Source organism: Acomys russatus, chromosome 14, assembly GCF_903995435.1.
Source record: "Acomys russatus chromosome 14, mAcoRus1.1, whole genome shotgun sequence".
NCBI lineage: Eukaryota > Metazoa > Chordata > Mammalia > Rodentia > Muridae > Acomys > Acomys russatus.
This window is the reverse complement of record NC_067150.1, coordinates 35008812-35297169: the sequence shown is the minus strand read 5'-3', so window position 1 is coordinate 35297169 and position 288358 is coordinate 35008812. Positions and strand designations below refer to the sequence as shown.

The 288358-nt window shown below is 48.3% G+C and overlaps 1 protein-coding gene across 1 annotated transcript; it reads left to right on the top strand.

Moving 5' to 3' along the window:
- Positions 1 to 152308: 152308 nt before the first annotated feature.
- LOC127198033 (40S ribosomal protein S17-like) lies at positions 152309 to 152765 on the top strand. The gene has a single exon (XM_051155835.1). The coding sequence runs from the start codon at positions 152324 to 152326 to the stop codon at positions 152729 to 152731; it is 408 nt and encodes a 135-aa protein (XP_051011792.1). The 5' UTR covers positions 152309 to 152323; the 3' UTR covers positions 152732 to 152765.
- Positions 152766 to 288358: the final 135593 nt, after the last annotated feature.

Genomic DNA, 288358 nt, shown 5'->3' with positions numbered 1-288358 from the left:
ACCAAGACAAGAGCAGAACAAAGAAAAAGGGGGCCCCTGTCCTGATACACGAACTGCTGGGTTAGAGAGCCAAGCTGATAGTAAGGTGTCTTGGCCTGTGTTCTGGAGGAGCTGTTATAGGACACTGCCTGTCACTTGTCGCTATGCCGCCCGCCCCCTTCTGCCATGGGCCTTCTTCTGGTTCAGATCCACTTTCTTAGGAGGCCCCCCACACTGAGTCCCCAGGCTCTGTAGGTCTCTTCTTTGCTATCCTTTGCGTGTATCTGGAGACAAGGGACAGGGGGCCAGGCAACTTGTCTTTTGCTGTGGGACTGTCACTAACAGGAAGGAGTTTTGCTGTTACTGTTCATTGTTCTGTCTTTGCTTGCTCTGTTTTTGGAGGCAGGGTCTCAGGTAGCTCAGACTGACTTCACACTGAGGATGTAGCTGAAGAGTGATCTTTACCTTCCAGGTGCTGGGATCAAGGTGTGCACCGCTACACCCGCCTTGTTTTCACTACGTTTTATTCTTACAGCATTTTTACTTTTTTGTTGTTGTTGTTGTTTTGGTTTTTCGAGACAGGGTTTCTCTGTGTAGCCTCGGCTGTCCTGGACTCACTTTGTAGACCAGGCTGGCCTGGAACTTACAGTGATCCACCTGCCTCTGCCTCCCGAGTGCTGGGATTAAAGGTGTGCACCACCACCACCTGGCTATTCTTACAGTAGTTATTTCACTGAGGCCCCCAGACAACTCTTTGAGTAGAGTACTGTCCTCTCTTCATGAAGTTGGAGTCTAGCTTGTGCACCGAGCTGCCACCTGAAGCCATGCAGCCTCCACTTGGGAGGTGAAATGGTATAACTATTGTGCATCCCTTATGTCTGAGGAGGGGGCTCTGTGGTTTCCTTCCCATTAACAACCCCGACATCTTGCACATATTAGGGTAAGCTTCTTCCTTTCTCCTGCCCACAGGGCTGCTTGTCACTTCCTAGCACCCCTTAAGTTTTCCAGCCAGGCTCCTGCCACAGGCTCTGTGGGTTTCCTGTGCCAAATGCCACCCACTCCATAGCCCCCACACCTTTGCTGCCCAAGAAGCAGAAGCCAGAATGTGCAGCACTCCAGCTCCATGGGGTTCGGGGAGAGGTACTCCTCAATATCACCCAGGTGTGGATATGTGATATGAGACTGAGCTTGGCTTGCTTCTTCAGAGGCCTGTGGGGGTCCATGTGAAGAGCAAGGCTACCTTCCAGCTAGGACAGAAAGGCCAATGGCGGCGACAGAGGATACCTGTGTGTCTAGTGCTTCCTTCGGGGAACCCTGAGGTGAGGGAAGGGGAGGGAATGGTTACACACAAGGGAAGGGTGTAACCTCTGACTTCCTCTCTCAATTCATACTCCTTAACATGTCGCACATGATGGTAGAGTTTGGAAAAAAATCCACTGTAGTGGGTTTGAATAGTTGATTCCCTCCAAGTTAAGTCCACACTCTGAACAAAGGTGCACAGGAGTATGTCCTGATATGAACATAGTTGAGCAAATGTCCTTGTTGTGTGGTGGTGCATCTTTTGGGTATATGGCCAGGAGTGGTATAGCTGGGTCTTGAGGTATCATTATTTCCAATTTTCTGAGAAAGCGTCAGATTGATTTCCAAAGTGGTTGTACAAGTTTGTACTCCCACCAGCAATGGAAGAGTGTTTCCTTTTCTCCACATCCTCGCCAAAATGTGCTGTCACTTGAGTTTTTGATCTTAGTCATTCTGATGGGTACAAGATGGAACTCTGAGTTGTTTTGATTTGCATTTCCCTGATGACTAAGGATGTTTCTTTAAGTGTTTCTCAGCCATTCAATATTCCTCTGTTGAGAATTCTCTGTTTAGCTCTGAACCCCATTTCTTAATTATTATTTGGTTTAGTGGTATTTAATTTCTTGAGTTCTTCATATATTTTGGATATTAGCCCTTTGTCTGGAAACAACCTAGATGTCTCTCAATTGAAGAATGGATAAAGAAATTGTGGTACATTTATACAATAGAATACTATTCAGCTATTAAAAACAAAGAAACCTTGAAATTTGAAGGCAAAGGTATGGAACTAGAAATGATCATCCTGAGTGACATAACCCAGACCCAGAAAGACACACATGGTATATACTCACTTATAAGTGGCTATTAACCCTACATGGATGTCCTCTGAGAGTCTCCACTCAGCAGGGGATCAGGACAGCTGCTAGAAGTAGCTTCCGGACTCCAGGTGAGAATGGTATGGAAGAATGGGGGGAATAGAAGGACCCAGAGGGTCAAGGAGCCCCACAAGGAGACCGTCAAGGCTGGCAGATCTGGATCCAGGGGGGCCTTCACAAGCTGCTGTACCAACCAAGGACAATACATGCAGTAAACCTAGATCCCTTGTTCAGATATAGCCAACAGACAGCTCATTCTCCATGGTTGTGGGAAAAGTGGGGACTGCCTCTGACATGAACTCTGGTGCTCCCAATTTGACCATTTCCCCTTGGTGGGGAGGCCTGGTGCCACACAGAGGAAAGGAAGCAGGCTATCTGAATGAGACCTGATAGCCTGTGGTCATATGGTGGGGGAGGAGTTCCCTTTCTGTCAGAGGTCTAGGGGAGGAGAATAGGGTGAAAGAGGGAGGGAGGGGCAATGGGAAGATACAAATGAGGGGATAGCAATCGGGATGTAATATGAATAAATTATAAAAAAATTAATAAAGAAGTATTTCCTGAGCAAGACATACTGGTATACACTTTTAATTCCAGCACTCTGGGAGACAGAGGCAGGTGGATCTCTGAGAGTTCAAATCCCAGCCTGCTTTATCTAGTGAATTCCAAGCTTCTTGGAGCTACATAGTGACACAAACAAATAAGAGTATGTCTTGATTTGTAAAAGGGGTCTTTGCATGGCAAGGGAGGTGGATCAGTGGGTATAGGCACTTACCACCAACCCTGATGACATGAGTTCAATTCCCAAGACAAATGTATGGAAGGAGAGAATGGAGATTCCTGTAAAATTTCCTGTAACTTCCACATGAACACTGTGGCACTTGAACACACATGCACACGCACGCACACACACACACACGGAAAATGTGTGTGTCATTTTTGGGAGACAATGTCAGGTAGATCTCTGTGAGTTTAAGGCCAGCCAGAGCTACACAGTGAGACCCAGTCTCAAAATAAAAAAGTCTTTGTAGACATGTTAAAAAGAAGTCATCCTGGATTACCAGGGAGGAATCTGAATTCAGTGAAAAGTCTTAAGGGAGACAGACAGAGAAGACAGGGCCTGACAGCACTGGGCTGGAGCTCTGGGGCTTATAGACCCAAGAGTATCTGCAACACCAGAGAGGAGAGTATAGAGGGAAGAGTCTCCAGAGGGCTTGGGGACAGAGGGTCCGCCTTCAGACATCAGGCCTCTGGCCTCAAGAACAATGCAGAATGCAGTTTTGTTGCTGCTACCTACTTTGTGGTGATTTTCTTTGGCCAGAGGAAAAATACAAACACCTTTGTTAAAACAGAGTCCCAGTTCTAAAATGGAGCTCAAAAGTCATCTGTGGGATCCAAAGGGAGACCCAGAGGGGTGGCCGGGTCACTGCAGGTAGAGTGGCAGGAGGACCTTAGGTGGTGGATGTCCTGCCTCATGCCAGGCTTTTAAACAGTGCAAGTGGTAGGCCACTGGCATGTCTCTATCCTGATGCCCTTAGCAGTCCCCTCCAGGGCAAGCTGGGGACTTTGCTCCTTTTTCATGCAGCAGGGAGAGACCAAGTAAACACTTTCAGAGAAGTTGGGATGTCTGCTCGGGACTCCAAACACATTTCTTGCTGTAGCTGGGCCTAGCTCCCTGGGGCAGGTACCTCCGTAAGGCTGACTTGGTCTCTCTGGCACCAATTCTTGCTAGATCTGTCAAAAATGAGTCATGTTGGGTAAGGGGAACTCCAGAGCCTTTCTGGGGTGGTGGCATGTGCCTGGCTTCTGAGACTTGGCTGTGGTCTGAACGTCTGTGCCCCACCACCATCCACATGGCCCTTCCCTAACGAGAAGAGTGTGTTAGTTGGAGGTGAGACTTAGGGAGGTGATCAGGTCAGGAGGATGGAGCCTGATGGAGGGGACCCTAAAGAATCCTCCTTTTAAGCCGGGCGTGGTGGCGCACACCTTTAATCCCAGCACTTGGGAGGCAGAGGCTGGCAGATCTCTGTGAGTTCGAGGCCAGTCTGGTCTACAAAAGTGAGTCTAGGACAGTCAAGGCTACACAGAGAAACCTTATCTTGGAAAAAAAAAAAAGCCTCCTCTCACCTACCATGGGAGGACTCAGTGGAGAGGGAGCTACCTGTGGCTCAGGAAGCACAGTGCTCTCAGGTTCCCCACCCTCTTCCTAAGAGGCCTAGGGGTGACTGGGAAAGAAGAGGAGTCAGGGTCCCCACTGGTGCAGGTAGGAGACAGGACTCATGGTCAGAAGATTCAGAGGCAGCTGGGTCAGGGCATCTGCTGTTTCTCAGGGAACCACTGCTGCTGGCTATGACAGCTGTGGCAGCCTTCGCACCCCTATGACATTCACATCTGCCAAGCTCCAACTACCACATGTACACAGGGAAGACACCAATTCAGTCACCCACTCTCTGCCAGGCTTCCATTTTGCTCTCTAGATCACCATCTATCTAAGCTTACCTTCCTTCAAACCCGGGGCGGCTGGCTGTCCCCTGAGCCTCCTGCTTGCTGCTTTGCACATAACAAGAAAACAAGCCAGATGTGTGTCGGATTTAGTCCCTAGCTCTCTCTGTAACTAGGCCCTATTTTCATTATTTAGAAGAAGAACAATGCACCCCAAACCACTCAGTGTGACCCCAGCCCTGGCTGCCTGAGCAGGGGTGGAACAGAAAGCAGGGAGGCCCCAAGGAAGGAGCAGGCAGTCCTAACAGGGATAGCTCATATGGGAGGGCGTGGCATGGCTACACCCCCAGGGGCACCTCCAGAGATGGCCCAGATGTGTCCCTCCCAGCCTAGATGTATTCTCCATCTTCAAATGGCGACATATCACAGGTTTTTGAGACCTGCTCAAGCTGGCGTAGGGAAGCGAGACAGAGAGCATTGCTTGCTGGCTGGATTTTTTTTTTTTTTTTTTCTCTTTCTCTCTTTTTCTTGGGGGCTGGTTGGGTGAGTTATTTTTCGCCTCAGTGTGTCCCCTGGGTGCCTGCCCAGTGCCAGTGGGATGTTTACTGTTCCCTGCCTTGGTTTCTGGGTGGCCAGGTGAGATCAGGGCCATGGTGGAGAGCAAGGTGGAGGAGGGGCTAGCAGGAAGACTCATTTCCTGACTGACTGACAAGGCAGATACCATCTCTCCCATCCCTTCCCCGGGGAACCTGCTTACAGAGGAGTTCAGCTCCAGTCATCTCGGCCGTCAAATGCACCTCTCTGTCCTGTGCAGATAAACTCATCACTCTGGAAGGCAGGCAGGCAGGCAGGCAGGCAGGCAGGGAGGCCCCGGGTGCGGGAGTGTGAAGGGGCACATGCCCACTTCGTGTGCCCCATCTGGCGCCTGCAGGCTGGCGGGCTGGAAGTGTAATGGGGAACGCTTCCCTCCTCTCTTCTGTCCTTCACACAAAGACCAGGCAGGGTGGCCGAGGAGGGGACTCCATTCCCTCATAGAGGAGTGGTAGGGGAATGAAATCACAATCGGGTGGTTTATCACACCAGAGAGGCAGAGGTGGTGTGTGGTTCCTAAGGGCAGGACTTTCAGACGGCCACGCTGAATCCAGAGTCTAGAACTGTCCCTAGACTGGGACTGAAACATCTCTCTCTATTCCCCAGCTGCAAGACCAAAACCTTTTAGCTCTTTTGAGGTCATGGGTACCATTGAGATGTGACAAAGACAACATATTCTCTTCCTGCCCAAAGGCTCAGGAGCGCTCACATGCTTCTGTCTCCCATGTGTGGGTCCTTTACATGGTGTCTAGTTGGAGAAGTCCTGGACTAGCAGCTTCTGGTCTGGGTGTGCATGCATGCATGGTATATGTAAATGGTAGGCATGCAGAAATACTGCCTCACAGCCTGGGAGGCCTTGGATGGCCTCCTACTCTAGCTGGGTAGACGTCTCAGGCTGACAGGGCCCACACAGCCCTGCTTTGCTGAGGGATCTGAGTGGCTCACATCCGGTAGGCTTGGCTTTGTGTATATGGGTATGGACAATCATAGGCGACTTTCCAGTCACTCCTGGCACTCTATGGGATGGGGGCAAGCATTGTTCTTCTGGAACTGTGGACATAAGAGTATGCAGGATGAAGAGCTTTCTGTGGTAGCAAAACCTAAGCTGGTATGTGGACTGTCATCCTCCTGGGCATGCCTCTGCCTAGGCTTCTCCTGCCTTGACCTGAATTCTAGATGACATTATCTGAGGTGACTGGACATGTTGGAAAACCCCGTGTCCTCTGTAGCTGGAATCTGCTCCCATCCTGTGTGTCACTTCTAAATCCTTTGTGAAAAGACAGGCCTGGAAATAGCTGCTGGATACTTGCCTGGGCCTCTGTTCTGGTCTATTCTTTGGGTGACACTAGGAAGTAACTCTGGCTAGTGGCCTGGAAGCAGGCAGGCAGCATCGGCAGTAGGGGGAGCCCCCTCCCATCCACACCTGTGGGCAAGTTCAACCCAGACTGATTACCCCAACTGTGCTTCTTACCATGCAGTCTGGGGCTGTTGGGTCACCAGGGGATGACTGAAGTTACACTAGCATTCTTCAGGCTAGCACCCTCACTCAGTAATGCTAATAAGGCAACAAGCTGAGGCATGAGAATGAAGCCAAGACCGGAAGGCAGAGATAGTTTCTTTCTGTGTGTGTGTGTGTGTGTGTGTGTGTGTGTGTGTGTGTGTGTGTGTGTGTGTGGTGTAAGTGCACATGTAAATCTACACTTGTGTCTGCATGTATGGGTATTCTAGGTGCAAAATTCATTCTGAAGACTGGAGAAAACTCTTCCTATTAGACCCTACAACCACATGTGGAGCCACAGCTGCCACGGTGAGAGGGGGCTGGAGAGCACATGGAGAATTCTGGGAGGAGGTAGCTCTTTCTTGTGGCCCTCAGGAATGGCCACTAAGGGATTGCCTTTGCTAAACAAAAAGCCTGTGGGCTTCGTTTTCAGCTCGGGCTCCTCGGTACAATCAGGAGCCTCCCCTTTCTTGGCCTTGCAGGTACCTCTGAGGATGTATGGCAGGTACTGAGGTAGGCCTTCTGGTCTGATAGAGAGGTTCTTTCCTTTAGAGTGCTCAGGGGGTGCATGTTGGAGCCATGGTTGAGGATTTCTGCCTGGTCCAGTCTGGACCCTCCTTGCCAGTTTTCACAGGCTCCAACAAAATGGGGGGCGGGAGGAATAAAGCATAGACTCCCCAATAATATAAGTTCTTACCCCACCATCTGTTCAATTAATCACCAGGGCACCTTGGAGCAACTTCCTGCTCTAGAGAGTATGATCCTGTTGACTGTATATGGATGTGGGTACGGGGGGCGGGTGGAAGAAACAGTTTGCAAGTACTTGGTATGATGCCCATGAGTATACAGCATCCTTGGATGCAGGGAGTGGCCGCTGCTGAGGCTGGACAGTACCTTTCTGTCCTTTTGGGTTCCTTTTTCTGGATCAAGCAAGGACCATGTGGGAGCCTCTTGCTTAGCTGGACCTGCAGGCCTAGCCGGCCCAAGAAAGTAGCTCACGTAGGTATTTACAGCCACCAAGCAGGATGGTTCCTGAGCCGCCACACATGAATGCAAACCCACCGATGTCCCCTTCTGCTTGTCCTGCACATGGCATCATATAAACTCCCTGGAGGCTTGGGCAAGACATGGAGAACACAGGAAGTCTACCTTTGGAGCCAACCTAAATCTCCTACACCATAGCCAGGGGAGGTCTGTCCTTTAGGAGGTGGCAGGGTCCTGGACAGCAATGCGCTGTCTCAGAATGAGGGTTGCCTAGGTATATACTAGTGTGGGCAGGGAGTTACCCACCCTCACATCCAGAGCAAGCTGCAGCAGTGCAGCAAGAGTGTGGGGGTCCTCCCCACTCTAGCTTGTAGTGCTAAATGTATATTTCTTTCGGTTCTATGTGATATGGGAACACATATGCTCGATCCTCATTGCCTTGCATGCCCTTGAACAGGTGGACATGATGCCAAGGTGTGTGTGTGGTGGGGGGGTTGGAGGGAGCAAGGCCTGGCCCTTCAAGAGTCTTTCTTTCCTGCTTCATTTCCAGATTTTCAAAGAGAATTTCCCTGGCTTCTACAGCACAGCGTCAAAGGGGTACTGTGTGCAAGGCATGGAAGGGGTGAAGATTATCTTATGCCAGGCTCCCAGGAAACCCGGGTTTCCTGTTAGCTCAGATGGGATGTTAAAAGCCAGCGCTTTTTAACATTCAGCCACCTTTCACTCAAACACACTATCAAAGGCACCTATTGTTATGCCTGGCTCCAGCAGAAACCAAAAGAAAAGAGCCCTGCGCTCACAGGAGCAGCACCTTCTCCTACTGACCCCCACAGCACAGCTGGGTACTCTGGTCTCTCTCTGCAGATGTGGAGCCTGAAGTACAGAAACGACCCATGCTCTGCTAAGGACTGCTCGCCATGCTTTGTGTCCACTTTGGCCCCTGTTTCTGCCTCTGTATATGTGGGAAGTCAGACTGGAGGAACTACAGGCTGCCTTCCACCTATGCTCAGCCCAGGAGCTAGATCATGCACGGAGAGAGCTTCCTATGGGAGCAGACATGGCCAGTGCCTGGAAGGAAGGACAGAAATGGCCTAAGAGGAGCTCAGGACAGGGCAAGACACTGCTGGGGTCTTGCTCATTGGAGAGCCAAACTTTGTGCTTTGTAGAAGGTCCCCCCCCCCTTTGAATTGCTGTCAAAACTCCATAGAGGAAGACTGGCCTAACATTCATTCCTCATAGCATTTCATCATGGTGTAGCACCGAGCGTCCATTCTTCACGAGAATCCAAGACCGAGGAAGAGGGCTGTCTGCCTGGGACCTCTGTGTCCCATCTCCAGTCTCTGGCCCTTATCCCCGTGTCCAAGTTCAGTGGGGGACGTTATTTCTGAATGTGCCTGGTAATGAGGTGGAGGTGGCAGTGGGGGTTACACTTCGCTTCGAGTCGTCACCAACAGAATGAGTGTGCAAGAGTCAGCAGATGCTGTGAGAATGTCAGTTGGGCACAGGGGTGGAGGGGTGTGTTTCCTGAGGGCTTGGGGAGGTTCCTAGGTGACACCCTCTTAAACTGTGAAGAGTGTGAAGAGAGAGCGGCTGTACGTGCCTGAGGGATGGCAAGGCTGAAGGGGGGTGGTGGGGTAGGGGGGCGGAGGGGGAAGGAGAAGGGAAGGGGAGACAGAGGGCCCTGAAAGGGAAGATACCCCCAGTCCTGTTCTGTTGGCCACAAGATGAGGGCAGACAGATGGTAACGACCTCCACAGAGCTGTCCTGAGGCCTGAGTGGTGGTACCTCCAGGCCAGTGGGCTTAGCTAGCCCTGTACAAGAAAGGACAGCCCAGACAGCCAGGGTCTCAAACGAACAGCTTGAGGATCTTTTTCTAGTTACCCCTGAATACCCACCCGTGTAGCCACTTTCTGCCGCTGCCCTCCTTGCCTACAAAGGCCGTTCAGTAGCCATCCTGCTTTTCCAGGAGCTCCAAGTCCTGTCCAGGTGTTTTCTTCCAGGCTGTCCACTGGGAAGTTCGTCTTCATGTCTGCCCTACAACACCCAGATGGTGGGGTGCAGGAGTAAGGGGCGAGGAATGCCCTAGCGGTGGCCCACCCTTCCTATCTGCAGGGGCCTCGGAGCATATTGCTTGTGGCAGCATGTCAGGGAGCTCGATGTGGCACAGCCAGGCAGGCCTGACAGCGGAAATTGGAAGCTGGCTGCTGTTTGACAGGTATATTATTCCTGCTACCCTCGATTTATTTACCAAACAGCGCACGGAGCTCTCAGTGGAAGGAGAGCTTCGAAGGCAAGAGGCCTCTGCAAGGGTCAGGCAGTCTCTGTGTGCTGAGAAAGAGCAGAGGACAGGTAGGAAGGGGAGGCTGGGACCTCCTGAGGGGGTTCGCCCAGGCTCATCTGATCCAGAGCTTTCTGCAAGCATCCTTTGAGGTCCCAGCAGATGTCTCCTGAGCATCTTGGGGTCAGATGTGGGGAGCTACAAGGTTTGGGGAGAGCAAGGTAACTGAGTTGGATGGTTTCAGGGGCTCCAAGGACGCAGGGTTTCAGCTGGGTCCATTGTAGGCTCCCGCTGCTCGGAGGAGCGCATGTTCCAGCACATGGCACAAAGGCGCTGTAGTGGTGGCGCCCAGCCACAGGGAAGGGCGGAATATTTGGAGACAGATAGACAGGGATGGAAGCACAGGTTGGCCACATGCAGCCAGTGTGACCCACTGAAGGGCCAGCCCCTCAGAATAGTCCCCTCCCTACAGCAAACGCTTATAGTCACAAAACCTCATCCCCAGACTGTTGTGAGAAGGAAACAAATAATGGCTTCTTTCTTTCTTTTTTTCTTTCTTTCTTTCTTTCTTTCTTTCTTTCTTCCTTCCTTCCTTCCTTCCTTCCTTCCTTCCTTCCTTTCTTTTTCATTGGGGCAGGGTCTCATATAGCCCAGACTGGCCTGGAACTTGCTATGTCACCTTTTGACCCTCCTGTCTGCATCCCTCAAGTGCTGGCTGGGATTACGGGTGCACGCCGCCATGCCTGGTTAATGTGGTATTGGAGGTCCAAGCCAGGGCTTTGTGAATGCTAGGCAAGCTCTCCACCAACTCAGCCACCCCGACCAAGCGGCTTTTCAAAGGGCGGGTGAATGAATCTTAAGAAAACACAGTGAGTTCCCATGTGAGCTTGGTGTGTCTGGTGGGATGAGTTACGGAACGTCTGCAGTAGTTTAGAGGAGTGGTCCGTGTGGGTGTGTAGTCGGGGAAGTTCAGCAGAGGGGCCTAAGCTGCGACGGGAGCCTGGGAGTATGTGTATGTCTGAGTGTGACTACATGCTGGTCATGTATAGAGAGGGTATGCCAGGGAGCGTGTGGTGCCTCAGTTTGCAGTGAGCACTGGGATAGATCCTCAGGAATGTGTGGGAGTGTGTTGCTTCAGTAGGGCATGGGGTGGTATGCTGGGGCATCTGTGGGGGCAGGCTTGTGTGTTATTGTGCTCCTACATGCAAACACACATATGTAGCGCAGGCCAGCAGGTTTGGCATGTTTACAGGATTATTTTACACCTGTGTTCCTGCTACACGATTCACTGGGTTCTAGAGGCACTGAGAGCAGAGGCGCGAGGCTGCTAGCCAACCTCACCGGGGAACCACGGAACGAAGCTCACTGTAGAAACCCTTCTCCCTGGAGCTCCCGGAGACTCTCTTCCTATCTCCTGTCTTCTCAGAGTCTGGACTGGATCACTTGTTATTGGATACTGACCAACTCACTTCCACCATCCCCATAATACCGTGAAAGTCCATCCACCCTCAGCCTCCACGGCTGCAGAGCTGACTGCTGGCTCAGAGGTAGAGGAATGCAGGCATTGGGGGCCTGAAGCAATGGGGGTGGAGGCCCTGTAGGCTCTGATTCCTAAAGGCCTTGGGTATCCATCATCCAGGAGGCTGAGAATGGGGGGGGGGTGTGAGATGCCATGGTGTCTTTGGGGTAATAAGTGTGTGTGTGTGTGTGAGAGAGAGAGAGAGAGAGAGAGAGAGAGAGAGAGAGAGAGAGAGAGAGAGAGAGAGAGAGAGAGAGAGAGAGAGGGAGCACATAGGGAACCTCACAAGCAGCCTCAGTGAGCCCAGACACGTTTCTGTGTGGGATCAGCTTCTTCTGTCTAGGGTCACCAGGCTGCAGTGGGGGACCTTCAGCAGAAGGTTCACATGTGCCTTCCGGTTGCCACTTCTACATGAGGATAAGGAGGTCCCGAGCCTATAAAAACAGCAAGGACTCGAGGCTCTGTGCCCTGGGTGTTGCGATGCATTTTGGCTCTAACACTGGTACCCAGCCTCTGGTCCAGCATCTTACTCGAGGCTGGCAGCATCTCAAGGTGAGTCTAGCATGCTGAGTACTTTGCAGGAAGGTCCCGTAATGGCCAGCAGGAGGGGAAGAGGAGCCCCAAAGGCCAGGGCCCTGTCATGTCCATGCGCATGTCTATGGTAGAACTGGGCCCTCTAGAGAAAAAGGAGCAGCAGAAAGGCTGGCCAACGTCATCTCCCCAACACAGGGCAAGCTATGCCCATCGTCTGCAGCCCTGTGGCACTGATCCTCCTGAGCCCCCAGACCTGAGGATGCCTCTGTCCTTATCACACTTGACTTGCTTCATGAGAAGTATCTACTCCCACATTGGCCTGGCTGGTGCTGGGTTTGCACCTTTCCTGCCTGTTTCTGAATGTGGCTGTCTCTCTCTTCTCTTGTCTTCCTCACTGCAGCAGCCACCTGCATCCCTTCTGTGTCTGTTCCATCTCCTCTCCCTCTCCCTACACCTTGTCCTCTCCCTCTGCTTCTAAATTCTCCCCTCTTGGAGCTTGCTGTGCCTTCACACTAAATACTGCTCCCCATTCTCTCTTTAGAGCAGAGCTGTGCTCAGAAGAGTGGTAAATAAAGAAGAGGCAGGGGCTGGAGAGAGGCCAGGGAGCCCAGAGCCTTGAGGTTCCTCTCAGGGCTGTCTGCAGCCTCCTAATGGACTGTCAGAACTTCAGAGACTTAGGGTCCTCAGCCACACATCACTTTGTGCACATGCACACACATACATACAGGTGCTACGCAAGTGCTCTTTTGTGGTACAGCGCCCTCCTGTTCTGAGGAGAGGAGAGAGCCATTGCAAGAAAACAAAGAAAAGAAAAGCTAGTGCTCCCTGTGTGTCAGGGAGTCAGGGAGGAAGTGGAGTCTAAGGGCTGAATGTCTTGCTGGTGGCTCATTTTGTCCTCAGCCCTCCCACTCAAGCCTTGAGTCGGCCTCTTATTGTGGGACCTGAGGCCCCTTGCTATAGTAGGACTCAGAAACAAAGCCGTCCCTAACGGTGTCACCAAGCTCTTCTTCAAGAGGCCAGTGGAAGAGATAGAGCAAGAGGCAAGGAGGGAGAAGTGAGACACAAGGAGAAAAGAAAAGAGGCAGGAGGAGAAGGAAGAGGAGGGGAAAGGGAAGGCCCAGAGAGATACAAACAAACCTCAAACACAAGCTCAGACCAAGCAAGTTGCCACTGTGGGCGCCATGCCCATGTCTCCTTCCCTTTCCATCACTATCCATCCATCCCCTCCACTTTGGGTAGTCAGCTTTCTGTCATCCCTTGGTCATACCCTGTTCTAGCCTTCTTTCAGCCATAGTGGTCTGTCTCTTGGCAAGGAACCCTTGACCCTGGCCAGACCAATGACCTTACCATAGGGACTGATCTAGAGATGAGGAAGCCGGGTTTGGTAATATTCATTGAGGATTTGGAGAGTGGATTTTCTTTCTCTTGGTCAAGCTAAAGTGGCATAAGTGTATTAAACCTGCTTTGTCACCTTGGATAAAATGTCCTGAGAATAAAGCCAACGTACAGAGAGCAAGTACCTGGATACAGCCTTGCCTAAAGAAAGAACCTGGATACAGCCATGCCTGAAGCACCAAAGCTGCAGTCTGTGCCAGCTCATGGCTTTTCTTGCCCAAGCCAGTATGACTTGGGTTTCTGTTTCCTGGAAAACAAGGAGTTAACTAGCACAGATATTGATGACTTGGCCCCTCTGAGCTAGAGTTTCCTCATGTGCAAGATGATCTTGTTATGAATTCTAAAAGGATTGGTACTGAAGGATGCCTAGTAGGCCCGAGATCAGGAGCACCAATTATTTTTTGTACAAAGCCTTTTGCCTTTGCTCTCTTGCTTGATCTTTTAAGAAGCCTGTGAAGCTCCTGGGCTGATTAGATGGCCCACTTTCAAGGGGGGAGGATCTTGTAGTCAGGGGTTACAGGGGACAAGCAGTGTCAGCCACCCTTCTTTCTGCCCACAAGGTGCTAATCTAATCTGCAAGGCATAAAACTTCCACGCCCCACCCCTCTGGGATCCCACCAGGTCTGCCAACGTGAAAGGTCCAGCTGGAGATGGAAGGATATAGGAAAAGCTGAAGTATGCATCCCAGTGTACCTCTGTCTGGTTGCCTTGGGTTGGCAGTCCCTGGAGCGGAAGTCAGCATCTCACGTGGTGGCCCCTTCTCAGGCTCCCGCATTCACACCCTTTCTTTGGACCTCAGATTGGTTGCTGGTTTGATCTCTGCCAAAACATGCATAAATGATTCCTTTCTTAGTTACTCCTTCCCTTACCTGTTTGTGTGACACTGACATCACCAGAGGCTGACTGCCATTGCGTACCCAGTGGCATCCAACTATTTGGATACAGGCACATGGAGTCTGCATGCTAGGGTTTTGTACTTGTTGGTATTATCTAGTGTCCCTGAAACATCTCTCGGTACCATGTTCCTCCAAGATCTGAGTGAGCCACTCTCTGTGGCCAAGGCTTTCCCAAACCTTTTCCCATCAAAGCTGCCCTCCCCATCATGTTTCCCTTTGCCCTATCCTCTGGGTGTTGGTGCTTGTCTGATGTCCCCTGGGAGAAGAGGGACTATAAATGAGTTCATGTGGCTCTCCCATGCCCATGGCTGCTGCCTCTAGCTGGCATAGATAGAGTAGATGTTTAGTGCATGTTGGTTAAATTCAGTGATGGAATTTAGAGTGATGTATCTATTGATACATTTATGAGACTTTGCCCGCCCTTCCTGGAGCTGCTGTGGATGTCCCCCTGCCTGTCCCATCATCCAAGACTCGGCCCAAGGCAGCCTGTCCCCTCCTCTGGAAGTCAGTCCTCACTGGTGGTCAAGGAAGGCCTTCCAGCATCCCCTTCCTGGCTCTCTCCCTTATGACAAGGAACTGTGATTTGAGTTTGAAATGTTCCCCATGAGCTCACGTTTTGAAGGCTTGGTCCTCAGCTGGCAGTGGGCCCTTTTGTAGAATGGGGACCTAGCTGGAAGAAGATGGTCCCTTGGGGCTGGCCTTTGGGAGTTATAGCCTGGGCTCTGGTTTCTGTGTGGCTCTGCTTCCTGGTGTGCAGCGATGTGAACAGCTCCTGCCACAGGCTCCTGACGTACTCTGCCTCATCTTCCTGCTGCAATAGGGTTAGACTCTCAGAAGCCACGAACTGAAATAAACTTTTCTTCTTTAGGCACTTGTGTCACAGTGACACATAAAATAGTTAATACACAAGGAGTCCTCAGCACGGCCCTTTCACTCCAACACTTCGTCTCATCTCCCAGCACTATGCTCAGCACACTCTGGTCACCGAGACAGGTAGCAGTGGCCTTTTCTTTTATTACAAGTATCTTGGGGTACATGGTCTGTGGCAGTTCTTGCCTTCACACTTGACTCACCAGGAATGGTCACCTGTTAGGACAATGTGGGCATGGAACATCTGTTAGGACAACGTGGGTAATGTGGAAGGCAAGTAGCATCACTGTTGAGAGCAAGAAGATGCTGCAGTCGTTCAGAGAAGAGGAGGATCCTGGGAGAGGTCAGAGGAGCAGGGAAATACCTCCTCATGGGGAAGGTGAGAACCTGCCTGGACCAGTGCTGAGCTGACCTTGGGGAGCCGAACCCTCTACTTGGGCTTCGGTTCTCATATCGTATCAGAGTGCGCGTTTCCATCTGTGTTACTTCAGTGAGACCAAGCAGCTTCCTGAGACTACACACTAAAGGGAAACCAAATTCAGATTCCCCATTGCCCTAAAAGTGAGGAGGAGGCAAGTGGGGTCAGCAGGGGGCAGTCCATGCAGTCCACTCTGACAATGAGCCACTGTGCCTCGTGAGCCCTGTCACCTGGCTGCTTGTGACTCAGTGAGTGAGCCAGTACGCTGCTGGGCCACATGTCACTAAGGATTGTGTGGCCGGGCACGAGGGAAGCTGGCCTGGCCTGAAGCCCAAGGATGTCAGGGAGAGATCCCTCAGAGGGATAGGGTTAGAGCCTTGGGTCACAGCTAGCAGTGTTACAGCTTTCTCCATCCAGCTTGCGGGGTGCAGCATTGGGACAGGAAGAGAATGTCCTCAAAGCCCCTGCAGACGCTGGGCTCAGTATACCTGCTAAGACCGCACTATTTAGTGTCCTTGCCACAGAATAGCCATATCTTGAAGGGGCTGCCAAGCAAGCAAGTCAGACAGGCTTTCCTTCATCGATCCACAGAGGCTAGCATCTTTCTCGCCCAGACTCTGGAAGCACTGGAGCCATGCACACATACCCGGAAGCCACCTGGCGCAGGGAAAGAGTCTACCCCTTACTCCCGATGCGTGCCAAACCATTCAACTCCAAAGCACATCTCCAAGAAGTTTGATGTTTCAGCTCCTGCATCCCACGCTCAGCTCAGATTGGCTGTAGGAAAGGAGGAGGAGCCTGGGGACCAGAACACGGAAGCAGAGGCTGGGATGAGCTCCAGCACCCCTGGCATCCTCCCTAGGACCCTGCAGAGCTTGTTTGCCTCCTCCCCCACCTTCTCTGTCTCCCTTTTGGTAGCCCAGGGAAGAGGCTCGGGATCCTGGTGGGTAATGCCGTATTGACAATTTGCTTCTCTCTTCTTGGTAACCAGCTCAGTGAACAACAGATCAATTTGCAATCAAAGCTGCTTCCTGGGCCCAGCACCACCGTGGGTGCTAACTCAAATGCTGAGGTCTAGAGATCTGGCATGGCCTCCCCACTTGCCTTCTAGGGGTGAAGACAGGAGGAGATGGACCTGAAAGCAGTGTGAGTGCCAAGAAGCTAGCCCGGATCTGCTGGGTCAGAGCCTGAGAGTGACTGCTAGGTAGGACAGGAAGGGAAACCGAGGAATTCAAAGTGGAAAAAGAAATCTAAGATGCTGAGCCGAGTGGTGGGCAATTCCATGGGTGGCATGGTAAGTGGGCTTGCTTCCTGGGGGAGTGTACTGGGACAGGTCCTACAGGTAGGGAAGGAGGAGGTGTGGCAGAGGGGAAGGGTTTGGAGCGAAGTGCTGTAAAGTGGAACAGAACACTTGCCTTCCTCTTCTAGGGAGGAAGTGGGTCTGTGGAAAGATACCTCAGTACCGCCTGAGATTTGGATACTAGAGAGAAGCAGAATGGCACAGGGAAGCCTCCATTCTGGGGTGCCCTTTCTGAGAGGGATTCCTCGAAGGAGAGGAAGGTAGGATTTAGGGACTCACTGATCCACAGATGTCTGGCAGAGGGGAGGTGGTCCAGCCCAAGGAGAGACACAAGAGCACCAGCTGATATGAGCTGGAGTGCTGACCCTGCCATGTTCAGCCACATACTCACCAATGCCTTAGTTTTCCCATCTGTAAAATGGGAAGTAGCGAGATCAGTTCTCTCAGGGGAAGAGGACTCAAGGAAGTATGTGAGAGGAGATGAGAACAAACATGTGCATGAACTGGGAGCTATCAAGCAAACACAAGAAACCGGGTCTGGAGTCCCACAGAGGAGGTCCAGAGTCCCTACGAGGTGCTACCTGACACATTATTTAAGTGCTGTCATCTGTGAGATGCGAATGGCCAACCTCTACACCACAAGACAAATGCACACTGTCAGTGAGACAATGTGTCCCTGGCACAAAGTGGCTCAGTTCATGTCACTGCTCTTCCGGGGAGCTGAGTGATTCGTGGGACAGTAATACTCCATGTGGCCGCAGCTCTGGTCAGCAGCCTGGCCTCACCTGACCTTGGGGAGTCTCAGTTTCTGAGTGTTGAAAATTGGGTTGCTGGGCTGGAGAGATGGCTCAGAGGTTAAGATGCTCTCCCAGAGGTCCTGAGTTCAATTCCCAGCAACCACACGGTGGCTCACAACCATCTACAATCCAATCTGATGTCCTCTTCTGGCCTGCAGGTGTACATGCAGGCAGGGCACTATATACATAATAAATAAATACATCTTTAAAAAAAAAAAAAAAAGAAAGAAAGAAAATTGGGTTGCTAATGTAAACCTCATTCAGTTGCTGTGTGATGTCCTAACTGTTTGGTGTTATAATAATGGGGAGGGAGACCGGATTGGACGTCCAGCTATACACATCAGCAACTGGAGATAAAAGAGGAGAAAGGACAGAGGGACGGAGGATGAAGAGAACAGAGGCGCTGGAAAGCCAAACAACTCTGGGCTGGGCTTGAGTACTCCCACCTTGGAGAGCGGCTGAGCTGTGCTTTGGTCTGGCCTAGCCCTTGGGCCTCACAGGAGTCTAGTCTCCAGTCTCCCATCTGTCACTGATGGATGCTCAGGCGGGCATCTGTGAGGGCTGCAGGCAGGATCGATACTCTAATCAACACCACATGAGTCGCCAGCGTTTCTTCCCTACCCCAAACTGAGGGTGGAGGGTGGTGGTGGGGGAGGAGGGTGTTAGGAGTTGCCAGGAGGAGGGAGATTATTAACTCCACTAGTGAGAATCCCACTGCATGAATAAATGAATGGGTGGGAGGAGGAGGGACAGTAGGAGATGCCAAAGAGCATCCTCTCAGGGGAGAGCCAGAGTCTGGCTAGCTGCCTCTTGGACTCTTAGGTCCTGCCTTCATGCAGAGGGGCCTCCAGCACCATCTAGCTAGCTAGCCAGACAAGGGCCAGGAGATGGTACCACCTCCTGCTTTCTGGTCTTTTTGCCTACATTAAATCCCTGATGCACTCTCCACCCTTTTACTGTGTCTCATAGTCAGTGTCTTTACCCTGTCCCCTTCCGCATGGGGCTCTGGCCCTCTGGCCCTCTGGCCCTCTACTCTGGGCCTTGTGCCTTCCATCTGGGAGCTGAGTGTTTTGCTTCTTGTGTAGATCTGGGTCTTGCTTTGTTCATTAGAAGTGGTGACTTTTGTCTCTTTCTGGCTTGCTTGCTAGGGGCCAATACTTTTTTTTCCTGGGAAGGAGCTGAAAGGCTTTGGCGGCCCTGCCTTGCTGCCTCTCTTTGGACAGCTGCTTTTGCTCACCTGGAGCCTGGGCACACACCGCCAGCTTCAGAAAGGTGGTCTATGTCTCACCTGCTTTCTGGTGCTGAGGCCATGTGAGGCCAGAGGTCCTACCTGGGAAAAGGCTGGCCCTAGAGACACTCTGCCAAGGCTTAGCTGTTTAGTTGTGGACAAGTTACTTATCCTCTCTTTGTCCAGCTGCAAAAACAGCACTCTACGTTTCTTGCGCCAGAGGGTTTCAAGGGGTCAAAAAAAAAAAAAAAAAAAAAAAAAACCATCAGTCCTTCCAGTGGCCTGTGAAGGGTCAGGCAGGCGTTACGAGGGCTGGGTGTAAGCAGGTGCCAACCCCAGTGTGCTGATCCTTTCAGCTCTATGGGTTCTCAGTGGGAATTATTATAGAACAAGCTCAAAGCCAACAGGAGGTATCCAAGACTCTGTCTCAAAACAAAAAGAGGCAAGAATGAAAGACAGATGGGTGTAGGGAGAGACCACCAAACACTACCAGAGAGAGAGGAGAGAGAGAGACCACCCTCTGGGCCGGCTGGTTCCTGGAACCACACCTCACTTTCTGTCTTCTCTCATTCCGGTTTTGCACACCAGGCCTACTGTTCCGTAGATAATGTGTGCTGACGTGCAGAGGGTCAGGGCTGTATGACGTATGGCTACAAGGCTCAACCACACATGTCAGGGTGTCTGTGGCTCTCACTGGCCTCATGGCTCCTCACTCAACAGTGAAGGTGCACCTGGCCCCCACACTTTATTCCTGGCCCCCAAATGATTTAGACTGTCATATCCAGGAGAGACATAAGAGAACCAACAGCTAAGGCTGCCTAAGCCCAGAGAGGGAAAGTGACCGTTTTGATGTTGCACAGCCAGCAAAGTCATGACTGCTCCAGGACCAGTGTTGCTTTTGTAAGATGGGTTACAAACTTGGTTTCTGGGGACCTGAAGGCTGGCCTAGATGCCAGAGGGGACACATGACTGGGGGATAAAGGGAACTTGGGAGACCAGGCCTTGCTTCTTCCTCTCCATTTTAGGCAGAATTGCCCCCTCACTCTTTGGTCCAAATTTAATCTCTGGGTAAAAATGCAATAAACAGAATTCTATAGAAAAAAAAAAAAAAAAAAACTAGAGTCAAAGCCCCCACCTTGTACATTACTGCACTACCCAGCAGCCACCTGGTTTCATCTCCTGGTTCGCTGACTATGTCTATCAGCCCTTCTTGTCAACTATTTCCTGCATGTTGTCCCCATCTGCCCCTGAGTCATCTGTGATCTTCAGACCACGTCTGTCTAGACCGCTCTGTACCCCTCTCTTCAGTCAATCAGCCCTGGAACTGTCCAACATGTATTGCTGCTCTCTGCTGAGAGGTGAGAGCCTTTCCGGACAGCCCTTTGTAGTTGAACAGATGCCATCTCACAATTGAACTTAAAAACCGGAGGGCAGCAAGAGGTACTCCCGGACGAGGAGGCCGTTTGGGGCTGCTTCCCTACACTGTGAGCTCTGAAGCTTGCTCAGCTGCCTGCAGAGTCCTGACAAGATGGCAGAGTCGGTGGGCTGCACACAGGCTAGAATCCATGGCTGCCTAAGCTAGGCTCTGACTTGACCTTAGCCAAGCTGTGTGGCTTCCTCCCCTGCTGGGCAAGGTAGCTGAACGCTACAATATACATCTTACCGATGTGGCCATGAGGATTAGCAATGAGACGGCTGAAGCCCTGGCCTATGTGCAAGGACCCAAGTGTGACCCATCCCCAGCACTGTTAAAATTAACAAGATAACTCATGTGCTATGCGTGGAATGGTGCCGGTGCCGGACGCTGACTCTAACCTTGACCTGTAGCTGTGACCTGTGGGGTGGCAAGTGGGCAGATACAACAGCCTCATGAACCGGTCATCCTGCTGAAGCCTGGATGCACTCCACTCCATATTCTATCTTGTGTAGTCACCATGAGCATCCTGGGAGATATCCACTCTCTTCAGACAGAGGTCCTTATCTCCTCTGATACCATGCCCCCAGCTTGTGGAGCGGTTGATTGTCTCATCCTTCCTCCATGAGCTGCATCTAAGCTGGGCTGGGTTGTCAATTCTACCCTTTTGAATGTCTCACCCAGGGATCCCTGTAGAGAACATCTGCCTCTCCCCCAGGGCTGGGCCCCCTCCCCCACCAGGCAAACAACACCCTCTCAGGGCCCCTCTCTACTCTCCTTTCTGAGTCCTTTTCTGCAACTCTGCCTGGCAAGGCCACCATCCTAAGCCACCATCTGTTCTGTCCAGCTTCACTCTAGTGGGAGTGTCTGACCTAGTTGAAGGGGTAAGTGAAGGCTCCCCCCTTCCGTGTGTGTGTATGTGTGTGTGTGTGTGTGCATGCATGCTCATGCTCATAGGCATGTGGGTGCAGACAGGAATGTGTGCATATGCACGTGTGTGCATGTTTATACAAATTGTATGTGCACATATATGCACTTGGGTATCTACATAAATGTTCATGCACATATGTGTTCGGTCTCATGCCCATAAGAGTCTGGGTGCAGACAGGATGTTGTGTGTGTATATATACATGGACACATGTGTATTATCTGGGGGTTTGCAGTGCAGGGGACACACAGTGGGGGCTGAAGAGTATTGAGCCTGGAGACTGAGCTGGGGGAACTCAGTGAGGCTCAGCAGGTAACTAGCATGGGGCTGGGCCAGTGTCTGTCGGGCAGGCGGTTGGCGATGCTCACTGTAGGGATGTATGTGTTTTTAGGGCAGATTCAGGAGAGTAGGAAGGCTGTATGCTTCTCCTCTGCCACCTAACCTCCTGTAAAGGTTGATGGAGGAGACCTCAAGACCCTCTGACCAATGTCCATCGTGCGGGCCCTGTCCTGGACATAGGCACCCTTTCTCCCTGTCCTTGGTACTCTCTTTGAGAGCCATGACAGGGACAGCTCGGGCCAGGAGCTCACATTTAGCAAGTGCATATCCTTTTAACTCTCACCCTCCTCTTCAGCAGCAGGAGGCTTACCTATACTGATGGTTTACTAGTTTTTATGCCAACTTGACACAGCCCATAGTCATCTGAGAGGAGGGAGCCTTAACTGAGAAAATGCCCTTGCGAGATCTAGCTATACGACATTTTCTTAATGATTGATGGGGAAAGGCTCAGCCCGTTGTGGGTGGCGCCATCCCTGGGCTGGTGGTCCTGGGTTCTATAAGAAAGCAGGCTGAGCAAGCCATGGGGAGCAAGCCAGTAAGCAGCATCCTTCCAAGGCCTCTGCATCAGATCCTGCCTCCAGGTTCCAGCTCTGTTTGAGTCCTGTCCTGGCTTCCTTCACTGATGAATAGCAATATGGAAATGAATGCCAAATAAACCCTTTCCTCCCCAACTTGCTTTTTGGTCATGGTGTTTCATAGCAGCAAAACCCTAATAAGCCAGGTGGGAACGGTCCATCTCTCTGAGAGGACACACTTGGTAGCAAGGGCCTCCCAAGTGAGTGACGTTGTTACATGTGGGAAGCAGGGATTTGGCCTTTGCTCCTGTCACAAGACAATGAACAAGTCCACACACCATGAAGCCCCTGGCAGTGTGTGGCACAGAGTGGCAGGCTTCTTGTCATCATAAGGCCTTCTCATCCAGGTGAGCCAGCCAGTGCTGCTTACCCTGGCATACTGCTCTGTCTCCCCTTAGCCTAGTGCAGGGATGTCTGAGGGTGTTTCGTCTCTTAGGCAAGTCAGCCTCTGAGTAACTTTTTTTTTTTTTTTTTCTGAGTAACTTCTTGTTGGGACTGAGGTCAGACTATTTCTCTGACAGAGCTGTCCCCAGCATTACTGTTTGGGGATCTGGTGAGACTGATTTCCTGGACTGGGAAGGGTACTGTGTGTGACATTTGGCTCTGGGACTCTGAAGTCGGCTGGAGTCCCCACCTGCCATCTACTGTGGAAACAGAACCTCTGGGTCCTAGGCTAAGAGCTTAGCCAGAAGCAGGAGCCTCAAGTTGGGCTAGTCTGGGAGGAAAGAGGTATTTGGGGGAAGCTAAACTCAGCCTTGGAAAGCTAAGGTTTATTTTTATCTGGAATCAGGGGATGGAGCCTGGGATGAGGACCTATAGCTCACTCATCCACTAGAGAGATCACATAGTAGGACATATGGCCATTGGCTTCCTCACTTGTCAACTGGGGTGAGCCCCAACATTCCCCTGAGGGTCTTCAAAGGGCTGCCTGGTGTGTGGAGAGTTAGAGATAGTGACAGAAGTTCTCCCCTAAAAGGCAAGTGTGACCTCCACTATCCCCTGCAGGACCTGGATACCCACCTTGCTCTTGATGCTTGTCTACCCTCCCCTCCTTGTCTTATCCTACTCACCAACCTGTGGCACGAGGCTCATGGACTGAGTCTCAGCACTCCATTGGTCTGGTGGCATAGGGCGCCATTAGGATGGCCCCGTAAAATGTGCGTGTGGGTTCCTGGTGGCATAAGGAATTGCTATCATAAAACATGCAGGAAAACAAATCACTCAGTTTCCTCTTCGACACAGTAATGGTCGCACTATTGCATATCACGGGCCATCAGAGCGTGGGGTAGGAATGAGCAAGAGCCCGCCTATCACAGCCCATGGATAAACAACCTGGCCTGTGGCAAATAAAATGGGAAAAGTTGAAATACAGTTGCCATTTAGTTCAAGTCAGATATTAATAGCTCTGGGGATGGGCTCCAAGGGAGTGGAGGGAGGGCGATGAGCAGGGAAGGAGGGAACTGAGAACACCATTAACATCCAATTTTCTCAGAAAATCTGAGGAATGTCTGGGGCGCTGCTCTCTGGTCTTGAGGATGGAAAGCAAAAGGCAGTGGTGGGGCAGGGTGGGGGGATGACATGAGGCTACTGCCCGAATGTGCTGATGCCCCACTTCTTAATGGAAGCAACTTCTTCAAATGTAGTGGGGCGAGGTCCCGACCCAGTGATTCTCTGCCTGTGACTTGAATGGATTGAGACCTGACCATCCTGGGGCAGTTGGAATCTCTCTCAAACCTTGCATTGTCTGGAGACGTGCCCCCGGCTTAAGCTACTACCTCCCCTTACCCATGATGTCATGTACAGTGGTCTCTGGTTATCCCACAAGACTCTCCTGGCCACCGTCTCCCTCCTGCTACGGGAGAGAGAGGGAGATGTGTCAAATCTATATTAGATGTACCACTGGGGCTGGCACCCATGACTTTATTACCAGACAGATGTGTTCACCCCTTACAGTCTCTCTAGCACAGACCTACCTTCTGTTCAGGAGGTGATCTCCAAGTCCCCGGCATGGCTGCCACCAGCCGCTCACACCCAATTGGATTATAAGGGCTTAGTTCTTTGTTGGGAGTGGGACTAACTCTGGCTAATTGATGTGCCAGAATGACCCTGGCATGAGGCCACTGGTGGGTTTGTCATAGTAACTGAGCCAATTCAAGGCCACTGCCAAGATCCATGACTCTTTAGGCCGATTAGATGGTAAAAGTAAAATGTCCTGAAACTTTCTATTTGGCCCCCCAAACACATGCCATGGCTACTAGCCAAGGAGAGAGTGGCTGAGGGTTCAGCCACTGAGAGAGTCAACAGGGCACTTGTGAGAACACAGTCACTGGGTACCACTCATTCAGTGAGTCCCAGGTTATGTGCTACTGGTGGTCCAGATGCCACTGTGGGAACTGCTGCTTCCCAAACGCTGTTTGCACACGGCCCATCCTGGCTCCTGGGCTCCTTCCCTAAAGACTTGGATCCCATTCATGGGATAAATCCATGTCATCTTATGCTTTCCAGTGACTCTGATGCAAAGCCATGTCTGGGAATCCCAGTCTGCACAGTCTCCAACATTCTGCAAGTTTTAAAAACAATTCTGTGGAATGAATAATGCATATTTAATGTGTTCCATTTGATACATTTTGGCAAGGTGATTCTTTTGTTTGTCTCAATGTGTTGTTTGAGACAGGATCTTATTGTGTATACAGCTTTGGTTGGCCTGATACTTGCTATGTAGTTTAGACTGGGCTTGAACTTGTAGCAATCCTCCTGCTTCAGGTTCCCAGGTGCCAGTATTGTGGGTGTGTACGACCACACACAGGTAAGGTTGGAAGGCATGCTACTGTGAACCATGGGTTGACTGTAATCAAGCCCTGAACATATCCACCCCTCTCTGGTTATCCTGGCCTTGGTCATTCCTCTGTCTGCTTCTTCCTTCTACGGAGGTTTTAGGGTCTAGTGGGTGGAAGGAGAGATGTGAGTCTCAGGCCCTGACAGGGGAGGTGCACATGACAAGTATCATTTCCCGTGGACAGAGCAGGAGAAAGCAGGCATGAACTTAGAGAAAGAACCAGGGAAGATGCCTAGTTGGGAGAGCTGAGTCTGTGGGCAGGAGCTGATGTTATGAGTGTCAATGAAGCCTAAAATTATACAAGAGAAAGACCTGGCTACATGCACAGAATGTAAGGGAAGGAAGAGCTAAATTTCAGGGGACCCAGTGGTGAAGAGTCCCTTCTAGAAAAGGGAGGTGGCCTTGTCAGCTGAGGCAAAGACATCCCTGAACAGACTAGAAAGCAGGGTTTCCCCAGCAAGGGCTAGGCTGTCATCTCTGTTCCTTCTCTTGTGACAGTTTTACAAAGGACCCAAGAAATGCCAGGCACTGTGCCGAGCCCCAAGAGAATGGGTCTCAGATGGGACATAATACAGCCACAGACACTGTCAATCTACACTGTGGTGGAAATCGTCACAGACTAGCTGGGGCACAGCCAGTGGTGTGCACCCATGGCTGCAGGTTCTGCCAGGACATCCTTGTCACAAGTGGGGAGCCCAGGCTGGAGGGTCGGAACTAGGGAAGGCTGGGAAGTGCCTCCTCGGGGAAGTCACCACTGTCTGAGGATCTGGTGGTGACAAGGAGGAGACTAGGGCTCTGGTGTCAATACCAAATCTACACCACCTCAGAGAAGTGGGGCTTAGCATGGCACTTGGGAGAGGGATCAGTATGAAACCAGATGCAAGAGGGTTTCTGGGAAAGAAATAGAGAAAAACCCTCCCACAGGAAATGAGATGCCAGCCTCTCGCTCTGTCTTTCCTGTGTGCATCTGACAGCCCACTGTGGGACTGCTGTGTGTGTGTGTGTGTGTGTGTGTGTGTGTGTGTGTGTGTGTGTGTGTGTGTATTACTCTATAGTTCACTCATCTCTTTATTCATTCAGTGTGCCAACCGATCTCTTTTCTTATCACGAACTAGGCACCCGCTTGGGTATGTTAATAGTGAGTTAAAGCAGACAGGGTCCTTGCCTGTGGAATTTGCATTTTTGTATGAATTAGACTCCTGAAGATTTTCTATAAAGACCTGAAGAAGGAGCCTCTAGTGGAGGCCTCTGGGAGCATGCTATGCATCCTAGGGTCCTCTGTGATGTCTGAATAGATGGCTGTCCTTGAGCTGCCTTGGGTTTCAATGCTCTCAATGCACATGCAAGCTTTGTGTTGTTATTAAGTGGAAATAATTAGTTAGTGTTGCTCCAGTGTGACCCAGGACCCAGAGCACACACCCAGGAGCATGCTCTACCGGTGGTTCTCACCCTGTGGGTCGCGACCCCCACAGGGGTCACATGTCAGATATCAGGCATATCAGATATTTACACTATGATTCATAACAGTAGGAAAATTATAGTTATGAAGTAGCAATGAAAATAACTTTATGGTTGAGGGGAGTCACCACAACATGAGGAACTGTAGTAAAGGGTCATAGCATTAGGAAGGTGGAGGACCACTGTGCAGATTCTGGTTCTTGACCACGCCCACTCACCTTGCTGTGATGCAATGATTATGAATTTTAAAAATGGTTATGTATGTATATATATATATATGTGTGTGTGTGTGTGTGTGTGTGTGTGTGTGTGTGTGTAGAGATAGAGACAGAGACCGGATACATTGCTGCAGTTTAGTTCTCTTTTTCCACCATGTGGATCCTAAGGAAGGATCTTAGAACCCAGGCTTGGTGGCAGGTGTCTTTACCCTTCAGCCATTTTGCCAGCCCACTTACAGGAGAGAGGCTACATATTAACAGGCCCACAGACAGCCCTCTTCAATGGAAACTTTTCATTGCACGACACATCCCTAAGGCACAGACTCAGAGACATGCAAACCCGAATCCTCACAAGGCTAGCTCGCCTAGGAGACAGCACTGGATCTGGAACCAGCACCATGCGTCCCCAGCAGTGGCATTGCTTTTATTCAGCCTCTCACTTCTCTCCACCGAGGGCAACTACTGCTATGAATCCGAACTCCATAAATTACTTTCTCTCTTTTGTTGAACTTTACATAATGAAGCTGTACAGTATGTACTCATTTGTGTTTGACAAAATTTACCTCGGTGCTCTTTCCGAGCTTTATTTGTATTGCATGCTTGTAGCTCCTTCTTCTCGCTGATATGTAGTATTTCTTTGTATGATTATACACAACTTATTTTTCCATTCTTCTGTTGATGGGTGTTTGGATTGCTTCCAGTCGGGCCATTAGGAATAGTGCCTGTGAAGCTTCGTGTATAATGTGGTGCACGGACGTACGTGCTGTAGAATAGGATGTGGGGGTCACGGGGTCTGCCCGTGTCAGCTCTAGGAATACTGCCTGAGGAGAGGCTTCCTTGGTGACTTCCAGCAATCTGCCCCTTGGTCACCTATCTCAGGAGCATTTGCTAGGCTTTCCTGCTCACCTTTAAAAACAGAAAGAAATAGAGAGCATCGCTTCTGGGATGGCTATAGGAAGATGACTTCTGCCTCTACACTGCCTCTGGCTCACCTACTCTGAGGAAAGCCCTGTAAGGTACTGGCAACTGTGCTGAGGAACGACCCTCCGTGGTAAAGACCCCAAAGATCTTATGAGGAATGGAATCCTTTCAGCAACCAGGTGAGTGAATGTACAAACTCACCCTTTCCTCATCAGACCTTCAGATGAGACCACGCCCCCTCCCCCACCCCCACCCCGAAGCCTTGACAGCACTGAGTGGACAGTCTCGAGCTAGAAGTACCATGCTTAGCTTGGCTGGGTTCCTGATCTACAGAGACTGTTTGGTAATAAGCACGTGTTGTTTGAAGTCACTGTGTTTGGGGTAATTTGTTACATGGTAATAGATGGCTAATACCCCGCCAAAGCTCTTGTCTAGCAGGACTGTACTCATTTATATTTCTGCCAGAGACGTCAAAAGTCCCAGTTGCTCTGTGTACCTGCCAACACATGGTATTGCCTGTCTTTGTAATTCTGGCGGTGGTGATGGGTGTGTGGCAATATTACATTATGGATTTAATTTGCCTTTCTCTGATGACAGATCATTTGGGCACCACGCATTAATCAGTCATTCATACACCCCACTTGTGAAGTGTCCTTCCACGCCATTTGCCCATTCTTTCTAACACATAATTTATCTTTTCCTTGTTTGTCTGTAGGAATGATTTTTTTATATTCTGGTTATGAGTTCTGTGTCAAACATCTGTTTTGAAATATCCTCTTTCATTTTGTGGATTACAGCTTTATCCTATTTTCTTTGTCTTAGCAGTATGTTAAAATAGTTTCAAGTTTTTAGAAAAGATAATAGAATAGAGCTAATATAAGCATTTTTACTACAGCCTTCTCGTATATACACCTTTTGTTCACATGTGGCCTTGTTTATTATTTGTAGCCTCTACACACACACACACACACACACACACACACACACACACACACACAGCTTTTCTGAACCATTGCAAAGTAAGTTACTTGCATGAGGGTCTTTACTCCCAAACAGGTGAGTGCCCAAATGTCTGTCTTTCAGATCCGGTCTCCATGGGCACATTAGAGTTATCAGCACCAGCCAACTTAGTACCCATACACTACCCCAACCTAACCTACTATCTGTGTAACCGTTTCCTCAGTTGATCTAATAATATGTCTATGGCATTTTCCCCTCCAGCGTCTAGGATCAGGCATTGTATTCAGTTGACATGTCTCTTTAGTCTCTTATAATTGAGAGCATTCCCATAGCCTTTTTTTTTTTTTTTGTCATTTATGACATTGACATCTTGAAGCATACAGTTCCTCCCCCTCTTCCCTCTTAAACAGAATATTATTCATTATTCGTCGGATATTTTATTATGACTAGAGGAAACCCTGTATTGTTGTCTGGAGTTGCATGCGAACAGGCTCGTGTCCTTCTTAGGGGTCACACACCTGGAGCTATTCAATGCCCCTGCTATGTGATGCTGAGTTTGTCACCTGGCTAAGGCCGTGTCCAGTTCTTTGGGTGGGGACATTTTTCTCTCCTTGAAATAAACAAACTCTAGGGTTCTGCAGGCTGGGACCATGCAAATATTTTGCTTCTCACTGAAGTATCTCCCAACTTAGCATCTGTTGGTCTTTCCTGTTTGACTCAAATGTCATCATGATGTTTTCAGAAGACTGGACATTCTCTAACCCCAGAGCCCTCTCCACTATTGCCCCAGCCTGTCAACTGCATGCACGAGCAGAAATCCTTCCTTTGAAGCAGCTTAACTTGTTCTATCTGCCGTCCATCCACCATCTACTTATCTATCTATCTATCTATCTATCTATCTATCTATCTATCTATCTATCTATTTCTATCTATCTTTCTATTATCTATCTATCTATCTATCTATCTATTTCTATCTATCTTTCTATTATCTATCTATCTATCTATCTATCTATCTATCTATCTATCATCTATCTATATATCTGTCATCTATCTGTCTTTAGGTATTTGAGACAGGGTCTCTTTATTGTATTGCCAACTGGCCGAGAACTCATGATCCGCTTGCCTCCACCTCCCAGGGGCTGGGACCCCAAGTCTCAGCCTCCACACTTAGCTCTGAGAGGATCTGAATTCTAGTAGAATCTAACATGGTGGAATTTTCCTTTATATATTTTTTCCTTTTTGATATATTTTCCTTTATGATGATAAGAGCTTTGTTTACCTCATCCTCTTGAAAACACCCTCCTCTGTCCTCTTCTGACTTGTTAGTATTAGACCTTTGCCAGGAGGGTTTATGATCCATTTGGGATTTTGCAGTCTGTGTTGTGAGACAGGAGTTGCTTTGGATTGAATGTGTCCCTCTTTTGGAAACATGGTTTCTAAGATACTAGCATGAAGAGGGGGGGAGGCCTTAGCTGGTGTAGTGGTGGCGCACGCCTTTAATCCAAGCACTCAGGAGCCAGAGGCGGGTGGATCACTGTGAGTCCGAGGCCAGCCTGGTCTACAAAGTGAGTCCAGACCAGCCAAGGCTACACAAAGAAACCCTGTTTCAAATAATAAAAACAGAAAAAAAAAAATAGGTGAGCCCTTAAGGTCCCATGATCAAATCATGGTGTGTGTGTGTTTGTGTGTGTGTGTGTGTGTTGGGGGGTGGAGGGCTCTGAATTAGTCATGGAGGAGGAGAGAGTGGGTTAGTTGTGTTAGAAGTGGGTTGGTTTCCAGTTTTAAAGAAAAGCAAGTGTGTCTCCCTTCCCAGCCCATCTCTAATGTTCTCTTGGCCATCTACCTTCACATTAGGATGACGTAACTCTAAGGTCCCTGCCGGGCTATGTGTTTGGATTTCCAAGCCTCTAGAGCTGTAAGTCAAATGGGCCTCTGCTGCTTGTTCCATCCAGCCTATGGTATTCTAGTATGACAGAAATGGACCAAGACAGATGTCACGATGAACTTCTTTCCATACAGAAATTCAATCTGCCCAACAATTTTGGCTCATACAGGACATGCTCACGTCCTTAACCCCAGCACTTGGGAAGCTGAGATAGGAGGATTCCTACTTGTTTGAGGGTAGCCTAGGCTACCTAGTAAGCTCCAGGCCAGCCTGAGATACAGAATGAGACCTTGACTCAACAAACAAATAAAAAAACAAATAAGCAAGCAACAACAACAAAAACAAAGAAGCAAAATGGTGACTACCCAAGCAGGTAAGAGCACTGTGCAAGCAGGAGAACCTAGGTTCAAATCCAACACCTGTAAAAAAGAATCCGGTGATATAAAGGGAATAGACAGAAGGAATAATGGGGTGTTCTGGCTGCCAGTGTAGCTCCAGGTTCAGGGAGTGACCCTGTCACACGACAATAAGGTGGCAAGCGATAGAAGAGAATAACCTGCGAACCTGTGGTCTGTATTCTGTATGCAAACACACACACACACACACACACACACACACACACACACACACACACACCATAAACAAAACACATAAATAGTGAGGAGGGTGAGATGATGGCTCCGTTGCTAAAGTGCTTGCCGAGTAAGCATGAAGGCCTAAGTTAGATCGCCCAGAACCCACATAAAATTCTGTGCCTAGTGACATGTGTCTGGAACCTGATATCAAGGGAATCAGGCCCAGGAGCATCCTCGGTGTCTGCTGGACAGTCACTCTGGCCTCATTTGTGAGCCCCAGGTTCAACAAAAGACTTTGACTCAGAAAATAATGTGGTCAGCCAGTGGACGTCTCAGCTGTTGTCTTCTAAACATGCTGACCTGAGTTTGATCTCTGGGGCAGACATGGTGGAAAGAGAGAATGGGAAAGAACTGATTACAGGTTGTTTTCTGACTTCCATATGTACAACGTGGCCCTTGCATGTACACACACACACACATACACACACACACACACACAAATATAAAACAATTTTTCCCCGAGACAGAGTTTCTCTGTCTAGCTCTGGCTGTCCTGGAACTCTCTCTGTAGACCAGGCTGGCCTTGAACTCATAGAGATCAACCTGCCTCTGCCTCCCAAGTGCTGGGAGTAAAAGCATGTGCTACCACCACCTGGCTATAGTACAATTTTTAAAAGAAGATACTGAAAGGTATTTAAAGAGACTGAAGTATTAATCTCTGGCCTCTACTTGCTTATATACAAATGACCGGGTAACACCAAAACAAAACCAACCAACCAACCAAGCAAACAAACCCCAGAAGATACTGAAAGGTACTAACTCCAATACTGAAATCTTCTTTAACTCCTTGGGTATGTTCTTGAAGGGATCAGCCCCGAAATAGTGTATCACCAGCCAACTATTTGCCCTTCCAATTTCCTAAGCAGTCATGTATATCTTGGATCTATGACCTATTTTCTCGTCTGTGCACAATGTGTGGCTTGCTTTGCTCTTTTTACTCTACAGTACACTCCCTGGGCGCACAGCTGTCCATTATTTTAAACAGCTAAAGGATTATGGGTCACCTACATCACCTATGTCACATGAGGTAAATGGTTATAACACGTGATTGCGTCAGTTCATTAGGTTTCCACATTGATTCTGATTGTAGTTTTGCTGCCAGGATGGTTTCGCTCGGCCCTTGGGGGGATCGCACCATCATGCAGATAGAGTCATTGTAACACAGAGCCTCTGTGAGGAACACCTTAGACCATTTAGAGTCTGGAAGGCTCTAGACTCTTCTTGGACTGAGATCAAACAAAGGCTCTAAGAGACTGGTTAGTGAAAACTCCCATAGCTAGTTAATGGCCAAGAAGAGGAGGGTCAAGCCAGGTCCCGGGTTGCCAGACCTAGGCCTCTGTCCTGCCCAGTCCACAGCTGACCACCCAGGCCACCAAATTCCTGATGCCGCCCAATCCTCCTGCCCTGCCTCCCCCTCTCTTAACCAGTGCTTCGCTTGCTTCCTCCTCTCCTACTTCCTCCTCTGAAATCCCTCATTCTCCCTTGGAGAAGTCACTTCTCTAGCCTGCCCGAAGCATTCATTTGTTTAAAACACTTTCAGTTTCCAAGACGCCCCTTCGGGACAGGCGAAAGCAGATTTCGAAGCAAGAGAAGCTACAGACCTTAAATCACATGTTGGGCCAAATAATCAAAGGATCTTTCCCAAATTTGTCAACGGTGGTACTGGGCCTGGCTGCCCAGTAATGACTCGCTCTTGATGACAGATCTTGAGCAAATGCGTTTTGGAAGCAATCAGTATATGCTGAATAGGACCCCATTTTACAAGCATTTTATCTACTCTTAAGGACATGGGAGATGAGGAAAACAGATAAGTCTCTCTATTAATATTGATTAGACCATTATATATCTGAAAAAGAGATTTCAGTCAGAGATGATTGCAGCTCACCGCAGCAGCCTTCCTTCCTGAGTCGAAGCATTTAATCTGCTCTCAGCACCGAGGTGTATTTGCGGGAGGCACAGGAGGGCTTTGAGCCTTCATGTCGGGCAGTGGATAGGAGAGGGGTGCCCTGTGAGAAGGGCTGAGGTATTTACTTGCCACTCTGAAGCTGCATACAGGGCTCAGAGAAGGGACCACTGAAAGGTGACAGCAGCAGGAAGGATGGAAGTTAGATTTGGGGACTAATGCTTAACTGTAGCAGAGTGCTGAAGCTGAGGCCCAAGCGCCTTCGGTGGGACAGCTAAAGAACGGTCAAGGGTCCTAAATAGACCTTGTTATTGTTGGTGCTCAGAGAAAACGAGAGACGTTAAAAAACGTTTGCTAAAATGGGGGGGGGGGGGAGGAATGGGAGGATACAAGGGATGGGATAAACATTGAGATGTAACAAGAATAAATTAATAAAAAAAAAAAAAACAAAAAAAAAACAAAAAATGTTTGCCATTGGCACGCAGCTGTGCACACCTTTAATCCCAGCACAGAGAGGCAGAGTCAGGAGAATCTCCATAAGTTTGAGGGCAGCCTGGGCTACCTAGGAAGTTCCAGGCCAGCAAGGGCTACAATGAGTTCCTGTCTCAAACAAACAAACAAACAACAACAACAACAACAACAACAAAACAAAACAACGCAAAACAGAACAGAACAAGCAAGCAAAAGTCCTTGGGCTGAGGTAGATGGCTAACCTAGCATGCAAAGGATCCTGGCTTTGTTCCTTGGCACAGTACCACCACCACCAGCACCACCACCACCAACAACAACACGAATCACTCACTCAATGATTTCCCATGTCAGTATCACAATAATGCAAATTTCAGTTTAAACAATTAAAAACATTGCCATCAGATTGGTGAGCAATCTTTAAAAAGAAACATCATCAAGCAGTGCTGGCATGGCTGCTATGCTAGCGCCTGCTGTCTTGTGTTACATCTGGAAGGTGGAAATGAGGACTGTACAGAGCAGAGAAAGCCCTGAATGAGTGAAGTCCTGAGGGGGACGGTGTGTGCTGTTGACACAGGCACAGCCATATCAAGGACCCCACAGCCTTAGACCCATGGAGGAGTGCAAAGCCTTCCCCATGGGGTGAGGCTCAGAGGCATGACAAAACCTCCCTCAGGGGACTGACTGCCAGTGTTGACAGTGCGCAGAATAGCCCAGCATAGCTTTCTCCCCACTGAATGTTTAGAGCCTAAAGACTGCTCCCCAACATCTAAGGAGTCTAGCTAAACCTGTCTTCTTGATTCAGCTCTACGCCACAAACCCCGCCTCCTGGTTTATCTATATGCAGTAACCCCGCCTCCTGGTTTATCTGTATGCAGTAACCCCGCCTTCTGGTTTATCTGTACGCAGTAACCCCGCCTTCTGGTTTATCTGTACGCAGTAACCCCGCCTCCTTCTCTAGCTGTAGCAATAACCCCACTTTACAGTTCAACTTGATATACTAAACACACTGAGCTTCTGATCTCAGCTTGTCCTTGCCCTCCTCAGCTCTGTGTATGTGGGGGTGGAGCGGGGTGGAGTCAGGTACAAGTCCCTGAAGCCATGTATGGATGCGGAAGAAGACAACCCTTTCTTTTTGAAATATTTATTTTTTAAAAATGTAAATTCATTTTAAAATTGGGACAGAGTTGTGTGAGGGAATGGCAGAACAAAGGCTGCATCTGGATTTATGTTCTCAGGAGGCAAGATGGTGGTACGGGGTGAGGCTTTCCTGGAGAGTGCAGAATGAGCCATTCAGAAGAAGAACCTGAAAATAAGGAAACGAAAGAGCAACTAAACATTTACGAGATATGAAGAGCTTTTTTTTTTTTTTAAAGAAAGAAAGTGGGAGCTTGGTGGGAAACGGTGGTCAGAGAAAGCTTTCCCCGGGTGCTGGCTTTGAGCAGACTCATGGGGAGGCACTAAGGAGCCAGCCACAGGAAGAGAAGGGATGCTGGCCTGGAATTTGGAGCAGCACATGCAAAGGGCCTGTGGCAAGAGATCTGAAGATGAACTGAGCAGAGGCTGGACAGTTTTTAAAGAAAAAAAAATTATGCTTTACAGCGCTGAAAGTTGAGAAGTTCAAGACTTGTGCAGCTTCATCCCGTGATGGAAGGCAGAGGTTCTAAGAGGCTATGATGGGAAAGAATATGAGATCAAACTCATTGTAACTGGAAATCAATGCTAGGTCTAAGCGAGCGCTGTACTGAGTTGTATCCCCAGCCCCACCTATTGTTTTGAGATGGTCTCTATTTGGAACCTGAGGCTCACCCACTAGGCTAGGGTGGCTGGCCAGCCAGCTCCCAGCTCCAGGGATCTGCCTGTTTTTGCTTCTCCAGTACTGGGATTACGATGAAATCTTCAGGTGTGTGTGTGTGCATGTTTGTGCACGCATGCACTAGAGTTGTCAGGCCTTCATGCTTGCATGGTGAGCATTTTACTGACAGACCTAACTTCTTAGCCTTATCGAGCTATTTGAAGAAAAAGCTAATGTTTTTCTTTCTGTCTAAAATAAACACCAAAATGTCACTGGTAACTCTTGGGGTGACCTGTGTGCCATTTAATTTTCCTCTGCATTTCAGCGTTTTCCAAATGCCTTATAATAGGCACACCACTTTACAATGGAGAAAAACAAAAAACCATTTAGAAAACAGTAAGCAAATCTTTCTTAAGAGGGGAGAGGCAGGAGAGCAAGTGGGGAAAAAAAGACAAAGGTAAAGAAAATGGAAGAGTGGGGCAAAGCGAGCATCACATGAGCCTCTCTAGCCATCAGGCCTAAGTGGTGACCCCCTCCTAGCCGAGCCCCTTCTGACCTTCAGGGTGAATCCTAAGGCTCGCTCAGTTCTCTTACTACTGTCAATCTCCTCTTTGCTTGTTTCCCCTGGGTCTCGATAATAAGGTACACATTAGGGTTTGAATGTGAGGTGTCCCTCACAGGCTCAAGTGTTTGAACATTTGGTTCCCAGCTAGTTGCTGCAGCTGTGGGGGGTTGTGGGACCATAGGAGGTCGAGCCTCGCTGGAGGAACCGGTTTCTGTGAGCGGCCTCTAATGTTTCCATTCTGATCCTGGGGCCTGTTTCCTGCCCACTGTGCATCCTGATCTGCCCAGATGTGGAAAAGCTTCCACAGGCACAGCAGCAAGACCAAGCCCACCCATCACCATGCCATCCTTCACCATCGCAATGGACTGTGTCCTTTCAAACCTCAAGCCAAGATAAACTCTTTTCCATTTTAGTTGCTTCGGTCAGGGATTTTTATCGCAATGAGAACGTACAGACGTTAGAGGTTGAATGTAAAGCCTCCTCCCAGAAGACTCGTGTGTGGGAGGCTTAGCCCCCACAACTTGGCACTACTGAGAGGTGACTGGATCGTGTGTACCACCATGGCTTCATCCGCTGCTGACTTCAGAGCTGAATGGGGTGTTAATAGGAGGTCCCTGGCGGGAGGAAGTAGGTAACTGGGACATGCCTTTGAGGAGTTTGTCTTGTCCCGGGATTCTTCCCGCATCTGCCTCTACTTCACGACCTCTGTGACGTAAGCGGTTTCCCCTACTCCCCACCCTCCACCATTACGCTTCTGCCTTCTACAGCGTAAAAGCGATGGCACCAATCGACTGTTCCAAAACCTCTGCAACTTTGAGCCAAAGTCGGTCTTCTTTGAGTCACTGTCCTCAGGCTCATCACAGTGACAGACATTAATGAAAACAAGGGTCGTGGTCACAACAGAATATCACAGGCTGGACTGTTTTTAAAGAAAAAAAATTATGTTTTACAATGCTGAAAGTTGAGACGTTCAAGACTGAGGAGGCTACCTCTGTGCAGCTTCATCCCATGATGGTAGGCAGAAGTTCTAAGAGGCTATGATGGGAAAGAGTATGAGATCAAACTCATAGCTATAGCCTTTCTATGAGCGGTGCTAATCAGTTAGTGAGGGCAGAGCCGTTGTGGTATAGCCAGTTCTCAAAGGTCTTAAAGCGGTTGCAGTAAGGATTCCATTCCTAGTACGTGATTTTGGGGGAACACTGGTCTCTGGGTGTTAGATACAGGCCTGTGGGAAGCTCCTGGGGACTTGGGTGTCTGAATGCCTGGGATTTGCTCCAACACTTCCCACCCCAGGGTTCTCCCTCCTCCCTCCTTTGCCTTTAAAAGCTCAGCCTTCCTCAGTAGAGGACCTAAGTGTGCTCATAAGAACAAGAGTTCTGGCTAGACCATGTGGGTTGGAGTTTGGGTTCCAGCATGCATCTCCTTGATTCAGTGGTCCCAGCTGTGAAATTGGCCACTGTTAGTACCTGCCTGTACTGGGGGAAGCCCAGAGTGCCAGTGTGGTTTCTTGGTGTGGCTACGACGATCTCAGCTTTCGTCTCCCTTAAGCATAGTACCTTCTTCCCAGTCAGAGGGACTTGTTGACATGGTCATTAGAACATGTCGCTCTGGAGGCAACACTGAACCATGGCTGCAGGGGAAATCTTCCAGTGGAAGATTAGCCTGGGGGCCTCTTGCTCCTCCAGTTAGGTTAAGGTCCAGGAGAGACACATATGACCAGAAGTCTGATAAAGGGTCCTTGGAGAGGGGACAGTGAGCTCCATGGGAGTTATGAAGGACAGAAAAGGGGAATGCTTTAAGCAGAGAGGCAGCCAAGGCTTCGAGAGGGGAAAATAGCATAAGAATGGAAAATTGAACGTAGCTTTGGCCACAGGTTCCACAGAGTGATGGAAAAGGAGGCAGACTGTCCAGGGAGACCAGAGAGTCCCACGGTGGGGATGGCACAGCACTGTGTGTGTACATGCATGCGCATGCAGGTGTGTAGGTGTGTGTGTACATGCATGCACATGCAGGTGTGTAGGTGTGTGTGTGTGTGTGTGTGTGTGTGTGTGTGTGTGTGTGTGTGCGTGCATGTAGCAGAGATGACAGTTGAGGCTCTAAAGTGAGATAAGCTTGAGCTGAGGTTCAGAAGATTTGGGTTGCAGGAGCTCCGTATTGGGGGAGATTCCTGAAGGCCCTGTGGGAAGCCAGTGGACAGCAAAATGGGGTGAGGGGAGAGGAGTGCCTTTAGGAAGCGGGGTGGAGCCTAGAGTCAGCCTATGAGGCAAGCAGAGACAAATGCTGGAGTCTTAGGAGTATGGGGTTTGATTCATCGTGAGGTCCTGTGTGCCTTCATACTCACAGCAGGAAACCAATGAGGATGAGCTGGTGGGGGCGGGCTCCATAGAAAACATAACCCTCATGCACACACACCCTTGTGTGTGTGGGGTGGCTGTGGAGCAGACCAGGGAGCCCAGAGCCTGCTCTGAGCTGGCTCATATAGAATAAGGTCACGATTATTTTTGGAGTGCTAAAAGATGGTAAAAACAAAAACAGAACAAAAGAAAAACAACAACAAAATTCCCCCATGCTTTCATTGTTCATACATGAGGCAACATCACAAAAGACAAATCTCTCTCCCTACCAGTGTGTGTGTGTGTGTGTGTGTGTGTGTGTGTGTGCAACTTTTTCTACCAGAACCTCTTTGAGGCCTGCTGTTTCCCCCAGAAGCCTTCTCTTCCATCCTGCCTTTGGCCTATGATCAGACCAAGTTGGCTGAGGTGATCCTCTTTGAGACTTGGTTTCTTCACCTGCAGGCCAACAAGGCTGAGGGTAACTGTGGTCCTTGGAGTGCCTAGGACTTATGGGAACAGGCAGGCCAGTGAGGGCAGCGGTCAATCCGGGCAGTATGGCACAAAGCTGTGGTCTACGGGGTGCTCTGATAGCCTCTTTCCATACTTATGAGGTCATGAACCCCACAAACAACCACAGGGACTGTCACTGGCTCCCTTTACAAATGGAGGCTTATGGGCAGTGGGTGAGTCACTCGAGGATGTCTTGTGGGAGCTGTTGACAGTGACCTTACCTGAGTATGGGAGCATGGACCCAGTAGCACATCCTCTGAAGTGGGCCTGGCCTCTCTGATCTCTGGCTCAGCTCTCTCCGGCTCTGGCTATTTTGGCCTTGGGAAGTCTCAGGGTCCAGAATTGCACACTGTCTTTTTCTCTAGGTCAAGGACTGAAGTATTAAATCCCCACAGGGCTGGGCGGTCATTAAGTGGAGTGGGAAGTGGCCAAGCCAGTGCAAACACATCTGCTGCCAGAGTGGTAGCAACCGTTGCTCCTGTGGAACACTGAATGCTCTGGAAACAGCTGCTTCTTGGCTCGGGCCACTCGCCACCTCTGGTGTTGGGGCTCAGTGTGGTGTGGGGCTCTGATCTTTCAAGTCTCAAGAGAAGCTAAAAACTCTTGATTTCTAAAACATTGGTCCAAACTGATTTGTTCTTAGCAGTACTTGAAACAGCATGTGGGTAAATAATGAGATAGACTGTGACAGGTCTCTTCCTTGCCAAGGCCCAGGCAAGCTGGAGTGAAAGTCACTTGTGCTGTGGTACTTGGGAGGCAATGCTGATTCCTCAATGAATGTGTGGTTTTCTGGAGTGAGGTGGGAGCTTCCCAGAAGTCCTTTCCTCTCTCCTGACACCCCACTACCTCCCAAATATACTTCAGCATAGCCAGGGGTGGAGTGGGTGTAGGTCAGAGTGAGCTCCAGCTTCCGGCTGCCCTGGCTTGTTTTCTAACTGCACTTTGAACAGCAGTGTGAAATATCACTCTATTAGGGACAGAGGCCCCTCTTGAATATCCTATATTCTCAAACTTTTCCAAGAAGATTGGAGAGTTAGAGGTTGGACAAGATGTATGTCTGCCATGTTTGAATGTGAGCAACAAGCAAGAACCAATTAGATGGGTGTGGTGGCGCACGCCTTTAATCCCAGCACTTGGGAGGCAGAGGCAGGCAGATCGCTGCGAGTTCGAGGCCAGCCTGGTCTACAAAGTGAGTCTAGGACAGCAAAGGCTACACAGAGAAACCCTGTCTTGAAAAACCAAACCAAACCAAACCAAAACAAACAAACAAACTAACCAAACAAACAAAAACCCAAAAAACCAAAAGTACTTGAGAAGTAGAGCCAAGAAGATGGGTGGCTCAAGTTTATGCCTAACCACATAAGGAGTTCCATGTGAGACTAGGCTACGTGTGACCCTGACTCAAAATTAATAATAGTTGTAGTAGTAATGGTGGGAGGACCCTAAGATGTGCAGAGAGGGGAGGGTGGGTGTGCTCAGAGAGGATCCAAGGCTATTCCTGCTTCAGTGGGAGATACATCAGAGAGACCAGCCCTGGATACAGGCCGGGGGCCAGCACTTGGAGCTGAAAGGGCTGAGCAGGAAAGTGCTTGCACATCTATAGAGTGACCATACGGAATGCTGATTCTCTGGCCTTGGCTCTTCTTCCTTCCTACTACCCACACCCATGTTCTAGGGACTGAACTGAGCTTCTAGGAGAACGATATTTCTACCTGGAACCCTGCCTAGCACGGCCCGTAGACACATTCTGAGGGAGTTTTCATGAGGCCTCTAATTGGAAGGACAGAGATATCAGGTTTAAAGAATGCCACTGACTATATTTAGAATAGAAAATCCAACTCAAAATTCTTCAGCAACTTGGCTAGGGAGTAAGATCCTGTTTCTAAAGACATCACATACTTTAGTTGCAGGGTATAGATAAATCAAGCTGGAATTGACCTGGAAACTTCTTCCCTGCTGACTAGCTTTTGTAGTGAGAGAAGGTCTTATGCAGGTTGCTCAAGAGGGGAAAAAGGCCACTATCAGCCGTGCAAGCTACAGTAACAACCCACCGCGCAAGATGTGCCTACTGGTGCAATAGTGGCATGGCTATCGTGGGAGTAAACAATCACCTTCTGATTGGATTTGAGGCTGGATCCACAGGAGGGAATTCATGCCTGATTCTGTAAACTTGATCAAGAGCCTATGGCTGAGGAGGTCTGAGAACCTAAGAAAGACTCAATGCTGTTGTTTTACTAAAGGTATATAGTATCAAACTGCCTTCTCAGCCTTGGTCAGAGAAGCTTGGTTCTCTGGTTGGTTGGTTGGTTTGGTTGTTTTTGCTTTGTTTTTCACAGTGTGGGGTCAGGGGGGTGGTTAATGAAGATACTAACTTGTTGACGTGCTTAAAATAAGTGACTGCTGAGTACCTGGCCCTAAACAGAACATCTATACTCACTCAATCGCTCAGGGAACATTGTAGATGAGGAAACAGGAAAAAAATGAGTCAGAGGATGGAGAAGAGTGCTGTGAAATGCTGTCTTCTGGACACCAGGTGGCCATTGCACTTGTGAACACACAGCAGCTATGGTTACCTATATACGACTTCCACAGATTGGAAGGGCCTTATGAGGTCCCACCCTCTCCTGGGGGGTTACTGACAGTTGTTGGTTCTAGGGAAAAGAAGTGGGGAGAAAGAGTGGAGGGATTGTGAGAGGATAATGAGGTGTGTGTGTGTGTGTGTGTGTGTGTGTGTGTGTGTCTGTAACAACCAAAACTCATTATATATTGACCTGGAAAAATATGAAAATTTTAAAATATTAAGAAACATGAACTATTAATACCCATGTAATTGGGATGTCCATGCGAAATGTGGGTTTGATCGAGAGGTTTCTGCTGCTGTCAGTAAGATGCAGCTCTGCCCTATGTGATTGTCTATGCTCTGTCCACCTCATGTGTCAGCCCCATTCCCACATGGCGGAGCTGCCTCCGGCATACAAGCAGCTCTGGCTCCATGCTTCACTTTCCACAACCAGAAGGGTTTGCACAACTCTGAGCAGAAATTCCTTTATGACTAAACCAGTTCTTCCCTAATTGGACCAACTTGAATCACAAGGGAGCTCTTGTGATGGCTATGGACAAATCCTGGGCACTGATTGGCTCCGTGCTAGGTTACATGTCGTCATCTCCTTAGCCCATCACCAGAGCTGGGATGAAGAGGGATAGGAATGCTGCGATTGCTTCATGCCATCTGGGGACCAACCTAGGAATTGTCCTGCTCATAAAACATATCTGTTGTTACACATTGAGAGACAGGGATGTGGACACATGTTCGCTAGACTTGGAAGCCTATCTTGCCTCCTTCACAAAAGCTTGAGTGACAAAAGGAGATGGTTGTTTTCCCTCATTGCTATGACCAGACACCCAACAAGAAGCAACTTAAGGGAAAAGGGGGCTTGTTTGAGCTCCCAGTTTAAGGAAATGGAGCCCATCATGGAGAAGACATGGTGGCTGGTGGCAGGGAGGCAGCTGGGACTCCCTCATGTCTTGGCAGGACAGGAAGCCAAGAAAAAAAAAAAAAAACAGGAAAACTTAGGGTCTGGCCCCAGTGACCCAGTTTCTAAAGCAGGGCTCTGCCCCATTGCCCTCTACCCCCCACCCCCACCCCCATAAAGGTTCCACTCCCTTCCAAAACAGCATTTCCCAGCTGGGAACCAAGTGTTTAAACACATGAGCCTGTGCGGGACATTCCACATCTAAGCCACAACAGAAGGTGGCCGGTAGACTTAACCCACACATAACCACGGGTCACACAAACTTAATAGTGGATATATGGTAGCCATTTGCCCTGCTGCCTGCCTGCCTTTCCCTTTCCCCTCCCTCTATATTTCTATATTTCCCTCTCTCCTCCCTTGCCTGTCATCTTTTCCTTCATTCTCTCTACCTCTCTATACCCACAAGGCTATTTTGCTCCGGTGCTTGCCCCTCCCACCTCCTCCTCTTTCATCTGGAGCCCATTCCTCCTCTGGCTCACATCTCCAGCCACTCTCTCCCCCACGCCTCTGAGTTCAATTTCATCTCATCCAAATTGCTTTATTGCTGCTGCAGAAAAACAAGGCTAGGTAGAGCCATTATGGGTACGTACGGTGTGCATTAGACTCAAAAAATATTTAAGGAAAATACTTCAGCAAATGGAATCAATAAACTCCAAACCAAACATTCACTGGGAAGAAGTGTACCTTATAGTCCATCGTGCCCGGAAACGACTTTCCTCTCTCTTCAGCAGAGCCTGAGGATGCTTCATCACCCCACCCACAAGGCACCCAGGTCAGAGCTAGCCCTGGATACCACATCCCTCCACCCGCCCTCACCCCCGCCCCCAGCTGCACTTCCCCACATCCCACTTCTCCCAGTTGCTCAAGAGTCCAGTGCCTTTCACACCTGTCCCCAGTGCAGTGATCAGCAATGCCAGCCAAGGACAGGGAGAGAGAGAGAGAGAGAGAGAGAGAGAGAGAGAGAGAGAGAGAGAGAGAGAGAGAGAGAGAGAGAGAGAGAGAGAGAGGGAGAGAGGCTAAGTTCAGAAACATTTGCACTGCGATATTTTTAGACCCAAAGATTAAATCTTTAATAATCATAATTTTTTTTGAAAGAAAATGAGAGTTTGGTGTGTGGCACCTGTGTCCCCCACCACCCCTTTGTGCTTTTCCCTGCAGCAGAGGCAAAAGGCAAGATGGAAGAGAGACACAGAAAGGGAAAAAGGAGGAAACGGGAGGCAGAATTTCAGAGCAGAATCACTGTCATCAAACCCAGTCAGGGTCTGTCTGGGTCCCCAAGCTTTGGTCTAGAGGATTCCAGGAAGTGAAGAGCTAGTCTGAGGCCCACTGGGAAGTCAGGACTTTCCCCAAGCCCTGGGCTGTTCTGGAGACCTGAGGATGTGGAGGAGGGAGGGAACATGGCCCCATGTACCCCTGCTAAAGCATCATCCTGTCAGATTAGGAGCCCTCACTCTTTCCTACAGCTAGTATTGGCCTATCAGGCTCCCTAAAGGCAGAGTCCCTTCCTTAGAAGGGTCACACTATTCATGAAGGCTACTCACTGATGTCCCTTGTAAAAACCCCAGGGGTCCCCAACAAGAAACTTCTTGGGTGCTCTCTACCACCCAAGACTCAATGCAAGGTCTGTCTTTCCCATCCAGAGCCCAATAGACCCTCTCCACCCAGAGTTTTAGGGATTGGTATAGTCTTGACTTTCAGTGGAGAATGTTGTTTATCTAGACACTTTCTTAGTAGAAATCTTTATCATATTCTCAATGGTGTCTGAGAGCTGCAAAGGCTGAGCACCATAAGGGAAGCCAGTAGCCATGTTTGTTTGCAGCTTAAATGTCCCTCTGGGTAGGACAGCAGGGAGAAACCTAGCTCTGTCCTCCCTGGTGCTCACTGCCACCCTACATGTGCTCTCCAGAGAGTTGCTGTGATGCCTTCTCTGTAGCCCACTCCATCACACAAAACCCTCTGTCTTTCCCTATAGCAGAGTGAGGTAGTCCCTACTAGCACGTTAGCCTGTACTGATGAATTAAATATGAACACTGAGTGGATCTGGTTCCTGGATACGCTGCAAAGCCTGTTTGGGTTATCAAAGACCTTGTTTGGATCCCAAATTTCCTTTCTTTGCCTCTCTTCACAGTTAGGCCAACAACTTCTCAGGCACTAGTTTGAGTCATTTCCCATCCTACTTCTTGCACCCCTAAACCTACCATAGACCTGTCCCCACAGACCTCCAGGGATCATCTCACTCCCGGGTCTCTGGACACGGAATCCCCAAAACAGGTTCACTTTTCACTTTCTAACCAGGTGGCGTTGTAGTGCCTTAGCCAATAGGCAGTGAACGGACAAATGGGAGGATACAAGGGATGGGATAAACATTGAGATGTAACAAGAATAAATTAATAATAAAAAAAAAAATTATGAACTAATCAGAGAAGAGCCTAGCTTCTGGCCTAGGTATTGGTAAATATAAATTGAGTTTCGTGAGTCATTATTCCTGGAGCATGGGGCCTGGAATGAAAAAAATCCCACAACACTTAGTCCACACATATGCATACATGCAAGTAAAAATAAAATATTTTTTAAAAAGAAAAAAAAAGTGTATCCATGAGCAAATCCTTGCAATAAGCTAATGAAAACTCTGTTCCCATCCCTCTCAAAGCCAGGTTCTCCTTAGGTGAGAACCCTTGACTCAATTCACTTCTAGTCCCAGGAATTTCCAGCCTGCTTTTGACCCTCTGAGGCAGCGGGTGATGGATCCCTCCTGTGTCTGGGTCAAAACCACTTTTGGAGCCTTTGTGAACTGTAGACTGACTTCGTGCCTTCACATCAGAAAATTCCAATATTTCTCCTATCCTGTACTCTCTCGCCTATTTCCGAGACTTCAGTGAAAATTCAAACATACCTTCCTTGTGTTCTTCTTGTCTTCTTGTTCCTGTACTTTGTCATTTTATTTCTGAACAGTTTCCTCCAACCTACATTCCAGTTCAGTAATTTTCTCTGTGACTTTGTCTAGTCTGTTATTAAATCAATTCATCAAGTTCATCAGCAAACATATATTTTAGTGAAATTCTCTTTTGCTAGATTTATTTTTTTATGTGTGTAAGTCATGTATGTGTCCAGTGCCCAAGGAGGTCAGACAGAAGATGTTACTGGATTCCCTGGAACTAGAGTTAAGGATGGTTGTAAGCCACCATGTCAGAGCTGGGAACTGAGCCCAGGTCCTATGCATGAGCAGCCAGTGTTCTTAACTCCTGAGCCATCTCTCTAGCCCCTTGGTAATCCTTTTTAAAGACTTACCTTTATTTTGTGTGTGTGTGTGTGTGTGTGTGTGTGTGTGTGTGTGTACATGTGCGCAGGTGCCTATGGATGTCAGAAGAGAAACATCAGATCACTTATGAGCTGCCTAATGTAGGTCCTGGGGTCCAAACTCTGATCCTCTGGCAGGGCGTGGAGGTGCATGCTTCTAATCCCAGCACTCAGGGAGGCAGAGGCAAGGCTGACTGCTGTGAGTTCGAGGCCAGCCTGGCCTACAAAGCTAGTCAAGTCCAGAACAGACAAGGTTACATAAACTCTGATCCTCTGATAGGGCAGTAACTTTTAAAAAAAGATTTCATGTATTTTATGTATATGAATGTTCTATGTACACCTGTATGCCAGAAGAATGCCTTAGATCACATTATAGATAGTTGTGAGCCACCATGTGGTTGTTGGGAATTGAACTCAGGACCTCTGGAAAAGCAGCCCGTGCTCTTAACCACTGAGCCATCAATAACTCTTAGCTATTGAGCCATCCTTCCAGGCCCCTGGAATTCTCTCTTTAAAAGCTATTATGTATTTTCAGTTTCCATTTCTATGATGAAGTTTTCCAGCTGAAATTTTGTTTACTTGTTTCTTTGAGCATGAGAAACACGTGTTTTGTAGCCAGGGTCTGATAACTCAGTATCAGAAGTCACATCAGAAGTCTCTTTCTCTTCCCTATAGGTTGTACTGCCTCTATCTGGCTCATGACAATTGGGATTACAAGTCTGTGCCACCTTGTCCTGCTTGGGGTTTTCTCAGTGTGGTCTCTTGGTCTTAGCCCAGCTTCAGTAACACCCATAAAACCTCCTTGATTTTAATTTAATTTAACTTTCCAACATCTTTCTCCCATTGAAGCTCATCAGAAGCTGCAGGAACTAGGCGTGGGAGATATGGCCAGGGGTGAGGGGGTGAGGGTGGGGGTGGCCCGAGAATGTGTAGCTTGAAAATCCTCAGTAACCTGCTTGTCCTTTCTATACATCAAACTGCCAAGAGCAAAGTTAACAAACTGCTCTTAACTAGTAAAATTATATAGCGGATGGTAAGAGACAGCAGCGTCGGGGCCAAGGCTAAAAGACACGCGGAGAAGTTGCACTCTAATTGATGAGCCTTGTTTCCTGTGTGACCTTCTTGAGGCCCTTGCACCTTTTCTGTGGCACTCTCCAGGTCTTGTCTTCTGCAGCAGTTATTTATATTATTATTCTGACTTGCAGGGAACCGCTTTTTGCAAGGCTGGGCTTTGGGGGTGAGGGAGCGCCAGGGAGATGGGAGAAACCTGGGGAGATGGGAGAAACCTGGGGAGGTGGGCGGGGCTGGGTAGATGGGCAACCTCCGGAGTCGTCAGAAGCTGGGTTCACCTTTGCAGAGGGCCTATGGTATTAAAAAGTCCGGCTCTGAAGGCTATCACCTTCACCTTTCTTTTATACTCAGGAAAGAATTAAAAAAAAAAAAAAAAAAGTATGGCTGTGGAACAAAAGGTCAGTGTTCTGCTTTTTAAAGACTGTAGTGGAATCATGGTTTTGACAGACTAATTTGTAGACATAAAATGCATTTCCACATTGATGAGGCAACACTATGAATGACCAGGGCAAAGCTGGGAGTCTGAGCACAGATCAGAGCTGGTGAGGAGACATAGAAGTCAACTCTTGGCCCTGAAAGGGGAGATTTTCCAGCTGGACAGCGAGTGGTGTCCTTGCTCCTCGGTGTCACTCCCACTGGGGGCAAGTTCAGAGTGGAGAGGGTGGGAACTGGTGTTCCCTGGTTCTGTGGAAGTGTGGCGACACGCGCCTGGGACCTGCTTTCTGAATGTAGTCCTTGGCATGAGCGAGTGAGCCTCCAGAGCATGTGTAGCTTGGTGTGGCCCAGAATTAGACCTGGTACAAAGCTGACAGGGAAAGGTGTTAGCGTGATCTGAATTGAGGCCTCTAGTCTAAGAGGTCTGGAAGGTTCCCCTGGGGCCCCCTGGATGGAGATGCACAAGTACCCAAAGAAATTGTGTGACAGAAGTGCCCTGAGGTCAGAACAAGGCAGTTGTAGGACTGGTGGTAGTGGCAGTGTCTGTGGCTTCATCTGGTGGTGCCACTGGGACCTCACGAAAGGTCAGGGAGGGTTAGAAGATGCCAGGTTGGACACCCAAGAAGAGGTAGTTGTGAATGTTCCTTGAGGAAAGAACAAATTACCCAGAGGCCTGCACACAGCCTTGGGGGCCACACCAAGGTCATCCAAGCAAAGAAGATGGAAGAAATAGCTCCAGTAGGGGCTTTACTTGGGGGTGAGGTGTGTCTCTCTGGAATCTTCTAGAGGGAAGGGGCTGCAGTTCTGTTCCTGGGGCATGGGTTTGACTGTTATGAGGGGAGACAAGCTTTACTGTTCACTGCCAATGCAGTAAACGCCCACACCAGTTGAGCTCTGCAGGCATAGGGAGACTGGATGGGGAAGGGTCAAGCCATAAAAAGGTGATTTTTTTCTTGCCCATTAAAGGTGTGGGGGTGTAAAGGTGTGGTGATGGTTATCGGAAAGAAATTTCAGGGTGCCGTGAGAATGTGTATTTGGAAAGCTGACCTAGTTAGAGAGCTCAAGGAAGGCTCCCCAGAGGAGGTAAATATTTAAGTGAAACCCAAGACCCAGGCAGGAGTTAGTGGGGTGCAGGGAGAAGACAGTGTTCTCTCAGGGCGCAGAGAGAGGGTGGGTAACCTCCACTCCTCATCCTATATGAAGACTCCTCCAGAAAGTCTCAGAGTGGGCAGTCTTATCCCCTGGCCAGGCATCTTGACAGTCTGTTCTCCCTGGGAGATGATCTCTTCATCTCTCAGCAAGCAACAGCCCCACCTCAAGGAGGCTTCCAGACCTTTATTCATCTGAGCAGGGATAGATGGGAATTTGTGGCCCCAACCCTCTGCTAGTCCATATGCCCTGCTGCTTCGTCAGGAGCGAGTGCGCGACTCTGGCTACTCACTTAATGGCCCAGAAAGAAGGCAGTCACGTCCCTTCCATTGGAGAGCACACAGAGGAAGCCCATTAGGGGCTGCGCATGCGCACCAACCTCAACTAGTTGGACCAAGAGCAAAGAGCAGCGAGGGCAAGAAGAGCTGCAGGCCAGCAGGGTGGGGCACACCTCTCTCCATGTGCTACGGCTACTGTGCAAAAGCTGGTGTTGAGGCAGGAGAGAGCTGTGGGTGTGGGGCAAATAGCATTGTAGACCTAGGAAGGAAGGCTAAGGAAAAGGCAGGCAGATATTCACGTCCTCCTCGATCTTGCTTTGAAAGCAAATGATCCAGATTGGGATCAAAACTGCAGGGCTCCTGTAGGGTAAGGCAGATGAACTTCAGTCAGTAGTCAGGGGAGAGTTGACTGGCTTCGCCTGGCTCACAGGTTAGAGAGTGCCTAAGCCTGACCTGGCCTCTACAGTCTAGGATGGCCCTGGTCAGGGGGCTCCTGGGTGGGGGGGTGGGCAGTGCCGTGTGGATGCTTTCTGCTGTGTGTGTAGATGTGTAGAGGGTCTTCTGGGAACACAGGGAGCACTCTATATGGTGTTCCTGATGGCGTTTCTACATCACAACTGTAAAAGAAAGGCACTGGGCAGAATCAGCTAGAATCCCATGTGACTTTCCAAAGTCACTCTTCATGACCCTGGGCCAGACAAGGAATGAACAGTCATGAAAACAGACCAATGAGCCTTGGGCCAGTGTTTGAGGGGTCCTGGTTGGGCTGATGTGGGCTGGCTGGGGTGTGGAAAAAGGACAGAATCCAGAATTCACTGAACATCACAGGTCTCCCCAGATATATGTAAATACAGCTTCTTCCCGGTGCTGTTGGCCACGTGTTCTAGGGCCCTGGCCATCTGCTTTGAAATGAACAAGGTGACAGGGTTGCAGCCTCCCCCGACCCCATGAAAATTCCAGGGGCAATCCACACACACTAGATTAGGCTTGCTGCTGACACCAGTGTTCACTACTGGGCATACTTTTCTTCTCTCTCTCTCTCTCTCTCTCTCTCTCTCTCTCTCTCTCTCTCTCCCCTCCCTCCCTCTCTCTCTCTCTCTCTCTCTCTCTCTCTCTCTCTCTCTCTCTCTCTCTCTGCTGTTGCTGCTGACTTGTCCTTACTGCAACCTAGATAAACCTCGGTTGCTTTGTGACCGATCAATAGCCTCAGTTGCCTTAAACTCTGTCCAAAGTGGACCTTCTTAGAATTATTTGGGATCAGCTGTGCGTAGTGTGGAGGCCGCTGGCACCTCCCATCACCCCTGGAGCCCCGTTGTTGATAGGATTTTTATTCATGTGTCATCTTTCTCCTGGAGTGTAGATTCTCCCCTTCTCTTCCCTCCTGTGCTTGAGGCATGGTTCCTAGCTGGGCATGGCAGCATACTCCACCACCAACACAACCCATCTAAACCAAACTGAAGGAAAAAACTCAATTCCTTTCTCCCAAGATACTTGATTCTAGTGAGTCATGTCCTTGATCTGAGAACAAATGTTTTTTTTTAGTAGGTATCTGTAGACCTCTTTCTGCCTGTCACCATGCACCAATTCAAGAGGCTCATGTTGCCCCAAGCACCTATCAAGGACACCTCTTTGTCCCCCTATGAGCAGACATTTTATTTTAAAGGACGATTTCATGTACTCCACATTAGCCTTAGCTCCCTATGTGTTCAAGGATGACTTTGAACAGCTAACGCTCTTGAATACAGACAGAGATTATATATAGGGCTTTGCCATTGCGCTTGGTTTATGTGGTGCTGGGGATTTAGGCCAAACTTGCTGGGTGTTAGTTAGGTAAGCGCTGCTCTACCAGTCAAGCTACATCTGAGCAGTCAGACATTCTCGAGAGCTGGCAGCTGAACTTGAGAGAGGTAAGGACTTCTCAGACCCAGGCATTCAGAACAGCATCTCAGAGAAAGCTGGGACTGCCTTGACTGAGAGTTCGGGAGTCAGGTCCCTCTGCCCCTCCTCATTTCATTGACCCAGAGGTGGTGAATGACCTACTTAAAATCACAGAGGTAGTAAAGGACAGTGCCCGGATTTAGACCTGTCTCCTTTGCATCTTAATGCAGCAGCAAATTCCAGGAGAGAAATGTGATGTCAGAGGCACTAAGTGGAGTCCTACCTCCTGCTCCTCCCTTCCTCCAGGTCTTGGAAACTCATGTCTTTTCTCTTGACTTCCCCTTCCAGCTTCACCTATCCCCTCTGTCTGCTGGATTCTTATTGTTTCACAGAGTGCCAGGCCCATGTCAAGGACCTCCTTGGATCTGAGGTGAGACAGGCAGCTGCTGGGATGTCCCTCTCAGCTGGCACCACAAGACAGCAGAGGTGTACCACATGAAGAGAACCATGCTCTGTGTCCCCCTTGTGGGTGGGGTATGGCTGGAGGGGAAGATGAGCACATGCCTGGGGTTCAAGGTTCAAGCAGCAATGGCTTTTAGAACAGTGGCCTAGGTAGTCCCTGGACAATAGGGCCTTATAGGATGGGTATGGCACACTCTGGGGACTAGATTTAAATGGCTTGGAGCCTAGGGGCAAGGTATGCCAATCACCCATAGCTGTTGTTCTGCATATCACCTATAGCTGTTGTTCTGTATATCATCTATAGCTGTTCTGCATATCAGCTATAAATGTTCTGCACATCTCCTTTAGCTGTTGTTCTGCATATCACCTATATGTTATCATGCATATCACCTATAGGCTATTCTGCATATCACCTATAAATGTCCTGCACATCTCCTGTAGCTGTTGTTCTGCATATCACCTGTAGCTGTTCTTGGCTGGAAGTGGGGACTGGGTGGAATAGCTGAGAAATGGAGGCACCTGCAGCAGCCAGAGAGAAATGGATCCTTAGATTTATGTAAAGGACTAGCACCCTGCCACATACCCTTGGCACCACCTACCACTGCTCCTCTGTCCACAGCAAGGTCCTTAGCAACCACTTTCTTTTGGAATACAGCGGTGACTTTAGACTTCATTTTCCCCAGTCTCTAGCAGGCAGCATTTGATGCCCAAATCCCTCTGTGATACTTAGTTTTAATTGTCAACTTAACACAACCTAGAATCACTTGAGAAGAGTCTCAGGGGGAACTGTCTCAATCAGATTGGCCTGTGGCTATTGCTATGGGGGAAGGGTTGTCTTAACTCTCTGGACCAACATGGAAAGACTCAACCTGAAAGTGGGTAGCACCATTCCCTGGGTTGGAGCCTTAGACTGTATAAGGGTGCAGAAGGTTAGCTTGTGGCTAAGCAGGAATACATTCATTCTCTCTTTGCCCGGCCCCAAGAAAGGCTGAACTGGCTGAACTGGAATTCACAGGGGTCCACCTGACTCTGCCTCCCAGGTGAGTGGGGTTAAAGGTGTATGCCGCCGTTGTACTTGACTTCAGCTGCGGTGCAACCAGCTGTCTGGAGCTCCTGCCTTTGACATCCCTCTCAGTGGTGGACTGTAAACTGGAATTGAGAGCTGAAATAAAGCCTTCCTCCAGTGAGCTGTTTTCCCCTCAAGCTCTTTTATCACAGCAACAGCCATGAAACCAGAACACTCTCCTTTCGAAACTTTCCTTGCCCTTGATTTTTTCCTTAAGGTGGCCCTCCATTCTCTTTCCTCTCTTCCAGGCAGGCTTTCTTCTTGATTGCATAGTCTCCCGATAGCTTGGTGTTATTAAGTCCAAGCACCGAGGACCCACCTTGTGTTGATACCTTGTTTATGTCTTTAATCATTTCAGCAGATATTTGTTGGCACCAAGTGCCACCAGGACGTCTGTCCTGTGGTATCATGACGGAGAGAGATCTCTGCTTACAGAAACACACACACACACACACACACAAACACACACACAAACACACATGAGAGAGAGAGAGAGAGAGAGAGAGAGAGAGAGAGAGAGAGAGAGAGAGAGAGAGAGAGAGAGAGAGAGCGCTAGCTCTCACAGCACACAATAAGCAGCTTTGCAGACACATCAGGCATCCAGCAGGGAAAACGCTGTGTTGAAGGGTAGCCCGTGACATCGAGAGTCGAGGAGAGGACAGTGATTGTTTCCGACAGTGGTCAGGGAAACCCCTGCAAGAAGGTGACTTCCATGACATAAGGGGCAAACCTTAGCAAGATTTTTGGCGCTGGGTTTTTCCCCAGGCTGTAAGGCTGAAGAAGGAGAGAGGGGAGCAGAAACAAGAAGATGAGTTATGGGAGAGGTTTCAGCAGAGTCAGCCAGCTGGGCCAGGAGCTGGCGTCTTGTTTTGATGGGACTAGGATCTTCTAGGGACTGTTTTACTCCATGAAGACATGGTCTGTGCACTCAAGCTGTGGTGGGGAGATGGGCAGGAAGATGCCGGGGGTGGATAAGGACCAGGATGCAAGGGAGGCTATAGTAGCACGGGAACTATGGAGACCTAGAAGAGCAGGTAGGTCCCACTGTGGCTTGGCTGTGAGGAGCAGGGTGTGAGGGAAAAAGCCAAGTTAGGGGATAGTTCTGGATCGTCCTAACACAACAGAACTCATGGCTGACTACACACTGAGCAGAGCACAGAGCTGTCGTCCCTGGAGAGGTGCACACAGATGCGCCAACCTCCTTTTTTACGCCCCAAGCTTGAAGTGCCTCAAGCCTGTGCCTCATCCTTGCTGTGCTCCTGGGCTCCAGGTTCGAGCACTCATCCTGCCAACCCCTGGATATCTTTAAGTGTGTTTCGAAAGACCCCCAAAGTGAGTTAGTCAACCTGAAAACCAACCCTGGATTAATCTTTTCCTCCTTCTCTTTGCCACACCCTCGGTTTTAAAGTCCCATCGGTTCAAACTCCTATGTTTTGAGTCCCTTCACTGGTCCCCTCCCACTCTCATCAAGCCACTGTTTGCCCCACGGACCCACTGAACTTATTTTCCCCCCAGAAAACAAATTGAACCATCTAATTTTCTTCCCCAAATTCTTTACTTACTCATTTTGTGCTTCTAGCAAATTGAATTCCCTTGGCATTCCTGCCTCTACCTGGCTCTTCACCCTTCTTCCTCACCACACTTGGGTACCACCCTACCTTGCCAAGCTCAGCCCATTGCAGTCCCATAAGCAAGCCACTCTAAGTGCCTCACGCCTGCACTCGCTCATGGCCTCTCCTGGTTCCTCCCATCCTCCCGTGCTGGGTGCCCTTCAAGGTCACACTTCAGAGCAAGTTCTCCTGAGACCCTTACTTGATTCTCTTCACACTCTATCCAAGGGAGACAACCTGACACTCCTGAGTCACACTCAAGGACCATACTCAACATTCTCCCATCTCCCGTGTCTGTGAACGGTTCCCCAACACATCTGATGCCCAAAGTCAAAACCCTTCTCACTTCCCCAGGGTTCCTCGGTCCCACCACTCAGCCAGCCACCAAGTCTGGTCATTTCTAACTATTAAGAATGCCCTAACTTGGTCCTCTTCTTATTTCCCTCAATGCTGGAATTTTCCTTGTAAGAGCTTTTCTGATTTCTCCATGTGGTTATTTGTGAAGTTTTTCACTGTCTACCTCCCTTTCTAGACAGCAGGACTAAGAAGGCAGGGCTGGCTGAGAATCCAATGCCTAGCAACACCCAACACAAGCACCAGCTTCACGCTGATTTAGGGAACTATGGCCTCTGTTCAAAGAGTACACATTTCAGTCCTCCGAAACACTAGACTTCCTCTTATTTTTTCCATTTCTCCACCCCTTACTCAGTTACCTGACCCTCATCCCTCAGATTCCTAGCCATATGTCAACTCCTTCAGGAGTCCCCAGTCCCCAAAAATCACACACCTAGACCATCATGTGATTCACCTGGGGAATGTGAGCGCACACTTTTCTGATTGACTGCTAATGTCAGCTGCTACCTCTCAGATCTATGAGCTCCACATAAGTTGGATGCTAAGTCAGGCACTACACCTGCTCTGTGTCCCTCTCGTCCCTTCAGTGTCCAGCGCTCAGTAGGAGCTTCTGGGAATAAATGCAGGAGACTAGGGCTGGCAAGCTGTGACCTTCTGGGGCCTCTTTTATCTATCACATGGTTCTTGCATGGGGACTGATTCTGAAGTGTCCTGGTGACATGGAGACAGGGGACTGTAATGTGGTCTAGGTGGGTGTATGTAGTTTAGAGGTGGCTTACTCCTCCTGACACATGTGCACACTCACCCATCCTCTCCCTTGGTAGGTTATTATTGTGTGACAGGGCATGTCATATACATGTATTGATGACTGCCTGTCTAACTTGGAATCTAAACTCAGAGAAAGAAACGACCGAGCATGCCAAAAACTCTGGGGGAGTCTGGGTACTTAAGGGAAGTGGTCAAGGGCCCCATATCTAGCTATCCGCAGCACTCACAGTCCCTTTGGTGTGGAACGTGAGGAGAAGATGTATGCTACCCCGGCAGGGGCTCCGGAGAGGTCCCCCGACTTCCTTCTCTGGATGTATCCCTTCAGGAAGGACCCTGCACCTCTGTGTTGTCTGCTTTGAGAACAAGTGCAGCTGTAGCTCCAGATTTCCTCCTTTCCCAGACTCCTGGTATTGGAGGAGACCTTGGAGTTGGGATTCTTCCAATTGCTCTCTTCACTGATTTCACAGTCAGCACTGGAAGATAACCTGGGCACAGAGTTCTTAGTGTGGACATCCTATGCCAAAGAACAGCTCAGAGTCAGTCCTCTCTTGCCTCAAACCCATTATATTTCCTGGTTACTGCTTCCTGGGCTCTGTCCACAGAATACCAGGGGTGACATAACCTTCCAGAGTCTTCTAGGCTCTTCCTGTGACCTGGCCTGAGGCCTCAGTACAACGCTTTTTTTTTGGGGGGGGGGCGGGGGGAGACTGGGTATTGATTATCAGTGAGGCTCGCAAGGGGTGGCAAGTCCCCATATGGATCTTTCCCCTCACTGTCCTTCCTCCCACAGCAGAGCCTTCCTCCTGTGTGTCTTCTGAGTGCCCCACATTCGTCACTCAGCTATGACTTACCTAAATGCATGTCACCCAGAGGACAGGAACATTTGATTGCTGGGGTGGGGGGAAGTCTCCGTTTTTAATTTTAATTTTTTTAAAAGCTTTTCAAAAAGTGAGTCATGATTGGCCTAAAAATAGCCTGTGGAAATCAGAAGAAACAAACACATACAAAAAAATGATACTAAAAATCCAGAGTGCCTAATTATAGGAGAGAGGACGTGCTTCAGTGGAATCGGGATTCCAGTTATGTTTTCTGACCTTCTTTGAATCAAGCATTGTGCCATAGAATCTCACTGTTAATAAATCCTCCAACCCAGCAGCTCGAAGTCCCTCTGCCCTGCTATTTACAGCCTCCCTGGGCATCCCCGAGTCTTTGGCACTCGGACGCACTCCCCTCTCTGCTTTTCCCTGGGCAACCTCAGTACACCACCATAAATGCTCACACCACGGTGATCGATCAGGCAACCTGTCGCCATTGCTCAGTCCAGACACTAAGAAAGCACCTGGGGTGAAGAAAGCTCCATAGAGGGCAGTGGAAAAAGATTACCGAGTAGATGGTTCATGGGCCTGTAGGGGAAAAAAAGCGACCCCCAAGAATCAGCCTGGGTTCACCAAGTGCAAGTTCAACTGAAACAAATTCCTCCTTCCAGCTGATGGATTTCTTTGCTTCCAGACAGGCAGGGCACCATGGATGTGGCAAATCTGGGTTTCGGCAGGTGTTTTGTAAAGACTATATTATCCTCTGGGACAAGATGGAGACTTGTGGGGACAGACAGTAATGGAGTTAGATGGATTAGCAGACAACGTGCCATGTGAGCCAGCCATGTGGTGGGCGGGAAGCTGCCAAGTTGGGGAGCACAGTCTTGGGCTAAATTAATCGAAGTGCAGGAGAGGGGAAGTGATAGTCAGTTTCCTCTGAGCTTGGCAGTGGCTGGACCACATCTGGAGCCTTGTATTTCATTCCAGGAGGAACGGTTGAGTGAGGATGCTGACAAATGGTGTGGCAGTTGGAGGAGGGAAATGGGATGGCCCAAGGTCACTACATGGTGCCATGGGGGGGGGGGGAGTGGCTGAGATTGCCAGGCAGCCTAAACCTAGGAGACAGAACGGCTAAGTGAATCCTGACAGCTGTTTTCAAGCATTTTAAGGTCTGCTGAGGCAAACCGAATGGTAGGCCTAGCTGTAATGTTAGGAACACAGTGCTTGACAGCCAGGCAGATTTTGGTTTGAGCCACAGTAACCAGTAAAACGAAGGGCAAGTTGGCAATGCTGTGGGCCCAGCTGCCTTATTCAGCCTGTGAGAGTTCCTCCCCCAGAAGAGCTGACTGCAGGGCTCTGCTCTTTTCTGCTCTCTATAAAGGACCCCAGGCCTGTGCTGAGCCTGGAGGAGATTACAGGGACACAATACAGGACTCTAGCCTTGAGGGCTTCTATCAGACTAGGGGAGGTGGGCCCATGCCTAGATGCAAGGCTTTTACTGCCTAACAGGAACAGCATGGGATGGCAAGGCCATAGCCTGTTCACTGTGGGTCCTACCAAGGAGCTGTGTGACGCAGGGTAAATGGTGGCTGGTCTCTGTGCTCCACAGGTGCCTGTGTCAACCAGAGTTAATTAGTCTGTTTGTTTTTGATAAGGTCTCATGTAAGTAATATTGGCCTCAAATTTGCTATGTAGCTGAGAATGACCATGACCTTCAGATCTTCCTGCCTCTGCCTCCGGAGCGCTGGGATTCCAGGTATGAGCTGCTGCACCTGGCTTATGTGGTACTAGGGACAAAGCCCAGGGCCTCACGAATGCTAGGCAAGCAGCCTACCAGCTTAGCGTATCTCCGATCCAATTAGGATCGCTACAGCACCACCCTTGACCTTACAGTGCCCACTACTTAATGGGAAGACGTTTCTGCCCCAACACCTGGGCAGGGTGGCAGAGTGGCTCTGATCTGGGGGTCATCAAAGAGCCTCAAAAGAGGGAAGCCATACTGGGGCCTTTCACGGAGGCTTCAATTTACTACGGCAATGAGAAGGGTGGACAGATCGGAGACTGGGTAGCAGAGTAGGTATCTTACTTGGTTTAAGCTGAGGGGCATACAAACCATAATAATTTGTTTCTTGATGTTCTGGAGGCTGGGAAGTCAAAGACCAAGGTGCTGCCAGATTCTGTGTTTCATAAGGGTTTATGGTTTAGATACAATGGCTTCTTGCTGTGTTCTCACAGGCTGACAGGATGAGATATTTCTTGAGAACCCTTTTGCGAGGGCACTAATCTTGTTTGTAAAGGCTCCATCCTCATGATCTAAGAACCTGTGAAAGGCTCTATGTCCTAATACCATCACCTGAGGGTGGGTTCTAACATAGAACTAGGGAGATACAAGCATTCTTTACATAGCTGAAAGCTACTGCTCTGAGCTGGAGGAGAAAGAATGCCAGCCAGACCCAGGACATAAGAATCAATGCCCACTGAAGGGTCTCGCTGGAGATCCCAAACTATCGTGTGTGCGTGTGTGTGTGTGTGCGTGTGTGTGTGTGTGTGTGTATGTGTGTGTGTGTGTGTGTGTGTGTGTGTGTGTGTGTGTGTGTGTGTGCGCGCGCGCGCGCGCGCATGCATGCATGCATTTGGTTGCTTGAGACAGGGTTTTTCTGTTTAGCCTTGGCTGTCCTGGACTCACTTTGTAGACCAGGCTGGTCTCAAACTCACAGAGATCCACCTGCTTCTGCCTTCCAGAGTGTTGGGATTACAGGTGTGCGCTGCTGCACCTGGCTACAAACTATCACATTTTAACATGAAGGATGAAGGGGGACAAGTGTTAAAGATGACATAATATATAAAGCTTACCACTGGAGTAGGGTGTGTGGTTTACCAGTCATCTTAGTGCTCGGAAAACAAAGCCATGGGGAGTCTCATCACGAGTGAGGCTCGCTGGGTCTACACAAAGAATTCCAGGCCAGCCAGAGCTACAGAGTGAGACCTCATCCAAACACACACACACACACACACACACACACACACCAGACACCAACAACAAGGAGATGGAAAGAGCTTACTGTCATACCACACAGGGGCTCTGCTTTTGGAGAGCAGGACAGAGAACAGTCATAATTTGTGACCTTGACCTTCGACTGTAACCACTGTTCAAGCTACTGGAGACCTGCAGGGGAGACCTTCCCTATCCACAAACTCCCTGGAGGAGGAAGCAGGTCTTCTCTCACCGTGAACCTGGGGAGTGGGGACCCCTGGAGGAGAGGCCTGAGTTGACTAGGTCCTTGCCCAAGCTGCCTCTACTGCGGAGACCCTTTCCCCACCATAACTGCACACACCCCGCCGCCTTCTTCCCTCTCCCCTCATTTCTTGTCTCGTCCTCCTCCTTTTCCCCTTCTCTTTTTCTCCTCTTTCCTCCTTTCCTTCTCTTCCTCCCCTTCCTCCTTCAGGCAGCAACATCAGCAAAATAATGAGGTTGCCCAACTGGCAGTGGGCACGCCATCAGGGTGTAGAATGAAGACGGATGACTGTAGCTAAGAGACAATTTGAAAAGGGATAAATACAGGCAACAAGTTATTCACTACGGCAATTTGTAAAGAGCGTTAAGAACCTGCAGATGGGTTGTTTCACATCATCTCCTTTTCCATTTGCAGCCTGACAGGCCTGGGTAAACGACAGTGATGGATGGCTTTGAGCAAGGCCCCTTAATCTACCACTCTGCCATTGATTAGTTTGGCTTGCACTGCACTTCAGGGGGTGGTAGATGTGACCTGTCTCCCAGAATCCAGAGCCTTAGCTGAACCTTTGGACCTAGAGTGCTTCAGGGAGGGATGAAGTAGAGGTGGGGGGGTGGGTAGGGAGTGTCAGGGTCTTCTAGGGCTTGGCCCTGGGGACACAGTGACTAACACAGCAGCAGGAAGATTCTGTGGGCAGGAGATTCAGTTTGTAGGTGGAGACATGAAACTAGAGGGAAGGAGCAGGGCTTCTATGAGCAGCGCCATCCCCTCCACAGTGATTGTGCTCAAGGATTCTTCTGCAGTGTGTATTTGACTCTATCCCCAGTATTGGGCTAAGTTCCTTGTTCCAAGTGCATCAGAAAGGGCTGTTCCCGGGGGTGGGTGTGTTGAGCAGGAGAATCCTACCTCTTTCCTAGGTAGCAGGTGATAGCTGCGAGGGCTGACTTCAAGCTGTTAGGACAGCCAGAGGGATAAGAACAGAGATAAAGGCCTGGTGATAGCATGGAGGTAGGAACCGCACAGGCTAGCAGGCTGCTACCGAGGAAATGGAGTGTGACAATGCATCAGAGAGTACATATTTAGGAGAAAATACATGATTCCTCTCAGAGCCTGAGAAATGAGAGTGGAGACACTGAAGAAGAGGGGCTGCCATGTTGGAGGAAGCCTTTGAGTCGAAATGTGGGGACTCTGGTTTTGTCTGTGCTCCAGGCCTGGTGCCGGTGAGCTTGAGGTCATGCTCTGGGCAGTGGCAGCAGCCTTGATGGCTTTGGCATCTGGATTTTCAAAGGAGAAGCGAGGAAAATCTCAGCAGACTGTGCCAGGATTGCATTTTGCTCTTTATGGAGAGCCCCACTGTGACTGCAATCCCACTACATCATTTAAAAAATAATAATACAGAAGCGGGAAAAGATAAGAATTCTTGTGCCCATTTTAAGGTTAAACAAATAGAGGTTCAGAGTGGTCAAGTAACTTGGCTAAGATTGCATAGCTAATAAGTAGCAAAGCCACATAGCTGTGAGACTCCTGTCTTTAGAGAAAAGAGGGGCTAATGAAGTACAGATTAAACAAATTTCCAACCAACTTGCCTACGTTTTAATCTCTAGAACAAAATGTGCTCTTGTAAAAACGAGGCAATCACTGCCTGCTGGTCCATAAGTCTGAGAGCTCCTGAAATGCCCCAGCCGTGCCAGGAAGAGGATGAGAATACAGATCAGGACTGGTTTCCTTAGAAACAGGCTGAACGCGGAGTGAGACGGCCATCCTAGGGTCGGGCATCTTTTCCAAGTGCTCCCTATCTAAAGCCTTTCTGTTCTTTACCATCTAGTTCAGGGCCTGCCACCTCCCGGAAGTCCTCCCAGACTGCCACAGTGAACTGAGGATTCTCCCAGATACCCCCAGCTGTACCACCTGCTCACATCTGCCTGATGTTCCTGCATCTGCTTAACAACTGTGATGGCCTCGTGCCTGTGTTAGGGAGAGCTGTAATCAAGGTTTTTATGTCCCACTGAGGCAATGGCTCTGCAAGTCAAGTCAAGATGACAAAGTTGAAACCACTCTGGGTAACTAAGCTACCACCTGCCCTTGGACACTCACTTTGCCCTTCGAGGGCTCGTGGTTCCGAAATTGCACATTTCAGGGATGATGACGGTCCTGAAGAATGTCAGTGGTTCTCAGGCCTGTCTGTCTGTCAGCAACATGGAGTTCGGAAGCTGCAGGAATCTGCAATGGGTCAGAACAGGGGAACTGGCTTTGGCATCGGGACCTTTTTCTGCCTTTTAAACCCCACATCTGATTTCAATGTTCAGCCAGGGCTGGGAGACAATGACCTCCAAGGAGACTCCCAGCAGCTCTCACTAACTGAGCTCTATACATTAGAGCCCTGTGCCATAAGACGTTTTGCTGACTACACCTTGGTGGCTGTCTCAGTTTGGGGTCCCAAGAAAGAGGGCTCCAAGACAGAGACCTGTGGGCAGCACTCAGAGAATACTGGAAGGGAGACAGGGAGGCATGGGTGGGCCAGGGAGATCGCTAACAGCCTCTGAGGTGACTGACAGAAGCAGGGGAGTGAAGCCTCTGTCCTCTCTCTCCCATAGGCCAGACTGGCTACAGCCTGCTCTGTGCCTTTCTTGAGGGAGGCGGCCTGCCTTTAGGGAAGGGTAACTCTTTGCTTCCAAGGGCATTGTGGAGAAGGACTCAGTTGGGTACCAGAAGCTGGAAGTGCCCAGGCAGCTGGGTGGGGGGAGTGGCCTGATTTCTGGAGGGTTCTAGGTGGCCCACCTCAGCAACTGCTGTAAAGGGAAGATGGGAAAGCCGAGCTAGAGTTACAGAAATAACTGTCTGCAAAGATGGGCCATGACACCAATATTAAGACATGCTGGCTCTGGTGGCTCATCTCTGACACCCCTAGCACTTGGGAGGCAGAGGCTGGAAGATCACAAGTTTGAGAGAACCTGGGCCACATAAGAAGTCCTATCCTCTCAAATGAAACTTTTGCTCCAACATTTAATTTGTTGTAACAGAATAGAAAGTATGCACCTTTTTGTCTTAACCCACACATCGGAAACACGCTTTATTTTTATTCTTCAGAGTAGCATCTGGGCAGCTGTTTGGTCATGTCCAAGAGCATCCAGGGGGGCTTTTGAAGAATATGGTGCCTCTGTTTCCATCTGATGATGACTCTATGAAGACCCCATTTGTTCTAGGACACCTCCATGCACTCTGGCATGAGGCCGGATGGATGGATCAGCAGGCTTGTCATCCAAGTGCCTTTGATTTCCAAGGATGTGAACATGCTGTCACGTGGTCTTTCCATATGGGCTGGCCAGAGATGGCTGGGTCTCATTCTGAGATGGGGGTGGGGTGGGGTGACCCTGTGTGTTCACCATTGCATTAAGGCTTTTAAAAGTGTCACTGGAGGGAAATCAAGTGTGAGCATTAGGTGGCCTCAGCCGCTGAGGTGCAGGGACACTACTGCGTATGCAGGCTGGTAGAGGTAAAGCTGCTGGTGGTGGGGTATTCTCCTCCCCTGAGAGAACCAGCTTCTGAGGTAGCCATTGCAGGAAGAGCTGGACAGTGGACAGGGTGAGGAGCTATTTGGTTAGGGGACCACTGTTGGGATCGCCATGGCCTGTCTGTGCACATATGTATTTGCCCAACTGCTCTCATCTTCACCATTTGTTACTCCTTCACCCTGGTCCTCACCCAGACCAAGGAGTGTGAAGGTGGTACCAGGTCACCTCAGTCTCCTGGCATCCTCATCACCCATCCCTGGCTGGCACGAATACCGTAAGTACCTTGTCTCCTCATTTATCTAACCAGTTCCCATCCATCCGGCTGGGCATCCCTTGTTTACTTTACAGGAAACAGCCAAGGCTCTTCCTTGCTGTACACTGGAGGCCCCAAAGGCATTGAAACCAGGGACGTTGGCCTCTTGGGGATTAAAAAGTTAGTTGCAGGCTTAAGATTTTTAACACATAGAGGTGTTTAGAATTATCTCCAGACTGTGGGGGTTCAGAGATAAAATGAGGGGTCCAGCCTATCTGAAAACCATGTCTAGGAAAGGTACTATGAAGCCATCGGGGAGGATTTGCATAGGGGTGAGGAAGGGAGGGTGGTGGATGGGGATCTCCAGGCCAAGAGCAGGAAGTGAAGGGGTCAGCTAGGAGTGAGTAGGGATCAGGGAACAGACTGAGTGAGGCCAGGAGTAGAGAGTACAGTGAATTCTCTGTCTGCTTGGAGCAGACTGTTTTGCTCCAAGCAAACAGGCAAATATCAATCCCAGGCTCTTGACTACAAGTGTGCCTAGGGCTCTTCTCTACCCTGTGTCTTTGTGCATTCCTTGGGATGCATAAATGACGTGTCCAGAAAGTTCCCGAGCACTCAGCAACACAGTATGTATGTGGAAGAATGGCTGTGTTTTCCCCTCTCCAGTGAGAGCCCTTTTCTATGGCCAATCCTCTTCCTCCTAATCCCAGCCTTTGGCTAAGATGGATATTTCTAGCAAGCACTAAGGCCATCCAGTCCCTCGAGGCCTCAGGACAATTGTTTTTGTCTATCACGTGTACTGATTCATGTGTGTATGTGTGGGGTCACATGCATGCCCAACCCACAAGCCACCGTGAGCACGACATGGATGGCAGAGGGCCACCGTCAGCAGTTGGTTTTCTCCTTCCACTGTGTGGGTCCCAGGGATTGAACTCAGCTTGTCAGTCAAATGCATTCACCCACTGAGTCATCTCCCGGGCCCATTTTTCTGTTTCTCTCGCTGCAGGCAGTCTAGCCACTGGGGCATCCCTCTAGAGCACCTTGGACACTTAGCCCTAGGGATTAATGGAGGACCTTATCAGACAGGACTGGACCCCTGCAGGGGGAAGGGCAGAGGAGTGAAGGGATTGTGGGGCTCACCATTCTGACTAGTTTTGGCAGTTTTGAAGGTCATTTTTTCCCCTTTCCACCAATGAATTTAATTAGGCTTCCACGAAGCAGTTAGATTTAGGAGCGGAACATTTTTAGCTCCCCTGCAGGGAGCGCTCATGAATATTAAAGGACAAGGATGGAGGCAAGGGACAGGAGCAGGCCAGCTCATACCCTGCCTGGTTCCCTGGGGACTAGGCACGTGGGCACAGGATGAGGGCATCTGGGGTGCCTGGGTGGGGGGATTCATTGCAGCCCCAGCAGCCCTGTGTCACTGAAAGCCACCATTCTTATTCAGCAAGTCACCACCCTGCTTCACAGTGTGGCTGGTGCAGAGGCCCATTGGCCTAAGGGCAACAGGCAACAGCAGAGGGGCCAGCCTGCAGCAGGGCACTGAAGACCCGCTTCCAATTCTCCTCTCTTGTTCTTGCCACATTGGGAGTGCCAAATGCCAGGGTAAGTAGAAGGGGATTCCTATAGCTCCCTCTCTTTATTTTCTGAGACAGAGTTTCTCTGCGTAGCCATGGCTATCCTGGAACTCATTCGGTAGCCAGCCAGGCCTTGAACACACAGAGATCTGCCTGCCTCTGCTTCCTAAGTACTGGGATTAGAGGTGTGCGCCACCACTACCCAGCTAGCCTCTCTTCTAAATGACCTAGCTTCAGAGAGAAGGGGCTGATGCGTCAAGGAAACAAAGACGAACCTTAATCTGCCCCGGGGGAGGCAGGCAGGCATTCCAGAGTCCATTGACAGCAAAGTGCACAGGCCAGAACACGCCATTGACAGGGCTGGATTCTTGGGTCTGAGGAATGTGAACAGACAGAGAACGGCAGACAAGAACTCTACAGGGCTGGTGGCTGGCCACTGTGCCAGGATGGCTTTCACAGCACCTCAGGACCCTTGGCCAGCAATTGATAGCTGGCACACCCCTCCTTTTGAAAGAGTCTTCCAAAGAACAGATCTCTCCCGGCATTCTCCTCCCATCATCCCATAGGAGCCTCACTCACAGCATCTCCAAGAAAGGAGTGCAACAGGGGTGACCTCCTGCTTCCATTTTGCAAGCGGGAAAACAATATGCTGTGGGTGTTAGTTCATGTCCACTTGTTGCCCGCAGTCAACAGGAGCCCTGGGTCTAGAAGACAGGCCCTAGGTACCTGGCTCAGTACATTCCTGTTTTACCAGTCACAGTACTACTTAAGTACAGCCAAGGAGACTCTGGGGTGTGTCAGAAGGTATTTAAAGTGTTGAGATCGTGTTGTTCCATGCTTTAAGTGACAGATGACACCATGGTTTGTTATTCAATACATTTTTGGGTTTTTGTTTGTTTGTTTGTTTTTTTGGTTGTGAGCCTAGCCTTTCACAGCTGAGCCATCTCTCCAGGCCTGTTCAATACATTTTAACATTGTAGAAACACAATGCTTATGACCTAGGGTGCTCATGACATAAGGGTGAACCTATCACCTCTGCACGTTTGCCAGTTCAATCTGCTACCACAAAATATGGTCATTGTTTGGCACCTAGGCCTGCAAGGAGACCCCAGGACTGCTGTAAATAACTGAATCCCTGAGTACTCAACGTTCCTTATACAAAATGGTTTAGTGGGCCAATGAGATGGCTCAGCAGATAAAGGCATTTGCTGCCAAGCTTGGAGACTTGAGTTTGATCCCCGGAACCCACAGGATGGAAGGAAAGAACCCACTTTTTCAAGCTGTCCTCTCACTTCCACATGCATGCAGTGGCATGTACAATCATATAGACATAACACACACACACATACACACATACACACACACACACACACACACACACACACACACACACAAAACCAAATAAACATTAACAAAATTAAAGTGGTATAGTGTTTGCATAGAATCTTTGGGCTTCTTCCTCCATATTGTGAAACACCTCTAGGCTACCTGTGACACGTATTACAATAGATGGTGGACTGGGGGTGTAGCTCAGTGATGGAGGATTTTCCTAGCATGCACAGGGTCTTGGGCCTGATCTCCAGTTTAAACAGGGTATCCCTAGTTGCTAGGCCATATTATTTAGAAAATAGCAATGGAGGGAAAAGTCTGTGCACGTTCCATATAGACACAGTTTTCTCTCAAATATATCTTCAGTCTTTGGCTAGTTTAAAATATGGGTGTGATAAAGGGGGAGGAAGTCCCCCTCAGGCACAGTCATAGGGGAGAGGAGTAAGGGGAAAATGGGAGGGAGGGAGGAATGGGAGGATACAAGGGATGGGATAACCATTGAGATATAACAAGAATAAATTAATAAAGAATGCTCAAAAAATATGGGTGTGGAAATCATGGGCATAGAAATCTGGCTATACCATAGACTGGTCCGATTAAATGGCAGATATTTATTTCCCTTAGTTTTGGAGGCTGAGAGGTCCAAGGCCAAAGTGCTGCCTGATGGGGCTCTGGTTTACCAGTGGTCATCTTACTGTGTCCTCGAGTGGAGAAGGGGAAAGCAAACCTTCTGGGTTCTTCTTTAAAAGTCACTAGTCCCCTCATGAAGGCATTAGACACCTGACCAGCTAGCGCCCACCCACCACTCCGATTAAGCTCTGCCTCCAAGTACCTCTACTTTGGGGGTTAAGACTTTAGCATATGAACTTGGGGAGCACAGTTTGGTCCATAGCCCCCTAGCTATTGCCCAGTGCTTATGCCTTGTGTTAGTACCCACCTGCCCAGAGCAGGTGAGCTCTGATCTCAGAAGAGGCAGGAGGTGGGTAGTTTGTTTCACACCTATGTCAAAGCATTCACTAAGGGCTGGGCACTGCACCACACTCTTTAGCTCATGCAGGATTCAGGGAACCAGGCTGCTGTGGAATGGGATTGCAGAGCCCTGTGATCTGGCAAAAGGGGACTTCTTCAAAAGGAGCTAACATTCAGGGACCTGATTTCAGGTGCCCAGTGCCCAGGGCCAGTGTCAGTCAATGGAGCAAGGAAGGCGGCACCGCAGGGCTGTAGGCTGGAGCTGTCCTCCCTGGGGGCTGGTTTTCCTCCTGTTGCCTACAGAAGCCTCCTTATTCCTGGAGCCCAACACAGCCAGGGCCAGCCACAGGGATCACAGAGGAGAACTGTGAAAGAGAGTCCTGCCTTTCTGAGTTGCCACTTCAGGACAGTATCTGTCCTGCCACCGAGGCACCGATTCCAGCATTGAGTGATGTGTGCTGAAATCACAGGTGGCAGGGCTTGCTGCCACTCTGCTGCTGCAACGGGGGGGGGGGGGGGGGGGGGGGGGGGGGGGGATGCTGATGTTTTGTCTAACCAGTTCTGGCGACTGCACTGAGGTTCTGCGTTGTACTATTTATGGGTGCCAGGGGGGTCTTTTGTATTGTATTCTACTCTACTACTGTCTTATTATGGACTTGCTTTGGTGACCATGAGCAGGAGTCTCACCCTCTCTGAGCCAGCTTTCTCTGGAGGACACGATGATATCTGCACCTGGAGTTTTCTTACCTAGTCTTAGATTTGATTTTGCTGCTGTCGTTTGATTGTCTCAGCAGGGACCATTTTCAAAGCAGCTTCCCGTTTTGAGTGCAAGCCCAGACAGGGGCAGGAAGGGAAAAGTATCTCTGTCCAAGCCCGTACTTAGGTTCTATCCTCTGGGTGGTTTGTCACCTCCATGGAATCTGCTCCTGAGTCAGCAGGGGACAGGAGATGCAGGCACTAGGCAGACCGCCACAGGAAAGCCCTGGGACTGCTGCTGGAGGCTTCCTCCCCCCACCTTCCTCCCTCCTCACCCCCTCCACCCTCCCGGCTCACCATCCACACTCTCTGGTCATCCATCCATCTTGCCTATCCAGTGCCCGCAGCACATGCTCCCAACCTTGTCAACTTGAAATTAAAGACTTGTTCTGTGAGCCAAGTCTTCTCCAGAGATGTTGCACTTTTGATTATCCCCTTGGAAGGAGCAGAGCAGCTGATTTGGCTACTGGTATTTCGGGCAGGGGTGTTGAGAGGCAGGGGAGGTGGAGCGGGAAGAGACCAAGGGCTGCAGGAAGCTCTGCCTATCAGGGGAGGAACACCTGGCTAAGTCCAGGAAACTCCGTGCCAGGTTTTTCCAGGAGAAGACAGACGTCTGGCTTGGATAGTTATATGTCTGTTTCTGCTTGGAGGGGCTCTTTCTAGCTGGTTAGGTGGACTACCTCCATGGCCTGAGAGGAGCCAGAGGCTGAGGTGATGGCTCAGTCAGTGAGGTGCTTGCCTTTCTAGCACAAGAAGCTAAGTTTGATCTCCAGAGTCCATATCTTAAGAGAAGCTGGACATGGTTGTGAGTGTTGTGATTCCAGCACTAAGAAGGCAGAGAAGTACATCCTGGGCTTGCTGGCCAGCCATCCTGACCTAATCTGTGAGCCACACCTCAGTGAGAGACAGTCTACACAAGGTAGACAGCACCCAAGAGGCGACAGCTGGCATAGTCCGCAATCTACTACATACCTGGACACCCAGACATGCCCTCACACACAGAAACACATATACATACATAAAAGGGTGGAGGAAGAGGCCCAGTGCTCTGAGAAGGCTAACCTCTCACCCTGGTCAAGCCTTTTCATCTCGGTTCAGTCGAAAGCCACCTCTTCTGGAACCCGTTGATCACAGTTCTAAGAGGTAGTTGTAACACAAAGGGACGTAACCAAAGCGAAGGAGGAAGGGAGAGAGGGAGGGAGGAAGAGAGAGAGAGAGAGAGAGAGAGAGAGAGAGAGAGAGAGAGAGAGAGAGAGAGAGAGAGAGAGGATTTGCCTGCCTGCAGGTGCTTGTGCTTGGGCAAAGAACAAGATCTGACCTACATCTGAGATGCTCACATGAACCTTCCTCTGACGTCACTCTTCAGTGCTGACTCCTAAGGCTTCCGGGAACACCCAGGAAGGGAGTAAGTTTAAGTTCTTAGGAGCACCCTGGCACCCACCCAGCACATGATTTGCTTATATATGCACATTGTACCCCAACCCCACCAGTGCTCTGTGGTTTGGGTATGGAAGAGGGATTCAATTTCCTCCTTCAAATTCAGTTCAGACCATGTTTGAAAAGATAGCTCAGCCGGTGAAGTGTTTGTCGTCCAAGCATGAGGGCCTACGTTTGACCTCTAGAGCGCACATGCAAAAATCAGGCATGGTGAGGCATGCTTGCAATTCCAGCACCGGGGAGGCAGAGGCAGGAGGATCCCTGGGGATTGATGGCTAGCCAGTACAGCCTAATCGGCAAGTTCCTGTCTTTTAAAAAAGGCTCATATTTGGGGAGCACCGTCCGAGGTTAACTTCTGGCATCTTCTCATACACACTCATTTCAACTCTTAACTAATTCCATAGGCTCCCTATGTTAGGCGATCAAAATACAGGAGCTAGAGAGCAGACAAGGAAGGGGTCAGTGTCTGCAGAATGGTGGGAAAACGAATCACCTGAGAACACGAGAGATAAAAATATTTGGATCAAATTGATATAAACCTCTTAAAAAAAAAAAAAAAAAAAACACCCTACCAGCTCTTAAAGGTATAATTAACATACAAAAAGCGACATGTTTGAAGTGTTCCCGTTGGTGAGTTTTGACATATAGACATAACTGTATAGAGATACAGACATGCACCTGTGAGACCATCACCTCAGTCAAGACAGTGACAAGTGCAAGGCTCGGGAAGGTTCCTCCTCCCCCAGACTGAGCAAGCAGGGCTTGCTGGGATAGGTTAGTGTCTGCGATTTTTATATGAATGAATCCTGCAGTATGGACTCTTTGAAAAAGGAGAAGCTTCTCATGGCAAAAACAAAAACAAAACAACAACAACAACAACAAAAAAAAACCTCTGACAACTTCATGTTCTATGTTCAAAGTTTTCATACCTAAGTCTTCCTCATACCCCACACTTCACCCCAGTGCTCTGCTGCAACCACACTCCTGGTGTCTATATTTTGTTCAGTCTTCGCCTCCATTTTGTCTCATTTGAATGCAGAGCAGGCCAGCTATCTTTTCGTTTCCTTGACTTCTCCAAATCCATATCCTTAGAGAGTTATCAAGGTAATTTCTCCAACAAAAGACAGTTCCTTCTCTGAGATCAATTCCAGTGCCAGCTGTTAGAATACATTTTTCTGTCCTCTGAGGCATGTGTGTGAGTGTGTGCTGTATAAGCGTGTATCTGAACACACAGTGACTGAAACTGTGTAAGCTTACATAGTGTATGTGTTCATCTGGGAATATAATTGTGGGTAGGGGAAAAGGAGACTAAGGCTATCTTATTTATTTTATAATTTACAGATGTCTACTTACATCAAAAACCAGCTAGCTAACTGCTTTCATGCACTGTCTCATTTAGTCCTCACAGTAAACATGTGACATTGGGATAACAATTCACTTTAACAAATGGGAAAGCAAAATTTAGGCTAAATAAGTCAACCACAGATACACTAATGCAGCCTCTCTGTGGAAGCTGGCCTGAACCCGGAAACTTTTGAGCACCAAATTTGGTACTCATTTATCTTTACTGTGAGTGAGAAGTGGGTTAACTCCTCTTACCAGTGAATTGGGAGTAGTTGCCTATAGAGCCATATTGAGGCAGCATCTGTGCTTGGCAAGGGGTAGTAGAATCGATTATTGATGTCTGCCATGGTCACGGGTTGGTGGAGGTGATGTGTACATGTCCTCCTTGGCTTATACCGTGCTCTTCAGGTCTTCCTGCTGTGAAAAATGGAGTTATCACTCTTCAGGAACAGACCTGGGTTTCTGAAGAAGTGCCCTTAGTTGGTACCATATGATGGTGTCTTATCTCCAGTGGGGATTCATCCCTAACCTTGATGGGCTGGTTGTCCAGGGCCTGCTGAGATAGTTCCTCCCACCTCTACCCCTTCTACCCCCCACTTCACTCTCTCTCTCTCTCTCTCTTGCTCTTTCCTTGCAGGCTAACAAGTCCTGAAACTGCCGTCTTATTTCTCTTTTCCAGAGCCGATACATACCTGGTCCACCTCCAGCAGCTCATCTGCCTCACTTTCAAAGCCCCCTCCACTCTCGCCTCCCAGTGGCCTGTTCTCTCTACTGCAGCAGAAGAGGTCATTCTAAAATGTCCACAGGTCTTGTCAGTTTCCCCAGTGGCTTCCCTTCCTGCTAGGTTTGAAGTCTTACTCCTGTCTTAGAGGGTTTCCAGGCTGTGCCTTGCCTCCCTCTCAGCTTGCCAGGTCTTCCCAGGCCTCTCCTCCCACCCTCAGCCATTCTGCTTTCCCACAGGATGAACACACCCAATTCAAATCTCCTAAGGATTCACCCTGCTTAAATGCTAGCTCTGTAGAGCCTTGACTCTGGACTCTCTTAACTGCCCCAGGTCCAGAATTCCTTCACAGAGTTTAACATGAGGTTACGACTTGCCACGTTGAAGCCCCATGGAAGCTGGGAGTCCCTCTACATCCACCTGCGAAGCTAGAATGATGCCAGGCACAGAGAGAATACCAAATATGACAGCAAGACCATGTTCAAAGAACTTTATTACTGGCACGTGTTTTAGAACAAACTTCCTCAAATTATTTATGAAGCCAGAGGGAGATACAACTAATCAGTAAGAAAGACTGAACATCTGGGTGACCTTGGGCTAGCCATTTAATCAGCTTGGACTCTGGTCTTCTTGTTTGCAAAATAAGATCCAGTGTTTGACCTACATGCATCACAAGACAGAGAGAGTGCTTTGTCCCCAGGCTGCATCCTCACTGAGAGTGTGACTGGGTATGGAAGTCAAGGGTCCCTTTCTGATGATCATATCTTTGTTCTTGATCCCAAGATTGCCATCTGTGGGCCCTTGAGCGGCCTTGGTCCCTCCCTGTCCTGGCTAGAACCAAGGACTGATATGGTATCTCTTAAGGACCTGGGAGTATGACTCTGATGTCTTCTGTCTAGTCTTCAGCTCCATCAAGCATTCTTTTCTATTGACTGAGTGTGGAAAAGGCCACTCTGTGTGTGACTTGGGGGCGGGGGGCTGTCTCAGTGCCTTTCCAGTACAGGTATGAAGTCCAAGGTACATTAAACTGCTGATGGGAGAATGGAATGCTAGGAGGAGGACCACCCTTTCTCACGTGGCATCAGATCCTTGAGTTGCAGCCTGAGGCTTCTTAAGCTCTGTGTCCCAGAGCAGCTGGGTGGAGACATAGTCCCTCTCCTCCCAAGGTCACACTTCTCTGACCCTCTCTCCTTTATGAAAGAAAGTGGATTTTATATCAGGGATAGGTCCACAGCCCTACATTAGGCAGGCAGGAAGCCAAGGGCCTGGGAGCAGCTTTCTTTTCAAGTGACCTCATCTTGGAGCCATAGTGTCTCAGTCAAACAGTGGCTCCAGCCCTTGGCCTAGGGAGACAGACCAACTTAGGAAGCATTATCACAGAACCCCCCATTCCCTTCCTGATGGCAGTGATGGGCCTGTCCTGCTGACCTTGGTGTGTGTGCCAGAGCTCATGCTGACACAAATAGCCAGAGACTAGGAGGTCACATAGGCTTCCACTCGGATGCATGACTTCAAACCAGTCCTTGCCTCATGGGAGCTGGTCTCTAATCTGTCTGATCATCAAAGTGGGGGTGGGGCACTAGAAGCAGAGGTCCCAGGATTCTGTCTGGCTTGGGAAACCAAAGTTTGTCCTTTTCCTGTGAGGGGCTTTCTTAGCTACATTTGTAGCATGTGGGAGTCTCCGCTTCTTCCATTCTCTGCTTCTCAATGCAGGCTGAGGTCAGCCGGATGGCAAACCCCTGCCGCCATCACAGCAGCTGCCCTTAGTTCCAAAACCACTCTTGCTATGCCTAGGCGTGCTGCTCTGTGCACTGGACCAGAATTCTCCTCCACCCCACAATGCAAGCCTGACCACTTTGTCCTCTGGGTTCCCACTGTGAGGCCGAACTGTGCATCAGTGATCCGTAGTGATTGCAGATAATGGTGGAAAAGGGCCAGACTGAGGGACAGTCCTGATGCTTTTAAAGACAAGACCAGCAGTGACCTTGGACTCTTCCAGGACTGTTGGCCTAGGCTCCATGTGTTTTCAGAGACATGGGTGCTGTGATGGGAAATATCAAAGAACAAGCTTCTGGGCAGCCCCCACTGTCCCTCTAGGAGGGCAAAGGGTTAGTGAGACAAGCTGGATACTGGGACAGCCATATGGACAACCTGAGCAAGGATAAACAATGCATTGTCAGGTAGCTGCAACGCGAAGAAGCAAGAGTCAACAAGCAGGCAGGTGCTGAACAGGGTGCAGGGGAGAACACTCGGTGGAGGGGGCGTGCCAAGGCTTATGTGTGCACTGTTGTGAAAGTTACTCTTTGGGAGACTGGTCCAGGCATAGAAAAGAAACAATGAACTGTCTTTCTACTGTGAGATGAAGGGGGGTACAATCTCTAAGCCTGTCACCTCCATAACTCCTTGTTCTGAAAGGGCCCAGAACGGGGGAGGGGAATGTCTTCTCCTTGGAAGCTGAGGGGGAGTCTCACCCGGACTTTCCCTGTCACAAGACAAACAGAAACGTCATTAATAAAAGACTGAAAACAGAGAATGTGTCTGTGTAGTTTTTGTCAACCCGGCAACACTCTACAGTCACCTGGGAGGAGAGACCCTCAGTTTAGGAACTGCTCCTCATCAGATGGGCCTGTAGGCACGTCTGTATGGCATTTTCCTGACTGTTGATGTGGGACAGCTCAGGTCAGTCTGGGTGGGGCTACCCCTGGGTAGGTAGTCCTGGGAGGTTTAAGAAAAGTAGCTGAACATGAGCCTGAGAGCAAATCAGTGAGCAGCCTTTCTCAACAGTTCCTGTCTCTGTTCCTGTTTGAGTTCCTGCCCCGATGGCCCTTGATGATCAGCTGCTTGGGATCCACATGAACCTTTTCCTCCTCAGTAGCCTTTGATTGTGGTGTTTGTTATAGCCACAGTGATCATCCAACCAGGAAGCAAGGAGCCTGCTGGATGATTTCTTTCTAAGGTAGCCTTCACAATAAAAAAAAAAAAAAAAAAAAAAAAAAATCACATTTACCCGCCTACAAGAATCTCCCTCTGGCCTCCACCAGAGAACGAGGGTGTCATTTCAATAAGGGGGTTGGTCTTCTCTGCCTGGTGGAAACCAAAGAAGCTTAACGGCATGCAGGGTGCAGACCAGTCCAGTGTTCACCTTCAAACTTGTTATCACAGTGGGTGGCACAGTGGCCCGAGACAGCGCTTAGGGTTCCAATTAGACCAGGGATCAGTGGGCACAGCCTCTTTAAGATGGATTCTCCTGGAAGAGCCATTGGGCTCTGGAGGACATGTTGGACATGTTGGCAGAAGTGGACATCCACATGCCATTGTCGGTAAATGTGGAGAGAGGCATCCATCCACCCGACAGGGCTCATCTGTATCCCTTGGCATGCTTTGGCATGGGATTTGTCTTCATTAGAGACTTAGTGAGACTTTTCCCAGGTGAAGTCTGAGGGGCAATGTCACCTTTACTCTCTCCCACCCCATAGCTACAGCAACGGGCAGGTGTTTGGCTGAGACGCTGGGGACATTTGAGTCATTGTCCCTCATTAAGAGGAAAGGCCTTGACGAAGGCATTCCCAGGCAGAGGGCATCTGACTTCAGTGTTTAGCCTGCAGTTTTCCTATACTGGACAAGGAAACCCCAGTAGAATCCAGGAGCCAGCCACCCCTCAGCCTGAGAGGCTCTGGAAACATTAGTGACACTTATGTGTTGATGGCTTAGCCCCCAGACTGTGATCTGACTTAGAGGTGGCAAAGCCTGTGAGAGGTGGGGCCTTGTAGGAGCAAGTCAGCCCACTGGGGCCACTGGCCAGGAGAATGCAATTCAATAGCTCCCCCAGCCACGCACAGAGGCCTCAGGGGCTGGGATCAGGGACAAGGCATGTTCTCCTCTTTGTGTGGTGAGTGTGCCCTAGGGTTCTCCAGGGATCCCAAATTCCTTCCCTCTACCTTCACAGGGTGGAGAACTCCTGCCTGGCTAACTGGTTCACCTCCATGCATGCAACTGCTAAAGCCCAGAGTCAGCAGCAACAACACCCTTCCAGAAAGATCCCACTGGGTAGAGGCTGTGGGTGGGGAGTGAAAGGGGTATCAGGAGGACAGGAGACTGGAAATAGTGGAAGCAGACACCAGGCCCTAGGGTCTTATGCCAGGCAGAGGGGCTGGGGGACTTGCTGGGTTTTGACTTTAGGGACCGAAGAGTCAGGTTCTTCCTTAGGGACCCATTTGTTGGTTTCTGCCACAGGCTCTTGGAACCTGCAGAGGACTCAGAACTGGTCACTCTTGCCTCTGGCAGGGTCCAGCCCCACATGAAGCCAGGTTCTGCATGAGCTGTTAGTTTCCGCAAGTGCCTTGGAGCAGAGCCCCTGGTGGCCTCCCAGGCCCTGGCTGAAGCCTCATTTATGTCCCCTCAGTCCACATCTGTGACTCAGCACATTAACGTCAGTCAGAACCAACTTCAGGAGAATATTTGTGGTGACTCAGAGATTCTGTTCAACTCTGTCCTCCACTTTCCTTAGTCCTTGCTCTGTGAACAAGTCCCAGCACGTTTCCGACAGAGTGAAACAAGCAAACGAAGGGCTGTTGTGCATGAAGAGTGGTGGAGGCTCAGCGAAGAGAACCATTAAGTCAGCTTCGGGTCCGTGTGGGCTTGGCATGAATGGATTGCCAGAAGAGATAAGAACTGCTGGAAGGAGGTGGTTACTGCAGAGATGGATGCACCAACCAAGGACAATGTATGGTAAAGACCCAGACTTTCTGTTCAGATGTAGCCAAAAGCAGCACAGTTTCCTTGTGGGTCCCATAATATGGGGAGTAGGGGCTGCACCTGACATGGACTTTGTTGCCCACTCATTGATCACTTCCCCCTGGCGAGGCGGCCTTGCCAGGCCACAGAGGAAGAGGATACAGGCAGTCCAGATTAGACTTGATAGGCTGGGGTCAGATGTTGGGGGGGCATTCCTTCCTTTCTGAGGAGTAGAGGAGAGGGGGTGAAAGAGGGAGGGTGAGACTGGGAGGTGACGAGGGAGGGGCCTACAATCAGGATGTAAAGTGAACAAATTAAAAAAAAAAAAAAAAAGAACTGGGCTTTGGTGCATGAATAGGAACTTTCTAGGCGAAAGGTAGAGTGAGAGATGGGGACGGATACAACTGTCAGGCTTACACTGTGAGCCTAGGGATGTACACAGGAAAAGCCCTGTGCAGTTGGAATGTGACATTCCTGATTTGGAGAGATGAGGCTAGGGATGAGGCAGAGTGAAGCAAGGCTGTTAAGGGCCTTATGTGCCCTCTGAGCATCACTTCCTGGGTGTGTTGGGGTGGGGATTAAGAGGCTTGAGGGGAGTCTCTAAGGAGTGGCCCAGACTCTGCTTCAGCATGAGTAAGCCTGTGTGTAGCTTCTGCCTTTCTTCCTCCTATCATCTCTTGCCCATGAATAATCACCCATCTGAGCAGGGCTGCTGGACCTCACTGTAGAGTTAATACACAGCCCCCGTCTTGGTGCAGCGGCTGCCCAGGAGGGAGGCAGTGCAACAAGAGAGGAAATTACAGATAAGAGCGGAGAAATGGCCACAGCAAGATGAAGGGAAGGCAGGAGCTGGCGGAAAACAAACCAAGGTGTCAAGACAGAATCAATAGCCATCACGGCAGAGAGAAGAAGATGGCATTCATTACAGAGAGTAAAACAGACATTACCCACCTGCCCACGCGGCTCGCTGCGCAAGTGGAAGAACTTGGCTACTCGGCAAGTGCTGACGGTGGAAATACTTGACCACAGCAACTTGGGGTGAGGGGATGTGGAGGACAGCGGGAGACAGTCAAAGGAGTGGGGGCATGTGGACTCCAGGAGGAATGGTGAAGCTCTGAGAAACACCGAGGGGTCAGAAGGATGCCCAGACCGACAGACAGGAGAGGGAGTCTTATTTATGTCACTCTGGGGTTCTTCTGCTCCCTGTGTAGAGGGACGCTGACTTCCTCTTCCTGGAAGGAACCTAGGGCTGTTGGGAAGTGGGAGCAAAGGAAGATAACAGCACAGAATAACGCTGGCCGAACACTGAACAGTGGAGATCTTTGGTCTTCCTTGATGGGGCTGATCACTGAGCAGGCTCCAACCAGCCCCCACAATCTGGTATGGAGAAAGAAGAATCAGAAACCAGCAAGGGGTAGATGTAACCCGGGGCTGGCACCCAGTGGCCTCCTCCCCTTGCCATCCTCAGGCATGGCAGAGCTTTCCTCTTATTCAGATAAAGAAACAGACTCTAAACAGTGGAGATGGAGGCTCTGCCAAGTCCCATGAGGGCTTTGAACCCATGATAGCATCCTGTATATGCCATTGCAGTGACAGTTGTCCTATGTGATGGAGAGACACAGACAACTAGGACCAGAGGGCTTTGGCATCAGGGGCAGGACTCTATCTGTTGGCAAGGGCTCATGAAGCCTTGGTCTCCTCATCATGTCATCTTTGTCTAAGGAAGACACCTGGGCTCTTTAGATTTTCCATTCTCAGATGGCTACTGATGGCTTTATGGTGCTACTTCCTTAGCGTCTACAGATCTCAGCTGTCTGCACACTAGCTCTCCGCCTCCCACCCCAGACCACAGGCTCCAGGTCCCCCTCCCCCGCTGCCCCAGCATGTCCCCATTCTCAGGAAGAGGCTGCTGGGGGCTGGGATGGTAGAGGAAGAACCAAGGGAAGCAACTCTGGTTCCTGAACTCATAACTCTTTTCAGCCCCTCTGTCACCTGCATTTGGCTCAGTCCTTCCTCCTGGACCACATGGACCCAGCATCTAGCCTCGGCCTGATCTCGCCCCAACATCCTGGCTCCACTTGCTTCCTGGTCAGTCTGTGTTTCTCTCAGACCCACACTTCCACCCTGCAGTCTCTATGCTGGGAACCAAGGACTTTCAACATGCTCCATCAACATGGAACCAAAGTCTGCAGGGCGCTTGAGCATCGTGGAGTGACAGCCACAGGGACTCAACGAGGGGAGAAACGGACAATGGCCTGGAGAGCTACAAGAAGGAATTTAGTCAAAGTGAGATAATAACCATAAAACTCTGGTTTGAAACAACGATCAGTCAGATATCACTATTTTTGCTCCATTTATCAGGATGGGATGCAATTGTTGTGTTTCTGTATGTCCCAATAGATGTCCAAGCTCAGCCCCACCCTGCAGCTTCCCTCCCTGACAGCAGCAGATACAAACAAGCTCCTCTCCATCCTCCTTCTAAGGACCCTGGATCTCAGGAGGACTTGGGGATAGCATGAGCCTGGCTGGCATGTAAGGTCTGCTCTTGCCCTTCTGTCTGGACCACTCCTCCAGGATATTGGGGGCACACTCCTTTTCTTCCCCAAATGCTGTTAGTGAGAAGCCTTACTCCAGCTTGTCCCACCAGCCACCCCCTCTCCCTTGGTACTCCTTTCCTGCATCGAATCATTTTACCACAGCCTCCTTCCTGCCTATGAGGGTTGTGGGAACAGGCATTTCTCTTTCATGCTTATAGAGTGCCCCTCAACCTCATGGAGAGCCAGGCGTATTGAGGGCACTGAGTATACATTTGTTAAACAAAATGGATGCTCTTTTTGTCTTGGATCATAAAGTTTCCATGAGCCATAGGATGGTTTTGCAAGCTTTGTACAGTTTTAAACATTTTTTTTTGTTTTTTTTAAAAGAACGTTTTATGCCCTTTCTCCTCTCTCTCAATCCTTTTTTTTTAATTTTTATTTTTTTATTTTTTATTTTTTTTTTATTCCCTTCTTGTTTTTTCTTTCTTGAAATAAGGTCTTGTCATTCATTCCAGACTAGCCTCAAACTCTCAATCTTCCTGCCTCAGCTTCCTGAGTGCTGGAATCACAGATATGTGCCACCACCACACCCTTTTATGCTTTTAAATTTCTAATTCCCCTTCCACCTCTTATTCCTACCCTTGCTGGATATGACCATCTGAAGGGTAACAAAGTGTGGGACATCTTCAAATATCTAGTACTAGGGACTAGTGGAAAACAGAGCCACTCAGCAGCTGAAAGGATTCCATTTTTGTAAAGTAAATCTATAGGCACAGACAGAGGCAGCCATTCCTCACTATTTGGCGAGTTGTTTGTTTGTTTTTCTTCCAGAAACACGAGTATGGGCATGAATAGCTGGCAGGTGAACACATAGCTTTGGAATCAATGATTCGAAGGAACAACAAAGTTATCAGGTTTCTTAACTGATGATCTCTCCAAGGTTGCAAATTCATTTACAATGAATATTACAATAAATATTCATTAGCATGGATATCTGAAACCCCAGGAAGATGGAGACTATGTAATAATTTGAAAAATGTGACCAAGATTCTGTTGCTGTTAGCATTCTTGATTTACAGCTCGAGGGACTGAAGTTCCTTCATGCTCTTGTTTTATAGCTCAAGGGACTAAAGTTCTGGAATTTTATTTGGGAAGACATAAACTACATACATACACACAGAGAAGAATCTAGAAGGATGGATCTCAAGGTGTTGCCAGTGGCTGTTAGTGGGTGGGTTCCTCATTTTTGCTCATTTATTCTCTATAATGTTCATTTTAACAGTAAAATTACTAGATAAAAATATAAAACAAAGCCATGAAAAAAAACTATAAAGATATGAAAAACATTCAATTTGGGACTCTTTTCCCTCCTTTTAAAATGTTTATAATTTATTTTAACTCGTTCTACTTGGCTTTTTTGGCAATGTTTTCTATAATTTTTGTTTTGAAAATTAGCTTAAAAACTAATTAGATACAAGATTTCCATCAACAGCTGTGGTTGGGCTTTGAAAAACAACAACAACAACAACAACAACAACAACAACAACAACAACAAAAACAGTTCATCAGTCTAACTAGTCACCTCTGAATCAAACCAAACCAGGCAGGGAGTTGTGAGGAGGTTTGGGAGGTGAGAAAAAGAACAGAGAGGATGAGAGAGAGAGAGAGAGAGAGAGAGAGAGAGAGAGAGAGAGAGAGAGAGAGAGAGAGAGATGAGGCCAGAGGGGACATGAAAAGTGGAGGGAAGAAGCAGAAAGAGAACAGCAGCCAGGAATAGGAGGGAAGGGGGACACCAGGTCTGAGACTCCTGTCATGCTGAGGGCAGGATCACTGCTGTCTGGAATACTTGTTCTCAAGAGTAAGTGCCTAGGGGTCCTGGGGTCCTGGATGGCCCTTCACCAGCAGGAGACAAAGTGGTGGAGTAGCCAAGCAGAAGCAGCCGCCCCTGCTGAAGCTGAGATGGGCAGGGAGAGCTGAGGGTGGAGTGGGGAGTGTTGGGGTGGATAGGGAGAGCTGAGGGTGGAGTGTTAGGGTGGATAGGGAGAGCTGAGGGTGGAGTGTTAGGGTGGATAGGGAGAACTGAGGGTGGAGTGGGGAGTGTTGGGGTGCATAGGGAGAGCTGAGGGTGGAGTGGGGAGTGTTCGGGTGGGCAGGGAGAGCTGAGGGTAGAGTGGGGAGTGTTGGGGTAGGCAGGGAGGGCTGTGGGGGTGGAGTGGGGAGTGTTAGGGTGGATAGGGAGAGCTGAGGGTGGAGTGGGGAGTGTTGGGGTAGGCAGGGAGGGCTGTGGGGGTGGAGTGGGGAGTGTTGGGGTGGGTAGGGAGAGCTAGGATGTGGAGTGGGGAAGGTTGGGGTAGGTAAGAAGGATTGGGGGTGGAGTGGGAAAGGTTGGAGTCTGGGAGGGAAGGCCAGGGTTGCGAAGGAGGCCTGGAATCTCTTGTCCTGTCTCAAAGCTACATCCATATCCCAGGTAACACAGCTGCGGTGAAAAACAGATTGCTTTTCATAAATAGACAAACTAAATAGAAGGAAAAAAAAAAAAAAAAAAAAAAAAAAACCAAATTGCTTTCATTCACCCATTTTGCCTAAGATTGAGGGCTGTCAGTTGCCTGAACCAGGGAACACATATTAGCACTTTGATATGGCAACTGATGAAACTTATGCAGGGCCTGAAGCTGTCCAGTGGCCATCCCAGAGCACAACCTGTGTCAGGAAACATGACAATGACTGCAGAAGGCCACTTGACCTGTGCAAACTGTCAGTGACTAGTAGTCAGCCTGGTCTTTGTTCCCTGTGGGCCCCTGACTTCCCCTCTGCTCTTCACGGGGTCTTAGCCCTGCTCTCAGTGTGGAGATGAGCAGCCTGCAGCGCTAATACCTAGTTAATATTTCCTGCGTCTGCTGGAGGTGTGTGTGTGTGTGTGTGTGTGTGTGTGTGTGTGTGTGTGTGTGTGTGTGTGTGTGTGATGACAGTGAGGCCTATGCTTGCTTGGGTCTGTCCCCTGGGGCCTGGAGAAGATGCCCAGCCCCACTGTTATAGATGATAAGCTCCAGAGTCTCTCATGGACCACCCTGGGGCCAGGGCTTTCAGTTCCCATCACCCACCTGCTGCTCCTGACTCAGTATCCTGCGCTGCACACACAAGGGAGCAGAGCGGCAAGGGAACCTCTGTTCAGCTGGGCCCAAAGGCTGCCTAGTTTCACCTTTGTAATGTGAGCCCCATGTGTGTGCTGATGATGATCTATTGAGGTCCAGTCCAATGGGGAAGGCAGAGATGTAACAAATACACAGATAACTAAAGCTGTGGCCAGGAATGAAGTGTAACAGAGGGAAGAGAGAGGGAGAGAGGCAGAAGCTGTGTGTGAGCTGCAGGACCAGGTATGGGAGGTGGTAGCCTTCTGGAGCAACTGAGGGGGACCAGTAGGAGGTGCCTCTCTCCTCTCCTCTCCTCCCTTCTCTTCTCCTCTCCTCTCCTCTCTCCTCCTCTCTCTTCTCCTGTGTATGTGTGATGTGTGCACATAAAGTCCAGGCCCCCAACCTCTGCCAGTCATCAGTGTGGTCCAGAATCCAGACTCCAAGAACTAGATTCTTTTTTTCAAACCTTGGCTGTCCACTGGCAGTGTGACCTACATGTATTCTTTTACCCCAGCTCCATTCCTCGGGTTCCTCCTTCACAAGCTATTATAGTACCCACATGTCAGGGCTACCAGGATTCAGGGGAAGCCTCCAAGTATAGGCAAAGAACAGGTTCTCAGTCAGTGCTAACCGGGACTGCATCGCGGATACCACGTGACCTGTCAGAATAACCTCAGGGATGCTCTGATGAGAACTTGTTTTACAGAAATCTGGCTTGAGGTGCCCACTCCTGCACCTTGCCAGGCCCTGCCTCTGCCTTTGCCAGGAATGAACCAGCCACCATACCTACCCTGGGGGATCAGAGAAGACAACAGAAATTCTTAATGTTCTGTAGTGGAAGTATTGGTTTCTTTAAAAACTCAGTTATGTTACGTTAAATATGTTTCTGTTTTAATCCCAAATGTGGGATATGGGACTGCCTTAGTTTATCCACAGCTGATAAAAGCCCCACGCAGCTCGGAGAGGAGTGTGGTCTTTGCCAGCGGCAGTTAGTTTAATTCTGCGGACTCTGAAAGGCTAGAAATACCAGAGCCCAGAGAGAGGAAGGGTTGCTTTGAGGAGATGGATGGATGGATACATTTGCTGTTTGCTGTTTTCTGTTTGCTATTTGCTGTTTGCTGTTGTTAGATTGCTGGATAGCCTGATGACAGCCAGCTGGAACTAAGTCTGAAGAGGTCTGCTTTCCCTGTCCCTTCTACCGTCTTTCTCTCTTACCTCAGGTTGGGGTTTGGAAGGAAGGTAGAGGCAGTAAGGAACCCCAAGTAAAATAGAGTTTAAAAACTAGCGCCCACAATGTTCCAAGATGTGACACAGGAGTAAGGCTCATTACCTACTTTCCCATCCTGCCCTGAGTTGGCATAGATGGCAGCGTGTGACAGATGGCAGTGGTTTGAGTGACGACTTCAATTTTAACTCTTTTCGATAATGCAGGTCTGGAAAGCCACATACTTTAAAACTGTCCCTGGATCATAGATCAGCTGGAAGAGGCCCAGTCCAGCTCAGTTAATAAGCTCTGGAAACATCATCCATCACAGGGGACCCTCCTTAGGGCTCCCAGTGTCGACTCCTGGCAGAGATGAATGGATGGGCTACTACTCTGGGCAGAGCCTTTCAGGCTGTTTGCACCTCATCTCCTTGCGCCTGAACTTGGACTTCACCAAGCTGAACACCCCTAGGGTGGAGGCAGGTGGGTGGGAGAGAGTAACAAAGTAAGTGTCACTTTGAGGGAGGAGGTTGGTGTCTCTCTTGTACATGCCTAAAAGACTACTCCTTTCGGACTCCTCCAGGCCTTCGAGGTGGAGGAATCCTAGGCAGCAGGAGCCCTGTAGAGATGTGCTTGATGCAGTTGGCATAGATGCAAGCCCACGGAGAGCACAGAGATGCCTGCTCGTGTGACTCCTGCTGACGGAGGGGCGCTGCCAAGCGCTGAAAGTCAAGCTTTAGAGAAGTCTGTCCCACAGAATCCTCCCCCGCTGGAAGCTGTCTGGTCAGCAAAGATGTCTCCTTTGATGGAAATATCCTGAAGCCTGTGGGTTTATCCTTCCTGCCACCTCCCATACCCAACCCTGCTGCCAGCCACTCGAGAACCCCACCCACACACCCAGCCTCCCAGACTGTCACTCACTGTCCTTCTTCAGCCCTGCCTACACATCCTGCCAGAGACCTCTCTGAAGGACAGACACCACCCTGATTGCATTCCTTTGGGCACAAATCCATTTCCAGTGGTTCCCGGTCACATAGGGAATGAAGCCCAAGATTCCTGGCCTGGTCTTCAAGCCCAGATGACCTGGCAGGCCAAAACCCTGGCTCAGGTTGTCTGGGTCTTCTCCCTACCCTCTACCATCTGTCTATTTCAGCTTTTTGCTCATAATAAAATGAATCTCTCCTCTCATCACCATCTTTCCCCTCTGCAGGTCTCAGTTGAACTCTTGCCCCCTCCATGAGGCCCCTCCTTGACCGCTCCAACACAGTCTCCATTTCTAGGGCTCCGGTCATGTGTGCTGTAGCTGAACTATCTCTGGACACTTGGCACGTTGCTAGTGTTGTGTTGCCAGGTTCCTGAAGGACTTGGAAGCTTTCTTCCTTCCTCTTTCCTCTTCTGATGCACAGCTTGCATCGTGTTTCCTACTCTGGACCCATTTTCAGGTGTTCAGGAGTCAGGCACTGATGCTTACCCCCACCCCCCCCCCCCCATCCCCCGGGACCTGTTGACTCTTGGGAAGGTAACAGAATTAAGTAAAAACCAGGAGGCAAGGACCATACAGTCCTTGTGTTTTTAGGCTCATGTACCAAGTCTGGCATAGACTGGACAAAAGATACTGGCCGGGGCAGATTGCTCTGGACTCCATCGTTTCCTCCTCAGTGTCGTGCGCTGCTTCCTGACTTGTGTTGTAGATGGTCTTCTCATGCTCACCCTGCAGCCTGCTTTAGAGGGTTGTTTTCCCAGCAACACCTCACAGGGCACCTGCTGCAAGTGCCAGGCACCCTGATGATCCTGGATGAAGTCTTGAGCCATCTTAGGAGTCTGTCTACCAAGGAGAACCCACAGGAGGAATGCAAGATGGGACATGCCCAGGGCAGGGTCAACAGCCCCTTCAAGACACATGTATACAGCAAGCTTTCACTGAGGGTGGTATAGGGTAGCATCCACATCCTGGCCCATGGGAATGATGCTGAACTGGACTATGATTCAGCCTTAAAAAGAGAAGGAAGTCCTGTTCTATGCGACAACGTGGGTGAACTTTGAGAGGACTATGCCAAGTGAAATAAGCCAGTCACTGAAGGGTAAGCATGGTCGCACTTGGGTGAGGTATCTGTAGTAGTCAAACTCACAGGAGCTAGAAAGGGACAGAATGGTGGCTTCCAAGGGCTCAGGAAGGAGGGAAGGAGAAGTTTCTGTTCAACGTATTTAGATTTTTGTCAGACAAGGTTCAAGTTCTAGAGACACACTCAGCACCATTGTGCGTACCATTGGCAATGCACTGTGTACTAAAAAATGTTAAGAGACAAGGTCCCATGCTATGTGTTGGGATTTCTCTCCCAGTAAAAACATAGTAGCATGTATAAAGGAATTAAAACACACCTGTCTGTTTTTTAGAAACCTGAGCCCTCAGCCCCATCCAGCCTTGTACCTTCCTTGTCCCTGGACCATCTGCAGGCTGGCAGCCCTGCGCTCTCTTAAGAGCCCTGAGCTGCAGCTCTCTTGTCTCTGCACCTGTGTAATGTTTGCAAAAATGAGTATACTCCTTCCCCCGGAGTTTTCTTATCTTCGAAATAGAGTGCGTGGAGCTAGCAGCCCTGGCTGCACCACAGAGCTTCTGTGAGACTCTGATGAGCTCACCCTTGAAGAAAACGCTTCATAAACACAGGTTGTCATTATGATTCTGGTGGAGTTTCTGGCCAGATGGAGACTGGGGTCAGAAGCAGTAGAACCTCTCTCATTCACTTGGTTTAAATTAGTAGCAATTGAGATAGTTCTACAAAGTAACTGGGAACGTGGGTCGCCTGGGGAAGGGGGCTGTATTTAGGAATGGCTTCAGCTGAAGTACCCAAAATAGCAGTGGCTTCTATAGATGGCGGTTTGCGTTGCTCTCACACGAACATCTGGAAGCAGCAGGGAATGTTGAGGAGGGAAGTGATGGCCCACACACTCCTCGGGGATCCATAGTTCTGCCAATCAACACTTCTGGAATCTCCATGCTACCTCTTTGTCCCCAGCATTCAAGATGCCTACCATCATCAGGGAAACATAGTTTGGCCACTTTTGCCTCTGAGACAAGAAACTAGGATTATTACTCATTTCCGAAATCTCTGATCTGAAATTTGGGGTATCCTTGTTCCGTGTGGCCTCTGAGGGAAAGGAGCAAGCAAGAAAGGGCAAAGCTTACACCAGCCAGGAAGCCTGTTACACGAATCTGCTTACATACCATTGGTCAGAGCCTGGTTCCGAGGGCACACCTAGCTGCAAGGGATGCAGGTAGGTTAAGTGATCATATGTGCTTATGACAGTTCTATTGTTTTAGAAAGAAAGGGAAAAAACACTAAGGGGGGGGGGAACAGCATCTGCCATGGGAGTGAAGGGAGATGGGAAAGGAGAAAAGATTGGCTAGGATCCCCGTGTCTTTCTGTTACATCTCCAAGCCCTTCATTACTGCATTTCTTTGAGCCAAAGGCTTGCGGGGAAAGTGACAGTTGAGATACATAGCGCTTGGAACTTTTGTCATCTCCTCCATTCCCACAGGCTAAGCAGCCACCTGGATGCCCCACATTTGAGGATAGAGACTTCAGAAATGAGCAGCGGCACCAGTTTCTTGCTTCAGAGACAAAAGTGGCCACATTGTGTTTCTTACTAAAATGGGAGACAGTTACCAGGTGATAAACATGGCTTGCATCTCTAACTCCAGCTGTCTGTCTGTCTATTGAGGCACATTCTGGTTCATGAGGCCACCTTCACTGGCTTAGGAGTAATGCAGCAAGTGCCTAAAAGTGATGGTGCCAACCGCTTGCTCCTCCTCCTCATCTGTGTTTTATTAAAAAAAACAAAACAAAACAAAACAAAACAAAAAAAACACGATAAGCAAACAACAACCAGAGGCACCAAGACACTAAAAACCACTTGCCCAAGTCACACATCTGGATGGCAACTGTGCCAGATGGAACTCGGCACCTTTCCTTCATACCTCATATTCTTATATCTGGACTGGATGCTCCCTCCGTGTCTAGCTGTCTCGTGTCAAGCATGGCTTCCTATACTCCCCCCGCCCCCGCCCCCGTGTCTCTCTAAGGCTCCAAATACCAGTTTTCTGGGCTGGAAAGTCCTTTCTAGAACTCTGCGTTCTTTGGTATCCTTCTTAAATTCCCATTCCTTCAGAAAGACTCCCTTCACTGACCCACTCAGACTGGCCAGTGTCAAACTCTCCTCTGCCTCTTCCACCACCATCGCTTTGTCCAGCTGCTGTGGGTTGGAGCCCTCTGTCTTCCCAGACAATTGAATATGTACCAGCTGTATGATTGTATGAGGTGGCAACCTTGCACTGATGACACTTCCAGCGGGTGGCGGCTGAGATCCAGGCCCATTTATCCAGCTGCTTTTTGGCTGCCTCCTCCTGGCTGTTTACCGGCATTACACTCTGGGTCCCACCACCCCATAGAGACAGAGTCTCCCTTAGCCCAGGCTGACCTTGGCACTTTTTGTTTGGAGGAACTTGGCATTCCTGAGCCATCTTACCATCAAATCGACTTGATCCCGCCCCCCCCCCGCTTCTAGGCCAGAAGTGTCCCTGGCTCCTTGGCTTTGGAGCCAGATTCTAGACTCAACAACCCTAAGTGCTTCTGCCTCTAGGACAGTGGTTCTCAACCTGTGGGTCGCGACCCCTTTGGTGTCAAATGACCCTTTCACAGGTGTCACCTACAACTATCCTGCATATCATATATTTACGTCATAATTCATAACGGTAGCAAAATTACAGTTACGGAGTGGCAATGAGAATAATTTTATGGATGGGGGTTACCCCAACATGAGAAGCTGTGTTAAAGGGCCGTAGCATTAGGAAGGTTGAGGACCATTGTCTGAGCAAGAGTTGGGTAGAGTTGATGAAGGGTCAGCCAAATGAGTGGGCCTGGGCCATGAAAAAGTTTGATTATTGGACATTAGGGGCGAGAACAAGGCCCACCAAAGTGTACCTGGGGATCCTGAAAGGAGTGTAGGGAAGACTTGGGTCTGGACACTGCAGTCTTGCAAAAAAAGCCCTCCAGTGCCCCTTTACCCTATAATCACTCTACCCTGGGGGAGCAGAATGTGGGAGGGTGGGTCAGGAGAAAAGGTTGTCTTAGCCCAGGCTGGGGAAATTGGAAAAGTCTGGATTGGGTAAAACCTGGATCCTAGTGGAAAGCAAAGGCCAAAACTGAAGGAGGGGGTCAAACAGATTGTGGACATCAAACATGCCCAAAGCAAGTGTGATCACTGTATCTGGAACATTCCTGTGGGCTCATGTTTTCAGCTCTTAGTCAGTTATTCTGCTAGGCTGTGAACAGTTTTGGAGGAGGAAGGCCTACCCTGTGAGATAGCCAGTAGGAGTGGGCCTTGAAGGACTATAGCCCAGCCACAGGCTCTGCTTACTGTGAACTCTGCTGTGCCTGTCCTGCTGTGATGGACTGAGACCCTCTAAAACTATGGGCCAAAGGAAACCTCTGCTCCTATGTGGGAACTAAGGAAGCCCTGAGTGAACGGGTAAGGAGCAGGTCAAGTCCTGAGTGAGTGTGTATTATTGACAAGGACCAATACCTCTGACCCACGAGAACTGGCAAAGCCTCCCTCTGGTCAGTGGGCAGATCCTCCTGGAAGACTGTTGCCTGAGATGGCTTCCCTCGGAGACCTCCTATGAGACTGAGCAAATGCCTCCTTCCTAGGCCTTACAGAATAAACTGGCTAGGGAGAAGACAGGCCACTCAATCTCAGCTTCTCTGTCCCCTGGGTCTGTGTGTCTACCCTTTATTTCCTGATCACCCACAGTCCACTTTCCAGGACCAAACCATGCCCATCACCGCTCTCCCAGAAGTTGTTTCCGTCCGGTAGTTTATTGCAACAAGGCACAAGTACCCAATGCTACTACAGTCCTTTCTGTTTGTCCAACAGTTCCCAGGTTTGTTTTTATTTCTTCCAGAAGCCTTGCTCACTTCCCTGCTTGGGTTAAGTCTCTCTGTCACAGCCACCAGGTGCACAGCTCACCTTTTTAGTACTTATAATTTACATTTCGTGTTGGGAACTGTTATTTACACAATTGACTACTAGATGAATGCCTCTCTCCTTGTTTAGACTAAAAAAGCAGGGTTAGGGGCCACTTCTGTCTTTTCTTAGCTCTGAGGAAGGGATGAATGGATTGAATGAATGGATTAACGAGTGTCAGGAATCCCAGAGGTGAAGGAAGAATAGCACAGAGTGGCTGAGGGCAGGAACGAGTGCCTGGGACTCTTGTTCAACACTGTACACGTCTGAACACTCATGGCGGTAAGGGGGAGGGGGCCGGGGAGATGGTCCAACCAGAAATCTGCTTCCCTTGCAAGTACTGGGACCTTAATTTGATCCCCCAAACCCACACGAAAACTCTGGATGTGGTGGCACTTGCTTATGGTTCCAGACTCGGAAGGCAGAAATGGGTAGATCGTTGGGGGCTCACTGGTCAGTGGCTTGATCTAATCAGAAAGCTCCAGGCCAATGAGAGATCTTACCTCAAAAAGCAAGATGGCCCAGATCCTGGCAAGTGACACCTAAAACTGTCCTCTGGCTTCCTTATACATGTGGACACAGGTGCGCCTGCGCGTACATGAGTGCACACACAAAGATAGTTCTATGTGTCAGTCTATGTGTGAAGACTGGAGAAGTTTCACAGGGACTCTTGTCATCTGTGACCTTTGACGCCCGACCCCTAGCCCTCAATCCTCTCAATCACTCCCTTCACCTCTGTCTATGTCCTACAGTCCATGCTTATGCCTCTTAGGTGTTTATTATTTCATATCCCTGAGACTTTATTAATGTTTTTCCTTCTTTACCTTAAGTCTTTACCTGTGGGGGATTTTTGCTTATTTCCCAAAACTAAATCCAGATGTTATTTTTCCTGGTGGTCTTCCATTATGTCCCCCAGACTTTCCCTCCTCCTCTTCTTCTGTATGGTGAAGGAAGGTAGTGCATAAGCCAGCTAGTCTGTGAAGGAGCCAGGCTCCAGTCTTCATTGTGCCCCCTAGTAACTGCCAAAGCACTTCGCATACAGCAGGTGCCTATTAAATGGGTGAATGGGCGAGTTCATGAATAGCCATTGTTTTCACTGTTTGTCACTGCAGGAAAAGGAAACATTTTTGGTTCACGGTTTCAGAGTTTCACATTATGGACTGTTGGCTTAAGTGCTTTGGGTCTGGCCTGTGTTGGGTGTGCAGCACATCATAGCAGGGGCATAGGGAAGTGGGGTGGATTTCACCTTATAGCTGGGGATCTGAAATAGAGAAAGGGAAGAGATCCACATCCCATAATCCCTCTGAAGTGCACATCTCAATGACCTCAAGCCTCCCATTAAGCCCCACCCCTTAAAAGCCCCAGCATGGCTCAGGAGTACCATGCTGGGAACCTGGAGAGGAGCATTTCAGATCAGACCACAGCATCATGTGCCCCAGGTTTCTGAAACAGCATGGATGCTGTCCAGCCTGTCCCCTCCCCCACATGTACCCATAGTTGTCACACCATGGGTCCTGGTTTTCTCCTGAAAATTGTGGTCACTGCAGAAAGAGTACAGTAGCTAACAGTGTCAGGTGTTTGGACCCCTAGGGAAAACAGTAATAAGGCTCCGAGGGCTTCTGACAATGTCTGAAATAGCCCTGAGGAAATTGTACTGTCATCTGCGCCTGGGCTACACAGCTGAACTAAAGCACCGTCTTTCTCTGCTTTTTAAGCTGGGATCGTGTCAATTCAGCAGCATGCTAGCAGTGGTTAGTTCATGCTAGTTGGGAGCTAAGATTGGCTGTGGATGAAATCATAGGAGTCTCCAGGGGCTGTGGAAGGAAAAACAATAAAAGGGATCCTGGGAAGTTAAAAGCTTGCAACCCCCACAGTGGGGAAAGAGCTCTGGGCTTGAATTTAGGAGATGAGAGACGCAGTATGACTCTAGTTCTGGTAAGCTCATCTTTCCTGAAAGGTGACAACCTCCATACCTTCCCTAAGGATCACATGTAGCAAAGGTGCTTCTCTTGGGGCTAAGGAGGTGGCTCGGTTGGCAAGAGCATTTGCTGCACAAATATGAGGATCTGAGTTCAAATCCCCAGCACCCATATTAAAGGTTGAGTGTGGTCCGGTGAATACAACTGTTACCCAAATGACATGAGGGGCAGAGACAGGAGGATTGCTGGGGCTGCTGCCTGCCAGGCTAGTTCCAGGTTCTTTGTTGTCTCAAGAAAATCAGGTGGAGAGTAATAGACACCAGATGTTCTTTGTATGTGCACAGACATACACCTGCATATCACACACACACAGTATGCATGCACATGCATGCACACATGCAAACACATGTGCACAAGGAAAGTGTCTCCCAAAGGACAAAGTGTCAAGTGAGAAGCAGGCATCTACCCAATCTGGGAAGTCACCATGAACAGATAGCACAGAAATGGAAAGAGAGAATGTGTTCAGGGAAGTGGAAGCTGCTTCCTGTGGTTAGAGTAGTGGGGCTGGAGTGCAGAGCATAAAAGTAAAGGCAGGCAGGTACCTGGATGGCCAAGGGCTGTGAGGGCAGAGCTGAGCAGTATAGACTGTGCTTCCCAAGCTTAAGAGACAAAGGCAAGAGAATCAGGAATTCAGTGCTGGGCTGCATAGTGAGAAAAGTAAAAGGTGTGGGGGAGGGAGATAAGTCCCAATCCACTGTTGATATTCACAAAGAAAGAAAGAGACTACAAGAAATGGATCTCAGTGCCCATGACCCCTGCCAGAGTCTACCCCACCCTCGCCCTCAGCCTGCACTCTGAAGGATGCCTTTGAGGCAGCTTCCTTGTGGAGTTCCCCGGAGTCTGTTTGAGGTGAGCTAAGATGATGTTCACAGCGACTGGGACCAGATCGGATCATCACAGTGAAGAAGAGGGAGGCTGGACTGTATGGAGGCCCAGTGGATGGGGGACCAAGACCTTGGACAGGATGGCATCTCGGTGCCACTATTTCTGCCACCAGCTGTCCTCTATCCAGACTTCTGCTGAAACACTGTCTTGGTGTCAGTCAATTTTCTGTTGCTATAACAAAGACCCAAGAGGTCTTTAAGGGAGGAGAGATTTTGAGGACTTCTGTCTCTGCTCACTTGGACTTATGATGGTACAGTTGGTTATGGTGGGAGCAAAGGGTTCATCTCATGGTGGCTGAGAAGATATAAGACAAAGGCTGGTGGGAGCTGGATCCCGACATCCCGTTTGAAAGTACAGCTCCGGTGACTTCCCTCCAGGAGACTCAGCCTTCTGTGAGCCCTTGTTGAGATCAGCCACATGAGGCTGTCCCACTGGGATGCTTTTGATCCCTGCTTAGACTTATCTGGTGTCCTTGGCTGGTGAGTTGTCTCCTGTGTCAGCCTGGTAAGGTCCTCCCTGGCACAGCCATCTCCAGCCTTGTGGCTGAACCTGATCGTCACCACAGGCAGGGGATGTGCCCTTCACCCAGAACGCACCAAGTGCACTCCATGGCTGATGTCCCATTAGATCCTGACCTGCTGTTTGTACCTGCCAGTGTCTACCTATCTCCCTTCAGGTCCTCACAGTGTCACAAGTGATGGGGGTGACAAAGGTCATGACAGTGGGTTAGGGACAGGGAGAGTTTCCAGAAGAATGAAGACACAGCACGGGAGCTGCCTTCCATGAAGCACAGAAATGAGTGGCACGTCATGGAAATTTCCAGAAAAGGAAGTAGTGTCAGAATGCCCTTAGTCCGCATCTTGAATGGTGAAGAAGAAGGGGTGCTATTTGGAAATGGGGCAAGCAAGTGGGAGAGATATCTACAAGAACTTCCTGCTTGCTTGCCCCATTTCCAAATAGTTCCCTTCTTTTCCTACCCTCGTTGCTCCCTGATCTCCACCTGGCTCAAGTAAGAAAGTGTAAACCTAGCTGGTGCATTAAGCAGGTGGGAGTGTGGCTGCCAGAGTGACTTCTGTGCGTGAGCCCAGTGACAGGACCCCAGGACTGTCTGCCCCTAACAGGGACGGGTGACCATGTCCTGTCTGTATTTAGCGGGTGTCTGATGGCTGCTTTGTCTTCCCAGGGCTCTTCCTACTTCTTGCACTGGAAGTTTCTTGCCTCTTCTGGGGTTTTACCTGTAAATAAAACAAGATAAAAGGCGGCTTTCTGCTTTTCAAACGCTGACAGGCGCAGCCTGGTAAATTACCTTCACACTTTTTAAATGGAAGTAGAAAGGTTTGGGTGGATTGCCTTGCCTAATACAGAGGCTCTTTTCTCTCCTGCGAGCGGCCGCAGATGGGATAATGAGCGTGTTTTTATCTGTCTCTAAACAGAATGCAAAGAGCCTGGAGTTAGACTAACTTTCCTTCACAGTATTTCAGAATTTCGAGGAAAAGGTTGGCGTGGAAACAGCTTGGGTGTCAAGGATTAAAGGCACGAGCCGACTCCCTTCAAACAAACACCAAGTCTCCTCTGGGGCTTAGAGGGTTTGCTTCCTGAGTGCAGAGTCCCAGCTGTATATATCATTTGTGCAGAGGCGCATGTGGGTGCATGTGTATGTACATGTGTGTGTACATGTGTGTGGAGGTGAGAAGGAAAGGTCTCTGGTAGGACTCTCTGAAGCATGTGTGACAGTAGGAGGCTACTTTCTGTCCCTATTACAGAGGGAGGGGACTTCAGGAGACCAGCTCAGAGAGTTTGATGGAAGTTGGGAACTCCGGCCAGGAAAGGCTGAGCAGAGAGAGGCAGGTGGCCTTAGATAGCAAGGAGGGAGCAGGTATCACTCGGGGACAATGGGGACCTTCAGTGAAAGCCAGCAGGGTCGAAGGCTCCACACCAGGGCTGGAGGGAGAGCGGTACCCTCCTCAGAGAGCCAAGAAGGGTGAGCATTCATGAGGAACCTTGCTCACACCAAGGAAACTCCTGGAGAGAGAACCCACAGATGTCTGTGTCACTGGTCCCCCCAGTAGTGCCTTCCCTGGACTTTGTTTTCCCATTTTTACCCTATTGGGCCTCAGAGGAGATACGCAAAAACGTCAACAAATCAGGGAGAAGATGGCATAAGAAGAATGATATGGACGACAGTGTCCCTGCTACCGGGCTCCTCAAGGATACAGCCTGAGCAGGCCTGGGGTGTTCTGTGAGACAACCACCAGAGGCTTTGATAGTGGACGAGCTCCAGGTCTGTTTGTTTGTCTGCCCTAGAAACAAACCCTAAGGTCTCATGTGCTCTAAGTGCCCTGACACTCAGTCATGTCCTCAGTTCTATTTTATAAATGAAAGAGTAACTCCCACATTGACAAGGACCACAGCCATTTTCCGCTTGTACCCTCTGCCACACAGCCCCACTGGCTAATTGTGTTTGTGTATGTGTGTGTGTGTGTGTGTGCGCGCGCTCTACCTGTGTGCTCCCAGAAATGAGGGAGCGTACCACGGCCACTCTTGAGGAGGTGGCCTTCCACTCCCCCATGTGTAGTCTAACTCAGTTCAGTGTGACATGGAAGGGGCCTTCTGATTTCTCTCTAATCAAGACACAGCACATTTTTACCCTCATTAGAAGCTAAGTCAGATGTGAGAGAGTTGAGAGGGAGCGAGGGCACAGCTATTAGGCTGCTCCCTTTTTTACCAGCCTTCGCCTGGGGTCTCCTCCCAGCATGAAGCGGTCTGGACCAGGCAGAGGAAGGACCCTTTGGAAGATTAGTCTTTGAGCAGTGACTTTTTTCTTTCATTATTTATTTTCCTTAGAATGTTCATTAAAAACTTTTTTTTTCAGTGTCCACAATTCCAGGCATGTGATTGCTTTTCCATTTGCATTTTGAAGACCCCCAACTCTTTCAAAAGCCAAAATAAATTATCTGTCATTTAATCACAGCTTATTCCTTAAATAGGCCATAGAAATTGAGAATGCACAATATTTATTTCCTGGGTGAGTTTAACTCCTTCCAGACCACTCCTTTTTTTATTTTATTTTATTTTATTTTATTTTTATTCTTCTGTGATGAAGAAAGAGGCTCTGGGATGGAGGGTAAAGGAGAGAAAGACAAGGGGGCAGGGGAACCTCACAGCTCACAACAGCCCAGTCCCTGAAAGAGAAGTGTGCTCACGGGAATGACCAAGGGTAGTGAAGTTGGCCAAAAGAGGTAGAGGAACCTTGGTTAGAAATGACAGGTGAATAGTGAGAGTTGGAATAAACAATGGCCAACCTCACTGCTTTTGGCCTCTGTGAAGGGAAGAGCCCAGTGTCTTTCCCACTCATGTCCTTGGCGTGCTGCCTCTGGTCCGCTGTGCATCACCAGCAGATTTCTTCTGTCTCAGAGCTCTTTCTCCTCCTGTTCTCAGGGCACGTGGTGACCCTCAACAGCGTTCTGTCCTACCAGCCTGGGGAGGTCACTCTTCAGAGACTCCTGAGCGTGTCCGCTGGGCACCCTGTTTTCAAGATAGAATAAGTAACCCACGAGGGATCGGTTTCAGGGAGCCCCTGTTTGCGTGACTATATGGGAGAAACATGTAGTAAAAGGATCTTGAAAATGGTCCTCAGCCCCTGAGAGTCAGTGTCGTGCAGATGGGTAGCATGTCACATCGCAGGGAACTCCGTGTACACGGGGCAGGGACACGTGTGTAGACCATCGCACAGGTCTTTGTAAACTATCATGGTGCTAACCTGCCCCTTGTTCTGGCGAGGCTCAAGGCTCAGAGATTCATGGCTGCACACAGTGGTCTCGGCAAGCCACATCCTGAGAACCACGCGAGGCTGCCTGTGTCCGTTCCTCTGTGGCAGCATGCCTACCTTGCCCAGGATGCTAGGGAAGATGGGGTAGGGAGAGAGAAACTGAAAGTGTGCATCAGTTCAAAATTTTCACTCTGCTCTCAGAAGCCTGGGTGTCCCTAAAAGAGGAGCCTTTCAAACGCATGGATGGTCGTGAAGACGCTTGGCTATAAATAACACACAGGCCAGCAGGGCTGAGATCGCTGAACTCTCGGAAGCAGGATGGGTCTTGTGCTCCGACTTCTTGGAGCTGGGCAGGATGAACGAGGAAGATGTTCCAGTTCATCTGGGGCGCCGCAGAACACTGGAGGCCGGAGGGCTAGAAACCACCAAGATGTACAAGTCGCAGTTCTGCAGGCTGGGAAGTCCACGACTCCAGTTCCGATAGAATTCCTGTCTAGGGAAGGCCTGCTTCCCAGTGCACACCAAGATCTCCCCAGTGCATCAACACATTGCAGAAGTCATGAGTGGGTCGAGGGAAGGTCTCTCCAGGCTGTGACTCTGATTCAGGAAGCCACTCCTCTCATGACGCTGATCACCTAAAGGAGGCCCTACCTCCAGATACCACAGCCTGGCAGATTATCATTTCCCCATAGGAGTTCTGAGGGGTCGTGAGAATTTGGTCCTCGGAAGGAGGCTTTCTGTCCATCTGTCCGTCCTCCCATTCATGCATAGCTAATATGTGTCCATATTGTGCCAGGGGCAGAAACTTCAGGTGCAGGCGATACAGTGTGGCAGCGGTGCTAAGCGTGCAAAAGAAACCCCAGTGTTGTGAAGATGGTTCCGTGACAGATAGTCCTCCTTGGCGTCGGTGGAAGTGTAAGGAAGCAGTGCTGTGGGCGAGGAGATGCTGCTAGGAGGCCAGGGAAGGTGACTGAATCTCCCCCCCCCCTTGGATATCTTTAGAAACAAGGCAGTGAAGATCCAGGTGTCTTGGGCCCCAGGCAGGCGGGGGCTGCAGAGCAGAACCTCAGAGCAATCTTAGGACGCGGTGGGTGGCTCCTGGAGGGAGATGCTTGCTTGTTTGCACACACTGCTAGGCTTGTGGTTTTGAAGCTTCCTGTGCAGCAGGAAGGATGGAGGGACAGAGAAGACAAAAGGAACTTGCATTCAGTATTCCTGGCCTTTTTGTTTCCCTCAGTCCCAAGCAGAGAAAGAGAGAAGCACCCGGCAGGCTGATAAATGGAGCAGAGAGCGGCAGGAGAGCATTTGGCAGGGAGATTGCTTCTTGGTTTCCCATCACAACTGGACATGATGGCTCTGCTGGCCAGCAGACAGGGAGAGGGCAGAGGGGTTCTCTATTCCCTCCCTATCTCCCTCCTTCCCTCCCTCCCTCCCTGCTCTCCAGGGTTGTGGCAGGGGAAGGCAGGTCTGACTCCTTCGCCTTTCTAGGGAAGGTGGAAAGAGAGGCCCAGCCCCAAAAGAAGAGAGGGGCAAAGCATCCCTAAACATCTTATTCAGAAGATGTTTCCTAGCTACCTTCTAACATGACAGACAGGGCAAGTGCCAGTCTAGCTGCACTCCTAGGGACTGTGGCCTCCCTGAGGCAGAGGCAGCTTGTGCTGCTTGCTAACAGGTATGAGACTGGGACCCTTAAGGGGATAACTCTGGGTTTATTCCTCAGCCAGTGGGAGGATGGAAACATGGAGCAGAGGAAGAGCAGGGACCTGCTCTGCTCTCCAGGTTGTGCAGGGGAGACCTCAAGCTGCCTGGGGAGAGCAGAAACTCTTAACCTGCAGCGATGGGAGCCAAAGGTGAAGCCTTGCCTTCTGAAGCCAGGCTGGCTTTCGGGGGAAGGGGCGGGGAATCTCCTGTCTCTTCCTCCCATCTTACAGTAGGTATGCTGGAATTACAGACATTCATATAGCACCCGGGGTTTACGTAGTTTCCAGGGACTCAAACTCAGGCCATTATGATTATGTGGCAAGTACTTTACCCACTGAGCCACCTACCTCCTCAGCTTAATCCCAGGGATTTTATTTTTTTATTTTTTGCTTATGTTTTTTTTTTTTTTTTTTTCAAGACAGGGTTTCTCTGTGTAGTCCAGGCTCTTCTGGAACTTACTCCGGTAGATCAGGCTGGCCTCAGACTCAGAGATCCACCTGCCTCTGCCTCCTGAGTACTGGGATTAAAGGCATGTGCCATCAGTGGGTGAAGCCACAACAGGGCACAGGGCAACAACAGGATAACTGAGGCAAGGCCTGGTGAGGATCGTGTATTGATAGGGTAGCAGAAGCCAGAGGCTTTGATCCAGCCTCATATGAACATTTGCAAGGAAACATGTGTGGGCAAAAGAGTATACTGTGTGACACACTGTGGCACACTGCAGCTTCCATGACCAGACGATTTTTGTTTTGTTTTGTTTGCTTTGTTTTCTTTTATTTTGGGGGAGAGATTGCAAGGGCAGAGGGCAGACACAGAGGGACAGGGAGATGAGTGGGATTGGAGGGCATGGTGGGAAACTCACAAAGAATCAATAGAAAGTTTTTTAAAAAGGTTGTGTGCCACCACTGCCCTGGCAAGCCCCAGGAATTTTAATGCTCATTCACTCTAGAGAAAATGGGCAAGATGACTGTTCTGTAGTTAGCAGTCTTTGTAAATAAGAATACAGAAGCTTAGGGGCTAGGCCTTTGGGGTTCCCAGGAGTCCACAGCAGGTTTCCCAGGTTTCCAGGGAAGCTCTGGCCAGAGGCTGGAATCTGTTTTTTTCTCTTCATCTGAGATGGAGGAATCAAAGGTGAGTGAACCATGGTGTGCATTTCCCCATCCCCTCACCCCAAGCATGATGGGCAAACTGGAGGTTTAAAGCTGCCTTCAACCTCATAGAAGATGCACAGGAGCATCTGAAAGATCCCTGCAGCATAAATATATTCTAAAGTCTCTCTCCACCTCTTGCTAGGTCCTTTCCTAGTGGCTTGCAGGTCCTCCCAGACAGCTGCACATGCATTTTACATATAAATACAAATAGAAATGTGGGATGCTTTTTTAACATAAATGGCAAAATATGGTATGTACGATATGTGTGGCTTGCTTTTCACTTAAAAATAGAAGTTGAGGTTATTTCAAGTGATTTCCCCTGCAGCTAACTCATTTTAACTGCTAAATAATATTCTATTGCATATTCATAGTGTGTATTTACATATGCATTTATATATTTGCATATATGTTTAATTCTTCCCCTGTCTTGGACATTTGGATTGCTTATGTTTCGCTACTAGAAATATAATTTCAAAGAGCATCTCTGTCTGTGTCTTTCTGTAAGTATAGGGAATGACTTAGAACGTAATTCTTCACTTAATCTTAGCCAAAAGGCTGAAAAGCGATTACAGTAAAATTCCTGATAAAAAGGTAAAGGCACATTTAACTTCAATGTGTTGTTTGTTTGTTTAGCAGTACTGGGGGTTTAACCCAGAGTCTCACATGTTGTATACATTTCCCCACCCAGAAATGTATACTCTTGACAATGGGTCAGACCTCTTATTTCCATATACTCCTTTAAATAGTAGACATTATCAATACCGAAATTTTAAACTGAATTAAAATATTTTTTATTTGATTTTACTTCTCCTGACGTCTAGGAAGCATTTTCCATGGTGCACTTTTTTTCTGGAGTGCCTCTTCTGTGAATTACTTGCTCATAGTATTTGCACATTTTGTAGAAATGTTTTGTGGTTTTTTTATTAGTGTTAGTATTCGAGACAAATTTTTATTACATTTTTCCTTGCTGAGCTCAAGCTTACTATGTAGACCACGTTGGCCTTAAACTCACAGAGATCCTCCTGCCTCAGCCTCCTCAGCACCAGAATTAAAGGCCAGCACACCTGGCTCCCTACTGGATGTTGATACATGTCTGCTGTGCATATTTCATTTATGTGTCCCAGTCTGTAAATTACGGTTTAGCTTTTCCTATAGGTTTCATTTTTCAAACAGAAACAATCAATCTCGAGCTAGTTGATGTATCCATTTCATTCTCTTACAGGTTTTGGTCTTTCTTGCTCCTCAGTGCTACTTTATATACTTCTGAACCTGCTACGTGAGCGATTGCCTCTTTTGTATGGGTGCCCAGTTGAGTCAAATGCTCGCTGATGGGCTGCCACAGAGTAACCAATAAATACAGCAAGCTATGGTCCTGTGCTGTGTCGTCAGAGTCTTCACCTGAATCACTAATTGGAAACGGCAGGAGGTACCCGTGTATACACTCGTGTATACAGACAAGGTCTTTTACCTATCTGTCTACTCTTATGCTGGCATCTTACTGTATAGTTGATTGGCTGTGACCTGGGCCACTCTATGTGCTTTACTGTGGTTGGGGGTTTTGACAGGGGTTGCTTTGAATTTGGGGACAAGTGACATCCTTATAATGTGAACAGTCCCCCTGCAGGAACATTGAACACACCTGTGTGTACACACACACACACACACACACACACACACACACACACACACACACACACTAAGCAGATAAATAAATAAATACACAAATAAATAAATAAATTTTGTTTGCTCAAGATTGTTTCCAGGCTAAAGAGATGGCTCCTCAGTTTGTGTGTGTGTGTGTGTGTGTGTGTGTGTGTAAAATGTATAGCTTTTATCTAACTTTTCTTTTGGAGGGGGACATATGGTGAGATAACCACAGAGATCTTCCTGGAGTATCCTGCAAACTGTAGAATCTATTTTATAACATTGAATCAGCCTGTCTGGACGAGATGAGCTCAGATTCATCATGAGATACATTTCTTTCAGCATGCTGCCCAGCTCGATTTCCTCATCTGTTATTTTAGAGTCGCACAGCTGTGCTCAGCAATTGGATGAGGGCTGGGCCTTGCTCGGCTGGTTTTGCCCCCTCCCTGTCTGGTGCTTCTGTTTCCTCAACCGTTGCCTCCCAATCATCTCTTCTTCTCTTAACCTGGTGCACTGGAGGGCTCGTGCGTCACCGTCCTGCCATTCATCTTTACATCTGCTCCCAAGAGGCCCTTCCCAGACCTGTGGTGTCAATACTCTCTTTACGGAAAAGTGACCAGTCACATCACTGTGGCACAGTCCTGGCTCCCAGGTGCCACACCGCGTGACTAACCATCCCCTGCTGACAATATCGTAAGCAAAGTCCTAGGGCCTCCTCAAAACTATCCGGCCCGGTTCTGCCGTCATCAGCACCCTCCTCCAATGCCTGGTCCCCAAGCTCCAGCATCTGTGGTATCATCTTTGTGTCTTTTATATCTCACATCCAATCTACCGGCCGATATTTGATTTCTTCTCGGTCCCCATCCAGCCTTTGACTAAGCCTCCCCACCCATGACAGTCGCCGCTAACAGGGCTCGCTGCTCCTCTCTGCTCTTATTTATTGACATGGTGGAGGCTCTGAGCTCCTTGTGTGGTGTCCCACTCTTTTCTAGTCATATCGGCTTCCCTGCTTCTTCTCAAACATGTTCAATACGCTGCAGCCTCTGGTCATTTGCACATGCTTCTTGCTCTTCTTGGAGCTCAGGGTTACTCTTCAGAATTTTTTATGCTCAGGTGTTATCTTACCAAACTGTAGGAAACTGTAAACCTGGCCTCTGGCACTCCTCTGGATCTTGCTGTCCCCTTCCTCAGAGCACTCCCCCCACCCCATGGGACAGACTGTATCTGTTTGTTTGTTTTCAGTCTCCCTTCATCAAAATATAACCTCCATGAAATTAATGAGCAGCCTTGAGGTTGTTCCATAAACAGGGTGAATCAAAGAATTTTTTTCCCCTTACACTTGTGGGTTGGGTTAAATACCAAAGAATTGTGTATGCATACACACACACGTTGTAATTTTTAATAATTCGAAAGGTATTTGCAATGGAAATACAGACAGAACTTTTTTTTTCCTTCACTGATCCAAAAACTGAATCTCAGAAGGCTCAAGGGATTTCTCAAGGTCAGGGCCAGTCAACGGTGAGGTGTCCCCCATGTAGGCCTGAGGGGACACAGTGTGTCAGGGCTAGAGAGCTGTCAGGAATGAGAAGCTGGGACCACAGCAGCTAAAAAGACCTCGTGACCATCCTTAGTCACCTCCTGTCTCTCCTTCTCAGAGATGAGACACCAGCCCAAAAAACATTAGTGAGAACATGTGTGTGCAGCCTGGCTCCGCCATCAGCGCTGACCTTGGGCACCAGGAAGAGGGCTTGCTTCTGGGCTCTGCAAGCTGACATCTGCTGCCTCCTCTTCAGGTCACTCTCGGCATGCCATGCCGCTGCTCCGGCCCAACCCCCAAGCCCTCCAGCTTCCCAAGCTGGCCAGCCAGCTTCCTTTGCTCTCCGCCTCCTAGTTGGGTTAGGCTCGTGGGTGACCAGCAGGACACTGAAGGACAGGAGAGTGGAAGTCAAGGGACTCATCTTCCTGCTCTTTCCCTAAAGGGTCGCCTCAAGCTAGCTATGTCCCTTGATCAAGGGCCACAGCTCCACAGGACAGCAGTCCCCAGACAGCTGCTGTCTCCCAGTGACAGGACCCACACTTTTGCTGGTTCCTCCAAGCCCAAGGGGAGTAGAGAGCCATCTGCTGTCACCCCTGAGGATAGTGGGCTATCTCACTTAAGCCTCACCTTAACTCGGTGTACAATTCCAAAATTTTTCCATAGTATGTCATTGTCCCTGTGGGGTCCCTGGCTGCCACTGTGGCCATTAGGATTCAGCTTCAGTGAGGTCTCCTTGCCACTTGGCACAGTCCTGGTTCAAAGTAGAAGCTCTAGGACTTAGTGCCCTTCTTTCACACAGGTGGTGAAAAGGGGCAGTAAGGAGACTGGCTGTGATGGAGAAACCTCAGTGGCACAGACATAGCCCTCTGCACAAAGCAAGGACTTGACTTGGGGCATGAAAGGAACCTGCCCTACATTTCTCCTTCCCATCTCTCCCAGTCTCCATCCTGTGATGCGGTCCAGTAGACAACCCTAGGAGGGTGACTCCTGAGTAGCACAGCTAGCCTCTGAGCCTTAGGATGGTGTGAGGAAAGTGTCCCTCACTTGCAGTGCTCTGACTGGCTCCTCCTCCTCTGTCTCTTAACACCTCAGCTCCCCGAGGGTGGAACATTCCTTGTCCAGCCCCACCGAGCCTGCCAACTTGAGTGAGTGGACTGGTTGGGTAGAGGGACACAGGCTGTCACATTACATCATGTCAGCCTCCAGCTGGGACGAGCAGGGCCAAATGACCTTGTGGGTTCTGGGGAGCAGGGGAACCCAGCAACAGATAGGTTCTGACTAAACAGCAGCACCTCCCCACCTAGGGAGGAGGGATTCCAGCCCCCCCCCCCCACTTGCTGCTGTGGCAGTGCAGGTTTCCACACCAGTAGCCCTCAAGCATCTGGGGAGTTGAGCTGGAACTCTGTGCCCTCCTTTCTGATATTAAAGGCTGGGAAGAATTCAGCGCGCAGAAGGTGGGGGGGGTCTGCTTTGTGGGGGCAACAAATGTCCCTGTAGGATAGGTGACAAGCTATGCTGTGGCATTGGGAAATGTTGAGTCTCTTGAGCTTTACAACACCCCTCTCTCCCCTGCCCCGCAAAGCAGGAACCTTAAAGTGTTTCCTATAGTGGAAGAAGCCGAGCTGGGGACGCTTGAAGCAGCTACCCAAGTTAAGGTCCCTTTGTGCTGGCAGGAAGGAGACTCAGAGCCAGTGGGACCCATGTGATAACTAGCCACAGTTTTTAATTCCCACTTCCCCCCACCCCCTAGTGTTAGATGTCAAACCCAGGACCTCATGTGAGCTAAGCCTGCATTCTACCACTGAACTCTGATCACAGTGAGTCTTATCCGATGAGATAAATTCTTTGCCTGACTCCTCCTCCCTCTCTGTCAGTCAAGTGTCAATTTTATTTCATCAAGGTGCGCTTCCTGGAAGAGGAGGAAGACGTGGAACATGTAGGACTCTTGATCATAGCACGTACAGTGGAAGTCAAGGGCTTGCCTAAGAGAGGCCCGGTGTCATCCTGAAGGTTCCCAACCCCCACCTTTGGGCAAGCCATCTTTTTTCTTTTCTCCAACCCTTGACAGCAGAAGAGATTTCAATTAGACTTTGGCAAGAACTTACCTATTTGTCCTTTGATAGGGATCTCAGACTGGTTTATCATCTTCTGGAGAGACCACAGAGTGGGTTAGGTTGTATTTCTTGCTGTTGTATTTGGGTTGAGTCACTCTGGGTTCCTTCTACCTGCCCCCCCACCCTATCCCCACCCCCCACTTCCGTCTGTTTAGGTGCCTCCAATGCAGAGTGGCCATCTAGTGGAGCATGCCCCCAAAGTGAGGGGGTGGAATGGAAGTCATGTTTTGGGGGAGATAGTGACAAACTCTTGAAGGGCCTCCATCTGTCATCCCCAGCGTTTTTCCTGTTATAACAGCACTCCCGTCCCTGCCAACTGCTGTGGAGTCTGTGTGTGGTTTAATTAGCCTATAACGCCAGCCTCTCCCACTAAGCCAGAAAGTAATAAACAGCTTCTGGGTCACAGCAGGGGCTGTGAGTGGCCCAAGGCCAGTGAGGTCTTTGAGGGCAAATGAAGGTCTTAGGACCTGTGGAGGGGACTCTTGCTCAGCTTCCTGCTTGGCCCACCACAGGAGACCAATCAGTGGGCCTCCTGAGGGCTGACACAGTGATCAGGATGGACCCACACAAGCCAAGGCTCAAAGTAAACAAACAAAACCCCAAACCTCTCCTATCTGGCTGGGACCTCTGCTAAGTAAATCAATAGAGAGTGGGTTTAGCATGCAAGAGGCCCTCGCTTCAATCTCCAGCATGACGTAAACCAGAGGTGTTGGTATCCGCGTGTGATCTTAGAACTCAGGCAGCAGAGGCAGGAAGAGGTTCAGGGTGACCTTCAACTACAAAGCAAGTCTGAGGCCAGCTTGAATACACTCTGGCTAAAAAACAAACAAACAAACAAACAAACAAACAAACAAACCCACAAAAGTCCTTCCCTGTTTACCTGTGGTCTCCACATACAAGGAGCTGTCTCCGAAACAATGTCTTAGTGGGTACCACTCCATATGTTGGTGTCTTCGTCTGTGAAATGAGACCATTGGGCTCCAGTGCCGGAAGTTTTCCTCTTTTGGTGATGTGTTGATTGATACCTGGAGCCAGTGTCCTTAGCTCCAACTAGCAAGCCCAAGGAGAGAGAAGTGACTAACAACAGGTGGCTCAGAGCAGGCAGCCAGGACCAGGCAAAGAACTAGAGATGCTGACACCAGTCTTATTAATTCAGGAGACAGAACGTGGAGAGTGGGGTTCCCGGCCAATCTGAGGAGGGGGCCACATTGCCCTGTAAGGGACACAGACTGGGGACCCTCCTAGCTGCACAGCTCCATGTGCTGGTACTGTCATGCGGGCTACCAAGCCCAAGTACATACAGTAACATTGTGTGGGTCTTAACTCTGGGGACCCTGCTCATTGCACACTAAGGGGTTCTAAGTGTGAGGGATCACTACCCTACGCCCGGAGACACAGTTCACCTCTGCATCCATCTGGTTGTATCTGAGAACCTTGACTCCCTTCTTCCTCCATCAATACCGCCTTCTCCCTTCATGTGTGTGATGGATGCTCTGCCGTGGAGGGAGGGTTCGATCTGGATCTCCAACCTCCTCTGGATACGCCACTGCCAAAATACAATACACAATTATGTGGACGTGCTACATCACTGATCATGGAGGGAGAGAAGGCCATCTGGACAGCAGAGCCAATGGCCAGCGTGTAACTAGGACGGCTGGCAGCTCAGGGCCCAGGTTCCTAGATAAATGCAAGCAGCTAACACTGGAGAGGGAACAGTTCAGCGTTCCTCCCACTCCTAGCCACACCTGGCCCCTGCCCTCCTGCCTGGGGGGGGCCACTTCCAGACTCAAGGGGCTCAGCTCCCTCTACTCCTCTCTGGTATAGTTGCCCTGCACCATTGTGTGTGCTTGTCTTCCTGCTAGCCTGCCTAGAGCCAGGGACTCAGCTCCCCATAAGATGACTTGGATGAGTGCACTTTATCTGAACTAAAGGCCTTTATAACAAAAATGCCACTCAGGCCTTCAAGGGCAGGATGAAGGCAGGGTGGGTACAGGGGCCATGTTTCCGTGGTCACTTCGAGTATGGGTTTGTTTTTGCTCTTTTACAAAAATAAATATTTTTCATTTTTATGTATGTGTTTATGCATGTGAGTATTTGTCGCATGTGTGCAGATGTGCCCAGAGGCAAGAAGTGGGCACTGGGTTTTCTGAGGTGGGAGTTAGAGGTAGTTGGGAGCCATCCCATGTGAGTGCTGGGAACTGAAACCAGGGCCTCAGAAGAGCTGGAACAGCTGAGCTGCTGGTCCCTCCAGCCCCAAAGTGTGGAGATTACTGGATCACCTCACATCTTCTCTGCAGGTGCATGGGTCCTTTCTTCTGGATGGCTAAACAGCCCAGACAAATTTTCCACACACAGAATTCAGTCACCCGGATCTTAGCATAAACACAGGGCATAGCTCAAACTGGGGACAAGGTCCAGGGTAGGCACCGAATATCACCACTGTTGGAACAAACCAAGGAACAAACCAACAAATCAGCTGGGGCGGCAGGGGGACAACTGTGTACAGGCCAGTCAACTTTGTTACTTGTGATAGTCCAGCTCTCAGGATGCTCAGGACAGCTCCAAACTTGCGTGTCCTGCTGTGTGTTCACCCCAAAAAACCAGGAAGCACGCAGAAAGCATGCAGGAAGCACGCAGGAAGCATGCAGGAAGCAGATCAGTAAACATGAGGCCTCAGAGCCTGCAGAGGCTGTGATCTCTGTAGAGCTCCCTCACCTAATTGGCTACTTAACGCCGCCCTTTTCCTTTCTTTCTTTTCTGAATCCTCTCCCTTTCCTGTCACACTGAGCTACTTCAGAAGGTCTCTCCATGGAATTTCAAGGAGCTACCTGGGTCTCTGTGGAGTACACCGTATTATCTCATTACGGACTCGCCTGGTGATCGGATTCCGTTAGCTGACTCTCTTTATTAGCAGGCAAAGACAAACTTATGAAATACCTTTAAACCTGGATTTCCTTAACAATCTGTCATTGGAGAACTGACAGCTTTCGTTCGCTTCTCTCTGCCAGAAAGAATTAAGGCCGCCCCTAATTTAATCTCTCTTCCTCCTCATTGGAGGCGGATATTTGTATTTCGAAGCAAACTCGTGCTAAAGGCTCTGGGGACAGGGGCTTTGGATTGTCACAGAGCTCTTCCGTTGAGGGCCCTGTGTGTGAGGAAGCACACAGGGTTGACCCTGCCTGCCAGGAGTCTAGCCAGAGGCCTAGACACTTCCATTTGCTAGGGCCACAGCCTGCAGCCCTGCTGGGGTGGATGTGGCAGGGGTTTCTCTGTGAGTTGTTTGAGCAGCAGTTTACTTAACGAAGCCCCAGCCAAAGCAAGAACTCCTAAGAGACATCGAAAGTACCACTCCAAGGTGGGGGAGCAGTCAGGTGGGTTCTGTGTTGTAGATTTCAAAGATGTTTATGAATATTAATGAGACATGTAGCCTATTTGCGGGGCAAAATGACCCTGTTGCCCTCCCAAATTATGGTGGGCTGAACCTACAGTATTTTTTTTCTCCTTTGAGCCTCTAGAAAAGGCCACAAAATGTGTGTGTGTGTGTGTGTGTGTGTGTGTGTGTGTGTAAAACCACAACACAACTATATTATAGTGTTATCAAGTCTTGTGAGAATGCAGACCCTTAGTGCTCTTATATGGGAGAATGCCGTGGTAGCAAGTTGGTTTCTTCTGGAATAGGAACAACCTAATGGATGCTTCAAGGATGTCCAACCGTGAAGGCTCAGTGGCATAGTTAGTGCATGCAACTCCCAAGACACAGTGCAGTTTTTCTTGGTCCCTTTTAACTTCTTGCCTACTGGGTAGCACAGAGAAGGCAGATGCAAGGAGTCCTGTCTTTAGGTTATCTGTGAAAGGATCTTAGGGGTGATGGCATTTGACTCTTTGTTTATCTAGCTTTCTATAAGTCAGAATCACCAGGCTGGCTCCTGATGGAATCTTCTGATTGTATCTGGCTGAGTGGTGATGGCATGGTGTGGTGGGTGCCTCAGGTTACCACCCAGATACCCGGATAGAGTATGCCCTATCTCTAGTGTGTTCAAATCTGTTTTTTTTACGCTAACAGCTAATGAGTGACAGACAAGGTGGTTACAATAGACAGGTCCCAGGGTCTGGAGTGCTGCTGGCTGTAACTCTTTTTATCAGCTCCCCGGGAACCAGGCAAAAGCCACTTTCTACCCCCAGACCACATCGTGGACGTAATCTCTCACCTCAACACAATTTCCCCATGATACTTTCACAAGCTTTCTTAGGCACTCTTGTAGCCAGGCTGTCACACATGGCACTGCCCTGGACATCGAGGCTGGTGGGACCCTTGGTTAGGCCCTGAGCAATAGCTAGCTGCTTGAACACAATCTGAGCCTCCGTCCCATTGGAAAGCCCAGCTTAGAGCACTGCCTGGCAGTGGCTGCCTGGGGGCCCTCCTCACTCTGGGAACACTTGAGCCACTCCTAGAGACTGCTCTGGGCCATGACCTCTTAGAGCCGTTCAGGTCACAGTCCACACTGTGGAGCCTGACAAGGCGAGTCCTGCCAAGCACACCATAGCCCCTCAGGTCACCGGCCCTGAGATTGGGTGGCTGCAGAGAGGAGTGGGAAGAGCTGTGTTGGAAAATCCTATTATCTAGCCGGCCCCCATTGATAGCCCATGCATGAAACCAATTTACAACAAGCAAGTCAAAAGCCTCCGAGGACCGCCTGCTCTCCCGGGAACCCAGCAATCACCCTGCCCACGGGGGCCTCTGCAGTCCAATACCATCGGGTTCGCATCCGCGGAGCGGCTCCGCTAGCGCTCCGGAGCTGTCACTCAGCGCCCTGGCCTGACCGGGCCTGTGCGTTGGCGAATGCAGGGAGAATTTATTACAGCAGAAGAGAGAAACACTCAGAATCCAGCACGATTATTTTCAGATCTCTGTTTTGCTGATGGCTTGAGCCAGCGCAGATGAGACGCTTCGGACTTTTGGAGTTTTCTGAAGGTCACGGTGTCTGTCCATCTTTTGTCACTGTGTGCAGGCATTGGTGGCAGGAGGGGGGGGGGAGAGTGGGGGGGAGATGGGAGGGGGCTAGACCATACTTGGACTTGGGACAAGTTCTTTAACCTTTCCCAGCTTTGGCTTCTTTCTCCATGAAAGTGAGGTGCTTCTTGGAGCTGATGTGAGGATTAAATGGGACGGTGCCTGCCAAGCTCCTAGCACATAGTAGGTAATCAATAAATATTTATTCTTTTTCAACCTTAACCCCAGCATTGTTTCTAAGGACCCAGGAAAGGATATGCTATTGGTTTTCTTTGTGGAATATTTCTGGTGTGTCTTACCTGTACAACTGCAGGGAAATTCCTTCATCTATCCACATTGCCCCTTGCTGGGAAGGAAATCATTAATTCCCTTGATCACAAAAAGCCACAGTGAGAGAGGTGCTGACTCGGCGCTAGGCACTAAGTATTTTATACTCAGCACAGGACTTAAGCTTCACCCTGACCCTGCTGCTCCCTACAGCTGCCACACTTTACAGATGAAAAGATTGAGGGACACGATGAGAGAGACAGGATGAGAGGATGTGGGATGACAACAAGGGAACCCCGGGAAGACGCTTCTTCCCAATCCAGGATGCCGACTCCCTTGCTTTCCCTCATAGCTGGGCCACGGTGGGGACTCGGCTGCACCTCATCCTCTAGAGAAGTGGTCCACTCTCTCATCTCCCAGGTGAGATGTGAGCAGAAACCAGGCCAGCCCATTAGGACCTTAGCGCCTTCCTATACATCCTGGTGGGCCTGAGGAAGCCTCGAGATGGGAACAGGCCCAGGCCTGTCTGTCTCAGCTGAGAGACCCTGTCCATCAGGCAGGCCCATCTAACCACTCAAGAGCATCACCAAGGCTCTCAGACGCCTGCTTCTTAGCAGAGGGTGATGCTCCAGGCAACTACAATGGCATTCCTGCAACCTCCAGGGACAGGGCTGGGCTCTTCCAGGGGTGATGAGAATGGCTTCTAGGACTTAGTGACACAGATTCTAGGGGCCATACAGGTGAACGCAGCAGAGGCATGGAGAGGCTCAAGATTAAAGGCGACAGCAGCAAGCACCAAAACCCACATGCCTCGTCTGTGAATCAGGTACAATCTGAAATAAAACATTAATCCCGACCCAGACTGGATGTTGCCATTGCTTTACTGTGTGGATAAAGAAGTTGCATAACTTAGTCCCTCAAAAAAAAAATCTTTGTGCCGTTCCCCATTCTGACCACTCTTTGTTTCCCTATTTGGTTTGTAGACCTTTGGGAAGCAAAATACGGCAGAAAGGAGGAGGAGTTGGCATCCTACGGCAGATCTAAGTGTAGGCGCTAAACTGGCCTTGCGGTCAAGAAGCTTTGCTGGCCCCGGATGAATGGACAAACCCTGGACTCACCGGAAGCCCTGTGCCCACCTGGCTAGGTAACTGAGCCACTTCTGCTGGACTCCCAGGGGTCACTGGGCCCACTCACAGCATTCTCTGGACACTAGCACATCCTTCTCTCCCTTAGCGGCACTCTGCAGAATGGTGGCACTGTTCTCTCTCTCTCACTCCCCTTGCCTTACCCATCTGGAGAGGAAAAAAAAAGTGGAGTACCTTCTGTGACATAGGAAAGAGCACAGGCCATCTGCTCACTCAAGGGACCATAGACCCTACTCTAGAATCCTGAGTACCAAGACCTGGTCTGGAAAAGCATTCCTTTCCACAGAAGATAAGATCACAGCATCAGTGAGAGACCGATGCTCCTGGAGAGGTCCCGCACTGTTTCTGGAGTCAGACTTGACCTTGTGTAGAGTCCAAAGGCTAGATGAGGTCCACGGGGCATTAGCAGTGTGGGGACATTGTTCCAGCAGAGCGTGGTTGCACCTGTGGGCCTGTCCAGGCTGTGACCAGGTAGGGTCCCATTAGCCCCTTGCCTGGTGTCGTGCCTCTTCACTGTTTATCTAAGATCCCTCTGCATCATGTTCTACTGACAGCATGCTCTGCCCACAGCAGGCACTGGGCCAGTCAGAAGAGAAGGTAAAGGCCTGGTAAGCTTCTGGGGGACACGGAGAGTCATCCAAACCAGGCAAAATGTGATGTGCCTTGAAAGAAACCATCCAAGCAGGCACACATACAAGAAGCTACCTGTATGTGTGGACAGTGCTGAAGACAGACAAAGGTCTTTATCAGAGGGCAGCCGGAGGCCTTCCAGCCTCCAGGGCTTGACTTCGAGACAAAAGAAGAGCCGAGAACATGGAAACTGTCAGAGTAGGGGGTGGGGCTGTGGACTTTGGGGACTGAGTTTTGAACCTGCAGTCCAGGGAGAGATACACTTCCAGTGTGGACAGGCCACCCACAGATGCACCCATGCTCTGCTGGGTCAGTGTCTCCTCACTGATGCCCCATGGAGCTCACCTCAGCTTTGGACACGACACATGGCGAAGTCCTACTCCAGACAGCCCCACTGGCAGGGAGTAGTACAGCCTGAAGGCTGAGGTCATTCTTGCTTGTATCTTTAGACAGGATTTTATATCACTATGATTCCCAAACTGGTCTCAAACCCATTCTTCCTCCTCCTACCTCAGTCCCCCAAGTGTTAGGACTACAGGTGCGCTCTCTGAGAGGTTTCAACCCTCATCCCCTTAAACCCCGACTCCTCACTCACCCCACCCCGAGTGACATATAGGCAAAGGCAAACCTGAGAACTACCAGAGTGGGTCCACACATGGGATGGCCCTGGATCTGCATTCTGGTTTTGTAACCAGCCAGATCGTCTGCCTCGCTTCTAAAGTTGTCTTTTGCTTCCTCAAATAGTTTAACAAGCCTTAATTCGAAAGTAAATATCATAGGATTGTTTCAGAGGACCTTGGGAAGCTAAGCAAAGAAGGAAAGGTGTTGCAGAAGCGTAATTGTGCGATAATTGAGTACAGGATTAATTACACCAAGAGACAATTGGTGTCTGTGGAGTGCTGATGTCACTGTGGGTGAAAGGGCAGTTGATCAATGATCTAAAGCAAATTACGACTCTCTGTGCTTGTAGCGTTGGGAAGCCACAGGTTTTTCTGCTTTAAACAATTACAGATTGATAGTGCATTACTGAAAACAGTACAGAGTGGTCCCTTGTACCCTGCACCCGTCGCGATGGACACATTTCACATAATTATATACAATATGAAAACTAGGAAGGTAACATTGACACTGCAGTCCACAGCCCTTATGGAAATCAGACTTTCTGCTAACACCATCTCCTTGGCACACCATTCACTCAAAATAACTTGCAGTGAAGCCACCAGAGCACAGCGTTTAGTCTAGAGTGAGCCACAGCCCCTCTGTGTCAGAATCAGCTGGGAGACGCATGAAAAGTATTAAGTGTTTAAGTTGTTCTCCCAGGCATGGTGACACACACCTGTAATCCCAACACTGGGGAGGCCGAGGCAGGAAGATCTAGAGTTCCAGGCCAGCATATGTCAAAGAGTAAGTTCAAGGCCGACCTAGGTTATAGAGAAAAACTGTGATTAAAACTAAACTAAACTAAACTAAACTAAACAAACAAACAAACCAGTTGGGTATGGGGTACATGCCTGCAATCCCAGCACCCAGGAAGCAGAGGCAAGAGGACTGCAGAAGATCAAGACCAACCTGGTCTACATAGTGAGACTCTTCCTCAAAAACAAACAGGGGCTGGAGAGATGGCTTGGCGGTGGTTAAGGGCACTGACTGCTCTTCCAGGGCGTGGGCCTGGGTTCACATCCCAGCACCCACATGGCAGCTCACAGCTGTCTGTAACTGCAAGATCTGACACTCTCACATACAGACAAAACACCAATGTACATAAAACAGATTAAAACAAATGACTCTCCCCCACTCTACTCCACCCCCGCCCCCCACAAACAAAAATTCCAAAACACTTGTCCTAGACAGTCTTCATGAGGCTTCAGGAGGGTGAGCTTGGGAGCTGGGGAGTCGGCATCCTAAGCAAATTTTCCAGATCTTTCCTGCATTTCCAGAAGTTGGAGAGCCACTAACTATTCCTTCTGCAGGCACTGTGCTCAATGCGTGACATGCACTTCAGAAAGACTGGTGACTTCCCCCCTGCCCCCAGGGTGGGGAAAGATGACGTTGACAGTAAAGACAGCACCTGGGATCCAGGCACAAACAAATGCTGTAAGAACTCACGGGGGCATCTAACTTGGGTGAACAGGAGGAGTTTGGAGCTGAGAGTATTTAAACTAGGTTTTGACTTAAGAGTAAGCCTTTGATAGCAGGACAGGGGAAGATATCTGAGCTGTCAGTTTAACACATTGCCTCCCCACCTTAGACCAAGTATTTCCAAAGTTTGTTTGTTTGTTTGTTTAATATTTTTAAGATCCATTTATTTATTTTATGTATATGTGTGCTCTATCTGCATGTACACCTGCAGGCCAGAAGAGGACATCAGATCACATTATAGATGGTTGTGAGCCACCATGTGGTTGTCTGGAATTGAACTCAGGACCTTTGGAAGAGCAGATAATGCTCTTAACCTCTGAGCCATATCTCCAGCCCCCTGAAATTTTATTAATGGTGGGAAATATAACTCACTTGTGTCTTCACAAAGCCTGTAAACCAAAGTTGTTCAATAAGCGTTTAATGAATGAACACATGAGAAACGTGTCTAGCTGGCTGGCTAAATGGGAGGATGGTGGGTGAGGGGTTGGTAGCTGGGTAAATTCATATCTATATATAGATTACACAAGGCTGACAGCGTGCCTGGGAGAGGCTGGGCTCCTGACCGTAGCAATGCCTGCAGTTCTTGCCTGCAGCTCCCACAGAGAGTCGCCTAGGCCCAGCATGGAAAAATGCAGGAGGGCTGTGTATACAATGTTCTCTTCCTGAACAGCTAAGCCCCAGACATTTCACGGTCTGATAGAGCCAGCTGACTTTGAGTTTGAGCTAAGTAGCCTTCACCTTAGTGGGGGAAAAAAAAATCCAAAGACATTTCCCCTTACATACTGTCTTGCTCTCTTAATCAGTGCATTAATTTTAAATGCTAGAGACAGAAATCTTAAACTCTCCTTCTTGTGAGTCTGTGGCCAGATCCCTGCTTGTGGAGGGGAGCTGAGTCCAGGGGCGCTGCAGAAAGCGTGGGGATGGGTTAGATTCGCAAAGGCTACACTTGCTGGTTGACGGATGAAAGTGCAGCAGACATTCTCGGCTTGCCCTTCAGTTCCTGCCTCTCTCTTGATGGGCCAGGGGGACTGTGAGGACCAGCCCCGGAGCAGAAGATCTCAGGAGAAGGTTCTCTAACTCACTTTTTCTTGGAAGTTGCTCTGGGTGCAGTGTGTATCTGGCAAGGGCCAGAGGAATGGCAAGGGAAGGGTTCTCTCCCTAGAGAAGTCCCCTGTGTGGCCTTGCAGGCCCCTGTAACAGTCCCTAGGGACAGTTTTACGAAATGTAAGTGCTTAGCCCTCGTCTGCAGTCCTGCTGAGTTAGAGACCGCCAAAATGTTCTCATTGGTACTATTTCTCAAGTAGGCACACTGTGTGTGACACTCTGCCACATGGAAACTATGCCCTGAACATCTTAGTTTCAGCTGAGGAGATGGCTAATATTCCAAGGCAGAAATGAGGGCATTGGAGGTTGATCACCCTAGCCTATCTAAGACTCCACTTACTCATTAATAAAATGGGGAGGGGGTGCAATCTACACTTCAGAGGGCTGTGTAGGGGTTAAGGGAAGTTCTGAGCTCAGTGCATGGAACCTAAGAATTCCCTAATGGGAGCTCAGATTAGGCCAGGCAAAGAAGAAGTGCTGATCGTAGTGACTGTTGGACCTGGAAGAAGTCAAATACATGGCAATGAAAACTTTGTTGTGGCCCCATGAGACTTATAACCTATATTACATATGTTTCCCACTTCCCAGCCAGGCTCATTTGTGAATTCTGTTCTATTTAAGTGTACACCATGGCCTTTAGGCCAAGTCTCCCTCACTTGACCTAACGCTTCCCACTTGACATTTTTAATTAAACGTTTTGTTTTTCCTTAATGATCTCGCATGCTTCATCTGGTGAGGCCTTATTCCCTGCTGGTCGAGTGTGAGGAGCTTTGATGGAATGTAAGAAGCTGCCTTATCCCCTGGCCTGCGCTCTCTTCCACACTCTGAGCACACTGTGAGATGGGTGCGCTGCCTGCCGCAGTAGGGGAGGGGCTCCCAGCTCGTACATTTCCTTCGCCCTCCATCCTTGCCATGGCCGGGTAGTAGGCACTTGCCCCAGAGACTCATTCTAATGCTTTTGCACCCCTGAGAAACACAATGTGTTGAACACCCTGTGACTCATTTTTCCCCCCTCTGGAAGAAATCTGAACACAGAGAACCTAAAGCCCTGGGGAGCAGAGGGAGAACCGGTTTGTTCTAGAACACACAGACATTTAGACTCAACTGAGACAGGAAGATGGCTTGAGCAGTCGACAGCTGCTGTCTGTGACAGAGCTTGAGGGACAATTCACGTGTTAGAATGAGCATGAGTTTTAAGTTTGGGGGTTGTCGTTTGGGGTCCAACGATGTTCTGAGATGCCAAAGCTTATCATTATGACTGCCCCCCGCCCGTGCCCCGCAGAACTCTCGGAATCTGTGCCTCTGAAGTTCACCTTTGGGCAACTGCCCATCCAAAGAAAACACCTTCAAGGTGGAAATGACGTGTGTGCGCCAGCTAAACACAGCCTGCAGGTCTTTTTTTTTTTTTTTTTTTTTTTTTTTTTTTTTTTTTTTAATAATTTCAGGCATTAACAAAGAGTATTCTCAGATCAAGCCTGATCGATGGCAAGCACCAGGCCTATAACTGTGTACTTCGGTAGGGAGAAAATTAATGAACGGTTGTGTGAGGTTAAAAATCTATATTTTAAAACGTACTCCACTATTGTTATTCATCAAAACTACATTCAACCTATGCCTTCGATCACACAACTGAAAATCTGGGATGTCTAGGCTAATGTGCTTCCAGTGAGCAGATGGCTCTGTGCTAAATTTGGTGTGGGGGTTGGGAGCAGTCATAAGGTAAGGCTGAGATGAGCCTCTGTCTCAAACCTGGCAGAGCAAGCTCCTTGGGCCATGAGGACAGACTGTTAAATCCTATTTGAAAAAGAGCAACAGGAATGAGGCAGTCTCAGGAGCAGTGACAGCTCATTTGCTTATTTAGCAAGGGCCACCATGTCTCATTAGCCCACTGGCTCACAACCTTCCTCGCGATGCAACCTTTTAATGTAGTTCTTCATGTTGTAGTAACCCCCAGCCATAAAATTATTCTTGTTTTTACTTCATAACTGTGATTTTGCTACTGTTATGAATTGTAATATAAATATCTGATAGGCATGATGGTCTTAGGAGACCCTTATGAAAGTTGTTTGACCCCCCCCAAAGGGGTTGCGACCCACAGTGACTACCTGGTCACAGCAGTCCTTTCCTCTTTAGCCTCCACAGCATGGGTCTCAGCTTTTGGTGGTTCTGCACCCTTTCCACCCATGAAGCCCTTCAGTCTGAACTTCTAGTCTCTGTTGTTCTGAGTGTCTCGTCTCAGCAGTTGTTCCTCCCCTTAGTTCACTCACCTAGTCTCTGTTGTTTTCTTCTGGTCTGCCTCTCTGGGTTGTTGCCTGGATATTCTCCATCTAAGGATTTTTCTAAGATTGTATCAAAGGTAGATGGAAGGAAGGAAGGATGGATGGGTGGGTGGGTGGGTGGGTGGATGGGTGGGTGGATGGAAGGGTGAGTAGGTCAGTGGGTGGATGGATGGATAGATGGATGGGTGAGTAGGTGGGTGGATAAATGAGTAGATAGATGAGGTTATATTCAAAAGTTTAACTTAAAGGCAGAGTATACCTCAAAGAAACTAATCTTGGAATGGCACATACCCAGGCATTTGTTCTGTGGTGTGTGCCAAGGAAGGCATTCTCCACACTGTGCCTAATATGTGGCTTTAAGGATATATATTCCCAGTGACAGGGAAGAAGGAAGCAAGACCAAGGGTTCTAGCTAGAGCCCAAAGAGATTATAAGAGGGATAGAACTGGTTTTACTACTATCTATCTATCTATCTATCTATCTATCTATCTATCTATCTATCTATATGGTTCTGTACTTCTCCAAGTTGTAAACCTGTAAACCTCAGTAAACCTATTTGTTGTAACTGTTTATTCTAAAATCTGGGGACTGCACATGCCACACACCTTAGCACCATGGTGGCCATGTTCCAGAGTTCTCTAGTTGAGGCATGATGACATTAATTATGATAAATTTTCACCTGTAATGCAGTCTGGCTCCATGAAGCAGAGGGGAAAAAGCAAAGGAGGCTGTGAAAGTTAAATTACTTTTTTGAGTTACCTGAGACCTGGATTTTCAAAACTCCTTTCCAATTCTTATGCCTGCTCTTCTCATTCCATTGATGTCTCTGCCTTTAATGCGGGCTCATAGCTCTGTCACCTGAAGAAGCAACTTAGGACTGGAAGGCTTCCCAGGACATTCCACTTTGGAAAGTGTGGTGAGTAAGGTCCCCATTCCACCCCCGTCCATGTCTCCACAGCACAAGTGATGGCACACAGCTGTTCTGTCACCAAGTGATGAGCTCAAAGGGGTGTGGCCTATGTTTTTCTCAAATGGATAGTTGAACTGTGCATTCAGCTGCTCTCTCCAAGGAGGACAGTGTTCTGTGCTAGGGGCTGGGGTGAGGGTTGGGGGAGTTCAATGCCCTTAGAGGGGGTGGGCTATCTGGAAGCCCTGGAAGATGTGCCAGTCCTGGGTAGCCTAGCCCAGAATGCAACCCATGCTGGGCTTCCTGATCCTACAGGGGAAGAGGGGGATGGGGGCTGTTTCTTCTAAGCCACGGTAGAAGCAGCTCCAGCAATGGGGTAGGTGCTGCTCCCATCCCCTGGCCGATTACCAGAGAACAGTATTCAAGAGTTCAGACAGCAAGGGACCTCTCTGGGTCAAGCCTGGGGTTCTCCTCAGTCAGCCCAGGGCAACAGCTCTCAGTAACCCTGGCCACATCCATGAGGTCTCTCAGATGACACCAGCTCCTTCGATGGAATGCCTGCTCTCACAGCTGGCCATCCAGATACCTCTGTTCAGCATTTGGATTTCCCTGTAGCTCACTCTCATCCCTCCTCCTGTCCCCAACCCTCAGCCACCTTACTGTGTCTGCCTGGTCTCTGTGATCAATAGTGGCTGTGTCATCTGCTTCTCTTCTCAGTTCAGCTTAACCTGCTTCAGCTTCAGGGACTTGGCCTCTTTGGTTCACCTAGTCCCCACTTCCAAGGCCTTCCACATGTCCCTCAGGTCATGGCCATTGGCCCTGCAGCGCCTTACCACTGAACTAGGAGCTCTTCGAGGCCTTTTTCTCTGGTGGCATATGAGAGGCGATGAGTAAATAGTGTTTGAATAAATAAATGGGCAGAGGTTGCTACCACATACGATTTGGCCTAGCAAGAATAATGAGAGCCTGCCAACGGTAGCAATAATGGCTGCCATGTATTTCCTGAAAATGGGGTGCCAGGAGTGGTGATAGGCAGCTGACATATATTAGCTTTGTTAATCCTCAGCCTGGGCCTGTATGATCTGTCATTCTGTTTTTACAGGTCAGGAAACAGAGGTTTGGTTTTCTCACGGTCTAAGGGTGGGGGCGGGGGAGCAAGGGGAGTAGCTGATCAGAGATGTGAGCAGAGACACAACTGAAAGAAAATATCTGTGCTTGGTCAGCAACTTGTAGCAGCCAGAGGTGAGCTGCGGACAGGTGCCTGATGGCTCTGGATGTCCTATACCATGGCCCCTCACACTCATCTTCAACCATCCCAGGCAAGGTCTGGACCCCAGCAGGCTTTGAGCCAGACCACAAGCATCTTCATAGGCAGTTAGTGGTGACTGAGGTACCCTGTGCCCCCTCCTCCCTCTTCTGTGTTCCCACAAATTCCCACCTCCTCCCACCTGACTGTGGGAGAGGAAAACCCAAAGACAAGCTGCTTGTCTATGTGACAAGAAAGCAATGTGTCAGCAAGCCTCCTCCTCTCACTGTAAGCGAAGCTGGCTTGGCCCTGTGAGCGGGAGCCCTGACATTGATGGATGGGCGTTTCAAAGTTAGTCCGTGCTCTGTGGGGAGCGAGGGTGCCGACATGAATGCACAGGCCTGCTCACGTGGTTGCATCACCTGCTTGGACCCTGTCTGAACCGGTCCTAGGAGATGCAAAGCAGGGAGAGAGCCATTACCTCATCCCATGTGGCCAAAGCCAGACCCAAACACTGCCGCTGCCATGGGCACCACGGACCCAGTTGTTTCTTTCCTGCCTGCAGCCTCTTGAAGGCTTCTCAGCCAGCCATGTTGAGCCAGTTCTAATGGTATGTGCCAATAAAGGGAGTGGCCCAGAAGACCTGAAATGGCAGGTAGTTGCTCACCCACACCCCCCTCACATGGTAGCCAGGTGGTGGGCTTTTTATTTTATTTTTATTTTTTATTTTTTTGGATATGGCCTCCTTACTGGTGTCCAAACTCCAGGGAAGTCAGGCTTGGCAGAAGGTGAAAGAGACCATCCTCCAGCCCCAGACCTGCCTTACAGTCCACACTGGGAAGCAGATGCCCTGCCATCAGGGGCAGAGGAGAACAGCTGAGAAAGGCAAGGTTGTGATGGGTGGCCTGGTTGCCAAATAGACTTTCCTTGGTGTTTCATTGAGGGACTGATTTGGGGACAGTATAACAAATTCTCACAAACTGTGTGTTGGCCACACCCCAACACATCCCTTTATTTACACTGCTTTTCCATCCTGGCACTGCCAAGCATGTACCAGCAGTGCCAACCTTGGGCTTTGGGCTAAACTCAGCCACTAGAGGTGCCTGCAGGAGAGTTAAAGGCATGAGAGAGGGGAGGTTTATTACTCCAATTCCTTGCTTAACCATAGTTTGAATGGCATAATCCATGTATTGAAAGCTACCGTTCTGCCCAACAAAGCTGGATTTTCCAAGGTTATAGAAACATCTCCTTCCCCTCACCTTCTCTACTCAAGATGGTGGCTTTTATAGTCTGCCCTTGCCATTGGGTGGTCCTTTCTGCTCTCCCCCCCCAAAGCCATCTTCTTGGGCATGCCGTCTGTGCCTGCCAGGACTCTGCCCAGTAGGTGTCAAACATAACTGTAGAATTACCTAGAGCAACTCTAGGCCCCAAGACCCAAGATCTCAGCTAAGGAGGAGAAGGGTGAAGTGAGAGCTGAGGTATCTTCTCTGTACCACCTTAGACCAGTGAAAGAAGTTTTAAGAAAGTCACTTACAGCCAGGCATGGTGATGCATGCCTTTAATCCCAGCAACTTAGAGGCAGAGGTAGGTGGCTCTCTGAGTTTGAGGTCAGCCTGCATTACATAGTGGGTTCTAGGAAACCCCTGGATGCTGAAAGACCGTGTCTCAAAAAATAAAATAAAAGAAAGAAAAAGTCTCTTATAGAAAGAGAATGTTGTACCTGCACGGTGGCTCATAGCAATCTGTTCATTAAAATTCTATAATGCTAGAAGCTGACCTCTGGTGATCTACACCACACACACACACACACACACACACAGAGAGAGAGAGAGAGAGAGAGAGAGAGAGAGAGAGAGAGAGAGAGAGAGAGAGAGAGAGAGAGAGAGAGAGAGAGAGAGAGAGAGAGAGAGAGAGAGAGAGAGATCCTGAGGGTTGGATGGACTGTTAAGAGGTTGATTATACTTGAGTTACCTCCAGAGATTCCACCATTGCCCTGAGAATCAGTCAGAGCAAACCAAGGAGGCAATGTGGATTGCTTTTGAGTTGACTGTGAAGGAACCATTAGAGACAGGAGGGAGCCACTGTCCTATCAGGAAACTGTGTGGTGGCGGAGGGTCCCCAGGTAGCTTCTCTAAGAGCACACAGAATCCCTCTGCAAGCTGTGTTTGGGCATCTCCCAGGCCACTTGATAGCCACAGAGACCTAATCAGAAGCTGGAGCTGGGTCAAAGATCCTCTTTCTCCTGCCTGAGCCCTCATCGGCAAGGGAACGAGGCAGAGCAGGGGGGAGCTGGAAAGAGTGGCAAAGAGGAGGCTGGCCCTGTCCAGCTGTGGGGACTCTGGCTCTGGGTCAGGCTGGGGGCTGGAAAACTCTTCCCATTTGGCGAGAGGCATGAACTCTGATGTAGGCTGAGCCTGCTTTCTTTTGTAAATGACACGTGGTAATTGTACGTATTTATGGGTAGTGTGATATCGCAATACATGTGTACCACTTGTAATGATCAGATCTGGTAATTGGCAGATCCATCACTTCAGACATTTATTGTTTCCTTGCAATGAGAGCATTCACAATCCTCTCTACTAGATATTTGAAAATATTCAATTAATAGCCCGCTACAGTCATCTTACTGTGGCATAGAATGCTGGGAAGTTATTCTTCCTATCCAAGTGCACCTGTAAACCACCCCCACCACCCCCTCCCCGCTCTCTGCCCGCTCTTTCCAGTCTGGAAAACCATTTCCATGCCTGAGATGAACTTTTTTAAGCTTCACATATAAGTGAGAACATGCTGCCTTTGTCTGGAACTGGACTTATAATAACTGGAAGGGCAAATCCCGACGGAAGGGTTCCATCCCTGATGGAAGGGTTAGAGGGTTCTCACGCTGTGAGTGGGGGCCTAGGAGGCCAGTGTGGAGAGCAGGTGTGAACAGTGGTTGCAATAATGGGGGGGGGGGGGGAAGGCTATTTCCTCATTTCACCCCTACTGAGCCAGCTAGTTAATGCACTGACTTTCGGATCCATTTAAGTCTTTGGAATTCAGCAGGTCTACAGATAAAGTAAAAATATGAAAGCAAAATAATATACAGATTAAAAACAAGTAGAGCAGGTCACGGTGACACCAGAAGAGAAATAAAAGGCTAGAAGGAAATGGACAGGCCACAGGCTGTTCCTGAAGCCACTGAAAACGAAGCTTCCAGATGTCTCCCCGCCTTTCCTGAGCAGGGCTGTGTTCAGCACTCCTGGAGGGTGCTTGTCACAGACAGTGATGCAGAGCTGAAGAGGACACAGCTCTTGCTTAAGAAGCTTGTGGTCTAGTGGGGCAGTCTGCCATATCCTGCTCATTAACATCCCCTCAGTGCTCAGCTCCTGAGAGCAGAAGCCACAGATGATTGTCTCTGAGACATTTCCTGAGGACCTGCTATAGGGCGGGCTCTGCACTGGCCACTGAGAGACCTGAGGTGTCCCAGGTCACATAGTTTCTAGACCCTGCTGGACTCATGACAGGCAAGCAGTAAAAAGCAAATTCTAGAGCTGGGAAAATGGTTCTATGAGTCGAATGCCCCTCGTGCAAGCCTAAGGATGTGGGTTCAATTCCCTAGTACCCATGCTGAAGCCAGGCACAGCGGTGAGCGCCTGTAACCTCGGAGCTGGGAAGCAGAGACAAGCAGGTTCCAAGGGTGAAATGGAGCTCTAGGCTCAGTGAAAAGCCCATTTCAAAACATATGTTGAAGAAGAAATTGAGGAAGATGCTGGGTGGCAACCTTGGACTACTGCTCATGCCCAAATGGGCTTGCATACCTAGGTATGCATACGAGGCAGTTATCTTATGAGAGGCATGATACCTACTGAGCCCTTGCTTTGCCTGGACTGGCTTCACTACACCTCTTTGAGGCTTATTTCCTAAACATCTGCATAGCTCCGACTGTGTGCTAGCTATGGAAGAAAGCAGCAGCGAGTCAGACCCCATGCTCCGCTCTGATCAGCCTGGGGCTTTTGGCCTGCTCTATTTCCAGCCTGGGCCAGTTCACCTTTCCTTAGACAACTTGGTGCTCCCTATCTCCAAATCTCAGGCTTATCATTGAAGGACTTGATATATAGCACTAAAGTTGAACCAGTAAAGCCACTGAGAGCAGTAACACATTTTAGAAGCAATAATACTAGCAGACAGGGGCAGTAGAGGCCTGTGTGCAGTGGTAGTGTGTCCCAGGGCCTCAGAAGCCACGGGATGCTTGCTGTGGAAAGTCCCGAAGCAGAGGAGGCTGACTCTCCAAGCCAGAGCAGCAGCAGGAAGCAATGCCAGGGGTCTACGGACACAGTGGGTACAAGGAGCCTGGCAAAGGGTCTGCACAGAGCAGTAGGTCGTGGACCATCTTACTGGCAAATGCCAAAAAGCTTAGACTTTGTTCTTTAGGGAGCCAGTGAAAGATTTTAGCTAGGGGAAATGCTGTTGGTAAGTTTGCACTTGCTTAAGAGCACAGGCTGTCAAGGAGCACAAGAAGTGCAGACTGCGGGGACAGTGTGGAGGGGCTTAATGTGGCCTTAGGATACGGAAGTAAAGCCAGGGGCCAGAGGAGCAATCGAACAGGATGGGCAGATGGGCTGGGGGCACAAAGAGAAAGGCATGAGGCTAGCCCTCAGGACTCCATCTTGAGGAGAGTGGTTGGTGGATAGGTGGGGAGCCCCATTTTCAGCTGGTTCAGATTTGGACACACTTCTGGCCAGGATCTGATGCCTGGCCTAGGTAGGCAAGGCCAGGATGCTTCTGCACTCACGCCCCTGCAATCAGGATGAGGACTTTTCCACGGAACTGGGACTCATACAAGTCTTCCGCTCAGCTCTGTCAGCTGGCCTAGAAGCTGCAGCGGAGTCTCACCAAAACCTCATTTTCCTCCTGGAAAACAGCCTTTGCCCACAGAGCATTCTTAATCGAGTAGATATTTAGATCCTGTGAATCACTTGTAAGGTGCACGGCTCCCCATGGTGACATTTTAATGGCCAGGGGCAGAGAGAGGAAGGTAAATATTCTTTACCTTTGTTGCAGCCTGGGAATTCTCCTCATTTGTCAGATATGATTATCTGTTACCCTTCTGGTCCCATTGTTATTCAGGTCCCTGCTTGTCACAGTCACACCCCTTCGGATGCTCATGTCTTGCTTTCTCTCCAGCTCGCTCTCCCTCTGGTGGCACCCTGACTGGCTAGTAATTTATGTATGACAATATGAGACTAATTCGGTTATTATGTCAAAGGGAAATTGAATCTGGGGTTTTAGTGCCGCATCTGGGAGAAATCTTCCAATGAATCTAGAGAGGAGAAAAAAAGCCTCAGACTTCGATTCATCCGCTTGTCACCCTGTCGGCAAGATTAAGTCATTATAGAGGGCTAAGCTGGGCCAGAAATGGGACTGTAGAGGAAGGAGATAAAGGGAATGAGAAAGGGTGGGAGCAGGAATAGAGGGAAGAGGACCAGGGCAAGGCTGGGCTGGTGATGTGGAGCAGAGAGCCTGGCAGGATGAAGGGCTCTGTGCCACTTTGCTCCTGGGACTCTCTTGTTTATCCACAAGGCGGTCTGAGCAGTGTGACAGCTAAGGGACAGATGGACAGGGAGGAAGTTCAGTGGGAGGACATTTATGCAAACAGTAACATGTCTCTGCTCCTGGGTGTCTTAAACACTGTGTGAGTTAAATTTGGCTTCCATGCCCAGCAAGGGATTGGAGGATTCCGTTGGCTGCCAAGTGAACTGGTGGCATTTCTTCTGAGTACACAGGCTTGGGCAAGGGGCTCTTAGGCTTTACACAGCAGCTGTGTTTAGGGTCACAAAGGTCCAGGAAAGTCCTGGTGTAGGAGGAATCACCCACATCTAAGAGATATTGCTGGCATTTACTCTGTTTGGTCAAAGAAGACGAGACAGATAGCATGGTGTCTTTGGAGCCTAAGTTGGGCTGTCAAGAAATGAGGAACAGTTGGCATAGACTACAAAAGGAGCTTAGGGTCTCTGAAAGTATTTTATTATATGTTCTGCCCTCCAAGATACCCTAAATCTGCTTAATATGCCTAGTGGTAAATCGAACTTATCTTTTCAATGATGGTTGTTTTCCAGCCTTCAGCTCTGTGAAGTGGGCTTCCTTTGGTCCCCTTTTATCCTCATGGTTCTTTCCTCCTTGGCACACACACACTCTCTCAAAGTCCCCTTCTTACCTGTGTGACCTTCTGTCACAACGAAGTGGGGCTTGGCAAGGGAGCTTCACCTGCCTCAAGAATGGGAGCTACCATGTTAGTTTCTTTTGGTCGTTTTGGTGCCTGGCTTTTGAGTGTTTCTCCGAACCCCAGTTTTTGCATCTCATAAACTAGGACCACCCACTCACATGGGGAAACTGAATTGCATGGTTACCATGACAACAAGTTTCCCCTCAAGCCTCAGGGGCATCATTCTTGCCTCCAAGAAACTTCCAGCCAAGATTCTTCCAGCCGTGGGAGAAGATGCCGGGGGTCATTTTGGCCATGCCCCTGCATCCAGGCAAGATTCCAAGGACAGAAACAGAACAAGAGCAAACCGAGGCTTCCTCCACCAATTTTCCTCTTTCTGCTTCCCTGGTTTATCCACAAAAAACAACTTCTTTTCTTCAAGAAAAAGGAGGACGTTCACATGAGAATGAAAGAGTTCAAAATAACCCTCAGTTCTTAAATCACGTCAATTTGATTGTTTCTTCCAACACCCACATATCAGCTTTGACCAGACACCCACCTACCAGTACTTACGTAAGAGATATTGGCAGCTGCTGATAACCCAGGCAGCGTCTCAGCTCTCTGAGCGTCTTTGTTACAATCCCTCTCAGCTCTCTGTGTCCCCAGAGCTGATTCCTGTTTGATGAGGGTCTTAATGACCTCAGAAGGGTTCTCAGCTGATGCTGCTCTGCACCTTCACCCCACTTAGCAGGCATGATAGTGTACACATCTGTGCCCCACCCCACCACAGTGCTTAATACCATGGTTTTGCACATTGGACTGCATCATCTCTAGGGTGGTTATTAATTGATATTCAGAGCCCTGGGTAAGTGGTGATAGCCAGAAAATCTAGGAGAAGCCAAAGAACCGAACAGCCAAAGAGGCCACATTAAGGATGAGACAAGGGGTCTGTGTGAATTCTAAGCACACTGCGCTTTAATAATGGTGGGAAAGAAAGTTCATCACAATCACTGGAGAGGGATCTGCTCTGCAGGTGGCCAGCAGGGTGGACATACCCAAGTCACTGAAGAGCAAGTGACAACCTGGGGAGCTGGGAGGTAAGGAACTGCCTCGTGTAATTCTGGTAAGCTGTGGGTTCTCAACATGCTGTGGGAAAACAGGCTCCAGGGACTTTGCTGACTACAGTCATAACATTTGTTCTCAGGCACTGTGGGGTCCTCACCCAGGGTCACGATCAGGGGTCATTTCATTCATCCTCCTGCCTCTGGGCCCAGCCACAGATAAAGTGGTCTGAAAAACTAGTTTGGGGTGACAATCTCTCATTCTTCTAGAATTTTCTGGTCAAGAACGTGGCAGAGCTCCCTACAGTTCTACGCTATAGCGCTGGCAGTCTCTGCTCCCCCTCCAGAAGCCCTCCCTAGAGTGTAGCCCTGTAGATTTATCCGGAAAAGCCAGGTGGTCAGGGTGGTCTGAAGAGACAAGGTAGGGATGCTCAATGGCCTCATACTGGCTCCCCATCCCCTACCTGAGCTGCTCACTAGCTCTGCTCCCAGGATGGCCCAGAGGAAGACTAAAGCCAAACCTCAGCCACTTGTCAGCGTAGGACCCAGGAGTCCTGGAAAGGGTTACTCAGGCTGTTTAGTCTGAGACAAAGAGGCCACTTATGGGTTTTACAGACCAAGCCTTGGCCTGTGGGACAACTCCGGTATCTCTTGTCACCTGTCCCAAGAGTCTCCACTTCACACACCTGCTCCTAATGATAGCTTTGCAGGAGGCCTTGGAAACTGAGCTCACCAGGCAGAAAGAGGAGACAATGACCAAATACTACTACTACTACTACTAATAATAATAATAATGAAAGGCCCTTGGGGATGGATATTAAGCAAAGACACCCAGGGCCTATGTAGGGAGTGGCCTGGGGTTGGAGGCATTGAACGCTGCTCCAGGACAAACCTTCATCCAGAACCCAAGACTCCTGAACTGTAGCTATTGCCTCCTAGAGCCTGGGACACTGCTGCTTGGGCAAGGCAGGGCCTGAAGGTAAAATGAATGCTGAAGAGGGCGGAGGGAGACAGATAGGGGAGAGGCAAGATGCCAAACAATCTATTTCAGAGCAGGACGGATGCCCAGGAAGAAGAGACACCCAAATAAACCCAGACTCAAATTAGGCATGAATTGCATTAGGATTTGTTGGTGGTGTATTCTCTCCAGCTTCGTTTGGCTTGAGAATTTATTGCGTGGCCGTTGTCATTAAGAGAGGGGTTCACTATGTTGCCCAGGCTGATCTCTGGTCTTAAACTGCCAGGCTCAAGTGATCCCTCCCAAGCGTAGGAACCACAGACACGCTACTGCAACTAGAATGTTTTTGTTGTTTAATTATATTAGCATGCAGACACAATTTTATAATCATTCAAATCATGCAAGTAAAGTCAAACTCAGATATTTTTTTTTCCCATCCCAATCCTTTCCCCTTTCCCAATCCTTGGACCTTCTTTTTAAAAAGTAACAGTGAATGATTTAGCATGTAGAGAGATACGTGGATAGAGAGATAATGGATAGACAACTACAGAGGGGGGGGGTAGAGCATATTTGTGTGGCTAGCAATCACTTCACAATATTCCTTGGTGCACGTCCAATTCCATTATGGAGAGATCCACTTGTTCATTTAATTGGTATGTGGAGCTACATCCACAAAGGGCACCACCATGCAAACTTAACTGATGCATATTTATCTTGTTCTGTTTGTTTTTATTTATTGTGTTGCAAAAAGTGTCTTTCTCCACAACTTTGGTGGATTTTAAAATGAGCTTATGAGTGATGAGGGGAACCAGGAGTCTCTTGGGGCCTTTGAGATAGTCCTGGCATGTAGAGAAACTGGGCTAAGGTGCAAACAGACCACTGAACAGTTTCCAGATGACCTCAGGGCTAGGAGATTGAGGGCTCCCGTTTTCTAGGTAGGTCCTTGCTGATACTATGGCCTCCCAAGGCACAACTAGCTACACTCACCCATGAAGGCTTTGCAGGGGAAAGCACAAAGTGGGTGCGGGCTGGATCCAGGCAGTTAAAACCAGAGCCTGGTACTGCAACACATGCCTGATAATAATCCTCTCGCAGGACTGACTTCCTGCAGACTCTCTTCCTCCCGAAAACGATCATAAGCAGTATTCTTGCAGCAGCCCCAGCAGAGGGACAGGTGCTATTTTGAGCTGTTTTCAGTAATTGGTAAATGCGGGGAATGCGTGGGAGGAAAAGGCGCAAGGGCCTTTCTGGATGCACTGTTGACGTCATGGGTGAGTTTTCAGAGATGCGGTTTCCTGTGTGGCTTGGGGAACGGAGTCTTCCTTGAGCACATGACCCTGGGACACTTGGGCAGCAGGTGACTCCTTTGTTCTCAAGCCCTAGGACACCTTGGGCTATGTTTTCTGTCCAAAGTTACAGAAGAGATACAAACAGCGTGACAAGGGACCAGGAGAGCAGCCGTGAGGTTTCCGCCACGGAGGGAAGTTTTCTGGAGTGCCCCTACCTTCTCCTGCCACCATCTTATTAGCTGAGTTATTTCAAAGGCTCACAGTGAAGTCACGGCATCTGAGACTCCAGGGCATAATCTGCATCTTTCTTCAATACCAAACACCGTGCCTTGATTGTCCTGGTTGGTTTTTGTTAACGTGGGAAGGGGGATCTTAATTGAGAAAATGCCTCCATTGAGTCAGCCTGTGGGCAAGTCTGTGGGGGGAGGGCGGCATTTTCCTGATTAATGGTTAATGTGGGAGGGCCCAGCCCACTGTGGATGTGCCACTCCCAAGCACAAGAAAACAAATGGATCAAGCCACTGAGCAGCATGCCCCCATGGCTTCGACGTTAGTTCCTGCCTCCAAGTTCTTACCCCAAGGTCCTGTGTAATCGAAATAAGCCCTTTCTTCCACAAGTTTCTTTTGGTCCTGGCATTTATTCACAACAATAGAAAGCTAATTAAGATAACCAACCGACAAATGGCTATGGTGTTACTATACACACCTGTGCCCCCTTCCCCCTTTCATTCCCCCCTCCTCCCCCGCCTCCCAGCATGACAGTGATGGTTCAGCAAGATGAAGCACGGTGAATGCAGTGAATATTTCAGAGATGATGACATTATTATTACTTATCACATCGCATTGCAGGGCTCTCCTTTGCTACGTCTTCCACTGGCTTTGAGGTTATTTTCCAGAGACCAGGCCTGTGTTCCTCATGCTCGATCAATGCAAGGCCTCACGAGAGGCTAAAGGACATGAGTCTGGAAGATTATAGAGGCCTCGATTTGCAGCTCTTTACTGTAAGTTCTTCCCATTCTTGGTCTAAGCAGGCCACCAGAATGTTCTGAGCAGTGGAAGGCCATAGAGGTGGTGATGCTGTGTGACTGCCAAGTGCAGGACTTAAGAGACTTCTGCCTTGCTCTTGGTCTCTTGCTGCTATGGCCGCCACAGAAGGAAGCCTCACCCATAGCTGAGGGTGAGAGGCTTGTGGGCTTATGACAGCCACCTAAGGGTGAGGTGCCTGAGAGAAACTGGGGTCCAGCTTACCCTACTGATGACAGCTGGGAATGTGACCCCAAAGTCCTGCCCCAGCGGCAGAATCCACAGCAAATGGAGTCACCGAATCTTAGAGTATCATCTTTTTCTTCTTTCCCTCAGCAACAGATAAATGAGATCGGAAACTTAGGAGCAAGTCATCTCAGAGTTCCTAAGAGACAAAGGAGGGAAATACAGGCACAGCCAATGTGGACTATAGAGCTTCAGGCAGGAGGACTGCCTGGGTACAAAGAAAAGGCCATCACTATCCTGGGGACAGGGCCTCCAGAAGAGGAGTTGGCTTGGGGAGACTGAGAAATTTTTCAGATGTGACATTCTGATGCTGTCAGCCAAGGAAGAAACCATTAGGGTGGATGGAGTCCCGTGATGAGCTCCGATTGTAAAGGGGCGGAGAAGGAAAGGGTGTCATTCTTCAAATCTAAGCCTGACCTAGACTGGCTGAAGAGTCCACAGTCAGCTGGGAAGTGCAGGGACACATTCTGTACACTGGGCAAGAGCAAGGGGCGAGGCGATCCCACTCTCTAGGGTGAGCCTTGGGGTGCTGAGAAAGGCTCAGGAGAAAAGAGTCTCCTCTATTTGCTTCCTATCAACGAAAACACCCCCAAGTCTGGAGGAAGTGGAAGAAAACAGAACTAAAAGCTGATTTAAGCTCATTTAAGACAAGGCTGGTGTGGTACACATGGCAGTGCTTGGGCATTTTCATTCTGTAGCCAAAGTGTTTTTCATCTTGGAACTTCACACAAGACATGGGCACAGCGGGCACACTGTTACTCACTGCAATGTTTCTCAGGGGTGTCCATCTGTCTGCGTCAAGATCCCCCAGAAATGCTTGGCAAGGGCACAGATTCCTGCCCACGGCCTCCCCCAACTCCCTGTCCAACTTGATAACGTAAGGCTTTGAGGCTGGGGGTGAAATTGCACATATTTAGCAAATTCATGGACGCTGTTTTCTTTCATCTCCATGACAATCTTTCGTGTTGAGTAGTTCTGAAAGTCTTGAGACCAGAGTGCTTCCAGTTTGGTTTTTTTGTTTTGTTTTGTTTTGTTTTGTTTTGTTTTGTTTTTTTGTTTTTTAAGATATGGAAGTGTCCATAGGTACATTAGAGCATCTCCAATCTGAAAACCCCAAATCTGAAGCAGAACCGTCAAAAGACTTCAGTGTGGAGTGTTTCTGCTCTTATGGGGATTAGAGATGTTCAAGTGACACTGACTATGTTTTAAAGACAAGAAAGCTGACACCCAGAGAGCTTAGCTGAGGGGAACCAGCAGAGCTGGCATTTGAACATGAACGTCTCATCTAGGTAAGCCCCTTTCCTGTCAGCTAGGGTCTGCTGCTACTTGTCCACTGTGAACAAGCTCACCCCCCCACCCGCCCCAGCCTTGTCCTTTTATACTTACATTTGCAAACAGCCATTCTCAAGAATTCTGGTAGTTAATGAGGTGTGTTCGGTTTCCAGATTCAAAACTGGAGAAATAAAATAAGACCCTAGATTCTGTCATCTTTGGGGAAGCCACGGCACAGGCTATGGTCACCAAGAGAAATGATGAGTTGCAGGAAGTGGCATGCCTTCATTTGGCATGCACTGAGTCCAAATGGGCTCACTTACCTTACTGAGAGCAAGGTTAAACCAGTGCATGAAGAGAGTGGCTAACATCCCCCCTCCACCTATTGGACCCGGATGATTGGCTCAGTTTGGGGTCAGGTTGAGGAGACTGAACCAATAAGATAAAGAGACACATTCCTTCTTCACATATGGGAACAAAGAATTATGTTGTCACAGTTGGTAAAAACCCAATGACCCTGAGAGACTCAGACTTGAGCTTATGCTACTGTTGCTGATGGTAGATGAGAGCTGGGTAGAGCCGGAGTCTTTGATGACCTCACTGAGCTACTGTGTTGACCAGCTTTGAAGCCATATCCTTCTCTGGGAGTCTTGTTATGTGAGATCGTCAGCTTCCTTATTATGTAAACAAATGGTGATTTAGGATTTTCCTGAACTAAAAAAAAAAAAAAAAAAAAAAAAAAAAAATCTCACCCACTTCCTGGGAAATGCTATAGACACAATGCATTTCAACCTTAAAAAGTTGACCACAGACTTAAAGATATTCTTGTGAGCAAAATGGAGAAACCAGAGTTGAATGATGTCGCTAGACACAGTCATGGCAGGAGGCCCCAAGCTGACCAGAAGCCAGGGGATTCAGACAACCAGGTACACATTCAGAAGTTCGGGTGTTTGTATGTTTAAGGGGCCCCCCAAACCTGTCTCCTGGAATTGGTGTGGACGTCACCTGAAGCACATTATTGTGTCTGTGTATTCCTCAGCCTCGGCTACCTTTGGCATGTGCTCCTCCTCTGGCTGCTGATGGTTCAAACTCACTGCCAACATGGCTGCACTTTAGCCTGGCCAGTGGGCCAAAGGCTCTCAACTTTGGCTTCCCTCCTATCACATGCCCCCTCCGCACCCCTGGCATGCCTTTGGGCTTACTCCAAACTCACAGTTGTGGCTGGCATTTGGCATTGAATCAGAGCCATGCTTTGTGGGTCAATATCACAACATAGGTGGTCTTCCGAGTCAGGCAACGGGACAGAGTTGGCCCCTGAATCTTGACCTTACTGTGATCACTACTCAGCAGAGAAATCCTGCTTAGCCAATTTGCAAATGTCTTAAAGCCGCTCAGCTGGCTAGAGTACTGGCTGACAGGCTGGAACTTCACACGCTCTTCTGAGAAACTGAAATAATAAGCCAAGCACACATTTTTTTTTCCATCCCAGCTACAGAAGTAGCTGATCACAGTTTATACTGAAAAAAAAATGGGCTAACTAAAATCCATTGAAAAATCCCCAGCTTACTTAAAACAGTAAAAATGTGATATGGGTGTCTAAAAAGCCAATGGCATCTTGGGGAAGAAATTCAAAGTCTAGTGCTCAAGTAAGAGGGCACAGAATCTGTTGGAAAAGGCTTCTTCTATGATGGCATCAGAGGAGAGGGATGAGGGAAGAGGGGGAAAGCCTCTTCAGTGCTCTGGAGCTCCCATCTGGGGTCAGCCAGTAACACTGACACAAGAGTGGAGCACTGGGGCTTATCCAGAGGCACCATCCTATGCAATAATCACCCATGGCTCAATATGTGCAAAGACTCAGACCCCAGTTTCAAACCCAGCTCTGGCCCCTGCTAAAATGCATCACTGACGAATGCCAGTCCATTTTGGCTAAATGGAGGGAAGAATGCCCAGCTTGCTCTTGGAAAGAGTGTGCTGCAAGGGGCTTAACACACTGCCAGGCATGGCTGGCAACCACTGGCCTATGGTGACTAGCACTAGCTACAGTGACCATGTGCTTTTGTGGCATGCAGTAGGTTCCCTGCATGGGGAGTATTAAGCAGAGGCATCAGGTCAATACATCAGAAATGTTGAGAGGTCTGGGTTGGAGATTGAAATAACTGATTTCTGGCCAGCTCAGGGCCAGTAATCTATTATGAGAACTGAGATTCCCTGTTGGCCCGAGGGTCCAGAAGTCTCTCTATTTGAATTACTCTTTGTGTTTGCCTAGTGTGTACCTACAGGCATATCTGTGTGTGTGTGTGTGTGTGTGTGAGAGAGAGAGAGAGAGAGAGAGACAGAGAGACAGACAGACAGACAGACAGACAGACAGAGACAGAGAGAGAGACAGAGACACAGAGACAGAGACACAGAGACAGAGACACAGAGACAGAGAGAGAGAGACAGAGAGAGAGAGAGACAGAGAGAGACAGAGACACAGAGACAGAGACAGAGACAGAGACACAGAGACAGAGAGAGAGACAGAGACACAGAGACAGAGACACAGAGACAGAGACAGAGACAGAGAGAGAGACAGAGAGAGACAGAGAGAGAGACAGACAGACAGACAGAGAGAGACAGACAGACAGAGAGAGACAGAGACAGAGAGACAGAGACAGAGAGACAGAGACAGAGAGAGACAGAGAGAGACAGAGACACACGGAGAGAATGCTTGCTGTGTATGTGAGAGAAAAATAGAAAACTCTAGTTGTATATGTGCATACGTCTGTGTGTGAGAGAGAACATCTCTATTTTTGTATGTCCCTGTGTGTGTGTCTCCATGTGTTCATGGGGACCCATACCCCACTCTGTGAGGCATCAGTTACCATGCATGAAAACATCTCATTTAACAGCACAGACTCTAGGTGTCCAGGGCTGTGTTCACCTCAGCTCCTAGGCCAGGTCTTCACTGAAGCAGCGTTTCCCTTGACTGAGTTCTGTCATGTCTGGACTAGAGAGAGCGGATCAACAAGGTTTTTTAGCATCATTGGTTCTTCTCAGCAGTGGAGGGGCAGGCTTGTAGGAGGGGTCTAATAGCATGTGATCAGTACCCTGCCCAGGGTGCTTTTTCTAAAACAAATTTAAAGCACCCACAATTTGGCCTAAGCCCCATGAGGTTCCCTTTCTAGGGGTTTCCTGTCCTTTTTCTCTCTTTAAAAAGAATGACTTGTTTTATTTTATATCTCTAAGTGAGTGTGTCTACACAAGTATATGTCAGGAGCATGAGGGTGCTTGAGGAGAACAGAGGGAGTCATCCCCACCCCACCCTCCGCCCCTACCCCCAGAGCTGTAGTGAGCAGCCTGGTGTGAGTGCTGGAACTGAACTCAGGTGCCTCTGTTAAGAGCAGCCAGCACTCCTAACCGCTGAGCCGTCTCTCTAGATAATCTTGTCCCTTTTCAAAGGTTTTTTTTTTCTCATCCCATCAGAAGTCTCTTTCAGTCCCTCTCTCTGGGAGAAAAAGCACTATATACAACCAGATCATAATGTGCCCATTGCTGACCAGAGGACGTAGAGCATGCAGGAAAATCAGAGGCAAACCACCTGAAAGCAGGAAAAACACAGCCGTGTCCACACTAGGGTGAGTGGGAGGCCAGTGATCCGGTTCACCTCTCTAAGGGTTTGCTCTCCAGCCTCAGGCCCACCCTAGTAAAGATTAGTGAAATGGATCAGTCCTATAGTCTGTAAAGGGTAGCAAGACTATCTCAGGATAGCTTCCATCAACCCACGTGGGGCACTATCTAACAAAAACCGAGGATGCAGGGATGTAGAGATGGCTTAGCAGCTGAGAACACTTTCTGCTCTCACAGAGTACCCATGACAGGTGGCTCACAAACACCTGCAACCCCAGCTCCAGGAGATCCAGGGGATTCTTCTGGACTCTGAGGGCATCTACACTCATGTGTGCAACAGACTGACACAGGGACACATACATACATACATACATGCATACAAACTAAAAATCGGAGCTGGAGAGAAAGCTCTGCAATAAAAGCACTTGTTGCCTTTGCAGAGCATATAGGTTTGGTTCTCAGCACCCACATGGCAGCTTGCAACTGTCCGAAACTCCATTTCCAGGAGATCTGGTGCCCTCCTCTGCCCTCCCTGGGCACCAGGCACACAAATAGTACACACCCATGCTGCCAAAGCACTTGTACACATAAAATATAATAAATGAAATCTTTTTAAAAATACCTTGGAAAACTTTACAGGGAGTTTTTGACTTCTCTTAAAGCTGGTGTCTTCCCCCAAGCACCAGATGGAGCTAGCCTTGTCTCCCAGCTGCCAATAAGAAGGTGGTGGAAGGTTATGCCACACCATCAGTGGGGATGTGCCAGAGTCAACACTTCAGACAAGGAGTTCACATTTCAGGCCTTGGGCCTTCCCAGAGCATCTGCTCTTTGTCTGGTACAGCTGGTCCATCCTTCCATGGCTGACTTCCCTAACCTTCTAACCGGCTGTGTGAGTGTCTAGAAGCTTTCTCAGTGATATGCCACCGGGCTACCTCTTCTGGGGCCAGCACTGTGTACAATTCCTGGGGACTTCTTAACTTATGCTGTTCCCTCATTTCCAATTCCACCTCCTGCACAGCGGGTCTTCTCCCCATCTGCAAAAGCCAGGGCCTCTAGGCTGCCTGGTCAGGGAGCTGGGTGGCTCAACCAATCAAGCTTGGTGGCTGGGATGGTGTGGGCAGACAGGAAGCCTCTTTCTGTTGCTGAGCTATCTAGTCCTGCAGCCATGGGTCCTTTATAAACTCCCTCCTGAGTTATACACTACTTATAGTTGTTATTGCTATTGATCCATCCTTTAAACAGCAGAGGTCCCAAGGCTCAATTTAAAGCATAGTTACATCAATAATTCCTTTATTTGTAAGGTTGTTACTTCTGACACTCTTTGGATGCGTCTCAAGACTCAAGAGAAACGCCAGCACTCTTAGGAAAATTGAGGCACACAGTAATGTGAAGGTTGCAAAGACCCCAGACAGAACTGGTTACAGGCTCCGGATACATTGTTAGTTTATTCAACTCCTGATCTGCTGTCTCCCCTCCACTAAGCTAAAGGATGCTTTGGGTTCCACTGAGCTCCTCAGGGTGGTCACAGGCTCACCGTACCCCACAAAAGCAGGGTTCCCTCTGCAAGAGAATATAGGCCTTCTACTTGCAACCCCCAGGGCCCCAGGGGTCCCCAGCCCTGCCTTCTGCCCTCTGTGGTCCAGCCTCAGAACAGAAACAATGAGGAGTTTTGCCTTTTTCCTCTATCCCCACCCCCAGGTGCAGAGAGATCTGTTTTGCAAAAACCGAGAAGACTCTTTTCTGTAAATGGAGGGAGGGGTGGGGGCTGGGGGTGGATGTAACATCACAGATGCTCGCCTTTTCCATTCTGAGAATATTGGCAGGAGAAGAGGAGTTAAGGTGGTACGTGGGTACCCGAGTTTCCTTATATGCACAGAACAACATGTCTTCCGGTGGGGGCACTGTAACCTCTTGTGGGAGCCTGTGGGAAACAGGTTCTCTTTTCCCCCAGGCCCACAGGCCGGCAGCAGTGGTACCATCCGGGCCCTTCTGTTGTGGGGATGGTGAATGTGGGCAGTGTTCACGCTGTTGTTCAGCTCCAAAAGTGTTTACGGGAGCAAGATCCAGGACGGCCTCCACAGGGGATGACGATCGCCGAGTGCATGCCTCTTTCCCAGAATGCTACCTCCCTTTTCCTGTGTGTTTGGGGCTCGGATGTACCTTTCTGGTGTCTTCTCTTCTGTGCCACTCTCATCTTTCAACTTCACGGTTAAGACTCACCTGCTGTAGAGGTAAGCATGAATCAAGCCCATCTTTGCAATCCTCCAGCCTCATAAAACTTGCCATGTTCTGAGGGTGGGGTGGTCCACCCCTGTTTCATATTGAGGGTCAGTGGAGATCAGGAACAGACACAGCTGATGGATGGGAAGTTTAGAAGACGAAGTCTTGCAGATCGATAAAAAAAATATATATATACAAGCGATGTATCATGTGAACGCCTCTTGTCTGCGCCGCAGTAAATCAAAAGTCACGAATGGAAGGTTCCTGCAGCACAGGACCCAAGCCGCTCTTGGGGGCCAAGGGCTGGCCTTGTGATCCCGTTTTCACAGTCCGAGCACTTATTTTCTACTTCAGTAGACCTAAAAATAAACCTGGATACTGAATTTTGTTTTTAATATCTCTGTCATCCACCCCAACTCTTTCCCTCTTTAATTTCCATCCTGTGGGCACTTGGCATCCATGCGTCCCTTGTAAGGAGCGACGTATTGCAAGATAAGCCGCCTCCGTGGCTCAGCCCCTGCCAGGCCCTTCCCGTGGGCTGTGTTACTGTGATATTAACGAGGTCAGATCTGCTGCCGTGTGAACACCTCAGCGCCTCCGAAATGATTATCGCTAAGCTTCTTTCTACCTGGGTCAAAATGGAACTTGGAAAAGTTGCAGTACACAGGGCTCGACAGAGTCAGTCTCAGGGCTGGGCCTCAGCTCAGTGGCCTCTTGAAAAACACCACAGCTGAATATCTAGTCAGACGCTCCTGGCTGCAGCTATCTACCCACCCCAGACCCCTCTCCACTTTCCTTGAACATCTTGGCACCTAGAGCATGGGGACCCTCTCCAGTCCTTTCCTGCATCATTAGCAAAGAGTTTTCTAATGCCTTGGCACCTGAGTTCCTCACCTGAGATGAGCTGGTCTTCAGTCCTCCTCTGGCTACCCCTCCATGCTCTTACCTCAGACTTTGTCATTGCCAGCAATTTCTATAGCTCTATAACTCAATCTTAAGACTCCATACCCCATCTGAAGACCTCACACCCTAGCCTTAAGACCCACCCCTATCTCAAGACCTCATGCTCCACTTCAAGATCCTAAGTTCTATCTCAAGACCTAATACCCTGTCTCAAGATCCAACATTCTGGCTCAATATTACATATTTCTTTTCAAACCTCATACCCCTAAATACCCCCCACTCTCTCTCAAGAAGCCACACCTCAAGAAGCCACACCTCAAGAAGCCACATCTCTCACCTCAAAAACATACTCTTTGCCTCAATACCTCATATCTCATCTAAAAATCCCACACTCCATCCCAAGGCCACATTTCAAGGCCCTACATCCTCCTATCTTAGACACTGTGCGTCATCTCAAGGCTTTATATCCTGACTCAAGATCCCGCATCCTGTCTCAAAACCCCACACCCCTTTTCAAGATCCCATTCCCTCTCAAGACCCCGCACCACACCTCAAGACTCCATACTCTCCCTCAAGACCTCACATCCTATCTCACGCCCTTCCTCAAGTCACTGTGTTCCATCTCTAGACCCTGCACCTCATCTCAGAACCCCCAAGTCCATCTTAAAACACTATATCCCATCTCAAGATACCACATCTAGGAGCTTTAGTTTGCACCTCCAGTATCACCTCCCAGGTCCACTGGAATTGTGATTTGTCAGCACTGTCACCCTTCCCTGTCCCTTAGTATTCCTCATTCCAGCCCACCACCTAACTCAGGTGCTGTTTCCTGACCAGTCATTCTCAGCAAAAATCCTCCACTGATGAGCCTCTGTCACCTCAGCCAATCCTGCAGCAGTGAAATCCACCCACCTTTGCCTCAGTGATGGCTGCTGCACTTTGGCCAGCATAATACAGCAGTGGAAGAATTCTCAAAGTATACTGGTCATCTTGCTTTGAATTTATGATCCCTGAACTCAGGTGGGTGTTGCTGGCTGCTGTATCATCCATCATTTCTGTGGTCCGGTCACTCTCTCCTCTCTTAGATGTGGAGATCACACCGTCCCCTCTCTCCTGCCTCCACGCCCTCCCTCCTCTGTCCTTGCATTCCCTGATAACCTTGCTATCTAGTCACTGAACAAATGGGGAGAAAGACAACTTCCACAAACTCTCACTGCTGCCCTCCTGCTTGTGTCTATTTCTAACTCTTCTGTCTCCTCTGTTTTGTGGGGACAAACTGAATTTGCTTCTAGCCAAGACCAGTCCCCAGTGTCAGCCCTTACCGATCCCTGCACCAGTGCCACCCCTCCCCCAACTCAAGGACATTGGCCTCTAGCTATTTATAGCAATCTTCTTTGCAACAGTTGTCTCCTGTTTTCCTCTTGTTTTCATTTGGGCCATTTAGGTTCTCATGTCACTCTATTGTCTGGGACACCAGTGTTCTCTATTGTGTTAACTCAGTAGTGACTTCAGCGCCCATCTCAGTTGGCCTGGCACTAACTAGCACATGGCCCTATTGATGGAGCTGTTCCTTCACAAAAGTCCAAGATCCTGCTGGCTCCTGGACATCCTCTTTCTCCACTGGTATCTCCTGCCTTTTAAACTGCTTCCCCTTCATCTCACCAGCCCCTCTGACCTTGCAGGCATCCAGGACTCAGCCAGTGAGCTTCTGAAGCCATTTGCTCTGAATGGAAACATTCCATCTTAAGGACACTCTTTACGATTCAAAAGTTACATTAAACCTACAAGGATCAGGAATAAAAAAAACCTCAGAAGCCTCAAGAAACTCCTAAAACTTAGAAGACTGGTACCCATCCCAACTCCCCACCTCCAGATTATATTAGCTGTAGCAATTGGTGGGAGAGGAGACTCTGACAAGCTGAGATGCCTGCAAGTAGGCAGGGCACTTTAGTGATGCACCTTTGTTGAGTTGTTGCTGGTACTGGGGTTAGCTTTCCCATGATGCAGCTGGCTTTAGAGACACCCATTCTTCTGTAAATAACCCCTTAAACAAACAAACAAACAAAACCAAAAAACTCACTAAAGAGGAATCATTCCTTTATCTATTATTGGTGCCCTGTCTAGGATAAAGAGATGTTTGCTTGCATCTCCCCAGGAAAAGTTAGAACAGGAGCCTCCTCTGGGTCCTTCTCCACAGAAAGTCCCTTGATTGTTCATGTCATCCAGATACATGACTTTACACTGGCTTTCTATACAGTCTACATGGAGTTGGTGACAGCTCCAAATGTATACCTGCTCTGAACCCTTAAACTCTTAGCATACAACTCCCATCATGCCTGGGTACAGATTGTCTTCTGCCCTGGGGGAGGGGCCAGAATCCCAAATCTTCGATGGACAAAAAGGCTCCTTCATATTCAGCCCTATCTCATTATGGTCCATAAGTTACAATGACTCTCCCACTGTCTGGTCCTCTTGTGGTCCCCTCATCCCTTTGCACAGTACTGTCCCCTTCAAGCACCCCCTGTGTTCCTCTTCCTCCGGTGAGTTGACTGCTTCTCCCGTCTTTAGGAGACTGTCTCTGCTGGTCAAGTTTCCTTGTGGAGAAGAATGGCCATGTAGTCAGTCCTGGCCAGTGGACTGCAGGCTGCTGGCTCCTGGGACAGCTTTGCTCTTCTATGGAGGCCACTGCTCCTTCGACCTTCCTTCCCAGGTAGAAAAGGAGAAACAGCTGTTTGTGACCATGAGCAGTAAGCTATGTGTTAAATGACAAGAGTGGAGAGATAGCAAGAAGTGGGGACATCAGTGACATTGTAAAGTCTGTAGCCCTAGCCTCTGGAGTCTGGTGATGCGAAACCAAACAGAAATGCCCTTTCTTCCCTAACCCTTCCTGAGTGTTTCTCTGACCCATCACTGATTATTATTATCATAATGGAAACACCCATGGTGGTGTGTGAACAGTTGGGTAGGCTGCTTACCACACTGCTTTCCAGACCCTTATCTGGACCACGCACTTCTGCCCTTCTTCACCTACCGATAGAAAATGTCTTTCACATCCCATTGTGAGTGAGGCTTCTTAAGCTGGCCTGACCCCATCCATCCTGCCTGTGCCTGGGGTTCATCATCCTTATTGACGATGAGGCAGAGAGTTTACTTGCATCCTCCTACATACTCCATATCCTCACACCTGGAGCCTAGCGCTGCCTTACATATCTCGGGTAATCAAAACCCCTCTGGCTATCATATTTTGGTTGAAGTCTGTGCCTCTCCGATAATCTAAGCCATCTCTTTTCTCTGGAAAATTTCTCCTGACCGTGTTACTCTACATTTTGTTCTACTCTCGGTTACAGAACAACTTGCCTCGTCCTTGTTTCTGTTGCCTATAAATACAGTGATAGTTCAGGTTTGACATAATTTCTGTGGAGATCTGCTTCTACTCTCTTTCCCATTCCTAAGACATCAGGGGAAGGCATGGGCTGGTCAAATGCCTGATGTGGGCCATGTTGCTAGTGTCTGCCTCTGCCGGGGGACCCTCCCTTCCTTTGAAGGAGTTTGGTGGCCAGCTCGCCTGCCTCTCTGAAAGTTGTCCAAACATAGCATTGCTTTCTCAGCCTGGATCCCAGGCCCCATGGAGAGACTCCAGAAATACTCTGGAGGCCTGGCTCTTCTCCCTCAATGCAGATTTTCCAGAACTTGTCCAAGTTCTTGGAGACACAAGGTTTGCAAAGCCAAACACTCCTCCCAACTCCTCCCCATAGCTCTACAATGTCATCCGCTCCCTTCTTTTTTTTCTTTTTCTTTTTTTTCAGATGACTTCTAACTACAGGCAAACTTTGCATTTGGGGGAAAGATTGATTCTAGGAATCCCTACATAGGTCTCCCTAAAAACGGAACTCAAGATCAACTGAAATCCTAGGATGCCCATCCTGTAGAACCCAAGGCAAGAGGTAATCTCCACGAAACAGAAACATTTGACCAATGAACTTGAGGGGAGCATCTTTACCCTGGGTTCATAGATCCAAAACCCTGTAGACTGAGCAGAGGGGCTAATAGATAGGCTCCCTCCAGTGTCTAATCTTAGATGGCACTAGGAAGCATTGTGGGGTCTGGACAGAGATGACAAGAGACGTTCAGCTGTGAGCTGGAGATTGTCTTCACCCAGATTCTTCAGAAAGTAGAGCCTGTGCTGTTTGTTTGTTTGTTTGTTTGTTTGTTTGTTTGTTTCAGGGATACTAGAGTTGCAGGTAGAGAGGCTGATTCCAGAAGGATGAGAGACAACATGACTGTCCTCATCACACTAGCTGCCAGTGGACAACCCCTCACCCGAGAAACTGTAACATTTCCTTTGAGGGAGACGGAGGAACTCCAATATCCCACTGAGTACGATGCTTCTTTCTCTTCTGGGCTCTGAGCTTGCAAGCCACTATATATGCCTTTGGCATTCCCTACCTTATAGTTACAGTGCAGAAGAAAGAGAAGCACTGTCAGGCCACGCATGTGTGCCTGACCCCCTGGCAGAGCTGCTGCTCGCTCTCTCTCTCTCTCTCTCTCTCTCTCTCTCTCTCTCTCGTAAAATAGAAGGCAGGCAGGCTCTGGGACCTTTAGAAGCACTTAGATGTTTGTGGCAGAGCACCTGACACCATCACCATGCCTCTGAGTTCCCATCAGAGCTGGCACTCCTCCTTGGATGATGGGTTCCTTGATGGGAAACAATGTTGGGGGATATATTATACTAGGAAATCAAGTGTTTTATGCACTCTCAGTTACTGGCATTGTTTGGCCTTCATGAGCAGCCTTTATGTAGATAGACCTACATATTAGCATCCACCCTCGTGAGGATGAATCGCTGCCCCTGGCAGGGTTCTGGGGTCAGGTGCAAGGCAATGTGCCATCAGATGCCAGCTCATCTCCTTAAGGACCCATGCCATACTAAGAGATCACCAGTCACTCTCTTCTGACAGCTGTTGGTATATTCAGCTGGGGCAATTACAAGGTCGATCTGGGGAAGGAGGTCTGCAGTGTTGGCCCAGGCTTAGCTTCCATCTTGCCGCCATCATCACTATGAATCTATGCAGCGGTGGCTGATGGAGATGCTGGCTGACACATCTGGGCTGCATCATCCTTTTCACCTGACTGGTTGGCTTCTTCTCTGTAATGGATGATTTGGGTGGCTTTAATGGGAGACAAGACATCTGTGTGCTTTGTGCCCATAGCATAGATAGGCTTTCTGTCCATGACTTTCCAATGACGTCCATAGGTATCTTTAAGTACCAGGCAGAGCTCTGATGATATGCCGGGACACATACGTTAAGTGCTGCTTGCGTCGGGGGCGAATCTCCCTTCAGAGCTCTCTGTTTGGATCCTACTAAATGCAGGTAGCTTGGGCTGGCAAGATGGCTTATTGGGTTAGGGTGCTTGCTGCCAAGCCTGACAACCTGTATTCAATCCCTGGTACCCACATGGTAAGAGAACTGACTCCAGTAAGATGCTCTCTGACCTCCACATGTATACCATAACACACACACACACACACACACACACACACACACACACACACACATGTAAAAACAAAAATGAAAAAGGTAACTGTTCCAGTCACCCCACAGTATCCTCACCTGTACTGTATTAGATAATTCCTCAAGAGGTCATTGCCTCCATCCCCTCCCCCAGACAATGCTGTGCTTCTCCCTAGACTGAAAGAGTATATAATATGACAATCTGTACTTTACCTTAGAGGCTGTGTCCTAAAACTGCAGACCATTACATCCTCCACCAAATACTCCAATATGGCCAGCCCCTGGTTCTCTTTGTGGGTTCCCCACCTTTGGTGCATGTAAACCTTACTAGAATACCTGGAGTTTTCTTTTTTTTTTTTCTCTCAGCAGGCACAACTTGCACGTTGCCATCATCCCTACAGTGAGCCAGTGTGGTGCCCCCACAGCATCCACAGCTGGAGGCCTGTTTGGACTACGCTATGAGGGAGAGCAGGACAATGTCCCTTTCCCTAGAGTCAGACAGCGGATATGTTCCTGCCATGTGAGGGTGGGGAAGGATGTGTTTGCTTGAGCTGTAGCCTTACCCTGGTGCCAGAGGCAGTTTGACCTGCTCCAGTAAAATGGCCACCTCTGGCATGGAAGCCACAGTTAGCGTTGTCCCCTGGGTCAATATATGCTCATCCAAGGTCATCCTTAAGATTAGTTTCATGTAGGCAGTAGGGCAGGGGCACTTACTCTCCATCCTGTAAGTTGGTAATGTGGCACTAATCTCTGCAGTTTTTGCCCGGAATGTGCCGATAATTCCTCCAATTTATTATCTTGTCGGAGCTGGAGGGTGGTTGCTGGGCCTCCCAGTTGGCCCATCCAGTCATAACGGGCCTTTATTCCCCGGTTGTGAGACGATGTGGGAGGGCTTTGCAGGTTCTGTTTTATTTCTATCCCAGTTACAGACTTACAGACCAGCGAGATAATTTCAGGCGGCCATGGACCCCATAGGACCCCCTTGAGCTGTTGCTAGTGTCAGGCCAGATCCTGCATCTAAGAGTCTTAAGGTCCCTGTCGAAGGATGGGGAGTGTGTGTCATGCACCTGCGCTGGCATTGTGAGGTCCGTTCTCCAGGAAACCTTCCTCCTTTCCCCTGGTGGCTGCTGGCTCTGGGAAATGACACATCTGGAAGTCAGAGAAAGTCTGATGCTTCCCTTTGCTTGCTGTCTCTTGGTTTTTTTTTATTTTTTTATTTTTTATAATATGCTCAGCAACTCTCTTGGCAGCTGTCCATCTTGGATGACTGGCTAAGGCCTTAGGTGCCACCCCAGCCTTGCTGCCCACTCTGCCTCTAAGGTGGAAGCGTCACTCCTGGCCTCTGCTCTTCCTGAATTCTGTTTAGCCCAGGACCACCATCAACCCCAGATCATTGAGGGAGGCTACCATGAAATTTCTTGCCAATTTGTCCCTCTCTAACCAATGGCTGCAATTTCGCATGGCTGCATCTCCCAAAGCTCTATTTCGACATAAGTCACTTTACAAAGACCAGGTGTTAGATTTTAGTGCATCCTTTGGGGTCCCCAGTGTAACCCACAGCCACAGCACAAAACTCTGCCCTAGAAAGACTGCTGCCTGCCTGGGCCTCAGAGCCCTCTTTGGTATTATGCCAGGGAGCTGATTTTCTCTATCGCTGTCATGACCAAGGTCTGTTCGGACCAGTTACACACAAGGGCCTCTGTCAAGAGTCAGTGTCCTGTATCAACACACTTGACCCCACGCAGACTTCTCAACACCTCCCTCTCCTGTACATCCACGGCAACGTCCAGGTGCTGAGCTCACTGCAGAACCCGGTGCCTTATCTTCTATGGGCACCATGGCTATTGTGATGCCACTGCATGTCAAAGTTATTACCACTCAACTAATGACCAGCAGTGAGGTTCTATCTGCTAGAACCCCACTGGCAAATCCAACTGGCAAACCCCGTCTCGAGGGCTGCCTTCTAGGTTACCACCTAATATGAACACTGCCTTTTCCTGTGTTCCCTCCAAAGCAGAACCAGAAGGAATGGCAGGGATGCCGTCCTCTTGCCGCCTCAGGAAGCACAGGCTGGGGCAGGAGCGGGTAGGGGAAGCACTCCGAGGATGCATTACGGAGCAGGCTGCCGCTGAGTGCAACTGATTGCTCAATCTTGCAAGACCATTTCAAAAAGCTGTATGTCTCGGGGACATCTGCTGGGAGGGAGGGGGGAAGAATTTTCCACTAGCTCCCATTTTCCATTGATCAAAGTTTTGCCTCACTGGCCATTAACTCCTAGGCACTTTCAGGTTGTGCACAGTGGGTGCTGAGCAGTGCCTGCACCATCCGCCCCTCCAAAGGGAAGCCTAGAGCTTTGAGGCTGGGGGTGGGGAGGGGCCCAAGGTACCTGAGGCAGGCAGTAGGCAAGAGTGTCTATTTTGACCTGCATGTGGCCAGTGGGGCCATCAAGGGCTGGGAGTTGCTGATGTTCTAGCATCTGGAGGCAGAAGAGTCTGAGAGGGACAGGAGTAGGCACAAAAAGGGCTCATTGGAGAGATGTGGGGGAGGGGCCTTGATGGTCTATGTCTTTTGTTGCTGTTTCATTTTGTTTTGTTTCTTTTAAGGCAACTAACTTTCCAATTTTTCTTTTAAAGTTCACATCATGCACATCAAAGACCCCAGGTCCAAATATTGTCCCTGGGTGACCCTGGGTGACTATGGGCTTGTGACAGGTATGCAGCTGAGAAGAAAAGGGCTATAAGGGCCAGCAGCCTGGAACCCAACTTCCTGCACCCCAAGGCAGTGTTCTCTCCCTTACTTCTAGAGGATGGACCTTAACATTCATGGCTTCTAGTGAGTTTGGTGGTCTGTCCAGAGAGCAGAGATTATCATCCCCTGTCCCACTCAGGGCCCAAACTGGCTCTGAGCCTCAATTTGTCCCACTCTGAGCTCACTCCTTTGTCCCTCTGATTCTCAGCCTCCTTGGCCTGGCTATTGAGAGGAAGATGGCAGATTTCCACCACAGCGCCAGCCTGAGACACATCAATCCTGCTTCCTCATTGCAGAGGACACCTCGAGTGAGGGATGAAGGGCCCCAGCCATGAATCATCTCCCTTTACCTTTCTCCATCTTTCAGCCTGCTTCCCAGAGCCAAAAGATAAATGTCTGCAGCATCTCACCTTCGTTCCTGAATAATTTCCCTTTAAAAGAGGCCACTTATCAGTAATTCATTACTTACTTTTGTTAGCACAAAAAAAAAAAAAAAAAAAAAAGTGGGAGGGGTATGAAGTGGGCTGGGGAGGCGGGGCTTCCTGCTCCTCCCTTCCTCTCTCAGGGTGAGCCCCATCCCCAACCTCAACTGGCCTTCCTGCTGTGGAGCAAGGCAAACTGGGCCTTCGTGGGGCTGCTCCAGCTGCTGGTACCCACCCCAGCAGATGGCAGACAGCTGTTTCTGGTGACATCTGGATGAGCACAATCAGATCCAGTTGACAGTTTCCTTTAATCTTGAATTAAATGTCACATGTTGGCTCTTTCTTTTATAGCCCGCATACACGTCTGCCTGTGTTGTCTGTAACTACAGAATAAGATATTACTGACCAGGGACCACTTCTTGGAGAGCCAGTCTTGTCCTCATTCTTTCTCTGTTTGTTGAAGCATAAAATTATCCCTACAGTGGGCATGAGGGACCTGGAGCAGCTCAACACCAAAATGACAAGGCAAGGATCATTGGTCTGAACCTATCCTACTACCCCAAGGCCTTTGGTGGCTAGGGGAACGTGGCACCAGACTGGGGAATGGGTACTGGGTGATGATGACTTCAGCCATACGTGCTTTCACAGATGCCACTCCAAGAAGGTGACCGTGTGACTAGCCCCACCCTGTCACCCTGCACAGAGAAAGGGAGCCAAGGAGAGGACATCAGAGTCCAGCTTAGTCAGTCTGTAGACTAAGGCTTGGCCTTGTACATTACAGTTAGAGGGACACGAAGAAGCAAGTCTCTGAACTGTACTCCTAGTATCCAAGCCCTTGCCCACTTCTCATTCCTAGAAGCGCCTCATCCCACAAGGACCCTGACAGCATGGCAATATAGCATCAAGGGGCAGCTTATCCAGTTCTTTTCTGTCAGACCCCCCCCTTCATCAATTAAAGGGGTGTCTTTGAAATCACACCCTGGTCATTTCATGCCTTGACTTCAAAGGACTTGACTGTCTTCTCATTGCCTTCAGTATCAGGTCCCAAGTCTTGGCCATGACTGGGTGCGTTACCTGGCTTCCTACCACGTCATGCTCCACCCCCATCCCTGCTCATGTCATACACATGACTTCATTCATCCTAACAGGGCAGCTATTTGCCTTTTTCTGTCTTGGACTCTTGGCACGCATTGGTCCTTCTATGCAAAACAACCTCTCCACCATGTCTGCAACCCTAGCCTCTGGTTAGCGCCTGTTCATTTTGAGGTCTCAGCTTTAGAATCAGGTCCCCATGAAAGCTCTCCTGCTGTATCAGACTAAGCCAGACACATCATGTTCTTCTCGCCTTACCCTTCAGTCATTCTCCCCTCCAGATGAGAGTCCGTGTCTATTGGCTACTGCTGGCCCTGCACTGAGTCCGCCTAGAGGAACCTCGATGGAATGAAAAATGAGGCCCGACCATGACCTATACTGTGGGCTCCATTGCAGGTTCCTTGTTCCCAGCCTCTGCCTCTTCCCCTGCCATTAAAGACCTCTGTCCTTGGACACTCCACAGCTTTAGCCATCTCTCCTAGTCTTTTCTGGTCTTTTGTAAGGCACAGTCTCTTTTGGGGCCTCACACTTGCTTCTGCTTAGCTTCAGAGTGAATTGTGTTACCTTAATGACACATCTCCCTGAGCTCCTTCTGCCTGCTTTTGCTTCTGACAGCCCCTATGCTCTACATCTTTTACCCTTGGCTGCTCCGAGTCCTCTCAGCCACAGCTCCTACCCAATCCCAGGCAAAGTCCCAGAGCTCTAGTATCTCCCCAGACCCCAACCCAAGGTCACAATCGCATCCAGACAACACAGGCTTCGATCACTACAGCTGCTGCATTTGCAATTCAATTGCTGCTGCGCTTCCTCCTGTCACAGGCAGACTTGAAGGGGACCAGAATTCAGCATGATTTTAAGGAGGTCTGTTTATCTGGCTATTTGCTATAGGATGTTGGTGTGATGACTGGAATCCTGGCTGCAGGAGGCCAGCTGTCCTGTGACATCCATTAATATTCTTTTCTGGGAAGCCTGAATGAGGTTGTGCCATCATTTGCATAGATTAGCATATCCTGTGCTGCCATCTATCCCAGGGTCTGCAACCTCTGTCCAGGAACCACACTGGCTAGCAGGCTGGTTTTCTTTGGCACATAGCCATGCCCTCCCCTAAGCTCTTTGCTGTGGTGAATGCAGTGGCTGTGTTACCACCTTTTAAAGTCCCTCAGAAGGGCTCTTCAGCTTCCTACTTTTGAGGAATGACAGTGCAAATGTCTCTTACTGCCCTGCATCCCTGGGACAGGGTGGGAAGCCTTCTAGCCTTCTGTATGCCAAGTGGAGAAGGCTTGGAAACCTGGCATTTGTGTATTCATTCAATGAGTAGTTTTTAAAAAAATATTTATTTTTATGTGTATGAACACCCTATTTACATGTACACCTACATGCCAGAAGAGGGTATCAGAACACATTATAAATGGTTGTGGCTACCATGTGGTTGCTGGGAATTGAACTCAGGACCCCTTGGAAGAGCAGACACTGCTCTTAACCACTGGGCCATCTCTCCAGCCCCTCAATGAGTAATTTATTGAGTACCTTAGTGTTAGTGCTGTGCTGATGAGTGGGGATGAAAACAAAGTAGAGAGGTCACCTTGGCCCTAGCTCAGCCACTGCCCATCAGACCCAAGAGTCACATATCCTAGATCTAGTGTCTCCCATGCCAGCCCTTGAAGTAGATCTGGCCACCCTGTGACACCATCTACACCACCACCACCACCCACCCACCCACCCACCTCTATCTATCTGGAGTCCTGCTGTCAGTGGCACCTGGACTTCAGCAAAGTAAGAGCCCTTCCTGTTTGGGGGTCAGGGTAGGTACAGATGTGAACCACACCCAAAGGCCACTTTGTGGCTAAAGGGTACTTTGTTTTACTCTAGTGGGGAAGTTGAGGTCCAACAGTGATTTTCTTTTCTTAGGCTGCTTCTCCAAGAATGTCACAGGTATATAGAGAAACATGGAACATAGAATGATCACAGGGATGGAAGGGGACACATAGGTCAACTGGGGAAAGCAAACTCAAACTGGGTCCTCTCTGGGGATAGCAAGGGGCCTCTGTTCTTGTGTCTTGGCCTCTCTGACCTGAATAGTCTTGGCCAATTCCCAAGAGCTTATGGGGAGCTAGCTCCCCTTTCTAGTTCTGTGCGAACGGAGGCTGTGTGACATATGCCTCCAGCAGCCTCTGGTCCCAATTTCTGTTGGCCTTGTGTCCTGCCATTGCTCTGGGATAGAAGCCACAGTCTTCTAGGGGTGCTGCTCTCCTGGAGTGACCCTCTGTGCAATGCGTTCTCACATACTCTCCTGTCCTGTTACTTGTAGCTGTCTGTCTACTCCACCCTCTTTTTGCCAACAGACGTTGGTACCCAATCCTTCCTGCCTGCTACATTACTGCAGCCTCTCAGCCAGCCTCCCACTTTTGATCCAACTCAATCCACTGCCAGACTAAAATCCCTCAAAAAAAAAAAAGTCCCTTAGGCACCCTCAGGGCCCATGCTTCCCAGAGAGCAAGCCCACTCCTCACTCTGTACCAGCTCTTCCATCAACACGTGAATGGTGGCTCTCCAAGTGACCATAACCACAGGCAGCGTATCTGCATTCCTCGCCCCATGCCCAACGCTGGCTTAAGCATTTGCACTATCCCATTTCATTTGTTATGCACCCCTAGAAGGAAGTGATTGCTTTTTAAATTGTATACCTAAGCCATGAAGTGAGTGAGAATCTCGCCCCGTGCCACACAGACAGTAACCGGCAGAGCTGGGATTTGAAGCCATGAAGTGGGACCTCAGAGCTCACATGTTCAGGAACCATGCAGAATTATACACCTAGAGCCATAGCTGTTAGTGTCTGCCATGCAAATCAGTACCAGCACCCCTCAAATGAGGAATGGAACAAAAGGGTGAAAGAGTAAAGTTACTCCACGCTACACATCACCAGGAAAAGACACCAGTGTCTTCTAGAATGGTTATTCTGACTTCCAAATAGAGGAAGGATAGCATAGTGGTTAGATGTGGGGGGGGGTGTACAAAGTCATAGATCTGGGATTCAATCATCCTGCTGTCATGGAGCTTTGGAAAGGCTATCTAAGCCCCATGGCTTTTGCTTCTACTTCTGAAAACGGGGCTAAGAATTGCCACGACTACAGGTCAAAGAGGTTAACTGCACATGGTACGTGGGAATGTCTCAGCCCATAGCCATAATCTGTCCAGCAGGAGACTGTCCCTTGTCTCCTTGCTCTTGTAGACAGTTAAAGTCTAACGAGGGAGCGGGGTGGGTGGGTGGGGGGGGGGCGGGGAAGGTTTAAATGTGCAAGAAGGCAGTTGTTCTCCACCAGCAAAGACAACAAGTGGGATGGATAATAAGGGTGGAAGTAGAGGAAGGGGTTGCATTCTAGGTAAATAGAGGGATCCTGGGAAACAGGAAACCCAAGATCCAGGGCAGGTTGGAGAGACAGCCGAGAGGGAAGGCCACTGTCTGATGCATTCCTCACACAAGCCTTGCAGAGATAGCCTTCCTTCCCCACCCACCCTCATTCAACATGGAACACAGCACACGGCGAGAATTGATGAAGTTGTTTTTTAAAGCAATAAAACACTGCAAACACATTTGGTTTATTTTTCCTCCATGCCAGTAATGGGTTGTGTCCCCCCAACCCCAGCCCCCCAGTTCTCAGGTGTTTAGCAAACACAGTCTATTTTCTCCAAAATGTAATTTTGTGGATGGATACGTTTTAAAATATTAAGCTCTGGTCAAACCTTCAAATGAGTATTTTTCTTTACTGACTTCTTGATTCAGTGGGTCAAGACTGAGAAAACCTACCTGGGAGCCAGGGGTGCTGTCATACACAACACATGTAAGACACACTCCAGTTGACTGGGAGTGAGCACAGGGCCTGCCTTGACCTTTAGCTTAGGAGTCCCACCCCATCCACAGGCTGACTAGGCGTTTTCTCACTACAGAGTAGGTTCCAGTACTTCTGAAGGTGTCCTAGCTCGGCCACAGGCTGTGTGAACTGGGGAAGGATGTGCCAGGCCTCTGAAGCTGGGTTGTTTCATCTATAAAGTGGGATTATCGCATGTCATAAAATTACTGAAAACATTTTTTTCTTTCCCCTTCTCTCTGCTTTCCATATTTGGCTGACGTGATCATCTTTTCTAGGAAAAAGTACCTTGTGGTCATTTATCACTTTATAGGATACAAAGTCCTTTCAAATACAACATTTTATAAATATAGGCAATTCTCATTTTTCAATGAAAAATTAAAACCTTAATTAAGTGACACATGATCTTATTTTATCCAAAATAAGGAAGAATTAGCACCCAGTTCAAAGATCTAACCAGGGTCCCACAGCAGGTACTTATCAAAAATAGGGCTCAAACTGAAGCATGTGACCAAACCCCTCAAAGAAAACGGGACATGTGTTCCCCTAAGTGACGTTTACCGGAACTGGCGGTAACGCGGTTCTCAGATAACTTCTGGCTTCTGAGGGGAAGGAACTGGTCAAGCTCCATGTTCAGCATCTAGTGAAGTCAACAGTCAGGAGACTGACAGGAGCAGGGGACGCAGGTGGAGGTGGGGCTCAGTCAATGCCAGCACCAGCTGAGAGTGCACCTTGGGTGACCGCTGTCAAATGCACTGTCTCCAGAGACACACAGAAGAGACAGCTCTGCTGAGGATCACTCAAAAGGAACAAAGATATGGGCACTTCCCCTCTGCTCAGTGGTGAGGAGATAGCTACTGATGTTTAGTCCTCTGGAATGGGGGTGTGGCTGCGTAGCCCAGGCTGGCCTTGAACTCACAATCTTTCTGCCTCTGACTTCCCTCCCCAGCAATAGTGTGATGGCGCCGTGCCTGCCTGCATTATTCTTATCTTTAGGATAGACAGGGAGAGGGCAGAAGGGAGGAAAATGAAGGAGAGTAAAGCATAACACACACACATATGAAGATGTCATGGGGAGATTTCTTTTGATGCTTATCTGAAGCACTAAGGAAAAGAAAAGATGGCTACACCAAGGCTTGAAGTGTCTAGGTCACACGGATATAAGCACCAGGATTGAAATGCTAGGCTAATTCACCTAGAAGTCCACAAAACCACATGAGGTGATAGAATAGCAGAGGGAGATGGGTGACTTTCAGAGCTGTTGTGGGGTTATGAGGTAAGAGGCAGGCACAGAGCAACGCATTTGTTTAGAGGCCCAAATGTATGGAAACTGATATGATGATCAAAGATACCATCCTCTCTTTCTCTCTCTCTCCTCTTCTTCCCTCCTTCCCTCCTTCTCTCCCTCCCCTCCTGGCTTCCTTCCTTCTTTCATTTCTATAACAGTCTCTCTGTGGGCCACAGGCTGGCCTCAAGTTCACCTGCCTTTGCTTCTGATGTGCTGGGATTACAGGCATGTGCCACCATGAATAGTACTTCTATGTATTTCTCCCCCCACCCCCGTGTGTGTGTGTGTGTGTGAGTGTGTGTGCTGCTCAAATGTGAGTGTGCCTATGTGTGTACATACATGTATATTTGTAGAGACCAGAGCAGGTTGTCTGATGTCAACCATTATTTCCCTCACTGAGATGGTGTCTGAAGATGGATAGAGAGTCTGTTGAACTTGAAGCTGTCTCTGGATCCACCTATGTCTGCCTAGCCATCATCAAAGCTGGGTTACAGGCATGCAAACCATGCCTGACCTTGGTACACATATGCCAGGGACTCAAACACAGGTCCTCAAGCCTTCAAAGTGTCTCACCCACTGATCCATTCCTTCAGTCCCTCTGTGTGCATCTCAGGATCTAGTCTTCAAAATGATTCCTCCTGCTCTCTCTTCATGCAGTACCCTTCTGGCAAGCTGGGCCAACTCTGTCACTTGAGTTTGGCCAGTGAATTGTGCCAGAGTCAACACTGTAATGCCTCAAGAAGCTAAGCCTCAGTAAACTTGTCTTCCAGAGGCCACCATGTAAGCAATCTGTCAGAGACTGGCTCTGTGATAATGCACTTAAAGTCTGGGCCTTGTTGGATGGCAGTGGCGTATGGCTTTAGTCCCATCACGCTGGAGGCAGAAGCATGTGGATCTCTGTGAATTAGAGGCCAGCCTGGTCTACAGAGCAAGTTCTGGGACAGCCACAGCTACACAGAGAAATTGTATCTTGAAATAGAAAGAAAGGTCTTTTACCGAGACCCGCCAACATGGGCCGCGTTCGCACCAAGACCGTGAAGAAGGCAGCCCGGGTCATCATCGAGAAGTACTACACGCGTCTGGGTAATGACTTCCACACCAACAAGCGCGTGTGCGAGGAGATCGCTATCATCCCCAGCAAGAAGCTTCACAACAAGATAGCCGGCTATGTCACGCATCTGATGAAGCGGATTCAGAGAGGTCCTGTGAGAGGCATCTCTATCAAGTTGCAGGAAGAAGAGAGAGAGAGAAGAGATAATTACGTTCCTGAGGTCTCAGCCCTAGACCAGGAGATCATTGAGGTAGATCCTGACACCAAGGAGATGCTGAAGCTTTTGGACTTTGGCAGTCTCTCCAACCTGCAGGTCACCCAGCCTACAGTTGGGATGAATTTCAAAACACCACGTGGAGCCGTTTAAATCTGTTCTGTCATATTTTCAATAAACCTGAAAAAAAAAAGAAATAGAAAGAAAGAAAAAAAAGAAAGAAAGAAAGAAAGAGGGAGGGAGGGAGGGAAAGAGGGAGGGGAGGCGGTCTGGACCAGCTTCATACAGAAAGCTAGCACACGGAGTACAGGAGCCCGGTTGGGCCTCTCCAGTCATTTACCAAGGCTTTTGCTGTGAGGGGAAGAAAAGCATTTCAGAAGATTCCAGCCCTCCATCAGGCTGTCACTGTAGGAGATACTTCAACTAAAAGGTAGGTTCAACTAAAAAGAAGATTGACACACACATGCCTGCGACCCTAGCACTTAGTATGTAAAGGCAGAAGGATTGTGAGTTCAGGATTAACCTAGACTACATAAGAAGATATTGTCTCAAGGATATTTAATCTTAGCACTCAGGAAGCTGAGGCAGGAGGATCATTGTAAATTTGAGACTAGTCTGATATCCACTGTGAGTTCTAGACCCACCAGGGCTGCATAGCAAGACCCTGTCTCTTAAAAAAACAAAAACAAAAAAATAAAAGGAAGGAAATTGGACAAACCCCATGCAGTTGAGCCCAGTAAATACACAGAGCTGTGTGGGTGAGAGTTTTGAGTCACTAAATGGTCTTGGGAAAGCATTATGCAATGGTTGGAAACCCAGAGCGGTCATCAGGATCATAGGCAAGAGGCTTTTGTTCGTTTAGGCTATCTGTACAGCCCCGGAGAAGAAATTCCCAGTCTCTGGTCAGTCTGAATGGTTGTCATCTGTCCTTCAGCCGGAAGTGGTGTTCAGTGCCTTGAGAGCTGGCCTGGCAAGCGACCCTTCTTTGTTTCCTGGTTCTTCCATCCCTAGCGGTGTGTCCGTTGGACAATCACCACTCTCTGCACCTAATATTACCTGCCTACAAAGCTGGGTACACAACTTGAAGATTGGTTAAAATTTTCTTCTATTTCTGTGCCCTGAGAAGATTGACGCTGTGTGCTTGGAAAGCCAAGATGCTGTGTGGAGTTACCACACCACAGTGCTCTTTCTGGCTTTGCTCTTAGAACGAACATGAAGGCACAAGGAGAAACTAGTCCTTCGGGGCTCAGGACTCCAGTGAGCCCCTAGGAGCTCCATACAGTCAAGCACGCCCCCACTGCAGCCTCCCTAGATATTTTCAGTGCTGAAGAGGGTATTTCCAGGCCTGGGTAGCTCTGGAATCCTAGCCCTACCTGACAAAGGGAAGCTCCACTCAGCTAGGACTAAGGGGCTCCAGGAGGAGCAACTTCTAAGGAGTCTGGTGACAATACTTGTCTCTAAAAACACAACAGCTGAGAAACAGCTAATTACAGCCTCTGGAGTCATTCATAATTTGGCATTTTGTGTCATGTTTGCTTTTCTCCTGATGTTCCTCCACCACAGAGGGGGCCACCCTCAAGTGAAACCCAGAAAGGCAAGCAGGAGACTGGGCCCACAGACAACAGGCCCTTCCTCCTGCTAATGTGGTCTGAGGCAGGTGCAAAAGGCAGCAATCCTGCTGAGTCCTCCATGCCCCACCCATGTACACCAGGCCCTGGCCACTGGCCCACCAGGGTCCATGCAGACCTGTGGGTCCCTCCATGGCAAGGGTCCAGATATAACCTTATAGTGTGTGTTACTTCACAACAAATGATCAGAGTCCAGACACCACAGGGAGGGCCTGCGGCAGGCTGCTGGCTGGAGCCTCACAGCCCTGTTCTGGGTTCCCCCTTTCTCTCCAGGACTTCTCAGAGGACTTGAGTCAACCCCATAAAGTCATGGCCTCTAGGACATGGAGAGGATTGGGCTGTCTGAGGCTACAAATCCTGATCTCTGATGCTTAAGTCTCTGTCTGAACACTGACAGAGGTAAGGCAAGGCAAAAGTCACTGAGAGTGGCAAAAGTCCCACTCTGTGGGAACATGTCCTTTGCCTCTGGCTCCAGCAGTGGAACATTCTGAAAATACAAAGCTTGAGCTCTTCTGAAAGACTCTACCCAGCAGGGGATCAAAGCAGATGCTGAGACTCATAGCCAAACTTTGGGGTGGAGCTCAAGGAGCCTTATGGAAGAGTTGGGGGACAGAAGGACATGGAGGGGACAAGAGCTCCACAAGGAGACCAATGGCACCAACAAACCTGGGCCCAGGGGCGGGGGAGGGATGACTGCAGAGACTGATACACCAACCAAGGACCATGCATGCTGAGGCCCTATACCCCCTGCTCAGATGTAGGCAATAGGCAGCTCAGTATCCTTGTGGGTCCCATAATATGGGGAGTAGAGGCTGCCTCTGACATGGACTCTGGTGCCCACTCATTGATCTCTTCCCCCGGTGGGGCGGATTTGCCAAGCCACAGAGGAAGAGGATGCAGGCAGTCCAGATGAGACTTGATAAGCTGGGGTCAGATGACAGGGGAGGAGGGCTCCCCCTTTCTGAGGACTAGGGAAAAGGAGGAAGGAGGAATGAGGGAGGAAGAGTGGGACCAGGAGGAGACGAGGAAGGGGGCTACAATGATGGTATAGAGTGAATAAATTAAAATTTTAAAACTTAAAAAAGGAAAAGAAAATGCAAAGCTTGGCCACTGTTTGTCTAGTATTTTTCACTTCGCAGAATATTGTCACACACCTAGTGCTATGTGGTCCCCGCATCATTGGATGGGGCAGCTGATATTTTGCTATTGTACCCACTTTAATAGACCATTAAGCTGAGATTTGGAAATAGTAAGCTATCTCTCAAAGTTATCCTAGTCACCACTAGCCTCAAATGCAAGACTTCACTGCTTCACCTCTGTCATGGATCTTGCTGAGCCCTGGGTCCAACCCCAGCTCCTGGCCCCTGCTTGAGGCTCCACAAGTCAGCTCCATGGGACCCTCAGCAGCAGCAAATGTCATACGTGTTACTCCCCCACTCAACTCTGAACCCAGTGAACTCAGCGCTTCTCTTGCTCCTCTGGCTTCTGACACAGCTGTCATTCCCTTAAATTGGGGAGTCCTTTGGCCTATGATCTGCAAGAAATGAGACAGAAACTAAGAGAAAGCCAGCATCCAAGGAACACGGGAGAGGGGAAGCCAGCAGTTCTGAGGGCAGGGCTCCATCTGCTGTGGTTAGCACTCCAGCAGGGATCTGGGATGGGTCAGCTGGGGCTCTGAAGGGTCAAGAAAGAGCAACTCTGATCCATGGCTGGAAAAGGCAAAGACCATGGGCAAGGCCTGCACCAGGACAGCGTCTGTGCAGACATTGGCTGTCCTCACTCCCTTCTCCTCAGTTACGTTGGAGCAGATAGAATTGATGTCTTTGTAGTCTTTGGAAAATTCAGCTCAACAGTGACTCCAGGCCCTGCATGAGGAATGAGGCTGCCTTTGGATCCTGAGTCACAGAAATTAGAGATGAAAAAGGATACTGAGGTCAGAGGCAACTGTCCCCAGGAGCCAGGAGCACTTTCTTCCTGTTCTTTGTTTTGTTTTTGTTTTTCCTTTTGTGTGTGTGTGTGTGTGTGTGTGTGTGTGTGTGTGTGTGTGTGGTGTGACTGTTCACACAGATGTGCGCACACAGGTATATATGCAAGCATACATCTACATGTGTGTTCACGGATGTGGTAGGCCCAAGGTTGATGCCAAGAGTCATCCTCCCTCACTGTTACACCTTATTCATCTAAGCAGGGTCTCTCAATCAACCCCAGAGTCCACAATATGGCTGGTCTCGCTAGCCAACTTGTTCTAGGAATCTTCTAGAGTTTGGAATTACAGGTAGGCTACCACACCCACCCAGAATCTTATATGGGTTCTGTCGATCCAAACTTCAGGCCTCACACTTAAGCACCAGACACCCGACACCTTAGTCACTGAGCCATCTCCCCAGGCTGCTTTTCTTGATCCTTTTGAGATGGGGGTCTCACTATGTAGTCCCAGTTGGCCTCCAAACAATGATCTTCCTGCTCCTGCCTCTGGAGGGCTAGGGCTACATATGTGCACCATCAAGACTGGTTTTACTGTCTTTTTTTTTTTTTTTTTTTTTTTAAACAGCTCCAGATAGCCTCAGTTCCCCTCTCTGGGAAATGAGGGTAATGGTGCCTCCTTTGCCAAACTATGGTAGAGATGGAAAGATTCTGTGGAGACTTCACAGAGCTTAGCCAGATGCCAGCTGATCTGTGACCACAAGGCAAGGATTCCCTGGGGAGGAGGTGATGGTCAAAATCCTGTCCTTGGAGATCAGCTTGAAAAGCATACAGAGCTCACCAAATGGCTAGCCCAGCTGACCCCCCACCCTCTCCACCGCATTGCCCACCTTGCCAAAGCTCAGGACCACTATCTCTAGATCCTGTGCTTCTAGTTCTTTCTACATAATAAATATTTGTCATCTGCAGCCTTAATCAATCACTGTGAGAGTCATATCTGTGAAGTGTGCAGCCAAGGTCCTTTGAAGATCCCCGAAGGGAAGGTGGGGTGGAAGTGCTGGCCCGAGGCCAAGGACAGCAAAGACAGAAGGGGGGAAAGGGGCAGTCGCTAGTGGCTCAGCTCCTCCATCAGATCTTATTGCAAGAGAAGGCAGAGCCAGCATGAGAACAGTCCCTCTTCACCTGGTTCATGACCTATATTGGAAGTGACACACATGGGCTCCAAAATGCTTGCAAGGCAACATGCCGGTAAGTGCAAAGTGGTGAGTCAGGTTGAGAAGGTGAGTGAGGAAAACAAAGTTGGGCGAGAGTGGGAGGGAGGTGGTGTAGGGAGGGCCCTGGATATAGAGTTAAAGAGGAGGTTGGATCCTATTAGTAGGGAGAGAATGTGGGAAGGCAAGGTCACACTGCACATAGTAAAGGCATTGTTTTATGAAAACGTTGTTTCCAGAGTATGGGTGTGTGCTGTGTTCTGATGGAAATAACTGTCTTACTGTGACTCATGTTCTTAAAAAAAAAAGTGGGCTTAGGTCACAGAGCCCATACTCAGAGTGGTCACCATGATGGTCAGTGTTAACTGTCTGTTTGACACAATAGAGGATCACCCACTCTCCTTTAAGTTGCTTTTGTTGTGGTATTTTATCACAGCAACAAGGAACAAAACCGAGACTAGCCACTGACCAAGTCCCACAAACTGTGTGCCCAAGCTCTGGATAGAACAGATAGATGCAGCCTTCCTCTGAACTGTGTTTGCTGAAGTCCTTGCACCAGCATAGAGGAGCTGTGAGATATCAAGGACTGTCCTTCAGTCCTAAGTCCTAAGTCTGTACTCAGGTGTGCCAGCATCTCTGGGCCCCAGAAACACTGGAGTCCTCTTTCTGGGCCAATTAGGCCCACATGGGTCCCAGACAGCTACATTCCTTCCTGGCCAGAGGCTCCGGCCCCCTTAAGCTGAGGCAAAGAAGAAACCACAGGCCATAGTGGGAAGTTGTGATAAGGAGCAACTGAAGACCTGTGACAGGAAATTGGAGCTGCCAATCTCTTAACAATCGGGTGCTTTTTTTTTTTTTTTTTTTTTTTTCCTTCTTTTTTTTTTCTCTACACTGCATTTCAGGAAGTGATGGTAAGTGCCTGGGAATCACAGAGGTCCTGTATGTGCTCAGTATTACCAGTCAGATCCTACTAATGCAAGGACCATGGCAGTGAAACTTTCCATATGACAAAAGCAATTTCCCTGGCCTAGCCGATGGCCCACTTATTTCAACAATATTCAACGTGCCCACAGTGATAGCTCTCTTCTCCCAGCACTCAGCCTGTTCATTGTCCGTCCTGATCACGCTGTAAGCACTTGTCATCTTATGCCTGTCCCTGGTATTTGACACTTATTCTCCCTGCCTTCCTGTCTGCACGGAGACATCCACAAGGCTGTACAAAGCTGGTCTTTGCTGCAGAGACAGGGGCATAGAGTGGCCAGGCCTTCATCAGTTCCCACTATGAATGCTTTCTACTCAGCCATAAGTGCCGGACACCTGGGAAATGCAGACCCCACTCTGGGGGCTCCCAGGCTGGTGCCAGAAGCAGACTATAGACTGCTATTGCGATTCGAGGTGAAAGGTCTTTTCTAGAAGAAGACCCAGAGCAGAGATCCATGGAAGCAGCATCTAACACAGCAGCCAGAGTCCAGGAAGACATCCTGGAGGAAGTGACATCAGACTTGAAAGACAGATGGGAGTGATCCAAGCTCAGGAAGGGAAAGGTCAGACGTTAAGAAAACATGCCTGGACTTTCTAGTGTGGGGAACTGTAAAGTGGTAGCTCACTTAGATTGCAGACATACCTTTTCAGGAACACAATAGAAATTTTACAGGCATGCTATCATCTAAGCCTGACAATGGCCCCGTTGTTCCCATTCCATGTGACAAGGAGAATAAAAAGCCTGGGAGGTACATTGGGTGGCTAGGAAGCTCGTGTTTGTGGCTTTGGAAAGAGTGCCCAGGCTTCACTGTGAACAACAGACTCAAGGGGGCACAGTTGGAAGCAGGGAGATGCATGAGGAGCTACGTTCTAATCTGAGCAAGAGTCGGGAAGCGCGCTGTGGCCTGAGAGGGAGAGGTGTGGATTTGACCCTGATGGGGCCTCACCCACACACAGTGGGGAAGAGGAAGGAATTAGTCACAAAACAGGTTCCAGGACCAGAGGGAGCCCCTGAAGTTCCCACTGTCCATGTCCACCGGACTACAGAGGACCGAGGGGGCTCTGTGGGTACCCAGACTGCTGCATAGAGGATGTTTGGGTGGCAGGTAACTGCTGGCATCTCAGCAGGCAACGCCTTGGTGTCTGCAGAAGCAGTCCCTCACTCCAGGTGAAAACAGCTCCGAGACATGCCAGGCACCTGGTACAGCCTCGCTTCCAGTGTGGTGTAAGGGGAAAGTGTGGTTCTGAAAACACGGGCAACACAGGTCACAAAGCAGTGCTATCAGCTGAGACCAGGTACTCAAACTCATGTGCCTGTGGGGGACACTACACATGCAACCCATAATACTGGGAAGGTCATAAGCAACAGGGTTTTTGTTGTTGTTGTTGTTGTTGTTGTTGTTGTTGTTTTGCCCACGAGTTTAGGCGGCTAGAGAGTTCAGTGCTAAGGTACTGACTGATAAGGTCTAGTGAGGCCCTTTAATCCTGCATCAATCCATGGAGGAAGGGAGATAGGCAACAGAGCGTGAGGAGGCTAGGGATGTGAGAGACCAGAACACTAAGGAAACTCATCCTTTTCTGTGAATGGATTCTCACAATAAAATCCATTCCCATGATGATGTCTCATCCCTAATCTATGCACTGTTGCTCTCACAGGCTCCTCAAGCCCTTGAAAGTCCCAGCTCTCAACACTGTCACACTGGGGATTAAGTTCCCAACACACAGACTTTAGGGAATACCTTCAAGCCCCAGTATTAAACATATCTGGCGGGGTTCAGCACTAAGTGCAGAATTCATCTTAACCTTCTTGAGGACCAGGGCATCGGGAACTGTCTAGGGTGAGCTGAGGCAGGAGTGTGGTTTTCTCTCTTCTTCAGGGTCTGGCTTGGGGTGAGGCCCACGTGGGACTAAAATCTGCGTCGTGTTCCTGTGCACACTCCACTTTTGAAGCCTTGGGTATTGACAGAGCATACTTTGGAAATTCTGCCAGGGGAAGACATAGCACTCGAGGGGGCTGGTTCTAAAATAGGCTCTGGTGCTCCCCAGCCAATATGTTGTCTGTAGATGGAAGAGAAATATTTCCAGAGAGTGCAGCATCAGAGTGCCACAGCAAAGCTCTGGAGAATTTAGTGCCTCGGTGCCTCTTCTCCCTCGCATTAGGAGAGAGCAGGGGTGTTTTAAATGCTTTTAAAGTGCCTCTTCAGTCAAGGAGAAGTTTATAAAAATAATTTCTGTGCAAGGAGGACAGAGGGTGACGGGGAGCAGCTGGGTGAGGGTTGGGAGGGTTGGGAAGGGAGACTAAGGAGGCTGCAGGCAGGAGCTGCTGGGTAAACTGGACAGGCCCTTTAGCCCCCAAGGCAAGTGGAAAATGCTTCACTATAGACAGCCTTGGAATCAAAGAATCCCGGAGCAGAGAGGAGCTCAGCTGGCCTTCCACTGGTAGACTCGAGCTCAATTAGGCTGGTGCCAGGCGTGGCCTTATCTAGGCATGAAGGCAGGGGACCCCTCGAGCTCTGCCTTGAGGAACACAGCCAAGACAGGCCCCAAGTTCCCTATCATCCCAGTACCCGGGGGTGTAGACACTCTTGCTCACAGCAGTCCCAGGGGAGAGGAAGGAGCCTATCCCAGTGACATTCTGGGAAACGAGGCCAGAAACTCTGGTAATTATGGCAGTCACAAGGCAGCCTTATACATGAAAATGGAAGAGGAGGAAGAGAAGGAGGAGGGTGAGATAGAGGAGGTGGTGGTGGTGGTGGTGGTGGTAGAGGAAGAAAAAGGGTGAGGTAGCAGAAGCAGAGAGAAGTACTGATTATTCAAAGCAAAGAGAAGGGCAGGGAGTGGGGAGGGTGGACCCCATAGCAATCCTTCATCTGCAAGGTGCTTAGCCAAGTCAGAGCTCATGAGCTGCCACTCATGGAAAGTGGAATGGGGAGAGCACCTACAACTTAGAGATCTTGCTGCTTGCCCAGGGTTTCTGAGCAAGGATAGGGATGGCCAAGTGCAGACCATCTGGCTTCAAGTTCACCTTTTCTTAAGTAGCCTCAGTGTGCCACACAGCCTGCCAAAGTGGGTGCCAACATTCCCTCTGTATCTGTACATAGCTGTCTCTTACTATCAAAAGGGGGAATATATTTCCATTCCCTCAAAATCTGGCTTGGCATTATAACTTGCTTTGAGCAACAGAATGCAGGTGTGGTACCACTGGAGGTCTAGGCATTAACCTAAGAGGCCTGGCAGCTTCCACTTTTGATCCAGAACACCATGGTGTGATGGTTTGAACATGACTTCTTCCCTAATAAAGCTAACTCTTTGTGTGGGGATTGGAGGCTTAAAAGGATGAAAACTTAATCTGACTGTGGGGAGGATTAGATAAGATCTTTGGGTAAAATTTAATAAAGTGTCTTTGTAAAAAAAGACGAAGAGAGACTAAAAGACTCCAGCGTGTAACTTGCTTTTGGTCATGATGTTTCATCACGGCAATAGAAACTCTAGCTAAGACAAGTTGGTATCAGGAGTGGGGTATTGCTGTGGCAGACCTGACCATGTTGTTTTAGGGAAGATTGTGGAAGGACTGTGGAACTTTGTTGAAGAAAAGCCAGTGAGTTCAATGCTTGGTGAGCTGTCCTGTAGGGACTTGGAAGACAAGAATGTTGAGAGCAGCACAGACAATGGAGGCCTGGCTTGTGAGGTTTCAGAGAGAAGATTAAAGACTATATTGGGACCATTTGTTATCTAGAATTAAAATTTTGTGATTCTGCTTAGCTGGGGCTAAAGAATTAGTTACGGCTAAGAAGACATCAGAACTACTAAAGTGAAACCTTTGCTTTGCTGGTATGCTCGATGCTGGTCAGTTGGAGATAAAAAATTAGAAGTGATTAAGAAGAGACCATTGGAAAACTCTGACCCAAAAAGGCTAACTATACCCAGGAAAACACAGGAAATATGTAAATTCACTTTAGCGAAACAAAAACCAGAGAAGCACACAAGCACACTACTACAACCAACATCAAAATAAAAGGACCCAACAGTCACTGGTCATTAATTTATCTCAACATTAATGGTCACAGACTAACAGAATGGAGGCATAAACAAGACCCAACATTCTTATGCATTCAAGAAACACATCTTAGCCACAAAGATAGACATTACCTCAGGGTAAAAGGCTGGAAAAAGATCTTCCAAGCATATGGACACAAGAAGCAAGTTGGAGTAGCCATTCTAATATCAAATAAAATAGACTTTCAACCCAAATTAACCAAAAGAGATGAGGAAGGATACTTCATACTCATCAAAGGAAAACTCAAGCAAGATGACATGACAATTTTGAACATCTATGCCCCCAATACAAGGGCACTGGCATTTGTAAAAGAAACATTAATAAAGCTTAAACCACATATCGATCCCCACATATTGATAGTGGGAGATTTCAACACCCCCTTTCACTAAAGGATATGTCAATGAAACAAAAGGTAAACCGAGAAATAATAACACTAAAGATATCCTGAATCAAATGGATCCAACAGATATCTACAGAACTTTTCACCCAAACACAAAAGATTATATCTTCTTCTCAGCATCTTATGGAACCTTCTCCAAATTTGATCATATAATAGATCACAAAGTAAGCCTCAATAAATAAAAAAAGATTTAAATAATACCTTGCTTTCTATCAGACCACCATGGGTTAAAGCTGGACTTCAACAACAGAAATAACAAAAAGCCTACACACACATGGAAACTGAAGAACTCTCTACTTAATGACAACTGCGTCAGAGAAGAAAGAAAGAAATTAGGGACTTCATAAAATTCAATGAAAATGAAGGTACAACATACTCAAAATTATGGGACACATTGAAAGCAGTGCTAAGAGGAAAGTTCATAGCACTTAGTTCCTTAATAAAGATGTTGGAAACATCTCATACAGGCAACTTAATGTCACATCTGGAAGCCCTAGGAAAAAAAAGAAGCAGAATCACCCAAGAGGAGCATATGGCTGGAAAAAATCAAACTCATGGATAAAATCAATAAAATAGAAATGAAGAGAACAATTCAAAGAATCAACAAAACCAAGAGATGGTTTTCTGAAAAAAAAACCAACAAGATAGACAAACCCTTAGCCAAACTAACTAAAAGGCAGTAAGACACTATCCAAATCAACAAAATCAGAGCTGAAAAGGGAGACATAACAACAGACACTAAAGAAATCCAAAGAATCATTACGTCTTACTTCAAAAGCCTATATGCCACAAAACTTGAAAATCTAAATGAAACAAACAATTTTCTTGATAGATTCCACTTACCAAAGTTGAATCAAGATCAGGTAAATTAAATAATCCTATTTCTCCTGTGGAAATAGAAGCAGCCATCAAACGCCCCCCCCCCACTCCCCCCTCCCAATAAGCTCAGGGCCAGATGGTTTCAGCACAGAATTCTACCAGACCTTCAAAGGAGAGATAATACCAACACTCTTCAAACTACTACACAAAATAGAAACAGAAGGAACAGTGCCAAACTCATTCTATGAGTCACCTTGATACCTAAACCTCACAAAGACCCAACAAAGAAAGGGAAGTTCAGCCCAATTTCTCTTACGAACATTGATGTAAAAATACTCAATAAAATGCTTGCAAACTGAATCCAAGAACACACCAACAATATCATTCACTATGACCAAGTAGGCTACATACCAGGCATGCAAGGATGGTTTGACATATGGAAATTCATCACTGTGATCCATCATATAGACAGCTGAAAGAAAAAAACCACATGATCATCTCCTTAGTTACCAAAAAAGCATTTGACAAACCCTAACATCCATTCATTTAAGTTTAAAGTCTTGGGGAGATCAGGGATACAAGGCACACACTTAAATAAAATAAAGTCTATATATAGCAAGCCAATAGCCAACATCAAAATAAATGGAGAGAAAAAAAAAATTCAACTAAAATCAGTGACTAGACAAGGCTGCCCACTCTCTTCATATCTCTTCAATATAGTACTTGAAGTTCTAGCTAGAGAAATAAGACAACAAAAGGAGATCAAGGGGATCCACATCGGAAAGGAAGAAGTCAAAGTATCTCTATTTACAGATGATATGATAGTATACATCAGTGACCCCTAAAAATTCTACTAGAGAACTCCTACAGTTGATATACACCTTCAGCAAAGTGGCTGGATTCAAGATTAATTCAGAAAAATCAGTAGCCCTCTTGTATACAACTAACAAGTGGGCTAAGAAAGAAATTAGAGAAACTCCACCCTTCACAATAGCCACAAATAATATAAAGAATCTTGGTGTAACTCTAACCAAGCAAGTAAAAGACATGTATGAAAACACTTCAAGTCTCTGAAAAAAGAAATAGAAGATATGAGAAGGTGGAAAGATCTCCCATGCTCATGGATCGGGAGAGTCCACACAGTAAAAATGGCCATCTTACCAAAAGCAATCTACAGATTCAGTGCAACCTCCATCAAGACACCCACACAATGCTTTACAGAGCATTCTCTTACTTCATATGAAAAAACAAAAAACCCACAATAGCCAAATAATCCTCTACAGTAAAAGATCTTCCAGAGGAATCTCCATCCCTGATCTCAAGCTGTACTATAGAGTAACAGTAATAAAAATGGCATGGTGCTGGCATAGAAATAGGCTGGTTGATCAATCGGATTGAACTGTAGACCCAGAAATAAACTCACACACCTATGGACACTTGATTTTTGACAAATAAGCCAAAACCATATAATAATAATAATAATAAAAAGACAGTATCTTCAACAAGTGCTGGTCTAACTGGATGTCTACACGTAGAAAATGCAAATAGATCCATATTAATCACCCTGCATTAAACTAAAGACCAAGTGGATTGAACACCTCAACATAAAATCAGACACACTAAATCTTTTAAAAGAGAAAGTGGGAAAGAGCTTTGAACTCATTGGCCCAAGAGACAACTTCCTGAACAGAACGCCAACAGTTCAGCCTCTAAGGTCAACAATTAATAAATGGACTACATGAAACTGAAAAGCTTCTGTAAGGCAAAAGACACTCAACAGAACAAAACAACAGCCTACAGACTGGAAAAAGGCCTTCATCAACACTACATCTGAGAAAGGGCTAATATCCAAAACATATAAAGGACTCAGGAAATTAAACACCACCAAACCAAATAATCCAATTTAAAAATGGGATACAGAGCTAAACAAAGAATTCTCAAGAGAGGAATATCAAATGGCTGAGAAACACTTAAAGAAATGCTCAAGGTCCTTAGTCATCAGGGAAGTGCAAATCAAAATGACACTGAGATTCCATCTTACACCTATCAGAATGGCTAAGATCAAAAATTCAAGTGACAGCACATGCTGGTGAGGATGTGGAAAAGGGGGAGCACTCCTCCATTGCTTGTGGGAGTGCAAAATTGTACAAACATTTTTGGAAATCAATCTGGCACTATCTCAGAAAATCTGGAACAGTGCTAACTCAAAACACAGCTATACCACTCCTGGGCATATACCTGAAAGATATATGCTCAACTATGCTCATAGCAGCCTTATTCATAATAGTCAGAATCTGGAAACAACCTAGATGTCCCTCAACCAAAGAATGGATAAAGAAACTGTGGTACATTTACACAATGGAATACTACTTAGCTATTAAAAACAAGGAAACGTTGAAGTTTGTGGGCAAATGGATGGAACTAGGAAAGGTTATCCTGAGTGAGGTACCCAGACCCAGAAAGACACTGGTATGTACTCACTTATAAGTGGATATTAGCCCAACATAGACATCCTTTGAGAGACTCCACCAGTGGGGTATCAGGATAGATGCTGGGACTTGCTGCTGGACTCCGGGTAGAATGATGAGAATGGCATGGAAAAATGGGTGGATAGAAGGCCCAGAGGGTTCAGGAACCCGCCAGAGAGGCCATCAAGCTGGCAGATCTGGACACAGGGTGGCCTGCACAAACTATTGCACCAGCCAAGGACAATGCATGCAGTAAACCTAGACTCCCTGTTCAGATATAGCCAATGGACAGACAGCTAATTCTCCACAGTTGTGGGGGAGAGTGGGGACTGCCTCTGACATGAACTCTGGTGCCCCCATTTGATCACTTCCCCTTGGTGGGGAGGCCAGGCAATGAAAGGGGAAGCAGCCTATTCAAATGAGATCTGACAGGCTGTGGCCATATGGTGGGGGAGGAGGTCCTCTTCTGTCAGAGGTCTAGGGGAAGGGAGGGGGGGAGGGTAGGAACTGGAAGATACAAGTGAGGGGATAACATTTGGGATATAACCTGAATAAATCATATTACATTATATTATATTAAAAAAATTTTTAGATCTCTAATAAAAATAAAGATAATGAAAAAAAAAGAAGAAGAAGAAGAAGAAGAACAGGAGACTAGCATTGCTGACGTAAAATCTTCTGGGACGTGTTTCCTGAGAATCAGTACACAGAAGCTGTGTTCCAGAGGCAGCCAAAGTTGCATCTTGCACTGGCAAAACTTGGTAATGTGTAAGAGTCACTCAGTTGGTACTGGTTTTGAAGGCATGAAGGGGCCATGGAGAACAGCTGAGGCTTGGCACTGTAAAAGGCCAATAGAGGCCATTGGTGCAGCCTCAGTGGCAGTTGGAGGCCCAGGACTGAGGAATCTTGCTGAGAAGTTGAGGTCTGGCACAATGAGGAGAGCTTCTGAGAAGCTTTAGGGGAAAGTGCAGTCCAGCTGCTGCAGAAGACCCCAACATTTTGGAGATGCCAGGACCATGGGATGACCACCAAGAACAGCATCAGCAGTGGGGTAGCCAGCTGGAGCCTAGAAGTCAAGCTGTGTATGCTGCAGAGGGCAGAGCCAGAGAAGTGACCCAAGCCCCTTTCTTGGAGGACCATGGAAGATCATGAATGAATCCTAGGGCTTAGATATTGAGTTGTTTACATGTTTGGAGTTTTGTTTTGTTTTGATTTAATTGTAATTGTGCCTGCTTTTCCCTATTGAAGTAAAAAAGTACTATATATATATACTTTTACAGTTGAGATGTTTTGAATTTCAAAAGAATTTGGATTTTAAAATATATTGGCTATTTTTTAAGAGACTGCACTTTTAATGTGTTTTTGAACTTATGAATACTGGAATTTTAGAGTTATTTTCATTTTTAATGTGAGTTCTTGGAGATGAATGAGAAATAAAAAGGTGTGGCTTAATGGAGATATGTTTGTCAAATTTGCAGACGTCAACTTGACACAAGATAGAGTCAACAAAAAGGAAGGAGCCTCTGTTGAGAAAATGCCTCCATAAGATCCCCCTGTAAGACATTTTCTTAATTAGTGATAGATAGGGAAGGCCCAGATCATTGTGGATGGGACATCCCTGGGCTGGTGGTCCAGGGTTCTTTAAGAAAGCAGGCTGAGCAAAGCCATGTGAGCAAGCCAGTGAGCAGCACCCCTCCTTGCCCTCTGCATCAGTTCCTACCTCCAGGTTCCTGTCCTGTTTGAGTTCCTGTCCTGACTTCCTTCAGTGAGGACTCTGATCTGGAAATGTATCACTGAAGAGACAAAGAATCGTGGACGATAACACAGTTGCTTCTTCTGTGGCTTTGGATAATTGAAACACTTCATCAGCATAGACTTCCTTCCTGGCTTTGGGAAGACTCACCCAGCCTGGCTCTCAGGCTCTATTGACCGAATAACATCAATCAGGTTCTACTCAGCTGCCAATCAGGAAGCCTGATTTACACTTGAGGCTGAGCTCCCTGCCCCTTCTCCAGCTATGGTCCGCTGCTCACCACAGATGGAGCTCCCTAAGTCAAGTGTATCTTTGCTTTGCTTCCTCTCAGACTTAGGGATAATTCTTTATACACGAAGCATGCTTGGTTTGGATGTCATTATTTCCCGTTGGTCTAGCTATTAGGTTAAATGGCCAAATCAGCCCCGACTGCTAATTTGTTACAAGTGGCACTCCAGAGAGTGGCTTTTATCAGTGGGATAATTCAATTTCCTTTTTTAAATATTTTGTTGCTAGCCAAGAGAGCTTGGTCCAGTGGGGCAGAGAAAGCTTTTCCCATGGCCACTGTACTGGTCCTTGCACCACGGAGGCCACTGTGCAAGGGGCAACCCAGAGACGTCAAAGCATTCCCTACCCCCATGCCGCCATCTTCTAAGACGGCTGTACCTTGTCATACATGCTGCGCCTCAGCTAATAATGTGTTGTCATATAAATTAATTACAAAATGATTAATGTCAATTTTCCTTTCATCACAGATGGTAGAAGGGCTGAGGACCTGGGGAGAAGAAAGGAGGAAAGTGGAGGATGGGAAAAGGAGCTACCTCCTTCCCATGGAGAGAGAAATGCCACAGGATCCGGGCACACCCTGCATCTCTCCACCTTCAGCCACCCTGTGAGCGAGCCTCTGCAGGGAGATTTTTCTGAATAATGGACCATTTTCCTGTTTTAATCAGATGCAATTTTGCAAGCAGTTTTTATGATTTAGCAAGTCCATTAAAACTGGCATTTGTTCTGCTCTGACACTCGAAAGGGGCTCCGCAGAGCATAAACATTGGAAATTACTTATAGGGAGAGACAATATTAAAATTCCCCAGCCCAAGCCTGTTGTCTGAGAAATTCTGCTATCAAGCATCGTGCCAGCTACCATCAGAGGCGCTGGAGATAGATACCGCCTCATCTTTACACACTGGCTAGGGGCTCAAGAATTCAGGCAGCAATAAAGAGGCTGCTGCTTTCCTCAAACACTTTGGGCATCCGGAGAGGAATGGGTCTTAAAGGGAACTTGCTGGAAGAGCAGGTCAAGAGTGCAAGATGGCAGGAGGAGGGTGAGTGAGCATTGCCTTTAAGAGACAGCACGGAAACTGCCTTCCTGCCCATAGTGAACAATAGGGTCTACTGGTACATAATTAAGGAGGTTGTTTTTTTGTCAATTTCACTTGTAGTCAATTCTCAATTATCCATGTACTAACAGATGACCTGTTCAAATAAAAACCTCCCATTTCCAGCTCGCTGCTTTCCATTAGGACCTCCTGTCTGCATAAGACCAACTTGAAGCTGCCGCCAGAGAGGTGTTGGGGAATGTTAACCGTTTGGACCAGAAATGTGCCCCAAAGGCTGTGGCTGAAAAGTTTGGTCTCTAGTCTATGTTACTACTGGGAGGTATATTGTCTTTAAGTAGAATCCAGTGGGAAAAGGTTATGTCATAGCACCCTTGGGGGATGGTGTTAGGATGCCAGTCTCCCCCTCCTTCTCATGTGAGTGGCTTTGCTTCCTCATGCACTCCCCGCCATGATGTTCTGACTCTCTACTGGTCCTAGAGCAGTGGAGCGATTTAAGCATGGCTCCATTGAAGTCTCTCAAACTGTGAGGCAGAACACACCTTTGCTCTTGAAGGTTGAGCATTTTGTGTCGGTGTCAGAAAGCTGACCGGCGCAGGGGGCCATGCGTGCTCTCAGAGCCACCACCCAAGTTAGGAAAGGTCAAACACCATAGAATCCAACAAACTTAGGAATAGCTTTCGTGATGAACAGGGATTAAAGAAAGCATTTGTTTCCAACATTTCAAGGTGTTAATGTCTTAAGAATAAACAGTAAATAGACCAGAGCTTTCTAGAAGCCAACCTGCAGTGGGGTGGGGGAGAGGAGAGCAAACAAAACAGGCAAAGGATGTAAATAATGATTTTTTTTTTTTAATGAAACAAGAAGACTTGGAAAATGAGCATATGTTCAAGAAGGCAAACTCAGTCACAATGCAAGAAACGTTCAGACACCATAACACACAAACACGGAGGACAGGACTGGTGAGTTTCTTCTCTCTCCCTCCTGAACCTCTATTGAAAATGAAAGCAAAACACAAAAGTAAACCTTAAATGCACAAGAAGCGAAAGAACAGAAAAGGAGAGCACAGCAATCAAAGACGAGAACCCCTTCAAGAAGACAGAAGGCAACTGGAGGAATCAGTAGCCGGTGAGAAAGCGTGTGAGAAAGAGGGCTGACAGGGAGCCAGCAGGCCCATCCACAGAACTCCTCAGGCGCTGGGCCTAGAGGACGCTTAGTCCCAGGCGCCACCAGGAAGGCCCTCAAGGGCAACCAGCAGGTTTCATACGCAGGTGAAGAAGACACGGTGGAGGGTCGGGGTGGGATTCAAAACTGAGGAAGGACAAGATCGTTGGTTCCAGCAATGTCATGGCCCAGATACCAACAATGTCACAGCAGAATGTCCATGACAACGACCTAAAAAGGCAAGCATCCTTTAAATGCATAACTGACCTTTACGAAAGTACAACTTAGCCGTGAGCCAGACACAGAAGAGTCTGGAACAGGAAGCATGCATGCTGACAGTGTAGCATGCCAGCAGTGGGAGCAAACATTTGGGGATACGGCTCACATGGCACCCAGGGACTGGGCAGGGACATTCGGTCTCCTGAAGAGGAGTGCTGGAACTGAGGGTTTTGGTAGATCCTTCACCTACAGATGATTACAGTACCACGAAAGAACCCAATAGAAAAAGCCCAGGCTGGGTGCAGATGATGATTGACAGTGCGTCTGCCTTGATTTCTTCAAGTCTTCATGGAGTAAATCGCGACTGCCAAACCAATTCTGCTTGCAGATTTGGCCTTTGACTTTACTCTAGTATCTTAACGTATAAGTAGTCAGTTGATTCTATGGTATTTAGAAATTGAGCCTGGCTTAGTGCTGTATTGAGACTTCTTTAACAAGTAAGCATATCATACCCTTACGCAAACTTCTCCAGGATGCCAGAGACCCTGTTGAAGACCACTGAACAATCTTACCTTCAAAACCACCTTGAAAAAAATAGGTGTGTAGGCTGGGGATTTAGCTCTGTGATGAGCACTTGCTTTACATGTGCAAGAATCCAAGTTTGCTAACAAGCATGGGGAATACAAACGAGGTAAATTAAAAGCTTATGATTTAAGCAAGACAAGAAGGGATGGCTACAACAGAAGTTGGGGCGATCAGTTTCTTTGGAACAGAATGGATTGTGATTAAAAAAGAAAGAAGAGAACTCTGAGTAATAGAAATATTCTTTTTTTTTCTTTCTTTCTTTCTTTCTTTTTTTTTTTTTTTTTTGGATAGAGGAAAGTATAAAAGAAAGAATTAAAGACATAAAAGTCACTGAGAAGATAGGACAAGAAATTTGGACCCCCCCAAAAGTATAGAAATAAAAGATGTAGTTACTGGAGTTTAAAATTCAATGGAAAACGTAAATCACGTATTAAGCTGGATGTGACTGTACCAACCTGTGTTGGGCCTATGATCCCAATACTTAGGCAGGGGTGTTAGGAGTTCAAGGGTATCTCTGGAAAACAAAACAAAACAAAACAAAAAGTTCCATTAAGCATGGCCGAAGGATCCATGAAGTAAGGCAGTGTGGTGGTACATGCCTGTGAGTGTAGCGCTTGGGAAACAGAGACAGGAGGATACCCACAAGTTGGAAGCCAGCCTGATCTACACAAAAGGGTTCCAGGACTATATAATGAGACTCAAACTAACAAACAAAAACAAACAAAACCCCCAACCAATCGATAAAACAAACAAAAAATTGTTGAGCTATGAAATCATATGAAATTACCCAGAATATAAAGAAGACTTTTAAAAACTCTTAGCATCTAAGAGATCAGAGCGCTGGCACAAAGGTTCCACGCATGCGCAATAGTTAAAGTAACACGACAAGGGAAGAGATGGTATTCTGATAACAATAATCAGGAACTCTCCAGAGCTAGAAACCCTCGTACTTGAGAATACGCTGGACCCCAAGTGGGACACATAACACTAAATGGTTGCCTGGCAGCGTTGCTGTAAAGATGGAGAGGAACAAAGAAAAAGAAGACCTCTGAAACAAGCAGAGATGAGAGGCGCCTGGTACCTACAAAAACGGCCACCCGCGGTCTTCTGGAGAGCAGGGCTCCAGAGGGCTCTGTCTAACGTCCTGAGAGGAAAGAACCACCAGTGCACAGCTAGAACATTTTTCATAGAGTGAAGGTGAAATAAAGACATTTCTAGATATATAAAAAGGCGGGGTGGAGTGTCTATAGAGCTTTTTCAGAAAGTGCTATAATGGAGTAACCCGCCACAAAGCCTGATAAAAGCATAGTGCAAAGTGGGGCTGCTGTCAGTAAATTCACACAGGCTATGCTATTAAAAAAAAAAAAAAACAAATACGTGATAATTATTGGGGTTATGAATCGAAGTGGAATTAAACTTCCAACAACCTAACATATAAATTGAGGGATGAGTGGGCACTCACTGAGTCCTGCCATCCTTTCTTAGTTGGGGATAAAGACAGAGGGTGATTCAGTTTGTATTTTGTGTGAAGCATAAATTCAAACGTTTTAAAGGTATTTGCTTAAAAAAATAAAAGATTGTATAAACTCCCAGAATAGTAGGCAGAATGGGTAAATTTTTTTCTTACAAGCTTCAGTCATTCCAATAGAATGCTAGAAAAATAAATAAATAAATGAAGCAAATAAAAAGTAAATTGGTGGATTGGATTTTCTGAAAAATGACCCATCAATTTGTCTGATCTCACAGGCTCTTCTAGAAGTTGATGGTGCCTATCTGAAGATGGAGCCCATTGCGCCTGCCTTTGAAGTGGGAAGAGTTCTTCTTCCTCAATCTCTCTCTCTCTCTCTCTCTCTCTCTCTCTCTCTCTCTCTCTCTCTCTCTCTCTCTCTGTACACACACACACACACACACACACACACACACACACACACACACACACCCCAGTCACTATGTAGACCACACTGGCCTCAAACTTGACTACCACGCAGTGAGGCACCCCAGCCACACAGAAAGCTTGCCTGTAGGTCACCTGGACTGGTAAGTTCAGCTAAGATCTCAGCAGCCTCAGCTTCAACTATCACACATGTTCCAAAGGAGGAAACTACAACAACCGAGAGAGCTTATTTGATTTTCTTTTATGATTCTAAGTTTGGGAAACACTTCATTCCATAAACTAGAATGCACGTTCCAGTGGGCTGGGCAAAAGGGCCTGGTTCTATAGAGAAGAGCTGAAGGAAGCAGAGACAAAGAGCAAAAGATCATGGGTGATCTGTAAGTCCTGGTAAGACAGGGATAAAGAGACAAGACGCTGGCAAGTAACTGTCAACATCAGGTCACTTCAGGCTACTTCTTGCAAGGGTTAAAAGGACACAAGGGTTTAAGTAGACTGGGTGCCCTTGTGCCAGCTGCCTAGGACATTGGTGACCTTCGTTCTTCCAAGCCTTCTGACAGCCCGGAAATGACTTCATTCTGGTTTGGTAACCTGAAACTTCAATATGGGTGATCCTTTATTTTGATTGTTTTAGATGCAGGCTTGTTTTTTAACCGACATGTAGTAATTGCTGTATTCCTGGGACATCACATTTCGGCACTTGTACACAGTGGATAATGATTAGATTAGGGTAATTGGTGTATCTATCATGTCAGACGATTACCACTTCTTTGATTTTTAGTCTAGTCTATTGGGGGCACAGGAGTCTAGTTCAAAATTATGGCTTCCTATAATTCTTACTTAACACACCTAAGTGACTGAGTCCTGGGATATCAGTCTTTGAGGCTCCACATGAGCCCTGAGCGTGTCGAAATGCTGCCTTAGACCAGGAAGATTGGGAGAGCTGGTAAATAGGCATGGTAAGGGAAATACAGAGTGAATAAAAGGCACTGAATAAAATAATGGCTATTAAGCCTGATAAAACCCCTGATTATTTCCTGACGGTCACAAAAAATGAGAATGGCTTAAAGTCACTTGCTATAAACCAGGCATGGTGATGCAAACCCACATGCAATCCCCACAGTCAGAGGATAGAGGCAGGGAGACTGTGAGTTTAAGGTTACCTTCAGTTACATGGCAAGCTCAGGGCCAGCCTGACACATGTGAGGCCCTGTCTAAATAAACATCTAAGTAAATAGAAGCTGGAGCCGTGGCTCAACTGATAGATGCTTTCCAAGAATAAATAAATCAGCTGGATACCCAATACCACATGAACTGGGCATGGGGGTACTTGCCTGTAAGCCCAGCACTTGGGAGGCTGAGCCAAAAGGATCAGAAGCTCAAGGCCACCCTTGATAACCTGAGATACATGAGACTTTGTAAATACATAAGTGTCACTCGTTAAATGACTGTTAAATCAGTTTTGAAAACGTATGTGGTACTTAAAAGTAAGGACATGGAAACGTTGAAAATAACAAATTAGGAAGGGCAATCCCAGTTATCTTCTGATCTAAAAACCACTATACAACAAAACCACATTTTGTTGTATAGTTTTAAAAAGAGATCGCCACCACATAGTTAAAAGGAACCATTACTGTGAATATATAGTAATCTGAAATTTGCATGAAGCTAATAATGTAGCCTTTTTGTTTGATTGTTTGGGGTTTGATTGTTTGAGATAGGATCTCACTAAATATCCCAGGCTGGCCTGAAACACAGGATCTACCTACCTTAGCACAGCTTTGCCTTAAAAGGCATACATAAAGCAGCCAGGCAGAGGGTACCTGTAATCTTATCACTTGGGAGGCTGAGGCAGGAGGATTACAAGTCTAAAGCCAGCCTAGAATATACGAAGAGACCCTATCTTTAAAAATAAATAAATAAAACTTGTGTGTGTGTGTGTATGTGTGTGTTCAAAACTAATCAATTACAAGGAGAAATTTACCTATCTAAAACCGTAATGACAATTGTAACATAGTGCTCAGCAACTGATAGGTTAAGCCAATTAAGAAGAGCGAGGACAAAAGGTTAGAAAAATACAGCCAACTGGCTTGACTGTACCTACCGGGGGTGAACACACATTCTTTTCAGGTATGCCCAAACTATCTGCCACAGCACAGGCAGGTTCCTGGAACAAGTCAACAAATACAAGAAACTAATATCATCTAGACCATGCACTCGATTCACGGGGTAAATAAGTTAGGAATATACTTTAGAACTATTTTTATAATATCCTACACTGACACACATTTAAAGACATGCTTTCACATAACTCACAGGTCAAAAAAAAGTAAACATGGAAATTAGAAGACATGTGGCTATAAAGGATAATCAAAACACAACACGTCAAAACACAAGATGCAACTACAATAGCTATTAATCTGAAATATACAGCCTTAAATGTCAAAATCATTTTTTTTAAAGAAAGACTAAAAGCTAGAGGTTTCTACTTATAGAGTTGGCAAAAGAATAAAAAAGCTAAAGTAAGAAGAGAAAGACAAAAATTAATGACTATTTTCATTTATGTAATTATTTATAAAAATGCTACCAAACCAAAGCCTTGGGAAGGAATAGAGGAGGGAGGGGGGAGGGAGAGGGTAAGGGAAGAAAACTCAGAAACACAGCTTCAGATACAGCAGAGACGGTTTAAGATACACTAAGAAATTATAAATAGGAAATACAATTTTCTAGACAAATGAACCAATAACCCTTACTCAGCAGATACTTTTAAAAAACAAAATGGATTTATTTCAATTCCATCACTAAAGAAATTGAGTAAGGTGCTGGAGAGATGGCTCAGAGGTTAAGAGCACTGACTGCTCTTCCAGAGGTCCTGAGTTCAATTCCCAGCAACCACATGGTGGCTCACAACCACCTGTAAGGGAATCTGATTTCCTCTTCTGGTATGTTCTGTGAAGACAGAGCACTCATAATAAATGCATGAATAATTTTTTTAAAAAGAAATTAAGTAAGCCAGAGGCTGTGGCACACACCTGTAATCCCAGCATTCAGGGAGGCAGAGGCAGGCAGAGCTCTGTGAGTTCAAGGCCAGCCTGGTCTACAAAGTGAATCCAGGATAGTCAAGGCTACATAGAGAAACCCTGTCTCCAAAAACAAAACAAAAAACTAACAAACGAACAAAAACCACAAAAAACAAAAAAGAAAAGGAAAGAAATTGAATAAGCAACTGAAATTTGTCTTGTATCCAAAACAGTTGCTACAGCTAACAAATACAATTTTCTGGTGGTTGTAGAAGAAATTATACCAAATATTCAAGAGACAGAATCCCCGTCTTACATATGGTGCTCTAAATAATCACTTGACTCTTGCTTGGGTAAATGTTGTGGTTCTGTGATTCTCGGGTAGACTTGGGATCCAGCACGTCTCACAAGCACCTGGGTTATACCAGACACACAGGCTTCCATAAATCAATAAAGTAAGTAAACAACTCAATAAGACCCTGTGTGGTAAGCGTGTGTGTTTGGTCCACGGAAGAGGAAGCTCTGAAGGCCGATGAAGACATGCTCCACTTAGCTGGTATTAACATGTGCCAACTAGAAGCGACATCCTGTTTTCCACTGATCCAATTAGCAAATGAGCAAATTTACCAGCACATAAATAAATACACTGAACAAGAAAGCCCTCCAGAAGGTGGAGTAGGGGTGGTTTAGCATGCACAAGGCCTTGGGATTGACCATGAAAGCAAGTGGGGTGAGGTGGGGGCAGGGTGGGCAGTGGCAGTTTTAATGGTGGAAGGAGGATGACTTGGTACCGGTAGTTTGACAGTGACTTGCCACTGCCTCGGGAAGCTGAAGAAGCCCTTGCTGGGGATAGACACAGCAGAGATACCCAGATTTTCATATGTGCACAGGGAAAAAATAATGTATTCAGACCAGCACACTGAATGCAATGGTGAGCTGTTGGAAATAATCTAACCCTCCCTTCCCTCCCTTTCCAGGAGGATAGTTGACTGATTAAATACCCAACGGCAGCAAGGGTTCATGTGGGACATTTACAGACCCAAGCAAATTTTGAAGGAAAAAATTCGAAGATTAGTAGGTATAACTTCAGACCTTTAGCTGAAAATGCAAAATATAAGAGCATCATATATCATGTGTATGTAACAAAAGTATAAAAACACTTGGAAATGGAAAATACCAAAGTTTTAACAGTGATTTGTAATCAAGGAATGAAAGAAATAGAATGGAGTTTTTAAAAATTACAGTAAACTCTGAAAAGATCCTAATCAGATCATCAAGAAAATTAAGATGCTGAGGTGTGTGTGTGTGTGTGTGTGTGTGTGTGTGTGTGTGTGTGTGTGTGTGTGTGTGTAGCAAGAATAGGATGTAATTAAAAAAGAAGAAAATACAAAATATATATTGAAATATGTAATATATATGATCAATATTTTGTGATTTAAAACACTCAGTAAAAAGCTAAGATGATACAGTCAAGGGAATCTCTTTGAAAGAGAAGGAAAAAGAAGAAGAAAAATTTGAAAGCGAAAAATGGCTGAGGGTTGACTCAAGAGACCTATGACCTAAGTAAGAGACTCTCAGAAAGCAAAACTGAGGGAGAGCAATTTCAAAATAATCATAATAATAGTAATGATAATTATAAGCCCGGCTAGCAATGAATCAAGACACAGACACTTGTTAACCTGGGGCAGGGCAGATATCAATCCTCAAAAACTACTTTCCATAGAGGGACAGGCATGGGATCCCTGTCTCAATCCCATCCCATCTGTTTCTAATAACTTCTATCAAGCTACCTCCCATCCATAATCCCAAATACTTGCTAATGTTCTTCATCTGGGCTAGACTCTCTATCCACGCTGCCGGCCATGTGCTTCTCCTCCAGCTAACCCATGGCTGCCTTCCTCTCTTGCCTTTAGGTCTCTCTCTTTTTTCCTTATGGCAGTTCTTCTTCTTCCCAGAATTCCGCTCTCTCCTAGCCCCACCTATCTCCTCTGCCCTGCCCAGGTGGGATGGCTATTTATTAATCAAAAGTTTGGTCACAGAGACAACAGTCAGTAATTAGCATCAAAGTACATCAGACCATCCCTCCCCCAACAATAACACTGTGAGCTTTCGAAAGCTGACCAGAGGATTCAGATGGACCGGTTTTGTGGAGGTGAGAAGTGGAGGCAGGAGGATCAGGCGTACAGTGCCCAGTGGGATGAATACAGTGCTAAAGCAATGCTAAAAAAGGACGGAGAAGGGTGCACCGCGGCCAGAGAAGGAGGCAGCTCCTCTGTAAAGCACTAGAATCAGAACAGTGTACACTTTTCATCCATGACACTGCGTGACAGTAGAGCAGGCCTCCCAGATACGAATGAAAATAGCTCCCACCCCAGAAACTCCACAGACTCCTATGTCCAACGGAATCCAAGAGCAGAACAAATATACCTTTGGGCTCCTAAGGACCATCTCTGCTCCTGTACTCCTTCTTAACATTTTCTTAAGGAGTACTCTGCAAGTTGGAGCGAATGAAGATGGAGGAATAGATGGGCTGAAGAAAACACTGGCTCCAACCCAAGCAAGAAGTCAGGGTCATAACTGGATGGATTGCTACCCAAGGAGCAAAAACTAAGCTGGCTTTTGGGAGATTAAAGGAAAAGTCTCAGGAATGCCTCAGGTCAGTTTCGTTTTTTGTTTTCCTGAGACAGGGTTTCTCTGTGTAGCCTTGGCTGTCCCGGACTCGCTTTGTAGACCAGGCTGGCCTCGAACTCATAGCGATCCACCTGCCTCTGCCCCCAAAGTGCTGGGATTAAGTCCAAGTAAAAAGTATGTCATATGAGAAAGAGAGAGAGAGAGAAGAGGAAAAGAAGGAGGAGGAGGAGGGAGAGAGGAAGGAAAGAAGGAAGGAAGGAAGGAAGGAAGAAAGGAAGGAAGAAGAAAACTGCCTGATATGTGGGACTGGATTTGGTTTGGTTGGGAGAGCGTTTACCCAACTTACATGGAGACCTGGGCTTGATCTCCAACACTATAATAAACAGATGTGGCAGCACATGCCTATAATCCCAGCACTTGGCAGGAGGAGGCAGGAGGTTCAGGGGTACAGGGTCATACTTGGGTATGTAGGGAGTTTGAGGATAGACTGGGATCCATGCCAGACTCCAACCCACCTCCACAAAAATAGTCCACAGGTGTGAGGTAATACTGAATGACGTCAGAACTGTGGGGAAGTCTGTAAAGTCAAGTAACATAAGGCCCAGAAAAAGAAACTGGGGAGTGAGGGTTTGGGGAACTATGCAAAAAGCATGTATAGTTAACCCAATGAAGCAGTAATCACTATTTCCGTAGGCAAAGCAGAAGATGCCATTTACCAATTAAAAAAAAAAAAAGCAACATTCAAAGGATGGAGAAGGGGGAGTTGGGGCAATACGGAAAATTCAGTACTTGGCAAGTATAACAGATAATCAATACCTAATGTGTAAAGAACATGCATCAAGATGTACTAGTTAAAACACATGGTTTAGAGATATGAAAGTAATTCCAGAATAAATACATAAATATGTCAAATGGTATCTATCTGCTGGGGACCAGTGTTGAGGCTGCTGAGAGAGGAAGAACTGCGAACAACCATATTTCATCCAAAGCCTGTCAGTGCTTTCATGTTTTTGAAACGTTTGTCTAATTTTGATTTTTTTTTTTTTTTAAGCAGCCTATTTCAGGTCCTGGCAAGCTTTAAATGTTCCCAGACTAAAGAAGTTGCACCCTATTCTGTATGCATAGGAGAACCTCTGGGGAAGTGAGTTAGGAGCTTGCCCAGAGGGTCATAACCAGATGTAGACCATGATACAGCAAGCCCCTCTCCAGTTGAGTCTTCCCAGGCCGAATATGATCCACATGACATTGACCACTGACGTCCAGTGAATACTTGAATCAAATGCCCCAGGCAACAGCCAAGAGAAGGAGGAGGAGGCAGCCCTTACATTTTTGATCCTTTAGACCTCTAATATAAGCAAAACCATTTCCATGGGGGAAAGGCAGGCAGAACCTCTTGGACTTATTTACCTTATTTTCTGGCTTTATATTGATTTATTTTGTATTATGTAAGTGAGTCGGGACGTGGGTGCACCTTTACTTTTTTTTTTTTTTTTTTTTTTTGGTGTTTATGAAGGTTTTTCAAGTTCGTGGCTTAGCCTTAAGTCTAGATGGGTCTAAGCCATCCTGTTTTGTTGTGTTCCGGCCCTGTGGCCCTCCAAAGCTCGAGCTAGTTTGGCCTCAAATGGGCTCCTACTCTAGTCTGTTCCCCACTGCCTTGGTGAACCACTGGCAAACCATCGCTCCCACCAAACTGTTCTTGTGCAAATTCATCCACAGACTCAACGTGTGGGACTGCAAATCACTCATCATGACTCCTTAGCTTCCATCCCATAATACAGTTGGGCCACACGTTGATCAACGTTGACCCAATCACCCTTCCTTCCAGACTTTAAGAAACTGGACGTACTACTTTATTACTGGGTTTGGATCCCAAGCCCTGTGGAGCCAGAGCAGATGAGACAGTCCTATAATACAAGATGTTTCCCCAAAGGTCAAGGTTTGGACTGCTGACTAGTGAGTCTCAACTCAGAAACCTAACGCTCAGTGCTGGTCTTCTGGGAGCCCTGAGCAGAGGATCGCAGAGCCCCACTGGAGTCAGAAGAAAAGAGACCTGGGTTAGATTAGCTATGCCTGCCGGTGCTATGGGGTCACAGACAATCCTCCTACCCAAGAGTAGCCTGGCAGCCGCTGAACTCCATCATTTGCATGTGTGTTTACAACCTCTTTGGGAGCATAGGGAGGGTTCTGCTCTCTGGCCTGCATTTCTCCACCTCGTTCCCAACGATGGAGAGTCTGTCAAATCTACTGCCAAATCAATACCCATTAAGCCCATAACATTTTCTTTATCTTCCAGCCTCAGAGCGACATCAAAGACGAAAATGAGGTGAGGAAGGAACATTTCTTTCTCCTCTGTGAATCTAAGGCAGGGCTTCGAATGACCACCCCTGTCTTCTAAAGCCGGGTGTGGGTTCTTTAGAGACTCTGTTCCCTGGGTAGAAGCTCAGCCCATGAGTTCTCTGTGGATCTGATAGTGGCTCTGAGATCCCATGCCTTTACAGAACCAGAAAAGTCATCCACCTGAACCTGGACATGTGACTCGAGAGAGAAACTAAGACTTCCCTTGATACCCTTGATATTGTCTTCTCTTGTGGTCTTCACAGAACAAAACACATTCATGTATCTGTGCTACTGTATTTTATATGGCTATGATCCTAATACATGCATGACTTTGTAGCCAGAGTCTTGGTGGTGGTGGCGGCAGTGGTCTTTTTGTCTGTTTTCAAATGTTTATTTATACGAGTGTTCTATTTGCATGTGTGACAGAAGAAGGCATCAAATCCCATTACAGATGATCATGAGCCACCATGTGGCTGCTGGGAATTGAACTCAGAACCTCTGGAAGAACAGACAGTGCTCTTAACGGCTGAGCCATCTCTCCAGCCCTTTTTGTTTGCTTTTAAAGCAGCAGCATTTCTCTGCATAGCCTAGGCTGGCCTGAAACTTGTTATGTCACCAGACTAGGCCCAAACTCAAGGTAATGCTCTTGTCTCAGTCTCCCAAGTGCCGAGATCACTGCCTTGTGCAGGTTGTGATTTGTGTTTTCACGGGACAACACCTTGTGACTTTTTCACACTGACATTAATTTTTCATTAGCGTGTTTTTTTAAACAGCCGCATGATATTCCCTTGTACAAGCTGTATCATAATTTCCTTAACATGCTGCTGCTGTTGGCCAGTCAGAGTGTTTGGAGCACTTCTCTACTCCTGAGGCCTGCTCTTTTATGACTTTGTTATCTACTAAAATATGGAGTATGCTTCAGCCGGGGGCTGAGAGCTGGAGCTGCAAGAAAGCATGCAGAGAGGACCAATCGAAGGTAAGCTGGGGGTGGGGGCGATCTCTGCATCTAGGTCAAAGTCTCTGGGGTCTGGGACAATGAGTGCAAGTGCAAGGAACTGCCCATGCTGCGCAGGAGCACCAGAACAGCCTCCAGCAGCCCCCACAACTTCCCAGTGAGTTTCTCCCCTGTTCTAGCAAGCCTGGTGACCCCAGACAAACCGTTTAGCCCCTACCTCTCATTTTCTTTTCTTTCTCAGAATTAAGAATGCTAATTGATCTGCTACCTGCCTTTCAGGGTTACCATGAAAATCAAAGCAAACTAATCAATACTCGCTCTGTCCACGTGCAGTGTGAAGTGCTGTGGCACAAGCCAGTCCTGGTGGAATTGAATGAAATTCCTCTCTCCTCAGAAGCCTGTCTGGGAGGAACCATACAGGGTGGGAGGTAGGGAGTGCATTTCTCTCATGGGCACCTTCAAAAGAACCAAAGGGGGAGGGGGAGAAAGAAAGAAAGAAAGAGCTAGAAGGACCTTTGGGGAAGAAAGAGAATGAGCCGGAGGAGCTTTGCATGGGGCTTGTGGAACCACTCTCGGAGTGTTGTATATAATCCGTGCATTTGCAGGCACATACTCCTTGAGAGCTGTCTGCATCGCTCTGCACAGCCTTGCATGCGTATGATCTCATCTGATCCTTGTTCCCTCCAGGAGAGGGAAACAATGCTGCCTTGTTAGCATTCCCACTTCACGAATGTGGGGCAGACTTTGGACTGTGAAAACAGAGTTGGCTTTTGAGAAGATGCCCTACACTTTCCCTCACATCCCTTCAGAGATGAGCTCCTGGGCAGGTAGGAGTTCAAACATGCACCTCTAGCTTAGAGATAAGCCCGAATCCCTGCTCCAGTTTCCAGCATGTCTCCAGGCATGGGGACTCGGGCATGGGGAAGGGTCCTTGGCCTGGGATCATGCCTGTGGAAGTCTACATAAAGGCCCAGTGACCCCAGAAACCTAGAAAGGTCAGGCCTCCTACTTTGTCCTGAATGAACATAGCATCCCCAGAGGCCAGCAGATGAAAGGAAACCTTAGGATGTTGGCAAGGCTGTAACAGATTCCAAATTGTCTTGGCAAGATCAAACCCCAAGGCTAGGAAGGTAATTCCATCCCCAAGAATGTCTCTTGTTGCTTTGTTCTGGTTTTCACTTCTAATTTGAGACAACAGGATAAACAAGCAAACCAAAGTGTTCATGCAAATATCAGAGTCTTAGAGAAGAGGAAGCCTTGGGCTCTGACATTCTCTGCATTTTTGGCCCTGCGCCTTTGGAACTCACAATTGCCCATTGAAGGAACTTGGGCTACAGACACCAGCAGAGGCACACTGTCTTTATCCAGAACAAACCCACCCCTTTGGGGGTCTAAATTCTGGACAGAAATATTGGGTAGGACAGCGGGGCAATCAACCTCTCTCCTGCCAGCACTCGTGGATGGGGTTTCTTAAAGATCAAAAAGGACTAAGGGAGATGGCTCAGTTGGCAAAGTGCTTGACAAAAAAGCCAGACATGGTGATACAGGCTTGTAGCTCCAGTTCCAAGGAGGGAAGACAAGTGAAACTCTGGACCTCAGGATAGCCAGCCTAGTTTATTTGGTGACCTTGTCTCAAAATAAGGAGAGAGCCTGAGTTACAACACCCAAGCTTGTCCTCAGACCTCCACAGGCATGCACACACATATGCACCTGTACATGTATGGTACGCTATGAATATATAAATAGAGAGAGAGACAGAGACAGAGACAGAGACACAGAGAGACAGAGGCAGAGACAGACAGAGAGAGAGAGGAGAGAGATCTTGAGCCCATGGGTTGTCCTCCTTACCCACAGGTACCAGGAAAACACCCTAAATAGACCACCAGGTCTATTTAATCCCCTCTCTGCTTCAATCAGAGATGTACTAAAAGAAATTGCTGCATCTTTCTCTGCTTCAGCATCTACAGAGAAAATAGTCCTTTAAATCCGTCTTTTTTGCAAGCACTATTGGTGCTGTTGTTAAAGTTAACCAGTAGGGGGCACCTGTTAGAACGTGGCATCGCATAAGAAGAGGTGTCTAGTAACATCATTAAAAAGGAGGGTCTTCACCTAGAGGATGGCTTTGGTTTATGAAACAGGCATGGATATCAAGGACTTCAGTCGACTTTTCTGGATTCTGTTAGAGGATGGCTACCCTGTAGACAGAAATATGGAGAGCTAAAGCCCTTAGGACCAACAGGATGAAATAGGGCTTCTCAGCCCTGGCAGGCTGGTCACAGCTGGCAAACCAGATGGCCAGGCTATGTCACAGTCTCTGTTTGCTCCTGCACCGTCCCAGTGTCTCTCATAAAACATCACTGGAAACAACTCTGAACTTTGTCTTCCCTGTGCCATGGGGGAGGAAAGGGTTTTCTTTCACTCCCTAGAGGCAGCGTGCAGGACACAGCAGGCATATGTTATGGGGAGTCACATGGAAGCTCCCAAAGGCAGGCTGACTCAAATACAGTGGCAAGATGCGTGGGCCATCCAGCCCATCACACTGAGAAAATCCTTTCCAATGGCCACTTTGGGGGTTCTTGTCTTACTTTTATTAAGGAAAGATGGCATTTTTATGGTAAAATATATTAAAAAGTTCATTCTGAATTATTTTCTTCTCCTTGAACAAAGGGACAGTGGGAGGCAGAGGCCCAAGCGGGGGGGGGGGGGGGGGAAGACCATCAGAATGAACTGATTTCAAATCTGCTGTTAGCAACAGCAGTCTCCCTTTACCAGAAGCTTCTATAGGATACCAAGATATATAAATCTGATCAGGGTGGGGCTGCTGCAGGTAAAGAGGCGGGTGACAGGAACATCTTTCCCAGCTGGATCCTCCAAACCACCCCTTATCAGTCTCCACGGTCCTACCCCACAATCCCAGGAGCCCATGGCTATTCCCTGGCAAACACCTTTTTAATCAAATCTCTCGTTCAAAAATAAGGAGGCCTGAGTTTGGAGTAGGGAGCTGACTTACTCAAGGACACAGTGCTGATCATTGGTAAACTTTAGCTCCAATGAGCCACAGGTCAGCCCCCTGAGTGATGTGTTTTGGCACTGTGGGTTGTGGGCACTGGGACTCAAAGTGTCTCATGTGGGGAGGAGGGAGCTGAGGCTACTGGAGTTCCTGCACTGAGGTTGAAGAATAGGGTGCAATGGTGGGCCATATCGTCCCCATGAGGAGACCTGAACAACTCAGCCGCATTCTGATGTCATTGTCTGGGAGAGTCTTTGCCACCTGGATGTTCCCATGATTTGACAACAAGCTCCTGTCCTTTAAGGCAAGAAGCCCCAAGGAGACGTCAGAGGACTTTTGGAGTGACATCATGTGATGTGTGTTTTGTTTTGACCAGAAGCATAGAACAGACCCCCAGGAGCTGCTAGTGAGCAAGGGGGAAGGAAGGGAGGCTTAGGCAACTATAAACATTACCGGCTCCTTCGCCATTGATGACATGTAAGCCATCTGCGGGATGTCTGCTCCGACAATGCACCCACCTGTTCCAGGTTGGAGCGTCAGCACTATTGTGAAATGCTTGGTATAAAGTAGCTCAATAGCATCCAAATCCATTAGCATTATTGCTGGATATTTCAACATTATGTCTGCCAATGAAAGAAAAGGAAGAGCTCGGAGAGTCTTTAAATATAATTTCAACTGCGGCAAATTTTGAATGTGCTGCTGGCTTTTGCATGCAAAGCTTCTTGTCAATAGAGATTATCAGGAGTTTGAAGAGAACGTATTGAAAACCTGGAGTCAGAATCACCGGAAGCCATTGCAGGAACTAAGCTGCAATGCTTGCTGTTTAAAACTTAGAAACTATGCTCTACTGGCTAATATCTGCATTATAGGAAAATTTAAATTATCTTCTCCCTAATGCTTAAAAAAAAAAAAATATGACTTGAGAGCCAGGCAATACTCTGGCTCCACTTAGAGTTGACATTCTAACACAACGAGACAAAGAGTAAGTGATAAAATAAACAAATGCCACATGTCAGGTGATGAGTGCTATGGGAAAAGTAGGTCAGAGGGTCAGGGCAGGTCTCATCAGAAGATGGCCCTGAGCAAAGGGCTGGGAGAAGAAGGGAGCAATGTAGCCGTGTGGGGAAAAATGACCCGTCAGAGAAAAAAGCATATGCGAAGCCCCAGAGACACAGCAAAGCAGCACAGTCAGAGCAGGAAGGGGGCTCTGTGGCTACAGAGGGGTGAGCATGGCAGGAAGAGCACATGACATCAGAGATGATGGAGTTGAGACTGGGAGGAGGGATGGAAGACACCTTGAGAACTCTGTTCTTGAGTGAATTGGAAGCCACAAGGAATTTGACGCCACCGAGTGACATCATGTGGTGTGTGTTTTATTTCACATGAGACAGAGCCTCCTGGATTCCAAGCTGGCCTTCAAGTCTCTGTGTGGCTGAGACTGACATTGAACATCTGATCACCCTGCCTCCACTTCCTAAGTGCAGAGTTTGCAGGTGTGTGCTGCCACACTCCATTCATGTGGCACTGGGGACCGAACCCAGGGCTTCACAGGAAGGGCTAGGCAAGTACTCTACCAACAGGACTGCATTCTAGCCCATGATGTAAGCTTTTTAAGGAAAACTCTGGCTAGTGTGATAAGGAAAGCCTCAAAGAACAAAAGGACTAGTTTAGAAAACTGCTGTAAGAATCCAAGGAGGAGGTGACAATAGTTGGAACAAAATGGTAGCTGTGATTGTGGCGGGTTTGGACTAAAGGTAGCAGCCCAAAGAATTCTGTGACACACCATGTGAAGGCTATGCATAGGTATTGCACAACACACACATAGACAATGTATGGATGGAGACCGTGAAAGAGTCAGAGGCGACTCTGAAGGGTTGAGCAAAGACCTCAGCTGAGCTGGGAAGGTGCAGGTAGCCACCGTTGATGGTGACGACAGGGAGAACAGATGTGGAGACACTGGCATGCTGCTTCTGAGACAGCTGTTGTGCACGTAAGGAGAAATGGCAGGCAGGCAGATGGGTAGAAGAGCCTGAAGTTTAAGGGGGTATTGTTTCATTTGATCATAATAACAAGGTATAAAAAATAAAGCCGGCTGTGGTTGATGCACACCTTTAATCCCAGCACTTGGGAGGCAGAAGCGGGTGGATCTCTGCGGTTTCAAGCCCAGCCTAGTCTATAAAGCATGTCTGGGACAGCTGGGACTACACAGAGAAACCCTGTCTGGGAAAACAAGCAAACTATATATGTGAAATATAATGTGTGTGTGTGTGAAATAGGCAAAACTATATATACATGTATATACTTATATAGGTGTGTATCATATATAATATATTATACATATTTATATATGTGCATCTATGTATACATACACATATATATTATAAATGCATACACATGTATAATGAGGCTCTAGGCAATCAGAATCGAGGCCAACAACAACTGAGTTTGGCCATGGCTGTGCCATGCCATCAGCTGGCTGTGATTTCTATGTCAACAAAAGCAAAATTCAAATTCAGGACTCACACACACACACACACACACACACACACACACACACACACACATATGCAATGAGCAAACAAACTATATATATATACATACGTACACATATATGTGTAATGAACTTCTCCCCCACCACATACCTTTTCATGTCAATCTAATCTGATCTAATCTATTTAATCTATTTGTCTACTATTTATCATCTATCAGCTGTCTAATCTGTGTATTTATTATCTATTGATCATCTACCATCTATCTAATACATCTGCCATCTACCCAACCTCTATCATCTATATCTATTTCCTATCTATCTATCTATCCATCTATCTATCATCTACCTACCTATCCATCTACCATCTAGCCATCCTTTCTCATCTGTCATCTACCCATCTTCTATCATCTCTGTTTATCTATCTGTCCTTTCATCTTCCATCTCTATCCTTCATTGTCTATATCTACCTATCAACACTTCATCTACCTTACTTCTCTCAAGTTCACACCACTGTGTCATCAAGGATGCTCCACCCTAGCCCAGGCAGCTGGGAGTCCTGAGTTTGAATTTCACTTCTGTTGCTTTTGTTTATACAGAAATGACAGCCAGCTGATGCCGTGGCACAGTCATAGCCAAACTTGGTTGTGGTTGGCCTCGATTCTGATTGGCTTGAGCTGCATTATTTGGGATTTTGTAATAAAGAGCGCCTGACTGGCAGCCAAGGGAGCCTAACCAGCTTGGGGCAGTCACCTGGTTTTCAGACCCATTGGTGTTGGCTGCTCAGCTTGGGACCTCTAATCTTCATTTACGATAATCACAAATGATTCCTGGCCAAAGGCAGGATAGAGTTACTGTTCTCTGTCTCCAGGCACTGTGTGTGTGAGACCTGTTGACCCTCAGATTCCAGGGAATACACTGGGGAAGAGTGTGAAAGGCACTTGGCAAGTGGCCCCAGGGGCACCCAGCAGCCAGGGCTGTGGCCTCCTAACAGACTCCTCTTAAAATGATCCTGGCCCTGACCTTAAACTTTTGGGATCACACATTTTTGTTAAGCTCTCACATGGTCTGTGAGCTTTCTGTATCTTTGTCCCACATGTCTTTTAGCTATTAGCTAGAAGTGGCTTTGTTTGTGGTCATCGGTGACAACTGATACTCAGAGCAAGGATGATTCTTGGGCCTATGACTGATGCCCTTCTCTGCAGCCCAGTTTTGTCTGCTGTATATGAAGATAGTTAACTATTAGAGAAAGTAGAATGAAATAACGCAGGAGTTTCTAGTACCTAACCCGGTGATGGCAATCTGCAGCATAAAATTTAAACAGTGTTATTGCTCCTCAGCTGGCCTTTGTCATTTCATTTTGGAAGTATAGATGACAGGGAGTCCTAATGCACCTCACTCTCTCTCTCTGAATCTAGTTAGCGGGCCACGGATGGTACACAAGGTCATAACACCTGGGCCTACTTAAAAGGCTGGAGGGTGAGAGGAGGCTAAAATCAGGGGAGTCCTGGGCTTGCTAGTGTCAGGAGTCTCATTAGCCGGTCCATCACTCAGCAGCTCATAGCATCAGTAACTGACTCCTGAGCATCTGCGATCCAGGGACTGCTCATCCGTCAGCCTGGAGTGCAGGCCTGCAGACAGACGCCACGGTGGTGTGTGCCAGAGTTAGCCAGGGAGCAGTCAGCTCAGAGAGGGAGGCCAAGGCAGTGAGGTGTCAGTTTCACCAACACCTGGCATCTCCAAGGCTGAATTAGCAGGGGGCTGTCAATCTCTAGACAAGAAAACAAGAGACAGAAAGGAGAAGAAACTATCAAGAATGAGACAATAACAAGGGAGAGGAAGCAGAGGTTTGGGGACTATTTTAAGTAATGGCTTGATAAATTACCTGCCTGTCCTGGCCTCCTCATAAAGAAGATACTAGGGGCCTGAGGTTTACATTTGACAAATCACCAAAACGGCCTGCTGCAGGTAGGTACAGGACAGACCAAGGCTGAAGCAGACCGCTGCATGCTTCTGGAGCAGGGCCCCTGAGGGGAGGGGGGGAGAGGGTGTCCATGTCTGCTAATCACAGGTGCACATGTGACCACATAGGTAGTGCTGTGAACATACATGGACATGCTCATGCACATGGGCTTGGATGAGATGATTGGACTCATTCTCAGGTACAGACACACAGCTCAAAGACCTGACCATGCCAACCAAGCTCTCACACACTGCACATGAGTGCTTTCTTCTTCCAGGTCAAGGGAAATGCCAAGACCCATGTGTTGGCTATTTTGTCTTCAGTAGGTGTAGGAGAACACCTAAGCTGAGAACAGGCACCTTAATGGTTGGGGATTGGGCAGGAGGGAGTAGGTTGGAATAGGGCATTGCGGTTCCCCAGAAGTTAAAATCGTTGGCTAGATCTTTGGGCTGCCCTGGGCACTGCCCCCCCCCCAGGGGCATTTAACAAGCATAGTTAGTTTAACGAACAGCCCTTTGTGCGAGTAGTAAGATTACTGCGGCAAAGATGTTTCTAAATAGGTCTCGAGTTCTGGCTGGACCACAGCTCCTGCCCTTGCCTCCATTTCCTGGCATCGAACCAATGCCCTCCCTGCTTTCCAGAATAGAAACATCTGGACTCAAGTGGATCACCTCAGACTTCTTTCTCCCTGCAAAACACGGATGGAATCTATGTCACCCTTTGTATCTTCAGCTCCCATGTGCAAGGGTTCAGCCAACTGCAAGTCAAAAATCCCTGTGAAGAAGTGGAAAGGCCAATATGTGTCTAGAGTAGCACATTTGAGAGGAAGGCAGGAGAACTGTAAGTTTGAGGTAGCCTAGAGTGTATAGAAAGATCTTGTCTCAAAATGATCACACACACACATGCGCACGTGCATACACACACACACATATACACAGAAATAAGTATACTCTTATGTAACATGTACAGACTTCTCTTAACATTATTCCTGGAGTTATACAATGTCACATTGATTTGAGTATGATAAATAATCTAAAAATGATTTAAGTATATGAAAAGATATGTGTAGGTTTTCTATAAGCGACTTGAGCACTCATGGATTTTGGTGTCTGTAGGGGATCTCCCCTGCAGATCCTGAGGGAGGACTCTGTATCTACTTTCAAGCTATTCAAGCTACAGGATGGCATTTAGAGAAGCTTTGGTTGCCCTGAAAATGTGAAGCCCTCAGTTGGTATGACAGCTGTGTCATTTGACACAACCTGTAATCACCCTGGAAAAGAGTGACAATGGGCATTGTCTACATTGGGTTAGCTTGTGGGCATGTCGGTGGGGATTGTCTTAATTTAGTTAATTGATGTGGCAAGACCCAGCCCACTGTGGGAGGATCCATTCCTTAGGTGTGTGGGGGGGTGGGGAGCAGGTCCTGAGCTGTATAAGAGTGGAGAAGTCAAGCTGAGCACAAGCAAGCCATCATGTACGCATTCATTTCTCTCTGTGCTTGACTGTGGATGTGCTGTGACTGGCTGATTGAAGTTCCTGCCTCGTCTGTCCCTTAATGATGGACAGGATCCTGGCAGTTAAGATAAACTCTTTCTCCAAAAAGTTACTTTCTGTCAGAGTATTTTATCACAGCAACAGGAATGAAACTGGGACAGCTAGAGTCCCTCCTAAGAGTTTTGAGCAGAATGCCTGCCATTGCTCCTTATCATTCTTATACTGTGTGGACTTGGTATTTATGTGTCTCAAAAACTCAAGTACAGATGGGACTGAAGAAGTGGGTCAGTGGTTAAGAGCATTGGCTCATCTTTCAGAAGACCCAAGTTCGAATACCAGTGGGTCCCATTCCCAACAGGTTCGCAGAGCCAATGACAGTCTGTAACTCCAGCTCTAGGAGATCCAGTGTCTGCTTCTGGTCTCTGTGGACACTGCATGTACAGGGTGCACATGCATGCATACAGACAACACACACACACACACACACACACACACACACACACACACACACAAATCATTTTTAAAAATCAGGTACTGAAATCCTACTCCACAAGATGATGGTATTAGGAGACCTCCAAGAATCTCAGTGGCATTAGTACCAACAGGAAAGAGACCCAAGCGAAACCCTTTACCTCTTCCATTATGTGAGGACATAACAAGAAGGAGCCATTGTCATCTATGAGTCAGGAATTGGTCCCTCACCCGTGGGACACTGAGTCTGCCAGCTCCTGAACCTGGACTTCCCAACCTGCAAAACTATGAGAATGGAGTTTCTGATTTCTGAGTCACAGTCTGTGGTATTTTGTCATCGTAGTCCCATTTGACAAAGACAAACACCAACCTTGTATGTGCAGGTCCAGGGAAACCACACATATCAGGGTGTTTTGCAACCAGACTGTCACACTGGGTTGTTACACCGATAATGGAGTCCGGGGAACCTGCCCTCCCAGGGCAGTACTGGAGCTAACTAGAAATGGGCTGGCAGCTGGTGTGTGCTAGCAGTCTGAGACTGTGTGGGCAGAAAGGGGACAGGCTGGTATCTTTTCTGGAAACCAGACCATTCACACAGACTTTACAGTGAATGCAGCCTCTCTTTCCCCCGTTCATAGGAAAGCCCCGGGCATTGTGAGGAAAAATGGCCTCAAAGCTTCCTTGTTGAAGGTCAATGTTATACACACACGAGTCCTCTAGACAGCAGGGCCTTATCAGTCTCCCTGGGAAGAAGGGGCCCAGGCTGTCCAAGAGGAGAGCAAGGCTGAAGCCTGGCTTCTTATTAAATCACGGCCGCTGACCAGCCCTACAAAACCTGGACATTGCCTTCCTGCCTCAGCAAAATGGCACGGGCCATATGTGGAGGACCTTTGGAAACACAAACAAATAGCTGACGTGGTAATATGTGGTCTAGGAATGCCCTTTGGGATTCCCTCATGACATGTGTCCTGAAGTCTGCACGGGAACTGGAGACCATGGCTCACACGGGGCTCCACTCCAAGTGCGTCACTGGGTCTGCAGCCCGGCCAGATCCAATTTGCCCTCAGCTGTCTTCTGGGCCTCTCTCTGTTTTTCCAACTGCAGGACTGACATCTGTACCACAGGGATGCCCGGGGAGGGTAGAAAGCACCATGTGCGAAGATCCAGGGGACGCGGCAAGTCCCTCCCAGGCCATGTCTGGTACTGAGGAGCTGAGTGGAGAAGCCGAGCCTGTAACAAGGTGTACTAGTAGCGGGAGAGGGCAGTGCTACATTGTTTCCGTCTCTTCAGAGCTGTGACTGCCAGATGTGAAGCCTAGCCAGGACTCACTCTTACTTTCCACATCCTGCCTATCCAGATGCCTCTGGCGACCAGGGCTGGGGGTAAGGGACCTCAGAGCCATGGAAAGGCACCAGTACAGTCAGTTTCATCTCCGAGGCAGTCTCGACTTCCACGGGGGGGGGGGGGGGGGGGGGGGGGGGGGGATGGCCCAAGCATTTACTCTTCTCTGAATGCTTGTTGGCCTCAACATGCCGGCCCAGTGGGGAGCCGTGTAATAGAACATTGTCTTCCAAGTTCCGAGCTGTCTCACAGGACTCCAGAAGGCCAGCATGGCTGCCTGCCCAGCACGAGCCCTGCGCAGCTTTCTGCAGTATTGTCACACTCTCACCATTTAGGATCCTCTTGCTTTTCAGCCAGTGGATAATAAACAGCTCGGACTCCAAAGAAGATGCTTTGCGGTGGGAGGATGCTGAACACAGATTTAGGAGTCCAGGTTCTAGTCTGCCTAGTGTGCTGTCTCCACGATTTCTTATCTGCAAAAAGAGGTGAGCAACGTCTGCTCCCTTTGCTATGGGTGTAAATGAAATGGGAGGTACAAAACCCATCTGAACAAGGGACAAAAATGACGTCATCGTGAAATAGTTAGTGTCCCGTGTTCTCCAAAGCCTGTAGGTGGCTGCTACGGCCATCCCCATAGTACAGGTGAGCAGAGGGCCACTATCCAGCACCTGCCACATCTGTGTCACTTAGGAGCACAATGTTGGGGGCTGGTTTAGTTTTGTTTTTGTCAGATTTTTTAAATATAAAAAAGTGCTCAAATGCAATTCGCAATATACACTGCTGAGAAAAGTCTAATGATTATTCTCAGGGCACTTTCCCACCTGGAAAGCCTGCTCTACATCTTAGGATCAAATCCTACGCTCTGTTTCAGAAGCCTTGGGTGCCAGGTTTTGCAGCGAGGACAGCCTAGACTCCCTACCCTCTTTTCCCAGGGAGGAGGCTGAAGCTATTCTGCCTTGTTTGTTAAGTAGTCAGTTCTAAACTTGCTCCCTGATGAGGTTTTCTAGCTGGGAAGACTGAGAGCGCTCCTGGGGCCAGAGACAGCTTTGAAGTCTCTGGTTCTAGCCCCACACAGAGTAGGATTGGCTGCAGTTCCTCTTTGTTTGAGCATAGACACCTTCTCCCACTTCCCATGGGATGTATCCGGTAAGTGACTTGATCTCAGGGCTGGCACATGGTCCAGCTGTCACAGCTGTGGCTGCCTTGGCCACAACCCACCCCCCCGCCCACACACACACACCCCAATTAGGAGCTTTCCAGTCACTTAACTCCACCATGGGCTAGGAGCCAAAATTAAGAGTCCCCTGTGGGTCCTTAGAGCTCTCCTCCTACCCCAGTGCTCCAGCTGACTGTCACTCAGTAGAGAGTGGGAGACAAGATGACAGGCCCTAGACACTTCTCCCTTGCCTACTCTACCTCCCTCTCCACAAGAGCAGCATGTCCCTTCAGGAAGAAGTCACTGGGGCTCTAGGTGACAGGCTTTCTCCTTGGCATTTGTGCAGGGTTACCCAGCTCAGAGGGACAACAGCCACAGGATGCTGCAGACAGTAAGACTCAGCTAAGAGTCACGGTACCTGAAGTTATTTCCCAACCCAGGACCATCCAGGGGATGACCAGTGGCAGTCTAGCCCAGTGGTTAAATGCCCAAGCCTTGGAGTTGAACATCCTTGGTCCTAAAGTAAGTACAGGCTCTAGGCAGGGTAGTTTCTGCCCTCCCTGAGCCTTGGTATTACAGTCTGTGAAATGGGTAAAATAATGCACTGTACCAACAACGTGTTTTGATGAGGACTTGATGAGCCTGTTGATAAGAGCTAAGGGTTTACCAAGTGCTTGGTAAACAGTAGGGACTTAATAAGTGAAACTGCCATCATTAGTCAGGCAGCCCACATTAAGCAGCCTCTCATCACTGTAAGAAACATCTGAAGCAACGGGCATGATACAAAACGGACTCAATATGATTCACAACTTGGGAGATTTCAGTCCACGTCAGTTGGCCCTGTGCTCTTTGGCTTGTGTCAAGGTAGACTGTTCTGGAAGGCACGAAAAGCTCCTCACCCCATGGCCAAAATGCGAAGAAAAGGAAAAAGGAGCAGGAACCCCCACATCTTCTTGAAAAGGAGGATCAGAGATTGCACTGTGACAGAGTGCCCAAGATAAACAGCATACAGCGGCAAGGACTTTATTTTGGCTCATGCTGTCAGTGGTCTCAGCTCAGGCCCAGCTGGTCTGTGGCCCTGGGGCCTGTGGTGAGGCAGAGTGCCCTCAGGGCAGCAAGGAGGCAGAGAGAGGCTGGAAGGAAGCAGGGTCCCAACAACACTTCAAGGGCATCTCTTCACACAATCTCCTGAAGGACAGAATTTCAGTGTTTCCATTTGGGAAGAGCGAGGGAGGCCTGGGTGTCACAGGAAGGGGTGTGCATCCTTTGAACTCTCAGGGCCCTGCAAGTCACACTTGTGCCTAGAGAGGGGTGGGTGAGTGGGGCACAGAACCGGTTCATGGAAGACCTTGTGTGTGTACCCAAAAGTTAGGTCCCGGTGCACAGTAGAAACTTGCTCAGCACTGTGACTGAGCTAAAGGATGGCACCAGTTGTGAAGGCTTTTGAGCCAGGGGTCCCTCTGGATAACATGGAGAGGGGATCCACAAAAGAACTCACCCCAGAGTGAGGGGGCGGGGGACGACACCCTGTGGAGGAGCAAAAGAACAAAACAAGAGTGTGGGTGTGGCCAGTCTACCAGGGGGGCAACGAAAGGAAGTGGGCGTGGTCTGTGGAGCATGGGGGAGGGGGGGGGGGGGGGAGGGACACCCAGAAATCAGATATGACCGAGTCAGAAATATCCAGGAAAGACACAAACTAGAAGAGAAGGGTTCCCTCTGATGCAGAGCTCCTATGGGTCACTCATCAGCTGTGCTTCCTTTCCAGGAATTCTTCAGCTGTCAGACACATGCTGGGGCACGGTCTATGCAGGGAGTGGGGCGTGAGGGTATCGAAGGCATCCAGCCTTACCTCTCTGCACAAGGCACTCACAGGTCAAGACCATGGTTGAGATGAAGGTGCAGGATAACTACTACATAACCCTCTGAGGGTAAAGACACCACGAAAAACTGCTGCTACATGAGGCTTGGCTTTGGCTCTGTCATTCTAGTTCCTCAGAGGAGGAGAGCTCTGACGGGAAAATGCATACTAGCAAAACCCTCTCTGGGGCCAAGAGTTAGTTACACATTCTCTTAAGAGGCACAAAGGTGAGGATGAAGGAGGTGGGGTGGCAGATGGGCCTCTTGTCCTCTGGCTTCTCCCCTGTGAGGATGAGCAGCTTGTGTGAATTCAAAACAGCAACTCAACCAGTACAGTGCGAAAGGCCCCGGCCTTCAAACGGAGGCCTGCAGCTTCTCAGCTGCTGGAGCCCCCTGCCCTTCAGGAGTTCTCCTGTTCCCAGGAGGTGGCCCAGGTGAAAGGAACTGGCTGCACCAGCTCTTCTTCCAGATTGGTGACTGCAAAAGCATCCTTCAAGGTAGGCTGTAGAGTGTCAGGCTGTGGCCTGAGCCTTTGTCTCACTACCAGGAGCCAGCATCTGGCCTCTACCCTTCCAGGGGGCCAGGCATGTGGCTGTGAACAGACCTGGGTCTTAGCAGTGGCCCAGAAGACTGGTAACAAACAGGAAGATGAGCCCCAACAAACTAGAACTGAGAGGAGTGAACTGCCAAGGCAGAAGGAAACCAGTTTGCTCTGGTTTTTTCCCTCCCATCCTCCAGGTCACGGATCCCTTTTGGTTTCATAGAGGAGCCCAGGCATAGAGTCCCAAGATGGAGTAAGCCAGTGTGGACCAACTCTTCCTTGTAAACATCTGTGGTCCTTAATGTTCTACCAGACGATGGCCTCATTTGAGAGTGAAGTTGAAAGACAGAGACCTTAATTGATACAGCAAACCATTCATTCATTCATTCGCTCATTCATTCACTCACTCACTCATTCAATGCATTCGTAGTCAGTACCCACATGTGCCTGGCCTTGGGTTAGCCTCTGGATATAGCACATAGGTGCCTCCCTACCCTTGGGAAGCTGATACAAAGGGTCAGAGCATCTGTCTTGAAGCTGGCCAGCAGGGAACCACAACCTGTTGTAGACTTCTGCTTTCAGGAGCTCACAGGCCAGGGTAGACATGGCAGGCCAAGCTGAGATGTGACCTGCTGGCATAGGTCTCCAAAGACAGTGCCAGTGACCTATGCAAGCCTCTATATCCTGAAAAGAAAGGTGTCCCCTCACTCCCCTTGAATACCCTCTCTTCCTCTAGTACTCTTTGTACTAAGATGGTTGTCCTGATGTCTAACCTGACCTTCTTTAACAGCAAGAATTTTACATTTTTATGTATTTATTTATTTATTTATGTATTTTATGTGCGCATACCCTATGCATGAGTGACAGTCAGAGGACCACTTGCAGAAGTCTGTTCTGTCCTTCTACCATGTAGGTCATAGGGACTGAACTCAGGCTGTCAGACTTGGCATTAAGTACCTTTATATGCTGAGCCATCTCGCTACCCCTCCAGCTACAGTTCACTTTTAATTTTTTTATGCATATGAGTATTTTGTCTGCATGCATATCTCTGTATCATGTGCATGCCTGGTATCCATGGAGGTCAGAAAATGGCACCGGCTCTCCAGGAACTGGACTTAACAGATGGTTGTTAGTCAACACATGGGTCCTAAGAACTGAACCTTGGTCCTCTTTTGAGCAGCAAGTGTTCTTACCTCTGAGCCATCTCTCCAGTCCCCATAGCTGCAGTTTAAAAACAGCACCACACTCATTTCAGTTGCAATTTTCTCTAGAAACCTCCATTCATGTATATACTATGAGGGAAGATAGTTGAAGGCTGGATGGGGTCCTGTGGCTGTGACCCTATTCCACCATGGAGCCAGCCAATGGGGCCATACTTTTACTTACCTGCTCTTTATTTCTCCACGGGGCACAACAACATCTACTATATGCAACATGGTGTTGTGAAAACCTCTTGATAGATACAAAGTCATAGTACTAGCAATTGTGTCTGTCTTTTATTATGTGCTTGCTGCATACCATGCCCTGGACAACGGGTTTTGTGCCTGTTATTTCTCCATTGGGCTTGGAAAGATTGACAGCTTACCCAAGGCTACATGGATAGAAAATTACAAGGTCCAGATCTGAAGCCAAGCTAAGTCCAAGAACTGCCCAGCAGTGGCTGCCTCCAAAGCATGTCACAGATTTATGAGGAAAGTGCCCACAGCCACACATGGTTATGTCGCTCCTCCAAACACAGTCCTGAGAGGAAAATACTTCAAGCCTTGAGCCCTAAGGCTTGTACCCTTCTTGCCTCACCTGATGAGGGCCCCTGCCTCACCTACTTCAACAAGTAGGGTGCACAAGAAAACCGCACTGCTGTTGCAAGATGCCTTTATTTTAATAAAAGTTAGATGTCTTCGGCACTGTTTCCTTCCACAAACCATCAATATTTCAGGACTATTGCTCAGCCCAGGATGGCAGAGATGGCCCCCTCCATGCCTGAACAGCAGCTCCTAGTTAAAAGTTCACCACAGAAAATTTGATGCCTAATAAATTGGAGCCTTCCCTGTTTTAAATCATCTTTAAACCACGATTGCCGCACAAAATATAATTATTACAAACTGGTCATTTGTAACAGAGAAATCTCATTAAAAACGATTCCATGCTGGAAAGACGAGTGGGAGGAGGGGGAGGAGTGAGGAGGAGGCAGCGGCGGTGTGGGGGAGGAGGGGAGACTGGAGGAGCGGAGGCTGCAGAAGGGTGGGGACGGGCTGGGGGTGCTCTTAATTACACATTGATTATTTCTGGTGATTGAGCGTGGGATATAATCAACTCAGCATCTCCAGGCTAGAGTAGGAGAATGGGGACAGGCAGAGGGGCGATGACTGGCAGATCTAGATTATTTTCTATTCTCAGTCCGGCCTGGCTAAGGAGTGGTTTTGCTGAGGTACAAATCAGCCCCACTCAGACTTCCGGCAGGTCCCTGGCCTGGGGAGGTAGGTGGCTGCAGCTGATATGGAGCTGGCCCTAGTCCTGCTTAGTCCCCCAACAGAAGGACACTGAAGATAGTACACCGTTGCTAGAAGTGCTGGATTTCTTAACAGAGAGGCAGGAAGAAGGGTTCAAATCCTACCTCTAATCCTCATCAGCTGGTAACTTAGTGGGACTGTTTCGCCCAAGGTACACAGTTTAGGTTTTCTGATATCTGAAATGTGCTAAGTTTTTTCTCTCTCTTCCTCCGCCCCCCTCCCCCCTCTCTCTCTCTCTCTCTCTCTCTCTCTCTCTCTCTCTCTCTCTCTCTGTGTGTGTGTGTGTGTGTGTGTGTGTGTGGCCCCAGGGTAGGGATAGAGTCCTTCCTCCAGGTGAGAGAGGGAGGCTATTGAGCATCCAGAGAGCAACTTGTGCTGAGTGCCTGGCCACTGCTGCAGACCACTGCGCTCGGGGTTGTTGGTTTGTCATTTTTCAGCACTGGGCATGGAGCCCAGGACACCACACATGCTAGACAAATGTCGTACTACTGAACTATCCTCACATCCTTTCACTCTCAATGTCAAGAGCATCCAGCAAGTGCCAGGAATGCATCCAGGGCCATTCTTCATGTGTATGGGAGGCTATGAAGGAAATCTGCCTGTAAAGGTACTAAAAGAACTTCAAGTTGGTTGGTCATGGTGGCGCACACCTTTAATCCCTATCGGGAGGCAGATGCAGGCAGATCTCTGAGTCTCAGGCCAGCCAAGGCAACACAGGGAGACTGTGCCTCTCACAAAACAAAACTTCAAAGTACCTAGAAGTCCACCGACATACCTTCTCCCAGGCCACTGTCCTCCAGTTCATTTGCCTCTGCATCCAGCACACTCCATAGTGCCCCACCCTTTACTTCTTCTCTTTTTTCCCTTGCTCAGTTCAGGGCATTCCTCCAAGGTCCTGGTCCCTGCTGACTCCGAGGAAGGCTCAGGGAACAGCTCCCGGCCTTCAGTGCAATGCTGGTTAACACAGATGGCCTTGGTATTCCTTGAAGGATTCTTGGGAACTGAGCAAAGCCATCTCCAAGGGCATCTGCCTTTGTAGCTTCAGACTTTAGCTGTAGCCCATCTGTCAGACCACATGGGTCACATGTGTATACACACCTGTCCTCTGGAAGTTTCCTGAAGGCAAAGACAATGCTGTCTTGGTTTTCCCTGTTTCTCTCCCTTACACACAGCAGAAAAACAACATTCAAAGGGCAAAGATCTCCCCCCAGACACCCTCAAAGCAGCCACTGTACACCCTGGCCAAGGCTCATCATCTCTGTGAGAATGTAGGTCACGTTCTCTCTGTGGTGCTCAGCTTCCTTTCCCATGACTTAGCTGTGTTAGCAAGAGCTGTTCTGTCTATTTCTAGAGGACACATTGGCGTGATGGAGTCACCAGATGACAGCATCATGACCCTTAGTCATGAAGGCCCTGAGTCTTGTGTAAGATGAGAGGACATCTTCTTTATTAGTGCTCTTGCCTCTGACTTCTTCAGTCTTCCCTTACAAACAGGAGATGGAACCCAGGCTGTGCCTAGAGTGAGCCTTCATCCCACACTTGAAGCATCTTTCTGTGATTGGCTAGCCAGCTCAGCCCCCTGCAGGTTAGGCTGGTTCAGGGTGGGTGCTATGGGTGGGTGGACACGCAGAGTCCACAGAGGAGACACCTGTGTCCATGTTCAAAGGACTGTGGGTGGATGGGCAGGGCCACCCCCTTCTCTCCTCCCAAATAGCTGTGCAGCAGTGGGGGGGGGGGGGCAGTGGGGACAGGCCAGTCATATGGCTGGAGGTGGGAGCGCCTGAGGGTTGCCAGGGAAACCATGGCTGCGGGAGCCCCCAGTCATTTGCCTCTTTGCCATGGAGACAGTGAGATGTAGGCAGCAAGGGTAACAGAACAGGTGGCCCCCACCACGGGCTCCAGGAAACCACAGTGTAGCCTTGGCCTTTTGCTAGGGGAGGTAGCAGCCTTGGGATCAATTTTCCGATTAAAAACCCATGTTCAAATGTCAATTTCTTCCCTCCCGCTTGTGAGCTTTTCCCTCCATTTCATCAATCCATCCCCCTCCTCTCTTGTTCCAGGCTTGCATTTCATGTCGGTGCAACACTGGTCTTTGAAGAATGAAATTTGGCAGCAGTTGGGGGCCTGGTATGACCTCATAGTGTCTGGCATTTTCGGAAAAGATGTCTTCTAGATTGAAGGAGGGAGGCTTAGGGCAAGAGGGCTAGAAACAGGAGCAAAGGTGTGTAAATAGAAAATGGGCATGCTGCCCAGTGTGGCTTGTGGGCACTTCTGGTTCAACCCCTAGCTCGTTACCCATCTGACCATCAGCGTGAAGCAGCCAAGCAGCAGTGTCCTGACAACTCCTCAAACTTCTCCCGCAGCTGACCCCTTCCCTTCCAGCCCCTCCATCCGTGTAGGAAAGGGACTGGTTAAAAATGAGCACTGTGGGCTTGCAGGCTTAGGGCAGCTGCCCTGCCACTGTTAGCCTTCTCCACAACTCAAGCTCTGCATACCCTGACTCATATAATAGGGGAAGCACTCCAGCTGTTTGGAATGCCTGCCAGGGCTGCAGCTTACAGGCTGGCCGGTCCCTTCCCACCCTCTCCTCCTTGCTCTTGACCCTGATCTCACACTTACTTTCCAGGCTCTATGATGATACTAATGCATACATGGGGCGGGGGTTGTTTCTTTATGTTGACTTGAAAGTAGAAGAGGAACTCTGAGGTGGGAAGGAAGGAGCCTAAAGGGAGATGGAAGTTGGATGTGGTGGCATACACCTTTAGTTCCAACACCTGAGAGGCAGAGACAGGTGGATTTCTATGAGTTCTTGGGGAAACCCAAATATATATATGTAAAATTTTTTTAAAAGTGGAGAGTAGTTGAAAACAAGAGAGAGAGACTAATGGAAGGAAGAGAGACAAAGTCTATGTGTTATTTCTCATGTGTAACCCTTGATTTAACTCTATGCATGTTACATGTGTATGTGAGAAAGCTGCAGGATATAAAGTAATGGGGTATAGGCAACTATAAACAAAGCTATATATTATATCCAGCTCAGCACCTTGCTGGATAGGCCGGTTCAGGGTTGGTGCTATGGGTGGGTGGACATACATACATGCACACATACATACATATATACATACATAGGAACAAGTCATAATGAAATATAGTATTTTGTACACTGACCAGGAAAAGAATAGCAAAACCAGAGTCCTTGGCTATTCTGCCAGACAAGCATAGGAATAAGAGCTAGAGACCCACAGAGCCTTCAGGCTCAGCTGATGCCATGTCCTCTCACACCGCCTCTGTCACTGACTTGCCCCACACCTGGCTCTCCATCCCACTGACACAGCCTCTTCTACTCTGGGCTCCAGGTTGTCATCTAGCACAACCTGCCCACTCACTGGGCCATCTGTCCATCTGCTGGCTTGTCTGGCTTGTCTGGCTTGTCTCCTGCCTGTTGGATGTTCAAGCCCTGGGCTGTGACAATCATATCTGATCATTAATAATGCAATAATGGAATAGTGACTGGAGAGACACTTGGCTAATCAGCTAGCACAGGCTCATTAGTGGCACAGAACAATCACAGCGATGTAATAACAGATCCCAGGAAATTTCAATTAAACCGGGAACTTTGTTAGGGTTTCATTTCATTTTCGGCACGGTGCAGGACAGCGTAATTGCAATCAGCTAAAGCCACTGCAAATCTCTTCCGAAGAGCCCCTTCCCCTGGGTGTGCACAAGAACGGAGCCTTGCTCTTCCCTAGTGCCTGCCCATCTGAATCCTGAGCTGGTTAATGAGCTCTTTCTCTGCCCCGAGGAACATTCCACCCGGGGCCCTGGCTTCGCCAACCACGAGCTCACCCTGGCTTCTGGCTGCATGGTAGATGATGCTACAAATCTATACTTTCTAGAAGCTTGAGGTGCACTAGCTAACTGTACTACCTTCTTTACGGGAGTTGCTACATTTAAACCTCACTACAGTATATTGAGATCCTGATTCATAGCATCATTTATGTGATTCATCCAGTATCAAAGAAGATACAAAACTGCTTTGGGTTAGACATACCTGATATTACTGGAGTAGTCGGAACACACAGCTAGACCAGCCTAAGTCCAAAGCCCACGTGGTAATTTTCCAGCTTCTCTTCAAACTCTCTCTTTTTCCCACTTGGCTTCTTTTCTTCCATTCTTATTCTCTCATTCACTCTTTCATTCTCGTCCTCTCCCCTCCCTCCCCTCCTCCTCCTTCCTCTTCCATCACCCCCAACATCCTTCTCTCTCTCTCTCTCTCTCTCTCTCTCTCTCTCTCTCTCTCTCTGGATTGGGTACTGAGAGAGCTTCATAAATGCCTCAGGCAGCTGAGGATGGTGCAGGCATCTCATGTTATGTCCTTCGCCTTCAGTCTATGTAGACAACTAAGGAGAGTTTTTAAGGAAGCACTGGGGGTGGGGGTGGGGTAGGCCAATTAGGTAAACCACTTGCTGCAAAGCCACGAGGACCCAAGCTTGATCCCCAGAGTGCACATTTTAAAACCTAGGTATGATGGTGTGCACTTGTAATCTCAGTGATCGGGCCGACTGAGGCAGGCAGATCCCTAAGGCTTGCGGGCCAGGCCAACTAGCTAGCTTACCTGGCAAGCTCCAGACCAAAGAGAGAAGATATCTCAAAAGATACGGTGATGGCTCCTGAGAACAGCAGCTGATGTTGACCTCTCTCGTCATGTGCACACGTATCAGGTGCACCCACCTGATCCCCAACTCTGATCCCCCAAATCAACACCCTTCTCAGAATCCCTGGGGATGGGATCTAAAGTTTTTCAAATCTCTTTTGGTAATTTTGAAGCCCACTGTCCCATTGATTTCGGGTATCTATTTGGACTAGGGAGTGGCTTACAGGTTAAAAGCATAGGCTTTGAGGCTGGCCCTGGCGTAAGATTCCTGTTACGCATGATAACGTATGAACCTATCTCAATGTCAGTGTTCTTTTCTCCAAGCCAGGCAAAGATTGTGTGAGGATCATATCTTCCAAGTGTGCAACAGAGTGTGAGAGAAAGCTCCAAAAGCATATCCTACAGTTGGTTGGGTTTTCAGTAGAAATTCTAGGACCGAGACAGACCTTGATGCAAACACTGAATCTGCACCTACCATGTATGTGGCCTTGTATTCTTACTGATATGAGAGAGATAACTGTGGCCAATCAGACAAGGATCCCAGAGTAAGGTTCCTAATATTCTCATGTTCATCTGCTGCCTGTGTCTGAGCTAAGGGGCCACACACACAGCTAGCACGCATGGGCCCAAGTCCATAGTGTCCCCACTTCTGTTGACTCTGGCCAGCCCAGGGTGGCCCATATGTTTTGGTGATGGTTGTAACCATCCTGAATCCAATGTCTCTGAAAGAGCAGGACTCATCTCCCCGCCCCCTGTACCCCACCACCCCCACCCCCAGACCAAGGCTGGCCACACCCTGAGGACAACTGTCTCTGGTCGTGATGACACAGGGCATGTGCAGTCTGGAGAGGTGTCAGCAGCTTCCCCAGCTGAGAGCAGAGTGGAGGGTAGTGGAGGGAGGGAGAAAGAGAGGAGGGGGGAAGGAAGAAAGCGTCCTCCGTCCCCCCTTTTCACTCTTATTCCTCCCGGCTCATCTGCACCTTGTGTAACTCTGTGCCATTCTTCAAGGAGCAATGTGGCACAGACATGGGACTTCTCCTAGAATGTGTGCATTTGAATTCTGTTTCTGCTATTTCCAGGTGAACTTAGACTTACAGGTTTGGAGCTCATCAGCGAAGAAGGTCGTGAGCCTGCCGAGGCTCGGGCTCCATTCCTCTTCTCCTCCTCCTTGTATCTGAAGCCTCTCAGTAGCTGTGAACTCTCTCTCCTCCCTGCCACCTCTGGCCACTGCTCTGCCTCTCAAGTCGAGATGCTCTCGCCACCACCTGCCTGAGACATGCAAAGTGCATAGTTTCGGGTACTACAAACACCCAGACATAACAATGCCTTCTTTGGGCTTAGGCTAGAGCATCTGTGACAGCCTTTCCCTCCATGACTAGACAAGGAGGCCATTATTCCTACCCTAAGAAGACCCCAGCTAGAGCGAATGAATGAGGATTTAATCCCACCCTCAGAAGAGCTCTCGAGCCCAGAATATGTCTGTCTCCTGTCCCCCACTAGGACAATACCTCCCTCACCAGCATCTCTAGCCACAGTCTCCTGTCCTCAGTCCCCTTCACAGTGCTTGATACACCTGAGAGACTGTTTGAAGTGAAAAATCCTGTCGCAATTACCTGTAGAAACAGGACAGAGAGAGCGCCGTGAAGGGATAGAGGAACTTATTTATTTGTTCTCTGGGCTTTGGTTAGTTCTAAATTGTCCCTCTGTAGATAAAGGCACTGCTCTAGCCCGCTCCGCGCCAGATCTCAGCGACAGATCTGCATCCGGTAGATCAAAATAGCCCCCAAACCAGATGGAGACCCGGAGCGTACCAGGAGCCCAGAGCTGGTTCTGAGCACTTGAGTGGCACTTAAATAGAGTTGCGAAGCTTTCTTGGGATTTTTCTGGGGCAAGGTGGGTGGGGACAACGGGGATTTTCCAGGAACAGATACAGACTGTAGGGAGGAAGGAAGTGGGAAAGGAACGGAGAGTTTGCTTTTGGCTCTCCATGGTGATCTTCTCAGCCTGAGAGGGAGTCACAGCGTCAGAGAGTCCGCAAGGTAGCGAGACTGAGGGTCAGAGGTTGGAGTTTCCAAGGAGAATGTGTCTCCTAGTGAGAACCCTTGCTGGAGCAAGTGTAGGCAGGCCTGCCCCAGGCTGTCAGGACTCTGGGTGAATTCATTGGCTTCTGGGAACCCCAGCTTCCGGGTCTGTAAACAGGGGGCTCATGCTATTTCAGTCTCGGCGTGCGCTGATGATTGAGATAAAGGACACGGAGACCTATGCATGGGCACATCAGGGTCCCACACCATCTCTGAAGCCAGGGCCTTGCACACACGAGGCAAGCACTCCACAGCCGAGCTCCACCCCTAGCTCTGCACAGCCTTGACATTAGCTTTCATCTCCTATCTATCTAGATCTGTCTGTCCTATCCCTAGACTGTGGGAGGCTTCAAGCTGACAAAGAGCCGCGGGGGGGCGGGGGGAGAGAAGTGTCAATTTTGCCTACCTGTGCATCCCTAGGGCCAACACGATGGCTTGCACCTAACAATCAGCTGCTGGTTGAAGGACTGACTGACTAACTGACTGACTGACTGACTGACTGATGTCATCCACCCTTCCCTGTGGCTGGAGGAGAGGGACAGTATGGGCATGATCTCTGACACTACTGCTGCTGGCAACAGCTTTGGAACAAGGGAGGGGCCTATTTGGTTGCATCACTAGAACTTTGGGAGAAAAAAAAAACTGTTCCCATCTGGCAGTTCCCTCAGCCCCAGACTTGTCTGTGTCTCTGCTTTAGGCTTCACTCAAAAAAGAGTCCCAGACAGCCTGGCCTGTCTCAGGCTGTTTCCTCTCTGTTCATCTGCCTGCCTCATGAAACCATAGGACCTGTCTGGTCAAAGGTGCCAAATGCACACAGTGCAGCCTGGGGGTGGGAGAGCGTTCCCCGATCTGTGTGTCTTTTCTCGTTGTCAGGTACCCTTGTCCCCTGGCCTATACTGAGCCCTTGGGGTGGGGGTGGGGGAATGGAGGGGTACTGACCTTTCAAATCCCCTTGGTCTTCAGAAAGGCATAACAGGCATCTGGGCCCATTCTCTCCCCAGAATGTCCTTCTATCTATGTAAGTATTCATGTTTTCTGTGAACTACATCAAATGGGATGAGAGGCTCGTGGGAACTCAGAAAGAGGCAGTGTGCTGTGAGGAGTGGGGGACCAAGAGAACAGTCACATTTTTACAGTTGCGCTTTTTTATTTCTCCTCTTCTCGGTTCTTCTTTTTCTTCCCTCCTGAATTGCTGTCACACATCACTCACCATGGGTGATGCTCCTCGTCTGGGGTTGCCAGGTGTTCCTGTCCCTAGGCCAGCTCCCTGGTGGGGCAGAAAGGAAGGACATGGAAAAACCAACAGGCCCAATAGCTGCAAACCTCATTTTCTACTTTGTACTTCTAAGGCCAAATCATCTAAAATTTCTCACTTAAGAAACAAGAGCAAAGACTTCAGGAAAACCTAAATGTGGCCTCTCACTCACAAATAGTTTCTATAGTACAGGCTGCACTGCCCAGCCTAGGGACTCCCTGCCTCAGGCAGGGAATAGTCTTTGGGTGTCTGGCCCTGTGTGCCCAGTGCAGGGCCCATCAGGTGTCTGTCTCATGGGAGAGCTGTCGGTATGGTGGTGGAAGGGGTGGGCAGGAGGCAGAAGGCGGTGTTGTATCCTGTTGATCATGAAATAGTGGCTGAGCCTAGCTTTGGCTGTCACAGTCACGCAAAAGTGAGTCTAGCACAGCCTGACAGCCTTTTACCCTTCCCTCCCACGTAGTCCTGATCCAACACACTGCCAGGTACCCCTGTAGTGGGCTGTCCTCCAGGCCCTGGCCTGGCCTCCCATGCACATGTTTATCCTCTGGCCAGTCCCCTGGGGCAGCCAGGACTTAATGAACTGCCGAGTTGCCCGGGCAGCCTTTGATCCTAGCAGTTCGGCAGAGGAAATCGATACCATTAACAGAGAAAACCTGGGTTGTGAAGTGAAGATTGAAGATAGGCCTTTTGCCCAGGCGACTGCCAGGCCACCTGCTGCCGCTGACACTGAGAGGGCATGGCAGGAGGCTAGACCTCTCTCCAGGGGCTGAGCCCTGATCCTGGAGCTGAGAAAGGTAGTGGGAACCTCAGAGCATTCCCAGGCCAGGATTAGGCCAAGATTGGAGGAGCTGAGAACAGCCTGGGCAGGCAGGAAATGCTGGGAGCAATCATCGGGCTGCGCCATGATGTCAACACAGCAGAAGATGAACTAGGGGAAGATGGGAAGGGGCCAGTGGGCAGCAGGGAAGGGAGGAGGAACTGCAGTAAGGCTCAGGAGGGAGACATGACAGGAGCAGGAACGAGCAAGAGTAAGCTGCTTGGGGTCAGCAGCAGTAGACTCCGTCAGACAAGCCAGCTCCAAAGAAGCCAGAGAGATCTGAAGAAGGTGGAAACGTAGTAAGGAGCAGGTTGGGGTCCACATTGTGACCCTGTACACCCCACAGTTCTGTCATGCTCAGACTCACCCCCTGTGTCTGACTCACCTCACTTGAATGATGCATTCTCTCACTATCAAATGGCTCCCACCCACTGCCAGGACCAGGGTAGCAACTCAGTCAATATTTACATAAGTACCAGCTGGTTGTGTTACCCAGCACTGCACCGTGTTCTTGCCTTCAGGCTCAGTGTCTCCCAGCTCCCTTCTCAGCGTAGGGGTGACAAGACCTGCAAACAGAGCTCCGCATCTCTACCTTGTACCAAGCAGCAGGCTGGGTGCAGCCTCACCCCAACCCCTCCCCCTAGCCTCTCCACTGGACACCACTGCCTTGCAGTCCTGCATAGCCTACATAGCCACAGGCTGCTCCATTCTGGAACCTTCCTGGGGGTCTCAGCACCGGTAGGTTGACAGTCACAGGTCTCCTGGTCCCAGGTTGGCCCCAGAACCCACACTGAGAAGGAGGGAGTCTATGGCTGCCCACTGTTTAGGGTGGCCCGTGCTCTCATCCTGTTCCATGTCTCACTCCTGCCTTAGCGGATCAGTCACTTCCCCTTCAAGTCCCTGGGTTTCCTCATCTATGAGGTATAGGCGGATCATATCCCATAGGGGGCTGGAGAACCCTGACACCATGGTGCATTTGTGGAAACAGCACTGAGGATCCAGATACACACAGCTGTTTCTTTTCCACAGCCATAAATGGGAATGCCACAGGAGCCCCTTGCCAGGCCTGAGCTGATCCGGTTGCTTTGGGGCAAGCCCTCTGAAGCAGAGGGCTCTCACCAAACAGGACCAGGCCAGAATGAAGGCACAGGAAGGAATATCACAAACGCCAAGATATGTGTGAAACTATTCAGAGGGTAGAGTTCGAAGGCCCTGATTTGCAAAGGGCATTCTGGGGACTGCGAACACCTTTGGCTAGAGGCTGGTATTCCAGCCAGCAACAATGAGGTGTGAAGATGGCATCAGACTTCTTTTGTCCTTCTTCAGGCCCTAAATGACAGTGGCAGATCCTTAGGTATGTGGGCAGCACACTTTCCCCAGACTGAGCCATAGTCCCATTCAGGAACACCTAGGAGGAGCCTCATCTGGTGCACACAGTAGGCCAGCTTTCACACCTGGCAGAAGCGCTCAAGTGCTCAGGTGTGGCACACTCCATTGCCACCACCTGAGCAAGGAGTCTGGGTTTCTTTGTGATCTCCTGTCTTCATCATCCCCAGCTGGGCAACCCCATCCCCACCCCACACCCACCCCACCCCCAGCTTCCCACCCCCATCCCCACCCCTCCCCACCCCATGCCCAGCTTCCCACCCCCACTAACAATGAGAAACCTTTGAGCCCTGTAGGAGAGGGACAAGGCAGGTGTTTTGATGCCTGCAGCCAGGGACCTGTCACTGAAGGGGGCAGAGCAGGGGTCTGACGTCAGGAAGTGGTTACAGCCAAGGGGGTTCATACCACTGGGACTTAGCAGAAGCAAGTCCCAGCAGGGCAACTTGCTCAGCCATGTACAACAAGCATCGGAGGCCTGTTCCCTGGCTCTGACCCAGAAGGATGCTTCCTGCAGGGGTCCCACCAGGCTCCTACACATGACCCTTCTAAGATCCAGGGCCCAAGCAACACACAGGCACAGGTGTCCCTGGTGGCAAAGGTGGTCTTTGCGTGCCCATTAGAAGATCTCTCGGCCTCTAGCCAAGGCTGTGGGATCTTCTGAAGCTGTGCCCAGGTAGCCTGATGACAGATCTTGCAGTGAGAAAGCAAAGGTCTCGAAGGGGCCAGTTTCCCACATGTCACCGCCAGAATTAGGATGAATAGGGACATGACGGTCACACCAAAACTAGAAGGATCCTGACAGCCATTCATTGCTCATTTTCCTTCATAAGGCCCAGGGGAAAGAGCACGTGATAGGTGTGACCTAAAAAGTAGCCCCTCATGATATCCCTAACCTCCACCTTGCCAGGTCTCTCTTCCTCCTGTACCTCAGACTCCTAGGATCAAATCTGAAAGGATCAGCAATTTGCAGGCTAAGATGGATTCTGCAGGACATTTCCAGGAAATGAGATCCCCGGGGGATTCCGAGAGGTCCCTGGGAACTGAGGACTGTGGCAGGACTAGAAGGGGAGGCAGCTGGAGCCAGCACAGTCTTGCCTAGGACCGAGTGCTCAAGCCATGCTACACTGTGTGGTCAGCTCTAGAGGCCAGATCTGCTGCTTACCTCCTGTGTCCCACAGTTACAGTAGCTCCCAAACCTCAGTTTTCCCATCTGGAAAATGTGTGTGCTAACCCACTTCCCAGATTCGCGGTAAGATTGAGCCGGAGGCCGGGTACGACCCATAAGGAAGGGCTTGTGGCCTCGACTAGACACACCCCACAGCTCTCTTCTCCATTTTCCTTCTCCCTCCCCTGTTTCCGAACTTCAATTCAGTGAACTGAAAAAGTCAGAGAAGCTCTCATGGATTCTCTCATGTTTACGATCACTGTTCCCAACCACAAGGTCACTTTTATAATCTCTACTAGAGCAAACGCATACATTCTGCAAGACACTCCTTTATCATACATGCTTGAACACATGTGCACATGCACAGCATACCCACACCTGCGTGCTATACACACACACCACACTCCATACACATATACCAACATATTGCACACATCATCATCCACATATATACACATGCACCACACACTGCATACACACCGTCCACATGCAGATACACACAGCATACATATGCATACACACACATAAATATACAAATACCCCCATACACATATACACTACACACAGCACACATGCACACTCAACATACACAAACACCACATACATGCATGTGCACACTCCACATACACCATATACACGCACACACACCAAAGACCTACCAAGCGCGCTGATTCAGCTTCACACAGAAGAGTCTCAGCCCGGATGATGCGTGTCCTGCGGATACAGCATTTATATGTTTTCAGGAATGGTTCTGATTTACACCTGTTTGTCAGCCCAGCTCTGACATTTTCAGAATGAAAGTTGTTGCCAGGACAACAGGCATAAACCAGGAATGCCCTGGGAATCCTACAAATCCTCAAGACTTCAATCTCAGGTAAAGAAGCTTCTGCTGAATGCTCCTGCCGGGGATGCTCACAGTCCCTGGGCTGTCACTCTGCAGAGACCCCTGAGCCCACAGGCCAGGCTCTGCTCTGACTACCTCTGTTTGCAGGGCTTGCATCACCTCTTTGCTTTCCCCACCTCTCACGTTCATTATTAACAATCCAGCCCCGATACTACTTGGCACATAGTAGATGCTCAACAAATGGGAATAGAAAGAACAAGCCCAGAAAGTGCCCTACCCAGAGAACACGGGGCAGAGAATAAGAGGTTAAGGCAGCTCCTGCAGGAAGCTAAAGAAGCCAGGTTAGCAACACAGAAGAGAGCTGTTGTTTCCTGCCAGGCAAGCCTGAGCAGGCATCTTCACACACACACACACACACACACACACACACACACACACACACCCTCAGCTCACCCTCCATGCACACTTCTCTGCAAATGGTACCTGGTGGTTGGCCAGGGAGCTGACATCTTCATGCCTACAGGTGACAAGCCCAAAGGACAGTGAATTCTTTGTTTCAAGACTTGCAGAATTGGAGAGTCTGTACCCAAAAAAGGGAAGGTAATTCAGACTTCTGTCAGGAGCGTCCCCCTCCTCTCTTACCCAGGTGCCTCCTCCCTGGGTAAGGCACACCCCAGCCCAGGCATTCAAAGTGGATCCCCCTGTGCACTCTTGCTGGCAGCCTGGGTACCATCACTTGTCACTTGACAATAGAGAAGGATGTTTCTCTATTTTCCAGCTCAGATGAGCTTTCGAAGATGCTATCTGGCTGTGATATAAATCCATTGAGAGAGCCCTGGAGGGAGCCCCTGCAAAGCCCTAAATTGGACACTAAAAACAGATAAAAGCCGATGGTTTAAAGGCTTTACGTGAGCTCCATTTGGGGGGAAGGAGTGAAACAGGATTTAGTTTGTCCTTTCCCACCAACACACTCGGGGCAGCTGTTGCCAGAGATTTTGAGTCTTTTGTGTCCCAACTGAACGCATTGGAGTGGCCTATTAGCTAGTGCTATGGGGAGGACCTCCTGTTACAGACATTCTCAAGGGGTCTCTGGCTCCACTGGCACTGAGCTGTCTCCAACCCAAACCCTGACACTCTGATGACGAAATGAAGGGATCAGAATTGCAAGACTGTCTACTGCCAACAGCTGTCTCCAGGACACCCCGGTCCAGGAAAATGGCTTTTGCTTGCTATGAGTAACCCACACCCTCATCCTACTGAGTCTGCCACTCCAGGGCCCTAGTTTCCCTAGACCTGGTTGGTGAGTGGCATGCCTGCCTAACTGTCACATTTTGTCATACTTGTTTTTCTTGGCCACTACCCTATAGTGACAAAACAAACAAACAACAACAAACCTTGGCATTTGAGAAGACAGACCAACACAAAAACCCCAGGAGACAAAGTATTTACTGGGTAAACATGAAGCTCTGTGGCCCCAGAACCCACATAAAAGGCAGACACACGCAATGTGTGCCTATAACCTCAACATAGAGGCAGACACAAGAAGATCCCCTGGAGCTTGTGGGACAGCCCGTCTAGCCAACTCACTGAGACCCTGTCTTCTCAGTGGGTAAAAGTACTTGCTGCCAAGCCTGATGACCTGAGTTCAGTCCCCAGGATCTACCATAATAGGAGATCTCACCTCCCCCCCCCCCCCCAAAAAAATGTCTAAAAAAATGTTGGACAGTTGACATCAACTTCTGGCTTCCACATGCACACAGACACAGACACACAAACAAACAAACACACACACACACACACACACACACACACACACACACACACACTTTTTTTCTTCTTTTTTTGAAAACCATGCAGTTTGAAAAGGCCCCTCTTTTTCAAAAATCCCAATGACCAGGACAATTAATCAGCATCTTAGTGTGTAGACTTGGTTATCAACATTTTCCAAACTGAGCTCATATTTTCCACCTGACTCCACTGAGTAGTCACAGTTGAGTTTAACAGGCTACACTGTTAATCCTGAGAGTCACCAGAAAACCCAACCCCACCACTTGGGGCCAAATTTAAAGCAAGCTTTTAATAAATATTAAATATTGACCAAGAGATGGACTTTACTCAAGACCATTCCCAGGAATTTCCCAGCTGGAATGGCCTCCAGCCATGTGTTACAGGGCCTTATAAGGACAAACCTATAGGCCGTAGGCCACCGTACTTTCCCATGAGGCTTTGTTATTTCCCAGAACTACAATTCCCAGCATTCCAGGAAGTTACCTGATTCCTGGGCAGGTGGGACTTACAAATTAATTTTGGGCATTACCACACCTATTAATGAACACATGGAGGCTGGGATAAGGGTGCCTATCTTTCTCAAGTTCCTTACCCACCTATCTTCACTCCCTATTCTTTGTTTTAGACACACAGGATTAGCCTATGGTGAATGTTAAGGATCCACCCTTAGCTCCCTGCTAGGCAGAGTGAGCCTGGCCCAGCTCTAGTCTCATCTGGATTAGTAGCATACGGAAGCAGTCCATAGGGCCTCTGGGGCATGCCAGCCCTGGGAGAGGTGATGTTGAAATTCATAAAATCTAATGCCATTTGCATTCTATAAGTGACGATACAGAGGAAAGTGATAGCATGGGTCGCATGTGGGCCACTTTGCCGAGGGTCTTCTCATTCATCCACTCAGGCTGGCACAACAAAGCCGTTAGCTTCTGACAGCTCCTCATCGAATGTGTCTCCAGAGAGAAGAGAAGGGTGGTAAAGCCCTCTGTTGGAGATAACTGGCTACAGCACTGACTTTGCCATGTGGAAGCTCTGCTCTTGAAGGCTATCTTGGTCCTTCTGGGCCTCTGTTCTTCTTGTTTACAGGAAAGAGAAAGGATTAACTCATACAAGGTTGGTAAGTGATGCCTAAATGAGACAAGTGTGTGGAGTCCGGAGCCACGCTGTCAGTTTAGGAATAAGGAGTTTCTTTTCCTCCCTTCCATTTCCTCTTCCTCATCTTCTAGAATCAAGATAGTACTTCGTACCCTCAGGACCATGACCCATAGCCCCAGGAGACATGCTGACCTGCACAGTGTGTCCCAAAGAGTGGAAGGTTAGGGGCTTTGCTCTTTTCTCTTAGACAGCCCTTGGATTACAGTAGACAGAGTCTGGCACCATCCTTCAAGTTTCACCCCTGTGTTCCCAAGAGTTCACATCTCTATGTAGACGGTTTAGCATTCCCGTCTAGAGCCTTACCCCATGCGTGGCATCCTCCATGGTTTCCATCCCAACTGGCTTGAGATTAAATGATATGGTACTTCTTCAACAAATACCAACTGAGCACCTCCTTGGTGCTAGTGATACAGGAGGGAGTGACAAGTGTGGCCCCTGCTCTCACTGGGCTACCAGGTGAACAGTCTAGTGTCATCTGACTTTATGTCCATCACAGCATTCACATGTTAAAATTCTGCCCCCAAGTGATGGTATTAGGAGAGGGAGCCTTTGGGAGGTGACTGGTCCACCAGAATAAGATTAGCATCCTTGTGGAAGAGGCCCAGGGAAAGGGTCCCTTCCTGCTTTCTGCCCTTGGGGGGGGGGGGGGGAGACACAGTGAGAAAGAACAACTCAACCAATCACCAGCTCTCACCTCACACTTGATTTTCCAGCACCTTGATTTTAGACTTCCTGATCTATATGATGACGAGCAATAATATACATTCCTGTTGCTTAAAAGCCACGCAGTCTGTGACCTTTGGGATAGCAGGCTCGGTAGACTAGAATGAAAAATGGGTACCTAGCAGTGGGGGCTGATGTTGTTGTGCCAAATACCTAAAGCTGTGGGAGCAGTTTGGGGATTTGGCAGTAGGGAGAGAGAGAGAGAGAGAGAGAGAGAGAGAGAGAGAGAGAGAGAGAGAGAGAGAGGGGGGGGGGAATCATGTGGCACTTGCCAGCCAAAGCCCACATTGCCTTGGGAGTGCGGTAAAGTGCAATCCTGGAGAGGGCTCAGCGAACAGGTGAGCTTTAGAGGGAATGCCAGTCTCTCAGAGAACAGCTAAGTGGTTGTGAGCAGAATGTTGGGAGAAACATGGGCAGTAAGGGCCATTCTCTAGGGTCTTAGAAATAAGGGATGTGTCAGCGTATATAAGAGGAAGTGAGACTCTTGTAATAAAACAGCAAAGAGCTTGCCTCAATTGTGTTCATGTCCTAGTGTTTTGTACAAGGTAGAACTTATGAGCTATGAAATAGCATGTTTGGCTGAAGACATTTCTAAGCAAAGTATCGAAGGCACAGCTTGAACTCTCTTGAATGGTTGTGATAGAATGTGAGACGAGAGAAATGACTTAAAGATGGAATTTCTAATCAAAGGGGAAGTAGGACAGAGAATCCTCAGAATCCTCAGCCTGTGTTGTAAAAAAGGAAAAGGAAAAAGGATGTCAGACACAAAATACCCAGGGTGTGGCCAAGTGTCTGCTTCATGAGACTCAAAGACAGCATACAAGCGGGGCTTGTCACAACCGCTGAGGGATGGCCCGGAAGGTATTTTTGGAAAATCCCTGGGGCCGTATCTCCTATCGCAGGCCCAGAAAAATCACCCCTACAAGCAGAATGGCTCCAAAGGAGGGGCCATAGATGTCTAAGGGGGCCAGGTGCTTACTGCCCATGACCACAGTCCACATCCGTCGATTGTCCTAAGGTTGGCACCAGCAGGCCCAGGAGTGGTGTAGGCATGGTGGCTCCCCCTCTGGCAAGCATTAATAGCATGAGCACCTGTGCAGTTTCACCCCTGCCAATGCAGGGCGAATGCGAAATGCATCCCTACCTCCACAGCAAGGCCTCAGAGTACGACCACCCAGAGTCTCCAGGACCTCACTCGTAGAAAATAGGGTGTAAGCCAGAGAGAGCTTTCCGATTTACTCTTGTTTACCCTGCATGGGGTTCAGACTTACTTGGGACCTGTGACCCCTTTCTTTTCTATTTATCCTTTTTGGAATGAAAACAGGCATTCCATGCCGGCTGTACCATAGAATTTTGGAAGCAAGTAATGTTTGATTTCACAAGTTCACAGCTGGAGAGCAATTTGCCTCAGGATGAATCATACCTTGAGTCTCATCCATATCTGATTTAGATGGTATTTAGATGGGGACTCAGACTTTGGAGTCAAAGCTGGGATGAGTTAAGATTTATGAGATGGACTAAGTGACTTTGCATATGAGAAGGGTGTGAAGGGGGGGGTGAGGGGGCTGGCATAAAATAGAACACTGAGGGAGGGCTGATGCTTGTTGCCAGCCCCAAATCTCCCTCAAAACCATAGTCTCAGGAGATGGGACCTTTGCGGGACGTGACTAGGTAATGGGGACAAAGAGAGTGGGCAGAGAAAGGCAGAGGGTACCCAACCACTAAGTGAAGGGGCTGAGGAGGTGGCTCCGTGCTTGATGCACAGGTAAGAAGACCTGCGCTCCTTCCTCAGAACTCACAGAAAAGAGATAGCTATGGTGGCTTGTGCTTGTAATCCCAGCACTGGGGAGGCAGAGACCAGCAGATCTCTGAAGTTCACTGGCCAGCCAGCCTTGACTAAGCAGTGAGCTCCAAGCCAAGGAAAGAGCTGTCTCAAAAAAAAAAAAAAAACAAGCTAGATGGTACCTAAGCAATAGCTCACGTGAGATTTTTCTCTGGCCTCCATACGCATGTGTGTGTGTATGTGTGTGTGCGTGTGCACACGCATGTGCATTCACACACACATGTGCATCTGTGTGCACACACACATATACCTGGATGCACACATTCATGTGTACCTGTATGCACATGTATACATGAACATGTACCTACATACACATACTCTTGTGCACCTGTATGCACACGCACACACACACACACACACACACACACACACACACATGCACCTGCATGCACACAAACACATAAACACATCAATAAATCAATAAGTGAAGAGAATTTGCAGAGACTTGGGAATGGGGTCCAGAAAAAACTCTCCCTGGAGGATGTGACTGCTAGCCAGAAGATAAGAATAAGTAGGGCTCATGCACGAGAGCTTTCGGGAAGAAGCAGTGTTCTAGGCAAAGAACAGCACAGTTGGCAAAGACCTCAAGTTGACAAAGAACCTGAGGCTTTTGAAGATCTCACTAGCCATTGAGAACTGTTGAGAGACACAGAGTGGTGGCCAGCAAGAACAAGACTGGGAAGGATCTGGTCTGGAGGTCTCAAATTGGAGTGAGCATCAGACTCACCAGGAAGGACAGGATGCCCTTCACTGCTAGAATTTCTGATGCTCCACTAGTTCCAAACCTGAGAACTGATATTTCTAAAGCTTCCTGGTGGTGCCCATTAGTAGGTCAATGTCAAATTGCTCTAGACCACATTAAGTGGTCAAGAACTTTCCCTAAGATGGGGTGGGATGGTAGGATGTGTGTGTGTGTGTGTGTGTGTGTGTGTGTGTGTGTGCGCGCGCGCACGCGCGTGCCCGCGCATGCATTCCTGTGGTTCCCAGGTGAAGTCACAAACAGGCTCTCAGGCTCTTCTCTACTTCTAGAGATGGCCTTCCCTTGGGAGGGAATTTTCCCTAGGTCTCTTGCATTTGCACAGCCTGCTAATTAATTGTTGGGAACTATCTCCTCAAGGATGTTTCGTATAGCCAACAGCCTTGGGGAAACAGAGATGGCATGGCATCTCTCCAAAGCAGAGGGAAAGAAGCTAAGTGCCTACTAGTATTAAAAACAATATCTCTTTCTGGGGCGAGGGGCAAAAGTCAGGCCAGGTTTGTTCCCCTCAAAAGAGATCCAGGTTCCCTTAAGTTCTCTCCAGGAACACACCCCGCTATGTGGGCACATGTCACACACCTGTCACCTAACCATCTTCAGGTCCTGCTGTTAGAATTAGGGCAGGGAAACCCTTTCAACCTTAACCCTCTGGCTGCTTCCTTTGCTGCGTAATAAAGCACTTTGTCTCTGACCCAGGAGGCCCATGCATTCTGCCAGTATGCATGAAATCACGGCAGGCTGCCATGTCAGCTTGCGAGTCGACTCGGGGCTCATAACAGTTGATCAACAGGCTTTCACTCTTGGTACATTAATCTGTTCCCCTCTGTGGCCTGTCCCCCAGGCCCCTCTAGTCATTGCAACGGACTCCCCAGTGGTGGTGTTTGCATCCAGGCTCTGCAGTCACCTACAGGAAGATTCTCTCTCCTCTACTCCCTATCCCCAGGGGTCAGTAGTAGAAGGCAGCAGTACCTTTCTCGTGACCTCGCTTGACCTTGGACTTTCACGGATCATGGTGAAGTTAGGCATGCATTGCCACACTGGATCTTCCTAAGCCCACTCGTGAGAATGAAGGCAGAGTTCCCATCCTGTCAAAGGGGAAACTGAGGTACACATCAGCAGAGTAGGGTCACCCCCCCACCCCCACCCCCGAGGTCTGTACCCTTTTCACAGCGGCCTGAGGCTGTTTAATGTCAGCCTGAGCCACACGTGGCTAGGTAGGTAAGGCTTGACGAAAGATACAAAAAGGAGCCTGCAGAGCTAAAGAGAAATGATAGGGAACTACATTAGCATCCCTTCTCGAGAGGGTCCATCATTCACCCTTAAGTGGGGGTGGAGTTTTAGGTAGCAGGTTTTCTCTTTTAACTGTCAAGGTAGGAGAAAGGCTGAGCTGCTCAGGTGGCGGAAGTGGGGGGATGGGGGCCGTGGGGGGCGGGGAGAGGCTGCAGGCTCGCTCCAGGCAGCCCAGTTTGTGTTTGAATTGTAGATTGCTGAGTTTGATTGGAAAGTCAGAAGCCTAGCCAGGCCCCCTGCAGACCTATTTATGTGCAACTGGTCTCTTCTCACAGACGAAACAAACATCAGAGGCTACCCAGCCGGCCTGACAAGCCCTCTGTGTTATCAAAGCAGGTGCCGGTGTCAAGCTGAACCAGAACAGCTGGGGAGCATGAGGACCCTGCAGAGCAGCCCACACTAACCCTAACAACCCAGGGTGTTCTCAGAATTCCCCTTTCCACTTCCAGCCCCATGAAACTTTTAGCATCCGCCTCATCCCCTCGGCCCCTGGTAAGTCCCATCCCTTCTTTCTCTTCTACCATTTCATCTCTAACTGATCTAATATTAATGTTCTCGTCATTACAGCGTTCGCAGGCAAAGAACACGTTTTGTCCACAGAGAGAGGGAGTTGAGAAATTAATATAATATTTGTTCAGGATTGATTTCAAGCTGTAATCCTTGCTGCCAGAGAGACCCATCTGTTTAAAACTATCAGACACTAATTACCCAGCTCGTGAACACAATAGCAGGATTGAGGAGCTGAGGCCTGATGCTCCCCCACACACTTGCAATTTAGCATTGTTATTTATTACAGGGAGAGAAAAAAAAAATCTCTCCGTGAAGAAGATCTCCCATCCTCTTGACTGGCAGAGGCTCCCAGAGGACTCAAGCACAGCAGGGAAGAGGTCTCTGAATTTCTTGATCAAAGACTACGAGGAATTGCATTCATGTGGCTATAAAGGTTGAGCTCATCCCAAATGCTTTCCTCTCTCTCCCCTCCCTGACTCAGTCCAGACTCCCCACCAAATCTGCTCTTTGGTGATACTTAATAAAGATACCGTCATCCTTGAGGGGAAACAGAGTTGAAAGACGATTCTCCCGTGGTCTCTTTCCTTCATCTTCCTTAAGTAATCAGATGTCGGGCCTGGGCTGTGCACTCTGTTTTCTACCTTCGCTCTCACAATGGTCTCCCCCTTCTTTCTAGTCAAGTCCAAGACCCAAATGTTTACACAGTGTTTCGAGCTATTGATGTCCACTTCAGGTCTATATTCCTTTCCCACCTCTATTCTGTTGTTCATTATGATTCTTGGAGGGGTGGGGTGGGGGAAGAGAGAAAGAGAGAGAGAGAGAGAGAGAGAGAGAGAGAGAGAGATGGACAAAAGGAGAAGGGGGGAAGAGATGAGGGGGAGGGACGGGAGGAATCAGCGGGAGAAGTTTAGCTGATTATGTAGTTCACCTGTTCAAAAAATCTTCAGTGGCTCCCCTTGGCCACCAACTAATTGGATATTTCACACCCTCCAAGTTCTAGCCTCAAGGCGTTTTCCCACTGCCCTCTGTCTTTCCACTCTGGAAGCCGAGCAGCTGGGGAAAACGAGCTGCTCATGCCTCCACGTTGGCTGTACACTTGCATGCACGCCTCCTCAGTTCATCGCCACCACATAAAAGGCCCGGCCCTGCTCCTGTGTGCCTTCCCTCTTGGAAGCCTTCCTCGGCTCACAAGATCCTTGTCTTCCTCTGATGCACTATAGTGTTGTATTTTGGGGGTACCTCTAACGTCCTTGATGTTCTCACACTGGTTCTAGATTTCCTGGTACTCCTGATAACAACACAGACCCGGTCCCCTCTTTTATAAGGAATGTGGTCTGGTGGGAAGACATACCATAAGTTCATGATTGTAGCATTTATGAGAGTACAGGCTGAGAAAGAGAAGTTTAAGGGGCTAATGAGACAGAAGATAGTTTCCCTTAGGCAGTAAAAGACAGGGTGCATGGTGGACCATGAGCTCATTCTGTAGCAGGAGTGAGTCATCCCCTAAATGGGCAAGTGGTGGTCTGGTTGGGCTCGGGGAACATGCACAAGTCAGGGGATTTCTCACCAGTTCAGCCTATGATGAGCTCAAAAATGGCCAATTCCAATAAAGATGACCTCAGTCTCCATCTAATTTCCTCCATAAGATCCATAAACGCCCACTAGGCAGAACAGCACTGTAGTCTTCCTCCCTCCCTCACTTCCTCCCAGCACTGTAGCCCCTCCCACTCTTACCTTTCCTTAAGAAATCTGTGTGATGCTTTCTCTGTTCACTCCTCGTCCACATTTTCTTATCCTTCTTGGGTGTGAGACAAGAAACTCATAAAGTCACTGACTCAGGGGAGGGAGGGAGGGAGGAAGGGAGGGAGGGAGGGAGAGAGAAGGAGGGAGGAAGGGAGGGAGGGAGGGGCAGAGGAAATCAGCAAATCAGTTAGGGAGCTGCTGGGGTTTGGGTCCCCCAAGGATCCATGGCTGCAGGCTGAAGGCCTGGGCAAGGCTGAGATAGAACCTTTAAGAGGTGCCATCTGGTAAGAAGTCTTCAGGCCAGCTGAAAATGTGTCTTCAAAAGGGATTGTGGGAACTCCATCTCCCTGGCTTTCTACATCCCAGTGCAATCTCCTGCTTCCACACATACTCCCATCATAGCCATGATGCGATGCAACCACAGGGGGCCTCTGCAACACAGAATGGATCTAATGTTAGGCACACCACACCCTGGAACCTCCAAAACTGTGAGCAAAATAGCTCCCTTTGTCTTATGAGCAGCTTGCCTCTGGCATTTCATGACAGTAACAAAAAGCTGACTAAGACAGAAAGTAGATGTAAGGGAATGGCCACCTCAGCTAGGCTGGAGAGGAACAGCTAGGTTTAAAAGCTGTTATGGGAAGAGAAGGGCTAGAATTGGCAGGAGGAGGGGGGAAAAGCAGAATGGCTCCACATTCTGGGTTCTGAGTGATTGTAACCAACAGAGCAAGCACAAGCAAGAGGCCTGTCAGAAGAGGAGTTCCCACTTGGTTAGGTCCAAGCTACCAGGAGACGCTGGAGGGAGAGTTCCAGCCCTTTTATAGATGCTGCCATGTTATTTGTATAGAGCTCTATAGAGAGGTGATCAGAGGACACAAAACTATATGTGATGTGTGCACTTTGATAAGTTTTGACTATAATGAAAATAGTGAACACAATCATCAGCCATGGACCAGCAAAATAGTTCAATGGGAAAAAGTGCTGCAACGCCCAGAACATGTGTGAAAGTGGAAAGGAAAAACGGACTTAACAAGGTTGTCCTCTGATCACCACATGGGTGCCCACACCCACATCAAACACATTCGCAATAATAAAAAAAATTAATGTAATATTTTATTAATTTTTTAAGAATTTCATACATGTTTACAATACCTATTTACTTCCTGTTCCTCTCTCCAACCCCTCCTCTAGGTACATGCCCCCACCCCACCCCCAACTTCATGTCCTGTTTATTTTATTTTTCAATGACCCACTGTCCGAGTCAGGGTTACCACTGCTGTGATGAAACACTACGGCCAAAAGTAACTTGGAGAGAAAAGGGCTATTTGATTCACATCACAGTCCACTCGAGGGGAACCAAGGCAGGAGCTCAGACCCAGCAGAAACCGGGAGGCAGGAGCTGATGCAGAGGCCATGGAGGGGTGCTGCTCACCGGCTTGCTCCTCATGGCCTGCTCAGCCCGCTTTCTTACAGAACCCAGGCCCACCAGTCTAGGGATGGTGTGTGGGGGCGATGTGACCACTGCCCACAATGGCCTGTGCCTTCCCACCCATCAATCACTAGTTAAAAACATATCCTATAAGTCTGCCTATAACCCAAACTTATGGAGGCATTTTTTTTTTCAGTTGAGGTTGCCTTCTCGCAGATGACTTTTGTGTCAAGCTGGCATAAAAGTAGCCATCACACTCCCCAAGTCCAATTTGTGCTGCGCATGTACTCATGGACACTGAGTCATCCGCCAAAGCATGGCTGACCGACCAGGAGCCACACCCATAGAGAAAGATGACTGTGCTGTGCTTTCTCCAGAAGCCATCAATTGTCAATAGCTCCTTTGCTAGAAGTTGGGGCTCAGGAATCAAATTTTTGAAATAAAAGATTGTATAACTCTCTGCTGAAAACTTTCCCCTGCCCTTCCTCCTTGACACCCCAGGTGTATTCTCTATTTCTGTTACTGTAGATTATGTCATGTTTCCTAAAGTTTTATAAAAATGAAAGCACAGAAGCACGTGGTGTAAATATATTTTCTCCAGCTTTTATTTTTGTCATAATTATTTTGGAATTCATCATCCATGTTACTTATTCCTTAATTCATTCATTTTTGTTAATGGTAGTATAGTATTCCAGAGTGGCTATAGTACTATTTATCTATCTAGTCACCTACCAATAGGTTATTTCTGGTTCAGGGCTATTAGTAACCAAGCTGCTATAAACATCTTTACAGAAATCTCTCACTTGATGAAAAGCCATACATTCTCTCTCTCTCTCTCTCTCTCTCTCTCTCTCTCTCTCTCTCTCTCTCTCTCTCTCTCTCTCTCTCTCTCTCTCTCTCCCTGTCTCTCTCAGGTAGAGACATGTGGTGGGATGATTGGATCACATACACCATGCTCATAATACTGCAACGAGATCATCTAATACTGACTGCTTGACACAGACTCCACAGATCAAGAGCATAATTTCCAATAAACTGTTCCCATTCCAATGGCACCCACAACTTCTGGTCAACTGGCTACAAATTCCAGTCCACAAAAAGTCATCCGATCTTCTGATTCTCTAGATTGATTTTATGTGTGTATGACTTTAGAACAAAGGATACACGTTGGAACCCGCCGAAGGAAGAGATGCTGGGTCACAACAGGGTGTCCCTGTCCTCTCTTCCTATAACTGGGACATGTCAGATTCCTGGTGCATCGACATAACTGTCAACCAAGAAGCTGTGCTGGGCTCTTCTGTCCAGAATTCTTCCCGGAGCCTTATTATGTAGGCCTGATTTAATCACTGACATCAGTCTCCAGCCCTGTCCTCCCTGGAGGAGGTCATTGTGTTATCTGGCTCGAAACCCTGTTCTCTAAACCCATGACTGGTCTGAGACACAAGCAGCCCCATCCTGAGTCATCTTCTCAGTATGAACTCAGATGTGATCCAGGGGACGTGTTGATAATAAAGGGACTTCCATCATTGGAAAGCTCCAAAGGTGGGCTGACTGCTTTACTTCATAGCAACACTGTTTATGTTCAATAACCCTTGAATGAATACATCACAGAGACTAATAAATACAAAGCCAAGAGTGACTTTTTGATTGGCTATGGCTGAAAGCTGACTCTAAGCAAAACATGGGTTTATGTATTTAAAAAGACAACTGTCGTGTCAAAGGCTGAAAGAAGAGCTCTAGGTGCCCAGGCAGCCATTGGGGCTAGAAATCTGTCTTCTGTTTGTCTCTTCTTCATCTGCAGAAAGCTTTATTTTATATATTTTTTTCTTCCTTATTGCAGGAAACTGTTATGATTGAACTGCTCTGACTCATAGCTCACCCCCACCCCCACTCCTCTTAGCATAAATAGAGTTCTTACAGAAGAACCCTAATTAGCCCTTTTAGGATTCTGCGCTTAGTTCTTGGAGCAGTCACTGTCCCAAGTGAAGGGACGCTTGTCTGGGCCTTGAGCATATAGCTGTCTCTGTGGCCTTTCGTTATGACTGAGAAATGAAGGAGAACAATGAATACTAAGATAGGACTAAACATGGTTTGCAAATCTACTAGGCTCCATATCTACACAGTGTGCTAGTTTAGGGTTGCATAAGCAATTATTCACAGCAGCCCTGGCGGGTAGGGGTGTATTTCACAGACAACGACCTGAGGCTTGGTAAGAATAAATTGTCAGGTAAAAAAAAATGTTTAAAATGACTAAGATAGAATCTTTGAACCATGAATCTAGGAAAATACACATCTGTCTTGTACTTTAGAGACTACATATAACTTTTTCAGTTCTTTTTGTTTTGTTTTTTGAATTCAATTTTCTTTGTATTACTTTTACATTGGCGTGGTAATGGGTTTCACTGTGGTGCATCTTCCTTTCAGTGTGTGTGTGTGTGTGTGTGTGTGTGTGTGTGTGTGTGTGTGTGTTGGCATACATACCCAGCGGATTGTGAGACACCTGATGTAGATGCTGGAAATTGAACTGAGGTCTCTAGAAGAACAGCAATCACTCTTAACTGCTAAGCCATCTCTCCCAGCCTCATTACGGCTTTTTCATAATACTTTGTTTTTGTTAATGCTCCTCTTCCACTCCCCTCTTCTTCCCTTTTTCTTCCTGATTGTCCCTTACTCCCTTGACTTCCCTATATAGCCTTCTTTTCTCTGTCCATCAGTCTGTCTCGCTGTGTCTCCCTGTCTCTGTCTCTGTCTCTCTCCTTCCCTCCCTCCCTCCCTCCCTCCCTCCCTCTCTCCCTCCCTCTCTTCTCTCTCTCTGTCTCTCACCTTCTCTCCTCACTGCCCCCCACATACTTTAAAATCTTGGATCTCCATTGGGGAGAAACATGGTGTTCGTCTTTCTGAGCCTGGCTTGTTTCATTTAACATAATAATTTCCTGTTCTATCCATTTTCCTGTAAGTACCACAATTCATTTTTCTTTGTGGATGAGTAGAAGTGAACATATGTGCATGTCTGCGTGTGTGCACTTTCTTTACCTGGTCATCTGTTGATGGGCATCTAAGTCCATTCTGTTTCTTAGCCATTGTGCAGAATGCAGCAATGATCACAGATGAACAAATAGCTCAGTGGTAGGACCTAGAGTCTATTGTGTATATGCCCAGGAATCGTATAGCAAGGGCCATAATATTTCTATGTTTAGTTTTTTTAAACCTCCCACACTGATTTCCATAATAAATATATCAATTTACACTCCCACCATCAGTGAATAAGGGTTCTTTTTTGCCCCACATCTTCACCATTGTTGGCTGTCTTTTTTTTTTTTTTTTTTTTTTCTTGATGGTAGCCATTCTGCCTAGAGTAAAACTCTCAAATAGTTTTAATTTACCGACTCTGACTACTAAGGATGTTGAAAACATACACACACACACACACACACACACACACACACACACTGACCCTTTGTGATCCATCTCTTAAGAACTGTTAGTATCTATTCTGTTCATTAACGTGCGTATTGATTGGAAGATTGAGGGGGGTTAATTTTTGTGATTCTTTATATATTCTATATATTCTCCCCTCATTACCCTCATCTGAAGCATAAACTACCCATTCATATATCTATTGCACACCACCGACACAGCAGAGGATTTGGTGACACACAGACCCCATCACTGCTCTTGCAGAGCTGACACCTCAGGGGGGAAAACAGAGGATGGCTTTAGCAATGGTGGAAGGAAGACAAGAGCTGCAGGGTGGGGCCATGCAAGGTATCAGAGGTCACCTTGAGAGCTGACTGGACATCACCTGCTGGTTCCTTCCTTCAGCTCAGTCTGGGGATGGGGCACTGACCATTGTCCTCTTCACTCTCCGTGTCAATGTCCCACCACCAGCCCACCTGGAGACATCTGGTTCTTTTTGGACATAGCGAGGTATGTCCAAAAACCACCTGGCAAGGATGGTTTACCAGACTCTTGTGTGGTCTTCCTGGGGGCAGAGTTGTAACCTAACCAAGATCTGTTCCAGCTTTAAATCTTTGAAGCTATGATGCAAGCCAAGCCCCTTCCTGGATTCTGGAACAAAGAAAACATGAAGAGAGCAGCATTCCCGTTCCATTGGGAAGCTGGCCCAGCCTCCCTGGTCACCAGGAAAACATGTAATACATCCATGTCAAAAACAATGACTCCTCGGGGAGATTATCAAATTAAGATCCATCCATCGAAAAGCCTAATGCTATTGATTAAAGAGCAAACACCAACTCTACCTTCATCTGGCCCCAGAACTGGACGGATTTATGTTCTCTTTGTCTTTAAATCGTGAATTAGGACACATTTGGGGCACTCAGGCTCAGACGATAAGCAGCTCTTTCTGTTCTCTTCTGGGAAGATTTCTGCATTGGCTCAGTGAGGCATGGAGAAGAGTCCTGGCTTCAGAGTCAGGTGGCTGGACATCCCCAGCCTTTATAAACAGCAACCAGTACCATGTGGAAAGTGATCCAGCACAGAGTTGATGTATGAGTTAGGTTTCCTGTTCCTGTGATAAAGACCATGACCAAAAGTGACTTGGGGAAGGAAGGATTGGTTTGACTTGAGGGAAGCTAAGAAAGGAACTCAAGCAGGGCAGGAACCTGGAGGCAGGAACTGAAGTAGAGGCCATGGAGGAGTGCTGCTTACTGGCTTCCTCCTTCTGCCTCACTCAGCCTGCTGTTTTCCCCCTTAATACAACCCAGGGCTACTTGCCCAGGCATGGCACCACCACCCACAGTACGCTGGGTCATTAATCAAGGAAATGCCCCCACAGGCTTGGCCATAGGCCAATCTGATGGAGGCATTTTCTGAACTGAAGTCCTTCTTTCCAGATGACTCCAGCTTGTGTCAAGTTGGCAAAAACCTAAAACAGCACAACTGGCCATCCTGGTCACACACATCACTGGATTGAAATAATTGACGATGATGCACTTTGTGACTTCAAATTCTGTCATTTGGCGCATGGAGACAAACCCCATGGGATGTGATTAAGATGAATTGGGTCATCTACACCACAACACCAGGATGTGTCCAGCTGGTCCACACTACAGTATCAGATGCACTGGCTGTTTTCTACTATAACATTGAATAGACAAGCTAGTCCACATTGTAATATCAAAATAGACTGGCTGGCTCACATTATAACAGAAGATGGGTCGTCAAGGGGGAAAACCCATAAACCTAATCTTAAACTTAATAGAGATTTTCATAAGAAAAGAAAAGCCTAGCAAACCAACTAGCCTCCATGTGCATCCAGCAGGACTGACACAGAGGGAGCAGCCAAGGAGGAACAGGGCAGAGACTAAGATGAACACGATGGGCTGGGGAAACTCTTCAAGGCTTCCTCATGCCAAACCCTCTGTGCCTCTGCATCATTGAAGAAATGGGAGAGGAGGCGCGCCTGTCACATGACAATGTATGACCTGCTTTGGGAAGGGAGGACAAGGGAAGGCCAAAGTGACTGACCTTTCTGCTGCCAATTTCTCATATTCCTTCAGCAGATGATACTCAATATGCCAAGGTATCATATTTTGGGGGTAGTATGTCCTGAACCTGTTATTTGCACCATTCTTCCTCTTCTGTACTTAAAAGAAAAGTATGTGTGTGTGTGTGTGTGTGTGTCTGTCTGTCTATGTCTGTGTGTGTGTGTGTGTGTGTGTGTGTGTGTGTGTGTGTGTGCATGCGCCCAAAGAGGCCAGAAGATGACATCAGATCTGTGAATCTCCTAAAGCTGGAATTACAGGTGGTTGTGAACTGTCAGACAAGGGTGCTAGGTACCTGAATGCAGGTCCTCAGGAAGAACAGCAAGTGCTCTTAATCACTGAGCCATCTCTTCAGCCTCCCCATTTCCCCAACCTTTTCTTCTTGACATCTGCAGAGCTCCTACAGAGGCCTAGTTCCAACACCATCTCTGTCCAATGTCTTCCTTGAAGCCCCAGGCATGGTCATCTTTTGGCACTTTGTCATATGTGGGTTTACCTATCACACAGCACTGGGGAATTCACTTGTACACGTGTTTCTCTCTCAAGACTCGAGTGTCTTAGAAGCAAGGGCCATGTTTTCATCACCCCAGTCCCTCCTCCATCACTGCCCCCACCCCTTTGCTGAGGCTAAAAAGCCAGGTGTTGTTTTCAAATGAATAATTCAGTAAATGAGAGAATGGGCAGACCAGCACCTTCCCTTACTTTGAAGTCTCTCTAGCAATGGAGCACAGATCAGAACCTTAGCCTGCTTCCATTGATATCATGATCTCCTCATCCAGTAAGTAGCCCCCAGCATTTTGCTCTCTCTGAGATACTGTTGTCATCTGTTACTGCTGGGGACTGTGGGAGATGAACAAAAAAGGAGCTGGGGACACAGCTCCGTCAGTAATATGCTTGTCATACAAGCATGAAGACCCAAGTTTGGTCCCCAGAACCCATGTGGAAAAGCTGGGCCCAAGAGCACATGCCCATAACCCTGGCACTGTGGAGGTGGAGACAGGTGGGTCCGGCGGGCTCACTGGCCAGCCAGTCTAGACGAACCTGAGAGCTCCAGGCCAATGAGAGGCCTTGTCTAAGAAAGAAAGAAAGAAAGAAAAAAAAGAAAGAAAGAAAGAAAGAAAGAAAGAAGAGAAAAACAAGAGGGAAAAAAGATGAAGATGATTGAGGAAGATACCTGACATCAACCTCTGGCCCCCAGATGCACATATGCATATGTGCTCACCCATTGCCCCCCCTCTCTCTTACACACACACACACACACACACACACACACACACACACACACACACACACACACACGAAAATGTCTGTAAGAATTGAACCAAATTCCTGAGTCAGATGGATACAATTATGAAGCATGGAGATCCCTTTAGGTGACTGGCCAGACCAGCCTTGAAGATCAATGGCACAAGAGAACACATCCAGATCTATCTTTCTAAGGTAAGTTCATTTAAAATGACAGAAGCAGGATTTAAGACAGACCAATTCATTCCCCCAGAGAACATTCCAGAACTGGAGAACATGGAAGATAGATGAAGGACTTCTTTCTCTGTGCTTTTTCAAGGAGCTGACTTCTTCCACACCACCACCCCTCTTTAATCTGTTCAGACTGGCTGTGGGCCAGTCCTCCCTGAGGCAAGAGGACAGAGGCTGAGATCTCCATTAGCCAGAGAATTGTGGGACTATCAAAGCGCCTGCTTCTCAGGATACTGGGCAGACCACCAGGGATGCTATGAAGGCTTCTCCAAGCACGCATCCCAGACACAGAAGTAACCCCATCTTCCTGCTGCTAGCAGCAGTGAGCCACCCCCATGGAGCAGGGCCACTGGGTACCAGCCTTTCCTGCCCTGGCGAGGAGGCACAGCCAGGTGCAGGAAGCAGCTGCTTTAACAATGTTGTGGGGCAGGAGGAGAGAGGAAATGCTCACTCCAGCACGAGGAAAGCAAAGCCCCAGATGATCCTGCAGCAAGGAAAGGTGAGCGGGAAGGAAATGAAATGGAGAATACTGAAAAATTGGAAAGCTGGCCTAGAGGTGGAGCGGAAAGGAACTGGAAAGCTCTGGAGCAAGGAGACACGTCCCTGTCCCTGAGGGGTTGGTCTTTCCAGAGAGACCCCTAGCTCCTGTAGGTCTGAACCGCACTGTTGGGGAGGAAGGGCAATGCAGAGTTGCTGCCACTGCTTTGGGCAATAGAGGCCTGAGCTGAGGCCTGACTGGAATTGTTTTCTGTAAAGGTGACCTGCAGACCCAGTCACCTCAACAGGCAAGTCATTTCTTCCCAAAGGGCAACGTCTTGATAAGGCCAAGGCCTACCTGGCCACTCTTGCAAACATCTAGCTTAACTTTAGTGAAGGTGCTGGTGACCAGACACACCTGTGTGCACTGAACAAAGACATCTGTCCTGCAGGCATGGGCCTCCAGGTGTTCTTCCACTAAATGGTTTCCTATCCATTGATTGTTTGTTCCCTAGGAAATCATCCTTGATTCCATTTGAAGGACAAGAGGACCAGTTAAGACAAGTATTGGGATCCTATGCTGAACCTCTAACTCCTAACTTCCTTTTACACACACACACACACACACACACTCAGACACAGGCATATATATATATATACACTCACACACATATACATACTTACACATACACATACATACACTCTACATACACTCACACACACGCACACAGATGGGCACACATACATGCATTCATATATACATGCACAGCCATCATGTGATTCACTCTTTGACTTCTGCTATTATCATCATTCTGCCTCCTCCTTCTCCTCCTCCTCTTCCTCCTCCTCCTTTCTTCCTCTTCCTCCTTCTCCTCTTCCTCTTTCTTCTCTTCCTCCTCCTCCTCCTCTTTCCTCTTAGTTAATTTATCCCAGCCAGGGGGTGGTGTCACAGGCTTTTAATGCCAAAAAAGGCAGGCAGATCTCTGTGGGTTGGAGACCAGCCTGGTCTACAGAGTGAGCTCCAGGACAGCCAAAGCTACACCAAGAAACTCTGTGTAAAAAAAAAAAAAAAAAAAAAGAAAAGAAAAGAAAAGAAAAGAAAGAAAGAAAAAAGAAAAAAAAGGTTTATTAGCCAAAGCATCTGCCTCACTGCCAGGGTATAGCTCCACCATTTTCTCTGTCTTCCCTGTCTCTTCCAGCCTCCCTAGTGAATGTCATTGAGTCTTCTTTATGTTTCTTGGATGGCCAAGGGAGCTATCTCTGCTTCCTTTTCCCCACAGTCTTTCCCTAAGTCCAGGAGTCTATGTGGAGTCAATGATCTGCCAGCCGATTTACAACTGGAAGTCTAAATTCTACGGATAACACAAAGTTTTCTGGAATAAATGAACACCTTCATAAACCAGCATGCTGGGCCCTGAGATTTTCATGCTGCTGGCCCAATTCCTCCAGGAAGAAGCGTAATTTGAGGTGGGTCTCCAAAGTTCACTTCCAATCCATCCTTCCAGAAGAGAGCTGCATCAAGTGTTTGTGCCAGGCACCTTCTGGATTATCTGGCTGTGGTAGAAGAGGAATGAGATTCCACTTTATGCTTCACTTAGTGCAAAGCCTGAGCCCATGAGAACCAATCTAGGGTACAGAACTCTGCTCCATAGAGGGAAACCTGAGAGCCAATGGACACAGCCCTGAGCCTCTACAATGAGAAGCCACATACAAAGAGGCTACCATTAGATCCAGGACAGTCTCCAGTTCTTTTCCTGTTGCTGTGATAAAATATTTTGACAAAAGCAACATATGCGAGGAAGAGCTTAACTGAGCTCACAGTTCAAGGGTACGCTCCATCATAGCAGAGAAACCGAGGCAGTAGGGGCTTGAAGCAGCTGCTCACCTGGCACCTGTAGTCAAGAAGCAAAGGCCAATGAATGCACAGTTTCTCAGCTTTCTTTCTCTGCTTACAGTCCAGGCTCCCAGCTAGGGAATGACACTGCGGGTGGAGTATAGGTCCTCCCCTCAATTAACGTGTTCAAGATAACACCCAACAGGCATGCCCAGAGGCCTGTCCACCAGGTGGTTTTTAGATTTGGCCAAGGTCACAATGGCCTTTAAAGTCTTTTCATCTCTAGGGAACCCGACCTTACTATGGACAGCTTAGACAGCAACCAACATCAAACCTCCAGCATCAATTGTTTTCTAATTGTGACATCAGAAAGTCTGGAGAGAGGTCCATCCATTATTTCCTTCAGCCTCCCATCCCAAGGCAACCCTGCTCAGCACTGCTCATCAACTATGCTGAGTCTACATGTTTCTACTAGAGCTAACCAGAGGTTTTATTTTTTTTTAAATAAAGCTATAACCAGAGATGGTGGTGGGTTGTAGGGCATGGATGGAGGTGAAGAGAAAGGGAGCTCTCCGGGGTGGACATCACAGTGTGAAAACATCACAGCAGGTCCCACATGTGCCTCAGGATCTCTCTACTGCTCTCTGTGTTGAAGGAAGAGTGTTCCCTGCTGGTGAGGGAGCCCTGCTCAGCTGGAAGGCAGGGAACAAGCTCATCCACTGTTGAGCACCCCCTCATCCCCATGTTAGTTGTTGATGAGGATGGACCTTACAGACATATGGGACTTATGGAGGGATGAAAGTGGCTCGGTGACATACACGCTCTCACAGAGTTTACTGCACTTGTGCTGGGTAGAAGGTCCTGTCATATGCCACTTGAACACAGTTAAAGGAGGAGAGGAGAGTGGTGGCTGGGAGGAGGTTGGGCATGGTTTCCCAGTGCTGCAGCTGCTCTGCGATTCTCCTTCATTAAGGAAGCTTCCTTTCAAAACAACTGGGAAGTGGTGTGGCTCAAGCTGTGGCATCTTTGCCTCCCAGGAGCAAGGAGCCAGTGGTCTCACTGTAAGGTGGCTGTGGGAGTCGCGGCCTGAGCCAGGTGTGTTTCCAGACCCCTCCTCTGGGGCTGCCACACGCTAGCTAACACTAGCCAGTACCTGCCTCTGCCATGCCAACCTCTGGTGTTGGAAGGATCTGGTGAGCTTTTCACTCAGCACAGGTGGTTGGCAAGCTGCAGGCACCGCCATCAGGACTGGAGAGTGGGCAGAGCTAAATTGTCCTCCTCCTGGTGAGGAAGGGAGAAGCGGAGAAACTGGACTGGGATCAGATTGATCACAGGAATGTTTGTGATGCCAATTAACATCCGCTGTGAAGCTCTCCATCTCGGCTGGTCCCTCCAAACTCAGACGTCACCCCTGGTCCCTGCCGCTGTGGTCTCATCTCCTCCTCTAATTTCTACACTGTACAGGTATGTCTGTCCATTCACCTGCTACATTCTAAGAATCCCCGCCCCTCCCTCCCCGCAGGATCCTCCAGAGCTTTAGTCAACCTTTAAATCTGTGCTGGAGATTACAAATCGCTCGCGGGCAGAGCAGGCCTGGGACCAAGGTAAGCAAGAGAGGCCTCAGTATGCAAAATTTTAAAAAGGGGACATTCTCCTGGGCTCCTGTGGTGGGTCCCTGGGATTCTAGCCTCGGGAACATTCTTTAACTGAGCCCGGTTGGCTCATTCCAGCACTGGCCCCCAAGGACAGAAAAGGAAAGAATATTAATTATTAAGGACCAACAAGGTAGAGGCATTCTGATATTTCATTTATCCTCACAGTGATCCAATAGAAGGGGAATTGACACCCTCATTTATTACGCAGGATGAAACCAAGCTTGGTACAGTTCTGTACCATGTGGATGGTCCCAGGACAAATACCAGAGGGCCAGAATCAAACCCCACATCTTCCTGATATGAGTCCTGCTCACTATGACAGCTAATGGTCCCAGCAAAGAGTGCTGTTGCCAGGCTAAGGTTGATAAAGGGACATAGAAGAGGTGGTTCTCTGCAGGGACAGGAAAGGAGCAATTTCTTCACAACACCCCACTCACCCCATTTTAACTGGACCACTGTGGCCGGGACCTCAGTCTGTCTTTACCAAGCTCTCTAGCTATTTCCTAGGCATCATGTAGCAGTGATAGCATAGCTTGGAGCATCCACTTTATAGAATCATCCTCCTTTAAGTCTACCCTGATCTTTATGCCTTCTATTGCAAAGCCCTCCCCTCATACCCTAGTCTTGAGAAACACCCTAAGGCCATCCTGTCCTGGGCAGACGAGTTGCCAAGTTGTACCAATGATACTGCTTCTTACATGGGACCTCAGGCAGCAGGAGCTACCTCTGAAGCCACATATTTAGTCAGATGGCAGGAATGGCCCTGGAAGTGACCTGGCACAACCTACATGTTCTGCGGATATTTACTGATAGCGGCACAGTGGGCCAGGATGGACATCTTTGCCAGCAGCCCTCCGAAGCCTTGATGGTTCTGTGAGCCTGGACCCCCCTCCCCGACCCCAACCCCCAGGCCCATTTACTTGCACATTCCTGCCTATACCATCACCAAGGAATATAGCCCAACTGGTCCAGGGACCACACAGGGAGCAACAGGGCACACAAATGATGGCAGCTAGGGAGAGCAGGTCCCCCCCCCCCACATCAGGCTGAGGGTGCCTCTGGCCCTCCCACGAGTAGAGGAGCTCAGAGGCCCGTACAGCAGTGGAGTGGGTGGCAGCTGGGGGCACCTACACATGTGCCAGCTTTCCAAAGTTGGGAGGAAAGGATCCAGCCTGGGATGGCTTCCAGGGATGAGATCAGCAGGTGGCCCAGCTTGGAACCAACCTGTCTTCTCCGTGAGAGACCAGAGACACACCCAGCAAGTGAGATTTAAGAAGGACCTGGGACCTCCCCTAGGTGCCACCCCTCTTCTTACCTCAGCCCTGACCTGAGTCCTCAAGCCGTAGTCCTCAGCTGACCCCCTACTTCTCCTACTTGGTCTTCCCAGGTGGACCTCTACCTACAGGAACCAAGGACAAGCCCCTACTGCTCTTCTGTCCCCGGGGCGGGGCCTGGTTGCTCCAGACTCCAGAGTCTGCCCTGCCACTCCCTCGCCTCCATACCGCCACCTCCTCCATCCCTCGTCCACCAGCCCCGCCCACTTCCCATCTTCCCATGCTCTATTCATTATCTTCCAGCTGCTGCTGGATCCGCTAAGTCCATTTCAAGTGCTGTCCTAGCCTCTGCTGTATCCTCCGATCTTTGACGTCTTCTGAGGAGCCATCACTTAAGGCTCACCAGTTGTGTGTAAACTCTGTATGGCAGAGACCACTCTGCCCACGCAGTCCTCCATACCCATAGCTCCTCCTACACGCTGACGTCAATAACAAAATGCCGGTCATCCTAAGATCAGGTATGAGACACCTCAGACGGCTGTCTTTCCCAATAACCTTCGTAGAAATACAATTCCGCTCCACATCCAGCCCCATTCCAGCCTACTTGGAGCTCATTTTCACTCCCCAGCAAAGATGGGAAGAAATGGATGGACTTCACGAGCTCATGGCCTCCTCGCCAAGGCTTTAACACCGTCATTAAGTCACCTTTGAGGCACCTTTCTTCTCCAGGCTAAATAACTTCAGGTCCTTTCATGTGCCTTCAAAATGTAACTCCCTGCCCTGTAATTAGCTTGGCAACACCTCTGAATTCTCTCCAGCTTCTCCACACCTAGAACATAGGAGGGACGTGTGGGAGAAACAGAGAGAACTGCACTGAGGGCCTACTGTGTGCAGGGACTACTGTTTGTTCCCAGCTGCTTCCTTACCCCTGCTGGACAGATAAGCAGAGTTGTTAGTTTCCCTGGTCCTCATGACACTGTGGACAGATAGATACTCCTTCCTCTGGGGAATGTGAGCACTGTCCTAGCTATGCTATATGAAAAGCCCAGTAGCAGCCCTGGCCTCTGACGCTGATATAGAAGAAAGGAAGCTTTTCCTCCGGAGGAGTGTGGCAACAGCAGCAACAACAGTGTATCCAGATATTACTGAATGTGCTCAGCGGGGACGGGAGGAGGGGGGAATTAGCACACACACACCATCGAAAACTGCTTTGTTAAAGGAATTTTCCAGGAATCAACCAACTTGTAAGTAGCCGAGACTGAACTCAGATCTGTCAGTATCTAAGATTTCTCTTTCTCCTGGCCCCATACAACCATCTGAGAGAGTCTCATCTGGGAAAATAACAGGACCATGTTATTATGTCTTCCACTTTTGCCACTCCCCACCCCAACATGCCATCCTCTCTATGGGTTGCTGAAATGGGCTAATAGATTTGCTCTGCTCTGGGCTAGCCCACTCTCTGTCTACCCACGCTACCGCCAGAAGCCTTACCTTGGGTCCAACATGATGGATTCCCCCAAATCAGGGGTTCAGTCAGTACCACTAACTTCAACGCAAGCAGAAGGCACACAGGAAACAGATGCTGAGTGTTGTGGAGTGCTGTCCTCCTGCCGTCTTCATCGGAACAGCTGTGTCTGCCAACAAGAGACGCTCAGGATCAAGCCCTACTCATGTCCTTTCGTAGGGAGAGAAGGGGAGGCTCTTGCCTTCCCTTCCTACACCTCTCTCCTCTGGTCTGTATTTCTGCCCCAGCCACACGTGGCCTGGGGTCTTAGGTAATAGAGTATATATAAAGTGTGGAAGATTAACTGGAAGGGAGGCTCCATTTAAACAGCTATGGAGAAGCTGTCATCCATCCTGGCCTGAGACTTTGTGGTGTTGTGGCTGTTCCAGGATCATCTAGGCTCGCATAACCTCCTACTCACACTCTGCATGTAAGCCTAATAAACGCGTTGCTTTGCTGACTTGAGTAGCTTGGTTACTTTGGTTTGTCATTGGTACTTTATCTGGGAGGGGTAGACTTTTTTTTTTAAGTATCTCCCCAGGAAAAGGTAATGTAGAACCCACACCCGCCCCTCAACCCCCGTGCAAAGGTTTAACCTGGGAACCGCATCTGCACATGAGCAGTTCAGTCTTCGCACTGGATGAGAGATGTACAGAGCTGTCCCTAAGCAGCTGCTGGGAAGGGGGAACATGGAATCCATTGAGCAGCTGCCAAGCAGGCCCTTGGAGAGTCGGCAGAAACTGCCTTTGGCAACTGTGAAGATGCTGCATAAAGCCAAGCAGATGAGTGTCGTGCGCTGTAGGTTATGATGGGGGACATGCGCACTGATCGGGTGATAGAAGCAGGTGTCTGTGTGCCGAGCGTGCCCGCGAGCCACACCTCTCTGAGGGAGGCTTCGGTTCCTGTTTTCCCTCATCGGTTCCAGGTGTCGAGGGTGAGAAACGCTGCCATGGTTGGCGCATGGTGCACTTTTCCACTTGTTCTCCAGGCATTTGTTCAAAGCCTCACGCTCTGTCATCCTTCCCTGGCTTTGTATTAAGCTCCATGTAAACCCTGTCTCGGCATGCTATCCCCCAGCACCCACTTCCTGCTGGCCAATTGATCTGTAGACCTCACCCAGCCATATACGGCTCCCCACCCATCTTCTCTTTTCTCAGGCATTCTTTCAAAGCATGTGTCCTGACACTAACGCTAGCCCTGCCTAGGCACTGGAAATGACACAGACACAAAGCCTACCAAAGCCTCACACCCTGCCCCCAGCCCCTGTTCTTGGGGCAGGGGAGGGGGGGACACTGACGTCCTTGTTCCTATTCCCATCTGAACACTTTGGTCTCATGCATTCTATCTTGAACTTTAAATTTTCCAGCCCTCTCTTCGATCTCAGGTCATATCTCACAGGAAGCCTTCCATCTTCAACCCAAGCAAGGTAGGTCCTGGCTCCTCACTCTAGACTTGGATTGCCTTTCCTGTGTGAGCCACGTGGTGGCATACAGCAGCTTCTGCCTTTTATTTCTAATGGCCAAGCCCAAGGAGAGCAGGGACTCATCTTTCTAATTGAGAAGCACTCGGTGCTGTGTCTCTAGCACAGAGAAATCATAAGAGCACACAAGAAGAAAGAACAATGCCCCATAAGGGCTGCCCGCTTCCAGCCGCCCAGCCACTGTTCTAAGCACTTATTACTAAGTATCAGGCTCCATCTTGCCAACAAGCCTGTGGGGTTGGTGAGAGCTGGTGCAGGAAATGGAATGACGGGAAGAGGAGGTGCTGGCAGGCAGCATCGGCTCTGATGGTTTCAGGTGCCAGGGGAGCAGAGCAGGTGGTGTTCCAGAGATGGCTTTGGAGTAGGACCTGTTCTGGAGTCCTGGCTCCATCACTAACCACCTGGGCAACCTTGGGCAATTGGCTTCCCTTCTCTTGTTTCCACTCACTTTACTGTGAAGTGGGGACAATTACAGCACCCACATTCTCGAGTGATGTGACATCATGAACTAACTCAGCATACATGACACAATATGGCACCAGTTGTTACTGGATTTTTAAAAATTTTTAAATATACTGTATGTGTGTGCGCACGTGTGTGTGTGGGTGTGTGTATATGTGTATGTGGTGTGTGGGTGTGTGTGGGTGTGTGCATATGTGGGGTGTGTGTGTGTGTGTGTGTGTACCTTCCAGTGATATGGCGCACATGTGATGCTCAGAAGATAAGCTTGGGGGCTTGTTTCTTCTCACTTTCGCCTGGGGGTTCCAGGGATTGACCTCAGATCATCAGGATTCGCAGCCTGTGCCTTTACACTGAGCCATCTCATTGGCCGTTATTCTTGGTAGTCTCGTGATGATGCCCTTCCAAGATCACTTACACTCACTTTCTGTCCCCAGCCACACCTCCTTTCTTCAAGCAAAAGGCAACCTCAGTGCATGTATTGAGAAAACACTTCAGTTTCTACATGCTGGCTTCTCCTCCAGCAAATGAATCCAGAAGCAAATTGAGCCCAGATAGGGAAACTCCTGTGGAGAGCCCGCAGGGCAGGGAGCTCTGCTCAGATGTTGACGGTGCATTGAGGACTCAAAGGCCAAACGCAGGAGGAGAGCCAAGAGGTCGTCCCCAAGGCTAGGGACCATCTTTTCTCCCCCGACTGTGGCAATCAACTAAGTAAGCCCTTGCATGAGAATCTGGTGCTGTTATAAACAACAGCAGAAATACACAGAAGCTTCAAGCTGTGGGCGTCCAATGAGCTCCTAGGAAAGGCGTGTGTGTGTGTGTGTGTGTGTGTGTGTGTGTGTGTGTGTGTGTGTATACATATGTATGTATAAGTATATGTATGTGTGGAGGTGTATGTGGGTGTAGGTGTGTATGTGTGTATGGGGGTGTCCATGTATATGTGTATATCCACATTGTGGAGGGCATGCATGAGCGTATGTATGTGTATATGTGTGGAGTGTATGTACGCGTATATATGTGTGTGTGGTGTATGTGTGTGCATGCATGTGTATGTGCATGTTTGTGTGCATGCGCGCACATGTGTGTGTATATGTGGGTATGTGTATATATATGTGTGTGGTGTGTGTGCATGTGCATGTTTGTGCATACATGTGTGTGTGGTGTGTGTGTGTGTATATATGTGTGTGTGGTGCATGTGTGTGCACGTGTGTGTGTGTGTGTGTGTGTGTGTGTGTGTGTGTTTCTTGGCTGCCAGCTCATGACCTTTATTCAATATACGCATTGCAGGCAACCTACAATGCCAACCCCTCCACATTCTCCTGCCTTTTCAGTAGCTGGGACCCGTGGCCACCTCCTTTTCCTGGCCTTTCATCTCTACAGCTTTCATTTCTGCCTACAGCAGTGAAGCATCAATTATGCACTCCAATTATGCCATTATACATATTTTCACTAATTAATAATAATTCTTGCTGCTCATTCTGTCAGCTCCCACTCGAGGACTTTGGAGGGCATTTGAGAGAATAACCACAGCTTTGTGACCCTGGAAGGAATGTTCTACCATAGATAGAACTCCTGAGATTAAAGGGAAACTGAGGCAGCATGGGGTATGCCTCCAAGTCTGTGAAAGAGAAAGCCACTGAGTTGAAGACTTGGCTTTGGCTCTGTTGAGTACTTGTTCAAGTGTAAGAGTCCACTAAACGGGGTCATGGCCTGAGGGAAAAAGCAGTTTAGCTCAGGGCTAGTACTTTGTGGCTATCAAATTAGCTGTCGCTAAGGTTCAAGGTTCCCTAATTTATAGAGGTTTTTTTGGTTTTTTGGAGGGGTTTTTGCTTTTGTTTTTTTTTTTGTTATTGTTGTTTTGGTTGGTTTTTTGTTTTGTTTTTTGTTTTGTTTTTTGTTTTTTTGTTTTTGTTTTTTTGTTTTTTGTGTTTTTTTTGTCACCTATCACACTGTGTCCTTCTCTCTTGAGATTTTGCCTAATATGCTGTGAGGACAGATTACTTTGTGCTCTATATAAAAGTACCTCTCCCTCTATTCCCTAGACATACAGCAAAGGCAGCATTCCCTATGGTCTAGACAGTGAGCTACCGTAGCCATGTGTTTGCTTTGAATGGGCAAGTTTATTAAGTCTGTCATGAGCTAAAGCGAAAGAACAAGCAGCAGTAGAGCTTTGGAGATGTGGCAGATAGGTAGACAATACCATCAAATTGGATCTTACAAACGGCCAACAGAAACTGAGGAAGCTGAGGCAGCCAGGCGGTGTTCCAGGTGGACAGAGTCCCAGGTGGAGGATCCTTTCTCCACTGATAAGTTTCCCATAGCTGAACTCCTAGCTTCCAGATCGCACTGCGGGCCTCTTCATATCATGAGATAAGTGCTAGTAACCTCTGTTGGAAATAAGCTGCCTCCTAGCTGTTCGTGAGGGCATAGTGTTTTTCAACACCCTTAACTAGTTGTTGTTTTCCTTCTTGTTGGCACAGAGTTAGGGAGCCAGCTTGCCTGAGGAAGATGTTTTAGAGAACACTTGAAACAAACATACTGAGTCTTGAGACAGGAGGTTCCTCCTCAATCCCAAAGAGCACTTTAGACAAGCTTAAAAACACACAATTTACCAATATAACGTACACTGCAGGTGCATGGAACCAGTCTATCTGTTAGAGGTGGAGGCCTGGGGCCCAGAACCCAAGAACATGGGGTCCACTGTCCCCATTAATTCAGAACATCTGGAGGTAACTGTCACTGCTCCTGATGGAGAGAAGAAGACTAGGGTCTTAAGAGTGACTCAGCCAAAGGTCTTAGTGGTATACTATTAAGTGACACGGCTTTGACTAAACCCAGATTGTAGTGCATTCTAGAACCAGGACCTCCTGCACTAGATAACGTTAATAACACAACCTGTTGGCAGCACAGAAAACTCAAGCGCTTTGATGCACATGCCAGTTCTGGGAGTCCTTGCAATCTGAGATAAGCAAGGTGGACACAGATACTAAGATACTCCAGGGCCAGCAGACAGCAGTCCTAGTCAAGGAGAAGGGAGAAAAATCAATCAAAGCAGTTTTCCAACTGATCACACTAGTCAGTTGATGCACGCCTGACCAGTTTAAGTCAGTCATTCATCCAGGCCAGGGGCAAGCGCTGGTGCTGGCTGCAGAGTGGTGTCTGGGTTACGTCTGCACACACAGCTATGGATATAACTTGCAGAATTCAGCTCAGCCATCAGAGTGTAGCAGCCCCTGCTTCCAATGCATGAGCCATAGCAAACGCAGATAGCCAGGCATACTGGGACCTCAATGAAGAGAAAGGATCAGAGCCAATGCTGTATTGACTCTGCAGCCAAGAACAAAACTAGCTTCAGAGACTTGGAAAGTCCAGGCCAGCTCAGACCTTCTGACCAGGAACAAGGAAATCTAATCAAAACTCTCTGGAGCTGCTGCCTGCTGTTCTATCTATCAGCACTCCGCCCACAGATACCTGCCCAGCAGGGTTGCCCACCAGAGCATCAGTCAAGTTCTGTATCATCCCCATGACCGGAGCAGGTCTGAGGACCCTGCCTATCACTTGTCCTAGCCACTTAGTCCCAGCATTCTAGCCACAGCTCAGAGATCAAGTGGAAGCTCCCTCTCCTGTGGCTGATCAGTTCTTTTCATCAAACGGACTTACTGCACTGTGCGCCAATTATCTGCATAATCTTCTATTGCCTTGATTAGGGGTTGAAAGAGTTGGCATTGAGATGCTATTAGGCTCAAAAAGACACACAAATGGTCCGTAAGTACATGAAAAGATGTTCAGTGTTGCTAGTCACCAGGGAAATGCAAATGAAACCACAATGAGATGCCATCGCACACTCAGTAGAGTGGCTGCAGCATGAAGAACGAAATTGTTAAGTGTAGACAGAGCATAAGTCTGTGCTCGCCCCACAGGACCCGCAAAGTGAGTGAGAGAACAGACTCCTACAAGTTGTCCTCTGAACCCCACATCTACACACACACACACACACACACACACACACACACACACACACATTTATTCAAAATGTTTAAGAGTAGATTGCTCTTTTGCATTTACAATTGTTAATGATGAAAATTCTGCTTCCCATAAACCCAAATTGCAGAAATACACTTAGAGGCCTCGGCCCTTCAGACATTGTTAGGAATTTTGCCTTAACCTCAAGCCAAAATTCACTTAGGGAATTTTCCTTTTTTATGAGACTCACATCCGCAACTTAAACAACAATTTTAAAAATCAAACACAATCCAATCCAAAGGTGTACTGATTGGATGCATGCTGAGGGATGAAGGTAAGAAAATATTTCAAGTATTTGTTTCCCGTAAGAAAGCCACTACATTTCTGTGAGAGCAGAAAGCTGTGGGTGCCCAGTGAAAACACGGCAGCTCACACCATACAGCAGCGTCATGGCTGCCTGAGGGACATCGGGCAGTGTTCTTTGGTGCTCTGTGGTTTGATGACCTTTGTGTGCACACTGAGTCCAGAGGCAAGGCTCCAGTGAGCTCGTGAGATACAGGATGAGGGAGTGATGCCAGCAACACCTCAGATTCATCTCATATTTGATTTTGAACTAATATTTAGTTGTTACCCATTCAAAATCTTTCACTGCTCCCAGTTTTTAAAAAATAATTTACTTAATTTTATTTTATGTGCTTTGGTGTGATGGTGTCAGATTCCTTGGAACTGAAGTTACAGACAGTTGTGGGCTGCCATGTGGATGCTGGGAATTGAACCCAGGTCCTTTGGAAGAGCATACAGTGCCCTTAACCACTGAGCCATCCCTCCAGCCCCAGTTTTGTTTTGCTTCATTTTGTTTTTACATACGTGAAAATGGGTAGCACCCAGATAAATATGCTATAAGCAAGTCAGACACAGTGGCGGAAGCTTTTAATCCCAGCACTCGGGGGGGGGGGGGGGGCAGGACAAGGCAGGCAGATGTCTGTGATTTCCAGGCCAGCCTGGTCTACAGAGCAAGTTTCAGGCCAGCCAGAGATACATAAAGAGACCTTGACTCAAGACAGACAGACAACTAGATAATAGATAGATGAATAGATAGATAGATAGATAGATAGATAGATAGATATTGAAAGTCACAGCACTTTAGAAAGAGAGGCAGATCTCTGTGAGTTTGAGATCTTATCTCAAAAAAAGAAAGGAAAAATCTGTGAACTATGTGGAGACCAGTATACGCATGTTTTTAATGACTTTATTTCTAACACCTCAAATTGGAAAGAACCCAAATGCCCACCCTCGGCCAATGAATGGATAAACAAATCCCACTGTAGCTATGTAACCAAAGGAACATTGTTCTGGAAAAAAAAAAAAAAAAAAGGAGCCATATTAAACGCAACACAATGGATGGATGCCAAAAATACAGCAAGTGAAAGGAGACAGACATAAAGAAGCGTGCCCTGTATGATTCCATTTATCTGAACCTCTAGAGGAGAGAAACCTAATCTCTTGTGGCGAGAAGGCAGATCGGTGATTGCCTGGGACCTGGAGCGATGCGGAGATTGAGGAGGAAAGAGTACGGGGGACACTCGGGGGTGATGGGAAAGTGGGTATCTTGATTGTGATGCGGGTTTTGTGAGGGCTTCATTCATCAAAACCCACCGCTCTCACCCTGCTTCAAATAGGCCCATAAATTACACCTCCGCAGAGATGGGGAGAGGCCGTGGGTGAGGTCATCACAAACAGCCTTCACTTTGGATTTAAACGGAGGGTGGGGGGGGGGATGGGTTTACATTAATAAGGCTTAAACAAGTGTCAAATGAATGCTCAAAGAAGAATTACACACTGCACTCACTCATTCATATCTCTAACATGCACATGCATGTGCTAACATGTATACACAAAGAAGCCATTATTAATGGACTCTTTCCTGATGATCCAGAAACACCTGAATAGCACCTTCAGGGAGTCCCTTCAAAAGATGGGCTGTCCTTGGGAGCCTAGTCTACATAGTGAGTTCCAGGACAGTCAAAGCTACATAGTGAGGCCCTGTCTCAAACCGAACTAAAACCAAAACACAGCAAAGATACAGGCTATACTGGGCATGGTAGCCCATGCCTATAATTTCAAGAATTGAAACCTAAGATGTGTGTGAGGATTCTTGTGAGTCTGAGGCCAGTCTGGGTGACACAGCGGGACAAATATGACGTATTGTATAACATGATAGCACAAAGAGCAAACAAGGCAAGAAGTGAACTTTTGTCTCCACCAGCCTCATGTGTCCCCAAACCCACTCTGAGTTTCAGTTAGCTAGACTGGGCCCTATGAAAGGTTCCGTTTGCTAAGTTAGAGGCCTTGAAAGGGTAAACTAAAGAAGCCCTCATGCCTGCTCCTGCTCCTAATGCCCAAACCCCAGTCCCAGCAGCTGCCTTTTCCTCCTAAGACACATCCCTCCACCAGCTCAGAAGCCAGAAGGGGACATTGGCTCCCACGGGCTCCTTTGATAGGCGATCAGCCTATCACAGCCCAATCTACATCTACTGAGTCCTTCCTCCAAAGCAGGCCTCACATGTCTGTTATGAGATCGTAAAGACCTGGGGGAGGTGGGCCACTGTGAGAGACCAGAGGACACGGTGAGAACTGTAGGGGGCTCAAATTCATGCAAGTCCTGTGTCAGAGCAGCGCTGGGCTTCAGAGCCAGTCCACCACTGGCCTGGAGGAATGTAGGGCTGGTACTAGTAGGCATTGAGATTTTTTTTTTTAAAAAAAAGAAGACCCCAGTTTAGACTTTCACGTGAGCACCCTCAATTTTAGATCTTAGTAACGTTAAAAGTAACAACAATTACACAACCATTTTGAAACGCAACAGAGGCCAAACAAAACATGGGCCTAGCCAAAGCACTGAGGCATTGTCAGGCTGTGACAATGCTAGGGAGAGTGATAGCCCATGTGCGGTGGCCCTGGTGGTGTCTGGGGGGCCATATTCTCTGCTTTAACTATTCAGTTTAGCCTTCCAGTCAAGCGTAAAGCCTGTGTTCTACATCCTCAGAAAGTCATACCATCCATCCTTGAAATCCCTGGCAAGCGTGAAACCAGCCATCCCTTCAGGACTGGCTCTCTTTCCCTCACCACACTGCCGCTAGCCTCAGGCTCCTCCAGGACTCAGCCAAGCTTGTTCCGCAAGCTTGTTGTGACCCTACCCCCATCTCTATCCTGGATACCCTTCACTCCCCACCTCAGACTTCCCTTATCTCAGGTCTCTCTCTCCACTGCAAATCCCTATGGCATCCTCCTTCAGCCTGAGGGCTTCTGAGAGCCATGCTGTGAATTCAGTAGCTAACACGCACATAGGTATATCAGCTGGCAGGCCCTGATTGAAAGTGAGAGGGGAAAAGTCCCTTCAGTTCTCGTCAGTACACAGTAAATGTATTTCCATTCTAAGTGACCAGGGAGCCACAGGCTTGGTTCAGGTGTGAGCCTGGGGCTCACACAATACCGGGCATACCTGGTATCACCCCACTTCTCCTCCGTGCTTGACTTCCTTGTGGTACCCAAGTGGTAGCAAGATGGCAGCCAAAGAGACGTGATCCAGAGTACAAAATGTCTCAAGGTTTAACCCCTTTCACAAATGAGGCAACAGAGGCAGGAAGGTGTGAGGAATCTTGCTTGAGATAACCAGCTGTGAACCAATGGATGTGAGGGGGAGGACATTAATGCTGTCACTCTGGCTCTTGTGCTGTACCTTTTCCTCTGTCAGCTGTAGGTGTGGCCTCTTAGTGAAGGACATATCTGTGATACAGTTACTACCACCTGTGATTTCAGCAGTGCTAGAGAGAGGAGATGTCAACAAAGAACAGCATCACCAACCCCAAGCTCACTGCACACACCATTCCCAAAGGCACCTAGTAGACAGAAAGGGTCTTTTTCGTTACAGTGACTTCTAAGAGACCTCCCTGTCCACTGTCCTTGAAGGCCATGCGTGGACCAGTCCTCTGCCCAATGTTGATGTGATAGTGGAGACCTGTGGGCCACTGTGGGTCTTGTGAGATGAGTGTCTGCAGTAGGCGGAGGGCCAGAGGTGGTGCTCTCTTCTAGAATTCTCTCAGACCTCCAGTAAGCTGTGGGCTCTGATTCTGTCTGCTTCTTGGGTTAATACCGAGCCCCACCTCTCAGTAGCCCATAGGCTTTAAGCTCACAACCTGGCCAGCACTCAGCCAGGTTCTCAGCCAGCAGATCACTCCATCCCACCCTAGTTCCCCAAAGACACTTGGAATACTGACCTGGAATGATAGGAGGAGATGACTGAGCCCTTTGACCCCAACTGGATCCTTTTTACTAGACAAGGGAGCTCATCGTGGACATCTGGGCAGAGCCTGGGAAGCTGAGTGTTTCCAGGCTGTGTGTCTTCACTCAGCTTTCTACCCTTGCAAGCCTCCACATCTCCAATCCCCAGCTGTCATAGATTGCAGGTCACAGACAGGAAGTGGTTCTCTCAGCAAAGCCTAAAGTAAATGTCATGTGTTTGTGAGCAAGCCCATTTCAACCTGTGCTTACTACTTCCCAGAGAAACTTGCAGAAGGTCACTTCTGTTTAACAAGGACTCCAGATTTCCATCCCAAGGTCTGTGGGTCCTAAACACCCATCACCACCACTCATACATTCCCCACCCATCACCACCACTCATCATTCCCCACTTATCACCACCACTCACCATTCCCCACCCATCACCACCACTCATCATTCCCCACCCATCACCACCACTCACCATTCCCCACCCATCACCACCACTCACCATTCACCACTCATCACCACCATTCACCACCCATCACCACCGCTTTTTCATTCACCACCACTCATCCATTGACTGTCCATCCCCACCATTCATCCGTTCACCATCCATCACCACCACTCATTCATTCACCGCCATCACCACTGCTCATCCAGTCCAGGTTATGCACCTATTTCCTGACTTTGTCTATTATTCCCTGTACTTTGTCCATCTGGGGCAAATAAACCTCCTTGAGAACTTGGTCTTGGAGTGTCTTGAGCCAACTCTGAGGTTCCCTATACGGTCTTCTATGTTTCTCCACCACCCAGTTACCGGAGTTGGCCCACAATCCCAGACACATATCGTGTTACAGCTCTGGGGGGAATGTATCCTGGCAGTCAAGAGCCAAAGAAGACCACCAAGTCATATGGCACAGCAAACCTCACACAAGAGATCTACTAGGAGAGACCCTAGTGGTCTCAGGAGAGAAGCAGTAAAAAAAACTGAGCAGGAGGTAGGCTTTATAGAGTTTCTTGGAGGGGGGAGGAAGTGGAGCTTTCCAGGGTGGCCTGAGATTGATGGGATTTGTGGTCTGATCTTGAGGCAAACTTAGGGATTGGTGGGATTCTGTGGCCTGATCTTGAGGCAAGCTCAGGGATTGGTGGGTTCGGTGGCCTAATCTTGGGTTCCACCCCCATCTCTCTTCCCCCCTCCACCCCACCCCCCCCCCACTCACCCCCCCTCGCTCAATCCCCACTGTAGGGTGGAGCTTGGCCCCCTGGAAAGAGTAGTTAAGGGTAGTCTGGAGGCGGGACCTGGCCACTCATGTGCCCAAAGAGACTTACACATGTCCTCATCTCAATTCACATCTAGCAAGTTGAAGTCAGGGTTCTTCTGTGACAGACAAAAGAAAAACAAAACACCATCAAAATCCACTTTCAGTGATCTGCGTTTGTCACATACCCACCCTTCAGTGAATTACACCCGACCCAGGTCACAATGGCTTTGCTTACAACCTTTCTACCGTGCAACAGTGTGAATGTGCTAGTGATACTTATTTGGTACAAAGCATGTTTTGAGTTCTGGGCTCAAAAAAGGTGGGGCAGTCCTCTCTCCTGATGCTGCCCTGTGCCAGTGAGCAGAAGCAACCGGTCGGCCCAAGACGGCCAGAACAAACCACCTGTGCACTGTAGTACACAGTACTGCTAAGGAGGGTGTTCTGATGCTGCCAGGTGCACTTGATGAATTTTTACTTACACTATCTTCATCTAAGAGTAGATTTATCTGTACCTAACCCCATCCTAGGTCAAGGATTATCTGTACAGTACAATGGAGATACAGTGCTCTCATTGGTCAGGCCTGATCACGCGTCTGCTTGGAGGTGGAGTCAACGCTAAAAGAAACTAGGCAAAGGAACCTTTTTCAGACAGATAAACTGGGAGTTGGCTGCCTCATGCAGGATGAGGGAAGAGTGGCAACAACAGGACTCTACACTTGGATGCCCAACAAATATCGATTAGGCAATGGGACAAGTGAGCTGCTCTCCCTCTGGGGGTGGGGAGTGGGGGCAGAGGGAGGGGAGAAGTGCTCTGGAAAGTCTCGACTGAGAAACCAGACTGTATTTAAAATGAATTCTCAACTGGCCATATGTGGTGAATTCTCTCTCAATTGTCCATATCGGGTGTTTAAGTTGAGGCTGGAGTCCCCCTGTTCATTCCCCCAGAGGAGTCTATTCTGACAGTCCCTTCATTCAACAAGCTGACCCATACTCTGGCTGCCCAGTGCTTGCCAGGGAATGCTAGCTCACTTGATAACTGAGCATAGTACACTAAGAAAGCAAACCCAGCAAGGGCTGCCAGGAGCCATAGAAATCCTCCCAGGGAAAGGTGGAGCTGGGGGTGATGGGGAGAAAGGAGTTAATAGGCACAGGTGTGCAGGGGAGTAACTCCCAGTATTCCCGCAGCCCAGTGGAGTAGCTAAGGCTGACGACAATTAATTGAATATTTCAGATCAGCAGAGAGGATTCTGAATGTTCCCATCACAGAGAACAAATTAATGTTTGAGGTGACGGATCTGCCAATTAGCTGTTCTGATTATGACACACTGTACACGTGTACTGAGATGTCACCCTGCATCCCCGGAAATATGTACCATTACTATGTGTTGTGAAATTGTTTTTAAGCCTCCCAGAACCAGGCTTGGAACTCTATTCCCAGGGTCCGCTAGTCATGGTACACTAGGGGAGCTTGTCACACTATGAGCTGACAGAAACAGAAGCTGTCACTAGGCATGACCCTTTTCTGTATTGTCATATTCTGAGTTCCAATGAAGCAGACCCTGGGAGGAAATTAAATGGGCGAGGAATTTAGTAGTGGAGCACCACCTGAGGGGACCGAGGCAGGTAGGGACAGTTAGCAGGGAGAGGCAGCCTCAAAAGGCTGATTTTGGAGAGTCCCAACCTTAGGCAGATCTTATACAGAGCCCTAAAGGGCAAACATCATGTAGGTTTGATGTTTCCCCTCCTACCTTGACTCAAGCCCATTAAAGTAAAGGCTTTTTACTCCCTTTCCAGTATCGACTGGTGCAGATGAAGGGACCACATCTTCCTGGGTAGGCTTTGCAGAGGAAAACAAAATGGCTTGATTTCTCCCTCTACTGTCACACAGCAGTCAATACAGAAGATCTCTGTCTAAACCCACCAAGCAAACCCAGTGGGTGTGGGATGGGATGGTCCCAGAATTTCAGTCAGTCCTAACAATGTCTACCCTTGTATCAGCTCAGATCCCACAGACTGGGGCTCAATTCCCCTGAACCCTCCTCAGGTTGTTTTTTGCCTGGGCTTCTGCCAAAAATATGGATTCTACAAATGCCTCCTATCTCCACTGTTTGTTAAAGTGCTCACAGGACCCAGGGAACCCCTCTTAGCCGCCCATGATGCAAGACACAGAAAGGGGAGAGTAAGGTAGGGGGAAGGGTGTGAGCTTCCATGTCTCCTGTAGACTCAGCACCTTCCAGGAACCCAGACACCTGGAAGCTCCCTAAACCACATTATCCATGTGCGTTTATACAGAGCCTGTATCTCACAGGCATAAATGTGGGACAGGGGTCACAGGCAGACTGTGTGACCCCTCTGTGTTGAGAAAATGTCTATGATGGCCTCCTTTTGGCAAGAGCAGATTGGGATTTCCTTTCCTTTCTTTCTTTCTCTCTTCTTTTTCAGTATCTATCATCTTGACCTTGGCTAGCTTTTTTTTTTTTTTTTTTTTAAGATTTATTTATTTCATGTGTTTGAATGCTTTGCCTGCATGTACACCAAGTGAATGCCTGTTAAAGACAGAGATCAAAAGAGGACATCAGACCTCCTAGAACCAGAGTTATGGACAGTTGTGAGCCGCCATGTGAATACTGGGAATTGGAGGCAGGTCTTCTATAAGAACAAGTGCCCTTAATCCCTGAGGGTCTCTCCACCCCTGAAGAATCTCTCTGTGGCTGGTTCTAGCACTGAGAGATGGGAAAGACCAATGCTTCTATGCACCACCTTGAGGATGGGACATTCATGTTCCCACAGGTCACCTTGGCAAGGGAGCTTTGTGCCAAGAACTGCGGCCGAAGGAAGATCTATAGTAAAGTCCCAGCTGCCAAGCTGCAGGGTTTCGGATGCCCTAGAGCAATGTGCCAAGGGCTATATGTGGAGCCACAAGCCCAGGGCATGAAGAAGCAGAAGTCAGTACAGAGGTGCAGCGATGTTCAAGACAGAAACAAAAGCCACAGAGAGGCTAATGGCTTGCCCTAAGCCCCACAGAGGAAGCATCACAGAGGGAGGAGGGAGTGGTCCTGACTCCCCTTGGCTCTCTCTCCAGTCTGCTCCTCCAGGCTGGATGCTGGGGTAAACCTTGCTGGAATCTACTGCTCTCCCACTCTCCAACCCCCAAGTCCAGGGCACCAGCAACTGTGATGCTGATTTTTCCTGGAACCTGACACCCTGCCACCATTGCCTGCTCGACAGATGGATTATAGAGAGCTTGAGTTCCCTATCAGTCATGTCACAAGCCACTAAGCTTATTGACACAGAGCGGATGGCCTAGGTACGTGTAAAGGGGCTGGATATTTTTCTGCTGCTCAGTGAGAAGGCGCTAACAGAAGTCTCACCTACTCCAAGGGCCTGAAGCCAGCAGGTCCTCTGACAACTGACCCCCAGGAGCCAGAGACAAGAGTAGCCCAGTTCTGACATCATCAACAGCAAATACTGCTTTGGGGAATGCCTCCATGTGTAAGGCATAGGTACTCTTTCAAGCAGCCCACAGGTCGGGCTGGGAGGATGCCTATGTGCTAAGGGCTTTTGCTACATACACTTGGTGACCTGAGTTCAAATCTCGTAAGCCACATAAGGGTGGATGCAGAGAACCAACTCTACAAAGTTGCCCTTTGACCTCTACACACAGGCTCAGGCATACACGCTCATATACATATACATACACGCGGAGAATATTAATAATAAATAATTCTGAACTTTAAAAAAAAGGTCCACAAGTAGTCCAAAGCCACTTCTCCAACCTAACATTTGGGTCAAGAGTCCTCATAGTAGCTCATAAAAACTCAGGACAGCTCCAATGTTTGTTACCATTTTATGGAGGCCCAGAGAAGCCCAGTGGCTTACCCAAGGTCACACAGCTAAACTTCAGCAGGTACTGGGGGGGGGGGTCCAAACCCAAGGTCATCTGGTACTGTGATCAGTCTCCTCCCAACCTCACCAACTCTGTCAGCCCAGCTTTTCCCTTCAGAGTCCAGAAGTGTTTGAGTCAATTTCCTCTAATTAGAACAACCTCAAAGCCTCTGCTCTCTTCATTTGCTCATGGACAGATGTTTGCTTGACCTGCCGTCTTTGCTTTCCCAGATACAGTTTCCATGTTTGCTTTTAGCACACACAGAGCGGGGGGGGGGGGGGGGGGGGGGGGGGGGCAGGGGATGTAGAGAGGAGGGAATGGCCATAAAGCGGATGAAGTATGTGCCCATCCCCCAACCAGGTCGGGCACCGAACACTTCCAGCACAATGTCCAAATGAAGATCCACAAGCACAGACCTTGTAATCTGTAACGGTGTGGCGCACACGCACACTTACACACATGCTCCAGTTCTGGGGCAGAAGGTGTGCAAGCAAGTCCCTGATGTCAGTCATTTTTTATGAACCACCTTGACCTCCAGAAAGTCACCCTCACATTTGTGGGACACCCCTGGCCCACCCCCTCTCCCTGTTAGCTTCCCCCTGAGCGGGTACAAGAAGAGCAGGCCCCCGCTGCCCCTGAGAAATGCCATGGAAGAATAACTGTGCTGTGATTTTCAAAGGAAATTGAAATCTCCACTTTACTGCTTTCTAAATGAACCTTATCATTTTCCTCTGTCTACAACATTCCAGCACACTGTACTGCTTCCTGGCGCCTGCCATCCTCCCCTCCTCTCTATCCCTCCCTCCCTCCCTCCCTGAAGGAGAACATGGAAGATCCAGCACCAACAGGCCACTAGGATGTGTCCGCACCTTTGGCAGGTTCAAGGAAGGAACTGCTCACCCCAGTGGGACCCAGAATGAGCTCCAGGCCAGGAGGCACAATCACTAGACAATCTCTCTCTCCCCGTTCTTGATTCCACAGACTTGAGCCTCCGAAATGGAACGATTAAGCAGCAGTAGAGCATCTCTCTCCAGAAATGGAGCCAGCTCCACCAAGGCTGAGTTCATCAGACCTCCTCACCCTACCTGTAGGAGCCAGAGCAACAGAAAGAGGAAGAGCAGGCAGGGAGCAGCACAGTTACTTGGAAGCGATGGAGGTGCACATTGAAGAGTGGGAGGGACCTTGTGGGAGGCCACCTCGGAAAAGGTACAGAAGGGCCCATAAGGAAAGCATAAGGCCCAGGCAGAGAGGAGAGAAAGAGCCAGATGAAGGCTGATGTGGATGTGGGTGATGGGCTTAGGACCCACACCAGAAGGGTCTGTTTCAGTACCTGATCTATCTCTTAGGGATGCTCACAGGACATGGCAGGAAGTCTTCCCTCAGCCGAAGCACTGAGTCCAGTCAAAGGTGAGCCAGTGTCATCATCCCTGAGCTATGAGGAGCCAGCCTGTCCCCAAGTGTCCATCTTCCCTGGGGCAGTCGTCTTGGATATTTGAGTTTTAAGTCTGCCACCTTCTGCTACCCTAGGGTGGGCAGCTGAGACCCAAGGCTACAAACCAGAGCAGCAAGAGCCTGGTGTCTTCAAATAAATGGTTGCATCTTGCTCCTCAGAGCAACCAGAAACTGCCTTGTGTCCTGACTCCTGGCCCTGGTGTGCTGTCAAAATGGAAGGCTGAGGCAGTACAAGGATTGACCCTCCTTTTCTGTGAGAGAAGGTATAATAGAGGGGCCATGTTTCACTCACCGGATGTCGTGTTGGCTGCAGCTCTCAGAGATGCATTAGAGATGGGTGGAGCTGCAAGAAAGAAATTGGGACCCTCATTCAGGCAGAGCATGTGCTTAAGCAGCATACTGGCTGAGTTTCTTATGTCTACTTGCACAGGAGACAGAAGATTACAAGTGGGAGAATGGACTGGCTGGCCATGCCATTGATGTGACAAGGACAGATGAGTTTTCCTTGGCTAGGAACACAGCAGGAGATAGTGGCTGGTAGCCACCACTATGGCCGCCAACCCATGAAGGCAACCTGTGAGGCAAGGTATCCTGTCCTAAGGAAGAGGCCAGGAGATTATAGGGTTAGAGCGCATTGAGCTGGCTTGGAACTCTTTTGGAGAGCTTGTGGATGGCAGAAAGAACATAAACTTGAGACACCGGAGTACCCACTGCCTGTCAGCACACGTGTGACACATCTGTTCCCCCACCTCACATTCAGGGGACCTCTGATGGGGAAGAAACAGGTCATGCCAGATAGAAGCTGCCCCCCCTACACAACACACACACACACACACACACACACACACACATACACCCTCCCCTCTCTCTCTCTCTTCATTCCTAGGGAAGGCTAGACCCCAGGGCCTAGGCTGTTCAGTCTACAAAAGGCTGAGCTACAATCCTTCATGATTCTAGAATCTGAAACTTGATTTATTTATAAACAGAGAAGAAGTTATCGAATCTTCTCAACGCGTTGTCAAAGAGACAGACACACACATGATTCCAACAGCCTACAGTTGAAAACGGTGACATGAGAGGAAAAATTTTAAATAAATATTTGATGTTAATGCCCAGATGATTCCAGCGTGAATGATAGATCAGTTACACAGGGGACAAGCGCCAACATGAGAAGGAGTATACTGAGAGAGATGAGAGGTATAAGTAAAGGAGACAGAACCCCCAAGGAAAGTCTAACCCCAAGTTCAGCTTCCAGATCCCAGTGCCTGAGGAATTTTGGGGAGTCATCTTCAGAAGAATAGAAATTTGTTGCTAGAGTTCAGGTCTGGGGTCGGAGGCAGGGCATTAAAGCCACTACTTCTGTGTCTGTTTCCTTATCTGTAAAATGGGTGAGTCACTCCTACCTATAAAGCCCTCCTGAGAGCAGCTTTCCTGATTCCTACCTGGAATCCACTGAACCCCTACTGTGATTAAGCTGGTCTGCAACAGGATGGATGCTGGGAGATTCCCCCCCCCCCCCAGGGAGCCTCAGCTCTAAGAACAGGGGCAAGCTGGGACTGAGTGATAATCCTCCTCAAAACCCTAAGCAGATGCTGCCTCCTTGTCAGGACTCCCAAGTTCTTTGGAAATCTAAAGCACTTTCTCTCCCTCTCCTTATCCCTCCCCAGAACTCCAGTAGAATTCTGGAGTCTTTGATGCATTTCCCACCTTTCAAATAATGGAGAGTTCACCCAGAGTCTCCTCTCAGTGAACCTGTTGCCACTAGCCTTAAATTTAAAGTTGCCTAGAGAGCTCGGAAAGGGTTTTGCAATTGCTGCCATTCCCTCCTGGAAGATTCTGGAAGGTGTTTTGCTATATTTCTGTGCCGATCTCCCCACCCCACCTCCAAGCCATTCAGCTAGGATGTACTGGAGTAAGGAAGATGCATATTTACTGAGCTCAGTGTAAATGCTCCACACTTGGAGGCATTTTCTCATTCAATACACCAGTAGGAGGTTCTAAATTCCCTCAGGGGACTCCTTTGGATTCTGGGTAGTTACACAAAGAAGTCCTGAGATTTCAAAGCTTTGAAGATGTCCTCTGTTTTCCTTGCATCCTCTCCCCATTTCTCATCTCTGCCACTTTCCTCGATGCTGAACTTCGGGCCTCAACCCCACCTCAGGCAGGTCACTTGGGGAGATATTTAAGTAATTGACAGGGAGACTCCAACCCTCTTCACAGGACGTGGGTAACTCTGGACTGGCCAAGCAACCCCAGAAGACTCTGATGCCTCCCAAAATTGAGACCTTGGTTTTGGCAGGCCCATGAAAGTCACCTCAGCAGGCTCTTTGTTTCATGAAACTGATCAAAGGTCTAGGAGAAGTGACTCGCCCTTCTCCTTGAAGTCACCTGTGGTTAAAGAGTAGCTGGTGTGGTTCTTGACTCCTCGGTCACATCAGCAAGTCAAGCCTCCTCCTCACCAGCCTATTCCTGGCAGGCTTCTGGGGGAGAATTTTAACAAAGATGATGGCTAGGCCTCCTGTGCCTTCTACTTTCTGGGCCTCCTTTCCCCCAGTTCTCTCTCCTTCCTCCTCCCCACCCAACTCCTTCTCCCCCATTGGCCTTTAGCCTCAGGCTTCTGCAGAACACATCAGGGCCAGGCTACGACATCAGCATTGCCATGGCTTGTTTACCCACTGGGCTGGCAAGCAGAGAAAGGAGCTATTGCTCTTCCTGCGGTATCCTCAGAGCCTGGCACTGGCCTGGTTGAACCAGGGAGTTGGGAAGTGTTTGTCGGTGGACTCTAGGCAGGGCCTGAGTTAATGACTTCGTTGCCTATTTCTCATAGTATGTGTTGACTTTTAGGGAGATGCCTAGCTCAAAGGCAGACCCTGTTAATGGAATTTTTTGGTACTTGTGGCCCTGGGACTCTTCCTGACACTTCTCAAGCCATCTGTGCCTATGTTCGAAGGGCTCCGGGAAGGCTTTCTCCTAGTCTTGCCTCCTAGTCATTCAGATGAGCTCTGAGACCCTTCCGTGGCTCTGTGACGGACGTTGGGTCTCCTTGCTTCTCCATGTTCACAGAGGCTCCCTGATGCCTGGACTTAGCTTCTCAGCCGGCCTCCTGTCAGCTAAGCGCCAGGCCTCAGGCTGCACTCATTTGGGATTCCTGTTTGTAGGTTTTTTCAATTCCAAATTGAAAAGAGAAGGAAACTGACAGTTCTTTTTATTCATGTATTCCCTGCCTGCGTCCTGCTGGGGCTTCTCCATCCCGGCCCACTCTTGAAGCAGCAAATGCCCTTAACATATGAGCTGAGGGAGTCAGTTGCTCCTCCTCTCCAGTTCCCTTCTTCTAGCGGCCATTACCTAGCTACAGAGCTTCTTGTCACTAGAGATGGGCTGAGGGGTTGGGTAGAGACTGAGCTGTGACCAACTGCGTCACAGAGAGAGGGGCAGGCATAGGAGAGAGTGTGTGCTGTGATCCCAGGCTAGGCTGGGTGAAAGACCTGGGAATATTCTCTAAGGCAAATCTCTGGGCTGGTGTACTGTCCTGTGAGTGACGCACAATTGATGTGGTCCACAGCCCTATGGTACCTGGAAGAAGTTTCTATCGATTATCCACTCATTCCAATACCCTCAGTGTCCCTAAGAGAGGCCCCTGTGTTTTTCAGGGAGTCTTTAGAGCCTTCCTGCCCTGCCCAACATCTAACCAAGATCACCATGCATCTCCATATATAAATAATACCCAGCCGGCATCCTCCAAGAGCTCCCATAACGGCTTTCAGCCCTCCCTCAACTATGTCTCTTAGATTCATGATACTCAGAACAGTTAAGGTCTGATCTAGATTAGACAAGTAGCAGAGCCAGGAATCAAATCTGAGTTTGTCTACCTGTTCATATGCCTCATGTGATAGACATCTGTGTAAGGCCAGCTCTGGGAGGGAGATGAGTAGCTAGTTATGGGGCAACTCCTGTCCTCTCCAGGCCCTACAAGCCATAGCAGGGGAGGGAAGGAGTCCCTTTAAATCTTTTCTAGAACAAGACTAGGCTGGAAGATAGATACTCACTGAAAAATTGGGGACATTTTCCATTAAGCTCGGGAAATGTATTGAAGTTTTGTTCTGAGGTTTAAACAGTTCTGGTCTGAAACCTGGCTTTTCATATCCTCTCAGCTTTTGGAGGGGAGCTTTTATGTTGTTTTATTTGTAGGGGGCTGTCTCGGTCATAATTTTTTTTCTTTTTTCTTTTTATTGATTCTTTGTGAATTTCACATCATACACCTCAATGCCACTCATTTCCTGGTCCTTCCATATCTGCCCTCCACTCTTGTAACCTCCCCTGCAAAAGGTGTGTCACATGTCACAGTGCACTTGTTTGTCCAAACAGCTCACTTGCAAATGCTCACTGCAGTGAGTCGCTGGTCTGGTTCGAGGTCTCTGACTTCTGCAAACGCTATCAATACTGCGTCCTCACTGGGACTCCTCTTGGATATCCTGCTGTTGCCCTGAGTCGTGGAGATGCTGCAGCTTCACTTCTGTAGTCCCAGCCCTTTCACGAACTCCAGCTGCTCATAGATGGGGTAGATGTTAAGGTGGGCCAGCTCAAAGCCCAGGATTTGGGCCTGGGTGGTAGCTGAGTTGGTCAGTCGGCCAGTTCTACTGCAGTGCCCAGGAAAGCAGCAAGACCAGCTCTCTCATGCATACAACCCCAAGGCCAGCTTTCCTACACCTACACTGCCCAGGCCAGAGGTAGAGCCAGATTTCCCACACCCATGCCAGGAAGGGCAGAGCCAGCTCTCCTGAGTTGGGTGTCTGTTGAGGAGTGGAACCAGCTCGCACCAGCTCAGCACAGTTCTCAGACATCAACATGGCCCCAGGCAGCAGCCTTTACTTTGGTGGTAACATGGACCTTGGACATCAACCCAGACCCTAGCTGTAATAGGACCATGGACCCAGACATGGCTTCTGGCAGCAACATGTACCCAGATGTCACCATGGCCTCAGGTGGCAGTGTAGGCCATGCAGATCAGTTTGACCCCCAGCATCAGCGCAGTCCCTGGGTATCAACATGGTCTCAAGCAGCAGCCCAGACCACTGACATCTGTATGGACTTTGGTGGCAACACAGGCCACAGACATCAACATAGACCTTGGCTGTCATAGAGCCATAGACCCAGACATGGCCCTCGGTGGCAGCCTGGGCCCAGATGTTACAGAGGCTTCTCATATCTACTTGTTCCTTGCCACTTTCATGTCTCCATTTCCACCTCCTTCCAAGGTGCACGAACGGATCGGCTTCACTTTCTCTCCCTTCATTCCACCATGCACTCCATCTTTCCCATCTCTCCATCACATATTTACTTATGTAATGGCACCTGACACAGGGCTAGGGTGGGTGTTTGGGTGTCTTTGGCCACCCCAGGCTGTGGAGCTTGGGGCCTCCTCTCAGCTTTTTACCACAAAAGTGTATTTCAGAACCAGCAAGTTCAGAGGGAAAAAAACGCTCACACCTGATGACCTGAAAACTGACATAGTGCAGGAGAGAATTGACTTCTACAAGTCGTCTGCAGATCTCAATACATGTGCACGGCACGCGTACACGTCCATACTAACATATACAAATAAACATTTCTAGTATATTTCAGGCTGGAGGGGTGGCTCTGTGGCTAAGAGTACCTGCTGCTCCCTCAGAGGATCCAGGTTTAGTTCCCAGCACACATGTGGCAGCTTACAGCTACCCGATAACTCCAGTTCCAGAAGACACAATACCTTCCTCTCATCCCCACAGGCATTGCATGCGTAGGGTGCATACATGTTCGTGCAGGCAAAAAACACATACAAATAAGATTTAAAAAAAAGATTATTTTAAAGGCATATTTCAGCTAGCTGGAGCATAGTGGTGTACACCTTTAATTCTAGCACTTAGGGAGGCAGAGGCAAGCAGATCTCTGTGTATCTGAGGCCAGGCTAGTCACATAGCAAGTTCCAGGCCAGTTGGAGAAAAGGATACATAATAAGACCCTGCCCCAAAGAAAAAGCAAAAAGAAAAGAAGGAAGGAAGGAAGGAAGGAAGAAAAGAAAATCAGGTGTAGTGGCACATGCCTAGAAAACCCAAAGGGCTGACACAGATGGATCAAGAGTATCAGGCTAGCCTGGGCTACAGAGTAAGACTTGTCTCAAAAATATTTTTTGAAACATGCAGGGAAGCTCAATGAATAGCCCACATGCTCAAAATAAGCATTGTGCACACTTGCTTCGGCTGTGTGTCTTTCTAAGCCTTTGAGTATAAGTTGCAACCATCAAATCAAAGAACGCCTTAATGTTTCAGCCTATTTTCTTTAAAAGCAAAATAAGGACATGCTACTAACTCCAAACATCATTATTATACCCAAGAAATCACTCCCAAGGGTCTTCAAACTCCTGGCTTCTCTGGACAAAGAGTTGCCTTGGGTCACATCACAGAAGAACCCAAGCTGGCAGGTTTCAAGTGTGTGCCCACATTTATTTTTTTAAACCATCGCAGTGCAGCCATCTATCCTAAGCTGTGTGTAGCTCACAGGCCATAGACTAGACATCTCCAGATGTCTGTGGTTATCGCAGAAGTCTCCATTTGAGCTGTTTTTTTTTTTTAATAGATCCCAATCAGAAGTGCAGTTGATCGGGTTATGATTTGGGTGAGCCTCTTCTGTCGTCAATGTTTACCATCTCATTGGTCATGATACTGGCTTTTTTGAAGAACTAGAGCTGATGGTTGTCTTAGTTAGGGTTTCTATTGCTATGAAGAGATACCATGACCCCAGCTACTCTGATAAAGGAAAGCATTCAATTGGGTCTGGCTTGCAGTGTTAGAGGTTTAGACCATTATCGTCATGATGGGGAGCATGGCAGACACGGGAGAGAGAGCCACACTGGACACTGGGGTTGTCTCTCTCTCTTCCTCCCATGGGGTGGGTCTCAGGTTGGGTCTGCCATCAGTTAGTAACCCTGTTACTAGGAGTCTAGAAAATATCATCCTGGTAAGAAGACACTTGGAGTCATGGAGCCACCTCCTGACCCTGCTAGCATAAGGGACCAGTCGCCAGTGCCTGTGTCTGCATCCCTCTATCTGAATCCCTCAGGATGAGCTTGCAGGCCAGGCCCACACTGCAGCAGCTGGCAGTGCAGGGGCTGCTGAGTGGTGAAGATGTGGCCATTTCTGATCTGGGGGACATGTCCACAGTGCTCTTCCCACCAGTGTTCAAGGAAGCCTTCATTAAGTGACATGGACAGGTCCTGAAGGCTATGGTAGCAGCGTCCGCTACCCCTGCCTCTCTGTTGGTGCCCTGATAAAGAACTTCCAAGGTGATAACTTCCAGGCTGTGCTGGATGGAGTGGATTTGCTGAGGTGGAAACTTGAAGCACTGGATTTGCAGGATGCCCAGCATCACTTCTGGGAAGCACGGGCTGAAACAAAGATGATGTTGACTCTCCCCTGGCTTGGTCTGGAGAAAGATCCAGCAACAGGAGTAAGTCAGCCACTGAGGGCAGTTACTGAATATACCTTCATGTCTAACCATCTCAGTTCTTTTTTTTTTTTAATTTTTTTTTATTAATTTATTCTTGTTACATCTCAATGTTTATCCCATCCCTTGTATCCTCCCATTCTTCCCTCCCCCCCCCATTTCCCCATTATTCCCCTCCCCTATGACTGTTTCTGAGGGGGATTACCTCCCCCTGTATATGCTCATAGGGTATCAAGTTTCTTCTTGGCAACCTGCTGTCCTTCCTCTGAGTGGCACCAGGTCTCCCCCTCCAGGGGACATGGTCAAATGTGAGGCACCAGAGTATGTGAGAAAGTCATATCCCACTCTCCACTCAAATGTGGAGAATGTTCTGACTGTTGGCTAGATCTGGGTAGGGGCTTAAAGTTTACGGCCTGTATTGTCCTTGGCTGGTGCCTTAGTTTGAGCAGGACCCCTGGGCCCAAATCTGCCTATCATAATGTTCTACTTGTAGGTTTCTAGGACCCTCTGGATCCTTCTACTTTGCTATTCTCCCATGCATCCTATTGGGCATCTCAGTTCTTAAAATGAATATTTCATGCCATGGCTCATGCAGAGATGAGAAACCGGCCCACTTTTTTGTTTACTGGCCACGTTCATAGGAATGAAAATCCCTACAGAGGCCAGAGGAGTTGGATCCCTTGGGCTATGGAGTTGCATACAGGTGACATGGATGCTGGGATTCCTCTGATAGAACATTCTGTGCTCTTAACCCCCTAGGCATCTCTCCAGCCCACCAAACAATTACTGTTACAGGGTCTCTTCATGTGACATGGACTGGGTTAGAACTCACTATGTAGACCACAATGGCCCTGAGCACAGATTGGCTAGCTTCTGCCCTGGAGCACTGAAATTAAAGGGGTGCACAGCCATGCTTGACTAATTATTTATTTGGGTTTTGTTGTTGTTGTTCTTGATGATGATGATGATGATGATGATGATGATGATGATGATGATGCTTTTGTTTGTTTGCCCAGGCTAGACTCAAAGAAGTGACAACATTGAAAAAAAAGAAAGAAAATATCATCCTGAATGAGTTAACCCAGAAAGACACACATGATATGTACTCATTTATAAGCAGATTTTAGCCATATAGTGCCCGATAACCATACTACAATTCACAGATCCAAAGAAGATAAGTAACAAGGAGGACCCAAGGAAGAATGCTTAAATCTCACTGAGAAGGGGAAATAGAACCGACGGCGGAAGCAGTTGATGAAAGGAACAGGAAGAGGTAGAGAAATGAGGGTAGGGATCAGATGTGGGAAAAGCAAAGGCTGGGAGGACAGAGGGCGTGCAGAGAGAAGAGAGAAACCATGGGTGGCGGGACACTTGTGTAACAAGCTGGAGACCTACAATAGGGCAGCCTCCTGGGAAGATATGGGTGTGACACTAGCAGCCTAGATTCTTGACTCCCAGAAACACTGCTGCCATAAATGGTTGTTGCTTTAGGCTGCTTGGTATTTGCTATGTAGACTACAGACTGAATTGTGTGCTCTCCACAAGTCCCTCCCACCGTCAAATTCGTATGTTGAAGTCTTAAGCCCAAGTGCAATCATGTTTGGGGTAGGATCTTACGGAGGTGACATGGCTAAACAAGGTTTAAGTGCTTGGGTGGTGGCCTAACAGAGGAGAAGCGTGCTTCCTCCATCCCTATGCGAGAGCACAGCCTTAAGAGCCAGGAAGACGGCCCACCCAGAAGAGAGAAACTGTCGGCATGGATCTTGATCTGTGCCTTCTAGGCCTAGGGAATTATACATGACAGCCTGTCCTTGTGGGCCGTTGTTCCAGCCTGAGTAAACAACGCAACGTCATAGGCAGTGCTGTGAAATTCATATTACAAACATCAGAAAGAGCATATAGCATTAAGCTGGCCCACTAATTTTCATCACTTGATTAAGGTGTCCCCTGACAGATCCAGCCAGTAAGAAGGTTTATCTTGCCTCTGACAAGGCACTGGGGGGGGGGGGGGGGGCAAAGCATTTCCACCTAAAAGATCTTGTTTTTCAACCAATTTTACCTGGTGTCTTGGCTTCTATTGATTGTGTTTGCCTGAATAGATTATTTCTTTGAATATTGAAAGAGGATGATTTTTCTAATTCTACCATTCTTTACATATTTATTGGCTAGTGTTTTTCACAAAAAGGAATCTTCCCTCATCAACAGGAATTAACCACAATTCCTCTTACAAAGGATGGATAAATGCTAATTCTTCCTTTTCAATTACTAATTTTCTGAATAAGGAATTGGTTCAATAGTCACCTCCACTGGTGGTAAATGAGTTTCCCTCTCTCTTTCTCTCTCCCTCTCCTCTCTCCAACTCGGGCAGTTATTATCTTCCTGTCTTTTTATCCATCTCTCACTTATCTATCGCTCTGGTCTGACGGCTAGTTATTGCTCAATGTTTTATAATCAGTTGCATCCATTAGCCTTTTCAATGCCCGCCTCCCCAAGATAGAGCTGCCCTATTTTAATTCCAGGATCCCAGGGAAAGATTCACATTTCCCTCCTGCTGTTCTTAAAAATCCCTACTGGATGTCATGGCTGGTGGGGGGAGATGAAGGAGAGTTAGTGAAGTGTTCCTTATTTAGGGAGTGAAAAACACTGAGCACAGATATCAAGCACCAAGTACCGAGACCCCTGGGTTCTGGTCCTTCCAGCCTTGTCTGTTGTGAAGACTTGTAGCCTCTCCACATCTCACTTCAGGTTTGCTCGTGGCCTAAGGAGATGCTACATGCAGTGGAAGGTTGAAAGTTGTATGGGCATTGTCAGAAAGACCTGGTCAGTACCAATCCCATACACACACACACAAACCCACACAGCAAAATAAAACAAAACAAATAAACAAACAAAACCTCCTAAGCATTAAGAAGATGAGGAGATGCAGAAGGGCCCAAGCATATGGAATGGCCTCCTACAGCTGAGATCTGACAATGCCTCATCACAGAAGCCTATCCCTGTGGGGGAAAGAAGTGAGTCAGAGAGAGCTCCCCTCTCCTCTGAGGAGGTGGAAGATAGGAACCTCAGTCTCTCAGGACTTGCCTTTGGGACTCTAACCTTCCAACCGCCTCTACAGCCCACAGTGGGTGACATTAATGGTCTCCTCTGAACTCGGAGGATGGCAAGTGGCTTTGGTGTCCACACAAGCTCTGCTGCCTGTCTGTTCTGCTCCTGGGAAGGAGGGAAGTGTAGGGCTTCACAGTCATGTCCCCAACTCTCCCTCCTGCCTGCCTGTTCCCACTCCTGACCTGAACTCTCTCCACCCAGTGAGCAAGTTAAGGCCCTGGGCCACGAAAAGCATTATGAGTGCTAACCACTGTGTCCTCTGACAGCTTCACAGTAAGCTTGCACCCAGCGTCATGACACACTCAGGCGGTGCTTTGGGAGGTGCTGGTGGCTCCTGCTGCAAGACCTGTTTTACCCTGTCTCCCTTTGTCCGAGTTCCCTTTAGCTCAACGGCACTCTTCCTTTCCATCCCCTGGGCCTAGCTCTTGAGAAAACCGGTTGATAAGCTGGCGTAGCATTGAGGGTCTCCAGGATAAGGAGGGTGGAGCAATTTCTCAGGGAGATACTTGCTCAGAGCCCTGCTTCCACGGACCATGCAGAACAGAGCATAGACAATGGAGAGAGCGCATGAGAACCCACCAGCTCTCATTTCCTGGAAGTGTGCTTCCTCTGGGCCTGGCCTGTTATACCTGCCCCATCCATGTCTAAAGCAAATATCAAGTGGCCTGTTGGGATATGGGAAGAAGGTTAGATGAGAAGACAGTCCACACAAAACACCCCAGTTAGTGATGGGTGTTAGTCTTGGACTTCTGATCATCAGGGTTGTGAGAGAAATAACATCAGCCTTCTGAGCCACCCAGTCTGTTGCACTGTGTGGTACCTGCCCCAGTAGACTAAAATCCTAGCATCTCCCTACAGACCCAGACCCCAACAGGGGCCAGCGATGTGAAGGGAAGTCCTAGCTGTGGTCTAGAGAAGCTGAACACAGAGGAAGAACATGCAGATCAATGGGATCAAATTGAGAATCCATAAATTGGACCTTACTTTTAAGGTCATTTGATTTTACCGTGAGGATGTCGAACCACTCAATTGCGGAAGAACAGCCCCTCCAACAGATGTAGCTGGACAGCCACATGCACTGTGGTGGCACCGGATCAATTCCTCACACCACGTACAAAAGTCAACCCAAACTGATGGAACCAATGTAAGAGATAAAACTACGGAACTCTTTGAAGAAAATAGTTTTTCTTCTCTTCAGTTTTGGCACTAATTTATAGGACCTTTGTCAGAGGCTTGTCTTTTCTTTGTTTTTAGCACAAGCCATAAAGGAAAAATAGTCACATAAGATATCGTCAATTGGAAACTTTGTGGGGATGGTGACATGCCTCAGAGAATGGAGCCACTTGTCACCAAGCACTCTGCCCCAAGTTGTCCTCTGACTTTCATACACATGCTATGGCACACATATGAGCACACACACACACACTCAGAGAGAGAGAGAGAGAGAGAGAGAGAGAGAGAGAATAGTAATAAATAAATAAATGTAACAAAAAATTCAAAAGCATTTGTGTTTCAAAGAATACTATCTATCAATAACGTTCAGAGACAAACTACACAAAGTGCCGCGGGTCTCAAACCTCCAGTACTCAGGAAGCTGAGGTAGGAAGATCTCATGTTCATGGCCAGTCTTGAACCTTTGTTATGACTACCCAGCTCACTCCAGGTTTGTCTCAAGAAGCAAAACAAACAAACAAACAAAAAATAAAATAACAACAACAAAACCAAACCCAAGAATACAGCAGAATAATAAAAAGACAGATAACCCATTTCAAAAAATGTGCAGACATGTTAAATAGACAGTTCCCTGGAGAAGACAAACACTTGGTTGTAAGCACAGGAAAAGAGGTGGAACATCATCAGTCATCAAGGAAATGCAGATCAAAACCCAATGAGATTCAGCTTCACACCCACTAGGATGGCTGTAATCAAAAAGACAGAGAGCAGCAAGCTTTGGCAAGGATGTGGAGAAGGTTCAACCCTCATTCATTGCTAATGGGGACGTAAAATGATGCAGACACCGAGGGAAACAGGCTGGCGGGCGGTTCATCAAACAGTTAGATGTGTCACGACATCATCTGGCATTTATGCAGGAGAAGTAAAAACATATGTCTCCCCCTTCCCCTCAAAAAAATCCTTTACAAAGACTGTTCATAGTAGCCCTATTCATTGTAGCCAAACCATGTAGCAGTCAAAGCATCTCTCCATTGATCAGTTGGTGTGTGGATGAGTGAAACGTCATAGATATGTACTGTGGACTGTTATTCAGAGAGAGAGAGAAATGAGGTGGTAGCCAGGGCTGGTGATACAGGCCTGGAAACCCAGCTCCTCAGGAGAGTTGCAGGTTTGAGGCCTGCCTGAGCTACAGGGTGAATTCAAGGACAACCTAAGCAATTTAGGAAGAACTTAGCTCTAAATTAAAACAAAAGGAGGCTGGGGATGTAGTTCAGTGGTAGAATGTTTGCTTCACAAGGCCCATGTTTAACCTCAACGGTCTCAGAGAGAAAGGAAAGACCAATGTATGCTCTGACACAGAGCAAACCATGTGTTAAAAGATCCCACTTAAATGAAACATCCAGGATCCACAATTTTATAAAAACATAAAGTGAATTATCTGTTACCTGGAGTTAAGAGTAGAGTAGAAGTCTTCTTATAGGAGTTATGAAACTATTCCAAAACTGATTGTACCAGTGGTTGTACAACTCCAAGAACACACGCAAAGCCCACTGGATTATACACTCTGTGCAGATTATTTGGCAAGAGAATTGTACCCCAATGAAGCTGTTAAAAATACAATGGGGAAGCTTTTCCTGCTAGAAAATAGAGTAGATATACTTTCTTCTTTTTATCTCACTCAGAACAACTGAAAACCCAGACTTGACCATAAAACAAACACAAGAAGACTCAGAAAGATGAAAAAGAGTCAGACTTTCTAGAGACCTCAGCACTTGAGCAATGGCAGGGTAGGGAGTTCCCTGGGTTTAGCATTTGCCTTATAGATCCCAGACTTGACACAAACAAGTTGGTAACTTGAAAAACAGAAACAGCTACAAGGAAAGAAAAGAAAAAGCTAAGCAACACCTGCTTGCCAGTAAGATAGACCATGTCTCCAATGCACTCAAACATCACAGAAAACCAAAACTTTTGTGTCCCTCTCACTATCTCCCTCCCTCCTATGGTGGCCACTCTGCCAGCAAAGGCTAACTAACTGAGGAACCTCAACCCCAAGCTTGTGGGGTTGCACCAGGCCCCCCCAACACTCTGCTGAGGTTGTGTCAGAGGAAGCAGAGAAAGGACACCTGCCAGCAAGTGGGAATCCTATCACCACTACCCATGTGACCCCCATCTGACGGCAGAGATATGTATGTGTCTCTCTGTCCCCTTTGGTGTGGAGCCAGAAGAGGTTCGGTACAGAGTCAAGACACTGACCTTCTCTCATTAGTAGCAAGACCATCCCCAGTGCAATAGAGATCTATGGACACTTTGGAATTTTCCATCCCAGCCCCACCCACCCAAGTCGTTCCCATAAAGACTGGCTGAGGAACCTAACTTCTACCTCCACCTGGCAGTAACAACAGAGAAGCAGTTGGTTTAGATGAGATCCAGAACATTCTAATGTGATACCCAGGTTTCATATTGTACCAAGAACCAGGATAGTCTCAAACTGAGTTACAAAAGATCATCAGTGAAGTTGAGCACCGACAGAGAGGTTAAGATTATCTGAGAATGGTTTTCAAGTAGCTGTGATTTGTGGCAGGAGTAGGGGTTGAGAAGTACAGATATGTGTAAGTGTGTGTAGGTGTGCTTGCTTGTACAGATACATTTGGAGGCCAGAGGCTGTCAACTGGATTTTTTTTCAGTGCCTCTCCACTTTAGTTTTTGAGACAGAGTCTCTCATTGAACCATTTCATCTAAACAAGCTGGCCAGTGAACTCCCAAGAGCCACCTGTCTCTGAAGTCAGTGCTGGGCTTACAAGTATGCATTGTCAACGCTCCATCCTTTACTTGGTCCTCATGGCTACAAATAGCCAGTTTGCCCACCAAGCCATTTTCCCAGTATTATTTATGTAATTCATATTTCAATAAACAAGTATAGACATGCTTAGAACAAATAAAGAAAAAGGAGAAGGCTTGGGCAAAGAAAACAAAGCTATCAAGAAGAGAGCCGGGCGTGGTGGCACACGCCTTTAATCCTAGCACTCGGGAGGCAGAGGCAGGCGGATCGCTGTGAGTTCGAGGCCAGCCTGGTCTACAAAGTGAGTCCAGGATGGCCAAGGCTACACAGAGAAACCCTGTCTCGAAAAAAAAAAAAAAAAAAAAAAAAAAAGCTATCAAGAAGAACCAATGGAAACGTTTGAACAGAAACATGCAGTAACTAAGTTAAAATCTCAGTGGATAGATCTGAGAGCAGAATGAAGGGGCCAGAGGAAGGAATGAGGAGCTGAAATAGGATATAGGAATTACCCATCATGAAGAGAAGAGAAAATGGATGGGAAGAAAGACTGAATCAAGCCTTGGGGACCATTCGTGACCTCAGAGTACAGAGGGAGAAGAAGAAAACCTAATCACGCATCACCTAGTGATGGGGCCACATTCTGCAAAATGTGTTACTGTGCAACTTTGCCATAGTGTGAACATTGTGGAGTATATGCAGACAAAATAAGACAGCTATGGTATAACTTGCAATATAACCTTACAGAACCACCACCGAATGGCAGTCTGTCATTGGTGGAAATGTCCTTAGGTGACATGTGGCCGTGAGGCGTATGTTTTATGAAAAGCAGCTAAAGCAACACAGAGAAGAACACGTATAGCACTGAGAGCAGAGGGCATGGTAGAGAAATCGGAAGCTGGGTGTGAGCACTGTACACATAGCACTCTACAGGATAAATAGGGAGGACTGCATGTTAGAGGTCGGCTGGGGCCATATAACAAGACCCGGGGTGAGATCAATAATGCAAATCAATGATATAATACAAATAATAAAATAATACGCATCAATAATTATATTCCTCTCCTCGAGGGTCTAGAAAAAGATGGCTCTGTGGGAATGACTGTTTGAGTGAGAATGACCATGGGCTCATATATTTGAATGCTTGGTCCCCAGTGGTGGACTATTTAGGAAGGATAAGGAGGCGTGGCCTTGTTGGAGGAGGTTTGTCTTGCAAATAAGGTATAAGTTCTCAGCTACTGCCCCAACACCATGCTTGCCTGCTTGCCACCGTGCACCTGACCATGACAGCCATGGACTAACCCTCTGAAACTATAAACAAGGCCCCTATTAAATGTTATAACTTGCCGTGGTCATGGTGTCTCTTTCACAGCAATACAAACAGTAACTAAGAAAGTGGGTAAAAGTGCTTATGTGCAGAACCAACAATGTGAGTTCAATTCCAGGTCCCATAAAATTGCAGGAAAGAACCAACTCCGAGTTTTCCTCTGACCTCTACACATGTCACATGCATGTGTGTGCACATGCATTAATTCATTCATTCATTAGGAATTTCAAGTGATGATAATCTGGAAAAAGAAGAACAAAATAAACCTAAAGAAAGAAGAAAGGAATAACTAATATTAAAACAGAAGAATTAAGATTACTAAAAAGGGACAACAATTCTGAAAAAAAAAAATCAACGAAATTGACACACTTCTAGCAAGACTGACAAAAGCACAGTAGAGGGGGTTGGTCAGAACAAGTGTGGAAGGAGAGACAGAGATCTAAATTCCAGTAACAGGAACCAAAGAAGGAGACATCAGTAGAGGCCCTGTAGACATCATCAATCAAAATGACAGCAGTGAGGTTATGGGGATTGGGGTGGGTGAGATGGGAGGATACTCCAAGCAACTCTGTACATTTCAGGTTAGCAACTCAGACAGAATGAGCCAATTTCTTGAAAAACACAAGTCACTGCAACTCACCCAATACGAAGTAGAATTTCATTTGAATAATTCTTATAACTATTAAGGAAATTGAATTCATAATTGTAAAACTTTCCCCCAAAAGAACTCTCTGGACACAGATGGCTTCACTGGATGATTCTATTAAATGTTTAAATAAGAGTTAACACCAGCTCTATACAGTCTCTGCCAGAATATAGATGAGGAAGGAATGTCAATTTATTTTTGAAGCTACTATTACCCTAATACACAAATCAGACTAAGATAGGACAAAGAATAGCACACTAGAGATCAATATCCCTCATGAATATAGATGTGAAAATTCCTTAACAAAATATCAGCAAATGGAACTCATAAATATATAAAATAAATTATGGTCTGGGCATAGTGGGACATACCTGAAATCCAGTGTGTGGGAGGTAGAGGCCAGAGGATCCGTAGTTCAAAGGTCAGCTTGGGCTACATAAAAAATTGGAGAGAGAGAGAGAGAGAGGAGGGAGGGAGGGAGGGAGGGAGAGAGAGAGAGAGAGAGAGAGAGAGAGAGAGAGAGAGAGAGGAGTTTTAATTTGTTTTATGTTGCTGTGATAAATAACATGACCAAAAACAATTTAGGAAATAAAGGATTTATTCGGTTTACCAATTATTGCCCATCACTGAAGGAAGTTAGGGCAGGAACCTGGAGGCAGGAACCAAAGCAGAGACCATGGATGAATGCTGCTCACTGTGTTGCTCCTTCTGGCTTGCTTAGGTGACTTTCTTATACACCCAGGAAGGACCACATGCCCAAGTGTGGCACTGTTCACAGTGGGCTGGCTTCTACCCCATCCATCATTAATCAAGAAAATGCCTCCACAGACTTGCCTACAGGCCTGTCTGACAGAGGCAACTACTCAACTATTGCCCCCTTTCCCCAGTTTACTCTAGTTATATAACGCTTTTCTATCTGGGTCGGTTAGTTTTTTGGTCACCTTGACACAATCTAAAATCGCCCGGGCGTTAATGAGAAATTGCCTAGACAGGTTGGCTTAGAGGCATGCATATGTATATGTGAACTGCCTTGTTATATTACTGAGGTGAAAAGACCTGTCCATTGGGGCCGACATCACTCCCTGGGCAGGGGATTCTGAACTGTATTGTTAGAGTGAGCACTTGGCACACGGGCACTTATTTTCTCTCTCTGCTCTTTACTGTGGACGGGACTAGCTATGTTGGGTTTCTGCTCTCTGACTTTGCTGCTGCTGTGGACAGACTGCAGCGTAGAATGGTGAACTGGAATCAGCCTATCTCCTTCAGTTACTTTTATCAGTGTTTTATTATATCAACAGAAACAAAACTACGACACACACACACACATACGTAATGAGTAAATTATACACCATAGCAGTGGAATATATTCCAGAGATGCGAAGCCAGTAGAATGTTTGAAAATCAAATTTTAGCAGGCTGAAGGGAAGTTTCATGATCTTATCAGTTAATGCAGTGAAAGCGTTTGGTCCCTGGGTCAGTGAGATGGCTCAGCGGGTAAAACCCTGGGCAACCCGGGCGGCCTGAGTTCAATCTCTAGAACCCACTTAAAGGTAGAAGGAAAAAACTAGTTCCTCAAAGTCGACCTCTGATCTCCAGATACACATACACACACACACACACACACACACACACACACACACACACACACACACACACGTACACAATAATACAATAAAACAGTAGTGTGTGTGTGTGTGTGTGTGTGTGTGAATGCCACATGCATGCAGGTGTCCACAGAGGCCAGAAGAGGCCATTGGATTGCTTAGGCATTACAGACTGTCTTGAACCACCCAACATGAGGACCCAGTTTCTCTGTAAGAACAGCATGTGCTCTGAGCCATCTCTCCAGCCCCCAATTAATTTTTAAAGTATTTTTATACGCCAATATCCACGAATTATTAAAAGGGAGAAAAAAAAACTGCCAGAAAAAAAAATAGGATTGGAGAACTTCAGCTTGAGAAGGAAGGTCAAAGGTGTACAGCTGATATGCTGTGGAAGGCTAGATGCACACGAGGACACTCAAAGTAACAGTACAAGCCATGTAAGGGCAAATAACCTGTGGTATGTCTATGATATGAAATACTAATTAGCAGAGAAAAAAACTAACAAACAAAAGAACCAACGCTCGGTACAGATTGACAAAAGTGACAAAAGCAAACCCCGAAAGGTTCACCGCTGCATGACTCTATTCACAGGATACTGTTGAAATGGCAAAACCTGACGTGAGAAGCAGATTGATGGGGCAGACACAGGAAGAAGGTAACTGCGCCTACACGAAGGCAGTATGAGGGATCCTTGCGATCGTGGGAAATGGCTCCTGACTGTCGTTATGTCAGTATCCTTACTGAGATACTACAGTACAGTTGTGAGTTTTGCATGGTGTCACCTTCAGGAGCCTGCCATTGGCTGGAGGATATCTGTGCTGTCACCAGCTTGAAGATGTTATGAATAAGGCTGCTAGAACAATCACGCTCAGATTTTTGTGTGAAAATAAATCTTAACTTTTTTTCCCCTGGAATTGAGAAAGCGTACATGGGACGAGTTCCATCTGAATGATTTCTTACAACTGTAAGTGAATCTACAACTATCACAAAATGAGAAATGCACCTTTCAAGAAACTTGTGTAATTTGCAATTTCATAATACGTGCTTCTAGGAGATTAGATCAATTAATGAAATTTTAAAGTGTCAATGTGTGTGTATATACACCTGCATGCATTTTACATTCAAGTGAGAGAGAGAGATCTGGGTTTATTTTATCAGCATCTGTACAAGATAAAGCCCCTAATATAGAATAAGATTTTGAGACATAGGGGTTAATGAGATCTTAGCCCCCAGAGGTCTCAGCTGGGGTAACTGTCTGCTAACTCCAGTCATCACAATGTCCCCATTCCTTCTCTTTTCTCTAACTTTCCCCATTGTCTTCTCTCACAAAGCCACTGGAAACTATTAGTGCGAGGACATCAGCTGCTGAAACAAACATTCCCCAAATCACCATGTTGAACCACGATGGGTCTGAGGCGTTTCTACAGAGATGTTCTTCTCTCGGCAGCTTCAGGAAGCTATGCTGCCCCATTCTGAGGCTTTGATATCACCCCAGCATTATCTAGACATCATTGGAAAGAAGGGGGTGTAGGGGTGGTTTGGGATGAGACTAGGTGGGAGCCTAGAGGATACATGCCACTTCAGCCCACACTCCAAGGATGTGGTGGAAACTTGATATGCTCTGGCTGAGAGGCTGGGAGGGGCCTCATTCTGTGAGCTGTTGAAGCCCTATTCCTCCCACAGGTTACTTCATAGGTGGAACTCCACGTCCACTTATCATGTACCCTGTCTCTGAAATGCGAACAAATGTCTACTTTTCTCAGATGAGACAGCCAGGGCAGAAATAGAGCAAAGATGCCACCTAGTATGGTGAGCCAGTGAGTTGAATTATGGTTGCTTACAGGAGCACTGGGGGGAGGGGGCTGCTTACAGGAGTGTGGGTAAGGGGGTGTTTTCAGGAACATAGGCAACATACAGGAGGTATCCCATGGACAAAAAGGTCTCTCCTGCACATCAGCTGTTAACTGCTTACGTGTCTTAGAGAGGGGTGTGGACTCATAGGCCTCTCTTTCTAGAAACTGCCTATAAAACTTGGGTGGAGCGTGGCCTCAATGTGGTCTCTCCTCAAGCCATTCATTCCTATAAATCTTGGAGCAAGCTGGGGGCCTCATGAGACTTTTTTCACAGCAACTTTACTTCTAAATCCTTATGAAAAAGTGGGGTCTCCATCCCCCTTCCCTGCTCCATGGTGGGAAGTTAATGGACTGGATCACGTGAAGGTGATCTGGAGTAACCACAGCTACTGCCAGCACAAAGGGACAATGGCCATGTCATGCCCAAGGGACAGAGTTTCACAACACCACTCCAAAGGTGTCATCTCCTCATGATCTCTGTGGCCTACCTTCAAACACCTCTGTCCATAGCAGGGGGACCAGGCCAGAACTGAGATGGCTTCACTGGGTCCGCAGTGTCACTGGACAGCCCCTTCAGCGACAAGCCTCCAGTACCCTGGAAAGTGTCTCAGTAAAGCTTGAAAGTCAGAAAGCTCCAGAGTCAGAGGACTTCCACTACCCCATGCCTGGCCCCATGCCCTGGTTATGGCTTTTCATGCACACCTGAAGGCCCCAGTGTACTGAGCATCTTCTGCAGGAGTCCTCAGCAAACAGGCAGTAGGGCTGAAACAGCACTGCCAACAGCAGGCAGAAAGTTATAAAGTGAGCTCGGCCTCTGATATCCTGTACTCCGGGTACCAGGGGTGGAAACTTCCAGATACCAGGAGCACATAAAGGTTCAGAGCTTGAAAGGAAAATCTAGACCAAAGTCTTACACGTGTCTCTGACAGGATACAGATTCAACTGCTATCACAATTCCCCCTCCCCCTCCCCAAGTAACAGTGGCTTAAACAAGACCAGGCTGCCTTAACCACAGAAGCTCATGAGGCAGTGTGGCTTTCTGCAGCTCTAGGACGCCAGGAGAAAGGATGCCTGGGGAAGGAGGAGCCAAGCCCTTCCTTCGGGAAGGGAAATAGGCCCACCATTTCTGATCACTTTCTGGAAGTGGGTCAGGATGGTGCATTTAGCAGAAAATGACATCATTGCCACAGCAGCAGCAGCAGCAGCAAAGGTTCATTAAAGGGAAACTAGTTCCTTCTGGTGAGAGGATGGAACCCCTGGCCTGGGTGGAGGAGACCTAACTAACATTCTAGCGGGGCAGAGTCAATGACTTGACCAAGGAACCGCCGCCCCTCAGGAAGCTGCGATCACCCTAGGAAGGGAGGTTCTCCTTAAGTGAGGTGGGATAGGGGAGATAACTTTCCTTTTAATGAGTTAATGTACCTTTTTCTCCCCAGAACTCTTGCCCCTTAGCACAGTGGCCCACAGGGAGACAGCCAGGCAGCCTCAGAAGTCGGCCTGCTCCTTTTCTTCTATGTATACTCTAAGCATGCTTTCTCTGAACCATGCGGAAGATCCAGTGTTCCCCTTTCTCTCTTCTATGTAGCAAGAGGAAGAGCCAACATTTTCCTGTCTTCTGGGTATGCTCTAAGCAGGCTTTCTCTGGTGTGTCTGGCTTCTTTGCCCTCTATCTGGCCCTTTCCATACTCTGTCTCTCCATCTCTCCCTGTGATTACTCATCCTCTGTGTGGCTGGGTGATCTCCAGGGCTTACCTCAAACAGCAGCACCACCCACCACCTTTTCATTCCCTTCCTCTGAGCAACTTCTGAGACTTCCAACTTGCCCGCCCTACCGTTGTTCTTTTAAACGTTAATAAAATTGACCCAGGGTTTCCTTTTGACTCCGTTCTTAAATTCTTCTTTAATGAGACTATGAATCCCAAGAGGGGAATCCCAATTTCCCCACTATCAACTGGTAACCACAAAGGAAATCCCCCGAGCTTCTGATGACAGAAAGCAGTCAGGGTAAAATGGCCATTGTCCCAGGAAGCCAGACACATTAGTTCTATTATGATGAGAGATGAGGGGAGGGAATGGACATTCTAAGACAACCAAGGACTCTCTGCCACTGTCCTTGTCAGGGGAAAAAAAAAAAAAAATAGGGCACGAATCCTCCGATAGCTCTGTGTTTTCTCATATCTACTATGTACGACATGCACATTACATACTTAGGAATGTTTCTTTGTTTTTACTTTCTGGATAAAAGCAAACACAACACTTTCTTCCTGGACCCCAGAAGATCACCCACACCAGCCCATGGGGACCACTGGTCTAGACTGAAGATGTAGGCTTATGAATCTACAACAATAATAAAGCTCCAAGGACAGGAAACCAAAGACCCCAGTGCTTAAGAGCTGGGTAGAAAGAAAAAAGGCAGAGGTGAGCTGAGAAGCAAAGCTGGTGCCAGTCAGGAGGAGAAACGGGGCGTGGCTGTCCTAGGAAATGTAGAGTGAAGCTGGCTTCAGGAACTGTCCAGGAGGATCAGCCCTGAAAGGGGGTGTGGCCTGGCCAGTGTGAAGGCAGCCAAGGTGACAAGAGAAGCTACGGACATAAGAAGGGGTTCGGTAGCACACTTGACTCTGTGAACAAGAAAGGGGGTGGCCTTGGAAGCTCTGGGAACAAACAATAAAGGCTCCTGGTGTTAGGAGGCTGGGGCAGGCATTTGCATGAGAAGTAATGAAAGGAAACTGATTTTTTAATTTGGAGGTTGGATGGATAGGAGGAGACCAGAGAGACTAGAAACCCAGACAGACAGACTAGAGTGGAAATAGCCTCAAACGCAGACATTGCTTAGAAGAAATAGAAATGGCTTGGTTGACCAATTAGATACGGAGATTTGGAGAAGAGGAAAAAGAACTGAGCTCCAAGGATTTGAGTCCTGGAAACTGAGAGGGCAGGAGCACAGGGAGATCGCAAGCAAAGGTTCTGCCGCAGCCCTGTATGCTGGACAGCTTCTCCGGATGCTTCTCAGATGCCTTCTGTCCTTGCTTCCCCTCCCCCCACCCCAAGCCGCCGACCTACGGACTCTCAGATTCAGAGCTGACTCCCTGACTGTATGCTGGCCCAGAGACCTCTGACCAGCCATGCTGCCTCCGTGGTCGTGGCTGTGGGGGCAGATTGTCAGTGAGGACAGAGGGAACAGCTTCTTCCATATAGTGACAACCTCCCTGGTGTGCCAGCAGCAAGGGCTGTCAACTGGCAGAACCACCGTGCAGTTCATCTCAAAGACACACATTCACACACACACACACACAGAGAGAGAGAGAGAGAGAGAGAGAGAGAGAGAGAGAGAGAGAGAGAGAGAGAGAGAGAGAGAGAGAGAGAACATCAGAACTCAGACATGCTGCAAGTCACAAGAGCCAGAGTTGCCTCCATTCTTACCCATTTCTTGTTTCAGATGGTCAAGAAATGAATTATGGGATGGCACAGGAGGATAGGGGTTGGGGGAGTCATTCGGGTGGCTCAGTGAGTTAAAGAGTACTTGCTCCCAAGTCTGACAAGCAGACTGGAACCCACATGGTAGCAACAGAGAGCCAATTCCCTCAAGTTGTCCTCTGACTTCCTCATGTGCACCCTCCCCCACTAAACAAACAAAATAGTCACTGGAAAGAGAAAGTGGTGGTCTCTGCAAGGAAAGAAGATGCCCTCTCCACCTCAGCTGAGCCCATCCCTAAGGAACAACCCGCCCCCACCCCCACCCTGCGCGCTCCATCTCGTCATCTCGTCATCTCGTCTAAGGGTGTCTAGTCCACTTCAGAATGCTGCCTGCACTGTGACAGGACAGGTGGGTATCAGGCCCTTGGCCCCTTCTGGGTTGAGTGGAATTGGATGTCGGACTGCAGGGTGAGAAAGGTAAAGAAGACTTTGGGGACCACTCACTAGCGCCATCTGTTGGATGCCACTAGCAACACGACTGAAAGTCTGATACCATCTGGCGCCAGGACCCTTAGTGTGATGCTGAAAACTGGGGAATTTCATCAGGGGTCAAGGCAAGCTGCGGGCTGTAGACTGTGGCTTTCGCTGAGACACCAAAGAGCCAAGCACCCCCTCACTAAGAGCACAGGCTGCTAGGCCCAACTGCTCCTAAAATGACACTTCTTCCGTTGAAATATTTTAAAGATGACATAGGAAACCGTGAAGCTCACAAAAAGAGATGAGCAGGTTCTGATGTGTGGGCAAAATGGAATTGAAGACTTCAAGGATCAAGCTACACTATGGTGCCCTGCATGCTTTCACAGTGCCCTTTCTCGATATGATGTGCATCTCAGAAAGTCAGGCTTGATTAACACACACTGAACATTCAACAAACACCAGGAGTGCCCTCCCAATCCTAAACAAAAGCAAAGGGTGGGAGGTATTTGGGGCAGAAAGAATTGCACATCCAATGAACTAAGACACTCAAGCATCAACCATGTGATTAAATTCTATATTCTTTTGGGCAAATTCTAGATCCTTCTGGGCACAGCAGAAAGAAGGGAGAGAAACAATTCCAAGGCTATAGAAGGTAAGGCCCAGCTAGATCTTGATGCATTGTACATGGCCCAGAGCTTGGGATTTATCCAGAAGATGATAGGGAGCCATGGAAAGATGCTAAGTGGAGAAGAGCATGATGGGATTTGTCTAAGAAATGTGGCAGAAAACTAGCAGCCTGTGAAGAGGGGCTAGCTGTGGCTTGCCTTCTCCATTGTAAGTCTCTAGGAAAGAATGAAAACTATTTCTGCCCCTCCCCCTCACTCCTGCCCTGGAATCCTATTGATAGAAGAATAATGGAATTATGGTGAAATCATATTACTAGCTGGGGGTGGATGGGGGGCGGGTCACAGGCTTTGCTTACCTACAGCAACAGACAATGTTTCTGTGTTCTGAAGCAGAATGAGAGCTATGAGGACTTTCTGCCTGTTTTAGAAAGCCTGGGCCCAGTCAACCCAACTGGGGTTAAGAATTCAGAAGGGGATCAACATGTCTCAGAGAACTTAGGAGACGTGGAAAGCCACAGGATAGGGTGGGCTTGGGGGGGTCATCCTCATGGGCTCAGAAATGATGGTGGTTGAATATGAAATCTTCCCCCACAGGTTCATGTGTTTGAACACTTGGTTCCCCGCTAGGGGGAGCTGTTGGGATGGTTTTAGAACTGTTAGGAGGTGGAGTCTCAGTGGAGGAAGTAGGCCACTGGAGAGAAGCCTAGAGGTTTTATGGTCCAGCCCCACTTCCTGATTGTGCCCTGTGTCCTGGCTACAGATGCAACGTGACCAGCTGCCTCCTGAGCTCTTGCTACCATACTGTCTCCTCTCAAGCTGTGAGCCTAAATAAATTCAGCCATTTCTTTCGGATATCTGATCACATAAGAAAAGTAATGAACACAGGCGAGGACAGGACTAGGCTTCCAGGCTTCCCGTGGGATTGCTGGGATATGATGCCAGGTAAGGAGAGAACTGAGTAAGTCCAAGCAGCAAACAGCTGTAACCCCCAAAAGCTGAGACTCTTTCCTTTCTAGTAATTTACCCATGGATTATTCTTGGGGAAGAGAGGAAACCTCATGGGTCCCATGCTACTAAATTTCCTATCAGTGTCTCCTGTCTGGCCACTGACCAGTGAGAGCGTGGCCCAGATGGGTAGAGAAGGAAGATGAGTCCTCTGCGCATAGAAATAAAGTCATGTGATCTGCAGCATGGACTCGGGATGCCTGCCTAAGCTTCCGCGCTTAGTCTATCCCATGGCTCTCACCCTGCTTGTCCCCTTGGAAACGCAAGTGCTCTGAACCTAAAGTTCTGGATTACTCTTTGTAACCTGGGCTCTCAGAGCCTCTGCAGTATGAACATCACAACATGATTGCAGGGATGCGAAAGCACGTGCAGAATTGTTCAGCCATCCTGGGGGTGATGGGGGAGGGCTCAGAGACAGCGTGGGAACTGGTAGTGGGACCCTTGGCTGTCTCAAGAGCAGCAACTATTGTCTGCTATCCCATCTTCCTCGGCTTGGTGTCCCCTGATGAGTGGCGGTAGCTGTCTGGCAAGGCCAATGGCACACGGCCTCTACTTCCTCCTTACTGACTTGCCTAGGAAGCATGGCCTTTGACTCCTTGATTGCAACCGTTCTCTTCAGCTTCTCACTACTGCCCCTGCTGCCTCCCAGGAGTGCCCTAACGTGCATCAGTGCTACATGGGCCTGGCTGCTTTCTTCCCCTCTCTGCAACCAATTCTGTTTCCCTCTTGTGCTCTCCACGATGCTCCAGACAATTAATTCCTGATGACCTTCCGCAGGGTACGCCATCCTGAGTGACAAGGTCCCAGCAGACTAGTACCCTAGACAGGTTGGAAGAGAGGACGCTCATAGTGAAGTTCAGCAGAGACTTAACATCCCACACGCACAGAAGTCAGTACTGTAATAGCAGTTTCTTCTTGGAGAAAAAAAGGAGACAGACAGACAGAGACAGAGAAAGCGACAGAGACAGAGAAAGGCAGACAGACTGTGAGGTCAACCTGCAGGAAGGCCAGAAGCTATGATCACATACAAATTCTGATCAATTAGTACTAAGAAAATTTACAGGACGGAGTGGGTTGCTGGATGGTGACGGTAGTTTGGGTCTTTTTGTCTATGACATTTCACAAGCACATAATTCTTTTCATGAGGGATTATGTTCAACACAGAGACTTTGAACATGTGACACCAGAATGTGCTGGGGGTGCTTAATCCTCACTGTCAATTTACCTGGATTTGAAATCACCTAGGAGACACATCTCTGAGTCTGTCTGTGGGGCTGTTTCCAGAAAGATTTAACTGATGACGAAAACTCATCTTGAATGTGAGTGGCACCAGGTACAGGCTTGGAGTCCTAGACTAAACAAAAACAAAAACAAAAGCCAAAGCAAGCTGAGTGCCAGCATTTATCTCCCTCTGCTCCCTGAGCGCAGCTGCCAGCCACCTAGCATTCCTATCTCTGTGTCTTCCTCAACATGACTGATCTGCCCCCTCAACCATGAACTAAAATAAACCCTGCCCTCCTTGAGTTGTTTTTTCAGGTATTCAGCCACAGAAACACAAGTCACTGAGCAGCCCTTCTTCTGTGCCTGTCCATTCTTGAAGAGCTGGCTCCAGGATGGCCTGGGATAGTCCGTGGAGGCTTTTCCTGAAAGATGAAGTGAAAACATTATCTTACTTAAGAAATGGGCGTCCGTGTGTGTCCTGGCCTTAGATGGTTCCAACAGCTAGAAAATACAACCAACTTAACTGCCAAGGGACAGGATTTATGGGAGCAGCACACGGAGAAGTCAGCTGAGGTGTCGTGTCCCCATTTTCACATAAGGGAGCTGAGGCTTGAAGCTTGAACTTTCCCAGCATAATAAAAGTAACAGATAGCAAGAATTAAGTTCAAGCTGGGCACAGTGGTGCACGCCTTTAATCCCAGCACTTGGGGAAGTAGGAGCAGTCAGACCTCTGTGAGTTTGAGGCCAGCCTGGTCTACCAAGCGAGTCCAGGACAGCCAAAGCTATACCTGGTAACAAGACAGAGAAACCCTGCCTCGGAAAAATCAAAAAAAGAAAAAAGAAAAGAATTAAGTATAACAACTTTGTCTTTCTTTATATTTTCCTCCCATTCTCCAACAAACAAACAAACAGCAGCAACAACAACAAAATGCCAGTCTACTATGCTCCTGGAAGTCAAACATGTTTTACAGGTGTTCGTATCTGCAAAGGCGAACAGCAGACCAGCACCAATAGTGAGAATGTGTCACTCAGGGGTCCCATATGGAATCCTGTGGGAGCCCAGGACAGTGATCAACTGAGAAGGCTTTCCAGGGCATGTAGTGGGTGCGTGGGGTGGCAGTCAGTGCTAAGGAAGACGGAAAGGCTAGCCACATGGCTCAGCAGATAAATCTCCCAAATCTGATGACCCAGGTTTAATCCCAGGATCCCAAAGGGTGGAGAGAGCAAACTCCGGCAAGTTGTCCTCTGACTACCACACGTGTGCCATAACAGTGTGTGGCTTCACTGTGACACATGTATACACACAATAAATACAATTTAATATATTTTTTTAAATTGCTAGAAGGATTGTGCTGGCCATGAGAGCTGGCGGGAGAGACTGATGTATGTATGAGGCACACAGTATTGTTCAACTGAGCAAAATTATTTTATACCTATTACTGCCAGCTATCCCTACACACACACACGCACGCACGCACGCACGCACGCACACACGCACGCACACACGCATGCACACACGCTTTTGAAGTGCTGGGAATCAAACCCAGGACCTCAAGCATGTTAGATATTACTGAATAATCTACCACTGGCCACAACGAAGCCCTCACTCTCACCTTTCAAGGACTGGGGGAGTCTGCGTCAAGCCTGGCTCCTGGGGGAACGGTTTGCCTACACCCAGATCCTTCTAACATCCATAGCCCGCCTCTACTCGCAGCCCAATCTTCTGTTTAGCTAAACTGCGGGATCCCTTTGGGTTTGATACCATCTAATTGGTTGTGGCTAATCCCATATTAACTTTTCCCGCAGAAGCTAGAGGGCTCCTCCCCACCCTCCATCACGTCCCAGCTCCTACAGAAGCCGCCGTTATCGTGTTTATGAGCCTCCCTAGCCTCAGACAGGCAAATTTGCATATAAATAACCTGCCAGCACAGGAGCCCCACAAGAGGCACCAGGTAACTACTCTGTTTATTACTCCAGAGAGGAAAGCGGAGAACCACGGGCTCCTGCACTGGGTGGTCCAGTGGGGACAGCTACATTTCCACCGGCTGATTACCTGAGAAAGGGTCAGTGACTCTCAAACCACGGCGAAGGAAGACGAAAAGCCTCCCGGCTCTTCCGGTGTAGGAACCTGGTGCTACTTGGACTTGGCGCAGGTCGGAAAGGTGGAGTTAAAAAAAAAAAAAAAGATGAATCAAGTCCTCCGAGAACCGTGTGCTACAGAGGACACATCACAGCCCTAGCAGGGAAACACTGCTCAGAGGAATCCTTGTGAACGTTGTGAGGTACAAGGCTAAGACCCAAGCAGTACAGTGAGCCTCAACTCCCAGTTGGGAGCTGGCTTTTAAAGGCTAGCTAGACCTTGCACTTTACAACAAGCAAAGCCATGTCCAATGAACCTATCACGGAAGGGACTGTCAGGTAGGGGCAGGGCAGTTCACTGGAAGACAAAAGAAGGAACGCCTGGAAGGTAGATAGAAGCTTGAAGCCCTTTGAACAGGGAACCGGCCTTAGAGGAGAGCTTGCTAACCAGAGGTGGCCTGAGGAGGTCAGCAGTAAAAGTGAGGGTAGGGCTGGGTATGGTGGCGCACACCTTTAATTCCAGAACTCAGGAGGCAGAGGCAAGTGGACCTCTGTGAGTTTGAGGCCAGCCTGGTTTCCATAGAGACTCCCAGGACAGCCAGAGCTATACAGTAAGACTCTGTCTCAAAGAAAGCAAATAAATTAAAATGTGGATGAAGGCATTTTTGGTTGTGAGTCTTATTAGTCTTTAACAGCTAAGCCAGGAGCAATGACTTAGTGAGTAACGACATACGCTGCTACTCTCAGAGAGGACCTGAGTCCTGTTCCCAGCACCCACATAGTAGCTCGCAACTTTCATTAATTCCAGTTCCAGGGCATTCAATGCCATCTTCTGACCTCCATGAGCACCAGGCACATACACAGTACACATACATACACACACATGTACAAGCAACACACACACACACACACACACACACACACACACACGATGGCAGAGAGAGGAACCTGGGGTGGCCGGGGGCCCTTTTATCTGAAGCACACGCTTTGCAGAACACCTGGCGGTGGCAGGTGATAAGGGTCAGACTGAGTTGGCACATGCCTGTAATCACAGCATTTGAAGTGGTAGAGACAGGAGAATTGGGAGTTCGAAGACAGCCTGGGCTATACAGTGAGCTCAAGATCACCCTGGGCTACCCAGAGACCATGGTCTCAACTCCTTCCCCGTTAGCAAACAGGCAGTTCCACTGGCCTGCTCCCAGGGACCTAGCCGCTGCTTAAAGCATCACCTGCCACCCACCGTCAGGTGTGCTGCAAGGTCTGTGCTTCGGATAAAAGCCCCGCCCCCAGCCACCCCAGATTCCCCCCCCAACCGTGTGTGTGTGTGTGTGTGTGTCTGTCTGTCTGTCTGTCTGCCTGCCTTCTCTCCTATATCTCTCTCCCATTTCCTCTCTCTGTCTCTCTCTATATATGTGCTTCTATCTCTCTCCCACGCCTCTACTTCTCTCCCTTGCCCCAATAAACTTACACCAGATCTGTTGTGTGGCATGATTTCTCAGGGGTACACCTTGGCACAGGCTGCCAAAGGTACCCTACCTCTCACTAGCATTTTTATCCTACCATATACGTGGGCCAAACGTTTGCTAAGGAGGCCTGTAGGGACCTGCTCACACAGTGTGGCCTTTGGTCTCTTGACACATTCCACCAGCAAGGCTTAATAGCAGAAGCCGCTCTGTGATAACAGGGGCCCCAAAGTCAAGCAGCAGCTGGGGCCTGGGAGGCAAGGCGAAGAGGATAGATTCACAAGACTAGAAACCTATGGGTGGAAGTCAAAGCAAGAGGATGGCTGAGAAAACAGGATTTAAAAGCAAAACCTCCCACTGTAGGAAAGCTCCCTACAAAGGTCAGTCACAGGGACAGAGAACTCGTACTGAGAAGGCATTAAAACAGACAGTGATGCGTATCACAGGCTCTGTGCTAAGATTGCAAAGACAGAAGGCAATATCACCCCCTGCACAGCCAAGCAGAAATTCGGCGTGTGTTTTCAGAACCCTCCAGCGTAAGGACTTGAGAGCACCACTGGTAGCACATAGCTCACCATGACTTCACAGGGAGCTATCTGTGACCACCCAGAGGAAAAAACTAAACTTGTGTCAGGACAAGCTATAGTTTAACGAATGGGAGTTTGGCACCTTCCCAACGCTAGCCTCTTACCCTCCACAGGATCTGAGAGCCAGGGCCTGGTCCTTTCCTGGGCCTAGGATCCTGAAATAGTTCTTGGGGTTTTGTCTTATTTCATCTTTTCACTTAAGTATTTATTTTGGGGGAGGTGGTACCTGTAGGGCTCAGAAGACAACTTGCAGAAGTCAGTTCTTCTCTTCTACCATGTGGCTTCTGGGACTTGAACTCAGATCCTTGGACTTGATAGCAAGCACTTTTATTATCCACTGAGTCATCTCACCAGCCCAGTCCTCAGTTTTAAGACTGGCAAGAGGCTCAGTTGACCACTGTAAAGACTGACAAACATTTTAGCATGGCAGAGAGAGGATGAGGAGGTGAGTCAGTCAGCAACGTGCTTGCCATACAAACATGAGGACCTGACTTCAATCCCCAGCACCTAAATAAAAAACCAGGAACTTATGCTTGCAATTCCAACTCTGGAGACACAGACAAGAGAATCACTAGAGCTCTGAGACTGGAAGCAGAGTCAGTGAGCCCCACATCTGTCTCAAAGGTCATGTCTCAAAAAACAAGGTAGAGGGCCCTGGAGGAACAATGCCTAAGATTTGCGTTTGGCCCCAAAATACACATACATACACCCATGAATGAATGCATAAACATGAACAGGAGTGTATACACTCCCCCACGTACACACACACAGGTATTTATTTAAATACTTAGATAAATAGCAGCTAAAGATTTTTTTTATATAAAAATGGAGAAAGAATCTCATCCTGTATTTTCAGCAGAGAAAATTCAGGCTCTTTTTTTGTGTTTGACTTAGCAAGACCCACAGGCTGGGGAGTAGCTGAGTTGTCCCAGGAGAAGTATGGACATATACTCAGACGATGTGGGGTCAAGCCCCAATGCTGCCATGTGCTATCCTGATGGACAAGCCAAATCCCTTCTCTGGGTTGGTTTCCTCATCTTTGAAGTGAAGGTTGCAAGTGTGACCTCACAGGAGAGTGAGATGGTGTCTTAACGTCACTTGGAACACCGTAGACGTTTTTGAAATATTCATCTTGGGGTTAAGTCATAGGATACTGAAGCTTTGAGATGGTTCACCAAACATGAGGGGATCCCTTGAGGTGAAGAGGGGAGCTCTCCCTTGTGCAACTAGTCATAAATTCAGGGAGCTCGTTTGCCTAAGAAGTGTCACGCCAGGGAATAGAAATGGATTCCTAAGCACCTGAGAATGCCAGCTCCAAACAGGCTGGTCAGGAACCGCAGGTGTTGGGACACTGCCCTAAGTCTGCAGTCCACAGCTGCTAGAAACCTTCCCATGAAGGTTTTGGAAACAGCCACCAGCAAGCTCTGACAAGACAGATGTATTGCAGGTTTGGATTAAGGGGATAACTCTTCTATTTCTGTGCTCTACATCCCACTGGTTCCCCCAAATCCCCAAGATGATCCTCTGTATTTGCAGCAAAACCATCCTGATGGCTCCCTTGCCGTTTATGCAGGACAGCAGCACCCTTAGAGGCCTCTTCTTGTCTCTGTGTACCGCAGATGACTGCCTCTCCTGACATGGGGAGAGATGGCCAGAAAAGACCTGCATAGACAGCCACAGTGGCCACATGTCTTATCTCCAGAACTCTCAGGGCCCCGCCCTCTTCATCTGTGGATGCTGTCCTGTTGCCATAGCAACTGAATTCCCAGGGAGGCCAGACAATGGGTCCCAGCTTCCATTTAGGAAGTGGCTTGTGGGCTTGTGTCCTCCAACTTGTAGTGCTTCTCCTAAGGCTCAATGGCTCAACCCCAAGCTGAGGCCACTAAACTAGGTCCCAGAAGGTGTCCTGTTGTGACATCATACTGATAGAAGTTAACTCTTTAGGACCAGTAAAAGGTTAGGAAGAGATATAGGCTATGGTAGCCAAGGATTTCTTTCTCACGTTGCTTTAGTGAGGGCAGGCATGTGCAGAGCTCTGAATCTGCAAGGAGGGGATCGCTGCTATCCTCCCACCTCCCACCCCTCTGACCATTTGTGCTCTCTCAAATCATAATCAGAAAGCATGTAGAATTGGCCAACAAGGCATAGTGAGAAGTGAGATGTGTTGTGAACATGGGAACACGAAGAAGGCAGGCACAGTGACAGCGGGAAGTAGTAATTTCATCTAGAAGGTAGGGTGGGGCATGGACTGAAACAGATGATAGGATCAGCACTGGGCGATAGGGTGACAGAGCCAACAGGGAGGGCTAAAGCTGAGCTAACTAAGCCATGGCAGGGAAGAATGACAGCTCGGGGGAGACTGATGACTGAAGCAAAGGATTTGCTGCCCAGGCCAGAGCCTGGTAGGGCAGGGTACACGCAGATGCTGGAAATATGGCTGTGGCGGCCTGATACAGGGCCAGGAGTGATTTAGCACTCTGGAAGCCAGGGACAGGCAGGACCTGTACTTAGAGACGAAGTGCTAGGCTGCTGCCATTCATCCCCCTGCTTAAGGCTTCAGAGATGGAAGAGGAAGGCCAACAGAAGAGGGACAAAACAGAAAGCTGCTTCCCGGAGCACATTCTGTCTGCAGCATCCAACCACCCTCTAAAGCAGTCTCTGAGAAAGGGAAGGCTGCTCCAAAGAGACTATAATGAATTGGCTGAAATAATAACTAATTAGTTCCACATAGATTCATAAGAACTCACAGAGTGCTTGAGCAGGCTAGCCAATGCCCCCGGCCCTGCTCAACACAGAGACACTGAGCTCAACAGGAGAGTTGTGGTCAAAGCCAGTACCCTTGACAGCAGCCCACCCAACCATCACCATCATCAGTGAGAGGCCAGAGACACTGGAAAAGTACCGGTGTACCAGACAGGTAGCAACAGGACCTGGGTGGGACTCAGTCCAGGCTCAGGAGCTGCCACCTTAGACACTGTGAATGGCTTCTTTGAGCCTTTCTCAACTGAACAGGGAGTCAAGCCAAGTTCTGAGATGCAAATAAGAAAGGACATGTAAATGACTATCCTGAGACACTAAGCTTCCAGGGCTGTTGGGGGGTGGGGCTCCTGCTCCCTCTCTTCCCTTTGTTCCTTGCATTTCTTGACTCTGTGTAATGGTGACTCTTCACTCCCTGAGCCATGCACGTGACGATGAGTCCAGGAAAGCTGAGGTGTAAGTGAGGGGCATTCAGATATGACTCTACCAATAAGCCAGCCTCAAATAAAGTTCTGATTGTCTCCTTCCTTCCTTCCTTGCTTCTCTTCTCTTCTTTCTTTCTTTCTTCCTTCCTTCCCTTCTTCCTTTCAAGACACAGTCTCAATTAGCCCAGGTTGACCTCATTACCTAGCTGAGGATGACCTTGAACTTCTGACCCTCCCGCTTCCATCTTCCAAGTGCTAGGAACATGTATGAGCACACTCAGTATACGGGGTACTGGGATTCGAACCTAGGGCTTCATGCACACTAGACCTGCCAACGGAGCTGCACTCTCAGCTTTGGTTGCTGCTTTTCACTAGTCAGCCCACTGTTGTTCAATTTGATGGAGCAGAGCCCGGCCCCTCACTGCTGGCTGCCTTATCTTCCTGTCTCTTCTAAGCTTTCTGATGCAGAGGCAGAGATGGAGAGAGAGGGAGAGGACTTCCATATGTAATTCAGACAGAGATCTGGAAGCTCCACAATCCATCAGACTTTCTGCTCTGCATTCTCCTTCCACATTAATTCTAATTTAGGAACAACCAGGAGTTAAGTGGCAGTTGACTAGTTGACATGTTTTGTAGACATGTAATCAAACACTTATTAATTTTGATTTCACAGCTCCCTTTTTGCCTCTTGGGGCCAATCCATTCCTTTATTCAGGTTCGTCAAGCATTTCTGGAGGCCCTTTCAGAGGTCACGGGATCCAGACACTGGGCCTGTTGGATGACAAAGCAACTAGGAAAGGAGAGATCGTGGTGGGACCACGAGAGTTCTGTCCCCAGATGCAGCCGTCATGTGCTGTGTGTGCCTGCACACGCTGTGTGTGATCTGTCCAGATTTCCAAGTCAGCTTGGAATGGCTTTGGGAAACAAGGAATGCAGGCTGTAGGGAAGGGTGCTCACCCAGTTACAAGATGTGGCTGAACATGTGGGGGCGCTGTGGAGTCTGGATTCCTACAACTTGGACTGAGTCCATGCTTGTTCCCTGGAAGGAATAGACCTTCTTTTGTGCAGAATGAGCCAGCCTCCCCATGCTGCCCCTGCGGACAGAGAAGGGGCCACTCAGACTCAAGCCCCATCTACCAATGGACTAAAGGGCAGTGTCCCTACCAAACCTGTATGTTAAAACTCTACTCCCCAACACAACGACACTGAGGTAGAGGCTTTAAGGCACTAATTCAGACTGAATGAAGTCATTAGAGTCATGGCCTGGTCTTACAGGATTCGTCTGATTAGAGGAAGAGAAAGGAGAGCAATCTTTTTTCTCTTTCCCACACACATATGAGAATACAGGGAGAAGATGGCCACCCACAGGAAGAGGCCACCTCCAGAACCCAGTCTTGCCACACCTTGATCTTGGACTTCCAGCCTTGAACCCCCTGAGGGAGGTAAAAATCTATTGTTTAAGTCATGTAGACTGTAGTATTTTGTTGTGTCAACTAGGACCCTCTAACACACTGCCCTCCCCTAGAAGGTCAATAGAAGTCAGTCCCCATTTCACAGCAGAGGTACTGAGCCCTTCAGGTCAAGATAGAGAAGACATTAGCAACAGTTGGCATCA

Excerpts from the sequence above, each read along its gene's own strand:
- LOC127198033 (XM_051155835.1), top strand. The coding sequence starts at position 152,324 with ATGGGCCGCGTTCGCACCAAGACCGTGAAGAAGGCAGCCCGGGTCATC.